This window comes from Dama dama, chromosome 18 (genome assembly GCF_033118175.1).
Source record: "Dama dama isolate Ldn47 chromosome 18, ASM3311817v1, whole genome shotgun sequence".
In the NCBI taxonomy this organism is placed as follows: domain Eukaryota; kingdom Metazoa; phylum Chordata; class Mammalia; order Artiodactyla; family Cervidae; genus Dama; species Dama dama.
This window is the reverse complement of record NC_083698.1, coordinates 48,441,096-48,690,294: the sequence shown is the minus strand read 5'-3', so window position 1 is coordinate 48,690,294 and position 249,199 is coordinate 48,441,096. Positions and strand designations below refer to the sequence as shown.

Sequence of the window (249,199 nt, the reverse complement as noted above, 5' to 3'; positions counted from 1 at the left end):
CTTTTTTGTGTATATCTATAAAGCTACTGCATTTCAGATAGGCATGGTGTTAGAAAGTGTCTTAAGAGTAGCTAACCCTTACTCAAAAAGAACATTATATTTGTATACTACTAGGAAATAGTAGAAGCTCATAAGTGCCTGAGAATTTTTATGTTAAAAAATGTTACAAAAAATAGAAGTTCTAAAGCAGTGGATGAAAAAGTAGCAAATGGTGAAGTTCCAGAGCATCTTTTCCAAAAATTTTAAGTTAGTAACATATTAATGAACAGCAAGAAGAGTTCAACAGATATAATGGGCTCTTGAATCAAAGTAGATAGCAAAAAAAAAATGACCATTTAGACAGATTATTTGCTATAAGATGATTAAATTTATCATGTGTTTAAAATACAGTGAATTTAAAATAATATTTAAATAATATTATAATCCTATGTTGAAGTTATAAGACAAGGTGCATAAACCACACAAATACATATCACACATTCAGTTCAGTCACTCAGTTGTGTCTGACTGTTTGCGACCCCATGAACCAGAGCACGCCAGGCCTCCCTGTCCATCACCAACTCCCAGAGTTTACCCAAACTCATGTCATTGAGTTGGTGATGCCATCCAACCATCTCATCCTCCATCGTCTCCTTCTTCTCCCACCTTCAATATTTCCCAACATCAGGGTCTTTGCAAATGAGTCAGCTCTTCGCATCAGGTGGCCAAAATATTGGAGTTTCAGCTTCAACATCAGTCCTTCCAATGAACACTCAGGGCTGATCACCTTTAGGATGGACTGGTTGGATCTCCTTGCAGTCCAAGGGACTCTCAAGAGTTTTCTCCAACACCACAGTTCAAAAGCATCAATTCTTCGGTGCTCAGCTTTCTTTATAGTCCAACTCTCACATCCATACATGACTACTGGAAAAACCATAGCCTTAATGAATACCAAATTGATGACATACAACAAATGATCAACTGGAAAATAATACAGTTAAAAGTTATTAAGCATTAATCATGGCTAAGAACTATGCTAAGCATTCCACATGTTTATACATGTGGATACATACTGTGTATTAGTTATGAATAGTTTTAGCTGTAAGTAATAATATTTAATATCAGTCAGTTAAAAAATTACAGTTCATTTATTAAATTTAAATTTAATTTATCATATTAAAATTAAAATTAAATTTAAATTTGAATTTAATTTAAAATTAAAATTTACAGTTCATTTTTTCATTTTGCCATTTTTCATTCTGGCAACTGGCATTGAATCAGTGATAAAATGGTTTCTAACAGCATCCCGTTCCCTTGACCTTGTTTTCTTTTTTTTTTTTTTTACCTTGTTTTCATATTTGTAAGATGTCTCTCCCAGCAGCGTGTTTGTGTTGAAGGCAAGAAAAAAGACAGAAAGGGTGGTCTCAGCTACATCTGTCTGCTTTCATCAAGGAAGGCAAAGCTTTCCTAGAAGTTCCAACAGATTTGTGCTTTTGTCTCCTTTGTTCCCACATTGCAGGCAGATTCTTTACTGTCTGAATCACCAGGGCAGACCAGTGGTAAAGAACCCACCTGCCAGTGCAGGAGACGCAGGTTTGATCCTTTGGTTGGGAAGATCCCCTGAAGTAGGAAATGGCAACGAGCTCCAGTATTCTTGCCTGGAGAATCCTACAGACAGAGGAGCCTGGTAGGCTGCAGTCCGTGGGGTCCCAAAGTGTCAGATATGCCTGAGCGACTGATCACATACATACTATATACATTTATATTTGGATGAATATGGGAAGCCCAGGTGGCACAGCAGTAAAGAATCTGCCTGCCAATTATAGAGACACAGGAGACATGGGTTCAATCCCTGGGTCGGGAAGATCCCCTGGAGTAGGAAATGGCAACCCACAGCAGTATTCTTGCCTGGAAAACTCCATGGACAGAGGAGTCTGGCAGGTCCATGGGGTCACAAAGAATCAGACATGACTGAGCACTATCCACACACACTTATGTCTATATCACTAATTCTTTATCCATTTATCTGTTAATGGTCACCTAGGTTGCTTCCATATCTTAGCTATTATAAATAATGCCACTGTGAACATCAGGGCACATGTATATTTTTAATTAATGATTTATTTTCTTCAGATATTATACCTAGGAGTAGACTTGCCAGATCATATGGTAGTTCTGTTTTCAGTGTTTTGAGGAACCTCCATACTGATTTCATAGTGACTGCCACACTTTACATTCCCATCAAGAGTATACTAGGATTCCATTTTTCCCACATCCTCACTACCATTTGTTATTTGTAGACTTAAAAAAAAAGATTATTTATTTATTTAATGTTCGTCTGTGCTGGGTCTTTGTTGCTGTGCAAGAGCTTTCTCTGGTTGTGGCGAGTGGGAGCTATTCCTTATCACAGTACGTGGGCTTCTCATTGCGGTGGCTTCTCTTGTAGAGCGGAGGCTCTAGGTGCATGGGCTTCAGCAGTTGTAGCATGGGGGCTCAGTAGATGCAGCACATGGGCATGTGGAATCCTCCCAGACCAGAGATTCAACCAGTGTCCCCTGCATTGGCAGGGAGACTCTTATCCACTGTACCACCAGGGAAGTTCTTATTTGTAGACTCTTTGGTGATAGCCATTTTGACAGATGTAAAAGTGAGAAAGCGTTAGTCACTCAGTCGGATTCAACTCTTTTTGACCCCATGGACTGTAACCCACCAGACTCCTCTGTCCATGTAATTCTCCAGGCAAGAATACTGGAATGAGTTGCTATTCCCTTCTCCAGGGAATTTTCCTGACCCAGGGATAGAATCCAGGTCTCCTGCATTGCAGGAAGACTCTTTGCCAATTGAGCCACCAGACAGATATGAGGTGATATCTAATTAATGGCTTTGATTTGCGTTTCTCTGATGATTCCTGTTATGCCTGTTGGCCGTCTGTATATCTTCTTTGGAAAAATGTCTGTTCAATTCTCCTTAAATTGGGTTATTCATTTCACAATATTGAGTTGTGTAAGCTGTTTATATATTTTGGATATTAACATGTCATATCATTTGCAAATATTTTCTCCCATGCAGTAAGTTGTCCTTTTGCTTTGTTAATAGTTTCCTTTGCTGTGCAAAAGCTTTTTAGGTTTAATTAGGTTTCATTTGTTTATTTTGTTTAAATATCCTTTGCTTTAGGACACAAATCCAAAAGCTATTGCTGTAATTTATGTCAAAGAGTATTCTGCATAGGTTGTCTTCTAGGAGTTTTATGGTTTCAGCACTATGTTTCATAAATAAACAGTACTGAGAAGATTATTTCCTTTTAATAGACTTCTTGTTTTTGTATTATCATATTAAATAGCTTTCCTATCAATTTAATTCTAGAAGATGGATTTATACAGTCGTTGCTGCCATAGAATACTAATAAAACAGTTTTTATGAACTTGAAGAAAATGATCTCTTGCACATATCTTTTTTATTAAAAAATTTGATGTTTTTGTTTATAAATATACAGTAATTTAAGCTAATTATAACCTATATGTATTTGGCTTAAAACTATGAAATTGTCACATTAAATAAACTGGTAATAGAGATGGAAATTTTTTAGCTTGCAAGAAAATTGTCAGAAACTTGCCTCTCATAATTTGTTATTTGGAGAACAAACAGATCTTAAAATGGGCTATTTAAATGGTATTTACTATGTTTTGGAAGAGAGAAGCCGTTTTCTCCTTGCTCTGACCTGACGTTAGGGCCATTGCTTATCTTAAGTTCTTATAGGATCCAGATTGACCAGACCTATCTGAATTTTTAGTATGCAATGAATAGATTTTCAGAAGTTTCATAGATCTATGCTGAATGTTATGAGCAAGATAAATGGAAGGAAAGGAATAACACAAAGAGGGAAACATATTTAAAGTAGAAATGGAATTACCATTGAGCACCTACCTACCTACCTATCTACCTATCTCTATGTGAGACCTTTTTCATGCTATTTTATTTGAGTCTGAAAGTCACCCTGAGAATTATGTGTCAGCCATATTTTTCCGCTGGTAAAGAAACCGCCTGCAATGCAGGAGACCTGGGTTTGATCCCTGGGTTGGGAAGATCCCCTGGAAAAGGGAAAGGCTACCTACTCCAGTATTTTGGCCTGGAGAATTCCACTGACTACAGTCCATGAGGTTGCAAAGATTTGGACATGACTGAGCAACTTTCAGTTCACTTTTGCTTGTTTTTCAGTTGAGAAAACTGAAGCTCAGAAAGTTTAATTACCTTGACCAGAATCAGTAAGTCTGAACTTAGATTTGAACCCAAGTCTCTTTTGTTCCAGAGCTGTCCAAATATTGCTTGACACCAAAAGAGGTTTTGGGAAACACAGAGAAGGAATATTTACTATTATGTTGTAAATGTATTTGAAAGTGTTAATCACTCAGTCATCCTGTCTGACTCTTTGCGACCCCATGGACTGTAGCCCTTCAGGCTGCTCTGTCCATGGAAGTCTCCAGGCAAGAATACTGGAGTTATTTGCTATGCCTTCTCCAGGGGATCTTCCCGATCCAGGGATCGAACCCAAGTTTCCTGCATTGCAGGTAGATTCTTTGCCATCTGAGTCACCAGGGAAGCCCTTTATTGTACATGTATTTACTACACTTTAAAAATTCATGTTGGACTACAGTCATTTCATCAAATTCTCCAGTTTTAGTTAGCAAAGGTGGCTGTTATTGATGACTGAAGGTACAAATAAAAGCCCTGTTTCACTCACTTATGTTTAATGGGAGTGGACTCAAAAATCAGATTGCAGGGTCTAGTCAATAGCATGGTGAAGAATGCAAGAGAAAAAGACACTTGAACCAGAAGAGCACAGAGGTGAGGTGATGGTGGCAGAGTCATGAGTTGGGAAGGCTAAGGAGGAAAATGTCCTAGTCGTAGGAAAATCTCAAGGTCACAGGCTGGAGAAGGAGTTAGCACTAGGGGAGGAGAGAGGGTGGTGAGTTTAATCCAGTAGGCAAAAGGCTAGTGCAGACAAGAGATGATACTCAACAACAGAACTTGGTGGTGGCTGCTTTTTCTGATCTGGCAGGTATGTCCCCACAAAAGAGAGGATCAGCAACAACCCTGTAAACTGTCCCTCCACTTTGAATCCCCTGTTGCACTTGTTACTTTTTCTTCTTACCTGGTGACCTCTTTTCATATCACTCCCTTCCTTGCTTATCCCTCTTGTGTTTTTCCTTAGACGCACTAATCTCTCCTGACTTAACGTGCTTTGCTGTAGTTGTTTCTCCTGTCTGAAATGCTCTCCCAAGATATCTACCAAACTAATACTTTCACTTCCTTTATGTCTTTGCTCAAAATTTAACCCTCTCCCTAAGGCTTATCGTGACCAACGTATATTTTTAAAAATTGAGATGTGATTGACATATAACTTTGTGTTAGTTTTAGATGTATAATATATGGTTTTATATATATATATATATATATATATATATATATATATATATATATTAAGAAATGATTACCGCAGTAAGTTCGGTTCACATCCCTCACCACACATCCACAATTACATTTGTCTTCTTTTGATCGGAACTTTTAGGATCTGCTCTCTTAGCAACTTTCAAATATATAACACAGTATTATTAACTGTATGCTATGTTGTCCATTACATGATCACCCTGTTTAATACTCCTAGTCCTTCACCCTCTGACATGCCTTATCCTACTCCATATTTGTTGTTCCATACCAGGTATGACCTTCTAACATACTATAGTATATGTTGTTTGCTTACTTATTATGTTTATTCCCTGCTAGACTGTAAACTCCAATAGCATGCATCTGTGGTTTATTCCCCATGATGTAGCTTAAGAGCAAGGCTACTGAGGTTGATGCCAATCACAGATATTTTCCCTGACCCTGTATCTGTAAGCTAGTCATACATGTCCTACATCCATAAATATGACAGAGCAGTGGTCCCTTGGGATCTAGTGCTATTCTTCTTTGGTTAACTCTTAGCATCACCACCCTTGCTTACTGTAGGATTGGAGTCTTGCGCCAGGTTCTCCCTCCATCCTGTGCCTCTTATGTCCTGACTAACAAGTTTGGTCAGCTATGGCATAGGTTCAACCACTTTTCCTTACTGTTCTTTTTCCTTTCTGCTGAATGTTGCAACTTCTGCTGATTATTCTGTGTTTACCAAGCCAGGCAGTTGCTCTCATGAGAATCACATCACTCACCCCACAACTTCAGCTCTTTCACTGACCACTACCACTGAGTTACTGGAGACTTGGTGATTACACAGATATCTGTGAAAACAGGCAAGAATAGCGTCACTGTGTAATGCTCTGTTGGAAGGGTACCCCAAAATATTTTCCTACCTGTAGAGCTTTGCCAAGTATAATATCCATTTGAAGGAAACCATGCTATTCTTTCAATCACTCTGGCCTTCTAGCTGTTTAGCATTTTTAAAAGCATTTATTTATTGAGCACTTTGATCAATACCATCCCGAGTACTATATATACATCAAAAAAAATTTCCAAACAACCTTGAGAGAGAAGTGTTATTCTCCCCAATTTTATAGATAAAGAACCCAAGGTCAGAGAGCCCAAATAGTTTCCAAGCATTGTATGGTGGTGGTTTAGTTGTTAAGTCATGTCCAACTCTTTGTGACCCCATGGACTGTAGCCTGCCAGGCTCCCCTGAGAATCCTCCATGGGATTCTCCAGGCAAGGATACTGGAATGGGTTGCTATTTTCTTCTCCAGGGGAGCTTCCCAACCCAGGGCGCAAAGCCAAGTCTCCTGCATTACAGGCGGGTTCTCTACTGACTGAGCCATCTGTGGTGGGACTCAAAACCTGACCAGTTGGACCCTGAAGTAGATGTTGATGCTGCAGCTGGATCCACTTTACTCTGCTGGCCACCCCATCTTTAGCTGATATGACTGTGGGCTGCTAACTCAGCAAGTTACTCTGTCCTGGAGGCTGATTCCTCATATCCCTCCTAGTAGCTCTTGACCAATGACTAGATTATCAGGGTTACAAAGGACTGACCTCTTGCCTCAAGGTGAGGATAATTCTATGGTGCAATTTGTGCTCGAGCTTTCCTATGGGGTTGCACTGAATCTCGTCTATGTCTGAGCCCCTTTCTTGCTTCCCCTGATCTAGCCTGTCCTTCACGTTTGAGAGTACATACCAATAGATTCAGCTAAGGCCCTTTTAGGAACCTAAGTCTTCTAATCCCATTTTCTAATCACCATAATACACTGACTTTTTTTTTTTTTTTCTCTTCAGTACCAGGAGAGTTTAATCAGTTCTCTCTTTCCTTAAATTCTCTCCTGTAAGGTTCATGTAAGACGTAAGGGATAGGACAACAGATTGAATCCCTGTGATGAAGGACTCTTGTGATCAGGCGCAGTTACTCTTGCACTATGTTTTTTTTACTGAGAGTATTTTAAAGCTGAACATAGATAAATTTTTGTGCTCTCTCATGTAAGCTGCTAGCTCAAGGATGTCCAGTAGAAATTTGAGAATGTAATACTCTGGCTAAAATTAGGTGTAATATTTTGCATATTTTCTGTTAATGGAATCTACATCACTAAAAGCAAAATTGGAATATTTTCTGATACCACAAAACTAGGTTTTGTGGAAGAGCATATATTTTTTTCTATCCCAAAGTGTTACAAGTTTTTGCCTCTAATTTTTTAGGCACCTCTTGAGTACTAGTAGTAATATATAGTTTTTGTGGAGCAGATTACAGGCACATCCAGGATTTTAAAATGTATATATAATAAGGATATATTATATCTGACTAAGAATAGGAAATAATAACAAGATTAAGAATTAAAATAATTTAGCTAGGTGGTACTCATGAAGGAATTCTTTTTTCCTAATCTACTAATATTAGCTGACTATGGAGTAGGAAATGGCAACCAGCTCCAGGATTCTTTCCTGGAAAATCCCATGGACAGAGAAGCCTGGCAGACTAGCAAAGAGTCGGACATGGCTGAGTGACTGAGCACACATGAGCTGACTAAGTGTATATCTTATCATTACAAATAACTTCTGGGTAATCGATCCACACAAAGCATTCCAGTGGAGGTCCTTTTTGATTACAAATTGCTTACTTTTACTTCAAGGTCAGGAAAGCTGGTAGAATTTGCAATGAATGGTATAATTGTTGGACATTTAACCAAACACAATCTATTTGCAGATGAACAGTATGATTTACGTAATGGGAAGTCATGCCAGCCAATCAAGTTGAATTCAATGGAATGATAAAGAGCTATCAGAAAAAAGAGGAACAAACAGATATAACTTATTAACATTAGAAAAAATAACTTTGACAAAGTCTTCATTCTCCTTGCTATGCCCCCCTAGTCCACACGCACACACAGACGCAGGCACACACACACACACCAGAAACTGTTTCTTAAGACATATGCTATAGGGTTGCTATAGGGTTGGAGGAAAAGCTTTGCTTTATTTAGAAACCGGTTTAGAGACCAGTAATAAAGTGTTGGAACAGTTACTTATTCAAAAAGAAAAGTTTAGTTGTTGCCTCTCTGCATAATAAGTGCTAATGTTAATTTAAGAATTTTATAGATGAGGTTCTTAAATTAAATGTCTAAGTTCACAATCACATAATAAATGCTTTATAGATGCAGGAAAAATTAAAGAGATTTTAAAAGTCTGGAATGATGGGAAGGAGGACAGAAAGAAGAGAGCTAAACTTCAGTTGTTGTTCAGTTGCCCACTCGTGTCTGACTCTCTGCGACCCCATGGTATAAGATAATGTCTAAACCTGGAAAGAATCCAAATGATCAGTGTAGGGACATGATCTTATGAGGGTCACCGTGGACCTTCCTTAGAGATTCTGGGAAGTTAAAAATGATGGCTCATTAAAATTTTAAATTATTTTATTCTGGTAAAACACACATATAAAATGTACCATTTAAATTATGTTAAAGGTGTAATTCAGTGGCACTAAGTTCATTCACAATGTTATGCAACCATCCTCACTATACACATCCACAAATTTTTATTATCCCAAATAGAAACTCTGTGTCCATTAAACAGTAACTCCCAACTCTCTCTCGCCCAGCCCCTGCTAACCTGTATTTTACAATACTTTCCCTGGTAGCTCAAATGGTAAAGTGTCTGCCTACAATGTGGGAGACCCGGGTTCAATCCCTGGGTCGGGAAGATCTCCTGGAGAAGGAAATGGCAACCCACTCCAGTATTTATGCCTGGAAAATCCCATGGAACGAGAAGCCTGGTGGGCTACAGTCCATGGGGTCGCAAAGAGTCAGACATGACTGAGTGACTTCTCTTCTCTTCTGTTTCTAAGAATTTGCCTATTCCAGACACCTCCTGTAAATGGAATTATACAATAGTTATTATTTTGTGTCTGACTTATTTCACTTAGCACAATGTTTTCAAGGTTTATCCAAGTTGTAGCATGTATCAGAGTCATTCTTTTAACTATTGAATGATATTCCATTGTGTGTACTTCAGACTATAAAGAAAGCTGAGCACCGAAGAATTGATGCTTTTGAACTATGGTGTTGGAGAAGACTTTTGAGAGTACCTTGGACTGCAAGGAGATCCAACCAGTCCATCCTGAAAGAAAGCAGTCCTGAGTGTTCATCAGAAGGACTTTTGTTGAAGTTGAAACTCCAAAACTTTGGCCACCTGATGTGAAGAGTTGACTCATTGGAAAAGACCCTGATGCTGGGAAAGATTTAAGGCGGGAGCAGAAGGGGATGACGGAGGATGAGATGGTTGGATGGCATCACCGACTCAATGGAGATGAGTTCGGGTAAACTCCGGGAGTTGGTGATGGACAGAGAGGGCTGGTGTGAGGCAGTTCATGGGGTCGCAAAGAGTCGGACACCACCGAGCGACTGAACTGAACTGATCTGTGTGTACTTTTTCCCCAAAGGAAAGAGTATGCTCTCAGTCATGCTCTATGTTGAATTTTACGGGCAATATTTCATCTAATCCTCAACAACAAACAATGAGGTAGGTAATATTATTATCTCCAGAACACTGGTGCCTAGCAAGTTTAAGTAACATGGTTTAGAATATGGTAGAGGTGGAATTTGGATTAGGTTCATCTATCTCTAGGGTTCTATCACTTAAACAAACAGTACACTGCTATCTCAGTAGTATATTCTCTCATAATATTTATCTATTTTTGATACTGAACTTCAAGGAATACATAGAGCTATAGGATATTTAGAGAATATGTTGGAGAATGCATTTTAGAATAAATAGACTTGAAGGACATTTACTGCCATGTTAGCAGTTAGCAGAAAATTTTTTCCTTCTGGATAGATGTAGACAGAAAGGGAAAAGGACGGGAGTTAAACTTTGGAGCCTCTTCTTAGGATAAATAGAATTTTATTTGACAAATCTTGGAATATTAGAGGTATAGATTTTTGCTTTAAAACTCTCCAAATGGAAATTTAAAGTGAAGGGAATTACTATACTATTGTAAAGGTCATAGAGACTGAAAATATAAATAGTTGCAAGTATGAATTTGCAGAGATCTGTGGATTCTATTAGGGAAAAGATAACGATATTATACAAGTCCAACCCTAATTTCTTTAAGCTAGTGGCATTATGGGCAACTGTTCTGTTCTACATTAGATACTATAACCACTTTCTTATTAAAGCCTGCTGGATTGGCTTAAAGGTTATCTATTACTGTGTATGTTTCCAGAGAACTATACGTCAGTCTGTACTGCGACACTTCCAGTAACAGGGAGAAAGTACAATCTCTTTTCATCATTGGGCTAGTCAGATGTACAATTTTATGTTGATAACTTTCCATCCTAAAGGTCTTATTTCTTTCACGGCACTATGCAACGGCAAACCTAATGTTTTCATCCCTATGATAACCCTTCAAATATTTGAAGACAATGTCATGTTTCCTACCCTTTCCTTTTCTGCTTAATTTGACTAGCAGTTAGGACTTGATAGGCCAAAATGCTTGGAGAAGTAAACCTGGGTTTTGCCCAAAGACTCTAGTATATTTCTAATGGGATACAAAAGTACTCAACAATAAAGGAAAAGATTAATAATCGGACTTCATTAAACTTAGGCACTTCTTCCATTTGATGATATCATTAAGGGAGTGAAAAGTAAACTAACTGAAGGGAAGAGGATATTTGCAGTATGTTATATCAGATGTAGGACTTATATCTAGATATATGAAGAACTCCTAAAAATCAGCTGGGAGAGAGAGAACACATAATCTAGTGGAAAAGATGAGCAGATGAGTTGAACAAGTGTTTCTCAAGCAAACGCATTCAGTTGGTCAATAAACATATAAAAATGGACTCAAAATCATAAATAACCAAAAACCATGATAAGATGCCACTATTCACCAAAATGACTGAAATTAAAGAAGGAAAAAAACCTGGTTATGCCAACTGTTGTATTAAATCTGGGAAAACCCGAACTCCCATGTGCTGTTGGTAGAGTATAAATTATGAATTGATACTAATTGCCAACCTCCGCTGGATCATTGAAAAAGCAAGAGAGTTCCAGAAAAACATCTATTTCTGCTTTATTGACTATGCCAAAGCCTTTGACTGTGTGGATCACAAAAAACTGTGGAAAATTCTGAAGGAGATGGGAATACCAGACCACCTGGCCTGCCTCTTGAGAAACCTGTATGCAAGTCAGGAAGCAACAGTTAAAACTGGACATGGAACAATAGACTGGTTCCAGGTAGGAAAAGGAGCACATCAAGGCTGTCTATTGTCACCCTGCTTGTTTAACTTATATGCAGAGTACATCATGAGAAATGCTGGGCTGGAGGAAGCACAAGCTGGAATCAAGATTGCCAGGAGAAATATCAATAACCTCAGATATGCAGATGACACCACAGTTACGGCAGAAAGTGAAGAATAGCTAAAGAGCCTCTTGATGAAAGTGAAAGAGGAGAGTGAAAAAGTTGGCTTAAAGCTCAACATTCAGAAAACTAAGATCATGGCATCTGGTCCCATCACTTCATGGCAAATAGATGGGGAAACAGTAGGAACAGTGGCTGACTTTATTTTTTTGGGCTCCAAAATCACTGTAGATGGTGATTGCAGCCATGAAATTAAAGGATGCTTACTCCTTGAAAGAAAAGCTATGACCAACCTAGACAGCATATTATAAAGCAGAGACATCACTTTGTCAACAAGGGTCCATCTTGTCAGGGCTATGGTTTTTCCAGTGGTCACGTATGGATGTGAGAGTTGGACTATAAAGAAAGCTGAACACCAAATAATTGATGCTTTTGAACTGTGGTATTGGAGGAGACTCTTGAGAGTCCCTTGGACTGCAAGGAGATCCAACCAGTCCATCCTAAAGCAGATCAGTCCTGGGTGTTCATTGGAAGGACTGATGCTGAAGCTGAAACTCCAATACTTTGGCCACCTGATGTGAAGAGCTGACTCATTTGAAAAGACCCTGATGCTGGGAAAGATTGAGGGCAGGAGGAGAAGGGGAAGACAGAGGATGAGGATGAGATGGATGAGATGGCATCACTGACTCAATGGACATGGGTTTAGGTAGACTCTGGGAGTTGGTGATAGACAGGGAGGCCTGGCATGCTGTGGTTCATGGTGTTGCAAAGAGTCGGATACGACTGAGCGACTGAAATGTACTGAACTGAACTTGGAAAACTACGGCAATTTCTACTAAAATTGAGCATATATAAAACTCATGACCCAGATTTTATACTCCTGGTAATTCCTAAAAGGACAAAAACTGAAATCTCCGAATGTTCATGAAGAATAGAATGGATAAATTTATCAAGTGTATACACATGGTGCAATACTATATCGCAATGAAAATGAGTGCACTACTTTTCTACATGATGATATGGGTGAATCCCACAAACATAATTTGAAAGAAAGAAGCCTGATTCTGAAGAGAACATAGTGTAGAATTCTCCTTATGTGAAGTTCAAAACAGGCAAAACAAATCTATGATGACAGACGTTAGAACAGGTGTTTCTTGGGGAGTAGGAAAGATTGAGAAATGACAGGAAGGATTGTTTTGTTTTGCTAGTATATTCTATTTCTTGATCTTGTAATAATTATTGGGTAGTCACATTTGAATCAGCTCTAATGAGATGGATGAAACTGGAGTCCATTATCCAGAGTGAAGTAAGCCAGAAAGATAAACACCAATACAGTATACTAACACATATATATGTAATTTAGAAAGATGGTAACGATAACCCTATATGCAAGAGAGAAAAAGAGACACAGATGTATAGAACAGAGTTTTGGACTCTATTGGAGAAATCGAGGGTGGGATGATCTGAGAGAACAGCATCGAAACATGTATATTATCAAGTGTGAAACAGATCGCCAGTTCCAGGTTGGATGCATGAGACAAGTGCTCAGGGCTGGTGCACTGGGATGACCCAGAGGGATGGGATAGGGAGGGAGTTGGGAGAGGGGGTTCAAGATGGGGAACACATGTAAATCCATGGCTGATTCATGTCAATATATGGCAAAAACCACTACAAAATTGTAAAGTAATTAGCCTCCAACTAATAAAAATAAATGGAAAAAAGATTATTGGGTATTCACTTTGTAAAAAAATTCATCAAACTATACATATTCAGTTTGCACTTCTCTGTGTATATTAAGTTTCAATTTTTCCTTTAAAAGGAAAAAACAATAATCATAACCAGATCTAAAAATTTCAATTACCTAAAATACAGGGCTATCATATTGTACAATTAATGAGTCTGAATTTTCATGATAAGCACAAGAGTAAAGAGATTGGAACTTTCTGCTGCATACTACAAATTTAATTTTGTATTGAGAAAGTCTGAAAATATCAAGAAACTGGCATTTCATGATCCTCCTTCCCCAATAAAAAAATACTAGCTCTCTCTCTCTACTCTCTTCTTCTTCTTTTTTTTTTGGTAAACAACAGCTGGGTAATAAAGGAGTCAATCACAAGCCCAAATTTGTATTATTATTCTGGGGTTTTATGAAATATGTGATGAGCTTAATATAGATCTGGCACACCATAAACACTCAATAAAAACACGTTAACTTTTGGGGGGAAACTTGCACCACACTTAAGACTTATTTTGACTTCACTAATATCTAAAATATGCGTGTCTCTTTTACAAATGGTACCACTATGAATTTCATGTTTTTGCAACTTGTGTACCAATATAGTAATTTCTGTTTTACTGTGGTAAAATCGATTCAGTGTCCAGTCTGTTGAGATCTTTATAGATTGGAATTTACTAGTCTTCATTTTCAACATAATGGGTATGTTTTTCAGGAAGGACTAGAGAAAAGCTCTGCAGAGCACCCTCATTAACCTCTGTCCTGGCTCACAGTGATTCAGTTGTCAGACCTTTTTGGACATGGTCATTCAAGCGATTACGAGTGCTGCTAATGAAACTTACCCCGTCCATGTTTAATTTGTCAATAAGGATAAAAGGATATAAATGACATAAAGTATCGCTCATGCTGACATGTTTATATATTTATATTCTTATTTAAATGTGGTCATTTATCTGAATTATGTTAAATAGTGAAATATCTCCAAGTTCTATTTTTTTTAACTCCAACCTTAGCTCATATATGTGTGGTGAGATAATGTGATGGCAACTTAATCTTATGGAAAATTGCATAACTCTATATTTCTTGGGCTTCCCTGGTGGCTCAGTGGTAAAGAATTCACTTGCCAATGCAGGAGACATGGGTTTGATCCTTGGGTTGGGAAGATCCCCTTGAGAAGGAAATGGCAACTCACTTCTGTATTCTTGCCTGGGAAATTCCATGGATAGAAGAGCCTGGTGGGCTACAGTCCATGGAGTCGCAGAGTTGGACACAACTTAGTGATTAAACAGCAACAACATACATTTTTTTGTTTTGTTTTTGTTTCGTTTTAAAAATGTATTTTTCAGTATGTTTTGTGAGGCTTCTTTACTACACTTTTCTCTTTTTTTGCCAGCAGAGGGCAGGCGAGGAAGAGAGAAGAAAATAAAGATTTCTTTTCCTGGTCTTGATTCAAACTATTTAAACACTTTTCTGAAATATTTACAAATAAGGTCATTTGGGTTTTTTTTTTATTATTCTATTTTGAAAGTGATTTAAGTATAGCTTTTAATTTTTACAGGTATATTTAGCTTAATGAATTTCAAATGAAATTAGTACTTTGAATTTTTATGCTTATTAATCAGTGATTATATTGAAAAATATGAATTAACTTGTATTTTGAGGTTATATGTCTAAAATCCTTTTTCCTTTTTTGGGTAATACTGATTAGTTAGCTCTTTTTTATATTGATTTTCTAATTCAGTTATGGATATGCTTATGTGTCTATTTTACATGTGTATCTTAATATAATTATTTGGTCATACTTCAATATGCAGGGTTGTTAAGCATAGTCTGCAGTTTTATTAATCAACTAATGTGTCTTTTAAAACAAAATTGAAGGAAACTCAAGTGCAGTGCAATAGAGCTTTTATTTTTCTTTTTTTCTTGTAGTAGTGTACCTCATGCGAATGTTTGAATATAGGTTTTGTAGGTATATTAAGATGTTTTATCTTGCAACTTTAAATTTGTTTAGCCAATAATAAAGCATCCTTTTCAAAACATTAGATGATACGATAAACTATGTAACTTAACAACTCAGGACAACTTCCATATAACCTTTGTTAAATCAAAAGTCAAGTGGCAACTTGGATTTTTGCCGTCTCTTCTTGAATAACACCATTGTTCTAGAAGTACAGGAGCAAGGAGAAACTGAATAAGTTCTGCCATTAAGAAGAGAAATCTCCATGCTTCCTATTTCAAGTGCTAGGAACTCTTTCTTTCCTCTTCTGTGAACCTCTTATGGAAGAATCTCTACTTATTTATTTTTTTCAAAAACTGTCAGGTAAAGTTATATATAGTGCTTAGAACACTACAGGCACATAGTGAGTGCTTTGCAAGTGTCAGCTATAATTACAAAGTCATAGATTTACTCTAAATTTAGCCTGGGGGATCATGTATAGTTGAAAAAAAAATTGATTCTTCAATAAAAGGGAAAACTAGAAACATAGTCTCATTATCAGAAGGGATATTTTTATTCTGCATTTATTTGATGAAAAAAAACTTTGACTTGAGTGATGCTTATCATTAACTTTATCGAGCAAATGGGAGCAGTAATGTCTGTTACTTAGTTGTCTTGGACTGAATGCTTCCTGGTGTTGAGAATTGGTATTGAATTTCCTAACTATGTGTAATAAATATATAATAGGATAAGATCTAGTTCTTTTAAAGGAACCAAGCTAGATGAGGAATAAAAGTCTTTTGATGAGAAATCCCCTTAGTCTTAATAAGTGTTTCAAATCACCGAACAAAAGAGAACTTCTGATCACCCTTGAACCTAAGCTTATAGTTTAGATACAGGGAAAATAAACAAGAAAGGGTCTTCAGGACTGAGGGAAAAGGAAATTCTTCTGGTAAGGCAAAGAGCAATGAATCTTTGGCTCAGGGTTGCGTGACAACCTCCTCTCCGGTTTCCCGTACTCTCTCTTCCTGCTCCACTAGGCCACTGTGTAAATTTATTCCAGTTTTATCTTCCTAAAAGGCAACATGATGTTACTTCCTTGCTCAAAACCCCATACTCACATTCTTTTGCCAATGAGAATGGGAGTGGACTCCTTATCCTGCCATTTGCGACTCTGAACCACATGGCCCCAGTCTGACATTCCACGTACACTTCCTCTTCTGCTTTTTACGCACCAACCAAATGGTGCTGTTCTAAACACGTCTCTCCATTCACGTCTTTCTCACTCATCTCTGACTGTCCCTACCTCCTTGTCTTCCAAGATCCATCTTCAGTGGCACCTCCTCTTAAAGATATTCTAATTCTTAACTGGAAAGGATCTTTAGTGCCTTTGAATCTCATGGTTTTTGGCATCTCTACAATGGCCCCTAATTGGTAACGTTTGTAGTTGATTTTTTTTTCTGCTGACAGTAAGCTTGTTGAGGGTAAGGACTATTCTCAGAGAATAGCATGGTGCCTTGCAGCTTGAAGAACCTGTCAGATGTGCAGAGAGGCTAGCGCCATTTGCATTTTTGAGGCACTCAGTATACTAAAAATGGAAGAAATGCCAGGGTTACAAAATTGTGGTATATTTAAAATGTTACATTGATAAATGGATCTAACTAAAACATATACATGTCCACAGTAATCCCCAAAGTAACTGTGCTGTTCATGAAATTTTTGAAACAATTAATTCACACTATACTTCAGTTGTGGAGAAGGAAATGACAACCCACTCCAGTATTCTTGCCTGGAGAATCCCATGGAAGAGGAGCCTGGCAGGCTACAGTCCACGGGGTCAGACACAACTTAGTGACTAAAGCACCACCACCGCACTTCAGTTGGTGTGGCCTAGTAACTGAATGTGCTTAACCTTGCAGTGACTGTCTTCTTTCAGTCTCGTCAGGGTGTCTCTGGGACTGCACCATCTGAGGCCTGGGCCAAAGGACCCTCTGACTTTCTGTGTGAGGGGCCCTGATAAATATTTACTGAAGTGAGTTAAATTTAATTATATGCCAAAAAGGTGCTGAATATACATATATTGCATTAATTCCTAGTTTTAATTTGATTAGAATATTATTCAGAAATAAACTGAAAGCTAATACTAACTGCTAACTTAATGCCTATAATTTAACTTTCAGTTGTTTTATACTTGTTAGATCAACGAACTAGACACTAGGAGGGAGAAAAAGTACTCATTCTTACTGATTGAGTGACTCAGTGTGTATTTTACTGTGCTTTTAGACACAAAGAGAACTGTGTCTCTGACTCTCTTGATTTAGCATCAAAAATCAACATGATGAGAATTAGCATAATTTGTTACTTGAAACTGGGCTAGGGATGGAAAATAATGATTCCAAAAATATTTGGAATTCATTGCCATGTGAGTTAAAGTTGATATCAGTAGTAAATCATTCTCTCCTATTATTAGACAATATAGCTTAAATTTGCCCAGTTAGAAATATCCCCACTCTGAGGTGCATAAATGTTGATACATGAACCTATCTCTATAATTCTCCTTCTAATACATTGCATAGAAATCAGGCATAACTGGGAGCATGGACTCATTATTAGAATTATCATTGTTTTTTGAAATGTATGCATTTAGATACTCTTTTCTAATATAATCTCCTTTTCCTAGGCTAACTAGTAGAATGATGTGTTTCAAGCCCTCTTTGTGAAATTAATATGAACCCAACCTATTCTAGGAAATTATTGTATAATGAAAAAGAAAAGAAATTCTGAGGACCCAGTTGCTTGTGATAATTCAGTAGCAAGAAAGCAAATTTGGTTCTTTAAGCATTACGTGCTGTTTCATCCTACTCCCGTGTATTTGATTTATTTGATGTATACCCTGGTGGCTCAGCAGTAAAGAATCTACCTGCAACGTAGGAGACCTGGGTGTGAAACCTGGGTTGAGAAGAGCCCCTGGAGAAGGGAATGGCTACCCACCCCAGTGTTCTTGCCTGGAGAGTTCCTTGGACAGAAGAAGCAGACTCGTGGGCTACAGCCCATGGATTTGCAAGCGGTTAGATACGACTGAGTGATTAACACTTTCATTTTCATAAATATCGGGGACCAAGGAGTGGTGAAGTTAGAATTAATATATTTTATAATTATATAAATTATATGATATATATATATATAAATAAATTATATAAATTATATAATATAATTTATATTAAATGAAGAGATTCTGATATGTCCTCAAGAATCATTCCTAAAAGAGAATTAAATATATGAAAACTTGAAAGATAAATGTATTTGTCAAATTTATTGATTAATTTATTTTAAATGTATTAACTTACACTTATTTAAACTTGATTATGCAGTAAAAAACATTTACAAATCTATAAAAACACTAAAGGTTTTTTAATGACTAGAAGTAAATTGCAATATGACTATAACCCTTACCCATACATCTCTCATATTATCATTTTTTAACCTATAAATCTTAAAATTTACCAAAAGTTAAAAGCATTTTGATAACCTATAATTTGTTTTCAAGCATAGCACATGAATACATTTAAAATAATTACCAATATAACTTAAGCTAAGAAAAATAGTAATATGCAATGTTATCAGTGTAGAATTTTATGGGAAAAGAGTACAGATAGCTTTTTAAAGACCAAGGAAAAATATCAGGAGGGCAGTTTGCACATATGAAGATATGCCCTGAAGGATAGCTCTCATAATGACCTAATGACCAGCACTTTCCAGTTGAATAGAAATATATACACGGCCAACGGGTATCTGAAAACACACATTTATTTGTGTGCAAAACTCTCAATTATGAGGTTGTGAAACACATGGTGTAGTCCCAACTATATCAAAAGATCCAACAAGAATTTAGAATTTGTCTCATAAAAACAACCGTGTATTTCTGTGCAATGTTACAAAACAAAACCCAGTTATGTATCCTTATTTACAGAAACATACAGACTGTCTTTATTTACAGTCCTTATTTATTCCACAACCACATGGAATTCCATGTTCAAGGGCAACAAATCTTTCATCACTCTACAAACATATAATTTAATCTTAACCCTTTCTGCCAACCACAGACTCTGAGCAGCCACAGGTTTGAGCTCTGGCCTAAATTGTTGAATGAAGAGATGTCCCATCAACTGGGCATCTTCTGAGTGTGGGAAGTGTAAGAAGAGAGTATTGCCTCGTAATTCTTTCCCTCTTTACCGTTTGCTCTGTAAGGCGGACCTCTTGATACTCAGGGGAACAGCCAGCATCTCCCCTTCCAAGTGCCAAAAATCTCTGTGATGTTAAGAAACTAGTTTAATTTTCCAGTACAAATTATTTTGCTGATATTAAACAACTTTTTTTTAAATTAATTAAGGTCTCTTGTTAAAAAACATATTGGGAATTAGTTCAACAATGTCCTATTCCCAATGATTTTAGTTCACTGAATGGCATTTTACCCCATAACAGTGTAGTCAGAGAGTAGTCTTGGGATGAAACCCAGAGCTACCTCTACTAGATAAAAGGCTATAGATAGGTATATTAGGTATTATTTTGAATCATATTTTCCTTGAGAGTAAAATTCTATAATAATAGTCATCTCATAAGGATATTGAGAAAATTAAATAGTGGGGGTTACATTAGGAACTCAATACCAATTAATTTCCTGCATTTCACTTATCCTGGATACATTGTGGGTTTAATTCAGATTAGAAAGTGAGACAAGATCAAGTGAGGAATAAAGATGCATGTTTTATGCCTCAGTGTCTTAAAACAGTAGTTGTTCCACAAAGAAAAATATTTTATTTTCAAAGCATGTTTTACTACACATTTTCCAAAATACTCTTTTTTTTTTTTTTTGAGTGAAATGTGACAACTCTGTTAATTCACAGCAATCTTACACAAAATTTAAAGCTGAAAGTCAGCAATGTTAACTATAGAAGAATGAGAGAGCAGAGAGTGTAGAGAGATGGAATCACACATATGGGATACAATTATTTCAGTAAAGTATTTTCTTAGAGAAAGTAAACAATAGTACCTTAAAGTTGAATCTAGTATTTTTCTAGAATCCAAATGTTCTTTACACAATACAATGGGAGTAGAAATTTATCACCACTCTGTGGCCAAATCACTTTTATTTTCAAGTCACACAAACTTCATAGTTAGTAGTTAAAACTACCTTGAAACTTTGGCATGAATGATGACTTCCATTTTCTTAATAATTTCTTAATTTTAGCAACAGATTACTGAATAATTGCAGGCCAGTGTGATGGCTCTGAGTTGACAAAAGGACATGAAGACTATTTTTCTTATGAGTTTTTTGGAATCAAGAAATTTATCAGTATTTTTGAAATTAGTTTTTAAGACATATTCATTGACTATTATTTTTTACATGATTTATTTCGCACTGGGAGTAGAAAGTTTTTTAAGGTCATTGAGTAACCCAATTTCAAGCCAATTTTCCAGACCTGTGTAGTTCATGCTCTAAGTCCTAGATCCTATGCTCACCCTTGCAAGAGAAATATTTAATAGAAATAAGTATAAAAGTATCAATTTTGAAAGTGCTAAATAAATATGAGAGAAAATCACCTGACTGGGCTTGAGATATTATTATTAAATATCAAAGATTATTAAAAGTCTTAAATTGTTAGTAATTTGGGGTTGCATGGAAAATGTGCCAAAAATCATTTTTTCATTAGTTTTAAAATAAAATTTTATTTTAAAGTAGTTTTAGGTTTATAGAAAAATTGTGAAGATACTATGGAGAGGTTCTATACATTACACACTCAGTTTTCCCTAGTATTAACATTGTATAATAAAAAAAAATTGTATATTCATAGGGCACATTTGTCATAATTAATGAACCAATATTGATACATTATTAAGTGAAGTCCCTACCTTAGTCAGAATTCTCCAGTTTTGACTGAATGATCTTTTTCACTTCCAAGATCTCATCCAGGTTAACACACTATATTTAGTCCTGGTGCTTTATTAGGCTTCTCTTGACTGTAACGACTCAGATTTTCCTTATTTTTGGTGACCTTGACAGGTTGGGATTTGTCTGTTTTTTTTTTTTTTTTTCATAGTAAGGCTAGGGTTATGAGTTTTAGGGAGAAGGCCACAGAGGTAAAGTCCCATCTTCATCATATTATATCAAGGGTACATACTATCATCATGATCTGTCATTGTTGATATTGACCTTGGTCACCTGTCTGAAATAGTGGTTCTCAGGCTCTTTCTCTACAAAGTTACTCTTTTCTGCCCTCAATACTGCACCGTTTGGAAGGAAGTCATCATGCACAGACCACACTTGAGTGGGGAGTTGAGCTCTGCCTCCTTAAAAGTGAAATATCTGCATAAATTATGTGAAATTCTTCTGTGCAGGAAATTGTCTATTCTCTACCATTAATTTATTCAATCATTTATTTCTGCTGCTATGGACTTGTGGATATTTATTTTATACTTGGGTTATGATTCAACTGGGTTATAATTATTTTATTACTCAACTTCTTCCAGCTTTGACCATTAGTGTGCTTCCTTTTGAAATACCCCCAATTTTATTTTTGTTTTGTTTTAGCACTTCTTTACTTTCTGGCACTACAAGATTTTCCAGGCTCATTTTAATACTTTCTGCCCCAGTCCTAAAAGGAATCCTGGTTCCTTTTATTGAGGAATAACATTTAATACCAAGATCTAGATGTTAGGGTATAAGACTGCTATTAAGGTATCATAGTTTTTAGGCTATCTCATTCAATAAAATATGTGCATGCTAACTAGTATATACAAACGTCTATGTTGTTGTTGTTGTTCAGTCGCTAAGTTGTATCTGACTCTTTGCAGCCCCATGAACTGCAGCACACCGGGCTTCCCTATCCTTCATCATCTCCTGGAGCTTGTTCAAACTCATATCCATTGAGTCAGTGATGTCATCCAATCATCTCATCCTCTGTCACCCCCTTCTCCTCCTGCCCTCAATCTTTACCAGCATCAGGGTCTTTTCCAATAAGTTGGCTCTTTGTATGAGGTGGCCAAAGTATTGGAGCTTCAGCTTCCGCATCAGTCCTTCCAGTGAATATTCAGGGTTGATTTCCTTTAGGATTTACTGGTTTGATCTCCTTGCTGTCCAAGGGACTCTCAAGAATCTTCTTCAGTGCCACAGTTTGAAAGCCTCAATTATTCAGTGCTCTGCTTTCTTTTTGGTCTAACTCTCACATCCATATAAAACTATTAGAAAAACCATAGCTTTGACTATATGGACCTTTGTCAGCAAGTGATGTCTCTCCTTTTTAATATGCTGTCTAGGTTTGTCATAGCTTTACTTCCAAGGTTTGTCATAGCTTTTCTTCCAAGGAGCAAGTGTCTTTTAATTTTGTGGCTGCAGTCACCATCCACAATGATTTTGGAGCCCAAGAAAATAAAATCTGTCATTGTTCCATTTTTTCCCCATTTGCCATGGACTAGATGCCATGATCTTAGTATTAAGCCAGTTTTTTCCCTCTCCTCTTTCACCTTCATGAAGAGTCTGTTTAGTTCCTCTTTACTTTTTGCCAGACACATCTATAAATAATTCTAAATATAACCATCTATATCTTTATTAAACTAATAATGAGTTAATATTGGTGTCTCTCTTTCTAATCAATTACCATATGGATCATTCTAATCTCTTCCCCTTGCTTATCTGTAGCTTCCCACTCTAATAGTGAGAAACCTGACTTCCGCTATCCACTATCTATTTACTTAATTGTTCATTTCCAGTATACACGTATAGTGGTTTCAAAATTGTTCATCCCTGTGGGATAAACTTTATCAACTAGAGGAGTGCTCATATAGACTCTTTTACCTTCAGTTTTAGACTCCACTACTTCCAAGTTACTTAGACACCCCACACCTCTCCTCCCCCAATTCCCTTCAGTGAGGTTGTTTCATATATCTGTAACACAGTTAGATTCTTTTGTCATATTCTGTGTTCCATCCTAGAAATCTGCTCATTCTGATCACCTAAATGATTTTTTAAATCATTGCAGTATTATAATGAATAGTTTCACTACCCTAAAAATTATTTCCCGTGCCTCAGTAATTTAACCTTCTCCTCCTCCCAAACTCCTGGCAACAAGTGATCCACATAATATCTCTATATAGTTGTACCTTTTCCAGAATGCATATATTTGGAATCAAACAGTGTGACTTTCCACACTGGCTTCTTTCACTAGCACTGAAGTTAAAATTCACCCATGCCTTTTCTTGGCTTGATAGTTCATTCTTTTTTAATTTCTGAGTAGTACTCCATTATTTGGATGTACCACAGTTTGTTTATCCAGTTGCCAATTGAAATAAACCTTGTTTACTTCAGGTTTTGGCTATTATGAATAAAATGACTACACATATTGCATGTAGATTCTGTGTGGATATGTTTTTTAATCAGTTGGATAAATACCTAGAAATGTGATTGCTAGATTGTCTAGTAATAGTATACCTAGCTTTGTAACAAACTGTCGAATAGTATTCCAAGGTGGCTGTACTATTTTGCACTCCCACCAGCAATCCTCATCAAGATACAGTATTGTCAGGTTTTTGGCTTTCAGCCACACTAGAAAGTGAGCAGCGGTATCTCCTGGTTGCTTCCATTTGCTATTCCCTAATGACAAATGAAGATGAGCATCTTTTCATATGCTTATTTGCCATCTGTATATCTTTTTTGGTGCAGTGTCTATTCAGATATTTGGCTTGTTTTTTAAATTGGGTTGTTTTCTTATTGCTGAATTTTATTTTCCCTTACTTTTGAAGGAAGTAAATAAAAAACAAAACCTGGTGAGAAGATGTACATTTTTTTTTTTCCATTCAAATTTTATTTTATTTATTTATTTTTTTTTCTTATTAGCATGTTCTGGCTATATACATTTTTTTTTTCCAGTGGGTTTTGTCATACATTGAGAAGATGTACATTAAAAGCACTATCCCATGCCCATTACATTCTTTCACGTAAAAAAAAGGAAAAAAACGTAGAAGAGCCACCTCAGCTTTCAGAGAATCACTGATGTAAGGATATGAAATTTGAGACACTCAAACACACTACTTATTGAGTTTACCTGGCTCAGATGGTAAAGTGTCTGCCTACAATGTGGGAGACCCGGGTTCGATCCCTGGGTTGGGAAGATCCCCTGGAGAAGGAAATGGCAACCCACTCCAGTACCCTTGCCTGGAAAATCCCACGGACAGAGGAGCCTGGTAGGCTACAGTCCATGGCGTCGCAAAGAGTCGGACACGACTGAGCAACTTCACTCACTTTCACTATGTCAGGCAATTTTTTACATTTTTTGCTTGTATCAATTCATTTAATTCTCACTACAACCCTGTGTAATGAAAGCTCTTGTTTCCCCCATTTTACAAATGAGGAAATCTCAGCTCCCAGTGGACAAGCTCTGAACCCCTATGCCATGGTCTCTGATAGACCACAAGCTTTAAAGTGAGATGATCTAAAGTTTATTACACAGGAAAATGAAAATACATTTTAAATTTAATCATCAGTGAACACAGAAACAGATTCCAGGAAAAAAGTCCATTTTTCTTTTATAATCCAGATTGTTACAAGCCTCAAATTTGTTTGGATTTGTGTGACAACACATTCAGGTGATTAAATCGCTATTCAGTTCACATTTTTCCCCCAGACCTCTGAATCTATTTTGCATCATTCTTTTAATCTTCACTGTCTTGAAAGTGAGCAAGATACAATGTGACCCCGTTTTGGAACAGACAAATACTTTCCAAGAGTCATTTGCTTTGTTATTCGATTGGTGTTAAGGAAAAGAATTCCTGAAGACAATTAGAATCATGACCAAATTGGGCCTTGAAAAACATAGCAGTGTAATCGCAGCGGGGCTGGCGGCGGGCTCTGAGCTGGCCAGCAGCCTGCAGCGTGGGACTGGGTGTTCCACGAGGCTTGGCTGCCCTCCAGGGAGCCGTCAGTCGCTGGGTTCCCACAGTGCCAAGCACTCGGCAGGTGCAGAAAGGTTCAAGGTTTCTGTTCCCCAGTAGTGCTGAGGGCATGCAGGTCATCTGACAGGAAACAGGAGGCGTACCCCTCAGCCCAGGCGCAAACAGAGTGGAGCTCCTGCTCTGGTTTGGGGAGAGCACTGTGTTGGCAGGGCTGTGAGAACTGCTTGCTGCTCCTCCAGGGTCTCCCTCTGCCTGGCCTCTGTGAGCAGTGGAGAGTTTGCAGGGTCCTCTGGAGAAACACGACTGAGACACTGCCATTTCGGAGGCTTCTAGTGTTGGAGTTTTTTGTTTTGACTCTTTTAAAGAAAAAAAAATACCAAATTAGAGTTTTAGAAATTATATTTGATCTTGCATTTCTACATTTAAAAAATATTGCTTTTAATCTGCAGAAAATGAAATGCTGTATACCTGTGGCACTTGCATAAGGCACATAACATTTACAGGGTTTATTTAAGAATAGTAAATTCGAATGAACTAACTGGTGGCAGAGGAAGCTGATTATGGATGAAATGTTTAAAATTACCTGATGGAAATATTTTTTGGCTACTCCGGGCATCTTTGTAACTATATCATAAAACCGGGAATGAGGGAACGACACAGGCCTGGGGTAGGAGCAAAACAAAGGTTGCCGAAGAAGAATTAGGGAATTGCTGTGATTTTGCAGAATCCAGAATAAATGAAAGAGAGACATGGACACTGGTCATTTCCTCTTGGCTCAGGCAACTAATGCTTTGTTTTGTCAGTTTAAGTAACAACCCTTTGAAACCCTTTGAAAGTTGCAGGAGAATTCTACAACTTTTCCCCCTTCCTGGCATAAAGCTGAAACACTATAGGCTTTCCAAAATCATTTGAGCAATGGAGTCAGAAAGTCACTCTAGTTTACAGTACACGTTTCTTCCTTCACCCCTCAACTGTCCAAGAACCCCAGGGTTTATGTCATTCAAAGCGGGTCATTTCTGTTTCCAAAGACAGAGAGATGGAGAGTATGGGGGACGTGACCAGTACACTGTCACCTGCCCCACCTCATTTCCTGCTGCAGCAGCCGCTGCCACCTAACACTGTGTTACTAGTCCAAGAGGTCCTCCCACAGGGTCTGATGCATCCTGGTGCACCGCTGCAATCATCACCCTGTCGGAATAGGTCTCTGCTCAGGTCACGGCGATTCCCAGAGGAAGATGAAGCTCACTCCCTGGCCTTGGTCTTGGAGGATAGGGCATTACAATTGGATTTCCAACATTTCTCCAGTAGTTGCCAAGACCCGCCCAGCAACCTATGATGGGCAGGAAAAGACAACCTTCCAGTTTCAGCTGTGAAGTGACCTGTCTCCCACCCAGAAGAAGATATTGACATTGAACTTTTCCTTTCATAGTGTGTCTGGGTCTCCATGGGAACCATTTGTGCCATATTTGAGCATTTCAACTGGGGTCATCTTGATTCATGAAATAGATTCTAACTATGCCGAATCTCAAACGAAAAAGGAAAAGATTTTGTTCTCACCTTTCTCTCCATGGATACCTACTTAGTTTATAATCCTCTAATGAAGAGACCACTTAACAGATTCTGAAGAAATGAAGATAAAGAAGAAACAGGTTCTTTGTAATAAGCCCCTGTTTTCACCTAAACAGAGAAGCAAGTGGATAAATTATAAAAAAACAACTCCCGGTAAACAAACAAAACCGTCTGTATAGTCCAGTTACACACAGAGCACCATGATTAAATGCTCTGGAACCAAACCACTAGGTTTGTTCAAATTCGAGCTCTATTTCTTGAATTTGGGCATGGCCTTTAACCTTCTGTACCTCAATTTCTTCATATGGGGAATGGAACACAGTGAAAATAAAATATACCAATTTTATAGGATTTTTCCAAGATGCATCATATTATTTATGCAGCAAGCAAGTATATACAACATATACATTTTTTCTTGTAAAACAGGATCATGGTAAACTTAATTTGTTATTATAAAAATTTCAATTACCTTTAGGTAAAACTTTGTGACTGTCAAATTTGTTTAGATGAAAATTCTGATATATATTTGTCAATTTGATATGTATTAGTTAGCATGATATACACTTTATTGTGAAATGCTGGACTGGATGAATCACAAGCTGGAACCAAGATTGCTGGGAGAAATATCAAAAACCTTGGACATGTAGATGATACTACTCTAATGGCAGAAAGCAAAGAGGAACTAACGAGTCTCTTGATGAGGGTGAAAGAGGAGAGTGAAAAATCTGGCTTAAAACTCAACATTCAGAAAACTAAGATCATGGCATCTTGTCCCATCACTTCTTGGCAAATAAAAGGGGAAGAAGTTAGCAGTGTCACTGTTAGCAATGACAGGTTTTATTTTCTTGGGCTCCAAAATCACTGAGGACAGGGAAATAACCTGTAACCAGGGAAATAAAAAGATGCTTGCTCCTTGGAAGGAAGGCTATGACAAACCTAGAGACTGCATTAAAAGGCAGAGATATCACTTTGCTGACAGAGGTCCATATAGTGAAAGCTATGGTTTTTCCAAGAGTTATGTACGAATGTGAGAGTTGTACCATAAAGAAGGCTGAGCACCAAAGAACTTATGCTTTTGAATCATGGTGCTGAAGAAGACTATTGAGAGTCTCTTGGATTGCAAGGAGATCAAACTAGCTAATCCTAAAGGAAATCAACCCTGAATATGCATTGGAAGGACTGATGCTGAAGCTGAAGCTCCAATACTTTAGATACCTCATGCAAAGAGCTGATTCATTAGAAAAAACCCTGATGCTGGGAAAGATTGAGGGCAGGAGGAGAAGAAGGGGGCAACAGAAAATGAGATGGTTGGATAGCATCATTGGCACCATGGACATGAGTTTGAATAAACTCTTGGAGATAGTGAAGGACAGAGAAGCCTGGCATGCTGCAGTTCATGGGGTCACAGAGGTCAGACACAACTGAGAGACTGAATAACAACAACACTTTATTCCAGAAAGGATTTAGATGATTTTCATATACATCACTAAATGTAATTTTTGAGCAATAAGACTTCCAAAGTGTTTTGCATCATTTCATCAGTGCTGCCTCTCCAGAGGTTTTGAAGTAAGGAGGTTCCAGTCACTCTAGGAGATACAGGGATGCAGGCTAAGGGATGCAGGCTACAGAGGCCAGTGAGCCAGAGTCACTGAATTAGGTATTGGTTGCCCTTTTGACCATACAGATTAATCACCATAGTTTAACCAATCAAATTGAACTTGTGGATCAATAAGTAGCTATCATGGTGTCTTAAACAACAAGATCTCATAGACTCTGTCTATATAGGGTAAATTAAAATGAAACAGAAAGTAAACTCTGAACCTGGGATTCTTCTATTTTAGTTTCCCAGGCTAAACAGCCTTCCTTGAGTAACTTATGTTGTGTCCTAACTCATGTTGTGTCCTTGAGTAACTCATGTGACCTCATGTTGTGTCCTTGGCTTTAATTATGAATTGGTATAAGAGTGAGTGAGTGACAGTTGCTCAGTCGTGTCCGACTCTTTGTGACCCCATGGACTGGAGCCCACCAGGCTCCTCTGTCCATGGAATTCTCCAGGCAAGAGTACTGGAGTGGGTTGCCATTTCCTTCTCCAAATTGGTATAAGAAATGACCATCAAATAGATATTTTGGAAAAAATTATGGCTGAAAATAATGACCATGATGTCATTCAGTAATAATTCTGTGAGCCTTTGAATGACAAACTCTTCCAAGACCGGGTTGGAGGGAGGAATTTTTTCACCCAGGTAAACTTGGATGTCGACTTTTGTCAAATATCAGACTATAAGAATAAATAACCTTTTAGGCTTTGACAGCCAATATATTCAGAATTGCTTTTAGTTCCCAGATACAATAACAAATTCCCACCTACCCTCTCTTCTAATTTTTCTATTTCAAACATTCTCTTGATTTACATATTTTAATTATAAACTATCTATTGTGGGGGAAATAGTTACAAATAAGTAAATAATCTACTGTTCTACTTACTGTGCTCTATTGCCTTTCTAAATGAAACTCTTTTATGTAGTACATAGATTGGCATAGACTTCATCTGAAGAAAATTTTTCTTAGGGTTCAAATATACTAAACCACAGTTTTAATTCTACAGAGAACATCTGGCTTTCATCAGGGAAATCATTGATGGATATCATCAATGAAAATTTAATCTGGTGTTATAAATTCTCTTGTTTCTAAAAAAGCTTCAGCAGGAAAAATGTAAAAGCACCTAAAAAAGTAATAAAAAATAATGATTTTTTTTTATAAAAATCAACTTTAGAAAATCCCAGATTCATTGGCTTTCACATTCATGACAAAGTTATATTTTGAATATTGTTCATAATTGTTCCAGTTCATTAGTGGTATTAATAAGCTCCTGCTTTGTACAGATTGAGGATCCTTAAGGCTTCGCGTTGGATAAGGAAATAGCAAACTACTCCAGGATTCTTGCCTGGAGAATCCCATGGACAGAGGAGCCTGGCAGGCTACAGTCCATTGGGTCGCAAAGAGTCAGCTATGACTGAGTGACACACACACAAGGCTTCCCGTAAAAGTACGAGGAAGTACTTTTAAGTTACAGAAGAGCCTTCAGGGTGCCAGACTCCAGCTGGATACAATTGTTAAGAATATACCACTAGTGATGAGCTGAAAATGAGAGGGACTGAAAAATTGAGCTTTCAGATGTCATTTCAGTGCAAAAGGAGTAAGAATGGTTCCACAATATAAAAACAGAGTTCCGCCTCTAAATCAAAATTAGCTTACAATTGGAAGGGTATCGCAATTTCCTGCTTTTATCTAATCTGAATATAAGCAAATAACTTCAGAGGGAATGAGAGAACCCAAGAGTTCCTGGGAATTCTGAAAGCCTTTAGGCTATTCTGTTTTTTGTCGCAGTCTATTATGCAGTGCTACACTGATTTCTGATATCACACTAGTGATATATAACTTTATAATAACTGTAGAGTTTATAGACTCCTTATAAGGTTCTAGGCCCTTTATGTCTATTGTATGCATCCCCTTCAATTAATTTCATCCAGTGACTCTCAGTGGGGGTAATTTTGCCCCCCAGAGAGTATTGAGCAATCTCTGGAGACACTTTTGGTTGTCACAACTTGGGGGAAGGGTAGATATTGGCATCTAAGGTGTAGAAGAAGCTAGAGATGCTGCTAACCCTCCTGCAATGTACAGGACAGTCCCCCACATCAAAGAGTTATTCAGTCCCAAATGTCAATAGATGGTAGAAAGACCATCACTGAAGACGTTCAACAACCTTTGGAGGTAGGTATTATTAACCTCAGTTTCAGAAAAGGGAACTGAGACACAGAAAGGTTAAGTAACTTACCCAAGGCCACACAGCTAAGAAAGCAGTGGTACCAAGATTGAAAAACTAGCTCTTTATTGCCTCAACGTCCAAACTCTTTCCACTACACTCTGTTGCTCTCTCTTCAGGGAATTTTGATGACCATGTATAGATTCAGAGTTTTGGAGGGTGGAGATCCTTTTTAATTCCATATCCCTGCCTTAGCACTGAGTGCTTGCTTGCTGAGAGATTAATGGCAATGATTCATCTCTTGACCATCTTCAGATTTCCCCTTTAGAATGACATTTCAACTATTAGGTCAGTAACCCCCAGAGGAAATTGTTTGATTGTACACAGTATTACTAAATAAGAGATGAGTTGAAAGGAAAACAGAAGACACAATTCGTGTGTCCAAGGAGGTTGTGGGGAAGAAAGGTTATGTATGGATATAAACAGAAGTATTGGTGCATGTGTGTTTATAAACATGATTTTCAGAACCAAACAGAACGTTAGAAGTGGTAACAAATAAATGATAATCTGGCTTAGTCATGTACCAAGACACCTCTCTCTGGGTCTGAAACATCTTTGTGAGATTCAGTGTGTGTTGGCATCACTTCCTGAGGGGCGCAGGAAGAGCCTCAGCTGCTTACTCTTCTAGGTTAGATACATTTATAAGCAGAGCCAGTCTATGCCTGGGAAGCTGACAAGACTTTGCCCCTCTCTTGTTTTGCGACTTTGGCCTTACTCCTACTTTTCCAGGTTGTAGTGCACTCACAGTCATGCTCTGCTTATCACTATTAAAGCCTGTTCTCAGGGAAGAATCTGAGGAACATACTCAAATTAAATTGAACATAATGGATAACTATAGTGCACTTTCACTCTGGTGATACCTAATGATGAAACTTCAGCCATCATGGGATGGCAGAGTGAATAATGTAGAATAGGAACACGAGAGGAAGGGTATCTCATGAACTTTCGTATCTTGAGATCATTTAAGGAAGCACATGGCACACTGCTGAACACATAGTAGGTACTACATAAATGTTGACTTCCTTTCCTTCTCCTTCTTGTCTTCTTGCTTCTTTTTAATAGACCTTGAAAATGATACTGCACTATTATGCCCATGTTCACAGCATTTTTCACAATAGCTAAGACCCATCCATCAAAAAATGAATGGATAAGCCAAATGTGACATATATGTACAATGCCATATTATTCAGCCTTAAAAAGGAAAGAAATCCTGGACCATGCTACAACATGGAAAAACCTTGAGGACATTATGCTAAGTGAAATAAGCCAGCCACAAAAAGACAAATACTATATGATTCCACTTATATGAAGTACTTAGAGTCAAAATCATAAAAATAAGAAAGTATACTGGTGGTTGCTAGAGCAGGGGGGAAGGGAGGATGGGAGTTATTGTGTAATGGGTATAGAGTTTCAGTTTCACAAGATAAAAAGGATTACTGTGATGGCGGTGGCTGTTGCACAACAACGTGAATGTGTGACCGAACTGTATGTACACTTAAGAATGGTTCAAGATAGCAAATTTTATGCTATATGTATTTTACAGTAAAGAAACCATACAAATGACCACCTAATCTTCTCTACCGAAGATCAGTTCTGCTTAAAACGTCAGGAAATTCTGTGGGGAAAGTATATGTAGTGGTTACATGCTTGGTCTCAGAGAGTAGTTGGTTTAGGTTGAAATCTCAGTTTTCTGTTACTATTTACTGTGAAACTTGCTTGGGAAAATTTCTAAACTTTTTGTACCCCAGTTTCTTCGCCTATAATATATAGATAATGACAAATGTAATATCTCATGAAGGTGTTATAAGGATTAAAAAAGGCAAAGCATTCTGTGTGTTTAGCATGGCACCTTATGTATATGGTAAGTGCTTAACAAATGTAAGCTGTTATAACAATAAATACAATTTTGTGAGCTGATATTTGAGCAGCTTGGAGACAAGAGCTTCACTGTTTCTTACTACCAATTCTTGATATCTCAAAGACACAATTAGGGAATTCAGTCATGACCTTCAGCCATATTTGAACAATTCCCTGGTGGATAAATCTACATTCCCACATTAGGTATATACCTGGATGCAAGCCTTAAAAGTCATGTCTCAAAAAAAAAAAAAAGTCATGTCTCAGTTAATTCATTTGTTCATGTCAGCTAACCATGCTAATGTTCTGAACAATGGTGATGTCTTACCTTTGCCAAGAACAAATTTGGGAGGTAAGCTTTTATGATAAATATCTAGGGTCTTCCGATGTACATGTGTGTACACATACTTAAAATGGAATATTATAGTTAGATGTCATTTATTAAAAGTGTGTAACTTCAGTAGCTCCTTGGTTTTCAGCTTTTTGCTTTCTTGTCTCATTCTTGAACAGGTCTAGCAATTATGACTGCATGAAACTAACGAGAAGAAAGACTGGTTACACCAGTGTAAGTGATAGTATATAAATACACGAGGGATGATTCGATTAGAAGCAGTATTACCCACTGATAGGAGTGACGGTTTGAAAGCAGACATGAGTTCAAATGTTAGCTCTACCATTACAGGCATTTACTTCTCTTTTCTTTCTATTTCCTCTACTGAAAATTGGGAAGAATAACACCTATTTACATGGTTGCGGTAAGATTTCCATGAGATGATGTCTAGCAAACAGTAAGAAATCAAGAAATAGTAAGTTATTTATTCTTTCTAGAGGAATGAGATTGACAAATATTTGGGGTCTCTGAGTCATATTACTTGGTCAGCTTCTATGATCTTATTTGGAATTTAATTCTTAATCTTTTTATTGTCACTTGTTCTTTGAGAACAAAGAGGAACTGACTACCGCTTCATTTCAAAATGTGTGTATTACATTTGATGGGTTACATTAGCAGTTATAAAGCAAACAGTAGAGTGGGAGGTGGGGAAGTGGATGAAGTGAGTTCAATCACATACCTGGGAAAAGTCAATAATGAAGGCAGAGCCTGAATTTCTATGCCATACTGAAGAGAGGAAAACACAGGTGCAGGATATGAAGCAGGGATTATGAATTAGGAATTACTTTCTCCTGGTGTTTATGCAGTTTGCCTATCTCTTTGGTGTTATTTTATCTACTGTTAAAATTTAGGATAACAAAATTTAAATGTTTATAAAACCACTTTAAGATTTAAAACATGGTGACATGGAAATGCAAAGGGGAGCCATAAAGACCGGATGAACCCATTTATTAATTTAAATACGTGTTCCTGTCTGTTAGTAAGAAGTGCACAATTTCATTTGTACTGTATCTGGGTGACCACAAATCAGCGATAACCAATTCATAAGTAAATGCCCTTGCTTTAGGTGTAGAGGCATTAACTGTAATCAGACCAAAATTTTCACTTCCATTTGAATTTTTCAATTTAAACTCGGTGTGCCCTTGCTTTTACACAACAGGATTCAGGAATTAAAGGGTTGGCTCTTTAAAAGCCATCAAACAGGCACACGGTCCACGAAGCAAAAACTCGGGGAAGTTCGTGCGCCCACACCTGGGAAAGCTGAGATGCCCTTCAAGAGTTGAAGATGGCGTTTCCACGAGTCAGGTCAGAGTTAACGCTCTACCTTCGCTTCAAAGACTGGATTCCTCTCAGTGTATTAGTCATGATGTTTTGCTGACCGAGAGTTGGAACTCTGGATGAGGGCGGGTGAGTTTACATTCTGTCCGCTCGTCATCCTCATAATTGCTAACACGCACAAAAGACTTCTTAAAAAACGCAAACTGGACTGAAAAAATTTAGGGCAGACAAGGAGCAAATCCTGGGCGGGTAGTGGACAAAGCGGTAATTCCTCTCACCTTCTTATAGGAATTGCCTCCACCTGTAGTAAGTACGTCTCTTAAGGGACCACACTTGGCACTCACCTAAGCCTGAGACTAACAAGCTTGGTTCTTCCCTCTGACTCGCCAAGGAAGCGCTAAGGTGAACACAGCTGCCGCTGTCGCGGAACCGTCCGGCTCTCTGAGGCTGCCTTTTGATAACCGGAGGGACAGATTTTCGTTCCCCTTTCAAAATGCACCTTGCAAACGCAACACGAACGCGGCTAGGATCTCGGGAAAAGGGAGGAGGCAGACGGCTCGGGAGAGTTGGCCTCGGCGTGCCGCGGGTTCGGCGGAGCCCGGCGCGCAGGAGGCGCCCCGGGGCACTGCCTGCTGCTCCTGCCGGCGGCTCCCTCTGTCCTCGCGCGGCCGAGTCTGGCCCTGGAGAGCGGCCGCGACGGTGTCCCCCACCTGCGGGCCGGGCTCGGCCGGATGGTAGGGACGCCGACCTGGAAGGAGCGCGCGCGCGAGGGAGGGAGGCGTGGGGAAAGCGAGCGAGGGAAGGAGGCAAGAAGTAAGGAGCGGTCGGGGTGGAGAAAGCCGCTAGAGCGGATTTGAGGCCCGGCCGGGCAGCGCCCAGCTTTTAACCTGGGCAGTGGAGGCGGGGGAAAGGAGCGAAAGGGAAGGGGAGGTGTGTGCGGCAGGGGTGGGTGGGGGGAGTTGGAAGCAAGTGACATCACAGCAGGTCAGAGAAAAAGGGGCGAGCGGCAGGCAGAGAAGAGTAGGGCTTTTGGCACTAGGAGCTCTTGCCCGGCCTGCCCCGGCAGGGACCTCGGTGCCCCCAGAGACCATGCAGAGGTCGCCTCTGGAAAAGGCCAGCGTCGTCTCCAAACTTTTTTTCAGGTGAGAGGGTGTCCAGTTGAGGTTTGGAAGCACACGTGCCCAGGAAAGAGGAGGACGCGTGTATGGGTTGGGTTTTGGGAAAAGAGGATTAGTTTTTTTTTTTTTTTTTTCAAAAGGTGCCTTATCATTCATTGTTATGGAGGAGAAGGAGGATTTTGTGGAATATGATAGAAAGCATTTGGAAGAGATAATAAACTGAAGCTCATTGTTTGAATAGAGCCTTAGCTTAACACTGAAGTTTTAACTACTTGCAACTGAAAATCATCCACTTAAGGCCCAAATGTGCTGCTGTGCAATTGTTTTCTTGGATTTTTCTCAGAAATTTGTGAATTATAAACTTGTTAGTAACAAATACTTAAGTTTGGCCCCTATTTTCCCTCCTCTTCATGCCTTGGGAACTTAGAAATCTTGGTTCACCTACAGATGCCATGCCTGCATGTAATAGGTGCTCAGTTGACTGAATTTTGAACGTTTTTAGGGGAGAAGTATAAAGTGAGTAGTATGTACTTAAAGTTTTTATTGTTATGATACCAAATATATCTAACAAGTATTTGCCACAATTCCATTATTCTTTCTTTTAAGAATGAGAGCAAATCTTTTGAAATACCTTTTTAAAAAAAAAAATCAGTTCTACAAGCTATAAATTTTAAAAGAGGGGTCAGAATTACCATGGAAATGTGAAACCTTGGGAATAGATACTGAAGTTAAACCCACTGACATTTAATCAATTGTCCTCTTAGCATACTTTGCCTGTGATGAGCCGTAAAACACAAGTGCATCTTGTGAACTTCATCTAATGAGAATTTAAAAGTTCAGAGTCTTAGGCAAAGTGTAATTAGATGTAGCATTTCATATTTGAAGTGCTCTTTGGGTACTGTATCTACTTTATCCCTGTTATATTTGTATGAGTAGGTATATTCATATCTCATGGACTATTACTTAATTCATAAGTAGCCAATGAATCAGCATACTTAGGTATCAGAAAAGCCAAATACATAATAAATATGCCTGTATGTGTATGTGGGGAAGGAACTTGGCTTTCACATCTTTTTAATATTTTATTCTCTGAATGGGCAGCAAGTGCTGAACTCAGGTGCTAAGGAGAGGGCGTAGGCCACTGAAGAAGAGCTCCTCCCTGTGGATGGGAGAGAAGGACTTTACTCTTTGGATCTGCCTTTGGGGTTGGTGTTTTCAGCAGCTTTTGTTATGTTACTCCATCTACACTAGTGGGACTATCTGTTGATCTGTTTTCCTGTTATTTACAAAATCAGAATGTTAATTGGCAAAAATTGTAGCTATTTTAGTAGAGCACTTTGAAGAACCTAAAAGCCATTCTGTCTAAAAAATGCAGTTTAAAAAAATCAGTTTTCAGAAGAATGCATACCTCATGGCTATGTCTAAGTTCTAAGGAACTTTAAATTAGCTCATTGTTGATTTAAGTTAGATCATTGTTGGTCTATCAAAGTATTTTCTGTTTTTAAAACAGATCACCCTATACAGCTTAGTTTTAAAAATGCTCTCAGGTGGATTTGTTAAAAAGTAAATATTATAAAGGCTACTAAATTTGTTAAAAGAATATCCTGTTCTTCAAACTACTTTATAATAAGTTGCTCTAAGAATAGGTATATTTGAAAAAGTTTAGGTCCTACTATTTATAGGAACTGACAATCACCTAAAGCACCAGTGATTATAAACTTCCTTCTGGGTTGTTATTCTGGAAGGGCAAGAAACTTGTTTTCTGTGTTGGATTATACAATACTGGAAGGCTTTGGATTCAATTTTTTTTTTTCATTTATATCCCCAACCTGCTACTTAGTAGCTCTGTGACCAGAGGCAAGTCCCTTAACATCTCTGTTTTGTGTGACTTGACCTTGAAAACTTGGAGACTCATAGGACTGATGTCTTAAGTGTGTGAAAGTCCCTTAGTCTTGTCTGACTCTTTGCTACCCAATGGGCTGTAGCCCGCCAGGCTTCTCTGTCCATAGAATTCTCCCGACAAGAATATTGGAGTGGGTAGCTGTTCCCTTCTCCAGGGGATCTTCCCAACCCAGGAACTGAACCCAGGTCTCCTGCATTGCAGGTGGATTCTTAACAATCCAAGTCACCAGGGAAGCTTAATTTATTAGGAAAATGCATGTAAAGTAGTTAGCCTAGTAAATGTTTACTGCTGTTATTACTCTCATTAATTACCATATTTTTACATTCTTTACTTTGTACCTTGTTTATATAAATATTCAATTCATCTTTGTTGAAATAAGTTTATGACAATCCACCTGCATATGCAATGAATGGTCTAGATTAGAATTTAGATAAAATCTCATCTAACATGGCCCTACCAGATATACAGGAAAAAAAGTCATATGCTTGTGTAATATGTTGTTAAATGTCTTAGAATTTAACTTTTTGAGTATGATCTAGTCAGTTTCAGAGTCATAAAAGAGTACAGCTGTTATAGGCTGGGTTATAGGTTATATTAAGTATCTCTTTTATTGTCTGGATTTTGTTATTGGAAAGACTAATAAAGTTTAGGAAAAATTTAAATACTTTTCTTAATTTTGCTTGAGTTTTACATCAAGTATGAAATTTGAAAGACACCTGAAGTGTCATAAAATGCATAAAATAATAATAATGTTACAATATCAGTATTATAAACATAATCCAAAAGAGAATTTCACTGCAAAAATTCAAATTATTTGTATCTTGGAGACCAAGTTACATTAACATAAAGCTTTTATGAAATATAAGGTTTTTTAAACTAGAGGTGATAATATTTGCCTAGAATTTATAATTTATATACCAGTGCAATTGATTTACAAATGTTTTCCAAGAGAGATTATGTTTTTCATTTTTGAGCAATTTGTCAAGTTTACACTTTCTAGCAGTTTGTTATTCTGTCCCTTCTCCTATGCCCTGATTTTCCCATATTCTCTTTAGATGTTATTGTGTATCAAGCCATGCGTCAAATGACACAACTTGAATTTTGATCGTGGTTTTCACACCAGAAGTCTAGATCTACACTTGAGGAATATACCCGCAGAATCCATGTATACAATGCCCCAAATTTCTTACAAGACTGGGTTTAGGGACCCCAATAAATTCCACAGATGAGTCTCAAATAAGACCAAAAAGTAAACAATGTTAGACTCAAAAAAGTATAAAGATGTTTAATCATAGTTTGTTAACAGTCAAGGGCTACTTAAGTTTAGGTATTATTCAAAAAATGTATTGCAGACTTTAAAGACATTTCTTAACGAAGAGAAACATAAGTGCTTTGAGCAACAGAAGATGATTATAATAAATATGTAATCAAAGACCCATAAAGATAACAGTTTTGAAGAGGATCACACCTATTTGCTTATATGAGTTACAGTATATGTTGAAAAAAATCCATCACAATGACTTTATATTTACTTTCTTCAAGGCAAGAGGAAAGCTGAAATTATGGCAGGATCATCAGTATTTTTTCAGTTCGTCAGGGGAATTTATAGAAATTTTGCCAAAGGAGACTAGATGTCCACTCAAACAAGGGCCTGTTCCTGTCCTAATCAATACGCATATAGTATCTCAGGTTTGCCTCTCAGACAAGGCTTAGACTATCCAAATGTAAAGAAACAGCTGCGTGAAACAGAAGGCCGATATGAGATGCACAATTCATATTGAGATGGATAGCTGCTAAGGGACACTTAATACCACAAGTTCATTTGGTCAATCAGTGGGCAAGCACCATCCAGTGAAGACAGCCCAGGGTTCCTATACATTCTCTTGACTTTGTCTCTTGTAGGAATACCACTTGGGGACAGGGGCCCCTCCTTCTTGAACAGTGTTGCCTGAACACTGACAAATGTTGTCTCCTTAGACTAGTCCCTTAAAATTCCTTTCTTTCCTTCTGTGTTTTGCTAATCATGTTCTTATGATACAGGTTTTTAACTTGGGATATGTGTCAGTTTTGATTGATTCAACTCTCAAGAGTTCTTGAAGTACTTCTTTTGCATGATATTACTAAAATTGTATATGTTTTATTATATAAAATGTATGTTTATATATGTGTCTGTGTGTGTATATATATATATATAATTCATTTTGCAAGTTTAAAAAATTCATCCTTGCTTATAAAGTGTATTCCAATAGTTTTTATATGTTAGTTCAAATTATTACTTACTTAACTCTCTGGGAAAACTCATAACACATAACATACAGTGTAACTGTAATTTTCTATTCCTTGTTAAAGTGAGAAGTGGAATCAGTTTTCTTAACTGCTTCATCAATATTTTATGTTTGATGTGACAGTCAAAATATCCTCTAGAGACAGCTGATGCACTGGGGAAATCATGGTTTTTCCCTTGTGTTTCATAGGAAGAAGTAGAACTTAGTGTGATAATATTCAATGCATAAATGTTAAAACTTGTTTAAAAAGGCCCTTAAATAATCCTGACATAAAATGTGTTGTTATTGTCAGTGTCACTTCACAGGAACCTGTAATTTCAGTGATAGAGCTACAATATAAATATAGGATTGCAAAACCATCAGGGAAGGGTGTTAATCATTTAGCATGCAGCTGTGTGTTGTTCGGCAAAACTTTAAAAACACCTCTGACTCAGTAGCAATTTTGGCAATTTTGATTCCACTGATTCCAGACGCATCTTTGTAGGGCTCTTCCCTGGAGCAAAATCCCTGCTATGCAATGAGATCAAGAAGGGAAAACAGATTATGATAGATGTCTGGTTGTTTGGGGACCCAGACTGAAGGCTTACTTTATAAATATGTTAAGTGGGTTATCACAAAGCAAAACATTACTATTTCAGGTGCTTCTCTTCAGTTCCTAAGATTTTATGTTGTGGCTGTTTGAAAGTAAAATTAGACTTACAAAGTGGCTTTGCTATTGAGCCTGAGAGTTTAGGCTTCTTGTAGCAAGAAAACTAGAAATTCAATTAACTTGTTTGATGTAAAGAATGAATATATTCTTACAGGGTCCTGAACTATCTGTTTTCACTGCTGTATCCAAGTTACAAGACTTGTCTTGTTTGCTATTCTTTCTGCAGCTCTGATAGCTTATTACTATCTTTTAACATCAATGACTGTTTCATATTGTAAAGTCCTGGATGTCATGGCCTTCTATGACTTGTTTAGTAGAGTATTCAGAACATTCCAAGACTCCTGCATGCAGTGGTTCAGTAAATATTTGTGATGATGATAATTCCATGGTGATCTGTGGAGACTTACAGATATTGTAGGTTGCTGACATTCAACAGTCCTGTAATGGAACATTATTCTGAAAAAAAAAATGTCAAAGCAAAGCCAGCAGAACCCTGAACAGATTTTTTTAAATACTTAGACTAGCTAATCTATGAAATATTTATCTCTTTGTAACCAAGCCTTTGCCTTGTGTGAAGACCTGCTTGTTAATACCTTGTTAATGGGATCAAGAAATAGATTTGAACATTTTTGCTAAGTCCTTGTGGTTAGGATTCTTAGCTCTCAAACTGGACAGCTGGGCTCTGTTATAATCAGAGAATTCTCCCTTCGGTTGCTTCAGAGGACTGAGTCAGAGCAATACTTTCTCTATAGGTTATGATTCAAGTCGGCTTGGAGGATGCCTTATTTCATGAATTCACCACCTTTTGTATTCTCTGCGAGGCAGTATGAATGTTGAGGTGGACAAGGAAGAAACTGGTGCTGTCTTCATTGAATGAGTTTTCTCAAAGCCAGATTTTCAATGGCTTAGAGCAGCTGTCCCCTGGACGTTCAATCCAGTCTTAGACTGGTTAAGGAAGCCTTGCTGCAGGAGTGACTAAGTTGACACCTAAATGAGATCATCCAGATAAAAAGGGTTGGGATGGGTCAGGAAAAATGTGAAAACTGAGCATTAGACTATGTGTAAGACTGACAGTAAGATTTAGCACGGCACCTTCAAAGGAGTCAAAGAAGCTCCCTGTAACAGGAGTCTAAGATGTGTGATAGAGGTTTGTGGGAGTTGGGTCTGAAACTGTGGCAAGGGCCAGATCCAAGGGGCTTGGTGAGCTTTGTCTGGGCTTTATCATATTGGAAGTGAAAAACTGTGGATTTCAAGCAGGAAAGTGACATGTCCAGTTCAAAGCTGTTGCAAGTTTGCAAAAGAAATCAATTGGGATAGAGAAAAAGAGATGGATTTGAAAGACATTAGGAGGTAAAATCAATGGGTTTGGCAATTGGTTAGATGTGGAAAGTGGAGGAGAAGAATCAAGGATACTGCCTAGATTTGCTGTCTTGGGTAGCTGTGGGCGATGGTGCTGCTTGCTGAGTGAGGAGATGCAGTTGGAGGAGGCAACTCAGAGTGGAGGTGAAGGTCTAGGCAGATTCTCAGCTTTCTCTTGAAGGTAAAAAAGGAAACGATGCATTTGGCTCAAGGCCAGGTAGTCTGAATGTGTGAAAACATTGAAGTGATTTAGAGCTCTAGGTAAGAGATATTTGGATATCTGAGATGACAGTAAGCATTGTAAATATTTCCTTCACATTGTTCAGTGAAGTCCAGGGAAGAATTTCAAGTGCCCACTTTTTTGGCTTCATTGTGATCTGGAGTCACCTGAGACTGTGTCAGAAACAAGCAGTTGTATACTTGGGACAGCACCAGTTAAATTCTACTTAGAATTCTCCCACTACCTTACCTTACAAAGCCACCCACGGATATACGAAGTGCCCTCACCTCACCCTAACTGCACACCTTTATTTATTTACTTATTTTTTAACTGCACACCTTTAAACAGTGGTTTTTACACAGCTGATTTCTGTGATCATAGACATTTAAGAAGGTATAAAAATCTGGGACTTCAGGTATTGTCTGCATTGATTGAGTAAATAAGAGCACACCTACTATCATGAACTAGTTTTTTTGGTGTGTTAAAGACAAACAGTTTTCTGGAATGTAATCTGAAAAAATATAACTAAAAAAAGGTAATGCACTGATCATTACTCAAAAAAAGTATTTCAAAATTACAGAAATAGATAATGTAGAATGTGAAAGCCCATGGCTAATACTGTGGCTCCAATATATATTTCAAAGTCTAATTTGAGGCACAATAACATTATGACATTTTATTAACCTGTAAAAAAAAAAAAAGATTCTCATATGATTATGTGCCATTGTTTTATGTTAAAATTTTGAGCTGTTAAAGCACACAGCTTTCTTTCTTAGTGTTGTCTACAGAGGTACAGCTGCCTTCTACCTAACTTCACACCCAGTCCCAGCACCTAGTGAAGTTCTTAACTGAAGTTGATAGCTGCAAAAGGGATCTAAGAGTTTTTCATCTATTACCAGCCAGACCATTCTGTGAAAATTAGGTTTAATAGGCAAAATCCTAGAGGTGCTGACAGCTGGGTTTCCAGAAGATTCAAGGCCAGACACTGAAGCCCAGTATTGGTTATGGGAGAAACAAGAAAATGAAGCCACTGCTGACCGGAATTAGCAATCCTTGTTCTAGAGCCAGCATACTGGAGAAACTTTATAGTAAGTGTTCTTTGCGTATTTTATTTAAGCATCTCTATAAACTCTGGAAAATAGAGCAACAACAACAAAGCTGTACTTTTCTCCAGCCAAAATCTATTGTTATATTTTCAATCAGGGATTGGCAAACTTTTTTTGTAAAGGGCCAGATAGCATATACATATTTTCAATGTTGTGGGCTACATGGTCTCTGCCATTGTGGGAAAGCAGCCACAGACAGGATGCAAACAAATGGTCATAGCTGTGTTCCAATAGAACTTTATGGAGTCTGAAATTTGAGTTTCATATAATTTTCTCACATCATAAAATATTTTTCTTTAAAAAATTCTTTTGCAATAAGCTTCAAAATTTACAGCTTTAAACTTACTTAGTTTAAAATAAAGATCTAGAAAAAAATGTCGAGACTCATTTGTAATTAACATTAGTGTACTCAATAACTGAGTAATTTAAAAAGTGAAAAATTTAGACATGCAAAATGGACTTCTCAGAAGAGAGAAATAGTAGTTTAACATTAGATATTATTAGATAATTTCTCAGAATAGTTTTGTCATGTAGGAACCTAGTGACCATTACTTCTTTACTTCTCTTTCTCTTATGTTTTTTATGATGTGTCCTTTAATGTATAGGCTCTACCTTATTCATCTTTTGGTACCCAGCACCTGTCTGACTCCCTGAATAGTAGGTTCTTTAAAATATACTTGTTGAATGGGTAAACCTTGACTAATTCAGTTTATTGTGCTTCTAAAATTTACTTTTTGATGGAAATGTAAAAATTGACCTATAAATATGAAATTTAAAAAAACTTCCCATTTGGATTTTCAGAAGATAAAATGTCTAAATTTTTTGATTTAGAAAATTACTAAATAAGGATCAGCTCACATAATAAACTTTTCTAAAGTCAACAACATAATTCCTTGACAGCAAGACTTGTGTGATGTATTTAAAAAATACTTCCTATGAAATGTAAATATAAGATCATAACATTTAGAAATGTGTATTGGATTTGGTCTTTGAACACAGTTTTTGGCTCCATTGAGGTGTTAACTTGTAACTTGGCAGCCTTTTTGAGCTCTCGTACAAGATTGTGCTGATTCAGTAGTTTCTGTTTCTGCCAAGGGTAAGGACATAACTCTTGTCTTTCCTGAGTCACAGTCTGTCACTCCAGCCGCCCTTAATGCTGAGTACAGTCTGATTCAGATTCTGGGATTAGTAGACATGTATGTAATTATAAAAAAAAGCAAGGAGCCACCAAATCTGCTGTTAATGAAACTTTGATCAAAGATTAGTTTTTCAGTTGAGAAAGAAGTCTAGCTAGAAACAGGATTAAGAAATTATTTAGGTAAATACTTATGCTCGTAAAATTAGAACCCTTTCATAAATATCAGTACTTTCCATAGCTTTAGATAAGTGTGTCTCAAATTGCCAGTCACCTGTTCAAAAACATATTAAGATCTATCTATCTATAAATAATATATTTTACATTAAATATGCAGTTTCCTAGGTACCACTCCATACCAACTATATCCAGAATCTTCAGGAGAGGTCAACTATAGTTTTTTTTTTCCATTTCAGGTGATTCTTTTTGTGTACTAAAACCCAAGTCTTTAAAAAATCAATCTTAAAGTGGGTTTAAATGACTGAACTAGTGCTTATTAACCTTAATGAAAACTACAGGTTTGAGGACGAAAAATAGGATTCTGCTACATAATTATGAAATGTGGGATATGGAGGTGATTCCATCTTTTCCCAGCTCCACTAAACTTCTCTAAAATGTAAAAAAAAATTTTTTTTATATTGAAGTATAGTTGATTTACAGTGTTGTACCAGTCTTTGCTATATGGCAAAGTTATACATATATACATTCTTTATTTTTATATTATTTTCCACTACTGTTCATCACAGGATTTGAGTGTAGTTCCCTGTGCTACACATTAAGACCTTGCTGTTTATCCATTCTAAATGTCATAGTTTGCATCTACCAACTCCAAACTCCCAGTTAGTCCCTCTCCCTCCCTTCTTCCTCTTGGCAACCACAAGTCTGTTCTCTTTGAGTCTGTTTCTGTTTTGTAGTTAGGTGTATTTGTGTCATATTTTAGATTCCACATATAAGTGATATGGTATCTGTCTTTTTCTTTCTGACTTACCTTACTTAGTATGATAATCTTTAGTTGCATCCTAACATTCTTCTTTTGTAATCTTAGGGTCCAAGGAGGAGAATTTTGAAAGTTCACATTTTTTCGGAAGTTAACAAGAGATATCATTCAACTTGGTGCAGAATTCAAAGTTTTCTCTTAAATAATTCTTAAAATCTTTAAATTTTGCCACTGGTTTACTAAGTACTTTGTGCCAGAAATTATATGTATTATCTCAATGAAATATTCAAACAGTGTTAAAAATATGTAGTTTATAAAGATTAAAGTGTTTTATAAAAGGTCACCTAGCTAGTTACTGTGAAGTCAAGCCATGAACTTAGATCTCTAGAACTCTGCTTTTAACTAGCAGAGTATATTTGTTGTTATTGTTGTTTTGTCACTAAGTCATGTCTGACTCTTTTGTGACCAGTATTTTATACTATCCAAAAATCTCGAATGAAATTATTAAATTATATCATTTCACTTAGTTTGTTTTCTTAATTTTCTTTTCTCTGAAATTTATTTCTATACATACATTATAAATAATATTATTTAAATAAGGCATTAGACTCAGTTCTTGGAAGCATGCCCTCTCATTGTGTTTTGCAGAGGTCTATGTGACAAGCTACTTGAGGAGGATAGAGATGAAGAGAGGAGGGAAGGGTATTGTTGCAGGTTAATGAGGTTTTTAAAATTCTAAATGTCCAGTTGAAGAGTGAAAGATGTGGTCAGCCAAAATCATGTCAGTAGCCAACTGTTGTTCCACGGAAACAGCTCAGTTTTATAAAATTGACCCAGACTGTACTTTTTATCTTGATTTGTTCCATGTAAGTACTAATCATTCACTAATCATCTCACTTCATCATTTTCATGTTCCAAATCTAGCTTCCTGTCTTCTTCCACTGTGTCAAACCTAGGCTTTCTGCTGAGTTTTTGTATCTACTCTTCTTACCTTACCAACTTAACCCCCTCTGCTGAGTTCCAGCTTCAATTACTTCAGTGTTCCTCTCACCACCACCCACTCTCTTTGGTGTCCTGCTCTCATCACCAATCCCTGCTTGTCCATCATTCCTGTCATATCTTTCTTTATGTTTCCTCTTGTTCTATTTCCTGGGGCTGAAGGAATAGGCAGAGTCACCTGTCAGGTGGTTCTTCAACTTGATATTTGACACTTAGTATATATAAACCTTGGAGTTTTCTAGTGCAGTGGGAAATTTCTTTTATAGTTTTTTTTCTAAATACATTTTATCAGTGAATCCAGACTTCAAATGCACTCTTCCATGAAGTTGCAGTGTATGCAAATAAAAGTGACAATAAGAGACAGTAAGTCCTCCATAAATACAAAGATATAGTTAACCTCCTGTGCCCAAATAAGGGCTGAAATGATTATGTAACATTTGCATGCTCTTTTCTTAGTCATGTACACTTAATGATTTTCACATTATACTTCTGAAACTGAGATGCCTCTTGTAACTGATGTCAAAAGAAACCTGTCAGCCATCAGTCCTAGAAATAACTTGTAGTTATTAACTTAGCAATCATGGAAGATAGAGCTGGCTCATTAGAAAAGACCCTGATGCTGGGAAAGAATGAAGGCAAGAGGAGAAGGGGCGGCCGAGGATGAGATGATTAGATGGTATCACTGACTTCAGTGGACATGAATTTAAGGAAACTCTGAGAGATAGTGAAGGACAGTCCAGCCTGGTGTGCTGTAGTCCATGGGGTTGCAAAGAGTCAGACACGACTTAATGACTGAACAACAACATCTGTAACCTTAGCTGATTATTTGCATTGCTTGTACCCCACAAGGTTGAGTTTGAACTTAAATTTAGTTTCTTGCTTGAAATTTCTTGAGAAAGATTTCTCGGTGATCTGATTTTAAAAGAACAGTTAATATTTAGTCTGAAGTTTGTCTGGCATACCAAGGACAGTAATTAAAGAAGAAGTTGCCCAAGCTCAGCCCATCACTGTATTTCAAAATCATACTGCCTGCGGGCTTCCTAGATGGCTCTGGTTAATGAATCTGCCTGCAGTGCAGGAGGTGCAGACAGATGTGAGTTCAGTCCCCGGGTCAGGAAAATCCCCTGGAGGAGGGCATGGCAACCCCCTCCAGTGTTCCTGCCTGGAGAATTCCATGGGCAGAGGAGCCTGGTGGGCCCCAGTCCACAAGGTCGCAGAAAGTCAGACATGACTGAAACGACTGAACACACACACATCCTGCTGGTGAAGGTGTTGTGAATGCAGTTGTCACTGTGACTGGATTCATAACTTGAAACAGTCAAGAGATGGGCTGTAACTGAGCTTGGCTCACATGTGTCTGCAGTGATATGCTCACTGATGCAGTGTGAATATACCCAGTGACAGACTGTAACATGTTTAAATAGGTTCAAAGAGATGTCAGGGGAAGCTTTCCTATAAAGTGGACACTAAATTGAATTAGTCTTGAACTCCAGGATGATGACTGGATGGATCCAGTGTGATAAAATTTTCATATAACACATTTGGGAATGTGTGATGTTTTCTGTTCATATTTTTAAAATAATAGAACATAGTTTAAAATATTGACATTTCAAACCAAAAGTTAGTGAACTTCAGGCAGTATCACAGACAAACACTAGGTGTTGGGGTCCATTGTTTGAAAACAACGGAAATGGTTTTTCCCTCATATTGGTTGTCATCGACGACCTTCCCTTGAGTCCTCCTTTCACCTATCCTATGCTCTTAGGAAATGATCTCACATTTTACTTTTTCTCTGTCTTTACTGTCAGCACTTAGTAGCAGTATATAAGGGGAGAAACAAGGACTTTGGAGTCAAGGAGAACCTGCTGGAATCCTTGCTCTGTGACTTAACCGTCTCACCATCATACTCTTTTAAGCCAGTGTATTAGTTTGCTATGGTTGCTCTAACAAAGTACCCAAAACTGAGTGGCTTTGACAACAGAAATGCTGTGTCTCACAGTTGTGAAGGCTAGATGTCTGATACCAAGTTGTCAGCATGTGTGGTTTCCTCTAGGGCTGTGAGAGACTCTCTCTCATTCTCTCCCCAGCTTCTGGTGATTTGCTGGCACGCTCTGACTTGTAGATCCCTCACTTTGATCTCTGCCTTCATCTTCACATGGCGTTCTCCCTGAGTGCCTGTCTCTGTGTTCACATTTCCTTTTTATTTCTAGGGACACCAGTCATATAGGGTTAGGGCCCACTCTAATGAACTCATTTTAACGTGTTCACCTCTGTAAAGGTCACATTATGAGGTACTGGGGGTTAGGATTCAACTCTTAATAGTAACAGTCTTCAGGAGCAGAAAGAGATACAGAAGCAACCTGAAGCTGTAAAGTATAATACATGTAAAGGGTTATATTATAAAATTTTTCATCTGTGGTGGAACACAAGTAACATAGGGACAGTGCAGAGTATGTCAAGTGATATGATATGGGAACTGTCAAGAAGGGTCAGAATAAAAGGGACTGATTGCTCTTGAGTAGACTGAAGAATGACTTTCCATTTATGAAGTCTTGGTACATCTCCACTGAGATTAAATAGAATGAAAACCAGACCAGACATTAGAATGTGAGTGTTAAAAATGAAAACATTTTTTGAGCAGAATTCAATAAGTTTGGCTGAAAGTTTTAAGATCGTTGGCTTTAAGTAATGATCCAGAAAGGATTATTATTAAAAGAATGGCCTGTGGAAAACTATCAACACCCTCATGTTTGCATTGCTTTTATCATTGAATTGAAACATATTTTCACTTTTTTTTCATTTTTAATACATTTGACCAGGAGTAATGACTGGGCACGGAGAAGGCAATGGCACCTCACTCCAGTACTCTTGCCTGGAAAATCCCATGGATGGAGGAGCCTGGTAGGCTGCCGTCCATGGGGTTGCGAAGAGTCAGACCCCATGAGCGACTTCACTTTCCCTTTTCACTTGCATGCATTGGAGAAGGAAATGGCAACCCACTCCAGTGTTCTTGCCTGGAGAATCCCAGGGACGGGGGAGCCTGGTGGGCTGCCGTCTGTGGGGTCGCACGAAGTCGGACACGACTGAAGCGACTTAGCAGCAGCAATGACTGGGCAACACTCATTTGCAGTAATATCAGTGTCCTAACATGGGCTATAAATATCAGGTTTGAGTAATTAATTAGTTAACACATTAATTCATTCAGCTTTTGTACTCACTGCCTTAGGCGCTGGACAAGACAATGAAGATGTAAAGCTATATATGACATGTACATTAATGTGGTAACATAAATTTAACAATTAAAAAATAATTTGAGTGACAGTTATGTGCTATACTTCGTAGTAGGTACAGGGTATATAGCATAAAAAAAAAATATCTCTAAGGTGTTTGCCCTTGGGGAGCTTACAGTCTAGTGAGTTTGGAGACATGATAGATTGGCAGACAAGCACATAGACAGTAACAGCTCAGGTGGAGGAAGTGTGGGAGTGAATGCAGCACATGGGAGGAAAATTAAATGAATTATATATGTGAGCCACTCCCACACATAATTCATATGAAATTATTTCAATATATTTGAGATTTTTGGGAAATAGAGGTCAGGTTTTATTTTGAGATAGCTGTTAATTTTTCTTCCGTGTCACCTGTTGTTTGGTTGGTGTTGGAATAAAAACAAAAAAATACTGTATCAAATTATGGAAATAGGAGAATCCTTTAAAAAATTAACAGCCACCTTATTATCAATGGTTTCATCCACTGGGAGCTCCTGCAGAGTTCAAAAAGAAGAGAATTTGACTTGCTGTTTATTTTAAAGTTCGTTTTCCTAAAGTGTGTCTGCAAGCAAAAGATTATGACACTTTGAAGTCACAATAATTCTTAAATGCCTATAAAATGATTTTTACTAAACTATCAACATTTGTGTTATCATTTTTATTTTTAAGGACCTGTTTGCAAAGGTGACTGTTTTGAACTGTTAAATTGTTTATTAGTTTCAGTTGCTAATTCAGTCATCCATTATCCTATTTTTTGCTATTGGGGGGAAAAAGTAACAGGATATTTTGTGGGTCTTTATTTGCTTAGATATTGCCTAAATGAAAGATAAATTAAGTGAAGGGTGTTTAAAGTAAGGCTCTTGCAGTAAAGTCTTATTTCCATGATAAACTTTGAACTAGTGGCTGTCTCTGTTCTCAGCTTTTGTCTGGCTTCTGTTTTTCTGAGGTCCACAGTTGGGATGAGTGAGGGTTCAGCCACAACTGTTCTCTCCTTACACCTCTTAGGAATTTTACTGTCAGTGCTCCTCTCCTCTAAGTAATATCAAGGCTCTAAGCAAATGAAAAATATCATTAGCGTTGCTCCACAATCTCAGGAACAAGATCTGAAAGGTAAATCCTGAGTCATACAATGTATCTACAACACTCCCCACCTAGCCAAAGCAGGGAGAAATGAAGATGCTAAATTTATCTTTCAATGTGTAATTTGTCATTTGTTTTTTAGAGGGTGAAATAATAACAATGGAAGATAATTAAGGGTTAAAATGCCACCAACGACCAAATTTCATACATAGTTTGAAAACGGGAAATCATCTGCAGCTGGGATGTCTGTATACAATGCCATATAGCTCTTTGAATCCTTCTTAAAAGTAACAGTAGGATAACAGTATAGCAAAGCATACAGCATAAACAAATTAGAGTGAAGAGAAGGTTAAGATAAATGAGAAAAATTCTAGAATTTGACCAAGCATATATCTGGCTAGGGAATTCCAAGTGGAACCAGAGAGACCAGCTTCATCATGATTAAATTAAAAACCATCAGCTTTGTCTTCCTAATATATCGTGTTTGAATGTTACCCTTGGAGGAGTACTTCTTAATCATCTTCATCTTAAAACATTTCTGAAGTTGCCACCAACCTCCATTTCGCTGTTCCATCTATTAAGCAAAATAAAGAAGTAAACATCCTCAGACTATGTTGGGTGGAATTATAGTGCATTTAAAAATTTTTTGGGGAAAAAAAACTGCTTTGAGGCATAACTGGCAAGCAGATATCACAGAGGATTTAATAAGTGGTGATTTTTTTTTTTTACACATGGTAAGGGATCATTAAGTAATTTGGAGGTTGAAGGTCGTGAGTCTAGCACGTGGTTTGCCTATAGCGGCTCATACCAAACAGATCCCTGACTTCACATCCCAGAGCCTCTCAGAGGATTTCTGTCTCCAAAAGAGGAAAGTTATCTCCATATTGTGAGAAAGACTTTAGCAGAGAAGTATCAAGTAGCCTTGACTCCAGATGTTGAATTAATTCTAGAATGACAAGCCTGCCTCTGAAAGATGTGGGTTTTACTTGCTGAAGGATGGAGAAGCCTGTTAGAGAGTGTTTACTTTGGGTCCTAGTGATGGTATCTGAACAAATTAGGTAAACAAAGAAGTTCAGTAAGGGATTCAGAGTTCTAGAAAAAAGGAGGGAATATAAAATAAGTTGGATAATTATTAATATAAAGCAAATACCAGTTAAATCAATATATTATGTTCAGTCGCTAAGGCATGTCTGATTCTTTGCCACCCCGTGGACTGCAGCATGGCAGGCTTCCCTGTCCTTCACTATCTCCCAGAGTCTGCTCAAATTCATGTCCATTGAGTCGGTGATGCCATTCAATCATCTCGTCTTCTTTTGCCCCCTTCTCCTGCCCTCAATCTTTCCCAGCATCAAGGTCTTTTCCAGTGAGTTGGCTCTTTGCATCAGGTGGCCAAAGTATTGGAGCTTCAGCTTCAGCATTAGTCCTTCCAGTGAATTCAGGGTTGATTTCCTTTAGGATTGACTGGTTTGATCTCCTTGCTGTCCAAGGAACTCTCATGAGTCTTCTCTAGCACCACAATTCGAAAGCATCAGTTCTTCAGCGCTCAGCCTTCTTTATGGTCTGACTCTCACATCTGTACATGACTACTAGAGAAAACATAGCTTTGACTATACAGACCTTTATCAGTAAATAGATGTCTCTGCTTTTTAATACTGTTTAGATTTGTCATAGATTTTCTTCTCAAGAGTAAACATCTTTTTATTTTGTGGCTGCAGTCACCATCTGCAGTGATTTTGGTAGCTCAAGAAAATAAAGTGTGTCACTGCTTCCACTTTTTCCCCATCTATTTGCCATAGAGTGATGGGACCAGATGCCATGATCTTTGTTTTTTGAATGTTGAATTTTATGTGAAGTGTATTTTGTTCCTACCTTAGAAAATGATGTAGAACTCATTTTTCTTCTTTCCCATTTAGTTACCACTGGGCATGCTTGAAATTGTCTCTCTGCTCTGTTTGCTAGTATGGAATTGTCTAAAACAACAGTAATAGTGGTGAAGTTCTGATAGTTGCACAAGTTTCTCTGTAATTTTTACAAATGCCAGCTAGCAATCCAGTGGCATTTCTACTGTAAAATCTGAAGGCCAGTCCATTTCCCTTCTTCCTTGTTTTCTTGGTTTCAAATACATTTCTTTTTGCCGATGGAAATAAAAATTACAAATCAGAGAGCAATGTTATCACTTGTCTTTCCAGATTAGTAAAGGGCTCCTGAAAGTAAACTCGTAGGAGATGCTGCAATTTTATAGGATAGTTAATCATCCTATCTTCCTAGCCAGTTGTTGCAGCTACAATCAATTTTGGGTCTCTTATTTTTGGCTTCATGCCAAGATAGAATAAAAAACTAAAATCATGAAACAGTACTCTGAGGCTGCTTTTCTGAAGTATACAGTCTTGGCTATTTTTTTTTTGAAGCATTGCTTATCATCTCTCAGTTGCTTGAGTCCCTGAAATCCAGCACTTGTGAATGAATTAGGTGTAGCTGTTCCAAGTGGTCTCTTTGTGCCAATGCTACTCATTCCTCACTTTCTTCAGTTCTCACTTTTTCTGTGTTCACAGTACTATAGTTGCAGCAATGAATTGCTTTGCTTCTGAGACTCAGGAAATAATTTATATGTCTCCCATGTTGCATGTTGCCAATCCTTGGATCTATTCGTGAGTTTTGCATAGTCTAAATCACTTGTAGCAGCTACCCAGGCACTAATATATGAAAGGGTTTAGAATGTCAAAGTCGCCATAATAAATTTTTGCATTTTACCATTTTTAGGAGTGAAAAATCAAACATTGGGGAAAACTTTCCAAAATCCACACTGACAGTTGATTTCTTTATACCAGCTTTGTTTATCTTAATACCAGCTTTTTTGAGATATAATTCACATGCCAAAAAATTAACTCAACGTATACAAGTCAATGTTTTTTTAAGAGATGTGTAACTATCACTATAGCTAATTTTAGAATGCAGGGTATGAGGGGGCTCATTTTTCCACATCTTTGTGAGTTTTTACCATTACCTGTCTTTTAGATTATAACCATTCTGATGGTTATGAAGTAGAATCTCATTGTGGTTTTGATTTGCATTTCTTTAATGGCTAATGAAGTTGAACATCTTTTCATATGCTTTTGGGCATTCATATATCTCCTTTGGAGAAATGTCCATTCAGATCCTTTGCCCGTTTATAAATTGGGTTGTCTTTTTATGATTGAGTTATGAGTTCCTTATATATTCTATATACAGATCTCTTATTGGATATATGATCTGCAAAAATTTTCTCCCATTCTTTGGATTATTTTTTCCACTTCCTTGATGGTCTGCTTTGAGGCATAAAAGTTTTATAATTTGATGATGTCTAATCTATTGATCTTTTTCTGTTGTTGTTTATGGTTTTCATATTATACCCAAGGGTATGTTATTTTTTTCCCCCTAAAATTAGTCCTAATATGGCAAATTTGGTACAAGTGTATGCTTTGGTATCACAGTCCTCTTTTGAAATTCTAACTCTGCCCTGGATAAATGATTTAAGCTCCTTCAGCCTGTTATTCATCTGTAAAATGAGGATATACTAGGACTTAACTGTTGAATCATTGTGGGGAACAGGTGAAATAAAGAATGTGAAATACTTAGAATTTTACAGAATTATGGTAATTGTCTACTAATATTAGCTATTACTTTTGTTATAGTCCCAATAATGAACTCTAGTGCTCTGAAAATTAAAGCCATGTAGATTCTATGAAGAAGCAATATAATAATGTACAGCTATAATATTTTATGAACAACATTGAATCTGACCACCATGAAAACCAAGTAGTCATAGTTGTTATTTCCAGCAGGAGCTGCAGCTAAGAGATCTTAGTAACAGTTTTTCTAAGGTCACATGACCGGGAAATGATAGAGTTAAAACTTAAAATTTTCTTCTTAAAATCACTTAATTCAGTTTTTTCAGTAACAGATTTGTAGTAGAAACTAAGTGGAGTTTTTTAGTCTTCATGATAGTTTTACCTCAGACTGTTATAGCAGGAAAGAAATGAAAGCAATTTTATGGGAATTAAAATTGATAGTGAAAATTATATGAAAATCATGGAGTTAAGGTGTATTTGACTAGAAAGTTTATTTGCATAAATAGCCATAGCAAGTACTAATTATATATACCTTCTTCTTTAATTAAAAAGAACTTCCTTCTTATTTCCAGTTATACATACTTACTGTTAGACATTACTGAGTATAGATAAGCAAAAAGCAAGTATTTTTTTCCAGATGTCTTAATATGCTTGCATTCCTGATACATTTATATTTAGAAGCATCTTATAAAATGGGCCTATCAATTTTCTATTTAAGTTTAGGTTCATTCGGCATGAAGTTAAATTGATTTGCACTATGGCTTTAAATTCTAGGCCTCTGGAAGATATTTTAGATTGGTTTGTAGGCTTTTGTTGAGCAACAAATAATCATCTTTCCAAATCTAGAAAATTCATTGACTTCATTTATTTACTGTTAACTCATCTACAGAAAGAAAAAGAATTTCTGCAGTTCTGTTGGTAAGGTAGGAGCCTCATGAGAAATTAACTCTCAAACAAAAATAGCTCCTTTAGCAAGCAAGAAGGCAAACACTGTTTAATTACCTTGTGGAATCAGAGGACAGAGACTCACTGATTTGGCCTGTACCCCAGTGCTGCAGCTGTGAGGTACATTCTTGAAACCTACAAGTTTTACACAGGACTTTTGAGGGCTAGATACCATTACTTTCTCAAGTTTTATCTTTACTAAAATTCATTGAGGAAAAACACATCTGACACAAACAACCCTGGATCCAAGTTGGTTAAACAGTTGTGACATTTGAAGTGTTATTTACGTGAATTGAAAACAACATCATTGTAGAGATGAAATGACTTTTGGTTGGAAACCAATTCTTCCCATCATAGCCATTTATCAAAATGCTAAAGCAACTGGCAGAATGTGCTGCAGAAATTTGAGATTTATTGTCACATTCTGTTCAAATGATTCCCCTCCTTTCCTCTTCCTAAACTTCAGCATTTTCTTTAGTTAGGACTATCCAACTTATTTGAGGGGTTTCAAACCATGGTAAATATACTGGATGAGGAGAAAACCTCTGGTGTATTTAAATTTGTCCATACTAAGCAGTTTACAATAATTTCTATTAGTTCCTTAAGTATTATTTCATGCAGAAAGGAAAGTCTTCGTCGTTTGAGTTTATCAATTTGTCAGTATTTGGGAGATGTGTCATGCAACCATGGGTTTGAATTTGCTGTTATTTCACTTGGCTATATAGATCAAAAGTAATGTTACATAATGTAGAGACATGATTGTTTTATACAAACAAAATCATCTTTAACTGAAGAGATCTGATACCTGACCTTCATCTTAAATTATAGCAGATGAAAATGTCAGTTGCCTCTGGTGGATTAATAAAGCCAAATGTCAAATGGGAAGGTGATTACAAGCTTTAATTATATGGTTTTACAGGCATAGGTTTCTTGAAAAATCAAGGCTTTAATAGTGTCTATAATTGGAAAATTCTTTTCATCATAAGGAAGTACAAGTCACTCTAAATCTGTGCAAAAATCAGAAATTTTGTTCTAAGAAATGAAACTAAATACAGTTTCATTGTGTGTGTGTATTTTTTTTTAATCAAGTGATTTTTTTTCCTTAATAAAACCTGAAGCCTCTTATTAAATGTGCAATGGGTCTGAGCGCTAGACTTTTATTTTTTATTTTGGTCTAAAACTTTAGGATATAAAGAACTGTATACCTTAAGAATCTCTGCTACCCTGTAATTAATAATTAGTGAGTTTCTGTTGCAAATAGTGAAAACTTTGGAAACTGTCACAGTTTCTAAGCTCAATTTATAAATCCATTTTCAATATGCAGTTACAGGTTATGAATAAAAAAGGAGGATAAGATCAGTTAGAGGTGAGGGGGAGGGATGGTGAGAGCAAGTTTGAGGAAAATGAGGAAGAACAGGGTTTATTGCTTTTGGTTATTGCAGGTGTACCTGCCTTGCTATTATGAAACACCTGCATGCTCATTCATTTTTTAGTGGAAGATATATTGAAGTAGGTATTCTGAGTTGTCATCCTAAATTCCATCCAAGTATGTTGAACGTACTCAAGCTCATTCAAAAGGAATAGTGGCTGGAGTTTTACAGTAACTAATATTTCATTGAGTGTCTAGATATAGATAACTGGGACTTTTTTTGTTTGCTTGTTTTTATTTTTATTTCTAGGATTGGCTTGAGGTAGTCAGGGAGACCTCCATGATGGAGCAGAGATTTTGTTCAATTGTTTTTGGCTTAATCTCACGAAATAAATTCTTTCAGTTAACTGGTGATTACCAGGCAGCCTAAGGTTAACTGATTTTACGTTTCATAATTAACCTTAAATTTCTGTTTCAGGTTATGAATATAGGTTTAGTGTAGTGAATCTGTCAGAAACACTAAACTGTATTAATCATTATTAATGGTTAACTCTTAATGCTACTGAATATGTTTGATTTGATGGTACTGGGCTGTGGAGCTCTTTATAATCAAGGCTAAAGGTCATGTTATAATATATGTATTAAAATAGGCACAGATAACACAAGGAAGCTTTTTATAAATGTAGCCCTCAAATTGTGTTACTTTAAAATGAGCTAGAAACTCATTTATGGAATTGGTGATCAGGTCTTAGATATGGACCAAAAGATGTATGTTCATTAGTTTTTGAAAGAATTTGTTTTTAAACTTCCTGCAAATGTCTATGATATTTTAATATTCACAGTTAGTGAGATTCTCTTTATTTGTAAATTTAGTTTCATATTTTAACAATTTTAAACATACTGAAAATGAACGTTTTAACAATAGAGGGAGTATATTTTTCTCTTCTAAATTTTCCGTTTTTTGCTGTTGTTTAGTAGCTCAGTCTATCCAACTCTTTTGCGACCTCATGGACTACAGCCCACCAGGCTCCACTGTCCATGGGATTTTCTGGGTAAGATTAGAGGAGTGGGTTGCCATTTTCTCCTCCAAGAGATCTTCATGACCCAGAGATTGAACCTGCGAGGTCAAGTTGGCCCTTTTCTGATTGAGCTGATTGTTAAATTTTCAGGAACTTTGTGATCTGGTTGTTAAGCACCACTAGTATTAAAAATTAATTGAGTTAAACTTACAATTAAATAAATTATGTTAAATAAAGATAATAAAAACAAAAGTTATTGCTGCCTATTCATTATTATCTATGCTATTGAGGTTAGTTGATTTTATCTGAACGGTAATCATACTATTTTATGATATGCAACTGTGTATCTCTTCCCTGAATTTGGTGTTCAGTGACTTCACACTTGATGGCTTGAAACTGGTCATGGTGGGAGTATTTACAACACAGAAACTGGCTAATGCCATAAGTCCCTTTTTGTTTTTCTTAAGAAGGCATGGGTAAAGACATGCTAGCACACCATATCGTTGCCTGCAGTTTGCTAGCTTTTGATTTCCCTGCTTCTAGACCCTCCTTCCAGTACTCTGTCCAGAATAACCCATGCAGCTTACTTTTCCTAGGCAATAAAAGCTGAAGGAGTGATGTCAGAAGAATGTGGTAAAATATAGTTTTTGCCATTTAGTAACAAACAAATTTAACATCTTTGAACCTCCATTCCTTTATGCTTAAAGTAAGGCAATGTCATTTCTTTTTGTTCTGCCTACCTATCAAGACTTTTGAATTAAAATGACTGTGCTAATGTCTGTGAAAGTGCTGTACACACATATTTTTTTTTTCTTAGTGGTAAACACTTGCTTCACCTTTTCACTTATTGACTTTAGTTTACAAAGGCTTATAACTAACAGAATAGAGTTTATATCCTAAAATTGCTGCCCCAGATTTTTCATACCCTCACTGACCCCTGTATCAACAAATGTGGCTCCAGTGCTTATGTTGGTACTGGATGGCAAGCTCCCGGTGGGTGTGCCCCACTCTCTCAGACAATGCCCACTGTAGATGCTGTATGATCATGGGACTTCTTTACTGTGTTCAGACTGTCCTCAATGTTTTCATTCTTGTTCTCTTGGAAAAACTGCCAGGGGATCACAATGGGCAATAAAGATGAACCTTACTATCTCATCCTTTGTTGAGATTTGAAGGTTCTTGTTAAGATGCAAACATTGCAAGTAAAAAGGAAAAAAATCTGACATATTAAGCCATTGTCACTTGTTGATATCTTGGTCAGAAATGGTTAGGGAAACTCCTGAGCCTTTGAGCTGGGTTGTAATTCAGTTGAATTTTAAGGAAGGACAAGTTGTAGATATGCCAGGAACACAGGGAAGGGGTGAAGACCAGGGAAGTATAAACAAGAATCTGGACCTCTTGGGTGGGAGTGGTGAAGGTAGACATAAGAGCCTTTTGCAGTTTTGCCCTGAAACAATGTCAAAAATGTTTGCATTTGGCGTAGCATTTCCTCTTTTTATTCAGAATGACTTTGCTAGAATACTTTTCTGTCATGAGTTTATTTGGTCTCTCGGATACTGCTAAAACACTCTTTTGATTTTTGGTGGGTGGCGTGCCTTGATATATTACCAAATTCTCAGTGATACCAAATTTTAGAGCTCTCTGAAGAAGAGAAAGATAGCAAGAGTTAAACATATGTTGAGAATCACCAATTCCAACTTCAATTCGTTTTGTTAATAAATACATGACATTTCACATGAGAAAGGTCTCATTTGCTCAACAACTTTAATTTAGAAATCTTTTTGTACATAATTTCTTTAACAGTTCTCCTGGCCCTCCCTTCTTTCTCTTTGTTTTCCCTTTTCTTTGATTTGTTTTTAGATTTTCTTGCCTCTGTGAAGATTGTTGTTGTTTATTTGCTAGGTTGTGTCTGACTCTTTGCAACCCCATGGACTGTAGCCCATCAGGCTCCTCTGTCCTTTGGCTTCCTCAGACCAGAAGAGTGGAGTGAGTTGCCATTTCCTTCTCCAGGGAATCTTCTCCACCCAGGGATTAAAACCACATCTCCTGCATTGGCAGGCAGATTCTTTACCACTGAGCCACCTGGAAAGCCTCTCTGTGAAGATGATTTTGCCTTATTCACAATAGTTAGAAACAATGTATTTGAAAATATCTGCAGTATCCTGCCTCAATATTTACCAGGCCAGCTTCCATCATAAATTGTTATTTATTAGATATGTAGCAGGCCAAAGTGCGTAACTGTTGTGAGACGAGGAGACAAAACACAAGAAAATTATGATCCCCACCCTCCTTCAGGGGTGATGATTAAGTCAACAAATTGACACACACTACTCATTAGCCTTCCAGCTACAGTTAGTTCATTCCACAAACAGCACATTGCTGAGGATTGTGTGCTATGATATGTTGGGTGTTGTTTGAGGGTCTGTTTTATCATTCACAGATTATTTTGTAGAGGCTGGACATCAGCAAACCATAAACTTTTAATATCTGGTTATTTTAAGGAAATTTATTCCCACCTCTCTCCTTCCCTCCCCTCCTTTTATATTTTTATACTTTTAGTATAGAATGTTTAGCAGTTTGTTTTTTTTTCTCTGGGAAAGATTCCACCACCATCCCTAATCCTTTTAGAAAAAGCTATAGTCATGTCAGTTCAGAGGTGTTGATGTTTTATACAGTTGAGTTCTGTGAGATATGAATCTCTGATATTCATAGAATATGCCTTACTTTATTCTCTTATTTATGCGCTGCTCTTTTCCACATGCTAGAAAATTTGAAACTTTATCTGATTTCAAGTCTACATTGGAGATCAAGTTAACAGTTATATCTGTTTCTCCTCTCTTTATTTTAGCTGGACCAGACCAATTTTGAAGAAAGGATACAGACAGCGCTTAGAATTGTCAGACATATACCATATCTCTTCTTCTGATTCTGCTGACAATCTATCTGAAAAATTGGAAAGGTATGTTCATGAACATTGTTTATTAGTTGAAAAGAGAAATTAATATTATTAGAGACTAGAGAACGATTATTGGTGGGCCTAATTCTTAAAATGGAGTATTTTTAATAGGAACATCCTCTTTTCTTGATGAAGTCTTGATCAATTAAGAATTGACCATAGAAGGGATGAAATAAAACCATTTTCCTGAGAAAGGATTTTTTTTTTTTGAAAAATACATATTTGAATTCTGAGAAGCTATCTGTCACTTAAAGAACATTAAGTGGATTTTGTGAAGACTGGAGTAACATCTTTATGAAACAAGTGTATATTTGCCTCTAGAATCTTAAACTGTGAATACAGATGTGCGTAGTTGGAAATCTTAGGGTAAAGGCAGTTGGATGTCAAAGATATGTAGAAGTTTCATATTTTTTAGCACATATTGAATGCCAGGTATGGTATCTCCTCTCAGCCTCTCTGGAAGGAGAGTATCATTATCTTTATCTTGTAGAAGAGCAAATTGAGGCTCAGAGAGATATAATTTTCAAGCTAATAAATGGCTGAGCTCTGGTTCAAACTCAGGTCCATACTCCCACCTTCCCCAAGAACAGTGTTTCCCATTGTAAAGACGTCTTCTATTTTAAGAGTATTGGTTACAATCCTTTTGATTGCCGGTGACAGAAATCCAATCAAGTAGCTTAAGTAAATACAAAGAGGAAATTTATTGACTCATGTAATCTATGTGTGTAAAAGCCTAGAGAGAGAACCACCGTTAGGCACTCAATGGAATCAGGAACTGGTTTTATTGTCTCAGATTAGCTTCCTCCATGCAGTGGGTCCTCAGAACTCTTTGCTCATGTCTTTACAGACCACTGAGGAAACAGTCTTTTTCTCCCAAAGTGAAAAATCCCAGAAACTTTTGAGTCACATGCTTATTTCTTGGACCAACAACAATCTGTGAATGAGCTGGACAGGGTCTTGTGCCAGCAGTACAGGATCTGATATAGATGAGGGGGAAAGGGAAGAGGGAGTTGGCAAAAAAGAAAAAGAAGCAACTACTTTTTTACGGCACCAAAATAAATTAGTTGAGTAGACTTATAATTTGTTTACTTTATTTTCATTAAACTCATTGAATTTCTTTTGAAGTTTCAAGGCAAATAAGTTGTTTAGCCTTATTGTTTCTTGGTTTTATTCAAAGAATTAGGCTAGTGGAAGTAGCAGATTCACATTTCCAAGATCAAGCACCAGCTTCTATTCTTGAGCACTTAGTGTATGTAAGTGTCATTAAGGCAGGATGACTTTTGTTTTTTGTTTTTGTTTGGTTTGTTCTGTTTATGATGTGCTTAGAATAAGGGCTAGAATAGAGTCTGGTATATATGGTTGTCCCTTGGTAGACCCCTATGGATACCAAACTTTATGGATGCTCAAGTCCCTTACACCAAATGTTATTTTATTTGCATATAACCTACACATATTCACTTTAAATATTTTAAATATCTCTAGATTACTTATAATGCCTAATAAATGTGAATGTTATGTAATAGTTGCCAGCACACGAAAAATTCAAGTTTTGCTCTTTGGAGCTTTCTGAAAAATTTTTGGTGAACATTTTCCTTCCCCAGTTGGTTGAATCTGCAGATGTGGAACCTGCAGACATGAAGGGCCAATTGTAGTAGGTGCTCAGTAAATATTTGTTGAATGAATAAATGATGATTGAATGTGAAATGGCTGACGTTATGCTAAAACCCGTAATACTGCTGCAGGGATAAAATATATAAGCATAATACATTGTAGGTATATCAGCAAGTTCAAAATAATCTAGTAGATAGTGAATATCTAAGTTTTAAATGGATCCTGAACGAAAGATTAATCACAGTAGGACTAGGCTACTCAAAACCTGTTTACTCCAGATTTATTTTTATCTGTGGCTGAATAGAGGACATACACCTGAATTTGTAGTATTATCTGCTCTAACACTTTTTCCTCCTCAGTTTTCATTGTCTCCATATCAACTCCATGTTATTGTCTCCATATCAGATGTACCCACTTTGTTCCAATTCAACAGCTGTGTGCCAGCTAAGTCCATAAACTCTATTAATATTTTTGTCTTTTGGGGGTATTTCTTCTTCTCTTATTTCTTTTCTTTTCTTTTTTAGTAAAAGTTTTTATTTAGAGTTTATTCAAACATTTTGGAAGAGTGACATACACTTATGGTTCTTTGTATCTTTCAGTTCAGTTCAGCCGCTCAGTTGTGTCCAACTCTTTGCAACCCCATGAACCACAGCACACCAGGCCTCCCTGTCCATCACCAACTCCCAGAGTTTACACAAACTCATGTCCATTGAGTCAGTGATGCCATCCAACCATCTCATCTTCTGTCGTCTCCTCCTCCCGCCTTCAATCTTTCCCAGCATCAGGGTCTTTTCAAATGGGTCAGCTCTTCACATCAGGTGGCCAAAATATTGGAGTTTCAGCTTCAGCATCAGTCCTTCCAGTGAACACCCAGGACTGATTTCCTTTAGGAGGGACTGCTTGGATCTTCTTGCAGTCCAAGGGACTCTCAAGAGTCTTCTCCAACACCACAGTTCAAAAGCATCAATTCTTCGGTTCTCAGCTTTCTTTTAGTCCAACTCTCATATCCATACATGACCACTGGAAAAACCATATCCTTGATTAGACGTATCTTTGTTGACAAAGTAATGTCTCTGCTTTTTAATATGCTGTCTAGGTTGGTCATAACTTTCCTTCTAAGGAGTAAGTGTCTTTTAATTTCATGGCTGCAGTCACCATCTGCAGTGATTTTGGATCCCAAAAAAATAAAGTTAGCCACTGTTTCCACTACACTTTGGAAAGTGACCCTGCCTCATATTTCAAAAGCGGATTTGTGACAAAGGCCATCAGGCAGTTACACTGCGGTTGAAGTACATTGGTCCATCTGGCTCAGTCTGTGACCTTGGATTTGAACTCTGTGCATCCCTCCTGTGTGCAAATCACACATCCATTTCATGCTTATAACTCAGCTATGTACTTGATAAGTGTAAAATTTCTTCCCTTGTGATTTAGCTCTTGGTGTTTGGAATGCTTACTGGGTCTATTGTGGTGCTGTGGGTACCACAGCATCTACCCTCGCTGCTGATTCCTTCCTTCAGGTTCCAGTAGTACAAGTCCCATCCACTAAAAAAAATTCTCCAGCTTTGTTTTCCCCCTCAGATCGCTACCCCATTCTTTTTTTTATTAAATAAAAATTTTTTTCATTGCTAATGTTTCTCTGCTTTCCTGGTTTCTCCACTTCTTCTCCTTTCCTTTACATCCCAGCTCCCTGACTATGGTTTATGTGTTTACCATGTTATTAAAATGATGTTGACCATGGTCACCAGAGGTCTTTTAATATCAAATATAATGACATCTTCCTACCATGACTTCAGGGTTGACCACTTCTTCCCACCTTGAAACCGTTTCTTTGGTTCGTATACCACCTCTCTTCCTGGTTTTCTCATCTCATTCTTCCTTTGAAAGACGCAGAGTCCACCTCCATATTTCGCTTCTTACCCTGATGTGAATCACTGCATGACATGGAAGGGAGGCAAGTACTGTGTGTGAGTAAAGAGTGGAAAGAGTGTGAGCAGATAGATGGATGGCATAGGTTTTGGCAGGATAGATAGTAAGCTTCTCAGGAAAGCCAGTGTCCATGCACAATGCCCATGATTGCCAAATCTGCCCTCATATCTCAGATGTGTGAGCTTCCTTTGGAGTAACTTAGAACACCTCTACTAAAGGTAGATGTGGATAGTAATGAGAATTTGTTGTTCAGTTGCATCCAACTCTTTTGCAGCCCCATGGATTGTAACCCACCAGGCTTCTCTGTCCATGGGATTTCTCAGGCAAGAATACTGGAGTGAATTGCCATTTCCTTCCCCAGGGGATATTCCCAAACCAGGGATTGAACTTGAGTCTCCAACTTTGGCAGGCAGGTTCTCTACCATTAAGCTGCTAGGGAAAGCCAGTGATGAGAATAGCTGTTGATAAAATGCAGAATCTTTATATAGTTCTTTCCTGTGAAACTTCTCATCTCTGTACAGTATAAAAAGGAAGATGAAGGGTAACACTTAGGGATATATTTTATCCACTTGGAAAGAAGAAGGTTTTTACTAACAGAAAGTAATGGCAAAACCTTAAATATAATTAGGTTATGGATGTATAGTATTTAAAGAAAAAACAACATTTATTTAATACCAACCATTTTTCATACTTTTAAATTCCTGTTCTACCAGAAGATACAGAATTTGATTCTATCCCAATTTTCCAAAGACTTTTATTTGAAAGTGACATTTGAGGATATTTGTTCCATACTCCTACATTTAAAAACAAAGTCCAAATAATAAGTTTTTCTAATGTTAAATCACAGAAAAATCCACCTGACTTTTAATCTTGTTTTTGGTTTTACAGTTAAATTTTGTAAAATCCACTACAGTTCCAAAGAGATAAAGATCAAGACATGAAGTAAAAAAATAAGTATTTATTTTTCACCTTGTTCCAAGCACAGTAATGTGTATTCGTAAGACTTGTATTTTATTTATCCACCTCTCACATTCATTGATTTTTAGAATCCCAGAACCTTTCTTTAACATATATAACGTGGACTTGTCATGAAGTCAGCTCCTTGAAAATTGGTGTATGGTGGAGCATTGAATTCACCCAAATATCTGCCTGAGATAGTGTTGGAAGTTCCCCACGAGGTTTTTGTCTCTGGTCACTTGGGTTAATCTCCGTGGATGTACTTGTGTGAATAAAACTATGTTAAGGGAAATAGAGAATTCAAATATTTGCACATGCAACTTACTGGCCCCACTTTTTATTCTTTTGCAGAGAATGGGACAGAGAACTGGCTTCAAAGAAAAATCCCAAACTCATTAATGCCCTTCGGCGATGCTTTTTCTGGAGATTTATGTTCTATGGAATCATATTATATTTAGGGGTAAGGCTTTTATTTGTAAACTCACTGTGGGTAAAATAATTACATTCATTTTTAAAGTGGTAAAAGGACTAGGGTAATCTGGTACACAGGAAAAAGGACTAATCTAACTCCAAATACAAAGAAACCACTAAAACTTTAGCGGAGACAAGTAAAAAGTGCTTTGGAACTAAGAGATCCTGGAACATGGGTGGTGGATTATAATTTAAAATGGGTTCGGTAGAATAAATTTCTTAAAAAAAAAAATCCTTCTGTTATCACAAATCACATTATCATACTGGAATGTGAGATTGCTGGTGATTTTATTTTCTTGTATTCTACAGAAGAAGGTCAGGAGACAGTATCAGGAGAATTAGGTAAAATTCAGCTAATTTCATACATGAGTGTTTGTAATATTTTGAAATCATATCTGCATGCTGAATTGTTTTAAATGGCAAAAATTAAAAATATGCAGTGAGATACTCCTGCAGTATGTTTTCTCAGTCTTCTATGTCACCTTCATTGTGAAGAGATCTCCATGTGTGAGGACTCCAGGCTTTATGGTGCTCAAGGGCAGTCTATGATGTTCCCTAGCTGCTGTCAAATGTGACTAATCTATTACTTTTTACATCACCAGAGCATCCCTTTTGTATCCTTGATTGTAACCTGTAAAAGTGATGGCAAGTTGAAAACTTACTGTACAATATTTACTTTGGGAGGTTGGGTACCAACTGGATGGATTTGTGTTGTAATTATATTGGTCTTCATGCCTCCGGGAGTGAGGAGTGCAATAGTGCTCCCCAAGAACTGTCCAGCAAGTTACATTGCTTCAAGAACTTGTGCTTAGTCATACCAAATAAGTACATTTCCACATGTTTTGACAAGGATGATCGCGTGTTTTATAATGCTCTTGATGACCTTCTGGAAGACATTCTTCTGGTTTTTGAAATTATCTGTTTATCTATCTATCTCTATGGAAATGTGCAGTAGTTTGGGGGTGATGCTATTTTATTTGTAAATATGAGTAAGGTACCTAAGGAATTAATTATCTTTTAAGATATTTTTGAGGTGATTTTTCTTAATGGGAAACATCCCAAACTGTTTGGGAAACAGTTTTATCTATTTAAAAAAACATGTTGTGTTGTTTGCCTTGCTGACTACAAACTCTGCCTTTGAATCAGAGTGTTAAAAGTACAATTCTCTCTGGCCATATCATACAGTGGTCATCTTTGGATCAAAGTGAATACTTCAGACAATTGTTATGCCATAACTAAGGCCGTGGTGAAACTCATTTTTCTTCATGTTCTTCATCACATGCTGCTTCCATTGACTGACATAAACACAACTGAGTAGAAGCTGGGAGAAGGCTGAGTTATTAAGTCCTTTTTATGCTCTGCCTGACTTGTGAGATAGTTTGTTCCTCTAGATTCCACCAGGGTAGAAGTTTCATGTGAACAAAAGCACTCATCTAAACATGAGAATTTAGATGATGCATGAACATATTTATAAAATTTATATTTGGTCTGATATACACAGATCAAAATATAGTTTAATATTTATTGAGTATCTTAGCTATTCCAGGTTAAGCATTAAACCCTTTATAAATATTATTTTGTTTAATTCTCCTAGTAATGCTATGGAGCAGTGATTAGTGTCTCTAACATATGGAAAAGAAAATTGAGATGCAGGAAATTAAGTAAATTTTCCCAAGTTACGCACATGGAAAATTTGGTGATAGCCAGATCTCTTTGGTTCCAAAGCCTGTGACCCTTCCATTAGATCAGATTATAATTGCTCTGTAACTATATAATGATTGTATGTCAGTACTCAGTGGAATGGTGGCTGTAGTAATCAGTCTTGGATCTGCTGATCTACTCTGCATCTTCTCAGGAGATACAGGTTAAAAGTTTGAAGGTTGAGGATTCTTCTAGGGTCACCTCAGGGACAAATCTGAAGAAAATTCAGATTTTGGTGGCAGGACAGGGGAACCAACTGCAATTTTTCCGCTTAAAGGAATTGTGTGAAATCCACCCAAGAGCCAGAAGTGCTAAGGGTCAAAGATATAGAAAAAATTAAGTGGTAGAAGAATGAAGTGAATGTGGAGAAAGACTAGCTTATTCTTAAATGTCTCAAGCCTAAAAATATCCCAGCAAAAGGAATCTTAAGGCCTTTCTAGGTGTGTTAATTAACTGCCCAGAGGTGGGAGTGAGGAGTGACGGATGCTCCTGAGCTAAGCCGGTCCCGAAGCCCTTGATCTGGAACTGACAGCATGTTTAAAGGGCAAAGTTGATTTCCATCAGCTCAACTTCCTCTGATAACCAGCAGAATATGGGTGAGGAAAAGGACTGATGGGGAAAGCAATTGACATGTGTATGGTGGGAAGGCAGGGAGAGAATATTTATTGGCACGGCTGTGGGTTTCTTAGCCTTGTCACAGAGTAAAGGCTTCATAGCCTCACTGTGCAGTTTTAAGCAGTGAAAATGTTGAAAACTGTTAAGTCTTTAAGAGTTTATGTGGTGGTCATTAAGACAAGTGTAGCTTCTCAGGGCATCTGATCTCTCTACTCCGTTCTTTTTATCTGTTGCAGGAAGAAAAGAAGGAGAGAACATTTCACTATTCTATTAAGACCTCTCTCCTTTTAAACAACTTATACCAAATGCCTTGGTATTTATTGTATTCTTTCCGGGCATTTCTTCTTTCCTCTGTGTGTGTCCTTCTGGGTAATTTTTGTTTTATTAAATGAGCAGGGATTCTCGAACCTGTTATAACACGACTCTTGGTAAAAGATGGACATACTTTCAAGATGTCCTGTGTCTTCTTAGTCCCTCTAAACCAGGATAATTGTGGTGTAAAGAAGGTTTGATTGGTTTCAAGACTGATGGAAAAAGTACTATAAAGTTTGCTGTTTACTGTGAAAGGTTAAGAAAAGAAGGAAATGCCATCACGAAAGAGTTTGTCTGGCTGCAATAGTGATGTAGTTTAAAGTCATATTAGCTATGGCCTCTCCTCATTAACTATGTGCTTGTTTTTTTTTGTTTTCTTTTTCTTTTCTGCCTTTGACTCAGCAGCCAGATACAAAATTGCCTTTAACATTTAAGACTCTGAGCATAGAAGAGAAACTGAGTGTTGAAAAATTAACTCTGTGAGTCAATTAAGGACAGTTAGAGGGAGTCAAGGGAAGGGAGTTCTATAAGCAGATTACCTAGAGAATATGGTTATCATGATACCTTTATTATGATAAGAAATTCACAAGTGTGTGCTCAAATATATTTTTGACTCCTAGGCAGCTCTGGGCATATTTCCATCATCAAATTGAGATACACATCAGTAAAACTTGGGTCAAACTACTTTTATTATTTAAATTTCTTAAGCCCCAGAAGTTTAAGGGCATAAAGATGTTTTGGGACTTGTGCTGCTAGAGCTCTCAAGTCCTACAGTCTGTCTTACAAAAGAAGATCCTTTGTCCCTTATGTTTTGACAAAGACATTGGGTAGGTGTTTGAGTTCAGGCATACTGCTAATGAAGAGAGAGTGTTTGGGGAAGTTCTACACATGAGTAGTCTTTGGTTTGGACACTTTGACTTACTTATGTCCCTTTTCATTGTTGCTGTTGTTCAGTCACTAAGTCATGTCCGACTCTTTGCATCCCCATGGACTGCAGCACGCCAGGCTTCCCTGACTTCACCATCTCCCTGAGTTTGCTCAAACTAATGTCCATTGAGTTGGTGATGCTATCTAACCATCTCATCCTCTTCCACCCTCTTCTCCTTTTGCCTTCAATCTTCCCCAGCATCAGGGTTTTTCCACTGTGTCAGCTCTTTGCATCAGGTGGCCAAAGCACTGGAACTACAGCATCAGTCCTTCCAATGAATATTCAGGGTTGATTTCTTTTAGAATTGACTGGTTTGATCTCCTTGCAGTCCAAGGAACTCTGAAAAGTCTTCTCCAGCACCACAGTACAAAAGCATAAGTTCTTTAGTGCTAAACCTTCTTTATGATTCAACTTTCACATCTATACATTACTATATGGAAAAACCATAGCTTTGACTATACAGACCTTTATTGACAAGGTGATATCTCTGCTTTTTAATACACTGTGTAGCTTTGTCATGCCTTTCCTTCCAAGGAGCAAGTGTCTGAATTTCATGGCTATAGTCACAATCCGCAGTGATTTTGGGGCCCAAGAAACTAAAGTCTGTCACTGCTTCCACTTTTTCCCCTTCTATTTGCCATGAAGTGATGGGACCAGTTGCCATGATCTTAGGTTTTTAAATGTTGCGTTTTCAGCCAGCTTTTTCACTCTTCTCTTCCACTCTCATCACAAGGCTCTTTATTTCCTCTTCAATTTCTGCCGTTAGAGTGATATTATCTGCATATCTGAGGTTGATATTTCTCCCAAAAATCTTGACTGCAGCTTGTGATTTATCCAGCCTGGCATTTTACATGATGTACTCTGCATGTAAATTAAATAAGCAAGATGACAATATATAGCCTTGATGTACTGCTTTTCCAGTTTGAAACCAGTCCGTTGTTCCATGTCTGGTTCTAGTTGTTTCTTCTTGACCTGCATATAGGTAAGGTGGTCTAGTACTTCTGTCTCTTTAAGAATTTTCCAGAGTTTGTTGTCCTTGTAAGGCTTTTAGTTCAGTTCAGTTCAGTTGCTCAGTTGTGTCCGACTCTTTGTGACCCCATGAATCACAGCATGCCAGGCCTCCCTGTCCATCACCAACTCCTGGAGTCTACTCAAACTCATGTCCATCGAGTCGGTGATGCCATCCAACCATCTCATCTTCTGTCGTCCCCTTCTCCTCCTGCCCCCAATCTTTCCCAGCATCAGGGTCTTTTCCAAGGAGTCAACTCTTCGCATGAGGTGGCCAAAGTATTGGAGTTTCAGCTTCAGCATCAGCCCTTCCAGTGAACACCCAGGACTGATCTCCTTTAGGATGGACTGGTTGGATCTCCTTGCAGTTCAAGGGACTCTCAAGAGTCTTCTCCAACACCACAGTTCAAAAGCATCAATTCTTCAGCACTCAGCTTTCTTTTAGTCCAACTCTCACATCCATACATGACCACTGGAAAAACCATAGCCTTGACTAGATGGACCTTTGTTGGCAAAGTAATGTCTCTGCTTTCTAATATGCTATCTAGGTTGGTCATAACTTTTCTTCCAAGGAGTAAGCGTCTTTTAATTTCATGGCTGCAATCACCATCTGCAGTGATTTTGGAGACGCCCAAAATAAAGTCTGACACTGTTTCCACTGTCTCCCCATCTATTTCCTATGAAATGATGGGACCAGATGCCATGATCTTAGTAAAGGCTTTAGTGTAGTCAATAAAGCAGAAGTAGATATTTTTCTGGAATTCCCTTGCTTTCTCTGTGATCCAGTGCATGTTTGCAATTTGATCTCTGGTTGCTCTGCCTTTTCTAAACCCAGCTTGTACATCTGAAAGTTCTTGGTTCCCATACTGCTATAGCCTGGCTTGAAGAGTTTTGAGCATAACCTTTACTAGCATGTCCCTTTTACCTAAGGTCAGCTGAAAGTGAAACTGAAAAAGAAAGTGAAGTTGCTCAGTCGTGTCCAACTCTTTGTGACCCAATGAACTGTAGCCTACCATTGCTCCTCTGTCCATGGGACTTTCCAGGCAAGAATACTGGAGTGGGTTGCCATTTTCTTCTCCAGAGGATTGAACCCGGGTCTCCCACATTGTAGGCAGATGGTAAAGGTTGGCTACCTCCAGCAAATCTAGATGCCCGTCATGGAGGACTCTTTTCAGCTTCCTCTCCCATCCCCCTCTATCTAACTTCTTCTGTAACCCCATTGGGGTCTTGAAAGCTATACTGCCTACACTCACCCTGTATCCTGAATATTTCCATCTTCTACTAGAACCCCCGTTCCTAAGACATGGCTACACTTACTTGTGCAACCCATAGTGACTATCCAGTTCCTGTGACAAGGTTTGGAAAATCATATGGTTTAGATTTCTTTGAAACAGGTAAGTTTTACTTTAGTGTAACCAGTCCGACCCTACATAAAGTGGTTTATTTGGTCTGAGATGGACTCTGGAATAAAATTCCCCCAGTGATTCTGATTGAGGTAGACTGGCATGAGCATTTTCAATGAATGCATCTGACTTTCTTTAGAATCTAAGGTGAGGATATGGGGTGGGGGGGTGGTACTTTTGGAACTTTATAGTTGAATTTTTTTAAATGATGATATAAAAAAATTTTAAACATAGAAATAATTATTAGCTACCTTAATGAGAGAAGGACAATGTTTCTCAAACTTATATACACATACTAGGCAGCAGCTCCTCCCACTTGGCTAAAATATAGATTCTAATTCAGAAGTTTCTGAGTTGAACCTAAGATTCTGCATCTCTAAAAGAAAGTGCTTCCTGATGGCTCAGACAGTAACGCCGTATGCCTGCAGTGTGGGAGACCCAGGTTCAATCCCTGGGTCAGAAAGATCCCCTGGAGAAGGAAATGGCAACCCACTCCAGTACTCTTGCCTGGAAAATTCCATGGACTGAGGCGCGTGGTAGGCTACAGTCCATGGGCTTGCAAAGAGTCAGACACGATTAAGCGACTTCACTTCACAAGAAAGGAACACGATAATATAAATCAACTATATGCCAATAAAATTAAAAAAAGAAAAACAAAAAGCTCTTTTCCTAGCACTATACTTTGAGTAGCAGGGACTTGCAGGGTCGTAGAAGAAGAGAAAGGCTAGTTAGAAGTTATAGTTGTGAGAAAAGAACTGGGTGGACTTATCATGGCCAAGGAGTCCCTGAATGAAAGGGACAGGAATCCCACTGAGATTAAATGTGGCTCGGGGTTTATTTCAAAGTCCCAGTGTTAACTATTAACTTTCTGTGTCTTGCTCTGGCACTGTCTCTCAAGACTCTGTTGGAGCGTAGATGTGCCTGGAGAGGGCAAAGGTATAGCTAGGAGGGGCACTCAAGATTGCATGCAGAGATGGTCCAGGCTCTTCCTGCTAAAAACAACGTTATGTGGGTTGGTTAGGCTTTTACAGTGCTATGGAACACAAAGTTGCTGCACGAACATTTAGTATTACATGTGCTTTTAAAAGCAAATTCAGGAATCCAACACCCTGTCTCGTAGGATATTGTCTCTGGGGCAAAATACATCTGTTCTCACATGTGAAATTTTAGAATAAAGTTGATTTATAAATTAGGAGTTGTCTGTGATCATGTATTGTACTTACAGCTTAAACTGCATATTTATTGTTGTTTAGTTACTAAGTCATGCCCGACTCTTTGGGGACCAGTGGCCCAGTTTCCTCATTCTTGTTGTGAGCTTGGGGCCTCTTTACTTCTTCTAGTTAACCAGTATCCAGTGGTGACTCATGAGTGTGATGTGGTGATGGTGTACACTTTCTATGATTCCTTCTAACTTTTAAATTATGTGTCTATGATATGGGGCCTAGAAAAATGGTATTTATTTTAAATTGCAGTGATATTACCATAATTTGATTTGGTAGTTTGATGTTGAACAAATCACAGTGCTTGTACTGATGATCAACTTGGGGAAAACCAGGTCATGTTATAAAAGTTTTCATTTTGATTTAAGGTTATAAATAAGAGTTGAGGCTCTGTTACCAAACTGGTTTGAATCCTAGTTTTAACCACTTGCTAGCTGTCTGACACTGGACAAGTTATTTAAACTGTTTGTCTCAGGTTTTTTTTATAGTAAATGGAGACAATAATAGCTCTTACTTCATAGATATATTGTGAAAATTAAAGTTAAGCATGTAGAGTAGATCTTGGTACAAAGAAAGTGCTTCCTAAGTGTTACCTGTTACTGTATCATTAAATATAGTCTATACCGACCTTCACAAATACTCCTATTCTTTGCATTTACTTATTTTTCTATATTCTAGAAGCAAGTCTTAGAGTACCCATTTCATATTTCTAGAGCATAGAAAAATACCTAGAATCTAACTATTACTTCAGAAATTAAAATTAATATTTTAACATATCTTCTAGTATTCTGTTTTCTGAATTAAGCCTACTCTTGCTGCTATATCAGCAAGTCCAGGAACATGTTCTTATAAAACATGAAGAACATAGCTTATATTTCTAGTAAAGACATTGCTAGTAATAGTTATTAAATCAATGAACACCCAAAGGAAAATACCAAAAGCAAAACATTTTCAATTAGGCATTGAATCTAAAAACATGATTCAGGGTAGACAGATATTATGATGATAGTTTTGAATTCTTTTCTCTGTGTGATGTACATACATTTTTGTGAAAACTATATAGTTGGGACAATGGGTAGGTTTTATTTTCTATGTCAAATATGTAAAATTTTTGTTTAGCAATTAGTATAAAGTAAAAAATTTCCATCAAACTCTAGTGTTTCAAGATAAATAATTTGACACTTGTTTACTCTCTCAAATCTTAAGCCTTTCCTTTGGTATGTAAGCCAGTACTGTTTGTATTTTATGGTAAATTCTGGGTGTGTGTTTACACTTCCATTTTTTGTATGTGTGTTTTCTTTTTATCATTTATTTACTATCATAAGTTATATACCACTTTCTATCTAAAATTTATTATTTTTGAGTGTTTTTATCATTAAGAAAATGATCAGATAATTATTGATAAACTTGACACTTATCTTTCCAACTTTTTCCCATGAGAATATATATATATATATATATATACACATACTTAACGAAGGGATGTGAATCATTACTTTAAATAATGTATTATAAATTTACTTCTCTTAATGCATTGTGAATGCCTTTTCATATCATTAGATACTTTTCTACCTAATCATTTTAATGCTTAGTGACTCATGTGGCTGTACCATAATTTATTTTATCAGTTCCTCGTCATTGAATATTTAAATTGCTTCCAGTTTTTCACTGTTACAAATAATCTTTCAATGCACATCTCTTTAAAAGCTAAATGTTAGTAGATTTTCCAGTTGTGCTCCAGGAAAGATGTATTAATTTACTTTCCTTATTCTAAAGTATGAAAATTCAGTCCTAACAATAGGTATTATAATTTTAAAAATGTTTGCAAATTGTTAAGAGTAAAAGAGTGTATTATCATTTTTATTTGAATTATTTTTGTCTCCTAGTGAGTTTAAACAGTTTTTATGGACAGAGGAGCCTGGCAGGTTATAGGCCATGGGGTCTCAAAGAGTCAGATACAACTGTAATGATTTAACATGCACTCACATGTATTAAGTATTTATATATACATGTTTTTGAGGGGTGTAAATTGCCTTTTAATACTCTTTGTCTATTTTTATTTTGGTGTGTTTTTTTAGTGCACACTATAGAAAACAATGTAACCTTAGAGGTTTTTCAACTGATTCCTCCTGTATTAGAATCAACTATGCTTTGGATTTGCAGTTATAATTTTTAAAGTAATCTTGGGATTAATTAATTTAATATAATTGCAAGCATGAACCAAGTTTTCTATTTTCACCAGAACTTTCTTTCTTGGTTTAACTATCCAGCGGACATTCATATCTCTAGAAGCATCTGATGCTGTCCTAGGTGTGCAGATAGAACAAAATGGCTAAAGGATTCAGACTCAAGTACAGTGCATTTAAGCTGAGGTCTAGAGGATCCCAGGAGAGACCAGATGTATTTCCCAGGATGTATTTTCAGGCTTCCTAATTTTTTCCTGGGAGGCTAATCTATATACATTCCCAGCAGGAAGGTAGTCACTTGTGCCGTTCTCTAACTTGACCCCCTCTACCCAGATGGTCTCCTGAACTCGCACAATTCAGACCTGCATCCCTCTGAGTAGAAAACACACACAGCGAAGTCAGGGTGTGCGCCAGTCAGTTGTGCAGGGACTCCTCAGCCTCTGTTCTGGGATTCCCTGGACTCATCATATAATCTGAGATATTAGCTCTGGAGGGGATCTTTAAGATAAGCTTGCTCCACCACTTAGTTTATGAGTGAGAAAACTGTCAAGAGGAGGGGAGTGACTAAGGTGACAGAGTGCAGGTGACATGCTGGGATAAGAACTTGGATTTCATGACTCTCACTTCAGTGTTTATTGCCTTGTCATGCTGACTTAAAGATTGGTATCAGGCTTCTTCCATTATCTAAGTGAACTCTTAATTTCATCTTAATTTGTGTCTGATTAAAAATAAAATATTTTATTAAATTTTAAATAAATTTGCATTCTACCTCATTACATTCAAGCCTCAGTCAGCTTGCACTATTTTATATGGTGGCAAATTGGGACTTTTCTTGTGTAATGAAAATAGTCTAGTAACAGGGTTCACACAGCTTTCGCAAACTAAGAACAGAAGACTGTGTTTCTCCCAGTCATTACAGGATGGTTTTTTAAAGGACTGCACACATAGATTAAGCCTAGGTATCAGTTACCATTGTTTTCCCTTCCAAATAATAAAATCAGGTGATGTCTGTAAGTGCTTTCATTATAAATATTAGAGAACATGCTGCTTAAAACAGAGCATGGAAAACTATAGGAGGAGGCATCTGGAGTGCTGATTTTGTCCTTGAATGTTGATGGTTCCATGTTGCAGTGAGGTTTATGTTTTGCTGTTGGCAGATGGTCCAATTATTAAAATTTTCTCTACCAAAAATTTTCTGCGTTTTTCTTTTCTTTTTTCTGTGAACGTGTACCCTCTCAGACTAATGCTACCAATGTCATTGTGGAATAGCCATTGTTGTTCAAAGGATGAATATGTTCTCTTTTTGTTTGAGGCAAGGTGACAGCTAATTAATTCAGTCATGTGACCTGCAGAATAGGTATCTGAATCAGATTAACATAGTCTTATTTATTTTCTTATAAGTTGCAACTGAATTCCAATTCTGCAAATAGTTCTGTTGTGAGGTGACAGGTTATGGAAAAAATATAATGGTGATACAGTGGCAGGGACTTTAGTTCAAATTACTCAGTAGGAGAAAACTTGCATAAACCCATATATTTCTAATTCTAAAAATTCTGTGTACTGCTCAATTACTAAAATATTTCTCTTTTCCCTCAGAATGTTCTTTTTTAGCATTCCATAGATAAGAGTCACTCCTTAGAAATATGCATTGTGGTATTTATCAGTGGTTCTATATTCTATAATAGTATCTATTAGTCCTGGAAAAAGGAGGAAGGTGATTATGCTAATTATGATATAAGCAGCTGGATTCATGGAAAGTTGTCACACATCATAGTCTTCTGGCTAAAGTCTTATAATGAAAAAGAAATGACATTTAATCTGGTATGTCTGGTAATGCTTCCAACTTATTCTCTGCTTCATGGCCACACCTAGTATATCCAACATGGGTGGATGAATATGAATTCATCCTCTTGACTGCAATCAAGAGAGCATTTTAACCAAATGCAAACTCAATATTAATGGGAAAATAAATCAGTATAGATGTGGCATTGATACTTGTCTATGAAGAACATAGACATAATAGAGAAGAATTCTAGGATAAAATACTGATATAAAATTAAGTTTGAGGATGAAATAGTGACACTATAAGCATACCATGAAAATTATATTTGTATTGCGGATATATTTATACATGTAGTTTCAAATCTAAGGTTCATGTTGACTGTAAGTTTTCATAGTTTAAGGAATTATTTTGAAATAAATGATCTAGAGAAAGTTTGGCATGAATCTGTAGAACTTAATAAATTAACAGCCAGGGCAGCACTTGCACAGATTTACTAGTTTGGAAATGGGAATAGCCCATCTTCCCCAGAGTAGGGCAATGGGGCAATTATCCTGATTTATTCGCAGGATGTCATGTAAACAGTACTTAGAATAAATGAGGTAGATATACAAGTATCATTGGGGCTACATGTCAGAAACACAACTGTGTTTAAAAAGTTAAAGTTGCAAAAAGCACAATATGATACTATTTACATAAAGTTTACATCCTCAAAAACAATTCTATATATTGTAAAAATGAATATACTTGTAACAAAAGTACAAAGCATGCATAAAGTGGTCCATGCCAACAAGCGGTGATTTCTGCACTTATTTACCTTTTAGAAAAAAGGTACTCTTCTGTGTGCATGTGTGCTCAGTTGCTAAGTCGTGTCTCTCTTGCGACCCCATGGACTGCAGCCCACCAGGTTCCTCTGTCCATGGGATTTCCCAGGCAAGAATTGGAGTGGGTTGTATTTCTTTCTCCAGGGGATCTTCTCGACATCTCTTATGCCTCCTGCATTGGCAGGTGGCTTCTTTACCACTGAGCCACCTGGGAAGATAAATAGACTCTTCAGTAGTTATGGCCAACTATTTACCTGGTTTATCTGGGTAGGTTGTTAGCATGTTTGTTTATTTTTTTTTTTTAGTACCTGTCTGTTTGCTGTAGTTCAAACTTAAAATGTGGCTATGTGAGATGAGAGAACTCTAATATTCCATGTTTGTGATTAGTTTGGAAACATTTTTAAAAGGTTTGAACCTTTTCTTACATTCAGAACCTTGGTCTACATAGTAAATTTGAAATGAGGTACAGAATACCAAGTATTGAATGAGTAGCTACACAAAGCCAGTAGTCAGTCAATGATGGCACTATGGCTTATGGCTTGTGGAGGTGATGTGGTTATAGAAAAGCACTTTGCCTGTTGAGAATGAGAGGGCTGGTGGGGTTGGGCACTGAGGTTTAGAAAAGACATTATAGAAATCGGAGGTGGATGGAGCAAATTATGGGCTGGGGGAGAGTAATGCTGAGCAAAATGGGGAGGAGCTGTCTGGTTGAAAATATACATTTGAAATGGACTCAATTAGCATAACGTTATTTCCAGGCAAGGTTTAGCCTCAGATCCCCATTTCACTAGACCACCATAAAAGAGGGTTTATGTCTTTATCTTCTGAAGGCAATTTTAGCAAGATGGTTAAGACTTAGATCTTCTGGATTCAAATCCATGTGTTCAAATCTATTCTTACATATTCAGGCAAAGCAGTAATGATTTGATGGACAGTTTGATTCAGTGGTCAGTTGAGGATCAGATGAAGTGGATTTGGAAAACACAACTTTGGTCTCTCCTTGTTAACTCATAGACCTTTGAGCTCTTGATGAATTGTTGGAAACTGGCCTGAGGCTGCAATTTTTTGACACACTTCTTCCTAAAAGTCACCACCTATCCCAGACTAGGAAGGATACAGCTTTGGACTGTAAATAGCACCAGTGCCTTTTTGCTCCTCCCTCCTGTTGCCAGCTCCCCTTTATGTGGTTGTCTCAAGAAGCTGTTCATTCTGGTGTTCGTTCTATCACTCAAAGTGCTTTTGAGAGTTCTGTTTTGAAATCATATCAATCACTTGGTCTCTTTGGCTTCAGTTTTTTCATCTGCACTGTGAAACTAATAATACCTACTCTGACTCCTGAAGTTGTCATAAAAATCAAATGAAAAATATTTTACAAATTGTTAAGTGCAACGTACATGTTACCAATTAACACACTACTTCAGAAATGGCACCGTTACTTTATGGCCACTGTATACTTTTAGTAAAAAAAAAAAAAAACAAAAAAAAACACCTCATACATAAATGTTTCCAAATGACTTTTGCTAAAACCTAAATAAAGTCTTATTGCATAGTATAAAGATGTTACAAAGGACATCAAGAGTTTCACATATGGCATGGCCCTCTGTGTAAGCCCATTTTAAATCCTCCTGTAAAGATGAAACTTCTTGTGTTGAAATTGTGAGGGCATTTTATGAACGAAAAATAAAATTTCGTTTCTCTTGTTTTCCATCTTCTGCAGGAAGTCACCAAAGCAGTCCAACCTCTCTTACTGGGAAGAATCATAGCTTCCTATGACCCAGATAACAAGGTGGAACGCTCTATCGCCATTTACTTAGGCATAGGCTTATGCCTTCTCTTTATCGTGAGGACGCTGCTCCTGCACCCAGCCATTTTTGGTCTCCATCACATTGGAATGCAGATGAGAATAGCTATGTTTAGTTTAATTTATAAGAAGGTAATACTTCCTTGCACAGTCTTTATGCTACTTGTTAGTGGCATCGTGTTTTAAATGCTACACTAGTACAAGTAAGGGATAAATGCTAAACTCAGTTTTGTAGGGCTGTGAAATAAATGGCAGCAATAATGAATATTTCTAATTTTTCCTTGCTACTTCCCTTCAACTAATAATTATTGAGTACTTCTGTAAACTGCCTGTATTTTAGACCTCATTTTTGTTTTTTCCATATCATCAGTTTTTGGAATCCATGGCTCCCTGTTGAAATGATTCTTGCTTTGTGCATAAAAGTCACTGACAAAATATCGTCTTATGGTAAAATGCCATTTGTCTTTATGTACAATAACAAGAATATAGTGTGTAATTGTTATTGATCAACCAAGCAATTGATATTTCTATCTTAACTAGTTATGGGGGCTTCCTACATAGCTCAGTCGGTTAAGCATCTACCTGCAATGCAGGAGACATGGGTTCAATTCCTGGGTTGGGAAGTTCCCATGAAGAAGGGCATGGCAACCCACTGCAGTATTCTTGCCTGGAGAAGCCCATGGACAGAGGAGCCTGACGGGCTACAGTTCATGGGATCACAAGAGTTGGACATGACTTAGCACTATTTTTAACTAGTTATGACACAATGATAGTATCCACTGCCTTATTTTGAGTTAGATTTTTGTCAACCTAAGTCTTGGAAATTAAAAATTTTGGAATAACACATACACGGCAACCATAAGAACCTTTCTACTTTTCCATATGCATTGTCAAGTTAAAAGCCCAAGTTGCTAAACCATGCTTTGGGTGAACTCAAATTAAGACTGCCTTACCAGGCCTTCTCTGGTGATCCAGTGGTTAAGACTCTGCACTTACACTGCATGGGACCTGGGTTTGATCCCTCATTGAGGAACTGAGATCCTGCATGCCATGCATCACAGTGGGAAAATAAAAGGACTTTCTTACCTTAAAACACAATTTAAGGTCATCTTAGTGACACAATGACTTGTGCGTTCACCAGCCTGATTTATGTGTGACTCTTTGATTTACCAAGATTAAAGATTTCTTTTTTATATAGATAGTTGGTTATTTTGGTTATTTTCTTTACCCTTCTTCTCTTTCTTCTTCACCCAATATAAAAACTTTATATATTTGACTTATAAGAGCTGTGGACCTGAAATTCCCTCTACAAATAACCCATTAACATTTCTATAATATACATGCAAGGTCAGTGGTGGTGTAAAACCTTGATGGTTATACATTAGTGTTCAAAAAGACCTTTTATGGATGCACAAGTAAAAAACTGAGTCCACAGTTTAACCAAATCACCCCAGCTGCAATCTCATCAGTTCACAAGTCATCACCAGGAAAGCATGGGTGATAAATCAATAAAAATCTTATCTTGACTCAGAAATTTTATATAAGTGAATAAATTATTAGGTATCATTTAGAAGATAGAATTTAGACAAGATGCATATCAAAGAAAGTTGAATCCAGTTTAAAAATATTTATAAAAGTGATTATTATAATGATAACTGATGTTCATGACAAACTTCTAAGTGATTTAGGTATATCATTTCATTTGATCTTCCTCAAAACTCTATATGGTAGAAACTATTATTCCTATTTTATGAATAAAATATTTTCATAAACTAAAGGCCTAAAAAATATAGAACATTGCGCAAGAACTGCTTCAGAATTTCTAAAGTAGATAAGTCACAATCCTTGAAGTCGTGTCCAACTCTTTATGACCCATGGAACTGCCAGATTCCAGTGTCCATGGAATTTTCCAGGCAAGAATACTGAAGTGCGTTGCCATTTCCTGCTCTAGGAGATCTTCCCCACCCAGGGATCAAACCCACATCTCATGTCTCCTTCATTAGCAGGCAGATTCTTTACCACTGTGCCACCTGGTCTTCCCCCTTGAAGTTAAGGGTTTTCCAATTACTAGAGAACATAAGATAAGTACTGAAATAATGTTGCAAGTCAAATTGTGTTACATAGAAAGAGAGACATGAAGGCTTAGGGCTAAAGGGAAAGGGAGGTCAAAGAAAGAGCTGTTTAATTTGTGGATTAGTTCTTATGTTTAGCACAAATACAGCAATATACGTTCCTTCAAACCCAGAATGCATTAATGAAAAGTTGGAAGCTATGTCTGTCCTTTCTCAACATTGTTTATATGTGTTCTTACCCAGTTTGCTTTACCGCTCTAGCCATACCTGCTGACCTGCATTGACATCATCATCTAAGAATACAATTGCATCTCCAGGCAGCTGTGGTTTGGTCACTGAAGTTAACTAGTGCCTTGTCTGACCAGTTTCATCCATGTGGCAGGCAGCCACTAATTCATCCCAGATTATTACAGATTTTGTAATAGAGCGTCATCTTCTTTGTTCCAAAATCTGCAACATGATACATTCAAATTAGATTGTAAATAATGAACCAAAATGCATACGAGGTTGAACTTTGCCTGTGAATTTTGAGAAAGATAACTATATAATGAGTAGATATTCACTGAGTATTTATTGTGCACGTACATTCCATGTTAAGCACTATAGAACTCAGGTCACCTGAGACTGAGTATGTTACTAAATCATGTATCATCAAGCTCAATGGACCCTGCTTCTCACATATTACTCTAATAGCATTTGGAGTTAACTGCTTTGTTCCTTCTTTATCTGTGCTTATCTAAACACTATCTATTATTCCACACCGTCTTAAATTCTCCCTCAATGAAATATTAGCAGATTTTATAACCAGATATATAAACTTTCTCTTAACTACCCTGTTATATTCCACTCCCTTTAACTAGTTTATCATATTTAGTTATGTATTTATTAGGTGTCTTGAGGTAATAATTTTGTTTAATAACTAATAATAATCCCTGAAACCCTGAATACAGTGATTTGTGTCTAAGTGCTCAATACATATGTGAGAGATTCAGTTGAAGCAAATATTAGATGGGTACTCTTCAGTCAAAGCCAATTCATATTAAATTTTGTAGGTGAAGTGTGCCTGTGATCTCTCATAATAATAATTAATTTATCTACTATATAATCCTGTTTTGTATATATGGATGTATTTTTCTTTGTAAAATTTAAGAATTTTTTGTTGTTAATGTAATCTTTCAAATAATCATTAATAATTATTTATAATATACTTGTATTGACTTTAACTGTAATTTTATTCAATAGTCACCATAGAGTGCATGAAAAATTTAAGGTCAAGATTTTATTTTAAAAAATTTTATTGAATATATTGGCTTACATTATTGTGTTAGTTTCAAGTATACAGCTAAGTGATGCAGATATATATATATATCTTTTCTTTCCTGATTCTTTTCCACTATAGGTTATTACAAGATATTGAAAATAATTCCCTATGAGACCAAGGTTTTAATCTCAAATTTCACTTGCCTTTAGTTCCATCTGTAATAAAAACAAAAGTAAAAAAACAACAAGCAAACCTCTGCAGTATATAAATGAATATTTAAGTACAATATTTTTCCCATTTTGGACTAGAAACAATTGTTAACACTCTCTAGATAGTGTAAAATAATGTAAGTAGAGGCATGCCAGTATAATATTTGTTGTAAAGAGAAATATTTATAAATCTGAGAAGATACTAAATTAAATGAACATAAGATAATTTTATTAGGTTTACTTAAAAAATGCATGCATAGTTACCTAATTCCTCAGCTGTATTATAAGATGCTTATAAATATATTTGTCTACTGTGCAGTGACATCATCTAACTTCCCATTTCCTTTTAGACTTTGAAGCTATCAAGCCGTGTTCTAGATAAAATAAGTATTGGACAACTTGTTAGTCTCCTTTCCAACAACCTGAACAAATTTGATGAAGTATGTACCTACTGATTTACTCTTTTATGCATCTTTGTTATAAATCATACGACCCCAAAGATTTTCTGGGTCAGATAATTAATGAGTGGTTACGTGATAAGCATTCCTACCTTCCCTATATCTGAAAACCGAGAAGGCTAAGTTGTGTAGCACAGTGCCGTTTTGGGATCTCGCAGAACCAGACAACTCAAGGACACCTCAGCTGGCTTTTTATTTGGTGTGGTTTTTCAAAATTAAATCCTTATCAGATCTTGTTTCATTGTAATCATTTAAATCAGTTATTTACTTTGGCTGAGTATGATACTCTGAGAAATTCTTGTTTAGGGCTGTCTTCTCTCACAATAAAATTCAAGGTCCTTGAGGACAGATTATGTGTTTTATACATAATGTACTTATCTTTGCATTTCTAGTGTTTAGCATGCTATCGAACTCTCAGCAGATGCTAAGTAATTTACTTTTGAATTGAGTGTGAATGTTGTTTTCTGAGTATTTAGTCAGATAATAGGGTTGTGCAACTGTATAGACTGAAATTCAGGAGAGTCTTGTCCTCTCATGTTCTGTGTCACGGCTCTTGCTTTATTCACAGAGGAGTAAGTTACTGAAAGTATTCTAGGCATGGTACTTAAGATATGCAATCACCACACGTATCCACTGGAAAAAATCACAGTGACTTGAAGTTAGTTTGGGGGGAATTCCTAGTCTCTGTGTAGAATGTTTAAGCACATTGCTGTGTGCCCCGTATAATGAACACCTAGATTTTAGTGCATTCAGAGCCATGATTGTATGAGCTCACTGTGCTTGATTTCTTTCTCCTACTCTTGATTTTCTCTTTGTTTGGGGATGGAGGATAAAATGTCCATAGTTTTCACTGTGATTTTATTTTTCAGGGACTTGCACTGGCACATTTCGTGTGGATCGCTCCTCTCCAAGTGACGCTGCTGATGGGGCTGCTCTGGGAGTTGTTGCAGGCCTTCACCTTCTGTGGGCTTGCTTTCCTTGTAGTCCTCGCATTTCTTCAAGCCGGATTAGGGAAAATGATGATGAAGTACAGGTAGAAACTCTTTAAATAGTGTGAAACCCAGATTCCATTCTTACTAGTTATATGACCTGTGTCAAGCTGCTTCTGCCACTGTGTTTCTGGTTTTTTCATCTTTAAAATGAAGTAATCATCTCCCTTCGGCTGTCAGAAGGATTAGGCAGAATGTATAACATACTAGCCCACTCAGGTAAAACCAGAACTTCTCTGTGTACTGAACCATGATCTTCTTACTAGGTGTCGCAAAAAGGAATATTTTCATGATGTTATCAGTGGTCCTCAACCATTTTGGCACCAGAGACTGGTTTCGTGGAAGACAGTTTTTCCGTGGACTGGGGGAGAGGATGGTTTCAGGATGATTCAAGCACATTACATTTATTGTGCACTTTATTTCTGTTATTATTGTATCAGCTCCACCTCAGATCATCAGACATTAGATCCTGGAGATTGGAGACCTTGATATAAAGAATACTTTCTGTATCAATGGTACATTTTTTTACTTGCCAGTCTATAGAATTTCTTTACAAGTATGTTACCATCCATTTTGCTTTTTTTGCACATCAGAGTTTTAGATACAATGGATAAAACACTTATGTGAATGGGAAGGAATGCATATATTTTAGGTAAAGTTCACAGGCTTTTTCTACTCTGGTCCAAGAATCATCACACCACAGCCTTAGTGGCTTTTTATTACTGAATGATTCAGTGATTCCAATCACTGCTTATGAAAGAGGACTTCTAGAGTTTGCCAGCTAGAGTGTGACAGAAAGTGTTCAAATTTTGGAGTCAAATAGTTCTTAGTTTGAATCCCACTTTGCACCTTACTAGATATATGACCTGTGTCAAGCTGCTTCAACCTTTGTGTTTCTGTTTTTTTTTTTTTTCATTTTTAAAATGAGATAATCACTTCCCTCAGAGAATTAGGCATAGTATATGACATACATCTAATACATGTGTCTGCACATGGGAGGCATTTACTGATTGATAGTTACTATTTTTGTTACTGTGCATTTGATAATAAAATAAACATCCATCAGTTTAATAAAGGAAATGTGGCTTTTCTTAAAAGCTTGGGCAGTTCTTAGTGGGCAGTTTGACTTATTTTTACTAAGTATTTGATTTGTGGATGAAATAATTTACAGAGATCAGAGAGCTGGAAAGATCAATGAAAGACTGGTGATTACATCAGAAATTATTGAAAATATCCAATCGGTTAAGGCATACTGCTGGGAAGAAGCAATGGAAAAAATCATTGAAAACCTAAGACAGTAAGTCATTCCAAAATTTTTAATATCAGTTGAATTAGTCAATTAAGGTTTAACATATTTAAAATGAGTATGTCACAGTGGACTTCAGCTCATATTTGAAATTTCTGACAACCAAATAGTTGTGTTAAGTTATGTCAATATTCATGTGTTAGTGGCCTAATGTCATTTTCATGGGACTGTCATTTTACATAGGGGAGCTATTTTTGCACTACAAGGATATCTTACGAAAGAACTGCCTATTTGTGTTTACAGCTGCTTAATAGGCTAAACTAATGATCATGATGCTAGAGACTGAATGAAACCTTAAATAGAACTGCTAGAGTAAAAAAGATACAACTCTGAACCAAATAAATGATTCTCTAATATTACAACTTCCTTAATTTATATGTTATGGCTCATGAAAAGCAAACCAAAAAAAAAAAAAAAACAACCCTTCTGTTTGTTTAAAATACGTTTGTTCTTCCTTTACTTAAGAGCAATGCCAGGGTAATATCTATAAATTGTGTTCTATAAACCCTCCACTTGAAAAGTCAATTCAAGTAATGAAAGCTGCCGCCTGAAGTAGAATCAGTACTTGGCACCCATCTTGAACCCTGGTCTTGTTTTGCCTCAGATAACCTTTCTTTCACTGATTAGTAAAGATTATAGCCAGCAAAAGAGTATGGCACAGACTGGGATACTGTTACTGAGAAAATTGTGGACATGATATAAACCAAGGTATTTCTGTAGCTCTAAGACCATTTTTCTTTTGTCAAGTTCCATGTTCTACAAATTGCAATTTAAAAAAGGGTTCTAGGAGACTCAGTGTGCATAGATCTTCTCTTAAAGGGCAGATAATTTCAGAATGAATTAGCTCATGAGAGTTTTGTAGGAAGAAAAGATACTAAAGAGAAGAATTCCACTTTAGAGGATATAAGTATGATTATCAGGGATTCAGGCTGAGTCCAGTAGACAGTGGTAAGTGAGCTGCAGGTGTGTGATTGGAACAACAAAAGAGATGCTGAAATGGTAAGTCCTTTGCCATGTAAATAGAAAGAGTAAAAGACTATTTATTGCCCAAACATGATTGGTCACCTGTTTTTATTATGCCTTTCAAGACAAATCCAGGAAAGGAATTATATTTTCTTTCCAGAAACATCCGTAAAGATCCTGCTTAGTTGGTTGAAATTTTTCTCTTCAACAAGTGAGTTAGCTCTCAAGGTTCACTGCTGAACTGGTCAAAAGGCTGTGCAGTGCTCTCTGAAATTCTACTTCTTTACTGCCCTCTGGTAATAAAGTCACTTTCAATTTTTTTTTTTAATCATAATAAGATAAAATGTTTTTATGGCTCAAAGTGTTAGTGTTATTATTATGGGGAGTACTGCTTTCTGGGTGATTCTTATATCAATACATGTTCTTGAGCCCATTATTCTTTTTTGTAGTATCATTCCTTCATTTCCCTCAACTGTTTATAATATACAAAACCAGTTTTGACAAATTTATTAACATTTTGGTAATCAACATTTTCTAGCATTAAAAAAATATAAGCCTAGCCAACAGTATTCTTCTTTCAGTTGAAGATGAGAGAGACAGGTAAGTTCTAAGTGCAGGTTCCTGTGTTATTTATTGTGGCGACAGCTCCACAAGGGAGATGTTACATTTCTCTTCTGTAGATGTGGATTCTGTAGGAACAGAGGGAAGAGTGACTTGCTTAAGGTGGCATAGCTATAACCAGCAGAGCTGAGAGTCACACCCCAGTTAGATTCCAAAATCATTATCTGCCTTTAATGCCAAATAATTAAAATAGGTAAGCTAAACCACGTTAGACTGGAATCACAATGTAGGCTGGGAGCACTGAACTTCATTTTCTTCATCAGAGTGCTGAGGATTACATTTTTTTTCAGACTTGAAAAAAAGATTTCCTCTGAATTCTACCACTTGAGAATCAGAACTTTTCTGAGTTGTACAAGCATGTGGAACTAGCACCCATGCCAGACACAGCTATTGCTCCCTCCCACCAGCATGTTCTCCTTGTCTGTCTCATCTCTGCTCTTTCCATCACAAGAGCTGAACAGAAGGATCACAGGTGACTTCAGTTTTGATGATCCTGTGAGATGAAGGTCGGAGGAAGCATTGTCCTCTGTTCTTGCCAGCTCTGCACTCCCTGTTTCCTGCCTGTTGGTGCATTTAAACTTCTTCTGTTTGTGTTGAAAAAATAGTTCACATTTGCATTTCAGACTAAAAAAAAAATATGATTGCAAATAATTATCCTGAAAGGAGAGAGGGTGGATGCAATATCTATTCTCTTGTAATTTTCCAAGAATTACCAGCAGCAATCTTTTTTAAAAAGCAGATTGTGGAGGCCTAATGCAGACTCAGTATCTCTGAATGGTGATCCTGATACTCTGCATTTTAAAAAGTTTCTCAGGTGATTTTTACCTGTGCTAAGCCTTGAGAACCACTCCTCTTTGGCTCATACGTTATTTTTAAGGGTCTCCAAAGCCAATCCAGAACTTCTAAAATGTTGACAATCCATTAGGGAATCCCAGAATTGTCTTTTCCTTCTATAAATCTTTCAACATTATTATCATATCTGTACTTAAATACTTAAAACACCAATCAACCAATAAAAAATTACTAGTCTCATTAATCTACAAATTAATAATAATGTAAATGAAGATATAAAAATAATGTAATAATTATGGTAATAATCATTGAGATTATTTAAAAATAATATTTATAGGTATTATATGCTGGTATATTCATTATCATTTACCCCCCTTTCAGATAAGATGACTGAGCCCAGAGAGGTTAAATAACTTGCTCATGTAGGGTAGAACCAGAATTAGAACACAGAAAGCTTTTGAGAGTCTATGTTCAGATTTTTTATTCCAAGATGCCTGATATTTTGGAAAGTATATAAGCACCCCAAATCTTACTATTTGTTGTTGTTTTTTTTAGAACAGAACTGAAACTTACCCGGAAGGCAGCCTATGTGAGATACCTCAATAGCTCAGCCTTCTTCTTCTCAGGGTTCTTTGTGGTATTTTTATCTGTGCTTCCTTATGCACTGCTCAAAGGAATCATCCTTCGAAAAATATTCACAACCATCTCATTCTGCATCGTTTTGCGCATGGCAGTTACTCGGCAGTTCCCCTGGGCTGTACAAACTTGGTATGATTCTCTTGGAGCAATAAACAAAATACAGGTAGTGTACCAAAATGGGTCATCTGACTCAATGAATTTAGAACAGTTTAGAACTTTTGTCATGAGCAAACTCTCTAGAGTTTGCATCTCTAGAGATGCATTCTTGGCCTTGGACCTGTTTGATGCACAGTATTTCCTCTCTTGATGTCTGTATGTGGTTCAACAAGCCCTTGTAAAGCCTAGTGAAATAAAATGAAAGCCTGTGAGATTTTAGTCAGAGAAATTGAAGAAAATATTGTTTCTGTATTCTGGAGATTATTATTCAAGTAATCAATCAATAGAATGGTTCTAATGAACTTGGCAAATGTGCAAAATCATGGTGGCAGATTCATCAGAAAGTTATAAAATTTTCTAGCTAATGCTAGGAATGTTTACCTTAAACTTTTCCAAGTATTTTTCTGAACAGTATGATGGATGAGAATGACATTGTATGCCACATTAATTACCTTAAAATTTCAGCATGCTGACGTAGCTGTTAATTTTGAAGAGAAGTTCTAAAGTCCATAAGGTAATAAGACTCAACTTATGCTAAGCTAATAGAATCATCACCAGGAACTTGGATGTGGTTATAATTTTTAGAATTAATATATAATTCAAAATGTTTTATTATACTGTTTTGATATATATTTAAATATTTAATCCAGAAAATAAATCACTGTGCCATAATTTAAAAAAAATGAGGGTGAAGGGTGAGCCACTTTAAGGTAGTTCTGCCATTATTTAACCTAGGCCAGAGTTTGACTTCCCTGGTATCTCAGTCGGTAAAGAGTTTGTCTGCAGTGCAGGAGACCCGGGCTTGATCGCTAGGTCAGGAAGATTCCCCTGGTGAAGGAAATGGCAAACCATTCCAGCATTCTTGCCTGGAAAATCCCATGGACAGAGGAGCCTGGTGGGCTGCAGTCCATGGGGTGGCAAGAGTGGTCCAAGATCTAGCAACTAAACCACTATCAGAGTTTGCCAATGGTGGACCATAGACCTAATAAAAGGAGGATGCTATCAAGATGAAAATACTAGTTTTCTCTCTCTCAATGTTGAGTTGAGGCAATTAGTGGGTAGTTCAGGTGTGCTTTATGAATTCATTACTAAGGGTAACATGTAGTCTAGTACAAGGATGAGTCAGTGGTATGTTAAAATTTAATGTATAACTAAGTTCTATAAAATGTCACATTTAAATGCATTTCTAATATAATGAATCCTAGTACTTGATAATTAACTTTAGAACACATAAAATTATTTTTTAGGAAAAAATTTCTAGTATAATTCATAAAATACAAAATGTAGCACTTATTAGAGTTTAAATAGATATAATAATGTATTAACACTATCCTAGTTCTATAATATGTTTTTGCTCTCTTTTATAAACAGGATTTCTTACAAAAGCAAGAATATAAGACATTGGAATATAACTTAACAACTACAGATGTAGTGATGGAGAATGTGACAGCCTACTGGGAGGAGGTCAGAATCTTTTGTTTGTTTGCTCTAAATATTTAAGCTTTTCTTATTTGTGATTCTCGTTTTCATCTTAATGGGCAATAAAGTTAGAATGATGATAGAATTCTTAGAACTCAAAGAGGAATCACTCCACTTATTTTGTAGTTTAAGAGGTAGAGGCCCAGGAATATTAAATATGACAGATGGGCCTCTTCATGTTTTTCTAAGTCATGTAATTTGTTTCACATAATAAATTAGGAAGTAATGCCATGCTCATAGGTTTTGGAGCCAAACTGAGCTGGAATTGAGTACTGGTTCCACCATTTACTCTCTAGTGCAAGTTACTGAATTTTGTGGAGCCTCTGGTTCTCCATCTGTAAAGTGGGAATATTAAGATATACCTTACAAGGTTGTTGTGAAGATTGACTGAGATAACTTATGGAAAATATTCAGCATAGTACCACACACATAATAGTTCCTCAGTAAATGCTACCCTCTCTGATCTCAGGTTCCAGTCCATTGTGCTTTACATATACCAGTAAACATAAAGATGTATATGGGATAACCTATGTATTGTTTTCTACTATTTTCACTTATTTTGATTCACTATTAAAAATTCTCATTTCTTATTGTCAGAAAAAATGTTATTAATGTTTTTTCAGCTTCTAAAGGACTAATATTTGATTATTGAGAATACCAGTGGAGTTCCTCTTTCCTTATCACTTTTTCTGTTGAGTAAACACAGGCATTATGAAACCAATGTCCTATTTCTACATATTTCACAATATCTTATACTGGTTTTATTTATATAAGTAAGTTGACCCTAAGGGCTTCACTGTAATTCTATTTTTAAGATAGAGGTAAGAGAATAATTCTTTATCTACCTAGACAAATTACAGAGAAATGTGTGGATTAGATTGATTTTACTTCTTTGATTTTAGGAATTTCAAATGCCCTTCTAGACATAAAGAAAAGCAAGGAGTTTGGCGATACAGACAATTGTTTTTCTAATCTCCATCTCATACTCCTTTCATCTAATAAAATAGATAGCATGCTTCAGCCCTTACTATGTGCCAGGTACTAGATAAGCACTTTACATATTTTGTCTTATTTCTTACAACATTCCTATGATGTAATCTTAATATTTCCATTTTGCTGATAAGGGAATGGAGGCTTAGTAAGGTTATAGGACCTGGCTCAGCTCACGTACCAGGCAAGGGATGAAGCTAGGTTTTGGACCAAATGCCCCAGTCTACAACCCTTTCACTGAACCTTCCATCTGGCTATATTCTCATCCTCCAGACTCTCACCATCACCTAGCAAATTCTGGACACTCCTTGATGATATTTACCCAGGACAGTGGTGCTGGTTAAACTTCTGTCATTGTGTCTAAGACTTCAGCACCCACATGAGAAATCCTTCCAATACTGTCCTCAGAAATTCTATTTACAGTTACTTCTTCGGAAGCTTCCTCTCATGCTCATATGCTGAGCTTGGTGAGTGCTGAGACTTACTCCACTTTGGAAATGTCCTGCTCTGGGATCTCTTTCTCAGTTTAGAATTTTCTAATCCTAGCTCTCTCAGTCTGTTAATCCCATCTTTACTGCCTTCCAATTTCATGAAAATTTCTAGTCTCCTTAGTTCTCCCTTTTGGACTCCTCCTGGTTTAACCTCCACCAGTCACTTCAGTTGTTCCTACAGCAGCACCCTCAATTCCCTTTTCACCGAATCATTTGCTATAAGACATTCACTTGACTGCTTTGATGAAGGGAGTGCTATCTGGGAAAATGAAATACTCTAGTCAGTTATAAGTTTTATACAGTCACTGTTTCAACTTCAAATGGGCCTATAAACTTTCTTGGGAAGTGTTTTCATTTGTCTTTACTTAATTTTCTTTACCATTTCCCTAAAAGCTATTCCAGATTTTTACCAGTTTCCTGAAACTCCCAATCTCTCCCAGGATCTGCTCACCCCCAGCAGATGGCCTTGACTTCTGTAACACAGAGAGAAAATATATAGATGCTATAAAATATACAGCGGCATGTATGAATGCTTACAGCTTCTTTCTTCACCCTTGAGATTATTATTTTCCTTCTTTCTTTTCTAAGAGAAGGATGTTTGCTTTCCCCTGCCCTTAACTGTTGTTACCTTGCTTCGTCTTCTCAGGACATGGGGCCAGCAATTATTCTCTCTCTACAAGCTCAATTTCTTTTTTTTCAACTAACTTCTTTTAATATCTAAATATTTTCAAGTTAAAGAAATTTCTTCTCTGACTTTTGGCCCCCCAGAGTCCCATCATCCAAGCCTTATCATTCTTCTTCCCTTTGCCTTTAAAACTGTTCTTACTTCCTTATCTTTTGACTTTTGCCTTCTGCAATCTGGATTCTGTCTTTACCAACACATTAAAACTGTTCTTTTGAAATATTTATTTAACTTAGCTTTAGTGAACCACTCTTTCCATGTGATCTTATATTCCAACCAAGACTTCTCAGTCTTGGCTGCCTGCCTCTTAAGTGGCGATCGGCCATAGGGTCCCCACCTCGGCTTCCTTCTGGTATTTCATGCTCTCTCTGGGTGACTCAGCCCAGGCTCAACTGACATCTATGTGCTGACGACTCTCAAAGGCAAATCTTCAGCCCCAGTTTCTTTCCTGAACTTCATACATTATTTCCAAATTCCCTGCAAGGTCCTCAAACACTTCACATTTATCACTTCCCAAGCTTCATAAACCCGCTTCTTCCAGTGTCTTCTCTGCCTCATTTGATGATTTCACCATTCACCCAGTGACTCAAGAGGCATGTCCCTGATGAATTATATATGACTCTTCCCTCACTTCACACCTGTGAGTAGGAACAATTTCTATTTATATATCAGCAAGCTGAGCTTTAGGGAATTTAAGTAACTAGAATAAGTTTATACAACTGGTTAGAACATAAAAGTCAGCCTAGGCTTCTTTGACTCTAAATGTTTTTTCTACTCACCATCCTGTTTCTAATGAAAAAAATGGACTACTGCTTTATTGTATACAAAATACTTTCATCTATATTACCTTACTTAAGATCCTCAACAGTCCAGGAGCCTAAAGCTCAGAATGTCATAATTTATCAATTATTATGCAGCTAGTTGAGAACATGAGACAGAGACTGAAATAAAGGATACCATAATCATTTCTTTCACAACTACAAGGAGCTTGTAAACACATAAAATGTTTAGCCATAGTAGGGATCAAATAAATAAGAATAAGATCAGTACTGAGATTCCATTTTCACTTACAGAACAAAAAAAAACAGAACAACAAAACAAAACAAATCCCAAATCGGAAATCAACATTGTTGATGATGGTTCCTGAAATCTAGCACTCTCATACCTTGATGGAAGAGAATTTGAAACTACTTTTCCAAAGTCTTGGAATGTTTGCTACACCTTTGCTCTGGAAATTTCCCTTGTGGAAATTTATACTAAAAAAAAAACAGAGATTTCCAAGATTTATATCAAAGTACACACATCACAGAATTATTAAGTTAAAAAGAAAATCATATAATGTAAAAAATGAGAACTGTTAGTATTTATAGTTTATCCATACTCTTTGATACTATCCTGCAACTTAAAATTATATTAAAAAGAATGTTTAATGGTATGTGAAAATATTTATGATTTATATTGTAAGTCAGAAAAAGAAGATCACAAAGCTCATGTATAATTTTTCCTTAATGTTGTAAAATTATATATGATTTTACATATATGTGAAGGAGTAGAGGGATCTCACTGAAATGTTAAACATTATTTCTTCTCAGTGTTGACTACAGCTGATTCCTCTTTTCTTCTTGCTGCTTTTATCTGTTTCCCAAATTTTCTGAAGTAAGTTTTTTACTTCTGTGATCAGGAGTTAAAATTAAGGTAAATTAAAGTAAAAGCAACCTTCCATTGGTCCAAGTGTTTATTGGATAAAAGTCCTATTTCTAAGCATGGAACATGAGCCCCTTAACAGTCTGCACTGCCCACATTATCGAGGATATCCTTTGTCATCTTACTATATACATTTACCTAGCCACTCACTACTCACCACTTTAGTTATCTGATGACTGAAAGAGATGTTAGCCATCCATCTCATAAGAATTCAAGCAGTAGTCTTAAACCTTAATTGCTTATATATGCCCTAAAGTTTTGGTAGTACTGAAAATCTGTATACCTCTGATACATTTTAAGTTGACTTATGAATTTTCAACATAGGTTTAAGTGGTGGTAAAGGATGTAATTCTTGTCTATAGTGTCTTCATATGTTAAATGGATTTTTGTCAAAACTTGGGAGCTGCCATTTCAGTACTTTCAATTTTGTGGAAAATAAATGAATTTGTAGAGTCAGGTCTCATTGCTAAATCAATCAGATAAATATTACTTGCTTTATATCAGGAAAATGTAACTTTAAAATGCAGATAATAATTTGTATTAATTTATTAAATTACTAAAATTATATAAATAATAAGTTAATTAAAATAACTTGTCCTTCAGTTCATCTCTGAAGTCTGATTCTGAGATGACAGGACACATAGCTGCCATCACTTTGAAACCTGGTGAAACACAATGTTAGCTCCTTCAGTATTTCTGGCTTTGCTTTTATGAGATCCACTCTCAGGAGAAAATCATTCTCTTATGTTCCCCATGTTTGTATCATGGAGCTTTTTACACTCCAGAAAGGGCAGTCTAGCTAAACTTAGGACTGGTGAGAAGGCTGCCTCTTCTCTGAGGGGAGAAGCAGAAAGTAGGAAAGAGAAATGACAAAGAGCAAGCAAATTCTCAAGCAATTAACTTTAGGAAGGAGTACTTTGGGATGATGAGGTTGTGGAAATGCATTCTCTTAAAACTGTGTGATCACCTGATCACCTGCAGTGCTGTTAACTGTGATTTGAAGACTGCTCAGATAGTAAAGAATCTGCCTGCAAGGCAGGAGACCTGGGTTTCATCCTTGGGTTGGGAAGATCCCCTGGAGAAGTGAATGACTACCCACTGCAGTATTCTTGCCTGGAGAATCCCGTGGACAGAGGAGCCTGGTGGGCTACGGTCCATGGTGTCGTAAATGAGTTGGGCACGGCTGAGCGACTAAGTACATGCGTGCACTCTAACGCATCCCATCGGGCAGTGCAGAAGCAGGGAGCTTTCAAAAAAGAATTCCCTCTCCCAGCACTTTTGCAAAAATGGGATTCATTCAAGTCAAATGGTAGTATCATCACATTTACACTTAGTAGTAACTACTAAAATACTTTGAGCTTCTCAGATTAAGGTGCCAGCATGATAGAGTTAGAAGATTTGGGTTGTAATTCTACTCAGGCCTACTACTTAAATGACTTCAGTCACTTAACCTCTCTGAGTCACAGTCTACAACTTTGAATAAAAGAGTTTATAAAATCTATCTCATATATTGTTACTCTGCTGAAGATTGAATAATTATGTGTATGTGTTCAGCCTATAGGAGAGGAGATATCTATCTCCTTTGTATAGATAGCTAGCTAGCTTTAATTAAATTTGATGGTGAGCAACAGTCAGCAATTGAAATTATTATTATAATTTTGAAATATTTTGGATCATGTGCTCTAGAAATCATGTGCTATAACTTGTGTGCTATAAAGTATGGACCAAGTGCCATGTGCTCTTCAAACTAATAATACATAATGTAAATAGCTATTGAAAATATTGGGCTTCCCTGGTGGCTCAGCTGGTAAAGAACCTGCCCACCAATGCAGAAGACGCAAGGGATGCAGGTTCGATTCATGGGCAGGAAGATCCCCCGGAGAAGGACATGGCAGCTTGCTGCAGTATTCTTGCCTGGAAAATTACATGTACAGAGGAGCCTGACAGGCTATAGTCTATGGGGTTGTAAAGAATCGGACACAACTGCACCCCCCACACATACATTGAAAATATCTGAGAAACATACCTTCTTATTTACTGTGTTTTTTATTTTTTACAGGGATTTAGTAAATTATTTGAGAAAGCAAAAGAAAATAATAACAATAGGAAAATTTCCAATGGTGATAACAGCCTCTTCTTCAGTAACTTACTTCTTGGTGCTCCTGTCCTGAAAGATATCAGTTTCAAGATAGAAAGAGGACAGTTGATGGCAGTTGCTGGATCTACTGGAGCAGGCAAGGTAGTCTCTTTTATACCTCACATGAAGATGTTAACCTGACATGCTTTACTCCTTTCTTTTTCTAGTTTGTAAAAGGAGAATACTTGGATACTGTGTATAATTATTCCACTGATAGCGTCCTCTAGCCTTTCATTTCTTCCTGTTATCTTCAGTAACTTTTTCTGTTATATGTTTATATTTTGGGCATCACTCAGTACAGTGTCATGCACATACATGGTGAGCATTTAATAACTTTGTTGGTCAAGTAAAGCTTCCATTTTTGCCAATCTGTGGCACAGACATTTTCTCAGAGCTGGTTCAGGAAAGTCATGGCTTACATTTTACTTCAGTAACCACATGGGCAAAAGATCCCCATTTTGTTTACCCAAGAATTTTTTTGGAGAATGGACTCAGGCTTGCTTATGATTTATTATGAGGGAAAATTATTGAGTGGGATAGTTTTTTGATGGCAATACATAGGAATGTTTATTTATTCTGTGCCAATCAGCCTTCTACCCTACCTCATTTAATTATAAACCATGGATATTTGGAGATACATCTGACAAAAATTAAGAGGTTAGAAACTAAAGGATCAAATTTCATTGTCAGGAGAAGACTTTATATTAGTCTTCAATGATTTGAGCTATTGTTCAGATAATGATAAACACTTGTTTTCTTTATCTGGGAAATACATTCAAAGGGCATGAAGGAATAGAATCAGAGATAAGAAAGGGTCTCTTGGCTTTGAAATGGACTACTTAAAGATAATAGATATTTGCTTTGCCAATCTATTAAAAGGAGGTTCTTATTCTCACTTGACTATAATTTTACCTACAATACTTTCTAGAAAAAATAAAAAAGTTTAGTGTCCTCTTAAAACTCTTCAGAATACTTTGATGAAAGAAAAGGAAGAAGGAAGGAAGGAGCAGTGCCACTGTAAGATAAAAATGTAAATAAAAACAGAAATTAAGAAATACCCCTGAAAAATAGTTATTTGTTAATATCTAGTTAAGGAAGAACCACATTTTAAAGAATTTAGTCTGAGACTTGGGAAACAAAATGCCATAGAAAATTTCTAGTCATTGAATTTGGTGTTCATAATTGTAGCAATATACAGTTTGCTTATTTCTCTCTCCGTATGTTTTCCCACATGTAAAATAGGCCTTTCAATAAAGAAGCTATAGTTGTGCATTTTCTTCTTTGAAAAATGTATTTCTTCTTAAAGTGCTACTTTTTCCTTCTATTTCTTCTATAACTAGAAATTTTCACTATTAAAATTTTCACTATCATTTTCTACAACTAGAAAATGATACCATAGGAGGATTTGCTAATAAACAAATCACAGATGACTTGACTGAGAATGATTGCTTATGAGAAGATGGTAATTGTGTTTCACAGAATTTTTAAAAATTAATTTTATGTGTTTAAAATTACTCCTTTGAAAAGTGTAAACAAATAGCTTTGGAATTACAAATTATAGGACTTAACCAGCAATTAAATTTCAGGTAACTCTATTAAGAATTGATGAGCAGATAATTGATGGCTGGAGTTACAGCTACATCTTCTGAGAAGTAGATATGAAGACAGAGTCAGATGGAGTCAGTTTTTCCTTAGGATTAATTAAACCCCTCTGAGAAATAGAGTTTGGCAACTAAGTCTAGGAGGATGTCCTTTCATTGCAGTAGGAATGAAGCATTTTATACTCTTATTAGATAAAAGATCTAGCTAAAATATAAGCTAGAATAATTGCAAATGCTCACATTTCAAGATAAATCCTGAACCACTCATTTTGTTAATTTGTGTGTTAAAAGCCTTAAAAATAACCATTTAACAATTCTATTTGTATGACTCACCCTACTATGTTTGCAGAGATTTTTACATAAAGATATTCATCACGTTGTTTCAATAGCCACAAATTGGGGGAACTCCTAAATATCTAATAATAGGAGATTGATTAGGTAAATTTTGGTGTAGTTATATAATGGCATGTTATTCAATCAATATACATACGTATGTGTATGCATACTCAGTTGTGTCCGACTCTTTTGTGACCCCCACGGACTGTAGCCCACCAGGCTCCTCTGTCCATGGAATTTTTCAGCAAGAAAACTGGAACAGGTTGCCATTTCCTACTCCAGGGGATCTTCCTGACCCAGGGATCAAACCCTCATCTCTTGCATCTGTGGTATTAGCTGGTAGATTCTTTACCACTGCACCACTTGGGAAACCCCTGTATTCAGTCAGTATAGGAATGTTGCAAATGACTCTGAGGGATATGTATATTATGCTATTAAGAAGGACAACAGATTATAGAATAATATGTACATTATGGTCTGCATTTTACAAAAGCATATATATGTGTATACGTGTCTCTGAAAGAACATTATGGGTCTAGTTGCTGTCTCTGAGATTTTGGTTATATCTCTGGATTTTCCAAAGTTTGAACAATATTATTTTCTGAATAAAACAATAAGATCAGATATAAGACTTAGATAAGGAAATGTATAGAAAGCCCTTGATGCAGTACTTGAAACAAAGTACTGCTTAATAAATGGTAGTTGTTTGTATTGTTGTCATTAAAACTTTGTAGAAAAGCAAGAAAATACAGATAAAACAAAATATGAGGGGAAAATACACATTTTTCCTAATTTTACCTCTTAGGGATAATGAGGTAAGTATTTTAAAATATTTTTCTTCCAGAAGTTTTTACATATCTATGTATTTATAAAAACCAAAATGGGATTATTCTCTAATACTATATTGTAATTTATTGCTAAGTTATTTTTGTATAAATGATATTGTGATGGGATTCTCTATTATCTGTAAATAGATTAATCTGTAATCTTGTGCATTTTATAATTTTCTGATGAGTAGTTTCTCAGACTGGGTTTGCAGAGTTTACAAATTATAAAACCTACATTGTAATTTTTATTGGAATGTTTAATTTTTGAATGAAACACATGTCTTAGTCTTTAAAAAAAAACACAAGGTCAAGTTTAATTTTATTACTTTCCCCTGTTACTAACACCTAGTCTGTAAAGGAACTGTGTCTTCTTTGTTTTTATATTCCAAGGACTATCATAGTATACCTAGTATGAAATAGATATTTGATAAAAATTTCTTTAATTGACTATTTGGGAAAATGGATTTTGGGGGGTTTCTAATCTACATTAATTATCTTTCAGTTATGAAAGTTCCTTGAATTATTTAAATGAAGCAATATTGGTGTAAGAGTCTATACCCCTGGGTATCTCCAACTGAAAGCTGGCTTACGGCATCTCCCCCAGGGTGTGGGGATTTTTAGTTCTTCTGTTGTCTCTGCCACGGAAGCAGTTCTGTGGCCTTGCTGTCAACCCAGACACACCACAGTCTGTATTCTGCCCTCACTCTGGAACTGTTAGCTTGATCTTCTAATAACTGAGCATCAGATGTGTGGAATGGCTGTTGGCTTCTATTTTGGCCTACATTTTAAATAAGATACAAAGTCTGCAATGTTTTATCAGTATTTGGCAATTTATATATATTCAGTTTAACTTTGTATCTCTCAAAAATATTCATAAATATTATATATTTATGTTTATATAGATAAATATTGTTAAATGTATATTTAACCTTTGTAGTTAATATAGATCCAAACTTATATTTAACCTGTATATTGTGTATACATATATATATATGTTGTGTATACATATATGTGTGTGTATATGTATACATATAATATGTGTGTATATATTTATATATAATCAGATCCATTCCATTGTTGGGGTTTAAAAATATGTTCTATATGAAACTAATACTTATAGTTTCAATTATACAGAAGAATTATATGTAGAAATAAGGAATTTGATGAAGGACAGGGAAGCCTGGTGTGCTGCAATCCATGGGGTCTCAAAGAGTTGGACACGACAGAACAACTGAACTGAAGGAATTGTGGATTTTGGATATTTTCCATATACAAAAAGAATTTTAAAATTTACTGAAATAGGTATCACAAAAGTGCCTATCTCTTGATCCTTCTTTCTTCCTAATATATTTCAGGTGGTATTATTATTGTGCCTATCTCTTGATCATTCTTTCTTCCTAATATATTTCAGGTGGTATTATTATTTGTTAAAATTTAAAATGCATAAAAATTCAAAAAATTTTCTCTCACTGCTCGTTCTCCTCTGCTTATTTTCCACTTTTCACCATTCTTTCTCCCAACTCCGACAGGTACTCTTGTCAGTTTTTTGAATGTATATAGTTTTATACATGGTATTTCATTGTTTGGATAGATGTTTATAATGTGATGAATCACCTATTGATTGGCAGTTGGGTTATTGCCAGTATTTTGCTAATATGAAGAATGATGCTATGAATAATATTGCATGTATGTCATTTAGCACGTCTACTAGTATTTCTGTATATCTGCCAAACTTTCTTCCTTGAAGGCTGCATCAATTTATGCATGCGTGTTACAGTCCATGTAGATTGTAGGTTTATTTTTCCACAGCATCCCCAGCATATATTATCTAACATTTGAATTTTTTCCAGTCTTGTTGGATAAAGTCATATGTCAGTGTTTTTTTAATTTGCATTTCTCTTATTAGGAAAAAAATACAAGCTTTATCATATGTTTAAAGGTCACCTCTATTTTAATTTTTGGTGAAATATCTGTATACTTTGTACTGTTTTCTAATGAGTTATTGGTATTTTTCTTTTTGACTTTAATATCACTCAAGAGGGAAATTATTCCTTTGTGTCATATAACTTGCAAATACTTACTTCAGTTTGACGTTTTTTCCTTTTGTTTTCTGTGCCCAAGTCTTTTTCTTTTTAATGTGATTTATTTTTTTATTTTATGACTTCTGGATTTTGATTCATATAGAAAAGCTTTCTTACTCTGTGGTAGTTGTTTTTCTATTCTTTTAGACATCCTTCAATGTTTTCTTTAAGTATTCTTACAGTCTTATTTTTGCACTTATTCTTCGACCTATTTGAAATTCATCATATGTTGGGTGTGGCATATGGCTACAGTTTTTTGTCTGCCCTCCACATGGCTGTTCAGTTGTCCCACAACGTATACTGAATAGTCTATTTTTCTCCACTCATTTTAGATGCCATCTTTATCAAATACTAATTCTTTTATGCATTTAGATCTACTTTTGTAGCTTTAATTCTATTCCATTGATTTGTCTGTTTATGTATCAGTAATTTACTTTTTAAAGTTATTGAGCCCTTATTTAATATAATGTATAACACAGTGTATCATGTTGCAAAGAGTCGGACATGACTAAATAACAAACAATGTCATTAAATTATTGAGTAAAATGTTTATATACATATATATAATGTCATAGGATGATAAATGTTTTGAAGATAAAACAGAAAGAAAGGTTGATGATAAGGGTTCAATTTTAAGCAGTGGAGGCCTCATTGAAAGGTAACATTTGAGAAAAGATTTGAAGGAGGTGAGGGGTTAGGTCATATGGCCATCTGGGGAAGAGTCTTCCAGGTAGGGGTGGAGCAAACCCTTGACATGGGACTGTCTGTCTGGGTCACAGAGCAGCATGGAGTTCAGTGGGGTCGGCCCAGGGTGAGCCATGGAGAGGAGAACCATCAGAGAAGTAAGGGGGCGAGACCATTACACAGGGGCCCTGAGAGCCTCATAAAGGGCCTTGTAAGGAGTTAGGCTTTTTTTTCTGAGGACCTTAGAAGCTATTGGAGGGTTTTAAGCAGAAAAGTAACATGATCTGACTTACATTTTGACAGGGCCACTTTGAGAATAGACTCTAGGAAGACAGGGGTGGAGCAAGGAGTTAGAAAGCTATTCTATTTATTCTGGCAAGAGATAATGTTAGCTTAATCTAGATAGTAATGGAAGTAGCAGTCAGATTCTGGACATGTTTTCAAAAAAGGTACAACAGAATTAGACTGAACAAGGCATGTGAGAAAACAAATGAGCACTCAATAAATGTCAGTTATTACTAATTTTTCCCTAACCTCTTCCAGCCCCATCTCAACAGTCTGAACTCAGTGCCCATCTCTGTGAGCCTCTAGTGTAATACTTATCACATTCTATTGTAACTGTCTCTTGTTCCCTTCTGTATCTTTTGTGCATAGCAGCATACCCAAAATAGGAAGTGCTTCATAAATTTTGAACTGAATGAATTAATACAGAATCTTTAAAAATTAGGATACCTATGCTTAGGATGACAGTTGGTGGCACCTGCATCCTGAGAATGATTTGATCAAATGATTTGACTTAATAACACTGGTTTTATTTCCAGACTTCACTTCTCATGATGATTATGGGAGAATTGGAACCTTCAGAGGGTAAAATTAAGCACAGTGGAAGAATTTCATTCTGCTCTCAGTATTCCTGGATCATGCCTGGAACCATTAAAGATAACATCATCTTTGGTGTTTCCTATGATGAATATAGATATAGGAGTGTCATCAAAGCATGCCAACTAGAAGAGGTAAGTAATTATGTGAAAAACTTTTGGTTATGCATATGAAACCTACAAACTACCTAAATTATATATTTAATATTTTAATCAGTTTACATATATTAATCACATTTCCACTATGAGTAAACTACTGTGAATAAAGTAATTGATAAAATATATGACCCCTACTATAAGAAACCTGTGGAAATATAAAGATACAATTAATTTTTTAATGAATTTAATATACAATTCATTTTTTAAATGGTGGGCTGGTTTGGTTACAATAAAAACTCTATGAAATGGCAAGAATTTTGTTCACTGATTAGTGAGACAAATGTCCTCAACGGGCATTTGTATAGGATGCAGTTTTTTAAAGGTACTTCAGAATTACATAAGAGAATTTAAATTATTTCAATAACACCATAGCCTAAAGAAACAAACATGGACCTGTCGGTAGGGAATCTGAGATAAAGTTGTGATTATATCTCTTCCTTTGACCTTGGACATGTAACCATTATAACCTTTAGTGTCTGTAATCCTCTGAAACAGTGGCAAAATTATGACGAATCACTTCATAACAATATTGAGGACTGAGTTCATCATCTAGAAATACAGAAAGTATTCCAAGTAAAGCCAACATATGGATCTTGTACTATTCAGCACATAAATGGTATGATAAAGGGTTCACACCCTGATGGCTCGATTGGTAAAGAATGTGCCTGCAATGCAGGAGACCCTGGTTCGATTCCTGGGTCAGGAAGATCCCCTGGAGAAGGGATAGGCTACCCACTCCAGTATTTTGGACTGGAGAATTCCATGGACTGTATAGTCCATGGGGTCACAAAGAGTCAGACAGGACTGAGCAACTTTCACTTTCACTTTTCACCCTGGTAGCTCAGACAGTAAAAAATCTGCCAGCACTGTAGGAGATCTGGGTTCGATCCCTGGGTTGGGAAGATCCCCTGGATCTTAATGGTAGAAAAAGTGTCATTTTGATATTAATGGTAGGGAAAGTATAGTGAGTTTTATCAGCAGGGAAAATATCACATTATAAAATTTGTCAGCGGTATTGCCTGAATATTGATCTTGATTCAAAATCTCTGTCCTTGATAGATGGCATTTGATACTAGTAGATCCCTTTAAATCAACTTCTATGAAAAAATTTGCACTGGGAATAAAATGAAGCTTAAAATACAGTGCATGAAAAATAGGAAGAAAAAAAAAGGCTGATTGTGGATTAGATAGAAACTACAGTCCTTACAAAAGAGAGCTACATGCTTGAACAAATGACTCTCTATGTATATATGGACTCATTCAACAGTAGCTTTTAAAGGCTTCTTTCTCTTATTTTCACATACTCTGAAAGCATAATGAAAATAAAAGCTATTCTGAAAAATATTTGATTTACCTTGAAGAAAATATTCTTCATTCCTCAAAAGCTCTTCTTCCAAGAATAGTATTTCACAACCTGGAGGTTGGAACACTCATTAAATTTGTTATTAAAAAATTCTGCATGTTTCTAGAGAACATAGGTATTTATCTATGAGGGGCTAGGCTGTAGGGTGATAGTCAGTGTCCTGCAAGATAAAGCATGAGCTCTGTTTATTTATTAGTGGAAAGGTGTTGGAAAGTTTCTGGTACCTTTATTTATTTATTGCTTTTGAATATATCTTTTCTCATAGAAATAGTTTTATAAATGCTGTCCCATTTCCCCAAATAAACCTGTAAACGTATATTTAATCTAAATGTGGTAAAACTATAGGCTTTTCAGGTATTGCTAGTGGTAAAAAGAACCCACCTGCCAATGCAGTAGACATAATAGATGTAGTTTTAATCCCTAGGTCAGGAAGATCCCCTTGAGGAGGGTATGGCAACCCTTTCCAGTGATCTTGCCTGGACGGAGGAATCTGGCAGGCTACAGCCCAAGAGGTGGCAAAGAGTCAGACGTGACTGAAGAGACTTAGCATGCATGCATGCAGACATGCATGGCACAGCTATATTAGTAGTAGTAAATTCAGAGGTATAGGTACCTATTTCGTAGAATGAATGTTTGCTATCTTCTGAATACTGTGCTAGGTTCTGAGAATGCCAAGGTGAATAGAATGTGGTCTGTTTTCTAAGAAGTGCGTAATAAAGTGACCTGTATTTTAATGAATGGTTGTAGAGTATGTGACTTGCATCCTGATAAAACTGTTAAAATAGTGAGAGAAACAGGGTGAGAGTAAAACCATATTTTTTTTCTGATTCCATGACCAGCCTTAAAATTATTTTTAAAGTGTATAATTCATTGTAGTTTTTTTTTTTTTTAATATGCTCAAGGTTGTATAACCATCACATTTTCAACTCCTCTAAAAGAAACCTCGGTTAGCAATCAATTTACATTCTCTCATCCCTAACTGTAAGCAACCTTTTGTCTCTAAAATATTCCTATTCTAGATATTTCACATAAATGTAATCATATAACATAATTTTCTGTGCCTAATTAAGCTTTTAAACTAGAAGAAAGTAGGGAGTCTTAATTTTGAAGACATTTATTGAGACATTTAATTTTATGAAAATATGAATAGAACAAAATGTATATACTTTGGATGTTCTTGGGCCAATAGGAAAAGATATCAATAAAGAATGTAAGGTTACTCTAACAGGGGAAAAAAGAGGCATTTCTAAAGGAGTGAAAGGAGAAATCTGGGTCTGCTAATGATGAAATAACCTTCAGAGGAGGCACAAGGCCATTCTTCTGATGGAATGATTCCCCGTGGAATTCTAATGGTGACAAGAATGAAACTTATGATGTTGGAGGAATTTTTTTAAATTAAAAACATTGGAGTTGCCAGTAAAATAGAAGGTTAGGTATATGAGAAGTGAAGATTGATGAGTGACAGTTACTAGATTGTTGAGAAAATTAAATGAGATAAATAGAAAGTGCCTAATTTGGGCTTCCCTGGTGGTTCAGAGGTTAAAGCATCTGCCTGCAGTGCAGGAGACCCAGGTTCGATCCCTGAGTCGGGAAGATCCCCTGGAGAAGGAAATGGCAACCCACTCCAGTATTCTTGCCTGGAGAATCCCAAGGAGGGAGGAGCCTGGTAGGCTACAGTCCATGGGGTCGCAAAGAGTCGGACACGACTGAGTGACTTCGCTCGCTTAACACAGCATTTGGTGCATATTTGCCACTTGGTGAACTGTAGCTAATTTCTACTTCCTTTGGAGGTAGAGAATACTGCTGGAGAGCATGACACAAGGCATGTGTCTCAAAGCCAGTTCTTGTTAGTGAGTGCTGTGGAAACAAGGTGGGGTTTGGCATAGTTGATGAGGACCACGAATCAGAATCATGAAAAAGTCATCAGTATGAATTTTGATGCTGACAAAAGAAGTAGTTCTAAGGGAAAACTTTAAAAGTGGTCATCTATAGTTGGTCTGCATGACCAAAGTAACAGAAGTTGGAGTGTTCTCTGGAAGAAAACAGTTGGCATACAATCCTGAAGGTTTGAAGCATTGGCCCATTGGTTCCATGCTCTAGAAATGGCCATGGGATTGGGAGGTGATTCCTGTTTCTTTTTCCCTTTTGGATCTCACAGCATGACTTCTGTGATTACCAGACTCTGTTCACTGTGGTGGAGGCAGGGTGGGTGCAGAATGAAAACTTGATTATTCCTTCACTCAAAGAGCTTATAGGCTGATTAATGAAGATTATATGCCAAGAGACCATTTCAATATAATATAGCAAGTGTTGGGATAGAAGCTCTCTCGGCACTACAGAAGCCCAGTTGAGGGCTTTCAGCCTTCCTGGTCAGTTCAGGGAGGCTTTCTCTAAAAACAAACACCTTGAAGGATAAGTAGAAGGAATTAAGGAAATTTTAATGGAAAATTGAAATTTCCCATTTCCATTAAGGACAATGGAAAAGATATTCTGGACAGAGAAAACCATGAGCAGAAAAACCAGACATGAAACCACTTGGTTAGTGCATGGAACCACAAGCATCTTGACAGAATGAGGGTGTAACTGGAGGACAGTAAGTAAGGAGGAATGAAACTGGAAGGCCATGTCTTGGGAGCTTGTGTACAAGTCTCAGGAATTTGGTCTTGGAGAGATTTAATCAGGGGAGTGATGTAATCAGCTTTGCAGTTTAGATATATCTCTTTGACTATGAAATGTGAAGCAGAATTAAGGTGGATGTCATTCATACTTTTTTGGGGTAACAGAAGGAACAGAGATTTTAAAATCTAACAGGGTGAGTTGCTGATGAACGTTACTTAACCTTGCTGTATACTGAGTTTTATCCTCTGCAATATGAAGATATTATTACCTAATTTGTACAGTTTTGTGGATTCTTCTAGCACATAGAAAGCACTAAATAAATCAGTGACTATTATTATTAGTAGTAGTTGTAGTACTGTTTGTTATTCTGACGAGAAGGGGGAAGACTAATAGGAAGTGATTTCAATAATCCAGCTAATGTCAACGATGGACAAGAAGAGACAAAAGTAGCAGAGGAATTGCGAGAAGATAGGAATCTCTTTGTGTACTATTTGCATCCTTACAAATGGCATCAGGAAAAATGAGCCTTTGAGAAACAGTGAATATATTTTTCCTCAAGAAATTAAGAGAGAAGAATAATTGGTTTAGGATTAAGGATTCCTTGTATAACAGGAACTGGAAAGAAGGACAGGTAGAAATGCCATGGGTTTAGAAAGAAAGGATGTGGAGATCAGTTACATAGAATTGAGATATCTGACCAAGCAGAGGGACCACTGGTCTTGCTAACAGTACCAGTGGAGGACACCAGTAGATAGGCTTTAATAACAATGATGACAACCATTTAATTCATTCTTCATCCTCTTTGCTTTAAAATATCAAATAAAACACTTAGCTTTTTACTTTTAATAGTCCCTGAGTCCCAGCTCCTTACCGTTCTGCTGAATTTTGCAACTGATTTAGATCTTCCTAGTCATCTTATGATAGGCAAAAACATCCAGCATCTCCTAAATTCCTGTACTTTAAACTGACAAATACAGTGAGTACAGTGAATACATTAGTATATGACTGTCTCTTTCTGAATGTTTCCTATATGTTGTTATCTATCCAACTACATGGTAAATTTCTTGAGAATGGTGATTCTAAGAATTTTATTGCAGGATACTACACCAAGCACACTGATAGGCGTAAGGATAAGTTCTTATTGGTTGATTGTTTCAGAGATAAGTTTAGAAGTAGGCATGTCAGTTGCAAGAATTTTACTCAGAAAACGTTCTTTTCTGAGCTTCTCAGTCTCAGAGTTTGGGGAGATGATTATACAACAGCAAGTTGTTGTTGTGAGGAACAAATACAAATAATTAAAAGTGCTAGACTATCCTGACAGTCAAAATGAAAATTTTTTCCTATTTTCAGTGACTTCAGAGTTTCCAATTTTTGTTATTGTTAAGCAAGTATTCACACCTTTGAAAAAGGCCAGTGAGAATCTCCAAAAATGAAGGTTTTATATTTTTAAGCATGGAGGAATTTTGAGCACAGGAACACAAAATACCTACAGAGTCCTTGAGAGTTAACAGCTGGTATCAGCTAATGACTTCTGTGTGCTGTCTGTAGCCCCATCTGCAAATACAAACATACATGATCCAATATGTTTTCACTTTGACTGCCAAAGCTGTTTTGTTTCTTAATGTACTACATCTAGATTTGGAACTGGAGATGAGGTGGAATATTTTCTTCCTCATTTTTGTGTTTCTTTTCAGCTTTAATACCCACAAAGTACTTGCGTGTGTTATGATGCTTCGTGTCATAGGATTAGGCAGGTATGTGTAAATTTTCTTGGATAGGAAAAAGCATGCGCAACATAGTTCACATAGTTTTCTGATTTCAGTCTGTGGTTGAAAATATTCAGTCAGTGGAGCTGCATGAAGACTTTATCACAGGGAAGGGCATGGAGACAGTGCTATTACTGATAGAAAAGTTGTAATGAGCAGACACGAGTGAGCAAGTCCTGCTCAGATTCTTTACCCTGAGATCTCCTCTTTCAGGAACTTCTCCAAGTCTTGCTTATATGTCATACTTCAAATCTTAATTATAGTAAAAGGATTTCTAGACAAATTAATAGTTCTTTTAAAATACCACTGTGTATCCTGGGGTCCATTGACTTATCCTCCCATTGTTTTCTTTCCTTGTACCCAAACTTCCCTTAAAATCCTCCTAAATATTTGTGACTTTTGTAACCAGCACTGAAGATTTTGCTAGCTCAAAAAGAGGAATTAATGTAATTGGTCCCACATTAACTTACTTATCCGTTAAGGAGAGTTTAGTCATATTTCATACTGAAAGAGTGATATCTCACTATTCTCTTACCTTTTTAAAATTTCCAGAATACCAACCATTTGCAATTCTCCAATACCTTATCCTACCATACTACCCACACTGACAGCAACAGATTCTAGGCAGGCCAGCATTTGGATACCAGATAATTGGACTGTCTTTATTTAGTGACTCGCTCTCATGTAAAAGTACCTGGTTTGGAGCAGTAATTGGCTTTTATAATTGTGCATGGTGGAGGTGGGGTGGGGGGGTGTGAGAAGAGATCAGAGGCTTAGTATATATAATTGGTTTCCACAAAGTTGTTGCAATCCTTTTGTAACCCCAAATTGTATTCATTAGGTAAATATTTGTCGACAGCCTTCACATACACATTTTAATAAAAAATATTTACTATGTAAGTTGAAGATGTAGAATCTGTTTGTGTTTTCCCTTCCACTACGCAGTCTTCATATTTAAGGCACTAGAAGAAGAAAAATGGGAGGGAAGTTGGCAAGAAATTATTAAGAGGAAAAAAAACTTGGAAGGGAAATTGGCAAGAAATATGAAAAACTTGGGAGGGAAGTAAGCAAAGAAATGAGTTAACTCTTCTGGAAAATAAATTCCATCTTACAGATACCACAAGACTAATTAAATTTGAATTTGACCCCTGGATCTTCAGATCTGGCCAAAACTAACCTGTATTAAACAGAGGCTTAACTTTTGGGTGGTCAATCCACAATTGTAGGAGAATTCAGGACTGTTCACTTGGGAGATGTGTAAATAAAAAGGTACCATACAAATTAACATTTGCATTCAGTAGTAGCCAAGATATCATAAACATTGAAAACAGATATTTGAAACACACTGAACTATGTTCCCTAAACTAGAATAAACCACACTAAGTGACTGTACCTTGAACCACCTGTCATTTTCTCCTGATAGGTAATTAAGTTTGAAAGCACTGCCATTTACTTATTGTAATATAAAGCAAATACCTTTATTTTATAATACCATGGAACCAGGACCAAGCAGGAACACCATAGTGTTTCCTGAACTGTTATTTCACATCATTTGAACCCTGGAACTTAAAAAATAAATACTAGTTTCAAGAAAATTAGATATCAAGGGAACATTTCAGGCAAAGATGGGTTCGATAAAAGACAGAAATGGTATGGACCTAACAGAAGCAGAAGATATTAAGAAGAGGTGGCAAGAATACACAGAAGAACTGTACAAAAAATATCTTCATGACCCAGATAATCACAATAGTGTGATCACTCACCTAGAGCCAGACATCCTGGAATGTGAAGTGGGCCTTAGAAAGCATCACTATGAACAAAGCTAGTGGAGGTGATGGAATTCCAGTTGAGCTATTTCAAATCCTAAAAGATGATGCTGTGAAAGTGCTGCACTCAATATGCCAGCACATTTGGAAAACTCAGCAGTGTCCACAGGACTGGAAAAGGTCCGTTTTCATTCCAATCCCTAAGAAAGGCAATCCCAAAGAATGCTCAAACTACTGCACAAATGCACTCCTCTCACACGCTAGTAAAGTAATGCTCAAAATTCTCCAAGCCAGGCTTCAGCAATACGTGAACCAAGAACTTCCAGATGTTCAAGCTGGTTTTAGGAAAGGCAGAGGAACCAGAGATCAAATTGCCAACATCCACTGGATCATCAAAAAAGCAAGAGAGTTCCAGAAAAACATCTATTTCTGCTTTATTGACTATGCCAAAGCCTTCGACTGTGTGGATCACAATAAACTGTGGAAAATTCTGAAAGAGATGGGAATGCCAGACCACCTGACCTGCCTCTTGAGAAACCTGTATGCAGGTCAGGAAGCAACAGTTAGAACTGGACATGTAACAACAGACTGGTTCCAAATAGGAAAAGGAGTATGTCAAGGCTGTATATTGTCACCCTGCTTATTAAACTTCTGTGCAGAGTACATCATGAGAAACGCTGGGCTGGAAAAACACAAGCTGGACTCAAGATTGCTGGGAGAAATATCAATAACCTCAGATATGCAGATGATACCACCCTTATGGAAGAGAGTGAAGAGGAACTGAAAAGCCTCTTGATGAAAGTGAAAGAGGAGAGTGAAAAAGTTGGCTTAAAGCTTAACATTCAGAAAACTTAAGATCATGGCATCTGGTCCCATCACCTCATGGGAAATAAATGAGGAGACAGTGGAAGCAGTGTCAGACTTTATTTTTTTGGGCTCCAAAATCACTGCAGATGGTGATTGCAGCCATGAAATTAAAAGACACTTACTCCTTGGAAGGAAAGTTATGAGCAACCTAGATAGCATATTAAAAAGCAAAGACATGACTTTGCCAACAAAGGTCCATCTGGTCAAGGCTTTGGTTTTTCCATTGGTCATATATGGATGTGAGAGTTGGACTGTGAAGAAAGCTGAGCACTGAAGAACTGATGCTTTTAAACTGTGGTGTTGGAGAAGACTCTTGAGAGTCCCTTGGACTGCAAGGAGATCCAACCAGTCCATCCTAAAGGAGATCAGTCCTGGGTGTTCATTGGAAGGACTGATACTGAAGCTGAAACTCCAATATTTTGGCCACCTCATGCGAAGTGTTGACTCATTGGAAAAGACTCTGATGCTGGGAGGGATTGGGGGCAGGAGGAGAAGGGGAAGACAGAGGATGAGATGGCTGGATGGCATCACCGACTCGATGGGCATGAGTTTGAGTAAACTCCGGGAGTTGGTGATGGACAGGGAGGCCTGGCGTGCTGCGATTCATGGGGTCGCAAAGAGTCGGACACGACTGAGCGACTGAACTGAACTGACTGAGCATCCGTTGGGAGGGCACAAGTCAGTAGTGCTGTGCTGAGTGTTTTTGCACATTGGTCCTTTGAATTGTCACTTTCCAGTTACCTAGTGACAGCTTACTGTAGAATTTGCAATCGAGATGAGCCTGTGCTAAATTCTAAAAGTGCGAACTAACTTTTAGGAATTAAGATTGCAATTCTGGAACTAATTATTAACTTAAATGAGAGTTCTGACATCTCTAAAACCAGAATAACCTTGAGACTTTCCTTCTTCCAAAGAGGTGGGCAAATCCACAGAACAGTAGTATAAAAATTTAATTATAACTGTGTGGCATCAAGCTAGCTCATGAATAAATAATGAAATTCAGAAAGTTAAGCCAGGCTTTCATATTAAAAAAACAAAAAAGTTAGCTAAGTTTTCCAAAGGTCAAAGCCATGCTGTATCATTATATGTAAGCCTGATGTTTCATCCTCTTGAAGAATTAGTGTTCTGGACCCCACACCCTTGGAGTTTTCTGTTTTGTAGCAATGGCTAATTAGACAAGATCAAGAGAAGATTTTATGCTTATATTTAAGAGAATTTTAGACTTTACTATAAACTCAGAACTTGATAATAATATGCATAAAGGCCTTTCTAGGAAGGGAAATTTAGTTTTTCTAAAAATTGAGTGTAAGTATTCTCTAGACAAAAATAGCCTTTGCAATGGCAATTGTATTACCAAGAATGTATTTGAGACCAAATCTGTAATACCTAATTTTTATTTAGAAGGCTTCAGTTAAGTTCAGTTGCTCATTCGTGTCCGACTCTTTGAGACCCCATGAATCGCAGCATGCCAGGCCTCCCTGTCCATCACCAACTCCCGGAGTTTACTCAAACTCATGTCCATCGAGTCGGTGATGCCATCCAGCCATCTCATCCTCTGTCATCCCCTTCTCCTCCTGCCCCCAATCCCTCCCAGCATCAGGGTCTTTTCCAGTGAGTCAGCTCTTTGCATCAGGTGGCCAAAGTATTGGAGTTTCAGCTCCAGCATCATTCCTTCCAATGAACACCCAGGACTGATCTCCTTTAGGATGGACTGGTTGGATCTCCTTGCAGTCCAAGGGACTCTCAAGAGTCTTCTCCAACACCACAGTTCAAAAGCAGCAATTTTTCGGTGCTCAACTTTCTTCACAGTCCAGCTCTCACATCCATACATGACCACTGGAAAAACCAAAGCCTTGACCAGATGGACCTTTGCTGGCAAAGTTATGTCTCTGCTTTTTAATATGCTATCTAGGTTGCTCATAACTTTCCTTCCAAGGAGTAAGCATCTTTTAATTTCATAATTAGAAGGCTTAATTATCCATGATTCAAATTTCATAAATTAAAAATTTGATCTCAATAAATATTTATTGAGTTTCCGCTGTGGACACAGTATATGTTAGGCACTCTGAATACTGCCTGCAAGTATAATGAGGATCCTGTTTGTTATGAGTTTTTAACTTACAGTATTTTGGGGGAGAAATGTATATACACATACACAAAACACACACACACACACATATATATTCACTTGTGTAGTAAATATCTGTGGGTGCAATCATTGAACAAAGGACATCAAACTTGGGATTATTGGTGAATAGGCGCAATCCCTGTCCTCAAGAGTCTTTCATTCTGGTGAAGATAAGCAAGTAAAGTCAGTGCAGTTTGTTAAGTTCTAGAATATTGGTTAGTGTAAGTTTCTCATGTGGTATACGGAAACAGCACTTAATCTGGTCTTAGATGGGTAGATGAGGTTTCCCTGAAGGAAGTGACAGCTAAGGTGAGAGATGATGGATGAGTAGGAATCATCTGAATGAAGAACAGGGAGAATATCCCAGAAAGAGAACAGAATGTACAAGACCTGGAGCCAGCAGAGAACGTTGAACCTTTTTACCTAGAGTCAGTTTGGCGTAGCTGGGGTATAGGATGAAATGGGCTGGAGTCTAGCAAAAACAGTGCATTTTAAGGGGAACTCTAGGCAGTGCAGCCAGGGTAGAGTCTGGAAAAGAAGGGGTATATGGTGAGAGCTGAACTGGGAGAAAACAGTCATATCATGATTTCCATCTCCCTACTTGCCAGCAATTAAACCAAATAGCCAAAAAAGGCAGAAAAGCAGAGTCCTCCACACTTGACTTTCATGTTACATATACCTGGGACAATCCAATTCTCACACAACACTCCAGCTACAGAGGATTCGGTGAACGTGGTGCTTAGTGGGAGCACAGGTAGGAACCCTGGGTGGGGAGCAGGTGGGTCCGCAGTATCTTCCATGGTGACTTTCCCTCACGGGGGGGAGTGCCATAATAAAAACAGCTTTTAGGAAGATTTATCCAGTGCAACTTGCAAACTGGAGGGAGATAATGGAGTTGTGATTAGATATTTATGAAATACTGTTATTCACATTTTAAAGTGCAAGAAGTGAAAATTTAAGAGACTTATTGGAGATCATATGTCTCATAATTGATGGGACCAGTGAGAGAATCCAGATCTTCTGACTTACCTTTTTTGCTATGCTTGATTAGAATTGTGTATTAGAAACTCTTAGATGCTAATACCTTCTGCATTGAACACTGCAGATTTTGAGTTAGAACTTTAGACTGGCTAATCTCACTATGATTGTAACAGTATTATTAAACCATTGGGATTGTAAGGCTGCCTTTGTGAAAGAGGAGGTTATGACTTATTTTCCTATAAATGACATATCAAGCTACCACACTCCTAAAATCTGTACTCCTGGATCTTGGGAAAATCACCTATACTAACACACTTGAAATGTATTTTTTATTTTTTTCTTAATATACATACATATATGTATTATTGAAGTATAGTTGACTTACAATGTTTCAAGGGCACAGCAAGGTGATTCAGTTATACATATACACATATACTATTTTTGAGATTATTTTCCATTGTAGATTATTATAAAATATTGACTATAGTTCACTGTGCTATACAGTAAACCTTTGTTGCCTGATGCATATCTTCTTTTTTAAGTAGAAATCTAGCATTCTAAATTCTAGATTTCTAAATAGAATCTAGCCTTCTATTCGTATTAAGTCAAGCAAGTGGAATCAAAATGTCATAAGTTTTTTAGTTAGGCAAAAATTCATTAAGTTTTCTAAAATATATATTATACATACTTTTTATATATGTGTATACAAAAGCTTTTCTACTACACTTGATAAAGGTTTGAGAAAGAACATAAAAAACACACTTGAAATTTAAAGGTCAGGAAAATTTTTTTTGTCTTCTCCCAAGTAAACTTTTTTCTTCTTGCCTTGGGGCAGAATCTTTTTTTCATACCTCATGACTTCAAATTTAAAATATGGTAGGTGGCCAAGTAGGCAGGGAGTCAGCTTGGGGGAGGAAGCCTGCTCAGGGCGAGTTGAACAGCTGGTTCTACAAAGTCACCTCTAGAAAGAATAGGGATTTTCATAGGATTTCTTCAGAGGTGATGGGTGAGGGAGTATGCAAGCTCAGCTCCTGAGGAGTCCTAGTTTCTAGAGACCTGGGAGACCTGGGAGGAACTCCAGAACAAGATCAACTGCAAGGCAGCATAGTCATGTGCCAGTGAAGTTCTAAGAAAGGAGTGCTTTTCACAGATTGGATTTGTCCCAGCATCTTGGGTGGGTAGACCTAGAAGAGATAGTTAAGGAATGAGTAGATTCTTAAATGCCAATTCTTAGACCAATTGAATCAAAATCATGTAGAGAGCTTTTCAAAACTAGGTTGTTAAGGGTCATTCCAGAGAATCTGAAATCTGGAGTTCAGAAATCCATAGTTAAATGAGTCTAATGTAGAGCTAGAATACAATAAATAAAATTATTTGTCTCAAGTATCTTTTCTAACTTTACTTTCTTGGAAACACTTAACCCCAAATACCTTAAAGACCTGCATTTCAAAGCTCTTCCTTTAAAAATGCTTACATTATTAGTTTTCGAATACAGATATAGACCTACACACATACAGAAATAAACATCAAAAGGCATAGAGATATTAACAGAATTATGTATATACTTTCAAGTTCATATATAAAACCATGTATGTATTTATATATATATATCTGAGTATTAAACAATAGTTTAATGTTGGTGACAAAGACCGTAACATCTATTATAATAGTGCTTTTTGTACTTATGTTGGGTCCAATAACAAATATATTGGAATTTCAGTTTATTTCAGTTTTCTGCTATGACTTAGTACCAAAGCCCAGTGAAAGAAGAGCTTTTATTTTTCAAGTTGACAAAAAGTTCTCACTTCCTATGCTTTCTGATAAGGACTAATCTTTAGCCAATATTTGTATGCACAGTTATTTGTAATCAAGTTTGACTTAGGCCAACAGGCTATCATTCCTAATGAGCAGAACTCCAATTTTTAATTTATGAATTTGTTCGTGTGTATTTCCTGCTGCAGAAGTTAACTTCCCTCTGTCGATACATATCATGCAGATCTACATCCACATTATACAGCAGCTATGTGCAAAAATGGTTAGTTCATTCTTCTCCTCTTTGCAGTGTGCTCTTGGGCTTTCTCAAATTCTCTTCTTCCTCTCTTTTCCCTTCCCCTCTCCTCTCCTCTGTCCCTCCAACACTTCTTTTCTCCTTCCTCCCCCTTGCCTAGTGTCCTTGTACATAAAACACAATATAAGTGCTTAAAAATTATTGAACATTAATAACAATGGCATTAACTGTCTAATGATTGATGGTTACAAACATTCCTTATTGAATAGCATTACTTCTACAGGTCATGTTCCCTCAACCCAATCTTTTTACCATCCTCCCTTACCACAAGCAGCTGTATTGTCAAGGTTGTTCTGAAGAGTGATAATACAGGTATAAAACAAGGTTTATGGTATTTTCCTATCTACAAAGTCACAGGAAGCTCGAATGTACTCAGCAAATATTGCATAATTACACAGGGCCAGTTAATGTAACACTCCACCCTTTTTTTTAAAGTTCTTTCTCTCTCAATATAATACCCTATACTGTTTCTTTGATATGTTCAAAACAGAGTTAATGAGCTTTGTATTAGCAGTTCCTCTTTTAATAGCTTCTGATTTGTCTGGCTCAGTTGAATAATATCAGGTAATGAAATTTAGGTGCATTTAAAAAAATAAAGTGGTACACATTTGTGTAAAAAGTATGTCCATAACATGGGGCATGTTATGTACTTCTAAATAATAAAATAAGTTAATCTTTATTGGACTTTTATTATAATATTACTTTGACCCTCTCTGGTACTCTTTATCGAAGTATTTTCGAGTGCTTTACAATCTCAAACAGACTTAATATATTATGTGCACAGAATCCTTTGAAGTTGACATTTGCTTTTCTGACCAACATGCTGTAAAGGAAGTTAGCCAAGAGAACAGGTTCAAGCAGGCATAAAAATCACAGGTTTAAATGCAGATTCCAGCACTCTGGTCTATTTCTTCTGAGTAAGAATAGGTGCAGCAGTTTTTACAAGCTCCCTAGGTGATTCTGAAATAATTGGTCTGAAATAATTCTGAAAATAATTGGTCAAAATAAATAACTTTGAAAACCAACGATCCAGATATTTGATTTTATTTTTAGGTAAACTGCTGAGAAATTTATTAAAATGGCAGTGTAGGGCAGTTACAAAGAAATATTTCTCAGGGTCTCCTTTAACAAGAAAACTAATTGGATCACAATCTTTAAAATTTATATTTGATTTATTTTGACTTAGTTTAAAAAATCTCAGTAGTTAATTTTTGTATAAGAAATCAAATCATGCCCCCTCTAGCTTGTGTGTGTATGTATGTGCTCAGTCGTGTCTGATTCTTTGCGACCCCATAGACTGTAGCCCACCAGGCTCCTCTGGTTCATGGGATTCTCCAGGCAAGAATACTGGAGTGGGTTGCCATGCCTTTCTTCAAGGGATCGTCCCAACCCAGGGATCGAACCCAGGTCTCCTGCATTGCAGGCAGATTCTTAACCATTCAAGCTACCTGGGAAGCCCAGCCCTATACTTTAATTCCAATCAATGATTTCCTCTAACAGTTTTTATGGGTAACTCCAAGAGAACTCCAGAGAAGTTGCAGTGCAGGTAAAGAGAAATCATTTGTCTCTGGGTACAAAGCTTCTCTGAGCAGCTCATGCTCTGTACTGCTTTTTAAACTCATGATAGCACTAAGGCTGAAAACCAACACCCTTAAGATAAATATAGCACCAGATTGGAGTGCCTTTAGTAATCAGCAAAGATAAATGTTTAACAGTGTATTCAAAACAAAGTGTTTTATGTTAAATCAAATAGAAGCTAAATACTAATAAAGAACTCTACAAATGAACAATAAAGTAATCAGAATAAGTACTCACATTAGCAGGATATTGATGTTATTAATGTATTTGATCTTAAAATACTAGGCTTATTCACAATTCTCTTCAGTCTACCCCTGTTTTGTTTCACTTCAATCTGAACAGCTTTCTATTAATTATAATCTTTGAGATACTTGTTAAATTGTCCACATTGATGCATTTTTCTTCAAAAATGATTTCATTCCAGAAAAGAAGGTCAAATGTATTCGCTCAGAACATCAAATCTTTTACAGGTGCAGGAATCTTTAGTTTCGTGTTTTACGATGTAATCTGTATCACTAGCATCTGTTCTAGATTTGGAAACATCCATTTGACAATATCCTTGTTTTCTTTATTGTTAGCACTCTGGATGAATTTTAAGAACATTTCACTAAATCCTCAACATCATTCTTCATAAATCCCAAACTTCGAGCAGTCATTATTACAAATGTGATATATACTTTTCCAATCCATTTAAATGAGTTTACAATATATATATTTATCTATAGACAACACTTAATAGTTTTATGTGGCTTCAAAATTTGTATAAATGGTATAATTTGTACACATCATTCTTCAGCTTGCTTTCTTTGCTCCTATGACCATTTTGGGGTCTAGCTATACTACTTTGATGTAGAAATTCAATTTCATTCTTTTCATTTGCTATATGGTGCTTATGTGTAACATTTTATTTATTCACCCTGTCATTGACATACATTTAGGTGGTTCTAATATTTTACTCAGCCAGTTCAGTCACTCAGTCCTGTCTGACTCTTTGTGACCTCATGGATTGCAGCACTCCAGGCTTTTCTGTCCATTACCAACTCCTGGAGCTTACTCAAACTCATGTCCATCGAGTCGGTGATGCCATCCAACCATCTCATCCTCTCATTCCTTTCTCCTGCCTTCAATCTTTCCCAGCATCAGGGTCTTCTCCAATGAGTCAGTTCTTTGCATCAGGTGGCCAAAGTATTGGAGTTTCAGCTTCAGCATCAGTCTTTCCAATGAATATTCAGGACTGATTTCCTTTAGGATGGACTGGTTGGATCTCCTTTCAGTCCAAGGGACTCTCAAGAGTCTTCTCCAACACCAAAGTTCAAAAGCATCAATTCTTCAGCACTCAGCTTTCTTTATAGTCCAACTCTCACATCCATACATGACTACTGGAAAAACCATAGCTTTGACTAGACGGACCTTTGTTGGCAAGGTAATGTCTCTGCTTTCCAATATCACTAGATACTGCCAAATTGCACTTTAAAGCAGCTGTTCTGATTTACCCTACCACTAGCCATTTATGAGTGTTCCTATTTCCTCAATCTTTGAAAACGCTTCTTACTAACAGACTTGAAGTTTTACCATTCTAAGTTGTAAAAAGTCGTATTTCTTTTTTTTTTACTTTTGTGTACTTTTGACTGTACTGGGTCTTCGTTGCTGCATGTAGCCTTCCTCTAGTTGTGGAGATTGGACGCGACCTTCTAGTTGGGGTAGGTGGCTTCTCATTGCAGTGGCTTCTTTTATTGCAGAGCACAGGCTCCAGGCACATGGGCTTCAGTAGTTGTGGTGCGTGGGCTCAGTAGCTGCAGGTTGCTGACTCCAGGGCGCGTGGCGTCAGTAGTTGCTTTCCGGGGCTCATTGGTTGTGACTTGCAGGCCTTAAAGCATTCAGGCTTCAGTAGCTGTGATGCATGGGCTCAGCATTTGTGGCGCATGAGCTTTAGTTGCTCCGTGGTATATGGAATCTTCCTGGACCAGGGATTAGACCTGTATTCCCTGCATTGACAGGCAGATTCTTACCCACTGTGCCACCAGAGGAGTTCCCCTATTTCTTTACTGTACTAATTTGCAATTCCCTGACTGCTTGTGATGTTATATTTGTTAGCTGCTTGACTGCATATCCCCTGTCAATTGTTTTGCTAAGTTTGTAGTAGCTGAGAGATGTGCTTTATGCACCACTGTTGTAGGGAATGCAATTGAATGAGGGTCCATCACTGTGAGTTGAAATCATTCATTTTCAGAGTTTGTTTTGAGACTACTCTTTCCATAGCTTGCTTTCCATGATTGATCAAGTATGGCATGGATACTGAAGCAGATCTTGTGTCTGAAAGACATGGGACTTATTTATTAATGGATTTTGTCTCAGAGACTTCTAGATGGCTCTGTCAAACCTTGCTTAGATTGTACAGTGTTCTAATATCTTTCCATTCAAGCTTCTATCCTCTCCTTCACTCAGGGGTTGAAACTGCATCGAGGTCTGACAGCTCTCCCAGCCTTCCTTGCCTCCCTTCCTATTTCTTTTATACAAGTATTTCCCATAATAAGATAATTTCATGTTTAATACTTTCTTGGTATCTACAACTTGGAAGGACTGGACTAAGTTAAATATCTTGCATTACTATCCTTTATGGATGGGAGGTGATGCAATGTATATTTTGCTCTAAGATCTTTTGTTAAATAGTCTTTTGATTTTCATATAACAAATTGTATCTGTGTATTTCTTTATGGCTTGTTCTTTACCTTTTCTTTAAGACATTCTCACACAAATAATAAAAATATATATTTTTATATATTCTCAGTATTTTTAGTTTCAATTTTTACATCTAGGACTAAAAACCGCTGGGATTAATTTTTGTATTTGGTGTGAGCTAGGGGTCTAATTTTATCTTCCTTAGGGATTTGTCCCAAGATCATATTTTGAGCAGTTTCTCCTTTCCCCATAGATTGTCATTCTAACACTTTTTTTTTTTTTTTAATTTTTTTATTAGTTGGAGGCTAATTACTTCGCAACATTTCAGTGGATTTTGTCATACATTGATATGAATCAGCCATGGATTTCATTCTAACACTTTTATGCTAGGTTCTGATCTACATGTTTGTGAATTTTTTGTTCTGTTCCATTCATCTATCTGTTTAACCTCACATCACAATCTACTTTTGAAATGACAGTATTTATTGTCACTGTTCAGTTGCTAAGTCGTGTCTGAATGTTTGCAACCACGGGGACTGTAGCACGCCAGGTTCTTGTGTCCTGCACCATCTCCTGGAGTTTGCTCAAGTTCGTGTTCATTGAGTTGGTGATGCTATCGAACCATCTCATCCTCTGTCGTCCCCTTCACCCTTTGTCTTCAGTCTGTCCCAGCATCAGGGTCTTTTCCATTAAGTTAACTTTTTACATCAGGTGGCCAAAGTGTTGGAGCTTCAGCAGCAGTCCTTCTAATGAGTGTTCAGGGTTTAGGGTTAATGAGTGTGCTCTGGTGTCTTACTACAGTTTGTCAACCTGGCCAGAGAGATAAGTTGGGGGCAGACTTGGTAAAGTTGGATGAGGAAGACACGAAGTTCTCAGGCATGAAGCCACATCTTAACTCAAAATCCAGGTCTTTCATTAAGTTGTCCCTGGTAGGCTGTGTATTGTAAGCTCCTGAAGGCAGAGGATTAACCTTAACCATCTCTAAGTTGCCTAAAATACTTTATTCACTGTTTGGAACATATGCCTATAATATCTTAAACCTGTCCTGGCTCCCAAAGCATAGAGCAAATTATAACTCTGTCTTTGTCCTTGAGAAGCTCGAAGTCTTTGAGGATAAAGATAATGTAAACAGACAATAAGAAAAGAGATGAAAGCTCTTACATAGGAACATAAACAGCTCTTAAAACACATAGGAACATGCCTTTTAAAGTAATGGAAGACTTTATGGAGGATATTAAATTTTTATTGACCTTAAAGGAATTTGCCAGATTAAGAAGTAGAGGAAAGTCATCTAGATAGAGGGACCAGCAGGTGCAGATGGTGAAAGATATGGTAAATTTGGAGCACAATAAAACTTCAGTGTGGCTAGGGGTCAAGATGTATTTGGAAGAGTGTTGGGAGGTGAGGATGAAGAAGTGAGCTGGGAAAAGTTTTGTATGCCATCTTTTGAAGTTTGGATTATATTCTGGAGCTCACAAGGATTCAGTTTATTTGTTTGTTTGTTTTGTGATGCTTTAAACAGGGGTGTGACATGATCAGTTGGATTGAATGAACTTGAATTGTTTAGAGTACTGTGGATCACATGTTCTTTGGTCAAGGTGTCCTCTATCAAGTGAGAAAAAATTTGACTTTTCTATATTTTAGGGTCATGGGATACAATGAGCCTTCTCAGTCAGCTCTCATTATGTTATATTAACAGGATTGAAGAGGATAAACCTTTGGAAAGTGAGACAACTTGTTTGTTTAGAACTCCATTATCTTTCACATATTTTTAATTTTTTTTTGTTAAGAGAAGTAGTAATCTAATTCATAAAGAAAATAATCATCCTCTTTTACTTATTGCAGACTTCTCTCTTCTTAGCACCATAATAGTGGATAATAGAGATCAAGCTGAATAAACACCTGCATATTTGTATGCATACCATACATACACAGGCTCATGTATTATATGCACATATATGTACATGTATATGCACATAAATACAGATGTGTAAAACTGCAATCTATTTGTGTCTATATATGTATGTATATTCGAATGTATCTGTGTGTCTATACTCCAATCACTATAATGAATATTTTGGATAGCAGTTTTAATAACTTCTGGTTAGATATACTAACAAATGAAAATATTTTATATACCAGTAAAATATTATTGAGGAAAGTAGTGCTAGAGGATAAAGTCTTATATAATATTTAAAACAACTTCAGTTTCCTAAAACAACAAACAACACCTTTACATTTCATATCAGATTAGATCTTTTTAAAATATTTTTGAAGATCTCTCCTCTTAAGCTAAATTTAGCCCAAGCCCCAATTTTTTAAGTTTTGCTATTGAAGATCTGTAAAAATCCATTAAAATTTTAGGAAATACATGTAAGACTTTCTAATATTACTCTTCTTCCATTCAAACTTTTTTCTTTTCTTTTTTTTTTTAATAGTTGCTTAGCTTCTTTTTAAGTCATAGGTTCTAATGAGAATGGCAAAACATGTTAGTTATGCTTGGTAAAAATTGCATTTATTTAGATATAATTAAGCCAGGTAAGTTGAAAACAAATACTTGGAAAGGTAAAATCTCCTGACTGACTATAAATTATTTGAAACCTAGAATGCTTCATATAACAATCTGTAGAACATGACTGCACTCAGTAGAAGATTTTTAGCTCTAAATACCTTTATTATTAAGAAACAAGGTTAAAAATGCACAAAATTTATATTTTTCTTGAGAATTTTAAAGAAGGAACTAAATAAAAAGTTAAAAGAGAGTAAGTGATGATCAAAATTTAATTTAATGAAGGAGAAAACCAACAGAGAAATGAAAGACTTAATATAATTCCTAAAGCCAGTTCTTTGAAAAGACCAATAAAATTGTTGAATCTATCCTTATCTGTAGTAAAGAAAAGACTTACAATATTAGGAATAACAAAGAAGCTTAAGCAAAAATATGAGCAGGATTAAAATTATTATTAAAAGTTAGTGCAATTCTGTTGAAACAGATTTAAAACTTAGAGGAACTGGATGATTTACTAAGAAAATACAAATGATCAAAATTGAAGAAAGAAACAAAAACCTTGAATAGAGGGATTATCACTGTAAAGATAGTTCAATGTGTATTACTTAAGAAGACACTATTGGCAGATAATTGCATAGCTGGATTATATTTCGCCTTTAACAGCATAACTTCCTATATTATTTAAACTATACCAAATTATTGACAAAAATGAAAAACTCTTCATTTTCTAAAGCCAGAAGCTTATTTGTATCAAAATCTGGAAAGTTATATAAAAAAGAAAACTGTAGCTAATCATACTTAGGAATATGGATATTTAAATAAAATACTATTAAATAAAGTATTAATAAATAGGATCAGCATGGTATGAGAAAGATGATCAAGCAAGATTCATGAATAGAAATGTGAGTGCTTCAATATAAAACAATCTATGAATATGATATATTAATAATTTGTATATTGACAATGAAGAAAACCATGTAACAAGGTCGGTGGATGCTAAAAGAATCTAACATAACTTTAGCAGTGATTTGTAATAAAAATTCAAAGTAAAAATAGTAGAAGAAAACTTCATTTTAAAAAACTTCACAACTTTTTTTTAAACCAAACATTCCAAAGTAAGCATTATTTTAAATGGTAAAATTTAATTCTGTTTGTCTTAAAAAAAGAACATTACATGTTTCTGGAAAAAAAAATGTTCACCTAAAAAACCCCCAAGAGATTCTAGCAAAAGCAGAGAACAAAACTCTGCCAGAATTAATAAAGGAATATGATAAGATGGCTGAATAGTAAATAAGCATACAAAAATAATTAGCTCTTCTCTATATTAGCAACAACAATCTAGAAATGGAAATAAAAGCTCTTCAATTCACACTAGTAGAAAATGATAAAATATTTAAGGATAGATCTAATAGGAAATGTAAAGAACATGTATATAGAAGATCAGAAAATCTTATTGAAAGATCTAAAACAAGAACTGAATTAATGGAAAGATCATTAAGAGTTAGCATCCTAAGAGGGTTTTCCCAGGTGGCGGTAGTGGTGAGGAACCGCCTCCCTACCCCCCTGCCCAACACAGTGCAGGAGACAGAAGAGCTGTGGGTTTGATCCCTGGGTTGGGAAGATCCCTGGAGGAGTGAGTGCATGGCAGCCCACGCCACTGTTCTTGCCTGGAGACTCCCGCGGACAGAGGAGCCTGGTGGGCTCCGGTCCACAGGTCACACAGAGTCAGACACGACTGAAGCGGCTGAGTAGCACCAGCAGCATCCTAAGGTGCAAATTGCACTCAAACTTATGTTTATCTTTAATGAAATTGCAAATACATCTGAATAAGATTGTTTTCAGAATTTTACTAAACTATATTTCATGTGGGAGGAAATACCAAAAGGAGTTAAGAGTCCACGCTTTGTAGACAAATTGCCTTAGTTTGAATCCTGACTCTATTGTTTTTTTAGCTGTATTATCTTTGGAATGACATTTACCTTCTCTAACTTTTGAATTTTTTCATGTTTATAAGGGGGATAGGATTGTGATGAGCATCTAAAAAGTTAATACTCTTAAAGGACTTAAAATAGTACCTGATACCTAGTAGACACTCAATATATATCAGCTGTTGTTAGCATTGTTACTTATATTATTATTATTGTTAATATTGTTATATAGGAGACTGAGCAAAACGAGACCACCGTTTATGAAGAAGGATTGTGCTTTGTCAAGTATTAAATCTTACTTAAAGCCATTAAAAAACCTAAACACCAAAACCTCAGCAGAATATTATTGTAGAAATAGAAGAAACCGAACAGTCCTGAAGTAGATCTTTGGAAATGTGAGATGATGATAGATGATATATAAGTTAATTGAAAACATCATTTATTTAATAAATCATGTTTACTATGCCAGTAAAAGAAAATAAGACTAGATTCTTATCTCATACCTTGTATAAACATAATAGCTATTGTAGGTGATGATTTGAGGAAAAGGGTACTCTCAGATCTTGCTGGGGGAACTGTAACTTTGGAAGTATAACTTTTAAATGTTGTTTTGTAAACGATTCTGGAAATAGCATCTCTTAAAAAAAAAGAAGACATACCTTTGGCCAAGCTGTCCTACTCATGAGAATATGTCTTATAGAATTAAAATCACAAAATCTCATTGATTTATGTACAATGGTTTTATCTGGGTTTTTTTTTTTTTTTTTTTTTTTATCAAATGCCAGGGAAGGTCATAGAACATGTGATAGACCTATATAATTTGAAATACAAAACCTTACACTTCCAGTCCAGTCTAGTCCAGACTGCAAAAAAAATCTGGACAAATGAATTTGCGCACAGAGCTTCCTTGAAAGCAGCTTGTGTCCATCTATTTTCTTATTATAGAATTCTGATGTTGACTCATGAAGAAGGTTACTGTACTGTTGATTGCTAAAGTATTTATTTGTCTAACTAGGTGTTCTTCATTCAGTAGTATCTTAGTTAATTAGCAGAAAAATGTGGGTACTTGAAAATAGTCTTCTTGTTTATTTGTACTGCTAAAACATATTATAGTGGAAATTTCAAATCAAATAGTACAGAATCATCCTAAAAGTGTGAAAACGTTTCTTGGAAAAGAGAAGGTAAAGAATTGACCTTCCCTACACTCCATTTGCGGAGAAGGCAATGGCACTCCACTCCAGTACTCTTGCCTGGAAAATCCCATGGATGGAGGAGCCTGGTGGGCTGCAGTCCATGGGGTCGCTAAGAGTCAGACACGACTGAGCAACTTCACTTTCATTTTTCACTTTCATGCATTGGAGAAGGAAATGGCAACCCACTCCAGTATTCTTGCCTGGAGAATCCCAGGGATGGGGGAGCCTGGTGGGCTGATGTCTATGGGGTCGCACAGAGTCGGACTTAGCAGTAGCAGGCTGTTCAATAAGGAACAAAGCTGGAATACTCAACTGGATGGCATGGGACCCAGGATTTGAACCCCGGTCTATAAGCTATTGTGAAATCTCAGTTACTTGTGACTTAGCAGTAGCAGGCTCCCTTTGATTATTTTATATTGAGAAGATAATAAGATGAATAAAACTGTCGTAGCACAATATAGCATAGATAGATCCCCTGGAGAAGGAAATGGCAACCCGCTCCGGTATTCTTGCTGGAGAGATCCCATGGACAGAAGAGCCTGGCAGACTATATAGTCCATAGGGTCATGAGAGAATCAGACATAACTTAGCGACTAAACAACAACAGCAAAATGTTAAATAAAATTAAATAGCCATCTTCAAAGTGGAAGCATTTGGAAAGTATCTAGATCTAATCTGGTGTCACTCTTAAGAATATGGTGTCACTCTTAAGAACCTTGAACTTTAAGTTTCAAAATATGTGACCGTGTACATAGCAACCTCAACAGAAGTACACTTGGTGAAGACTTACAAAATTAGGACTTGAACATAGGACTTCCAATTCTCAGTCCAGTTCTTTCCCCCTACATTATCCCTTGTACATTTTTATGATAATATGAATAAAGGCTATATTTTCAGACTAATTAGAATTTGCTTTTCCTTTAGTAGGAGAGTGGGGCATAGTATTACATCAGGTGAACATTTTATTCAAGGTCAAATGGAAATGAATGATGTATACAAATCATTGGTAAACATCTCATTCTAAAACTGTACATCACCAGTGTTTGAGTATGATTTGTGGACCACGCGCTTTATATTAAATTACTTCAAATTTTTGAACCTGTTAAGGGAAGATACTATTATTCCCTTTTATAGATGGAGAACTGAAGCCCAGAAGAGACTTGCCCAAAGCTACTTATCTAGTTATTAATGGAAACAACTGGAAAATAGGCCACTGTGTTCTGTAGTCAGTGTTGCCATTCATATTTTCTATTTTGTTTTAAGCTTTATTTTAGAATTAAAAATACTCCACTCAGATTGGCACATTTCATCTCCTTTATTTATATTTATTGAATTCCTTTGTACATTCCATATTTCTATTTCTCATACTGAGCACCTTTATAAAAGATGGACTATAATTGCACCCAGGTTATGGTTAGGGGAATTAAATTACAAAGCTGTTAAGTAACTGAGATTTCACAATAGCTTATAGACCAGGGTTCAAATCCTGGGTCCCATGCCATCCAGTTGAGTATTCCAGCTTTGTTCCTTATTGAACAGTCACCTCTAGCATGGTTTACATGACATCCCAACTGCTTTCTAAATGGGCACCACAAACATCATTCAGATTTCAGCTCACCAGTGACCTGGGGGCAAGGATGCTTAGATTCAATTCTTCATGGCATTTTCCAAGAAAGCACCCAACCTGGAAATTCTCCCAAGTATGAGTGGAAGCTTCACACTGAGAAATCACATTCTGTCTAAGCCAGGCCAGAGAAGGTGACTGACTCACCAGGCACCATTCCAGGCAGGCCTGGGCATCCCAGGGATGCAGGTGTGGCTTACTGACTGAGTGCTGAGCATCCCAGGCATAGGGTAGAGTTCATTGTCATAGGAGCTTAAAATCTGATACTGTTCTGAAAATAAAAAGGAAACAGTAGCTTGTATTATAATTGAAATAGATTAATGTGGTACTGAGAAACCATTTAAGCAGTTCCTTCCTTGAAGCTTCATTTTCTTAATGCATTTTCTTCTTTCCCTGGACCAGCTCCAAGTCAGGATTTGAGGAGTGGTACTCAAAGGAAATGCTATTCCTGGTCTTTTTTTGAGGAATTTAATGATATTTCATTCAATCTGAGTGTGTAAAGCTTGAGCTCACTTGAGGATCTTCTGATTTCTTTCTCTAGTGTTATGTTTTGGCCTGTTCATGTAGGAAAGAAGGAAGAGACTTTTTTAGTTTCCTTCTCCCTCCTATTTCCTTGGCTTGTTGAAAGGATGAGTATTACAGGCTCCTGTGAGAGATATTTGGCTGAAACAATCTCTTATATATTGTCTTAAGAAAATTATTGTAATAAATTGCGTTTGTATTCTTTGGACATTCAAATTCACCAGGGATATTTGCTAAAGTGTCAACTATGGTTCCTTGTCTTCTATCATTTCCTATATTCCCATTCATTTTTCTTGTCTCTTTATGCTGCAACTATCTTCCTGCTTTTTCCTGTTGATATCTGTTTCTTCTGACAATTATTCTCTTCCCCATTTTCTTTCTTTCTCTAGGCTTACACCTTTCTTCATTTTCTTTATCTTATATATACCTCTTTCTTTGTAGCTTGATATTTGCTTACCTTCCTTTTCTCCATTCTCTCCTCTTTTCTTTCTTCATTCCACAAATCTTTGTTCAATTGTTGCACTGGGCTAGGATTCTGCACCCTCCAAGTCTATAACTGTGTTATAATCATACCATCAAGATAGCTACTGATATTTCTAAATTTTAAAAATTAGAAGTTTTATCTGATTTAACTAAAACTGTATTGAATTCAAATTTGAAAAAAAAATAGCTCCAATAATTCCGGTAACCTCTGGCTTTTTCAGATTGTGTTAGAAAATATGCCTCCTTTACAAAAGCCTACACTCAATTTATTCATATACGAAAATGTATTCTTTTTTTTCTCTGAAAGATTTAATTTTCTAAAAGGGAATGGAATATGGGTAAGGGAAAGATGGTACAGTAGAGAAGAAATACACCTGTGAGCTGTTTTACCAAGTGCTCTAGATCGAGGGCAGAGGATGTGCTGTGTAGAACAGCTCAGTTCAGGCTTCAAGGTTGAGGTGCTCCTGGGTGTGCTCCTTCAGCAGGACTGAGACTTAAAACAGGGGTGTGGAATTTAGCTGCAATCCTTGTTATTTGGATGGAATCATAGGTATGTCGTCTGGTTCATAAGTTGAACCAAAAAAATTCGGTCCAGTAGAAAGAACTGAAGCACTTGTTTTCCTGGGTCTTATAACTATGGAAGGTCCTCCTCACTGCAGTGCTATATGGGTCTCAGTGGTCTACTCCAGTGCCTGAGTAGCCAGCTACCCTGGGTCCAGCTGTATCTTCTCTTACGTGGCAGGGTTTTTTTTTTTTAACCACATTTAAAAAACAATCATATTTGGTCCTCTTAGGTCAAGAGTATTGACAACAGCAGTTCCTTGGAGGCAGTGGCTGGCTTGGTTTCAGCCTACAGGAGCTGCCAGCTAGTTCATAATATAAATGATTACTTAATAATTTATCAGCTATAAATTGACAGTTTTGTATATGAAGTTCTATTTAACTTTCATGTGGTAGATAACAGAAACAATAAAAATAACCATTTTGGCAGTTTAAATATAGATAATGTTAGTGTCAGATCAAGGAGAACAGATGAACTACTTCTGGGTTGTGAAAGAAAAACGAAGACTTGAAGAGTATTTTTAAGAGAGAAGAAGATGGTAACAAAAGAAAAGAGAATATATATGGGGATGAGAAAAGAAAAGGCAAAGACCTTGTTTTGAACTAAAGACGGAATTGTTGCTTAGTTGCTAAGTCATGTCCAACTCTTTTGCAACCCTGGACTGTAGCCTGCCAGGCTTCTCTGTCCATGTGATTTCCCAGGCAAGAATACTGAAGTGGCTTGCCATTTTCTTCTCCAGGGGATCTTCCCAATCCGGGATCGAACTTGTGTCTCTTGTATTGGCAAGCGGATTCTTTACCACTGAGCACCTGAATACTATTCACCTGACTCCTCATTCTCAAGTCTCAGGGCAAACCTCATCTATTCCAGAAAGCCTTCTAGCATTTTCTGCCTACTTTATAATACTTCTATATTCAGAAGAATTATTTTGCCAATTAATTGTGTCTTGTTTTATCTTAAAGTGGTTAATTGATCCTTTAGGATGTTTTCCAGCTTTCTCCAGCATTATGGCTTATCTTCTGAGTTACGCTTACAATGATGGCAATTTGAAGATGATTTCTTATAAATTCTAATCTTTTAGAATGTCTAGCATGGTTGTTGCCACAGAAAATCTCGTGAACTGAAGAAAGGACACATGTGGCAGGGAAGTGACAGGAGAGGCAGAGTAGATGGGAAGAGGACATAAGGATGAGGTGGGAGGATGGATGAAGAAGAGAGCTCTGTTGTTTGGGGGGTGAGTAGGTGAGAGAAGTGTGGAAAGGAGGTGCCTTGTACTCATGGTCACCCACTGAGTATGCTTAGATACTGCAGGGAGATGTAAATGATATTCTTTTTGTTTCCTTATTAGGAGGTTTATTCATCTTTGGAGATTTCCTGTTAAAAGGGTGGATTTAGATTGGAAGGAAGTGCACATTAGCACGTTAATAGCCCTGGGTTTGTGTAATGATCAGTGGATGGCACATCTTTACATATCAAATTTGCATATACTTTACTTTTTGTATTTTTCAGTTCTTAATGATCATAAATAGCAATTGGAAAATTAAAGAAAAACTTCTTTATGAAATTTCAGCTATGTTTTGGCCAATTGAAATGCATTTGAAATAGCTGAGATGCGATGTTCACAGTTTCTGCTGTGATTACAGTGGAAGTCTGATACATGATTACATTTGAAGGAAGATGTACCTTTTAAATTCAGATCTGACATACTGACAATTCCTAACTTTCTATTTTTTTCTCTTTTCCCTAACTTTCTATTTTTGATAATAGGACATCTCCAAGTTTGCAGAGAAAGACAGCATAGTTCTTGGAGAAGGTGGAATCACATTGAGTGGAGGTCAACGAGCAAGAATTTCTTTAGCAAGGTGAATATCTGCTTATTGGTCCAGCAAGCATTTGTTGTATAAATGAGTGCAAAACATTATAGATAGTTCTCTTGTTTCTTTATATCCTCTTTCTGGAATTAAAAAATGCCCAGGATCTTATAGCTAGCAGGTTAAGCCTAACCTTTTGGAACTGTAGATAATGATATAGTATTTATATCTGATAAAGTTCATGGCTTTTTAAAAATGCGTACCCTTTTGTTAATGTGTATCTGTTTGTTTGCCTTATGATTCCCTTCAAATGGAAAACCCTAACATTCTGCCTAGCACAGGGAAGAGAAGATGTATACTTTTATTTAGTCCTCCATACAGTTCCCTGCTCACCCTATCCCAAAACGTACACATCTGCTCTAGGCTTCTGGTTTTGTTTCTTGGTTTAGATAAACATAAATTTTCAAAATTTTCAACATAACTAATTAATCTCACAACAGAAATAGCAGGGCAGATGATGTACTTAAGCTTAAAGTCTGTAATCTTCAAAGAAAAATAAATGGGACAAGCACATCTAATATTGTGTGGGATATGGTGGTCTCTTGGTAGAGATATTCTTGGTCTAAGCATTTTGAGCTGTCAAAGAGAAGTGTGTGTGTGTGTGTGTGTGTATAAGTTAATTTGTGGTTAAACTGTAACATTCAGTTTAAAAAAACATTGATCATGTGGGATATTAAATGTTCCTCCAGGTTTATTTGAATAAAATTCTTCTTACTGTGTTGCTGAAGTTATTAACAAGAAATCACAATGACTTACTGATATTTTGGCCTTTCTCCCCCTTATTTTCTCATGTTTCCAAAAGCTGGGAGGAAACTAATTCACTGAGCACTTACAATTGCCTAGTACTATTCTGGGTGGGGTGTGCGTGAGTACATGTGTAATTTTACTTAATCCGCATATCACTCTGCCAAAAAAGAACTATTCTTCCCACTTTTTGTGGAAGAGATCATGAGGTAATTGAGGTGGTTAGATCTTAACTTGCCAAAAGCCACACTGGGAAATGGTAGAGTTACAGTTTGAATCAGGTCATCTTGACTTTACATTAAACCATGACTCAACTTTGGGATTACAATGTCAAGTAATAAATCAATGATGTGTAGTCACTAAGTCATGTCCAACTCTTTTGCAACCCCATGGACTCTAGCCCACCAGACTCTTCTGTCCATGGGATTCTCCATGCAAGAATGCTGGAGTGAGTTGCCATTTACTCCTCCAGGGGATCTTTCCCATCCAGGGACTGAACCAGTGTCTCCTGCATTGGCAGGTAGATTCTTTACTGACTGAGCCACCAGGGAAGCCCAATATATCTATATAGCCCATATATAGATATGAGTAATTCACAGACAAAATAATGCCTACTAAGTAAAGGAAAGTTGGTTAATCTGTGAGCCTAAGTAAGACTGTCTTAAACATTTCATTTCAAATTTAGGAAAACATGCTATATGGCTTCAAACTTTAGCATAGAATTGAGTCTGTATTTACCAGTTGAAGATTTCAGTTTTATTATAAAATACAATTTGCGGCATTAAACAAAATAGTTGTTTATTGCTCTTCTGATCTGAATATGTCATGTGTTGACCAGTTTTGGATGATGTGTATATTATTCTAATCTCTTGATAAACTGTGGTCATAAATGGGGCTTCCCTGGTGGCTCAGCAGATAAAGAATCTGCCTGCAATGCAGGAGACTCAGGAGACCTGGGTTTGATCCCTGGGTTGGGAATATTCTCTGGAGAAGGAAATGGCAACCCACCCTAGTATTCTTGCCTGGAGAATCCCGTGGACAGAGAAGCCTGGTAGGCTCAGGTCCATGGGGTCACAAAGAGTTGGACATGACTGAAGTGACTGAGCACCTGGTCATAAATGTGAAGGAGAGAGAAGAATTGAGTATGGGAAGAAAGCTCTTGAGGATACATTTTGTTGGGGGTCTTTTTTCTAGTTCCTGAATGTTGTTTTCAAAAGTAATTTGCATTGCAAAGTTTCTTCTAGATTCTGCTTTGACTTTTTGCCATTTATATTTTTAATGATTTTATTTCTCTTAGTTACCTGCTGACTAAACATAGTTTCTTTTTTTCAGAATTACATGTAAACACTGAATTGTATGTGGTTGTTATAGGTATAGGGTTACTCACAACCACAGCTGAAAAATTTAGATGTTATGAAGAAATAACCTTATTTCCACTCATATGGGACCCTATCTTCATTTTATTACTGTCCTATGATGAACTTAAGATTTTACTTGCTCATAAAATTTTATTTTTATTTTTATTTTTTTTTATCTCTTTCTTATTTTTTTTTTAATTTTTTTTTTTATTAGTTGGAGGCCAATCACTTCACAACATTTCAGTGGGTTTTGTCATACATTGATATGAATCAGCCATGGATTTACACGTATTCCCCATCCCGATCCCCGCTCCCACCTCCCTCTCCACCCGATTCCCCCGGGTCCTCCCAGTGCACCAGGCTGGAGCATTTGTCTCATGCATCCCACCTGGGCTGGTGATCTGTTTCACCATAGATAGTATACATGCTGTAGCTCAATTCCAGAAAAATAAATGACCCAATCAAAAAATGGGCCAAAGAACTAAACAGACATTTCTCCAAAGAAGACATACAGATGGCTAACAAACACATGAAAAGATGCTCAACCTCACTCATTATTAGAGAAATGCAAATCAAAACCACAATGAGGTACCATTACACGCCCAGTCAGGATGGCTGCTATCCAAAAGTCTACAAGCAATGAATCCTGGAGAGGGTGTGGAGAGAAGGGAACCCTCTTACACTGTTGGTGGGAAAATTTTATTTTTTAACTTAGAATATAAAATAATTTGGGTATACATTGTTATTGCAAGTTTTGCATCCTGCACTTTTGTGGAACTTTTATGAGTATGGTCCATAAATTAGGACTGTCAGGAGCAAAGAGCAATATCAATCATACGGTTGTAACAGTGCTGCTATTGGTTTATGGGTAACAGTCAACAATGAAAAAAAAATAAAGTAATTTCACTGAGTGCTGAGATTGAGTTGCTGTCTCTGGCACTTTACAGGATTGAAACATTCTCTTTTATTTGTTTGCCCAGCAAAATGCAAGATTGCTGAGAACAGGGCTTGTGTAATTTTTACCATTGTGTTCCCAGCATGTAGCATTGTGCTTGCTGTAAATAGGTACTGTTGTTGAAAGGTTTTCTTTCTTCCTTTTTCTTTTTTAAGGCAATATTTAAATTTATATGTATGGTGTGATTTAGTTTGTAACTTTTGCAAGTGTATGTCACTTACACTTAGCAAAATGACCTCAGAAGTTTTTGGAGTATTGTGCAAAATTATAAAAATCCTATGTGACTTATCTTTTAAAATTTATTTAAAATCATCTACACCGAATGAAATGGTAAATATTGAAGAAATTTAATTTAATTTTCATTTTCTTTTTTAGAGCAGTATACAAAGACGCTGATTTGTACCTATTAGACTCTCCTTTTGGCTATCTAGATGTTTTAACAGAGAAAGAAATATTTGAAAGGTATGTTCTTGAATAATTTGTAATACTCATTCTAAGAGACAAGAAAGAATGATTATACAACCATAGGCTACATATTATTCCTTGAGAAATAAGGTCCACCACTGACTCAGTGTGGCATTATGTAATTTAGCTACTTAAATCTGATCTTCCCTCCATGGTCAAGATCACTTCACTTTTCTGTCCACCTTATGCTGAACCAATTTCTCCCATTGCTGTTACTTTAACAATCACTGTCTATGGAGTTTTGATAGTATTACTGTCTTGTGACATAGCTTATGTTATTTAAATTGATTGTTATACTCAAATTTTTTATTTACTTTTTGTGTATTTTACTCCTTAGATAGTAAACTTCTTAAGGAACCAAAGAAATAGACTGTTTTGATGTTTTAATATAGGTGAATGCTCTAAATATTCGTCTACCTCAATGCCTCCTTCAGAACCTCTTTCTCAGAAACACAGAGTTTGGGGGTACATTTTCTTGGAGGTCCCATTAGGGCTCAATGTATGTGAAGTTCCTAAGAGGAACAGTTGGTTATATGACTTGATTTTAAAGTATCAAAATGATTTTATAGACTATGAAGTAGTTTAAAATAATCAGTAAGGATATAGATGTATGTGTGTATTAAATCACCACATTATTCCTAGAAGCACCTTTCCTAAAATTTGGTTAAATTTAATACCTGTGATACTATTTTTACAATCCTGTAATTATAAATACCTTCTTACCAATATAAACTTTGCTAGTTGTATTAGTATGTTAAAGTGTTAGTCTAGAATTATGGCTCTTTCTATAAAATATATACTGTTTTAATGCCTAAAAGAAATTGGTCTTCCTTAGATGGTTCTAGTCAGGATTTACTTCTACACTGGAGGGAAATTTTGTTGGAGGAAGTTCAGGTTTCTTATACAATTCTCAGGTTATTGTTGTGTTTTTAACAAGCAAATTAGTCTTAAGGTTTTTAAAATTAACTTTTTATTGGAATATAGTTACTTTATGATATGTTAGGTCCTTCTGTACAGTATAAACTTTGAGGACTTAATTAGTAGTCAGCTTAAAATATAAAAGAAAATGAGCAGAAAATTTAAACAAGAAAGTTCTGACATTTTAGAAGACATGTAGAAATATAGCCTCTAAGGAATCTTAAAGGTCATCTGATTCTCTCATTTTCTAGATGAATCAACCATAGCCCAAAGGGTAACTAGTTTGTTCAAAGTCAAATGTTTATTTAATGTTGGGTATTTAATTTCATTTTAGGTCCATTAACACTCAACTTTATGGTGTAGCATACTATAATAATTAAATAACACAGTATTTCATGACATATTTAATCAAGAAGTACCAAATTAATTACTATTGAATATTTACTTTTAGAATTATTTAAGTGTAATAATAACATTTTATAATAGAAGTTATATACAGGAGTACATTAATAAAATGTTAAAATATAATACATATACTATTGTAATAAAATGTTTATAAAATTAATATTTATATATTTTTATATTCTTAAAGCTGTGTCTGTAAATTGATGGCTAACAAAACTAGGATTTTGGTCACTTCTAAAATGGAGCACTTAAAGAAAGCTGACAAAATATTAATTTTACATGAAGGTAGCATCTATTTTTATGGGACATTTTCTGAATTACAAAATCAGCGGCCTGACTTCAGCTCGAAGCTCATGGGATGTGACACTTTCGACCAGTTTACTGCAGAACGAAGAAATTCAATCATAACTGAGACTTTACGGCGTTTCTCATTAGAAGGAGATACTTCTGTGTCCTGGAATGAAACGAAAAAGCCTTCTTTTAAACAGACTGGAGAGTTTGGTGAAAAAAGGAAGAACTCCATTCTCAATTCAATCAACTCTAAAAGGAAATTTTCAGTTGCACAAAAGACTTCATTACAAATGAATGGGATTGAAGAAACTTCTGATGAGCCTTTAGAGAGAAAACTATCCTTGGTTCCCCATTCTGAACCTGGAGAGGGCATCCTGCCTCGGAGCAATGCAGTCAACAGTGGCCCCACTTTTCTGGGAGGGAGGAGGCAGTCAGTTCTGAACCTTATGACCTGCTCCTCAGTGAACCAAGGTCAAAGCATTCATCGAAAGACAGCGACATCCACACGAAAAATGTCACTGGCTCCTCAGGCAAGCTTAGCCGAAATAGATATATATTCAAGACGGTTATCTCAGGATACTGGCTTGGAAATCAGTGAAGAAATTAATGAAGAAGATTTAAGGGTGTGTATAAATTATCAGTGTGGTGTTTGGCTTTTTCTTTTGGCCACAGAATGGAATGAAATACAGAGTAAATAGCAAAACTTACTTAAATTTGAGTTTAGGATGAGGTTTATTTTTAAGATTCCCTAAGTCCAAAGTATGTACATTATGTAAGCAACTTCAAGATGTAGAAGAATCATCTATTTCCCTTTGTGATTTCCTTTTGTCTCTTACCATAAGATGTATTGTTAGTCAAAGCAAGGGCTATTATTGGGTCCTTTTCTAAGCAGTAATGATCATTATTATCAATTAGAAAAATTATGAATTATTATAAATCTGTTTCATTACCCCCTTAAAACCTCTGTAGGAAGAGGTGGAGTGAAAATAAATACATAAACAAATAGTAGCTTCAGTTATTGAGAGCTTTAAAAAATGTTTCTGTATGCAGGTGATCTCTCTAAGGCATATATACATTTACTCTCTCAACAGGACTAATTTTCTGGTTTATACATCAGTCTTGCCTGAACTTAGTAAACCTGAGCTTTTTCATCTTTTAAATTGGCTTTATACGTAGGATTTCTGGGCAGGTTTCTTTTAAAGAAGGTTTGTGAAATTCAACATATACTACTGCCAACTTTCAGGTAGAAAGTATTTTCTAAAGAATAAAATGCTTTCTTTCTTAAAATAGGAAGCAGTAGGGAAGAAGAAGTTTATATTTTTTAGTTTTACTAGAAAAGTTCCTTCAGTGCCTTGGATTAAATAGTGTTATAATCAATTGATATGTTTAATAGCATAGATCAATTAAGAGTAGTGTGAACTTTGGCAAGTCGCATGTCATTTAATGTCTAGGGCCAAAGTTTTCTTCTTTGTTAAATGAGGGAACAGAATAGGTGATCTCTAAAGTACTTACTTTGTGTTTCTATAATTTTGAAAAAGGTTTCCTGAAAGATAATTTATCTGTATGGTTGTAATTATCAATCTAGATGAATTTCTCAAACTGGATTCTATAAGTTGAATGGTAAAGATGATCACTTCGACTGATAATAGTATTTGTTGATTGCTTCTAGTGCCATGAACATAGAATAGAAGGGACCTGTCCTTATCCTCATTTACAGATAAGAAAACTAAATTTTAGGGAAGTTTAGCTGCCTGGATTCAAGCAGCTCCTAGGAGGGTGATGATAGAGTCCAGTATCAAAACCAGGTTTATTTTACTTCAAAAATCTTTATACTTAACCAGTGTGCCATATTCTGATTTCATAGGGTTCTTTTCTCTGAGGTTCTAGCACTGCTTCTGTGAATTTTGTTGGTAATAAAAACTATCTTTTCCATTTGAAATATCTGGAATTTCTCTCTTTCAAATTATTGAACTATAGCTCTCAAATAACAGATGAAGACTGAGGGTTAGATTTATGTGACTTAAGTCATAGTTGGGAAAGAGAATCCTAGCTACTATGGAATGTACAAGCATCAGGCAGCCTTCAGGTCTATTGGAAGACCACTAGAGCTGGCAAAATTCCAAACTATTTTTCCATGGACCCCCCCAAAGCAAAGAGTTAAATCAGGGGGATTCTGGGAAGCTTCAATTCACTAGTACCATTTATTGATAAAATGTGTGACATTGTTAAGCATTAAAATGGTAAAATGGTCCAAAACAATATAGTTGTATTATCAGCGATACTGTGTTCACAGTTTAAAGAATTGCAGTGTTTCTCATTTTTGCAAAAAGCTATCTATCTAGCTCCAGTTTTACTGGCTGTGAAGTGACATAGTATGTGTCATTCATAATGGTTTATGTTCACTGAAATTCACTTAGTTTCAAATAGTAATATTTCTTTATTTCTTCACATTCAAAATAAGACCACAATTGTGTGAAATTGTATTGCCTCATTGAAATTGTATTGCCTCATTGTAACCAGGATTTTTTTTTTTTTACAGGATTGCTTTTTTGATGATGTGGAGAACATACCAGCAGTGACTACATGGAACACATACCTTCGATATATTACTGTCCACAAGAGCTTAATGTTTGTGCTAATTTGGTGCTTAGTCGTTTTTCTGGCTGAGGTAAGAATTTTCTGTTATAACATATTAATGTAATTTAAAGTTAATTGGGAATAGTTTGGAAGGACATATATATGTACACACATGTATACTTATGTAACTTGTATGTGTGCATGCGTGCTAAGTTGCTTTAATTGTGTCTGACTTTTTGCAACCCTATGGACTGTAGCCGTCCAGGCTCCTCTATCCATGGGTTTCCCAGGCAAGAATACTGGAGTGGGTTGCCATTTCCTTCTCCATACATATACATAAATATAAGTGTATATGTATATATATAATTTTATATTATAAAATTATTTTGTTACTTCATACATAATATATAAAATATACTTAAGCACATATCTTCTATATGAAGAGTTTTTAATGGAGTCATTCAAAACCTCAAAGTAGAATGCTCTGTATGAATTGAAATTAACAAAGAAAATTATTTGTACTAAATTTTAAACTTATTTGACTCATGTTATTAAATATGCTGATGATGAATCACCACTTTTAAAATACTACTTCCTCACAAAATTAAATAAATATGTATTAGTGGCTTTGTAACTATTTTAAACAAACCTTTCAAAGATTCAGATCACCCATTTGCTTCAGAATTCTTTTGTTTTCATGCCACCATTGTGATCTCTTTACCATGCCCCTGGAAAACAGACGCATCAAATCACCAGGTTAAAATAAAAGAGGGTGTAGTACATCACCAGTTCAGCACCAGGTAATAGGTTTCTGAATCTGGTTGGTGGATGAGGTTTTTCTCTAGGTCAGGAGGAGCCACTTAAATGTCAAAAGAGGCTTGGCAAGAGGATGTCTGCGATAAAGTGGCTTTGAGTCAGGATGGAGAATACCCTTCGATTGTCTAAAGGAGGCAATTGTAACTCAAAATCAGCCAAGGGCTTCCCATAAGGAAATCTGGGATCAGTTTCGCTAAAACTTATTTAACAACATAAGATGAAAATAAAGATTTTTTTTTTCCTGTAAACATTTTCTACTTTTTTAATGTGGGTCATTGGTTAAAGTAAAACTAGCAAATGAACACTATGTGGGTACAAGAAAACACATCTGGATTGGATTCAGCCTTGTATGACCACACCAGGAAAATCTCAGAGGATACTGCTGGATGTCTCTCACTGTAGAGCCTGAGTCCAACATAAAGATCCAGGTTGCCTTCAGGGGAGATATGACTTGGGTGAAGTATTGCCTCTCCTGAGGGCCTATAGTTCTATGCATACATGAAATCCAAGCTTAAAACTCCGTCATTGTCTTGTTTAGTCACTAAGTTGTGTCCAACTCTTTTGCGACCCCACGGACTGTAGCCCACCAGGCTCCCCTGTTGATGGGATTTCCCAGGCAAGAATACTAGAGTGGGTTGTCATTTCCTCCTTGAAGGGATCTTTATGACTCAGGGATTGAACCCACATCTCCTGCATTGACAGGCAGATTCTTTACCACTGAGCTATCAGAGAGGTTCCTGTTGTCTTATTAGGCTGTTTCTAACCTCAATTAAGAAGTCTACATAAAATGTTATCACTCTTCCCTGACCAAGTAGTGGAAAATATCTAAAGGTATATACCAAAAGTTTTATATATCACTTTACCTATAAAGTCACTCAGTCACGTCCAGCTCTTTGTGACCCCATGCACTATACAGTCCATGGAATTCTCCAGGCCAGAATACTGGAGTGAGTAGCCTTTCCCTTCTCCAAAGGATCTTCCCGACATAGGAATCGAACCCAGGTCTCCTGCATTGCAGGCAGATTCTTTACCATCTGAGCCACCAGGGAAGTCCTGGCTCAGATGGTAAGGCATCTGCCTACAAAGCGGGAGACCCAGGTTCGATCCCTGTGTTAGGAGGATCCTCTGGAGAAGGAAATGGCAGCCCACTCCAGTACTCTTGCCAGGAAAATCCCATGAACAGAGGAGCATGGTAGGCTACAGTCCATGGGGTTGCAAAGAGTCAGACATGACTGAGCGACTTCACACACTTACCTATAAAGTGTTGGTTTCCATTTGATCTTTGAGTTTTGATGATATCTTTTGCTCTCCTATTATTTTTACATTAATAAGGCAAATGGAGACTGGATGTGAGGTACAGTACAGCAGAGTGCCACGTCTAGAATCCGACTGATCTGGCTGTGAATTTTAATTCTGTGTTCTTAACACTGTAACACTGAACAAGTTAGATAACCTCTCTTGAGCCTCAGTTTCCTCATCTATAAAATGGAGGTTGTAATAGTGCCCATTTCATAGGTCATTTCTGTGAGTGAGGAGGTGATTATAAAGCACTTACTGCAGGGCTTGGCACATAGTGAGCAATGTCAGTTGCTATTCTGACTAATATCCTTAACGTCCATCATCATTATAAAGCTCAAGTTAATTTGAAGTGAACAAGTCCACAGTAGAGATATAATGAAATTTTCAATAATCCCTTTTATACTTTAATGAAAATATGGGGCTGAGGAACTTGACACTCTCACATGAGTAATAAATTGAATTGAAATGTGTTTTCAATTTACCTCATTAATCTCTGCCAGTTATGCCAAATGACCAACATTAATGTGAATGAAACTCATTCCTGTGTCACATTTAATCTCAAACCAGCCCTTTGTTAATAATTTGAACCCCTTCATTAAAGATCAACATTGCTTGAATGTCTTTAGTTTTATGAGAAGAGATGGTTCTATATGAATGTGGTAGTGATTTATATTCACTTACAAGACCCTTGCCCATACAAAGCTATAGAGCTGAACTTAACACACTTTCCAAAACAGTGTATAGTTAATTAATTAGTGACTGAGCATTGAGCCACTGAGCATATGTACAATATTATTAGCTCTCTTACTCAAGATGACAGTGGTCCTTTGTCTTCAGGCTGGAATCCAAACTACAACACAGGATGTAAATGGTGTATAACTTCCTATTATTAATTGAACTCTCACAATTATTGCAAAAACTTGTCTTTTTGTAGGAGAAAAATTGATAATGTAATTTTCTAGGCAAAAAATAATATGATAAATGATGAAATCTTTTGGGGTCAGTGTCCTGAATGCATTTCTAATTAACTGACTCTCAAAATTTTGAATGACAAAAACTTAGTGATAGTAGATAAATAGTGACCATTTTCATTATGTGTGTAGTTATACAGCTAAACAAATCATTCAGATGTTTACAGTTCTCTCATATTCTTTGAATCAAAATTTACCTAATTTTTCTTTTAGACTAAGCTCCTTTCCTGATACCATTGGGCCCTTTCTCATTACCATTGAAATATCTCATGTGTGCTTTGCATCATAGTACAGGTACTAATCCAGGAACATAGTTTAGATCTTTTAAACTTTGTTTAATAGAGCTTCATACTCAACACGATCAGAGAATCCAAAGAAAAGTTAAGATCCACATCTTCCCTTGTGAAAGTGATGCATCCATTTTTAGTTTTCACAGGGGCCATACTTCAATGTAGATTTGTAGTATATATAATTATAATTTTAATTATATAGAATTATAATTTTATAGAATGGGTTTTGGCAGAGGTTTTATTTTTTTCAATGTATTTATTTTTAACCAAAGGATAATTTCTTTACAATATTGTGTTGGTTTCTGCCATACATAAACATGAATCAGCCATAGGTATACCAGGGAACATTTGAAGCAAAGTAAAGGACAGAAATGGTATGGACCTAACAGAAGCAGAAGATATTAAGAAGAGGTGGCAAGACTACACAGACAAACTATACAGGAAAGATCTTCATGACCAGATAATCATGATGGTGTGATTGCTCACCTAGAGCCAGACAGCCTGGAATGTGAAGTCAAGTGGGTCTCCTGTGCATTCTTTTTTGCCTTATTGCATTTCTTTTTCTTGAGGATGGTTTTGTTCACAGCCTCCTGTACAGTGTTACAAACCTCTGTCCATAGTTCTTCAGGCACTCTATCTATCAGATCTAATCCCTTGAATCTATTTGTCACTTCCACTATATAGTCATAAGGGATTTGATTTAGGTTATACCTGAATGGTGTAGTGTGGTTTTCCCTATGTTCTTCAATTTAAGTCTTAATTTTGCAATAAGGAATTCTTGATCTAAGCCACAGTTAGCTCCTGGTCTTGTTTTTGCTGACTATACAGAGCTCCATCTTTGGCTGCAAAGAATATAAACAGTCTCATTTCGGTATTGACCATCTGATGATGTCCATGTGCAGAGACAGTTCTTGTGTTGTTGGAAGAGAGTGTTTTTTTGTGACCAGTGTGTTCTTTGGCAAAACTGTTAGCCTTAGCCCCTCTTCATTTTGTACTCCAAGACCAAACAAACCTAGATAGCATATTAAAAAGTAGAGATATCACTTTGCCAACAAAGATCTGTGTAGTCAAAGCTATGGTTTTTCCAGTAGTCATGTATGAATATGAGAGTTGCACCATCAAGAAGGCTGAGCACTGAAGAACTGATGCTTTTAAATTGTTGTGCGGGAGAAGATTCTTGAGATTCCTTTGGACAGCAAGGAGATCAAATCAGTTGATCCTAAAGGAAATGAAACCTGAATATTCATTGTAATGATTGGTGCTGAACCTGTAGCTCCAAAATACTTTGGCTACCTACTACAATTAGACAGCTCACTGGAAAAGACTGATGCTGGGAAAGATTGAGGGCAAGAAGGGGGAAGAGGGAGACAGGATGAGATGGTTGGATGACATTACTCACTGAATGGACATGAGTTTGAACAAACTCCAGCAGATAGTGAAGGACAGGGAAGCCTGGCGTGCTGCAGTTCATGAGATTGCAGTCAGACATGACTTAGCTATTGAACAACAACAAATTATCAATAGTGTGTTAATTTATTAAGTGAATCAGTGTACCTTTATATTTTTGTGCTGTTTTCTTTATGATAGGATAGTATCCTCTGTTAAGTTCTTAGATATTAGAACCAAGGATACAAGCTTTAAAATTTCTGTTATGTTAGTCTCTCTAGTGCTCCTATTTGGCAGTGCATCATTGACGAGATAGAAAAGAAATGCAAATAATAAAGTAGGAGGCAGTGCCCACCTTTTCTTCTGCAATAGCTAGATGATATTCTTGTTGCCTCGAATAACTAAAGATCACATTTAGTCCTTTTATTCCTGTGTTTTAAGAAGTGTGTTAGAGAACTGCTATGTACTATTCTTATATGACTTCCTCTCTGTCTTTTTTTAAAAGTATTTTTATTTTTTCACAATTTATTTATTCATTTTTGGCTGTTCTGCATCTTCATTGGTGTGCAGGCTTTTTTGGTGTGTAGCTGTGGTGAGTGGGGACTGCTCTCTAAGTTTCAGTGTGTGGGCTTCTCATTGCAGTGGTTTCTCTTGTTGCTGACTGCAGGCTCTAGGGCACATGGGCTCAGTAGTTGTGGCTCCCGGACTTTAGAGCACAGGCTTAGTAAGGGCTTCCCTGGTGGCTCAGTGGTAAAGAATCCGCCTGCTGATGCAGGAGACAGGAGTTTAATCTCTGCTCTGGGAAGAACCCATGTTCTGTGGAGCAGCAAAATCTGTCCTCTTTGTTTCTTTCTTTCTTTTTTTTTTCTCTTTGATTCTTAATGAGGAATCCCTCAATATATAATATGCTCCCATAATACCTTAATGATAGTTATACCTTTATAGTAATACTTTCAAGGCAGTATTGCTTGGCAAGTGTCTGTGTTTTAGGGCATGATTTAACCTGCAAAGCACTGAAATCTGTGATTAAGTCTTGACAACATGTCAGTTTACTCTTACTGCCTCTTACTCTTTACTCATTCATTCAGCCACTTACTCATTCAACACACATTTTTCTAGTTCTTTCAATATGGCAAGCATGATTCTATGTGCTCTGTATACAGTGAAGAACAAAACAACATGCCAATGGATTACACCAATGTACTTATGTTTACAGTGTAAACAGAATTCATAATGCTGTATTCCTTTGGTGAAAGCTCAAAATGCCAGGACTGTTTTACTAGGTATTCATTTATACATAGATCTTCTTGTGTGGCTTGGAAGGTAGCTCTGAATTCTGTATATGTACAGAACTTATGAATTGGTTCTGATTCTTTATCCCACATAAAATGTCATCTGCATTTTAAAATGTTTTCTATGTGGTTAGTACATAATTTCTTTCTGTTTAAATAATTTTATTTAAAATTATATAATTTCCATTTTGTATTTAAATGTTTTAAAATAAAAAACATTTGTGTTTTTTAAGTACCCTTTATTCATCCCTTCCTTTGTTTATTAAGGATAGATTTACTGAATGCCTACTGTCTCTTGGATATTGTTATAGACACTAAGCTAAGCATGCAATGGGAAAGAGGACAGATGGCTCCTCCTTGATCTTATGAAGCACTTTCTGAGGGAAAAGACAGATGGTAAATAAATTTTGATGGAAATAATCACAGAATGTAGTGAGTTCCAGAAAGAGATAAATAGTGGGCTAAAATAAAGCTGGGCAAAGAGGACGGGAAGGTCTTCCTGAAGAAATGACATTTAGTTGACACCTGAAAGATAAAAAGTACTCAGACATGCAGAAACTGGGGAAAATACAAAGGTCTTGGAAAAGTTTGGTGAATTATGGGAACTGGATGAAGGCCAGCATGTTTGGAGGAATGGGAGAAAGTGGTAAGTGGCATATCATGTAGTAACATTGAAAAAGTAAATCAAAACCAGGTCTGCAGAAGCATTAGCTGAAGAACTTCAGTTTTAAGTGCAATAGGAAACCTTTGAAACCCTTCATTCAGGGTATGATATAATTTTTTTATGTTTGAAAAAAGATCACTGTGGTATATGGAAAATGGATTGGATGGGGACATGAGGGAAGGTAGGAACATCTGTTATGACAGAAAAAGATTGCTCTTATTAACTAGGCTAAACAGACCCAGTGTTCATATTTAAGGCATATTTAAGGCATACTTAAGGCATATTTAAAAGTCTACAGATATTTCACAGTGAAATATTTGAGTATCTACTTTGAAGCTCATTGAAGTTCTTCATGATGGACCACCAGACCACCTTACCTGCCTCCTGAAAAATCTGTATGCAGGTCAAGAAGAAACAGTTAGTACTGGACATGGAAAAACAGACTGGTTCCAAATTGGGAAAGAAGTACATCAAGGCTGTTTATTGTCACCCTGCTTATTTAACTTATATGCAGAGTACATCATGTGAAATGGCATGCTGGATGACACACAAGCTGGAATCAAGATTACTGGGAGAAATATTAATAACCTCAGATATGCAGATGACACCACACTTATGGCAGAAAGTGAAGAGGAACTAAAGACTCTCTTGATGAAGGTGAAAGAGGAGAGTGAAAAAGCTGGCTTCAATATCAACATTCAGAAAACTATGATCATGGCATCTGGTCCCATCACTTCATGGCAAATAGATGGGGAAACAGTGGAAACAGTGAGAGACTTTATTTTCATGGGCTCCGAAATCAGTGCAGATGGTGACTGCAGCCATGAAATTAAAAGACGGTTGCTCCTTGGAAGGAAAGGCATGACAAACCTAGACAGTGTATTTGAAAGCAGCTATGTCACTTTGCCAAACATGGTTTTTCCAGTAGTCATGTATGGATGTGAGAGTTGGACTATAAAGAAAACTGAGTGCTGAAGAATTGATGCTTTTGAACTGTGGTGTTGGAGAAGACTCTTGAGGGTCCCTTTGCAAGGACATCCAACCAGTCCATCCCAAAGGAAATCAGTCCTGAATATTCATTGGAAGGACTGATGCTGAAGCTGAAACTCCAATACTTTGGCCACCGGCTGTGAAGAACTGATTCCTTAGAAAAGACTCTGATGCTGGGAAAGATTGAAGGCGGGAGGAGAAGGGGACAGCAAAAGATGAGATGGTTGGATGGCATCACCAACTCAGTGGACATAAGTTTGAGCAAGCTCTGTTGGTTGGTGATGGACAGGGAAACCTGGCGTGCTGCAGTCCATGTGGTCTCAAAGAGTCAGACATGACTGAGTGACTGAACTGAAGTCCTTTATGATAGAATTTTGGATCATTATACCTCTCCTGGTTATATTCACATTTTTTAACTTTTTCTATACCTGATCTTGGCAATGTTCTCTTTTCATGCCTATTTTCTTTTGTTGTAAGTATCAGACTTGTGCTGGCCAGGTTATGTAATGGTAGGTTCCTCCTATGTCTTGAATATATTCTTGCTCTAGTTCTCCATCACATCTTGTTTTTGAAACCATATTGTTGGGGTTTTACTACATACCTGATCAACCTTTATCTATCACATCTCCAGGGATGTTTACTAGTTCATTTATCAAAATAAGTCTTTCAGATATAGGCACTTGGCTTCTCTTTGTATATGTATATACTATGGTACTCTAGTCCCAACATGCCATTATTTTTTAAATCATACAGACAAATCATCTATATAGTTTAAATCATGATCTAGTTTCTAAATACTGGCTACTAGTTTTTCATTTGTGGTCATTTGCAAAGTGTGCAAATGATCACATTGACTGTTCATGGGTCTGTCCTTAGAGAACACTGTCATCAGCCTCCTGCTGTTTAGACAGGTATAGAATAAGTGTGTGCAGGTGGTAAGCATGTGCATGCTCAGTGTCTCCAACTCTTTGTGACCCCATGGACTGCAGCCCACCAGGCTCCTCTGTTCCTGGAATTTTCCAGTCAAGAATACTGGAGTGGGTTGCCATTTCCTCCTCCAGGGGATCTTCCCAACCCGGGATCAAACCCACATCTCTCATGTTGCAGGCAGATTATTTACCACTGAGCCACCTGGGAATAAGTACTCTGGCTAAAACCCTACAGAGCTAATAGGTTTAGTTTATTCATGCCCTGTCCAGTACAGTATCCACCTGCTATGTATGACTATGTAAATTAAATTATTTAAAATGAAACAAAATATAACATTCAGTTCCCCAGTCACCCACACTGGCCACATTTCAAGGGATCAAGTGCCACTTGTATTAAGTGGTAATGACACCGAACAGTGCAGATATTGAACTTTTCTATTTTTGTGGACATTTCTGTTGGACATTGCTGATCTAGACTATACCCTTTTCAGCGTGATAAGGAATGCTGCTTCAAGCCCTAACAAAGCTGAAAATAATGACCTTTTTACTTTCGTTCTTTAATCTTTCAGGACTTGTCATTCTATCATAAACTTTATAACCTGAGACATTTTAGAAATTAAATGCTGGAACTTGCCTGCTCAATCATTTATACATGCCCCAGACATTATTTTATTAAAGTCATTACATCATGTCCTTGGAAACATTTGTGTTCCAATCAGTAAAAGTAGTTTGGGTTGGTGGTTCCATAAGTGGTCTCTGTTGACAAGAGCCACGAAATACCTTTATATTGCACAGATTAGACCAGGGTCTTTGAACAACTGCTTTGGTTGTTCCATAGTAAATATTATAGAATATTTATTTCTTGGATTTACTCACATTCAGAAAAGTTGGAATGCCAACATTGTTGACACTTCTTTCATTGAAACAAAGAGGGACTATAATAACCAAAGAGTAACTGAGAAATATACCCTTTGATTTGATTAGTAATTTGATTAGTATTGGGAAATTAGAAAACATTTGTACTGTAACAGAGACTTTTGAAGTAGCAAGATTATTGCTCAGTTTCTTGTCATTTTGAATTCACTTGAATTTCAAGGAGACAAAGGTACTTTTTTTCAATAGGTGCATGGAGGCCATGTGTAATAAAAAAAGGTAGGAAATTGTGAATGATGCCATTAGCTTTTTCATTATGATACTCCAATCTGATAGGCAAATTTACCTGAAATGGGGCTTCTCTCGTAGCTCAGTCAGTAAAGAATCTACCTGCAATGCAGGAGACATGGGTTCAATGGGTCTGGAAGATCTCCTGGAGAAGGAAATGACAACCCACTCCACTTCTTCTTGCCTGGAGAATCCCATGGACAGAGGAGCCTGGCAGGCTGCTGTTCATGGGGTTGCAAAGAGTCGGATATGACTTAATGACTAAACCACCACTATATACTATTTAAACTATAAGACTTCATAATGTACTTTCTTAATTACTGCTAACTATTCTCCATAATTTTTGTGTGGTACTGTTAAATGTTTAAGTTGATTATGAAATAATACATAGATTTCTTATAGCAAGCATATTTGTTTCTCCCCTATTTATTTTTGGTCTGTGTTCATTTTCAAATTTTTTTATTTTGCTTACAGTTTCTCCTATTTTTCTATTTGATTCTTTGTTAAAGTTATTATTCGCCTAATTGCAAAATGTCAGTCTTATACTTGTGTAAATATTTCTAGTGTTATGATTGTGTTGGTATCATCACAAGATGGTTTCCCCACAGTGTTTAGGAAATTGGAATGCCAAATTGAAATAGAACAGAGTTCAGATAATTTAAATATCATGGAAACTAAAAGCAAATCGTGGTTGTTAATATTTTTTTTTAGTTATGGTATAGAATATTTGTTCCTCAGCCAAAAATTTCCACCATGAGAAAGCCCACATAGTACCAGGAGTATATGTTTTAATGTGAATGCACCTTATCTTTATTAAAAAAAACTGTGAATTTTTGCACTTTTGAAATGTTAACTGAGTTTCCTGAATATGTATCTCATCCTTTCTCATAACTAATTGGCCTTATAGTTATGAGTCCCTCATAATCATTGTATGACAAATGAAATTATTTATAACCACCAACGAGATCAGTTGTCTGCCAGCAGGCTGAGAGTAATCTCTTCATAAAAAACAGACTTTACTACTTAAAACACTTAACTGCAGTGTTAGCTCTTCTGTGAGGTTCAGTGAATAGTTCCTGAAGAATGAAGGAGAGAAATGAATAAGTGTTTTATTCAGTGAAATTTGAATTCCATTAGCTTAACGTGTTCTTACCTCAAATAGTGGTTCCTAGAACAATTATTGCAGCTGCTGGACCCAGGAAAGTAAAGCCAAGGAAAATAAAATTGTGTGTATTTTGATATTGGTCATGATGGAATTAGAGGTGGGTGTGGGAAGAATGGGAAAAGATGATGGAAAAAAGTCAAGTGTGTGCTGTTCCCTTCCAGGTGGCTGCTTCTTTGGTTGTGTTGTGCCTATTTCCAAAGTGAGTATTCCACGTCCTATTGTGGATTGTATTTTGTTTCTGTTGATTATTTGGGTTTTATTAAACCTTATAATTTCCACTCTGCTTCATTTCCCCACTGTAATGTAGTAGAGAATTGAGTTCTTTTGTTTAAAATTGTGTGTGCAGTTTTTGTAGCTCATTATCAATTTTTAAAAGATCTAGTCGTGTTTAGTTTCTACAAAAGGCGGTAACAATGTTTAAGACAACCTTGGACAGTTAATATTTTCTCTGAGTATTTGAAATTTTATCTTTTTCAGTGGTGGAAAGCTTAGTCTGTTTTCTTGCAATAGTAAGTCCTTCAGGTTAAAGGCATAAACTCTGCTAATGAAATATGTTGTATTGCTTTAGACTCAAATTCAGCATCATTTACATGTATTGGTAATTCACTGGACAAGTTTGATTGTCAAGTAATAATTTCCTTTTGCTTTACAGAATACTTTTTCAAGACAAAGGGAATAGTACTAAGAGTGCAAATAACAGTTATGCAGTGATCATCACCAGCACCAGCTCGTATTATATTTTTTACATTTATGTGGGAGTAGCTGACACTTTGCTTGCTCTAGGACTCTTCAGAGGTTTACCACTGGTGCATACTCTAATCACAGTGTCAAAAACTTTACACCACAAAATGCTACAGTCTGTTCTTCAAGCCCCTATGTCAACCCTCAACACGTTGAAAACAGGTACTTAACTAGATGTACAAAATGAAGCTGCTGCTCCTCCACAAAGAGGGGCTATAAGTTGGCTGATTTTGTGGTGATGACATTGGCTTTTGCATGGAGGCATTTACCCTTTGTTGAGCTTCCTTATGCTGGGCGTGGACCTGTCTCTGGTATTATAGGCTCTCAGGTACTGTCACTCTTCATATTTCTGTTTGTTAGATTAGTGCAGTTTGTTAGGACACAATGCTGATGGGTCTATAGCAGCAGAAGCAGGCCCTTCTGTGTCAAATATCCTTTTCTATTCAGATATTTGAGCTAGCTCCCTTCTAGGCATCTTGTTGTCAATGTATAGTGCTATTTAAAAGGGGAGGTGATTTGAAGAGATCCAAAAAGCAAAATTCTTTTACTAATGAAATATTTTGATGAAATAGAGTAATCTAGTTTCATATAACTGTTCAAAGATAATCCCATAAATTCATTCCAAATTTTATTTTAAATGGGTGGGGGTATCCCAGATATATTTTGAAAGTACTTTTTACATTATCATAGAGGTTGGTAAAGGAGTACCATTTTTAGTTATAAGATCAGTAAGGTCTGAAGATCTAGTGTATAATGTAGTGACCATAAATGATAAGGACTAGAATATTTGATTATAAAGGAAAAAATAAATTCCAAGCCTGAGAGTTTTAGAGTGATTTGTATCTAAAAATCTCAAGATAAGAATTAACCATCATTTTTTTTTTCTGGGTAATAACATTTCAGTGTTAATATTCAAGAGGATCTTCCTTATATTTATTCTGAAGCCCTTGTGTGTCACTGAAGTCTTGCCTCATTTAGATATATTCATCACCATGCTCCGTTTTAGAGCTAAGACGTTTTAGACCTGAAAGGGAATGTCCAGTTCCCTTCATCCAGTGATTTCATTTTTTTTCAGTGGGAGAGCTGAGCTTCAGAGAAGTTAGGAGTTTTACCCAAGATTCTAGCAGTGAGAAACTGGCAATGAGATATAATGGAAGGAGCATGGGCATTGTTTGAGGTCTGTCTTGTCCTCTTAAGAGTGATGATCATGGGCAAGTTACTCTTCTGAGACTTGGATCCACATCTGTAAAATGAGAAAAGGAATACTTATCTCAGAAGACCATTGTGAAATGAAATAAGGTCATCACCTACTGGCCGTTACATAGCCAACATCAGGTCAATGCCAATTACCCAGTCTTATCCCCTTTCTGTTGTTTCCCATCTGAAATATGCTAAGCACCAGAATGATTTTTTTTTTCTTTTTTTTTACCAAAGTGACTTTCATTTTCTACACAAAATAAATACCATAGGCTACTCCCCCCACAATTTTGTATTTATTTATGAAAAGGTATATAAATATGATTAATTAAATATGCTAAATAATATATCATTAGTAAGGACTAGGAGATAGTGACAAAAAATAAGCATTGGATAATTCCTACATAAAGCTTTTTGCTGAGGGCTCAGATTGACACAAAATAAATATGACATGGTCCAAGTGACCTCTAGAAGTTTACAATCTAGAAAAAAGACATAAGACATGTATACAAGCAACTATACAGCATGTATATAATTATTATAACACAGAAGTGCTGACAAGATATTTCAAAGGTATTCAGTGTACCCAGAGGAGGAAGGGATTAATTTGAAAACATTGCAAATGTTTTCAAATTGCACATTGTAAATGTGCAAACATTGACGTGTCCTTGCCAGAGAGGTATTTGAATTGGACCAGGAAGGAGACAATATTTTTTAGCAAGTAGAGATGAGGGGAAAGGGTTTTCAGGCAGAGGGAACCACATGGGAAGTGCGAAGAAATAGGAGAGAGTAAAGTGTATTTAAAGAATAAATCAGATTGATTGAAACAGAATGTTTGAAAAGAGGAAGCTTGTTCCTCGGGTGGCTTAAGGTCAAAATCATGGAAGCTATTAAGTATTAAACTAAGAAATTATGACTTTATCCTGCAGTTCATGGGGAGGGTAAATGATAAGATTCAATCTTATCAAAAACAATTTGTACAGTATTATTGGGCTTCCCTGGTGGCTCAGAGGTTAAAGCGTCTGCCTGCAATGTGGGAGACCTGGGTTCGAACCCTGGGTCGGGAAGATCCCCTGGAGAAGGAAATGGCAACCCACTCCAGTATTCTTGCTGGAGAATCCCATGGACAGAGGAGCCTGGTAGGCTACAGTCCACAGGGTCGCAAGGAGTCGGACACGACTGAGCAACTTCACTTCACTTCTATGTTATACTTTAATTGTATGTCTAACTCACCCCGAGGCAATGAATTCCTTAAGGGCCAGGAGCATGGCTGATTCATGTCTGTTGTCTCCATGCCTAGCATTGTGCCCAGTGCCCCGTAAACACTCCATGTGTGACACTTTTTTCATTGAAGGAAAAAATGATCAGTCTTACAAATGTGAGTTTGTAATTTAGAAGACAGGCGGAAGTTAAATTGTCAGTGAAGACAGTAGAAAAGGAGAACACGGCCAAAGAGGGCCACATGGTGGGCAGGGAGGGTTTGAGAACAGCCACAGGTTGTGCTGAGGTGTGTCAGAAAGGTGTGGAAGTTGAAAATCAGGGAGGCTCTACATTACGAAATAAGGAAATGATGAAAGCATAGCCAGAAAAATACAGAACTCAGGCTTGTAAGTGTGAGATTATGGTAGTAGGAGCCTGCCTATTCCTGACGTAATTTGTGATAAGGGCTCTTTTACAGACGTTGGGCTTTGTGTGAATCTTACAGCAATCTATATTTCAAAATTTCATAAAATATTCTATATATTCATAAAATCTTACCAGCAATCTGTATTTCTTGAACACAGTTATTTAGAATCTTTGTACAAGTTTCTTCGAATCCTTGTTGTTTGTTGTCATTCAGTTACTAAATCATGTCAGACTCTTTGTGACTCCATGGAGCAGTGCACCAGGCTCCCCTGTCCTTTACTGTCTCCCAGAGTTTGCACAAACTCATGTCCATTGAGTCGGTGTTGCCATCCAACCATTTTCTCACCCTCTGTTGCCTCCTCCTGCTCTCAGTCTTTCCCAGCATCAGAGAATCCTTGTACAACACTGAAATTATCTATAGCCTTATATATCTGATTATATGTTCTTTTGTATTTGAGTTTTGAATGCTTCTGCTATGATCCAAGTTTATCAAATTTTGATATATCTTTTTAAGATTACTAGTTTTTGAAGAATTTTTCTTTACCTTGCAGGTGGGATCCTTAATAGATTCTCCAAAGATATAGCAGTTTTGGATGATCTTCTGCCTCTTACCATATTTGACTTTGTTCAGGTTTGTAAAAATAAGTATTATTAAGTGACTTCACTTTGTTGCACTTTTTAAAAGTATTTAGAAAAGTTATTAAGAGTAAATTAATTCTTGCTTATTTTTCATTTGGTTAAGAGTTTGAACCATGTCTAGTATATGAATCTTTTCAATATTAAAAAAAATCTTCAAGATAGTCATAAATTTAGTAAATTCAATAATAAGTCAAAACTGTTTACCTGACCAATGTGTTCTGTTGTGCTAAGTTGCTTCAGTCATGTCCAACTCTTTCCAACCCCACGGCCTGTGGCCCACCAGGCTTCTCTGTCCATGGGATTCTCCAGGCAAGAACACTGGAGTGGGTTGCCATGCCCTCCTCCAGGGGATCTTCCCAACCCAGGGATTGAATCCAAGTCTCTTATGTCCTGCATTGGTAGGTGTGTTTTTACCTCTAGTGCCACCTGGGAAGCCCTTACTTGACCAGAACCTAAGGCAGTTCCTCATTTAGATACAATAGCCCTCTACTTAGAAGTGATTTAAGTCTTATAACAGACCACTTTCCCCCAAATCACTGTCCATGAAGTGTGATGTTTTTGGCATTGACATCACCTTTGATAGAAGTCACCTACATTCAGACGGCCTGGGTTACAATGACGATCAGTTGGTTTCCTGGTGGACTATAGTTTCACCGAATCTCATCCATGAACAACTTTGGCACAGATGGCTAGTTAGCAGTCTCGCAGTAAGGACCATAATGCTGGGACAGAAGTATGGGTAAGTTTTCAGGTAGGTGAGAGAGGAAGGAAAAATTCAGGATTAGTGAGGATTATCCCTGGGTTATAGATCTGAAGGCATCTCCAGGGCAGGCTGACACGAGCGTGTGTCCTGGGATGGGGAGATTGATGGTGAAATGGAGCAGGGAAGAAGGTGAAGGTGACCTAGGGGTAACCTTGCTAGGATTCCATTAAGTGATAGAACTTGAGTGTTGTTAGTTAATAACCTTGGCTATTGAACCAGGTTTGAAAGCAGATTCCTGGCTGACTTGGGTTGAGCCTCAGGTAGTAAACAACAATGAAGTCTCAATGACCTCCTTGGAGACAGTTGGAACAGGATGCTGCCCATCTCAGGATGAGTTGCCCCTTTCTCCTCATCCCCCATCCCTCCTCCCACTCCCGCCACTGAGAACCTATGAAATAAAATAAAGGTTGCCACTTTTGTGTGTATACACAACGATGTTGGCAGGTTCACAAAAACCAGATTGCCAGTTTGCCTCATCTGAAATGATTGGCACAGCCAAACACGTTAACCATTCCAAGTAAACTGTAGTATTTTGAGTTTCCTTCAGTTACTATGTTTAGGGATATAACTCAGCAGCTGCTGCTGGAATTCATTAAAAAAATGCTTTGAGTTCATCATGGAAAGAAGCGTTGCCCATGTCTTTAATTTCTGGACATTTCTTCCTTGTTCTATGCTTATAAATAACCAGACTGAAATATAATATTAAGTCAGTTAAAAAATAGAACGTGGACATCTTGACATAATTGCAAAAGGATTCGTGAATGTTAGCCCTTGCTAATTTTTTCTTTAAAAACTTTTGTAGCCTGCTGAGTATTATCTGAATCAGTGTAAGATTCATTTAAGAAATCCTTTGGGAGAGTTTCTTTTTGAACATGTATTTTATGAATTAGCACTTTTTGACACATGTGATGGTCTCATCCTTTCTCTTACAACAATTTGAATAGTTTCTGCTCAACTTCTAGTGTTTTGGGGTTCACTAGTCATTGCCTCATAAGTGATTGGGCAGGGTTCCTTTATATTGATTTCCCTATTTTGTTTAGAAGAGGCTCTCACATTATGGAAGCATGATACGGCAATCAAATACAATAAAAATCCAATTAATTTTGATTTTATTTAAAAATGCATGCATTAGAGAGGCCCTTTAAATTGTGAGCGCTGTTGGTTGCACTTATGTTCAGGTTAATGAAATTCCTTTCTAGTCACATTTCAGAAACAAGTTTTTCACAGAATAAGGCATACCTATGAATTTCTTTTTTCAAAAAAGTGTAATTTATATTAACTCTAGTTCTTAACATTTGATAATATTCTGGGAAATTTGCTTTCTGGCTTGGATACTGTATAGTGGAAATGAAAGATCCAGATTCTGTTTTGCAAATAGCACTATTTGTTTTACCTTAAGTAAGACACTTAATCTCTAAGGATATCATGTTTCTAAAATGAGGAAGATGTCTGATGATGATCACTTTCAGTACTAAAGTCATATGCTTCAGATTGTCATACTGGAAATGGACCATAATGTGACAAATTTGAACTTGAAGCCACACAGAGAAAAATCTATCCTAGCATCCTGCTTATCTCTATGAGCTTCCCAGGTGGCTTAGTGGGTAAAGAATTCACTTGCAATGCAGGAAACATGTGTTTGATCCCTGGGTTGGGAAGATTCCCTGGAGGAGGGCATGGCAACCCACTCCCACAGTATTCTTACCTGGAGAATCCCCATGGACAGAGGAGCCTGGCAGGCTACAGTCCATAGGGTCACAAAGAGTTGGATACGACTGAGCACACATAGAATTTATCTCTATGTTTGAGTGCCAGATTTTTTTTCATGAAACAGAAGCCTGCACATCTTAAAATGTGCAAATCTCTTTTCAACCTCAAAACCTTTAGGTCTTTTTATTTCCTCTGTCTTAATATAGTGAGCCCTTCTACTTTGATCTCTGCTGTCTTTTACATCTTCCCCCCACCCTTATTCAATTAATTCCATTAATCTGTTACTTAAAAATTCTCAAGGGCTATCAATTATGAACTAAATTGCAGATCTGGTGTTCAATGCCTGGTTTTAAATAGATATTTATCAATCAGTCAGTTAATGCACCTTCTAAATTATTTCAAAGTGATCCTTCATTCTTATCATCTGCTCCAGTTACACAGGCAACACTATGTTCCCTTCTGTGTCAGGAATACTTAGAAGCTGTTTTTGGTGGATGAAAATGGTGCCTTGCAGGTTTTATAGTCTGTTGATATTTTTTCCCCTAGAATTTTAGGACTTTGATAAGCTTGAATGGGAATTAAGATCTGTACTCATATTTCCATCTTGTATTTAAGTCTGTTTGTTTGTTTTGCTGTCCTCTCTTTAATACACCTGGTCTGATGTGACTTGATTCTTATTCACTATGAATTAAAAGCTAGGACAGAATTTAAAGTTTCTTTGTGTAATTAGAATACCAAGCATAGTAAAGTAGTGCCTTTAGTTTTGCACAAGTGCTAAATTATTACCTTCTGACCTCAGTGCCTAAGGATGACTCCTTACAGAGCAGACTGAGTTGTTTTCCTCAAAGCTTAGACTTAGTTTTTCACCTCTCAGATAGGGCTATATTATGAATGATTATAATCACTGGAAGTCTACCTTGTGACTATTTCATCACTTTCAGTTGTTCCACCTTATCCATTATTCTCAGACCTTCTGTTGTACTGGTTGGGTCGGCTACACAATTCTTCCTGTTGTATTGTAACACAGTTACAATTTCATTCCTAAGAATATCAACCATATCAGCAATAATTAAAAAAACAATGATCACTTTCCCCACTCATTGTTATAATACAAAAGCTCCAGATTGGAATTATATGGTAAAAATAGCAGAAGACAAATGAACATAGTGCCCTTTATAATTGTCAACAGTAAACAGATGAACAAACCCTGATTCTAGTGAAATAGCTGAATGTTTCCCTGCTATAAATGCAACACTATTTATCTTTCATACACACTGGTGTTTCATAAAATGGCTCATTTAAATTAAATTGTAGTTCCTAGTAAATAATGCTTGGAAATTAATTTTTCTCTTTTTTTCCCGTAAGACTCTCTTTATGAGAAATGAGTATCCTCAGTTAAAAAACTGAGTCCTCTGCGTTGATGAAGTCTTGTCATGTAGTAACTAGGGTGATTGAGGCTTTCTCATTGTACTGGTGGCTCTTGTAGGGCAAGAGCAGAATAGAGAGGACTTTCCTTAAATTGGCTTCCCTGATAGCTCAGTTGATAAATAATCCGCCTGCAATGCAGGAGACCACGGTTTGATCCCTGGGCTGGGAAGATCCCCTGGAGAAGGTAAAGGCTACCCACTCATGTATTCTGGCCTGAAGAATTCCATGGACTGTTTAGTCCATGGGGTCGCAAAGAGTCAGACATGACTGAGTGATTTTCACTTTTACTTTCCTTAAATTATTGTCGTCATATGTAGTTAGTCCAGAGTCTGGCACAGCAAAGATTTTTCTGAGTATTTCTTGAACAAAAATGAGTGAAGGGCTGGTACTGTAGAATTTGATGATGGACACGTTAGAGGCATTTTCTCTATTACACGCATCGTTGAGATATGATCATCTGAAGCTTTAGATGAAAATAGCAACCCATTCAAAGAAGATTTATGCAGATGTTACATCCTCATTCATGTTCCCATCTGCCAAAATGTTCTGTATTTCTGCATCAGTTGGAAAGTGTATGTGTCACTCATGGCAGCTGGTAGAGAACTGGATTGCTGATTATCAGATAGATATTATGATAGGTTTATTTTTCAACCCTTGTTGTGACAGCTACCTAATTTATACTTTATTCACATGGGTAATTATGGAGCAAATGCTGGCAGATTTTTTTTTTTTTTTACTTTTTTATACATATGAATTTTGTGTCACTTGGAAATATAGAATTTAAGCCTTTAACTTGATTTGAGGAACACCAGTATAATCACCTTGTTTCTGAGACCGCCCACATGGCTTCACTTTTGGGGTGGATAATGTGAAGAACTATCTCTAATGAATGGGCTTGACTTAAACACAAAATTCATTTGATAACACATAAGAGAAAAAATGGTCTGATTTCAAATTAAATCAGCCCTACCCCCAAAATCTTCCTTTTTTTTTCCGCATCAAGGCCATCTTCAGTTGTTTTACGGGCAAAGAACAAAAACAGAAAGGGCAGTAAAATTCAAGTATAATTTTTTTTCAATCTTAAATGTTAATCATCTAGATTCAGAGAAATCAAGTAGCTTACCTAGATGACCATTCATACTAAAATTATTTTAAAATAAAAAGTTTTTTTTAAAAGAAGCCCAGGCTAGAAAGAATTACATTCATTTAAAATTTTTCATACAACACTTTAAAGAGTATAGGAAGTGGAAATAGACTAAGATACAAGAATACCATGTTTTCTAAACTTCAAAATGTTATTATGAGCAACCTAAGCCATTTTTGGAATTTTGATAGATCTTATGAAAAATGTGCTTTAATGTGACCACCTTCCCAGTAGGAAGATACCTGCCCTGTATTTAAAATGGAACAGAGTGCGAAAACCTTGTTTAGAAAACATTGGTAACATACCTTGTCTACTTTGCAACATGGAAATATTTACTTATCACTGTGTTTTCTTTGATCCTACAGTTGTTATTAATTGTGATTGGAGCTGTGGTGGTCGTCTCAGTTTTACAACCCTACATCTTCTTAGCTACAGTGCCCGTGATAGCGGCTTTTATTCTCTTGAGAGCCTACTTCCTCCACACCTCCCAGCAACTCAAGCAGCTGGAATCTGAAGGTATGGTACAGCTTGTGACATGCCCACAAGAGCTACCTGTGGATATTTATCTGCAATTCATCTACTTTTTCAAAATGTTTTTCCTGTTTTTAAACTCTTGCATGATATGACAATGAGTTTTAAAAATGTCTAAGTATATTTCAACTTTGATTCAGGGCCATTTCTATACATTCTCATCATATATACCTCTCCTGGTTCTTATATTTTGTTAATAAATAATTTTTATTATAACAAGTAACAAATTTTACATATTAATTAACAAATATCAAATTTATTAATAAACAGCAAATTTTTTAACAAAAGTATTATTAAATATTATTTTTGAGAATTTGACCATTGCCTTCCTTCAGATTTAAAATGTAGTGTTAAACCACAAACTCTGCAAAACTATTTAAGCGTAGAAAAGGAAACAGTAAGTTATAAAACACATGTAGATTATTTTTATGAATTAATGACTGTGACTTCATTTTGATTTTAAAACAAGTATATAGAGTCTTAGGAGGCTTGATGTATATGATATCTGTTCTTAATTATATGAATTAAAATTTGAAATGATAGTGCCACTATTTCTAAAGGTTTGTCTGTGTTCCTAAATGAGACTGGACAAAGTTCTTTTCAGACACCTTTCCTTTCTCTCCAGGAGTCTGCTTTTTGGTGTGCCCCCAAACACTGCTTGAGCTCTTTGGAAAGCACATTGTTCAATAACATCCTTTGTTTAGGTGCATTTTCAGGGGATATATTTCCAGTGTTCTTCTACATTGAAGGTTATTTGCTAAATTAAGTCACACAGACTTTCTTAATTGAGGCATTGAATGAATTGTCTCAAAAGAGAAACATTTTCAGCAGTGATTAATTTAGGATTAGTCAGATAAACAATACCCAGTGGTAGCCAAGGCATATGAATTAATAATGGCAACGATTTTATAATAAGTTTCCATCCATGGTAACCAAGTTAAAAAGGAGGGTAACTCATTAAAAAAATTACAGATTGCATCTATTCAAAGTTTGCGCCACAATGAAAAACCTTTCTATCCAATGATGTCCTTTGTTTGATTACTTGTTTGATTACTCTTTAAGTTACCCTTTCTAAAGGAGGAATTTGCATTATGTATTTACATGACTTGCATTGTTCTGTATGGAAATATTTCACAGGCAGGAGTCCGATTTTCACTCATCTTGTTACAAGCTTAAAAGGACTATGGACACTTCGTGCCTTTGGACGGCAGCCTTACTTTGAAACTTTATTCCACAAAGCTCTGAATTTACATACTGCCAACTGGTTCTTGTATCTGTCAACACTGCGCTGGTTCCAAATGAGAATAGAAATGATTTTTGTCATCTTCTTCATTGCTGTTACCTTCATTTCCATTTTAACAACAGGTACTATGAACTCCTTAACTATTTAGCTAAGCATTTAATTTAAAGCTTTGTCAGCCAGTAAAATGCTGCATTCATGTAGGTTAAAATTTTTAGGTATCATTAAATTTTTTTAGTTTATTCATCCAAAATTTGTTTATTGTTGAATGAATGATTTCTGTGAATTAGAGCTGCAGTTGAAAAACTGAGATATATATATTTCATCACAAGTAAAATGAAAACCTGTATAGACAAGTGAGTTCTTCTAATGAAAAAAGTTGAATTACTGAGCTATAAGAAGTATTGAGATATATATGTTACAGTGAATGAAGATTCCGAGGGACTGCCAAATTTGATGGGTTGGTTGGTTGTAAGAACAGAATTCTGTTCAAACAAAATGAAGCAAATGTTGGAGAGTTACAGGAGGGCCTGTGGGCAGAAGGCACACTGCACCTCCACGGGAAATGGACCAGTCGTGGAGAGTCATGCTCAGAGCTTCCCATCTCTGGAGGCCAGATGCTGGCCATGTCCATTCCTTTCTGTGGCCACTTTATTCATTTCTCTTTCTCTAAAGACTGGTTTGGTTAATGTCCCAGAGCTGTGCAACAGTGACCTAGTATGGCCTGTCCAGTCAGGGCCCTTGAGTGAACAGCTGAGTTCCTCTGTGCAGTTACCAAGTATTGACAAGAACAGCAAACAGGCTCATATTGGCTCCAAGGTCCACCTGCAGTCCCACAGGTGCTGAGAGAGTGGTGGATTCCTCACCTTCACTGTTCTCTCAGCCCAAGGCTTTGGGAAATGACTCTGCAAAAGGAATTCAAGGCGGCAGGCAAATGAAATAAATCCTTAGCAGTACAATAGTTTGGGGCAACCTTAAAACAAAAGAAAGTTTCTTTTGTGGTTCAGAATTAAACAATTTTTTCTTTAATTAAGTTATTTGAAACAAGGTCCGAGAGGGCTGAATGAACAAGGATTTGTTAACAGTGAAATCACACCAATATACCATGTACTATAATGTAATGATTAAGGATCTGATTGAATCCTGGCTTATTAGGCATGATAGAGCATTCAAGAATCAGTATCGCACAGGACCTATCTGTGAAATCAGATGCCCAGCCAGAGTGAATGTTAGCCACACAGCTAGTATCAACCCTGCCTCTGCTGGTCTTCACCTGTGGTGACTTGTACACTTTAGTCAGCTACTCTAAAGCCCTCATTTTCCTCATGTGTAAATAAATACAGTTGTGCCTATTTCATAAGTTTGTGGTGAGAATTAAATGTGATAATTTGTGCAAAGCACTTAGTGTAGTGCCTGGTCCATAGTAGGTACCCAAAAATCTTATGTTACTTACTATTGTTATTATTTTTAAAATTTTATCTTACTCTCATCTTAATATTCAGAATGAGTAATGTATTGGGCCCTGGATAAATTTTACCTGTTTAAAATAAGTGATTTAATATTAAAACCACATACCTGCTGTCTATGGTTTGTCTTTTATTAGAATAATTATGGAAGCAAAAATTTCAATTCATAATAATAGGATGACTTGTTTCTCCCAATTTTAGAGCCCTGAAATTGTTTTATCATGCATTACAGCTGCAGGGCTTGACTCTCAATTAAGATAACATAAATTAATAACAATTTAAGGACATTCTTATTAGAAAAACTTTAGGGCCATGAATACAGAGTATTTGTAAATTTTAATTAGTGGTCCCCTCTAGCCCTTAAAGGGCTTTCCTGGTAGCTCAGATGGTAAAGCATCTGCCCACAATGCGGGAGACCTGGTTTCGATCCGTGGGTTGGGAAGACCCCCTGGAGAAGGAAATGGCAACCCACTCCAGTATTCTTGCCTGGAAAATCCCATGGACCGAGGAGCCTGGTAGGCTACAGTCCGTGGGGTTGCAAAGAGTCGGACATGACTGAGCGACTTCACTAGCTCTTAAAAACTAACTACTCTAATTAAGCATTTGAGTATTGTTCTTCCTATCTGAACTAATCAATTTTTTAACTCAAAGGGCAGTCTTCTCTTTTTCCAAATGGCAGACCCATGAGTTCTGACTTCTCCATGAAACTCTTAAGTTTTTTCTTCCCAACAGCATCTGATTGACAGAGAAAAGTCCTCCTTACAAAGACATGAAGCACATCTAAACATCTTCTGAATGCTGCTCACAAACCTCTCTCCTGCTTTTGACTTCTTTGTAGAGAAGCGTATTCAGACATAGAAAGTCTTTCCATTGTCCATTGTAGTCTTTGAAGATATTATTACTTACAGAGTAATAGTAGAAGAGATAAAAATTACATTACCCAACACCAACATCCCATTTAATATCTGAAGCATTTAAAAAAGGGCAACTCTTTACTAATATGTGGTCATTCTTTGATTTAAAATATTGGTTGAATAGTAACAGGGCATATTATCACTAGTGATGCGTGCTGTGGGGAACTGAGATGAAAAATGGTTTAAATTGGCGCAGAATCTAAATGTAACTTTAACATATGCTATCTTCTAGGTATACATAAAGCAGTTCACAGAAAAGAGAAATAGCCTAAAGTTTGTTTATATATATTTTCCACCTATAGGTGAAGGAGAAGGAAGAGTTGGGATTATTCTAACTTTAGCCATGAATATCATGGGTACATTGCAGTGGGCTGTAAACTCTAGCATAGATGTGGATAGCTTGGTAAGTATTTTTTTTTAACTTTTATGAAAAAAATTCAGACAAACCAAAAAGTGTAGATAATAGCATAAGGGATGACTGTATACCCAGCCCCAGCTTAAGAAATAAAACTGCAGATCAGTTGAAGTTCACTGTATCTCTTATTAAACCTGTATCTCTTCTTTCTTCCATATAAATAGCCACAATCAAGATCTGGTGCTACTATGAACATTCTTGCAGTTCCTTGCCTCGGATTTTTCTAGGATAGCCACCCAAGAGTGGTATTGTTGGGTCATAGAATTCACCCATGTTCAACTTTGCTAGATGGTGCTAAATTGTTCTAAGATCTGTTGTACCAGATTATACTCCCATCAAGAGAGTATAAAAGGGGACTTCCCTCTGGTGGTACAGTGGCCAAGATTCCATGCCCCCAATGCAGGGGGGGCCCAGATTTGATCCCTGGTCAGAGAACTAGATCCCACATGCTGCAACTGAGACCCTGTACAGCCAAATAAATAAGTATTCTTTAAAAAAAAGAGAGAGTGTAAGAATTCTCAGAGGTCCATAGGTATTATATACAACACTTGATAATGTCAGACTTTTAAAAAAATTGAAGTATAGTTGATTTACAGTATTGCATTAGTTTCAGGTTATGCCAAAGTGATTCAATGATATATATTTTTTCAGATTATTTTCAATTATTACTTATTACAAGATATTGAACATAGTTCCCTGTGGAGACTTTGTTGCTTTGTTGCAATCTTTGTTGCTTATCTATTTTATATATAGTAGTTTGTATCTGCTAATCCCAAACTCCTTTATTTCTCCCCCATTCCTTCCCTTCTGGTAACTGTAACTGTTTTCTGTATCTGTGAGCCATTTCTGTTTTGTATATAGGTTCAGTTGTATTGATTTTTTGATTCCACATATTGAATATATATATATGTATGATGTATAGCATTTGTATTTCTCTACTTAGTATGATACTCTATAGGTCCATCCATGTTGCTGAAAATTGCATTATTTCATTCTTTTTTATGGCTGAGTAGTATTTTACTGTACGTATGAATCACATCTTCTTTATCCATTTGTCTATCCATGAACCACTTAGGTTGCTTCCATGTCTTGGCTATGGTAAATGGTGATACTGTGAAAATTAGGGTACATGTATCTTTTAAAATTAGTTTTTATCTTTTCCAGACATATGCCCAGGAGCAGGATTGCTACATCAAATGGTAGCTCTATTTTTAATTTATTTTAAGGAAGCTTCATACTGTTTTCCATAGTGGGTGCCCAAATTTACATTCCCACTATTAGGAGGGTGTAGGAGGGTTCACTTTTCTCCACAGCCTCCCCATCATTTATTATCCTTTTGGTTTAGGTTCTTTCTTGACCTTTTGGGTTATGGTCTTTTTCTTTTTCTCTGAGACAGTTGATATGTTCTCAAAATGCTCACATTCATTCAGTTGTTGAAATGTGTATAATCAACTTCTGTCAGAATAAATATCATTGTAAAATATACCTGTAGGGAAAAACCAAATTTTTTCATGCCCTCTTCTTGCCCTTGTGACAATATTTTATTTAACAAAAGCATTTTAATAATTCATTGAAATGTCATTTAACTTTAATATGATTTATAACAGAGTTTCATTTTAGTTTGACCAGCTCTTTTTAGTGACTCCATGTATCTCCATACTTAGCTCATATACTTTTGGGGTTGAGTCTTGTAAATGTACTTTAAAGTGTTTCTGTTGGAAAACAGCAGGAGAATACTAAGTAAATATTGTACTGGCATCTATTTAATTCTTTGTTCAAACTTTCCTTGACTTTGACATTACAGTTAAAATCCTAATGCACTTCTTTTTCTTTATCTGGAAGCGTTTGTTCACCTTGTATATGCACAATTCTTTTCTCTTTATTGTATTAATTTCCTTGGTTTATGTAACAGCCTCTACAGCCTCTCTTTGTTTGGTGCCTGTGTGTTTTGCATGTCTAATCACCATTAAAGTTTCTTTCAAGTTTTTTTATTTAGCTAGTTTTTCATGTGGTCATCCTAGACTTTGTGACGTGTGCTTTGACTTTCATCTCCTGGCATAACAGAATCTCTGCAATAAGGTATTATGTTATAATACAGTCCGTGAAAAGTATCAATATTTGGAGTTCATCATATTTTTAAAAGTTTTATTCTTTTGTTTGAATATCAAAGTGATCATGTTAGTTTATGTTTCGCTGACAAATAGCACAAGTGGTCTTGCCTGAGTCTTTGTTGGCATTTATCTAGTTATTAATTCCGTCTTGCTGCTTCCACCCCTGCAACTGCTACAGCTGTCCAGTAATCTGTTAGTTTTCACCTAGCATATGTTGAAAGTAGGAGGGGAGAGAGCTGTAACCTCAAATTTCATGTTTACATATATGTTAACACTAAAGGTCCTTGGAACCGCTGAAGTAAAAACTCATTTTACTTTATTGAGTTCTGAAATGAATTTAGACCTCAGGTGTTTTTGTTTTTGTTTTGTTTTTTCTGCCACATCTTGTGGCAAGTAGGATCTTAGTTCCATGACCAGGGATTGAACCTGCACCCCCTCCATTGGAGGCATGGAGTCTTAACCACTGGCCCCGGGGATATCCCTCCACATGAGTTTAAAATGCAATAAACAAGGTGTTTTGTTTGACACTTTTCGTTTTTTAGTACAGAGGTAGCCAGGAAAAAAAAAATCTTCAGACTTGGAAAGAATATTTCATTTACCCATCTGGCTGAGTTTAGGCATGAACGTCAAACGTCAATAGAAATATGAAGTTCCAAGAATGTGACTTCACTGCTCATCCATTCATTTACTCGGGTGCCCAGACTTCCTTAGCTTTCAGCCAGTGAAGGTATTAATAATATTTGGATGGTAACACTTCCTCATCGCAGCCTCAGGTAGCTTTGTAGTTTTGACTAACTACACATTTCAGAGGTTGGCACTCAAAACTGGTCAGCAAACCTTTTAATACATTTTCCTGATAAGTTCTTTCTGTTTTATTCCCTAAGATAGCCCTTTATCACCTTCTTGACTCTTCTCAGGTGCTCTAATAATTCTACCTCCTGCATTTTCAGTCAATAATCTTGTTATATATGTCATAGGAAAAAAAAAAAAAGATGGAGCCAGAAAGAATTTCCTCCTTTTTTTCCACTAGTTGTAACATCATTCTGCACCACTGCTCGTATGTTCCAGTTCCCTCCATGTCTCTGCTCCTGTGTAAAGGCCGGTATATGCAATTAACTCCTCTTGTGGTACCTTTCTCCCTAGCATAAAAATACCATCCCTTGATCTAACACCCCATTTCTTTGACCTATTTTTAGCAGAAATTCTTGAAACAGTGCCTTACTCCATGTCATCCTCCCAGTTCTTTCCATCAGTCGGTCAGTTCAGTCACTCAGTTGTTTGCGACTCTTTGTGACCCCATGGACTGCAGCATGCCAGGCTTCCCTGTCCATCACCAAATTTTGGAGCTTGCTTAAACTCATGTCCATCGAATTGTTGATGCCATCCAACCATCTCATTCTCTGTCATCCCCTTTTCCTTCTGCCTTCAATCTTTCCCAGCATCAGGATCTCTTCAAAAGAGTCAGTTCTTTGCATCAGGTAGCCAAAGTATTGGAGTTTCAGCTTCAGCATCAGTACTTCCAATGAACATTCAGGATTGATTTCCTTTAGGATGGACTGGTTGGATCTCCTTGCAGTCCAAGGGACTCTCAAGAGTCTTCTCTAACACCACAATTCAAAAGCATCAATTCTTTGGCACTTAGCTTTCTTTATGGTCCAACTCTCACATCCATACATGACTACTGGAAAAACCATAGCTTTGACTAGATGGACCTTTGCTGACAAAGTAACATCTCTGCTTTTTAATATGCTATCTAGGTTGGTCATAACTTTTCTTCCAAGGAGCAAGCGTCCTTTAATTTCATGGCTGCAGTCACCATCTGTAGTGGTTTTGGAGCTCAAGAAAATAAAGTCTCTCACTGTTTCCATTGTTTCCCCATCTATTTGCCATGAAGTGATGAACTGGATGCCATGATCTCCATTTTCTGAATGTTGAACTTTAAGCCAACTTTTCCACTCTCCTCTTTCACGTTCATCAAGAGGCTCTTTAGTTTTTCTTCACTTTCTGTCATAAGGGTGGTGTCATCTGCTTATCTGAGGTTATTGATATTTCTCCCAGCAATCTTGATTCCAGCTTGTGCTTCATCCAGCCCAGCATTTGGCATGATGTACTCTGCATATAAGTTAATTAAGCAGGGTAACAATAAACAGCCTTGATGTACCCCTTTCCCAATTTGGAACCAGTCTGTTGTTCCAAGCCTGGTTCTAACTGTTGGTTCTTGACCGGCATATAGATTTCTCAGGAGGCAGGTAAGGAGGTCTGGTATTCCCATCTCTTGAAGAATTTTCCACAGTTTGTTGTGATCCACATCATCAATACCATCAAAATCCACACCATTTGGTGTAGTCAATGAAACAGAAGTAGATGTTTTTCTGGAACTCTCTTGCTTTTTTGATGATCCAACAGATGTTGAATTTGATCTCTGGTTCCTCTGCTTTTTCTAAATCCAGCTTGAACATCTGGAAGTTCATGGTTCATGTACTGTTGAGGCCTGGCTTGGAGAATTTTGAACATTGCTTTGCTAGCATGTGAGATGAGTGCAATTGTGCAGTAGTTTGAACATTCTTTGGCATTGGCTTTCTTTGGGATTGGAATGAAAACTGACCTTTTCCTGTCCTGTGGCCACTGCTGAGTTTTACAGATTTGCTGGCAATTTGAGTGAAGCACTTTAACAGCATCATCTTTTAGGATTTGAAATATGGAAATTCTTTCCATACCCTACTTCATTTCATTTCCATCATCCCTCAGACTCATAGCCAATATCTTTCTAGAGCCAGCGTCTTTATATCTCTCAGTCTCTCAAGTAGTACTCATACTCATGCCATGGATACATCCTTCTTGTTATCCTGTCTTCTTTCACTAGGGTGATGTTTTTCACACCCGGTTTTCCTGCTGCCTCACCGGTTCCTCCTTAATTCTCTTTGCTGGCCCCTTATCATCTTTCAGATCTTTCAGATCACTAAACACCAGCTGTATGCTAGCCCTCTTCTATCTACACTTTCTCTAGCTGTTATAATCTAACTCTGTGCTTCTGAAATCATCTCTCAGTGAATCACACATTCATATCTCCAGTTAAGACCACTCCTCTCTCTCTATATATATATTCAACTACTAACTTGACACCTCCATGTGTTTATAAAACACAGTGATAGACTGTCTTCCAGTAGACTTGACATTTTAGTTCATAAATTCTTATTTGGAATCTCCTGGAAATATGCTTGTGGTATCAAGAGACAATTATAAGTGAACAAAACTTCTGTTTCGCTTACTAGTTTGTCTAGCTTTATATAGGAGTTTGGGAAAAAGTTCAACTGTCACCTTATGAACAGTGTAGTATAATAGGTTGTGAATAACCCCAGAGATTTTTTAAATAGTAAAATTATCAGAGTCCAACTTAATTCCTGTTTAAACTCCCATGTTAGGGGATTTCCAGTTATTTCAATTGATACCACAGTGTTTTAAGAACTGTTATATCTAATTATCTCTTAATTTTAACATAAATTATGTGTGTATCTGGCTTCCCTGGTACCTCAGCTGATAAAGAATCTACCTGGAATGCAGGAGACCCCGGCTTGATTCCTGGGTCGGGAAGAGCCCCTGGAGAAGGGATAGGCCACCCAATCCAGTATTCATGAGTTTCCCTGGTGGCTCAGATGGTAAAGAATCCGCCTGCACTAAGGGAGACCTGGATTCAATCCCTGGGTTGGGAAGATCCCCTGGAGGAAGGCATCTCAACCCATTCCAGTATTCTTGCCTGGAGAATCCCTATGGACAGAGGAGCTTAGTACGCTATAGACCATGAGGTCACAGAGAGTCGGACACGGCTGAGCAACTAAGCATAGCACAGCACAGCACGTATGTATGTCTCTCTGTTCATTTCAATTGCAAAGCTTATACTATTCTGTAGATGGGATGAAAAGAGACGTATTAATTCTTTTTAGCTCCATTCCTCAAGTACCATATGGATTAAAGTAAGTTCAATCTTAAAAAATTTTGTGTTATTATTTAACAAAGTTGTGTACTTATTGTATTTGAATTCATAAAATGCCTGCCATTTTTTAACAACATAAAGCTTCTCTGTCTCCTATTGTGAACTATTTAAACTTCATATATCCTAAATGGGCTTCTTTGGTGGCTTAGCTGATTTAAGAATCCGCCTGCATTGTGGGAGACCTGGGTTCAATCCCTGGATTGGGAAGGATCCCTGGAGAAGGGAATGGCTACCCACTCCAGTATTCTGACCTGGAAAATTCCATGGACTATATAGTCCATGGGGTCTCAAGGAGTCAGACACGACTGAGAGACTTTTACTTCACTGTCTTAAATAGGCAGTGTATACCTAGATTTTTGCCTCCATGAATGAATGGAAATTAAATAAATGAGAGCTAGAAAGGATGCAAGGGTAATGTTTCAGACTTAGTTGTATCAAGCCATCTGGTGACTGGTGAATTGCTCACACTAAGAGTATCATTGTTTGAATGAGGCAGTTGACAGTTTATCTATTTTCAGGACTGTCTGCGTCTTGGTGAGCAAAAATAAAATATCTGAGTGTATGACTAGTACCCACTTTCTTAATTCTACAGTCGTAGCAGACAATAAACCATCCCTGTTGATAGTGTGTTCTTAGTAGCACACGAGGGTGGAAGCCTCCAGGATGAGTCAGGAAGACTGTACCTCTGTAGGGTTCACATTCAGATTCCAGTTAATGAGTTTCCAGAAAGTTCTCACAAGAGTGATGTAATCTGAGAAGAGTTTTCTGTCAATAGAAACTCCCTCTGTTTCTCCTTTGTCCTTTTATTGCCTGTGTTTATTTTGGGTTCCAGTAAAGATCAAGTGACTGATTGTACAGTGACCAATGAGAAACCTGATGCAAGGAGAAGCGGGGAACCTGGCTTTTCTTCAATTCTCAGTTCTCCTAATGCCCAGTTCTCTTGGATTGAAAATAGTTTCTGCCCTGAGAATCTGAGGGGAGGATTCATTTCTTATATTTTTTTAACCTCCTTTTAATGGCTTCTTGATAATACCTTTCTTTGTTTTTCTGTTCTCAGAAGTCTTTGGGGGTGTATTTTCCACTTATGACGTCTGTTCCAAGACTTCATCCCACCCAGCCTATTTCCATCCTATAAAGTGGCTTTCTATGCCGTGTTCCGCTGTAGTCTTACCACCAAGAAGTTGTGCAGCCTTAGGCAAAGAAGTCATAATCTACGTGAGGGCTTTGCTTTTTCCTCCTTTGTAAATGAAACAGTTTGGTTGGAAATGTTTTAAGGTTCTGTTAGTTCTGACATTCTCTTCTGAATCTCTGATATATCTCAAGTCCTCATTGGCACATAAGCAGGCACTGTTCCGGGTGCTCTTGGGAGTCACAGGGGTCTGCTACTGCCCCTGAGGGCTCAGGTCCAGTGATTAGGTCATTCACCACTGCAGTTGTCAGAGCTGATCAAGAACTCTTAACCAGTGTGTTACTTGAACCAACAAAGCTCCATTAAGATGTTGTTGAGTCTTGAATTGGTTGGAGAGGCTTATGAGAACCTGATGGGACTGTGTGAGTGTAGGAAATTTTGGGAAATTTGTGGAGCTTTGTGCTTATCGCTTAAACTTCCTGGATTTAGAATTTTTCATTTGTACCAAGAAGGAATGGATTAGATCAGAAGTTCCCAACCTGACAGCACATGTGGAACCTTTATAAAAATAGAGACTACTCAGGGTCCTCTGAGACTAATTAAAATGATTCTCTTGGTTGAGGGCAAAGTGACCAGGCATGATGTCTATATTTTAAAAAGTGCTCCAGGTGATCCTGGTATATATAGACTTGTGATTTACTGGATTTGAGGGTCTCTAAGGTTCATTTGGAGAAGGCAATGGCACCCCACTCCACTACTCTTGCCTGGAAAATCCCATGGATGGAGGAGCCTGGTAGGCTGCAGTCCTTGGGGTCGCGAAGAGTCGGACACGACTGAGCGACTTCACTTTCACTTTTCACTTTCACCCATTGGAGAAGGAAATGGCAACCCACTCCAGTGTTCTTGTCTGGAGAATCCCAGGGATGGGGGAGCCTGGTGGGCTGCCGTCTAAGGGGTTGCACAGAGTCGGACACGACTGAAGTGACGCAGCAGCAGCAGCAGCAGCAGCAAGGTTCAGTTTCGCTCCAATTTTCTGTGAGTCACGGCGGGGAGCCAGCAAATTTTTCCTGTAAAGAGTTAGGTAGTACTTTTTTCAACATTGTGAGCTATGTGGTCTCTATGCAGTTATTCAGCTAAGCTTGTGTGTGTGTGTGTGCATGCACGTGCAAACACTCAGTCCTGTTCAACTCTTTATGACGCCATGGACGTGGGCTCTCTGCGAGCCAACCAGGCTCGTCTGTCCATGGGACTTCCCAAGCAAGAATACTGGAGTGGATTGCCATTTCCTTCTCCAGGGGATCTTCCCAACCCAGGGTTCGAACCTGCATCTTCTGTAGCTCCAGCATTGGCAGTTGGATTTTCTTTTACCACGGAGCCACCTGGGAAACCTAAGCTTTTGTAGGGAAAAGCTAATGTAAACAAATGGATATGCCGTGATTTGGCCATTGGGCCATAGTTTTGCTCACCTCTGGTCTATGGGATAGAATTTGCTTTGGAACTGATGGACTGTCAGCAAATTATTTTTATTCTGTATCTCAACCAGTGACAGATGTAAATCTGAAAGATGTGTAAAGAATGGTGCTTAAAGATAGAGAACTTGGGGAAGTTGTGCTATCTCAAAATTAAGATGCTTAGAAAAATCTTAGTAAAATAGTCAAAACCTTGGGAAAATATTTTGATTTGTTGTTTTAATTTTTTTTTTGTCTAGTAAGTCTCCTCTTCTTGAGATTTTCTTTGAAATATGTTTAATGGACACCTCATAGGCCCAATTGTATTCACCAAGCATTTGCTGATAGCCTATCATATGCTTTTAGAAAATAGTAACTCCAGAAAGCGTCTAAGTTCGTTTGAGTAGTAGATGTAGTAAGTGATATCAGACCTTTTCAGATAGATAAATCAGAGTCCTCCTTTGCCTATTGGCACTTGGCACTGTAATTATTGAAGCTCTTAATTATTGAAAATAGGCACCAATGTATTTGATATCTCTGTGTTTATTTAAGATATGCCTTTTTGTCATTCGTAGTATTTTTTTTTTTTTTTTGCATTTCCTACAGTCAGAAAAAGTCAAATTGACCTGCCATATGATTCACCACAGATTAGGTAGCAAGCTATAATAATTTATAAAGGGTTAGAATCTATAGTATACTATAAGTAACTCACTTATGCTGTTAATAATTTATAGCAATACAGTCCTGATTGACTTGTTAAGGGCTCTAGGAGCATAAGTAATCGGTGCAGAAAGATAGACCAGAATTTCAAGAATATGCTTTGGGCAGAGAGTCTGTTTCCATGATAACCATTATCTCTTAAGTCTATATCCATGGCCTAAAGATTATGCTAATCACTCTAACATGGCCTTGGGTCTCAGGTCACTGTTAGTTGACTCTGAAAAGCATCTAGTTTGGGCCTACCAGGAAGAATCTAAGATTTAAAACACTTTAATCCTCCCTTTTATATACTTCACATTTTGAAAATTTCTCTTGCAAAATGTGTGATGTTTTTCACATGGTGTCAGTTTTCTATTAATAGATGATTGTCTTCACATTTATTTATTGTAATCTTCCTGTAACCACCAGTTATGAACACTCTTTACAACATTGCCAGCCAGATCTCAGGCTTTTGCAATGTATTTTCTATTGTCATGGCTTTGTGGGTGTTACATGTAGCTTAGGTGTTAATGAACAAATCTGATGGCCTAGTTTCCAAATAACCAAAAGGATGAAAGGAAATAGAACAAATATTTTGTGAAGGGAAGAGAGTCTGGTTTCCTGACTTGCCCTAAAATAGGTCTTTAAGCCTTTTCTTGCCTCTTTGTTAACAAAAGGTGAAAAGGAAAATCAGGAATTATTTTCTTTTTCACTAAGTATATCTGTTACAAAGTAAAGTTGAGATGAGGCTATGGAGCAATCTTTCCCCAAAAGACTTTGTTCTCCTGATGCTTAGATAAGTAATTCAGACATTATCATAAAGATAATGAGATTCATTTTTAAAGATGGGCTCAGGAGAATTTTTGAGTATAATACATCTAAATAATCATGCCAAAATTTTAAATGAGATACTTCTCAAGCAAAAACCCCACTTCATTTTGACTAAGCTCCAATTTTGTGGAAAGCCTATGCAAATTATATCAGGTTTTCCTCTTCACATGAGGAATAGATTTGATGTTTCAGTGCCTGAGTCTCATTTCGGCTTCATCATTTAGTTCTTAAAATCTAAGACATGTGCTCCCACCTAAGCTGGTAATGGCTACATTGAGACTTTGCTGTCAGTGAGCTAGACAGCGATACCCCCTCATTCCTCCAGAGGAAACACTTTTCTATGCAGAGAAGCAGCAGCTTCAGGTTAAAGAGTTTTCCCAACTCCATCTACAGAACTCTGAAAATTGTCAAATCTGAATTTCCATCCAGTTCCACCTACATAGCTGGACAATGGCACAGCAGTTTTTATAAATCACCTTAAAATATTTAGACATCCCAAATTAGAGATAGGACTCAGTTAGGTTAAAAAGATTAATGAAAACAAGTAGATGAGACTAAAAATAATTTGATATGTTACAACATCCTTCTGATCCCAATAGCAATGTATATTTTTAGGGTGAGAGCTGAGGCTACAACTGCAGCTTAGATTTCCTACTAAGTTACAGCACTGCCATTCTCCCTGCTCAGAAACTGCTTTCTGCATGTGAGGTGGAACAATGGGTTAATTCGTTATGAACAGAGATTTACTAAGGGACTGCATGATGCTAAACACTCGATGGAGAAGATACACAAACAGTGCTTGAATAAGTTTACTGTAATAGGCACAGTGGATTTAACTGAAGCCCCTTAGACGTGAGCTCACATTCTGCCACTTGTATGGAAACTTTTGAAGGTCTTATACTTAATTTTCTATGCAGAATTTTATTTCTTTTTCTTTCTTCTCTTTTTTTTAATATTGTTCCCTGTGTTATACAGTAAATCCTTGTTGCTTATTCTTTTTATTTACAGTAGTGTGTATCTGTTAATCCCATGCTACTAATTTATCCCCTACTTTAGTAACCGTAAGTTTATTTTCTGTATCTGTGAGTCTGTTTCTGTTTTGTAAATGGATTCATTAGTATTATTTTTTTAGAATTCACATACAAATGATATCATATAATATTTATCTTTTTCTGTCTACTTTCACTTAGTATCATAATCTCTGTGTTCATCAGTGTTGCAAATGATAATATTTCATGTTTCATCCTTTTTATGGCTGAATAATATTTCATTGTATTGATATTGTATTGATGTCTTCTTAAGACCTTCTCTTAAGAGTCTCCCACATTACCTAAGTCTCTGTTTCCACCACACCTGGATCGATCCCTCACTACAGATATGAATCTTTGGTTGTTAAATCAAGTGTAGGAGATATATGACTACTTGTGTTATAGTCATATTTATTTTCTATTTGAGCATGCCTTCCACTGAGTAGAAGAAACCTCGGTGAATTCAGAGATCTTACTAGAGGTGACTCCAGAATCAATTGTGAGCAGAGTTTACAGGATACCAAGAGCCCGAGGGAGGGGACGTCTGGCCCTAGGTTGTCCCTTGTGCTAGGTATCTCCAGGGCTGTCTCTGACCTAGAGGTGTACAGTCCAGGGACATTGGGTCTTCCTTCTGATCCTGACTGGTAGCTCTCCCTTGGTGAGTCTGCACTCTGTCAGCAGCTTCCATGTCCCTGAGGAACAGAAGACCCCAAGGGGTCAAAGCATAGGGGTTATTTGGCTTCCCCTCAGCATTCTGGAAATACAAGAAAATCCAAACCTATGTCAACTTATCTGTGTCTCAGCATGCCATGCAGGCATGCCCACTCTTATGCTCCTATGCCGTACGGGCACTGGCAGCTCCTCCAAGCCCTGCCCCATTCCTGTATCCACCTTAGAACTGAGGCACAGGCCTCCTAAGTTCTAAAATCACTCAGACCTACTTGAGGATAGAACCCAAGTTCAGTTGCAAGGCAGTGCTCCTTTTTAGAGGAACTGGTGCCTCAGCCCATTTGTGAGTCAGCTTGGGGGGTGAGGAGAGAAGCTGTTTCTCGCCCATCAGAAGTTCATCCTTGACTACTGGCTTTTACATAAACCCTGTCCTCCGGGCTTGTGTCCTTCAGGCTTTGGTGTTTGAATCTTAACAGGCAATATTCTTGTGGCTCAAAATTTTTGAACTCTCAACCTCTGACTACAAAGGCAGTTTTTTGCACCTTGCAAGGCCAGAAATGGTTTTCTGTGTCCTGGTTCTGTGTGCCTTCTCCTTTGAGAGGCAGTGGAAGTAATGTGCCAAGTTGGAGAGCCTGGGAGGCACAGGGAGTTAGTAATTCATAATATTATCTGCCCACATTGTCTGTTCACTGTTTCAGTGGCTGAAAACCTATCCATAATGCAAGTGTCTGCACTGGCCACCTTTCCTTCCTGTCAGAAAATACTTTAACCCATTGAGTTGAGTGAATGTTCACGGGCTGTAGATGAGTGCCTGTTGTTAAGGTGAACTTGGGGTCACTTTAAGCAACTAGATTCTATGAAAGGTGATGAGTTGAAAATTGTATTTTCTCAATTTGATAGGTGCATTCTGTATACCATAGCTGACATTAGAAATTCTGAATTCAAAAAACAAAACAACAACAAAAGAAGTCCTGGGTTCACCTTTGCTAATGAAGAATGTAATTTGCTGTACTCAGACAAATGCTTACAAAGAAAAATTGTGCATGACATTTTAGTGCTGTCAAAATAGTAGTTTTGATGTCATTTTCTAATAATAGCACATGTAATTTTGAGTAGTTTTGATAGCAATATTTAAATGTTTTCTGATGCTTGAAAGTGTTAAAATAGGATGGATTTTTGTTATACAATTCCTTACTTGACATGCTAAAGCACTTAACAAAAACTAGTATAGAATTCTTCACAGCACTGACATGCAGAAATGTCAACAGTGTATTTCAATTCAAATTTAATAAAAAAAAAACCGAGTCAGGATTTAATAAACTCTGAAAATCACCCATAATTTGGAATTTAAAATATTGTGTCAGAGGAATAATTATAATATGCCATTTATTTCCTCCTGAGTTATTTATGATGGACATCGGCTTTGGATATTTTTCACTTCCATTTCTAGTGGGTTTTGGCTTGAAAGGATTCTCTTTTTGAATCTTGAATAATTATTAAAGATAATTTGAAGATATATTCAAAAGGAGGGAAATTGAAGCACACAATTACTAGATAGAAGAAAGCTCTCTATCAATATCAGTCTTGATCAATGCATGTGAAAACAGGCAATGCTATAAGATTTTCTAATATGAAGCTTTAAATGTTCAATTAAGGATAAATATCTGAACTTCTCTGATTCATCTACAAGTCATTTCATACTAAAGATGAAGAATTCTTCCCATTTCACCTTTTGATAGTGAAAAATAAAAATAATAGAAATGAACGCCCACATCATTTCATCTCACCATTTTTTTTTTTGCAGAAAGAATTATTTCTAGTATCTAAATAACTATGATGATAATAAATTAACATTGTAAAGAAGAAGGTTAAATTCTCAACTGGGTAAAACCAAAATCAGCAATTACTTTTCAGACAAAAAATTTTCTGTCTAGTAAGCTGTTAATGGGCCACCTGGTTGCTCAGCGGTAAAGAATCCTGCCAATGCAGGAGATGCAGGTTCTATCCCTGGGTCAGGACGATCCCTTAGAGAAGGAAATGGCAACCCACTCCAGTATTCTGGCTTAGCAAATCCGGTGGACAGAGGAGCCTGTCAGGCTACAGTCCATGGGGACACAAAGAGTTGGTCGCAAGTGAGCACACAAGTACATTTGCTTTAAATATTTTCAATATTTCAATATTGGATGCCTATTATATGCCAAGCTATTTTAAAAATCACTTTCTAAAGTTTGCAAATTATAATTGTTCAGAGAAATATGCTGTCATTAAATAATTTAAGTGCTTGTGCAAAATAGTTGAATTTTATAATGCCATTTGCAGCAACATGGGTGCAACTAGAGATGATCCTACTAAGCAAAATACGTCAGAAAGAGAAAGACAAACACCATATGATATCACATGTGGAATCTAAAATGTGACATAAGTGAACTTATTTGCAAAACAGAAACAGACTCACAGACACAGAGAATGGATTTATGGTTGCCAAGGGGGAGGGATGGATTGGGAGATTGGGTTTAGCAGATGAAATTATTATATACAGAATGGACAAACTGCAAGGTCCTATTGTTGCACAGGGAACTATATTCAATATCCTATAATAAACTGTAATGGAAAAGAATATGAAAAAGAATTTGTATACATTTGAATAATTGAATCACTTTGTTGAATACCAGAAACTAACACAACATTGTAAATCAACTATATGTCAATAAAATAAAATTTTAAAAATAAATTAATTAAAAAAATGGTTAAATTTCAAATACAGCCCTTATACACAGTCACATTTTGCTAAGTAGTGGACATTGATCTTTAAGTAATTTAGATTAAAAATGTAATATTTAACTACAGATATATGCCAGTGACTTCAAATTTGTTTGAAGATTATTGTGAAGTTATTCAAAATTTACTGAGCCTCAGGAGTCTACTTGCCACCCAGCTGATATAGAATTGTTGATAGTTATTAATGCACTGCAAGAATAAGGAAAGCCTTTTATATGGTGATTTTGAAGTGTGAAACGTTTTATTATAACTTATTAGTTACAGAACATTGTACTACACAATGGTAGAAAAAAAGTTTCCCCTTGACATCATCTATTCCATTGAGTAAAGTTTGGCTATTTATGTGTGGCTTGCATAACTGAGAGTTGAGTGATCACAGAAATAAACAGGTTTATAAAGAGCCCATTTATAGAAATTCTAGTTAATTCTCTTGGTTAAGCTTTTAGTTCTATCCAATTATTTCCTGCTACTTCATTGAGAAACCTAACAAATAACCAACTGACAACTAGCTAGTATCACATCCTACAAGTTATTTTTAGGAAACATTAAACTAATTTTGACATTCTCTGCAACTCTTAAAAAAAATAAAATATTATTTTTATTTCAGATGCGATCTGTGAGCCGAGTCTTTAAGTTTATTGATATGCCAACAGAAGATGGTAAACCTAACAATTCATTCAGACCATCCAAGGATAGTCAGCTCTCAAAAGTTATGATCATCGAGAATCAACATGTGAAGAAAGATGACATCTGGCCCTCAGGGGGCCAAATGACTGTCAAAGACCTCACAGCAAAGTATATAGATGGAGGGAATGCCATACTAGAGAACATATCCTTCTCAATAAGTCCTGGCCAGAGGGTAAGATTTAAACATTGCTTACTTTGTTAAACTTGTGTTCAATAAGTGAATCTCAGTAGCCTAAAGCAATGTGTGGGCAGAATCCATATGTAACTCTTATTGTTGACTAGGACCAATGTTGAACACAAATATTTTCAAGTTATAATATGGAGTCAGTATTGTTTCATGTGAAATTTATTCTGCAGAGTCCTGAATCTATATAATGGAACCATCTTACTTATTTTTTAATTGGAGTATGCTGCTGCTGCTAAGTCGCTTCAGTCGTGTCCGACTCTGTGCGACCCCATAGACGGCAGCCCACCAGGCTCCTCTGTCCCTGGGATTCTCCAGGCAAGAACACTGGAGTGGGTTGCCATTTCCTTCTCCAATGCATGCATGCATGCTAAGGCGCTTCAGTCATCTCCAACTGTGTGACCCCATGGACAGCAGCCCACCAGGCTCCTCTGTCCATGGGATTCTCCAGGCAAGAATGCTGGAGTGGGTTGCCATTTCCTTCTCCAAGTTATTGGAGTATAGTTGCCTTATAATGTTGTGTTAGTTTCTGTTATACACCTAAGTGAATTAGTTACATGTATACACATATCCAACTTTCTTTAGATTCCCTTCCCATTTAGGTCCCCATGGAGCACTGAGTAAAGTTCTCTGTGCTATACAGTAGATTCTCACGAGCTGTCTATTTTATATACAGTGATTATATATATATCAGACTCAATCCATCAGTCCATCCCATCTCCCTTTGGTAACCATAAATTTGTTTTCTACATCTGTGACTCTATTTTTGCTTTGCAAGTAAGTTCATCTGTACCCTTTTTCAAGATTTCACATTTAAGAGATATTATACAATATTTGTCTTTCTCTTTCTGACTTACTTCACTCTGTATGATAATCTCTAGATCCATCCATGTTGCCGCAGATTGCATTATTTTATTCCTTTTTAAGGGCTGAGTAAAATTCCATGTATGTATGTAACACATTTTCTTTATTCATTCCTCTGTTGATGGGTATTTAGGTTTTTTCCATTTCCTAGCTAGTGTAAATAGTGCTACAGTGACATCAAGGTGCATGCATCCTTTCAAATTATGGTTTTCTATATAGAAGAATGAAATTAGAATACTCCCTAACACTATACAAAAAAATAAACTCAAAATGGATTAAAGACCTTAATGTAAGGCCATATACTATAAATCAGAGAAAAACATAGGCAGACTATTCTTTGACATAAATTGGAGCAAGATTTTTTTTTGATCCACTCCCTAAAGTAATGAAAATAGCAACAAAAATGGAAAAATGGACCTAATTATTCTTAAAAGCTTTTGTATGGCAAGTTCAGTTCAATTGGTCAGTCATATCTGACTATTTGTGACCCCATGGACTGCAGCACACCAGGCTTCCCTGTCCATCACCAACTCCCAGAACTTGCTCAAACTCATGTCCATTGAGTCGGCGATGCCATGCAACAATCTCATCCTCTGTCATCCCCTTCTCCTCCTGCCTTTAATCTTTCCCAGCATCAGGGTCTTTTCCAATGTGTCAGTTCTTCATATCAGGTGGCCCAAGTATTGGAGTTTCAGCTTCAGCATCAGTCCTTCCAATGAACATTCAGTACTGATTTCCTTTAGGATGGACTGGTTGGATCTCCTTGCAGTCCAAGGGATTCTCAAGAGTCTTCTCCAACACCACAGTTCAAAAGCATCAGTTCTTCGGTGCTCAGCTTTCTTTATAGTCTAACTCTCACATCCAAACATGATTATTGGAAAAACCATGGCTTTGACTAGATGGACCTTTGTTGGCAAAGTAATGTCTCTGCTTTTTAATATACTATCTAGGTTGGTCATAGCTTTTCTTCCGAGGAGCAAGCATCTTTTGATTTCATGGCTGTAGTCACCATCTGCACTGATTTTGGAGCCCAAGAAAATAAAGTCTCTCACTTTTCCATTGCTTCCCCATTTATTTGCCATGTTGAGTTTTAAGCCAACTTTTTCACTGTCCTCTTTCACTTTCATCAAGAGGCTCTTTAGTTCTTCTTTGCTTTCTGCCATAAGGGTAGTGTCATTTGCATATCTGAAGTTATTGATAGTTCTCCTCAATATGCCCTGCAATTTTGATTCCAGCTTCTGCTTCAGCCAGCCCAGCATTTCTCATGATGTACTCTGCATAGAAGTTAAATAAGCAGGGTGACAATATACAGCCTTGATGTACTCCTTTTCCTATTTGGAACCAGTCTGTTATCCATGTCCAGTTCTAACTGTTACTTCTTGACCTGCATACAGATTTCTCAAGAGGCAGGTCAGGTGGTCTGGTATTCCTGTCTCTTGAAGAATTTTCCACAGTTTGTTGTTATCCACACAGTCAAAGGCTTTGGCGTATTCAATAAAGCAGATATAGATGTTTTTCTGGAACTCTCTTGCTTTTTCAGTGATCCGGTGGATGTTGGCAATTTGATGTCTGGTTCTTCTGCCTTTTCTAAATCCAACTTGAACATCTGGAGGTTCATGGTTCACATAGCATTGAGCCTGGCTTGGAGAATTTTGAGCATTACTTTACTAGCGTGTGAGATGAGTGCAATTGTGCAGTAGTTTGAACGTTCTTTGGCATTGCCTTTCTTTGGGATTGGAATGAAAACTCACCTTTTCTAGTCCTGTGGCCATTGCTGTGTTTACACTTAGGAAAATTTTCTTAGCTCTCCTTGCTATTCTTTGGAACTCTGCATTCAGATGGGTATATGTTTCCTTTTCTCCTTTATCTTTTGCTTCTCTTTTGAATAGCAAAGGAAACCATAAACAAAACCAAGAAGTCTACCCTCCGAGTGGGAGAAAATATTTGCAAATGAAGTGAGCAAGAAGGTATTAATCTCCAAAATACACAAACAGCTCATGCAGCTCAATATGAAAAAAACAACCTAATCAGAAAATTGATGGAAGATTTAAATAAATACTTTTCTAAAGAAGTTATACAGATTGCCAAAAGGTGTTCAACGTCACTAATTATCATAGAAATTGAAATCAAAACACAATGAGGTGTCACCTCACATCTGTCTGAATCTATAAATGCTGAAGAGGGTGTGGAGAGAAGGAAACCCTCCTATACTGTTGGTGGGAATATAAACTGATATAGTCACTATGGAGAACAGTGTAGAGGTTCCTTAAAATCTAAAAATAGAGCTACCATATGATCCAGCAGTCACACTCCTGGGCATATAATGGAACCATTTTAAGTGTTATTATGCTTGCAGAATATCTAATTGATTGCTACTTTACTAACTAAAGAAACTGTTACATAAACCAAATTTGAGTTCTAGATTTTGCATCTTGAAACTCTCCTCCATTTCAGGTGAGGGAAATATTTTGTTGCTAACTCCATCTAAAGACTTAAAATTTTACCTGTTTGATAGTCTTTCAAACAAGTGGTACTTTTTTCCTTAGCTTTTTTCAATTTTTCTGGCTGGAGTCTTCATCATGATATGGATTGTTAAGCTTTTTCCCCCAATAATTTGCTAAGGAATAGTTATTTATGTGGCAAGCATTTCTATTATTTAAAAAGCAGAAATAACCCTGCACTATTTTGAAGTGTTTCGTATGGATCCCAGCTGGGCTGAATTTGCAGAAGTTACTCAAATACAGAGTCTAGAATTGATTGTTTGAGAAGGGGATGGTCATTCTCCCACATTTTATGCTCTGTAAATATGATTTTATATTCTCTCCAGATTCCTTATTCTGGGACACTCTATATCTAGACAGAAGTGCTATATTGTTTTGATTATTTTCTTTTTCTTTAAAATTGAAATGGAATACCATAGAGCCAATTTTTATGAAAACTAAAATTTAAAACTTCATCTTTTTGTGATTTAATTTCAAACAGATTGTTTTTTTTTAACTGGTGAGATAATGGTCAGTAAGTTTTGTTAGTTCACCGTCACTGTCACCAACATAAAAACAGGCTACTTTCACTTGCCTTTGCCCATGGCTTTAGGAAGGGTTGATCATTTGATATATTAGACAAAGTTCTAATAAGAAAAATGTATAGGGTGAGCAAAAATTCTCTACATATTGTGCTAAATGGCTTGCAGTTGCACAGTGGAAATTTTGACTTAACTTTTACTCTAGTTAGGAAAAATATATTCACATACTACTAAAATTAGCTCTCTCCTATATTCATGTTCATCAAGAATGAATTTTTTCCCCTTTTCTTAGAGAAAGCAGGTATAAATGGGCATAAATTGAATGAATAGGTTTTAGATTGAAGTTTTCTCTAGTATCAGAGTGAGAATGTTTAAAGTTACACTTTGGAACTAAGTAAAATTAATGGTTTGCCTTCCCTCCTCCTTTCCATTGAGAAAAACATAATTAGTTACTCTGTTTTGCTTTACACATCTTGAAAGCCATAGGCAGCTGACGATCACCAGGATGGATGCCAAAAGCACTGTGACTTTATAATAATAACAACAGATAGGTTGATACACAGCATGGATAGACTTGGTAAATTATTTTTTTCGCTCTCCCTGACATCCTTTCATCCATTTACTTTTCTAGTGCTTACTTGCCCACTAAATTAAATATAAACAAGTCCTAGTAGAGTGACAGAGTTTTAGAGTCCTCATTTCTGTAGGTAGTTTCCTTGATCTGAGAATAGTGATCAGAGATACTGTAAAATGAGGAAGAAGCAATATGTTCAGTCATTCCACCTTCTCTGAACATTTATGCAGTAAGCAGGCCATGTGTATTTGTAAGACACTCCCTAGGTGCTCTGGGGGAATTGAAAATTATTTACATAAGGCTGTAAATGTTTATCGAATGCTCATCATGTCCTAATTGGAGAAGGAAACGGCAACCCACTCCAGTGTTCTTGCCTGGAGAATCCCAGGGACGGGGGAGCCTGGTGGGCTGCCATCTATGGGGTCACACAGAGTCGGACACGACTGAAGCGACTTAGCAGCAGCAGCATTGTGTCCTAAGCACTGTTTAAAAACCTTTATTTTCTATAACATTAGATCTTATTATAACTCCAAAGGTAGTTGTTATTACCCTATCTCTGCATAGCGGAAGAAACAAAGTTCAATTAAGTGAGTGAAATAGCGAGGATGTCAAACTCAGGTCTCTCTGACCTCAAAGTTCTTTTTCACTCATTTCTCTTAAAAGAATGAGAAGGAAAAGCAGAAGAAAGAGGAGAGAGAGTTAGAGAGATCTGTCACAGAAGATGTCAGACTAACAGGGAAAATGCCAGATCCAGCAAGAGCTGAAACTGGTTTACTGTGAGGCTAACAAAGCTGAGGCTTCAAAGGACTTCATTTGGCTGAGCCACTTTCAAAGCCAGTTGTTACCATTTGGCTGGGAATTGGGCTATTCAGGCAAGGTTTTCCACAGGAAGTGACATTTAAAATGAGACTTCAGACTTAAACTGTGATTTGAATTATCAAAGGTGGCTGAAGAAGGGTGCTATAAGCAGAGGGAATAACATGAGGCACAAGGCACGTACAGAAAGCAATGACTGGTTCGGTCATTCAGTAACTGGACGATGCATAAAGGATGTAATTGAAGCCAAGATTTGTGCAAATGATGAAGATTATGGATCTTGAGAGCCAAAGCAATAACGGAAGTTGAGAACTCAGAAAATCCTAATTGATTTTGCTGTGACAGGGTCTTTGAGGGCATTGGTTCACAAAGTGTGCTTCCTGTGCCTGTATCACTTGGGTACTTGGGAGAAATGCATGTTCCTGAGCCCTACTGGCCAAGGAGTGGGGACAGTGGTCTGAGAGTCCTTAGGTGTAGAGGAGTGCGAGGACAAGTCCAGTTGCAAAGGCTCAGGGAATGGGTGAGTCTTGAAATGAGGAGTCATGTAGAACAGTGTTGGTGGTGGGAAAGAGAAAGCAAGAACACCTGTGTAAGAGGATGATTACCTTGGTACTGTAGAGTAGTTGAGTTTGTTTGGTTTTGGTTTTTGTTTTGTTTGTTTTTGTTTTTGAGACAGGAGGAAAGGAGATAAGTGGAATTCAGGAGAAGTGAAGTTAAAGAGAACCATTGAGCAAACAGCTGAAAAACTGAAGGTGTTCCTATTAGACTGTCTTAATCATTTAAGCAGAGAAGGCAATGGCACCCCACTCCAGTACTCTTGCCTGGAAAATCCCATGGACGGAGGGGCCTGGTAGGCTGCCGTCCATGGGGTCGCTAGGAGTTGGACACGACTAAGCAACTTCACTTTCACTTTTCACTTTCATGCACTGGAGAAGGAAATGGCAGCCCACTCCAGTATTCTTGCCTGGAGAATCCCAGGGATGGGAGCCTGGTGGGCTGCCATCTATGGGGTCTCACAGAGTCAGACATGACTGAAGCGACTTAGTAGCAGCAGCAGCAGCAGCAATCTTTTAAGTCAGCTTCCAAAGTCATGGAAGTTCAGCAGTGTCAGTCCTCTGTCTTTGTTCTTCTCCTTCAGTAATACGTTGACTGTTCTTTTGCACTTCCATATAAACTTTAGAATCTGTTTGCCATATTCATAAAATAACTTGCTTGGATTTTGATTAGAATTGTGTTGACTCTATAGATGAAGTTGGAAAGAACCAACAGCTTGGTTCATGTTGAGTCTTCCTATCCATGAAAACAGAACATCTTTCCATTTCTCTAAGTCTTATTTGATTAAATTCATCAGTTTTGTATTTTTATCATCCTTGTCTTGTATATATTTTCTTAGATTTATACCTAAGTATTTCATTTTGGGGAGTGCTAATGTAAATTGTATTTTGTTTTCAAATTCCACTTTTTCATTGCTGGTATGTAGGAAAGCAGTTGACTTATGTATATAAACCTTGTATCCTGACTCTTACTATAATCACTTAGTAGTTCTAGGAATTATAGTGTTGTTCTTTTGTACTTTCTACATAGATGGTAAGTTCATCTGCAAACAAAAACAGTTTTATTTTTTTTATTCTCAATTGGTATGCCTTTTATTTCCTTTTCTTGTCTTGTTGCATTAGCTAAGACTACAGGAGACGTAAGAGATGTGGGTGCTATCCCTGGGTCGGGAAGATTACCTACAGGAGGGCATGGAACCCACTCCAGTATTCTTGCCTGGAGAATCCCCATGGACAGAAGACCCTGGGGGGCTACAGTCCATAGGGTCGCATAGAGTTGAACATGGCTGAAGTGACTTAGCATGCACACACACACTAGTAGGATGTTGAAAGTAATAAGAGGAGAATTCTTGCCTTGAGTTGATATTAGTAGGAAAGCTAAGTTTTTCATCGTTAAGTAATCATCTGTAGGATTTCTATAGATGTCTTTATCAAGTTGATGACCTTCCCCCTTTATTCCTACTTTGCTAAGAGTTTTTTTAATCAGAAATTGGTGGTGGATTCTGTCTTATGTTTTTTCTGCATCTGTTAATATGGTAATATGATTTTTCATGCCTGTTGATATGATGGATTTTATTCATTGATTTTTCAAATGTTGAACCAACCTTTCATATCTAGGATAAATCCCACTCGCTCATGGTATATAACTCTCTGTATATATTGTTGGATTTGACTTGCTAATATTTTTAAGCACTTTGCAATTAAGTTTATGAGAAATATTGATCTCTAATGTCTTTAGTTTTGTTATTATGGCAATTCGGCCTTCACTGGTGGCTCAGATGGTAAAGAGTCTACCTGCGATGCAGGAGACCTGAATTCAATCCCTGGGTCAGGAAGATACCCTGGAGAAGGAAATGGCAACTCACTCCAGTATTCTTGCCTGGGAAATCCCACAGATGGAGGAGCCTGGCAGACTATAGTCCATGGGATGGCGAAGTGTTGGACTCAACTTAGTGGCTTCACTTTTTACTATCATAGAATGACTTAGGTTGTATCACTTTTGCTTCCATCTTCTGAATGAGATTGTAGAGAACTGGTAGAATTATTGCTTTAAATATTTTTTAGAATTCACCATGAATCTGTCTGGAATTGGTCCTTTCTGATTTGGAAGATTGTTACTTAGCAGTTCAATCTCTTTTAAAATATCTGTGCCTATTCAGATTGTTATGAGTTTTGGCAGATTTTGTATGTTTCAAGGAATTTGTTCATTTCACCTGTTATGAAAATAGTGGGCATGGAGATGTTCATAGTATTTCCTTATTACTCTTAATAATACATACTAAGATGTAATGATTTTTCCTCTTTCATTTCTTTAAAAATACTTTTAATTGAAATATAGTTGACATACAATATTATGTAAGGTTTAGGTGTACTACATAGTGATTTGACATCTGTATACATTATGAAATTTTTACCACAAAAAGTCTAGAAACCATCCATCCCCATACAAAGTTATAACAATATTAACCATATTCCTTATGCTAAATAATGTAACTATTCTTTCATTTTTGATAGTAGTTTATGTCATCTCTCTTATTTTCTTAGTTAGCCTGGCTAGAAACATAAAATTTACTGATCTTTTCAGAGAACCAGTTTTTAATTTTACTGATTTTCCCTACTGATTTTGTTTTCATTCCAACTGGTTGATTCTGCTTTAATTTTTATTTATTTATTTGTTGTCTGCCTATTTTGGATTAAATTTTCTCTTTTTTTCCTGATTTCCTATGATGGAAACTTAAACTATTGATTTTAGATATTTTTTTCTATATTACATATTATATTCTTTTCTATACTAGGTATTTGTATAACACTATAAGTATTTATATTTATTAGTATATTAGCATAAGCAGTCTTCATTTCTGTTACCATGTTGTTGTATTTTATCTCTTGCATTCCTTTTTGAATTTTATCAACATTTCCTCCTCTCTGTATATTAGCTTTAGTATATTTGGGCTCCCCAGGTGGCACTAGTGGTAAAGAACCCACCTGTGGATGCAGGAGATGCAAAGATGTGGGTTTGATCCCTGGGTTGGAAAGATCCTGGGAAGGAGGGCATGGCAACCCATTCCAGTATTCTAACCAGGATAATCCCATGGACAGAGTGGCGGGCTACATTCTGTGGGGTTGCAAAGAGTCTGACACAACTGAAGTGACTTAGCACACACCCCCTTAGCTATATTAGATATTTCTTCTTTTCTATAGCATTTAATGTTATAAATTTCCCTTTGCACTGCTTTTTCTACATACCACACAATCTGATAAATTTCATTTTGATTTTGATTTGTTTAAAATATATTTAAGTTTCTCTTGAGATTTCTTTTTTAACCCATGTGCTGTTTAATGTCCAAATGTTTTGGGATTTTCCAGCTGTCTTTCTGTTCTTGATTTCTGGTTTAATTCCATTGTGGTCTGAGAACATACATTATATGAGATGCATTCTCTTAAATTCTTTATATTGTGTTTTATGGCCCATAATGTGATTTATCTTGGTGAATGTAATTTTCTCACTTCTGTGTCTGTCCATTTTTGATAGTGTATTGAAGTCTTCAAGTATAATAGTGGATTCATCTATTTCTCTTTGCAGTTCTGTCAGTTTTTGCCTTATGTATTTTGACACACTGCTGTTAGATATATACACATTAAACATTATTATATCTTTCTGGACTATTATTGTCCCATTTATCATTATATGGTACTCTTTTTATATCTGATCATTTCTCCTGCTTTGATATCTGCTCTGTGTAAAATTAGTTACTCCAACTGTCTTTAATTATTGTTTACCTGGTATTATTATTTTTTTTTTTTACTTTTATCTATATGTGCCTTTATATTTAAAATGGGTTTATTTATTTAAAGTGAAATTAGTCAGGGAAAGTCGAATATCAAATGATTTCACTTATACTTGAAATCTAAAAATGAAAAAAATGAGCAAATATAGCAAAATAGAAATGGTCATACATACAGTGAAAAGGTGTTTGCCACATGGGTGGGAGTGTGGGGGATGAGAGAAATCAGTGAGAGAGGCTGAAATTTTTTGAAGTAGGTGAGACAGACTAAAATTTGCAATATTCATTTTCATCTAGTTCAAATCACCTTTTTTTTTTTTTTTTTTTAATAAACAATACTAGAGTACTTCACAGGTAATGGAAGTATGTTGTTATAACTAAATAAAGTTGACCCTTGAACAGGGTGGGTATAAGGGATACCCCCCTCTGTACAGTCAAAAAATATTCACTCTATTTATCCATAGTCCCTCTGTATCTATGATTCTACATCATCTGATTCAACCACATGTGAAAGTTGTAGCACTATAGTGTTTACTACTGAAAATGATCTGGGTGTAAGTTCAAATCTGTGTTGTTCAAGGGTCAGCTGCATTTCCACTTCCTCCCTCTTGTCCCTTGTATTATTGCTGCCATTTATTTTACTTATAGAGAAACATAAACATACATAATTGAATACAGTGTTGCCATTATTATTTTGAGCACAATGCTATCTGTTAGATCAATTAAGAATTAAAAAAATCAAATCTCTTATTTCACCCTTACTATTCATTCTGGTACTCTTCATTTATGTAGATCAGAATTTCTGACTTAAATGATTTTCCTGAAGAACTTTTAAAGGCATTTATTGGAAAGCTGATCTACTAACATCAAATTCCCTTGATTATTCTTTGAGAAAGTCTTTACTTCTAACTTACCTTTGAAGGATAATTTCACAAGGTACAGAATTCTAGGTTGGTGACTTTTTTCTCTCAACACTAAATATTTCACTCCATTTTTTTTTTGGCTTGAACGTTTTCTGAAGAATAGTTGGATTTAGTTCTTTTCTTTGTTACTTTATAAGTAAGGTGTTTTTTTTCTCTTGCTTCTTTCAAGATTTTTTCTTTATCTCTGATTTTCTGTCATCTGAATATCATATCCTATATTAGTTTTTTGGCATTTATTCTGCTTGATGTTCTGTGAGCTTCCTGGACCTGTGATTTAGTTTTTGACATTAATTCAGAGAAGTTCTCAGTCATTATTGTCTCAAATATTTTTTGTTCCTTTCAATCTTTCTTCTCTTTCTGGTATTTCCATTAGTGGTGCATGATACCTTTTGTAATTGTCCCACAGTTTTTGGATATTCTGAATTTTTTCTTTCAGGTTTTTCCTCATTGCTTTTTGGTTTGAAGGTTTCTGTTGTCATATCCTCAAGCTCACAGATTTTTTTCCTTAGCCATGTTCTGTCTCCTGTACCCACCATAAGCATTCTTCATTTCTGTTACCATGTTGTTGTATTTTATCTCTTGCATTCCTTTTTGAATTGTATTAACATTTCCTCCTCTCTGTTTACAATACCTGTTCCTGCATGTTTTCTACTTTGTTCATTAGTGCTTTTAGCATACTGTTCATAGTTGTTTTAAATTCCCAGACTGATAATTGTAACATTTCTGGCATAATCTGACTGGCTTTGATGCTTGCTCAGTGTCTTCATGCTGTGCTTTTTGCCTTTTAGTATATGTTGTAATTTTTTGTTGACAAATGACACTATATTCTAGATAAAAGAAACTCAAATAATTAGGCCTTCACGAGTGTCAGGTTTGGGGTAAAAGGAAGTGTTCTATTGCTCTATAATTATGTCTCAGTCTTTTACTGAGACTGTGCCCTTGGGCTTCACGAGTGCTTCTCAGATTTTTCTCCCCCTTTAGGTGCAGTAGTGCACTTGTTTGGGTTGGTGCTGAATGTTTTCCTTTCTTTGATCAGTTAGGTTCTAATAAAAAAAAACACACACAAAAACCAATAGGTTCAGTTCTGGTAAATTAGTTTCTCTTGAAGGAGGCTTTGTTAAGAAAAACAGGATGTTCTGGAATATTATAAAATTGTTGTTTCTCACCTCTTCCTGAGGATATCAGAAGATATTTCTGTGTACTTCACTGTGAGATTAACTGTTGGTGGTGGGCTCTTGGAGGTAATACTTATAAAAGTGTGTGAATCTTCCCTATGAATGGCTCCCTGGGAGTTTTTTACTCTCAGACTTTACCACACTGAGCCTCTAGCAATTTGTTTAGATTTCCCTAGGGCTTCCCAGGTGGCACTAGTGGTAAAGAACCTACCTGCCTGGAGGGAAGTTCGGGAGGGTGGGGACATGGGTTCACCTATGGCTGATTCTAGGGATTATATTCAATAGATTCAAGGGATTAGATCCGATAGACAAACTGCCTGAAGAACTATGGATGGAGGTTTGTGACATTGTACAGGAGGCAGTGATCAAGATCATCCCCAAGAAAAAGAAATGCAAAAAGGTAAAATGGTTGTCTGAGGAGGCCTTACAAATACCTGAGAAAAGAAGAGAAGCAAAAGACAAAGGAGAAAAAGGAAAGATACATGCATTTGAATGCAGAGTTCCAAAGAATAGCAAGGAGAGATAAGAAAGCCTTCCTCAGTGATCAATGCAAGGAAATAGAGGAAAACAATAGAATGGGAAAGACTAGAGATCTCTTTAAGAAAATTAGAGATACCAAGGGAACATTTCATGCAAAGATGGGCGCCATAAAGGACAGAAATGGTATGGATCTAACAGAAGCAGAAGATATTAAGAAGAGGTGGCAAGAATACACAGAAGAACTATACAAAAAAGATCTTCATGACCCAGATCATCACAATGGTGTGATCACTCATCTAGAGCCAGACATCCTGGAATGTGAAGTCAAGTGGGCCTTAGGAAGCATCGCTATGAACAAAGCTAGTTGAGGTGATGGAATTTCAGTTGAGCTCTTTCAAATCCTAAAAGATGATGCTATTAAAGTGCTTCACTCAGTGTGTCACCAAATTTGGAAAACTCAGCAGTGGCCACAGGACTGGAAAAGGTCAGTTTTCATTCCAATCCCAAAGAAAGGAAATGCCAAAGAATGCTCAAACTACTGCACAATTGCGGTTATCTCACACTCTAGCAGGAGAAGGCAATGGCACCCCACTCCAGTACTCTTGCCTGGAAAATCCCATGGACGGAGGAGCCTGGTGGGCTGCAGTCCATGGGGTCGCGAAGAGTCAGACACGACTGAGCGACTTCATTTTCACTTTTCACTTTCATGCATTGGAGAAGGAAATGGCAACCCACTCCAGTACTCTTGCCTGGAGAATCCCGGGGACGGGGGAGCTTGGTGGGCTGCCGTCTATGGGGTCGCACACAGTCGGACACAATTGAAGTGACTTAGCAGCAGCACACGCTAGCGAAGTATTGCTCAAAATTCTCCAAACTAGGCTTCAAAAGTACGTGCACCATGAACTTGCAGATGTTCAAACTGGATTTAGAAAGACAGAGGAAACAGAGATCAAATTGCCAACATCCGTTGGATCATCAAAAAAGCAAGAGAGTTCCAGAAAAACATCTACTTCTGCTCTATTGACTTCACCAAAGCCTTTGATTGTGTGGATCACAACAAACTGGAAAATTCCTTAAGAGATGGGAATACCATACCTTGTTACCTGCCTCCTGAGAAATCTGTATGCACATCAAGAAGCAGCAGTTAGAACTGGATATGGAACAACAGACTGATTCCAAGTCAGGAAAATAGTATGTCAAGTCTGTATATTGTCACCCTGCTTATTTAACCTATATGCAGAGTACATCATGAGAAACACTGGGCTGGATGAAGCACAAGCTGGAATCAAGATTGCCAGGAGAAATATCAATAACCTCAGATAGGCAGATGACACCACCCTTATGGCAGAAAGTGAAGAAGAACTAAAGAGCCTCTTGATGAAAGTGAAAGAGGGGAGTGAAAAATTGGCTTCAAACTCAACACTCAGAAAATGGAGATCATGGCATCCGGTCCTATTACTTCATGGCAAATAGATGGGGAAACAATGGAAATAGTGAGAGACTTTATTTTTGGGGGCTCCAAAATCATGCAGATGGTGACTGCAGCCATCAAATTAAAAGATGCTTGCTCCTTAGAAGAAAAGCTGTGACCAAACTAGACAGCATATTAAAAAGCGGAGACATTACTTTGCCAACAAAGGTCCATCTAGTCAAAGCTATGGTTTTTCCAGTAGTCATGTATGGATGTGAGAGTTGGACCATAAAGAAAGCTGAGCACCAAAGAATTGATGCTTTTGAACTGTGGTGTTGAAGAAGACTCTTGAGAATCCCTTGGACTGCAAGGAGATCCAACCAGTCCATCCTAAAGGAAATCAGTCCTGAATATCCATTGGAAGGACTGAATTTGAAGCTGAAACTGCAGTACTCGGGCCACCTGATGTGAAGAACCGACTCATTGGAAAAGACCCTGATGCTGGGAAAGATTGAAGGTTAGAGGAGAAGGGGACGACAGAGGATGACATGGTTGGATGGCACCGCCAATGCTATCGACATGAGTCTGAGTAGGCTCCAGAAGTTGGTGATGGACAGTAAGCCTGGTGTGCTGCAGTCCATATGGTTGCAAAAGTCAGACATGACTTAAGTGACTGAACTGAACTTTACTGAATCCCATCATGAAGGTTCCACTCTTTTGACCAAATCACCTCCCAGCCACCTTACCTCCTACTAGTGTCACATTGTGGGGTTAGGATTTCAATATATGAATTTAGGAGAAACACAAATATTCAACCCATTACATGGCAAAAAGACAAAATAATATTTTGTGCAGAAAAATGGTTCAATCTTCGTATTAAAGCACTTTGTCCATAGAAATGACTTTAGTGTTGAGAAATCCTTTTACTCTTTAGGCTCTTAATTTAGGCTTTTACTTCACAGAATCTGTACTTTAAGTTTTATTTTCAGTGCATGAGTAATGTAGCAAGTATTTCACAAGTTTAACTTAAAAAGAGTAACTTTAAAAAAGAAAACTTATCTTTCTTTTTGGTCTCAAATAGTTTTTTCTAAAAGCTTTTGATTTTTGCCTAAATTTTTAATGTCGCTTTCCCCTAACTAGCATCTCTCTTTTCTTTTTCCTTTTCTCTTTCATCTCAAAGTATAGGCTAGGATTTTAATTTGGAGGTAGGTCATTCATGATAAACCTAGATTTATCAAAATGCCTCAGATGACATATTGTATATATTACAGTACGTGGGTAGTCCTCTGCTTAAATATATTTAATCAGACTTCAAGACCTAATCTGGGTGAGCTTATCTGCTTTCTCCATTTGTAGTTTCTTTAAAATACTGAGATGCCAGAAACAATTCAAATAATATCAAGGGCTCAGATCATAGCAGCATAAGTACCTAATATCTATTTGATTTTTTAAACACACATGACATTCTGTCTTGATACAAATTGATGTGAAGTATTTGAATCATTCAGTTACTTATACCGGTTTTGTGAAGAGTAGAGTCTCAAGAACTTACTACATTATGAATTATGTTTTATTAATAATAAACAGATCAATCAACATATAAAATTACAGTTATTGTAACTTTAGGTATCTAAATTTCATTTGATTCGATATTTGATTTATAGAGACCAAAGGAAGATAAATGATAATATAACAGTTTTCAATCTATTACAGTATTAAAATGGTGTTAATAAGACTCTCTGAGAAGAATGTACTGAAACTATTCTATTCGTGGTACAATGAAATTACAACTAGCACCAAATTCAACACTGTTTAACTCTCCACATAACATTGTGATTTATCTTCATCCAAAATTATCAAAGAGGAGGTACATTGAAGTTACCAGAAAACACTGACTTAGAATTAGCATCTGTCTTAAAGGCTTATTTGCGGGAAGTAGTCTGGCCTTATTCAATAGATCACTGAGAGGCCTTAAAACAAATCCCGGAAAAGAATTATTATGTGCCAAGTATATAAACAACAGAAGACTTTGTTAGGTATGAACCAATTAGACATGTTGTTGAAAGCCATGTCTGACTTAATGCAATGCCAGCAGTTCAGCTATATAAGGAACCAAAGAGATAGCTAAAACTTAGAGCTAAAGATTTACAAATTGCCACTTGGTACAGTTTTATCCTAATATAAAACCTGGGTTTTCTAAACATTTAAATATTTGCTTCTTAAGGAAAAAGAGTGTAGTCATGTACCTTAATCATTAGAATCCTGGCTAATGATTTAAGAGTGAATATCAAGGAACTTATCAAAAGTTCTTGATATGACTTTAGAGCAGGTCACTTCCTGCTCTTGAATTTCCCTTCTCTTCTTTTTGTTCATGCCTCCCCTATACAAGGCATACTCAGATTGCTTCTACAGAGCTTTACTGTTGTGTTTGGAAAATCATCAAGTATGGTGAATATGTTTGTACAAAATGGGCTGATGCAGAAATAGAAGTGTGCATATGAAATTTAACAAGATTTTTAAATTGAGGTAACCAAAATTGACTATATCCATTTGTTTAGATTTACTAAATAAGTTTATAATAAGTTTATTCATATTCTACTAAATAAGTTTATTGATTCATCTGCCCTTCCTTCCTCTTTTCCTCCTTCCTTTCTTTGCTCTTTCTCCCTCCTTCCCTCCCTTCTTTCATTTCCTCCATTTATCTGCCACCTACTCACCCACCAGTTTGTCCATCCATCCATTCATCCTTTCATCTGACTGTCTCTCAGTCAGTCCAAATAAGTTTTTTATTTAGCACTTATGTGAACCAACCACTATGCCAGGTGCTGAGAATTCAATAGAAAACAAGATAGATTACCCTGCCCTGTTGAACTTATATTCTTGGGGTGAACACAACAATAATCAAGAAAAGAACAAGTAAAATAATTACCAATTGTGTTCCATAGTATGAAGAACTTCAACACGGGGTTAATGTGCAACATTTTGTTTATTTGATTTCTGTTGTCTCAGAAAATAGGCATGTGTGCAAGTCCTATTGTAGGGCTCTTATAATGGACAGAAAGACAGTTGTATCACAATTGTTTATCAGCTTACCCCAAAGACCTCGTTTACTTCCTAGGCCTTTCTGATTTGGCATTTAACATGTTAAAGGTTCCTAATTGGTGTGCAATATGTTATTACTATTGTGGATTTCTGTATGCTCTCAAGCATTTATTGTAGTCCCTAATTAGTTCTGATTTAGAAACTGTTACTAGTCTGTAATGAGATAAATATAGAAACTGAGAGTAAGAATTCAGAAATTCATGTTTTATTTTATACTTCGCTCTGGATTGGAAAGTAAAACACAAAACAAAACGTAAGTGTTTACCACAAATAGTGTAAAAAGCATGATTCTACAAGACTGTTCAGCTCTCTTGTAAAAAGGCCAAATGAGAAAAAATAAATAGCAATAATGCAAGGGGAAAGAAAGAACTGTTCAGTGCCACTAAATGCTGAGCAGTTTATTCAGGGTTTCATTAATGACCTCGCTCAGAGCTTCTTCCTCTAAGTGCTGGGTCTGACCTGGCCTCAGAGCAGAGTCAGCTCCCAGTGGGCCGCCTGAAGCGCCTGTTGGCACCTTGCAGTGCAGGCCTTCAGTTCCATGCTGTGTTCTTAGAGTCTTTAAGTAACAGGGATAGTTTTTTTTTCTTTCCCTTAATATCCCTTTTGCTTCCTAAAATTCTGTTCTTGCCGGTCAGAATGGATGGAAGAAGTTGATCTGACAACTGTCCAGGTACTTATCCACTAAGTGGCAAGGCCCAACCTGTCTTTTGTGATAATGTGTAGCTCACTGAATTTATTCCCTCTTGTCAGGCCTGAACTTGGCATTCACTTATTTTATTACGGGCAGTATATGAATATTAGAACCCCTGTGGATTTATTCATCTTCAAGCTCGTATTCACATTTGACTAGATCAAGCTGTAGGTCTCCGCTTCTGGCTTGAGCCCATTCTCAAAAATTATGTGCTTTAAGACACTCTTTGTTTTCTTCAGTGTGAAGTGGACCTTATTTTAACTTTTTTGCTATTAGTAAAAATCAGAGATAAATGAATTTAACATCAGGGATCCAGTCCCTTATGGCCAGTTTCTATATTGTCTTCCAGAGTTGCTGTGTTCCAAATCAGTTTTAATCAGAATTGGAGGTATGCAAAAAGGTTTGAATGAATAAGTGAGACTTCTTGGGTGATGATTAAAAAAAAAATGTTTTCCATGGGTTTTTAAAATTCATGTATAATATCAGATTGCATTTATGGTATTGTATCTATGTGTCACAGGACTAATTCCATCACTGTAATATTCTAGGTGGGCCTCTTGGGAAGAACTGGATCAGGGAAGAGCACTTTGTTACTGGCTTTTTTGAGATTGCTGAATACCAAAGGAGAAATCCAAATAGATGGTGTGTCTTGGGATTCAATTACTTTGCAACAATGGAGGAAGGCCTTTGGAGTCATACCACAGGTAAGCAATACAGAAAGACTTAACTAGTAAAAAAGTGACTAAGTACATTTTTCCCATTATTTGACACTTGAACTCAATAAATTCACATTTCCCTGCAAAATATATTCCCTTTGTATTGCTGTCTTTTTTTTTTTCTGTTATGCAGGCTTTTTATAGGGAGTAAAAGTTATTTCTAGAAGTTTGGAATTCTCTGACATACAGTTGTTAAAATATTAATAACTTTGATAGCTTTTTCCAGAAGATATAAGCCACAGCAGGAACATGGGGCTTTTGTACTTAGCAACTTTTTTTATTCCTGCCTCAATGGTCTCCAAGTTAGCAATCACAGCAGATTGAGAAATGTTTTCCAAGACGTAAAATATGCTGCTGAAATAACAAACTCTTGGAAGCATTACATAGTGGAATTGAAAATAGAAAGTGTAATGATTGTTTTTTGTTCTTTGAATAGAATGAACCATGTCAGATTAATCTGTAGCTTTTTTCAAAAATGTCACTCTTTGATTTGGGTTACAATGGATCTTCAGCCTCACTGGTTTAGTATCATTCTATCTGTGTTATTGTGCAAAAGGGCTTTTTAATTATGTAAGAAATAGCAAAAGTTCCATTTTTCAGTGACCTTAATGGAAACCAAGAAATGTCTTTACTGGGACCAAGTCTGAAAGGCATGAACTGTATATCTACTAGTATTTGTTCTCATCTCTATGGATGTTTTCTCTGTTTTATGATCTCTTTGTACTAATGGGCACTAAGTCCATTCCACTACCATGGTTCTAACAATTCTCTGCTTTTAACACAAAATTAAAATGCCAGGAGCATCTCTGGGTAGGTGGACTACAAATCTAACATGAGAAAATGGCTTGTATTTCCTGATAGATTACCTCTGTGGAACATTTGCCCCTTTCATCTAATGAGGCACTAAATATTGTAACTGCTAGACAGATGCTTTTAATTCATTTGTCTAGACTTTGTCATGGTGCCAGAAGCTTCATCCTGGTTGAACTTTTAAAAAACAGTATTGTTTCTTCAGGAAAAAAAGAGGGATTGTTAGTGGGTGTGAAGATAAAGAAACACTGGGAATACAAGTATCCCGTGGTGACAGCATTAGGCAAGATAACAATGTTGAAGAGTTGGGGATAGAATCTGGTTGTCTAAGAAGCACTGCCATTCAACTGACTCTCTGTTTTCTGATCCCATTTTAAACTACAATAGTGAAGCTTTTGTTCTTTTTTGTTGTTCTTATTTATACAGATCTGCTCGTTAGAGTAATCAAAGCTCTGAGAAATAATTTCAGTTTCTTTGGGAATCCTTTTGTTTATCTTACTTGTGATAGGGAGATTTTTGTTTTATTGTGTGTTCTATTTAGGGCTTCCCAGGTGGTGCAGTAGTAAAGAATCTTCGTGCCAATGCAGGGGTCAAAAGTGATGCAAGTTCCATCCCTAGGCTGGGAGGATCCCCTAGAGAAGGAAATAACAACCCACTCCAGTTTTCTTGCCTGGGAAATCCCATGGACAGAGGAGCCTGGCAGGCCCCTGTTCATGGGATCACAAAGAGTTGGGCATGACTGAGTTACTGAACACGTACGTGTTCTATTTAGGAACCCAAATATGTAAAGCATGGAGGAAAACCAAGTAGGCTAGAGTTAGGAAAAATTTTTTTCTTGACTTTCTGTCAACATGAATCTTCCAAACTTCCTTTTTCCCTCTTCCATGGCATCAAGGTTTATTATAAACTAAACAAGAAATACTTTAAGCTCTGCCTTTATAAATGTGATCATGCTAATAATAAATGTTTCTCATTATACATGTTTACAACCCTGTTTTCTGGGACAGTCTTCCAGTATCACAAGGATGTCTGTAAGACAGAAAGTATTATTTCTTCTATAGTGACATCTTGAGAATGATAAATGAATTCCCAAGAGAGAAAGAGGGCAAACTCCTCAGACCTTTTTAACATCCAAATCAAGAGATGCTTTGATTTTCCCAACTTTCCTTTAAAAGTTCAATTTTTTTTTTTCTTTCCTAGAGTTTGATCTTTAAAACGTGGCAAGAAGAAATTAAAAATCCAGGAAGTATTTTTCTTTGCTTTTCCATCTTTTTTTTTTTTTTTCTGTCTTCCTGACCTTGCAAGACCATAGTTCCCCAAGACCTCTGACACTTGAGATATCAGAGATCTGTAGGCCAGTTAGTCACTTGTTTCCAGGTACATGAAACAGGAAACTTTGAACAGGAAACTTTCCTGTCCCTCAAAGTTATCCTGAGACATCAGCTGTGGAATCACAAGATGTCTTTAGTTTCGGCAAGTTCTTACAGTTTGTGTGTGTGTGTTCTTTCCTCCTGTAGCTAGAAATCTTAGAAAAGGTACCAGCGTGGAAAACAGTACATTATGTACATTTTGAGGTGGCGCCTGCTTGAATTTGTTCTACTTTACCTCTAAGCCCTGAGAGCATGAAGAGGAGACAATGAGGCCTATTGTCAGAGTCCCATTGACTTAGCCAATTGAAAACCAAAACTTAAAATTGTTCATTCTTCTTGAACCTAGTTAATCACTTAATTCAAGAAAAGCAGAAAAATGAGTTTATTCTTAGAGCTTCAAATACAAATTTGAAAGGCTGCAAACTATTATTAGGGGATGACTCGGCCTCTTCCTGCAGTGAGACTCTTTGATCTGAAAATAATCTGTACCAACACAGCGTAGTGTCTTTTGCTATGAGGGCTATCAGATAGGGTCAAATCCTTGTATCCGTAGAGCTGAACAATGATATTGTATGTGCAGCACTTCTCATTCAATTTCACAGTAATTAACAATTTAATACTTAGTTATTAAGCTACTTCCACATGCTTTAAGTGATAATAAGTACCATGGGTTCTGTACTTAAGGTATAAGATGTTGAGGTCTCAGTCCAGCCCATGAGCGTTCAGTGAGAACTCATTGATTTAAGTCAAGGATTAGAGGGAGAAGCCAAAATGATAAATAGAGGTAATTAAGTGTAGTGGTGAACAATGAGAGCGAATCATTCACATGATGAGAGAGAATCCAGCTGCAAGCTCTGTCATGGCTGCTTCCACCACAAGCTGTATCCTTCCATCTTTTGCTCCCACTACTGTGCTTTTCTCATCTTCTTAAATTCTCTATTGCACACAAAGTAAACTTTCTATAGCACCATTCCAGCTCTGTGCTTTGTCAAGTCAAAAACCTTCTAGGACACCCCTTTCTTCACGGATAATGTCCAGATTTTTCCATTTGTGGTTTAGGTCCCTGATAATCCGGTTTCAACAACCTTTCTAGTCAGATCCACCACTCTTCACACCTGGCACTTTTAAGTTTCAGTCAAGCTGGACTTGCTGTGCCATGGGTGATACCTCAGTTTTCTCGCTCATTCCTCTGTCCCTGCATTCCCTCTGTCTGAGATGACCTTTCTTCAGCTGAGTCACTTTGGCATCTCAGAAGTTAACTCTGCCAGTTGGCCTTTTCTGACTCCCTCCCTTCTCCCTTAAAGTCTGACTCTAACCCCAACTCTCCACTCCCACATCCCAGGCCCAAGTGGGATCGAGAACTTTGTTTATAAATCTCTCCTAGCACTTCTCTATGTCTTATATTGGAATTATTTATGTATTTATTTAATTTCCACCCAGTATTGTAAACACTTTGTAGACATGCTAATTAAGGAAGCAGATTTAAACACAAAGTCATCAACAATCAGAAGATTAGCAAGAAGGCTGTAGTAGAAATACAAAATAAAACATAGATTTTTTTTTTCCTTTACTGTTTTTTCTATCTCTTATATAACACATACAATAGCTTGCATGGTAGGAATTCATTACCCATATTTTTTGACTGAGTCATGAAATGCTTGCTCTCATTTCCAACAGGTTGTTGTTCTGCCAGTATCTGTATTTTACTAGTATTATAATCTTTGGCAAGTTATTTAATTTCTCTGAGCCTCAGTTTCCTTGTCTGTAAAATGGGTATAATGGTAGTAAAACCCTTTATTGGGGTTTTATGAGGATTAAATGAGTAAAGGAATAAATAAGTTAAAGTACTTAAACTACTTCCTGGCGTGTGTTAAGTGTAATACTCTGTTGTTCTAGTTGTTACTTTTATTTATAGTTCCTTGAGAATAGGGATCATGTCTCTTTCATTTCTATATTGGAAAGGAAATGGATGAATGAGTATTGACAGTTTCACAGAGAAGATGATGATGAAAGTGCGCCTTAAAGGGTCAGAAAATGTCTTGGTTTTAGAAAGGTTGGGGGCAGGCAGTTGTGGAGAGGATATTCCAGGATCCCAGAGAGGCATATTATAAGCCACTACAGAGATGACAACTAGAATAAGAGTTGAGGGACAATGGGCAGAGAAGACCATCTGTTAGGAAGCATTAGGAGAAAGAGGGAGACTTGATTCATACTAAAGTGGTCTAGTGAGGAGTGGGTTGAATCTTCCTGAGTTGGGAGGTAGGTGGTAAAGGGCAGCAGAAGTGGAATTCAGCAGGCAGGACAGGGAGCAGGGAGATGGGCTCAGCAACTCCCTAGCTGTGATGTGTAAGAGCCTGAACTAAAGTGAATAGGACGTAGGGCGTTGGGCGTGGAGTGCCGAATTTAATGGAGAAAAGGAAAATGACTGGTGTGGGTATTAGTACAACACAATTGTACTGTTTCTGAGCCTAAAAATTGGAAATTTGTGGTAATTTACTTAGATCTGGAAATCATTTCTAAAAGTATATATTAAAACATTGTAGTGTAAAATGTTGTGAAAAATGACTTTATAGAAACATAATTTGAACATGTTACAAGTAGTCATTTATATACGAATGATTTGTACATCAAAATTACAGTTATTTTTATCAACCTTAAACACTTTTGACTAATAAAATTCACCTAGTTTTCATTACTTGATGTTCTTAAAAGCAAAGCAGCATTTATTTTTAGACATTCTGTAATGCCACCTTAGGATCTTGATTTGTTCATATTGGATGGATTTTAATTGCACAGATTTAACTTATAATGGAGTTTTGCAGACATTGCCAAAAGGTGAGATCACAGACACTGTGAAGCTTATAAGTATTTGGGTCACATTTTAATAAAACTATACATGGTCTTTGTACATATGTATATATACATATATGTATGAAGATATATGTATATATATTATATATAACATATTTTATATATTAAAATATATGTAGGCTTTCCCATTTCATGCTAGTGGTAAAGAACCTGCCTGTCAATTCAGGAGATGTAAGAGTCTCAGATTTGATCCCTAAGTTAGGAAGATTCCCTGAAGTAGGGCATGTCAATCCACTCACGTATTCTTGCCTGGAGAATCCCTTGGATAGAGAAGTCTGATAGGCTATGGTCCATAGGGTCACATAGAGTCAGACATGGCTGAAGTGACTTTGCATGCTATACATATACATATTTCCCTTCTGAGTCAAAACAAAACAATACTATTCTTAAAGATAAGTCATTCCTCCCACTTATTTAATCTATCCTACATTTAGTAACCGCAGAAGCCAAATCCTTTTTTGCTTTTCATCTGACATCCAAACTAAAGCATAATGCCTGTTTCTGTGATGTGTGACCAGCTCCGAGCGTTCCACCCAGGCTTGCCATCTCATCTCCAGCTGAGTGGTTGAGGCGTGAGCTTCAGGGAAGAGATAAGTCAGGTGGTGAACGAAGGTGCTCTCTTTGTTCTTCCTTGAGTCCCAAGTATTGCTCTTTGTAGTGTACATACATGACTTTAAATAAACATCAAATATTTGTACATTCTAATTTTCCTACTGGTGAACATTTTATTGAAAGAGAAGTGGCAGATCATTGTGATTTATAGTTTCAGGGTTTTTTTTTTGTTTTTGCTGCACAATCAGACCATGCCACCTTGGTCAAACCATATAACTTCTCAGGACCCTGGCTGTTTCATTCATACACCAGGGAAAGGACATAAGTGACCTCCAAGGACATCTCACCTTTAGAGATGAGTTTGTAGAAACACAAATTTCAGTAGTATAGAAAACAATAAGACACACACTGGCACCCCTCAGAAAACAAGTGAGTGCCAGGCACTATTTATTAGATGAGAATGGCATGTTTGATTAACTGTATGAAATTGAATTCTGACTGAACCATTTTAATTTTTCTTTAAAGTTAAAATGAAAGTATTGATACTTTTTTTTTATGCTAGACTATAAACTGTAAACAAAAGACCTATAGAATTGGTCATGTCACATCATGTTTAGTCGCTTTAGTCATGTTCGACTCTTTGCAATCCTATGGACTGTAGCCCATCAGGCTTATCTGTCCATGGGATTCTCCAGGCAAGAATCCTGGAGTGGCTTGCCATGCCCTCCTCCAGGGGTATGCCATGTCCTTCTCCTCCAGGGATTGAGCCCAGGTCTCCCACATTGCATGCAGATTCTTTACCATCTGAGTCACTAGGGAAGCATGGTATCAAATCCACTACATCTAAAACTTTTGGATATCTGAAAGTGAAAAGTGAAAGTGTTAGGCACTCAGTTGTGTCTGACTCTTTGCGACCCCATAGACAGTAGCCCGCCAGTCTCTTCTGTCCATGGAATTCTCCAGGCAAGAATACTGGAGTGAGTAGCCTTTCCCTTCTCTAAGGGTTCTTCCTGACCCAGGGATCAAACCCAGGTCTCCTGCATTGCAAGCAGATTCTTTACCAATTGAGCCACCAAGGCTTAGTCTAGCTTCAACAAATAACTTTCTTCCTTCATAATTTTGAATATGTATCTATTTTGCATAAGATTAATTAACATAATATGTTGCCATATGTTTGATAAATATTGCATGTAAATTATCAGGCTACTGTGAAAAAAGGTGTACCTTTTCTCAAGCTGTTACAAAGAAACATTAAAGCTTTAATGGGCTGTTACTAGTATTCATTTAAAGTCACTGGGTTTTGGTAGCTATTCTTCCATAAGGAAGAAAAATAATATTTGCTGAACTCTATTGATATTTTCATAGTTTTACTTCTTATGTTCCTATCAGCCCATTTATTTATTCAGACAATATTTACTGAGCATACACCATGTGAGGCCTGTGTGCTAATGACAGGTTACACAGCAGTTATGGTCTAGGAGAAGAGTAAGACATTAAAAACAAAATGCTCATAACACATATTTAATTTTATTAATAATATTCACTGTACCCTGTGAAAGTAAAGTATAGGTATTATGATACCCTATATTGAGGCACCTTATTTGGTTTTAAGCATCAGGAGAGATTCTCTGAGGAAATGACGTTGAACTTGAGACCTGAAAAATACAGTTGGCCATAAGAAGAAGACAGGAGATGAGATTCCCATGCAGGAAGCATAGAGCGTGTGAAGTGAACTGAGGAATTGAAAAAAGCCAGGTGGCTGGAGTGCAAAGGGAGTGGAGTGGACAAGGGCACTAGATGAGCCAGACACAGTGAAGGAGGTTACACAATGGTGGGTCTGTAGGTCATCTTAAGGGTGCTACATTTGGCCCTGAATGTAATAGAAAACAGTTGAAGGTGTGTTTTTTTTTTTTAATTAAAAAAAGTTGTTCATTTTTGACCCTGTTGGATCTTCGTTACTGCATTTCAGCTTTCTCTAGACGCGGCGAGTGGAGACGACTCTCCAGTTGCTGTTCATGGGCTTCTCATTGAGGTGGCTTCTCTTGTTGCAGGGCACAGGAGCTAGGGGATGCAGGCTTTAGTAGTTCCAGTATGTGGGCTCAGTAGTTGTAGCACACAGGCTTATTTTCCATGAGGGATCTTCCTTGACCAGGGATCGAACCCATGTCCCCTGCACTGGCAGACAGATTCTTAACCACTGGACTACCAGGGAAGTCCCCACTGAAGGTTTTTTTAAAAAGGTTAATGACATGATCCAATTTATATTGATGGTGATTTCTTTGGTTTCTAAAGCAAGGAAATAGGAGGTTCTTACACTGTTCAGAGAATGATGCTGGTGGCTTGAACTATGTGGTAGCCGAAGCGATAGAGAAATAAATGGCTTTGAGTTTTATTGGGTAAACAATCCACAGGACTCATGATTAATTCTTTTGGGGATGATCACGGAGAGAGATAAGTCAGGCATGACTCTGAATTTTGTGGATTGATAAAATGAAGGGCTTCCATGGTGGCCCAAATTGTTAAAACTCCACCTGCAATGTGGGAGACCTGAGTTCTGTCCCTGGGTTGGGAAGATCCCCTAGAGAAGGGACCAGCCACCCACTCCAGTATTCTGGCGTGGAGAATTCCTTGGACAGAGGAGCCTGGAGGGCTACAGTCTGGTTCAGTTCAGTTCAATTACTGAGTTATGTCCAACTCTTTGCGACCCCATGGACTGTAGCACGTCAGGCCTCCCTGTCCATCACCAAGTCCCGGAGTTTACTCAAACTCATGTCCATTGAGTCGGTGATACCATTCAACCATCTCACCCTCTGTCATCCTCTTCTCCTCCCGCCTTCAGTCTTTCCCAGCATCAGGGTCTTTTCCAATGAGTCATTTCTTCACATCAGGTGCCCAAACTATTGGAGTTTCAGCTTTAGCATCAGACCTTCCAATGAATATTCAGGACTGATTTCCTTTAGGACGGACTGGTTGGATCTCCTTGCAGTCCAAGGAACTCTCAAGAGACTTTTCCAACACCACAGTTCAGAAACATCAATTCTTTGGCACTCAACTTTCTTTATAGTCCAACTCTCACATCCATACATGACTACTGGAAAAACCATAGCTTTGACTAGACGGACCTTTGTTGGCAAAGTAATGTCTTTGCTTTTTAATATGCTATCTAGGTTGGTCATATTTTTTTTTCCCAAGGAGCAAGGTCTTTTAATTTCATGGCTGCAGTCACCATCTGCAGTGATTTTGGAGCTCAAAAAAATAGTCTCTCATTGTTTCCCCATCTATTTGCCATGAAGTGCAATGATCTTCATTTTCTGAATGTTGAATTTTAAGCCAACTTTTTCACTCTCCTTCACTTTCATCAAGAGACTCTTTCATTCTTCTTTGCTTTCTGCCATAAGGGTGGTGTCACTTGCATATCTGAGGTTATTGATATTTCTCCCAGCAATCTTGATTCCAGCTTGTGCTTCATCCAGTCCAGCATTTCTCATGATGTACTCTGCATATAAGTTAAATAATCAGGATGACAGTATACATCTTGATGGATACACCTTGATGTACTCCTTTCCTGATTTGGAACCAGTCTGTTGTTCCATGTCCAGTTCTAACTGTTGGTTCCTGACGTGCATACAGATTTCTCAAGAGGCAGATCAGGTGGTCTGGTATTCCCATCTCTTGAAGAATTTTCCAGTTTGTTGTGATCCAGACAATCAAAGGCTTTGGCATAGTCAGTAAAGCAGAAGTAGATGTTTTTCTGGAACTCTCTTGCTTTTTTGATGATCCAACAGATTTTGGCAATTTGATATCTGGTTCCTCTGCCTTTTCTAGATCCAGCTTGATCATCTGGAAGTTCATGGTTCATGTATTGTTGAGAATTTTGAGCATTACTTTGCTAGTGTGTGAGATAACTGCAATTTTGCACTAGTTTGAACATTTTTTGGCATTGCCTTTCTTTGGGATTGGAATGAAAACTGACATTTTCCCATCCTGTGGCCATTGCTGAGTTCTCCAAATTTTCTGGCATATTGAGTGTAGCACTTTCACAGCATCATCTTTTAGGATTTGAAATAGCTCTACTGGAATTCCATCACCTCCGGTAGCTTTGTTCATAGTGATGCTTCCTAAGGCCCACTTGACTTCACATTTGAGGATGTCTGGCTCTAGTTGAGTGATCACACCATCATGATTATCTGGGTCTTGAAGGTCTTTTTTGTATAGTTCTTCTGTGTATTCTTGCCACCTCTTCTTACTATCTTCTGCTTCTGTTAGGTGCATACCATTTCTGTCCTTTATTGTGCCCATCTTTGCATGATATGTTCCCTTGGTATTGCTAATTTTCTTCAAGAGATCTCTAGTCTTTCCTATTCTGTTAATTTCCTCTATTTCTTTGCATTGATCACTGTTCTACAGTCCATGGGTTTGCAAAGAGTTGTACATGACTGAGTGATTTCATTTTCAAAATAAAAGCACTATCTGTCAAAATGGAAAAGCCCAGAGGTAGAGTAGATTTTAGAAAATCAAAAAATGTGACATCTCCCCCATTTTATAGTAACAATGAGACTTAAAAAGATTGGGTTCTTGTTCATAGGCACACTTGCCGGGAAAGAGCTGCATTGTCACAGCATCTGCACAAGGCACTCTGCCCTTAGCAAACTTCTGTTTGCTTTGATGTTTTAATACTTTCAGCCTCTACCTGTGGTCCTCCAGAATGCTGGCATTTTTCCATTTGGCCAAAGTAAAATTTCATATTGTGCTTTTCCATTGGATACGTAAGTCCCCGTAAAAGTTACAAGGACACTGTAGCCCAAATAAAAACCCTGAATCAGGTCCTGCATAGAAAGAGAAAGCTAAACTCTCAATTCACAGTGTAGGTACTGAGCCTGTGGCTTGAGGGATGGATAGCAGTGCTTGAACTGACAGTTGTGCTGCTGAGTGCGAATGGGCTCTTTATGGACCCTGTGGGCTGCTTCTGCCCAGCCTTTAATCTTTCCTAAGCTCCAGACCAGGAATCAAACCTGGTCTGCCCAGGACTTGAGGCATTTTGCCATGAATTTGAAGAGCACTCTAAAGATTTGAATTCCAACTCTACAACTACTAGCTCAGTAACCTTGGGCAAGTCACTTAACTTCTCCCGACTGTGATTTCTTCGTGAACAGCAGTAAGATCTGTCTCATTAAATTTATATGAAGATAAAAAGAGACAACACATGTAAAGAGTCTTATCTGGCCCGTGGTAAGCCGGCCATAGACTCTGTTGTAGCCTCTGGGTTCCTGGTAGAGATAACTTCAGTGAAGTGATGCACTGTCTGATACTTTGTAAACTCTTAACAATTGTTATTTCACATCTTTATCAATAATGCTAGAAACTTTTATATAAAGAAAATATTAAAAGAAGGTATGTGTAAGACAGTAAATGGCAAAATTCCATCAGCAAGCCTTTGAACTTTAGATACTAAATAAACCTGACTGCTTCAGTAATACATTGACTGGCGTTCTCAGAGCCACTTCTCTTTACTTTATCAGAATCTCTCAATAGCATACATTGTCTGTTCTCTTTAGCTTATTTGGGCATTACTTCCTTTTACTTGGGAGCTTGGAGGAGGATGTACAAAAAATATACCCATCACCTCCTATGAGCTCATGAGTCATATATTGTCTCTTATGTTCACTTCTGTAAAGCAGTGGAAGCGTCCCTTAGGAACTGATTTGATGCAAATTAAGAAATACCAGCATAATCTTGTTGCCTTCTGCAGAGGGTTCCTGAGATATTTGGCAACAACCTTGTTCCTTAAGCCATAAATTATGCCCCAGGGAATGAGGTCTCTAATAGGACTATCCTTGAACTTGACTGCCACAGCAAGGCACAGACACCATTCATCTGGGGCCAACTTACCTTCTGTAGTTCCTCACAGATCAGATGGGTGCTGAGCATTCTCTCTCAGTCTAAGGCAGCTAGTGAAAATTCAAAAAATTTAGTTAGCAGTTCTCCTGACTGTGTTATTAACCAAAGGCAAAAGAGAAAAGGTAAAGAAAAAAATTTTCTGAATGTTAACATCAAAAGTATTTTTCAGTTCACCCATATATACAGAGAGAGAGACCTAAATATTATTATTGTTGTTGCACTTCCCAATGAGACAGTGATTTTCTTACATTTTTTTTTTATTCATATAGGCAGACTTAAGTAGACAGTGATGTAGCAAGCAAGGGTGAGAGCTGTGCAGCGTTCCTTAACAGGAAATTAGATTGTCAATTTGCCACCTCAGCATGATCCATCTCATCTGCCCCCCTCCCCTCTGTGACATGCAGTCAGTTACACAAATATTTGATTTTCATTCTTTCATTGATTTCTAAGTTGTAACCCTTTCCTGTGCCTGTCTAGGTACACGTTTGCCTTGGTTTATAGACCATATGAACATATGTGTTTGAGTGTCTGTAAATTCGGACAGTTTCAAAATCCCTTAGGAAGCTAGGATTATAAAAGAAATCCAAGGAAAATACCAGAGCAAAATAAGAATTTTGTTCTAAGAAGTTCATTATAACTCATAAACATAATTTTTTTTTTTTTTTGGCTGCTCTGCACGGTATGTGGAACGTCCCTGACCAGGAGTGAGACTCATGTCCCCTGCTGTGAAAATACAGAGTCTTAACCACTGAACCACCAGGGAAATCCTCATAAGCATAATTTTTAACTGTTTAATTTTATATTATATTTGCTTATAATAATATTGCTCTGAATAAAAAATTTTAATTTCCCACAACTTAAAGTGATCTCAAGTTCTTTATCCTAAGGACATGGAAGTTAGATAAGTATTCACAAGGGGTTTCAGATGTAGCTGTAATATTTTATTTCTTTAAAAAAGATACCAAGCAAATATAAAAATTTTTTAAATTAAAACTGAGTGGTAAGTACATGGATATTTCATTATTTTATTTTAAAATATTTTTTTCTCTTTGGAATATTTCACAATAAAATAAGGGAAATATACAAAGATGTTTAGGTTATTCATGCTTTCCTCTTTTTTTGTTACTATAGAAAGTATTCATCTTTTCTGGAACATTTAGAAAAAACTTGGATCCCTATGGACAGTGGAGTGATCAAGAAATATGGAAAGTTGCAGATGAGGTAAGGAGGTTAACTGAAATAATTTTGGAAAGGGTTGCTCATATGCACACAAGATTGGTTATCACAGCTGAGATCATTTTGCATACTCACCTTTGTGCATGTTGGTACACGTATGTGTGTAAATTTAAAATGGAAAACTCTCATACTCCTGGAGCACCCAACTCTTTGGATTAGACTTTTCCTCAGTGGTCAGTCAGGCTCCAGCGCCAGCATTACATTAGCCTTCCTCCAGAGTGTGCATCACGGAGACATGAACTAGGAGAGACCTAGACACCTACACCAGGATTATTCACCATCCAGAGAAGCTTCTGTCCGTTCCTTCTCATCTGTTCCCCATCTGGGTTCTGAAGGTTTCCCAGCACAAGGACAAAGCTTTGGTTTGATATGATACACTTCTCTGAAAAACACAGGTTTAGCAAAAGGGTGGTGATCGTTTGTGCTGCAGTCTTCTCTGGAAGTCACCAGGAGTCAACTGCCTTTGGGAGCGTTGGTCATGAGCATCTCTATGCAAAATATGATACTAAATGACCTAGATGTAGCATGCTGTGTTCTTTGAGGTCATTAGTACACCATAAGAAATACATGGTTTGAAATAGAATCCAAATTCATGAATAACAACCTGTATCATAATGAAATAACAGCCTGTTTATAAGGAATAAGTGGTTCATTATAATTGAAGGTATGATACAGAGGAATTAGAGTTGGTGGAGAGCTTAAGTGGAAATCTTGGCTTGCTTGATAGACACTCTAGCTGTTAACTAATAATTCTTGAAATACAGGCATCGTATTTAAGAAAGAAGAACATAAGTTGTTTTAGTTTATTAAACTTGAGGTTTATGTCCAAAGATCTCAATGGTGCCTGACTACAGTTATGGGACTTAAGAACGCTAGATGCAAAGGCCTTCTTAGAGAACAGCTTTATCCCACTGTTTCCAACATATTTGGAAATCTTTTTATTCCAAGTTTTCTTTCCTTGTCTGCCTCCCTTCGGAGTGGATCTTGCCAGGAGCTTTGAAATGCCCATGAGTTTAAACACTTACCCATTGAATGTCTAACCTTAACATGCCCCTAATAAAATGCACTTAGATTAACCGTCTTCATTATCAAAGTTTCCTTATTACTGAACAAACAGGGGTTTTAAAGAAAACATTAACTAAATTGCAAGTGACACATTTTAAGGTCTTTGATGTGACTTCAGAGAATGAACTATAGGAACACAATGTGTTGGGAGAGAAACTTTGAAAGGAAGACAGAAGACTTTATAAAATCTGGAAGTATTGCCAAGTCACAATAAAATTTACAGGAAATCAGGGTCATAAAAATAAAGTTTTAGAAGGCATGGTTAAGATTTTTTTTAATCATTACAATTCTTTTAATGATATATATTTCAGACATTCAAATTATGTTACAATAGCTAACATATTTTCTTTTTTATGAATTTGAGAACAGTAATAGGTAAAATTCCATCAGCAAGTTTTATCATTTCGCAGGTTTTACATATTCAAATTTTGATTGTCATTGCCAAACTGCTACACAAAATAAGATATACTAATGATACTTCTAACAAATATTCGTTATTTATACCATAGGCAACTGAGAATACTCCTGACATTGGTTACTGATTATAATATACAAATTTAACTACCCACCAGAAAATGTTCAAAAGCTCTCAGAAAAAAAAATACTCAAAATCACAGAAATTCTGTTCTCACAGAAGTATATATGGAAACATTAAAAAAATACATAGCCACTTAAACATTTTATATAAAAATTAACATTTATTTAGATATAAATGAAGCAGGTTTCTACACATTTAAGCTTATAACTGAAATTCCATTTCCATTTTTTGTTCAAAAAGAAAAAAACTAAAGCAATGAATAGATGTTTAAATAGAAATTATCCTATCTATATCGCTAGAACTAATTTTACATATGTATGTGTATATACATTTACAATATGTTTGTATATGCATATAAATTTTCAACCAGTACGTTTATATGGTATAGCAAAATAACCATTACTTTACGTTAGCTATGAAAATAACTATGACTTAAATGACAATTCCCTTTTAATGTCTTCCCTTCTTCCTAAAGATAAAAATAAAATCCTTTGGGCATTTTTCTTTGTTAAAAGTATACAACCTAATCTTTTCCTATGAGAATCTAACAGTCTGAAGACATGAAGACAATCTATGTATCCCCATGCCCAAAAACTCACTGCATACACACCAACTGTGATGATAGACCCAAGATGGCAGAGTAGAAGGTCAGGGGCTCATCGTCTCCTGGGAACTCCAAAATTACAACTCGCTGCTGAACAACCGTTGACAGGAGAATGAAGGATCCCGCCAAAAAAGGATACCCCACATCCAGCAAGACGGCTGGAGGGGCAAAATTACGTTTCGAATCAAACCCCATACCCACCAGAGATGCTTGGAGGGCTCAAACAAAACCTTGGGCTCACCAGGGGATGCCACAGAGTCTGAGCCAGACCTGTCTTTGAGTCTGAGTGTCTCCTGTGGAGGTATGGGTCAGCAGTGGCCTGCCGCTGGGGCAGGGGCTCTGGATGCAGCAGACCTGGGTATAGCATAGGCACTTTAAATGCTGGTATAATGCAAAAATTTTACCTTTTTAGATTTTTATTTGATCAGCTCATATTTAGGTATATCTTTTTACTGGTCTTTTTAAAATAATTTGCTGTTCATAAAGTTGCTGCTGCTGTCTTTGTATTAATGTCATGTATTTGAGGAGTATTGGTAAATTTTTGTTGAAGTAGCATTAGAATAGAGCACAGACAAAGCAGCAAAAGCCCAGAGAAGCAGAAACTACATTGGCTTACAAGTTATGGGGTCTGGGTTTAATCCTATATGGTTGATCATACGCTTTGCCCAAATAGGACCATTTGGGGATGTGTCCATTACTCACCTGGACAGGAGACTAGAATGAAAGATGTCAACCAGGACTGGCCAGGGAAAACTGGGATTGAATATCATCTCATCTGGGCCTGTCTCTGACCTTAGTGTGACTCGTTTCTCTAGAGGGAGATGAACTGAGTTATAGCAGAGAGTTAACACTTGAATCTTATCCCAAGAGCACCTTCTTTGTAATTCCCCTTTCCCTGAAAGGGAAATCAAAAGAGCTCATGAAGACAATGTCAGGCCAAGAAATACTCTATTCCTACCTTGGATTTGGCCCTACACTCCAGGTGGGACCTTTGCACACCTGGACTGGATCATGTGAAGCCATGAGGAGCATGCCTAGTTACAAACTCTAAGACTTGGGAGCAAAACTGGTGGTCAAAGCAGCTCTTTTACCCTTTGTGCCCTAGGCCCAGGCCTTCATCCTGGCATTGTACGCCTTATCATTCAATGGATGAATTTAAAGCAAGTCCAGGGAGAGAAAGAGTTTTTGTCTATGACCTGGAACTGTGAAAGAAGACTCTTGAGAGTCCCTTGGACTGCAAGGAGATTCAACCAGTCCATCCTAAAGGAGATCAGTCCTGGGTGTTCATTGGAAGGACTGATGCTGAAGTTGAAACTCCAATACTTTGGCCACCTGATGCGAAGAGTTGACTCATTGGAAAAGACCCTGATGCTGGGAGGGATTGGGGGCAGGAGGAGAAGGGGACGACAGAGGATGAGATGGCTGGAAGGCGTCACCGAGTCAATGGACATGAGTAAACTCTGGGAGCTGGTGATGGACAGGGAGGCCTGGCATGCTGCGATTCATGGGATCACAAAGAGTCAGACACGACTGAGCGACTGAACTGAACTGAACTGAAACCACTGAGGACCAGTTCTCCCTAGGAGCCCTGACTACTAGCTGTGTAGACTAGGAGAATTTCAAAGGAGGCTGAATCTTGAGGGAGGAAAAAAAAAAAAAAAATTAGACCCCTAACATTGTGGTCTAATAAATTGGTAGGGTTGCTATAAATTTTTAGGCTAGTATGTATAAGAGGCCCAGCCTAGGGCCTGGCAAGTAATAGTCAGTGAACATTAGCTATTATAGTCATGTTTTCATGTGGTCTTTACCTGGTTGTCTTTTATATGTTGCTGTTTGACAGAATCCTATTTGTTGTCTTACTTTACTTACTTTTCCTGGAAAATATCATGCATCTTCATAGCTCTAACTAATTCTTCTGTGCTAATGACTCCCAAATCTGCCTGTTCCCAGAGCTTCCTCACTGACATTTCAGCATGGACAAGCATCTTATGTCCATAAGTGAGTTTCATAGCTGCACCACCCACACAGTTGTCTTGCATTTCCAGTCTCGGTGAATGGCATCACCAGCTTCTTGTTGCCCAAAGCCAAGATCTGGTGCTCATCCTTGACTCCCAATTTCTCTACCTGTCTCCACCTGTCAAAGGTGTTGCCTTCAAATATCTAGAATATATTCACCTTTCTTTGTCCCCATCTCACAACACTCCTCATTCTTGTGTGGATTTTTGAAATAGACCCCTTTCTAGTTTCTCTCTTACTGGCTCCTAACAGTTCATTCTGCCCTTTGCAGCCTTGCATCTGATTGCTTGTTTCTCCCATTCTTATGGCTCCTTATTGCCTTTTAGACAAAGTCCACACTGCTCATAGTTGATGTGATTTTTGTCTATGCCTGTCTCTAAACTCCCTCCGCAACTGCCCCTGCTTACCAGGATCCAGCTACACTGAATTTATTTGGTTCCTCTAAGGCACCTTGTGCTCTTTTGCAGAGGCTTTTTCACATGCTCTGTGGCTGGGACACCCTGCTAGCCCTTCACTACCTGCCCCTCCTCATCATTCAGGCCTCTACTTATACCTCACTTCTTCCCAGAAACCTGCCCCGATGCTCCGGTTATGAGCCCTCCTAGGTGTCTCCTATACCTCCATGCCTGTCACAGCTTTGTCCACATGAGAAAGAGATTCACCTCTTAACTTGTCCACTTCCCCCATGGGCTTGTAAGCTCCTTGAGGGCAGGGATGAGTCTCTGTGGTGTTTCCAGAGCCTAGAGCAGTGTGGGGCATGTGGGTGATGTTCAGTAAATATGGATTGAATGAATGAATGAATGATTTGATTAGTTTATTTAAATGAAAAAAATAAATTGTTCATGTGTAATGTGTCGTGAAGGCAGCCTTGTGATCCACACAGGTTTCACCGTTTGTCATGAGCACGCTGAGCGTTGAGACATCTGAGGAGCTTGGCTGGGATGGGTGAGGGATGCAGCTCCCTCCCTTGGTTTCCGGATCACAGACTCTTTCCCCACAGTGAGCTGCCCTGACATTGTCTATCATCTCAAGCTCCTTCACTGCAGTCTCAGTGTTACTCAGTGTTATCCAAACTGATAGAATGGTTTTGGAATGGAGACTTTTTGGGAATTGTTTGCTTCTTAGATTGCTTATAAAATAGTTTCCTTATTTACACATCAATACTCAGGTAAGCTATTTTAGAGAGCAAGCTAAATAGCAGAAATAGTGGCCTTTTAAGTTGAAAATTTGTCCTGGAAAACCTGTAGAGTAGCAAAACAAAGGTCTAAAGGAGTTGACAGAGTCTATCTTTGTAACTACCTATCAATGGACTTCCCAGTCCAACTACACTTCACTTTCCTTTTTTTTTTTTTCCATGTTTCCTTGTCACAAGAACAAACTCTTGCTTTATAATAACATTTCAGAGTGCAACAATTGCAAAAGTCGATACTTTGAAGAAAATGCCTGGTCCTTTTCAGACTGTAACACATTTTTTAGTTTGATGTGTGGCAAAGTAAAATTTGTTCTTTGTAAATAGAAGTTTGGAAGTATGTATGATTTATCAGTTCAATCACAGAAAGCTGGCAAATGCTTTTTTCCTAATCTTTATATCCACAAACTGTGGATGCTTTAAGTTATTTGCAATGCTAAGTTGGAATGAAAATAATTAGAAATGTTGAGATTCCATATATTTAAAATTCACTTTAGTTTGAACAGACTAAGCTAAAGTTTATATTTGTTTTTAATCTATTGAAAAATGGTTTGTGGCAATAGTGCAAATAACATAGTATACACGCACACACACATATATGTGCATATGCATGTATGTAAGTATAGGTATTTATTTTTAAAGAATTCTGCTGTTAAAGATCACTAAATTATATGATTTCTGTAGCAAGTTCCCTTTCAGTCTTTTTTTTTTTTTTCCCAATAGCACTTTTCTCTTTGAGCAGTTATTTCCCGCTTGTTAGTTTTCTCCCCATTTGAACCGTGAGTTTCTTCAAGGCAGGGCTTGGTGTTATTCATCTTTGAATTCCCAGGTCTGCCATAGTACCTAGGATTTAATAAACTCCCATTAAGAGTATATTAAGGAATCTATTACTAAGCACCAAAAAAAATCATGAGGTTAATTTAAGCCATTCTTATTGGCATGTGGAGTTGGTAATAAGAGCTTTGTATCTTTTCAAAACTAATTACTAGTCTGTCTTGCTTCCTATTTTCTCTCTAAAGCCTATTACCATATCAGGCAGGAAATAGGTAATTAGTACATTAAATATTCACTGACTTCAAATTTAAAGATTTACTAACTTAGGTTCACCTTTCTCTAGTGAATATGGTTTTAAAAGATTTTTTTACTATACTTGGTAGGGAGTTAAACAGTGAGATAGAAATGTGGCAAAATGCACCCTGGATTGGTCTGCCTCTCTGTCACTCATTGCATAGTTTTGTTCTCTATAACAGTGCTATATATTTAGGTACTTGTTTACTGTGTTAAGAAGTTCCATTTGGGTAAAAACTACAGACTTTGTTCAGCTCTTTGTCACAGGAAAGTACAAAGTATAACTCACTAAAGTAGCTTTCCCAGTGTGGCCTTAATAGATGAGGGTATGAGTGGTGTGAATCTAAAAAGGAAGAATACATACTGTGAAACATTCTTAGCAAAGTCCTAACCCTGTTACTAGGGGCATGGTGTAAATCGTTAGTATTGTAATACTTCCTGCTAACTTGCCTTCTACGGTAACTTACAAAGGGGAAATCTTACAAATCATGCTGTCATATCTGTGAAGTGTTTCAGTGACCAGGCCCATGACTCGGAATTCCCCAGGTTGTAACAATAGTAATACTTAGGGTGGATTAGGTGCTTACCCTGTGCTACACTCTGTGGCAAGATCTTTCCACAGATTATCTCATTTAATCCCCATTATAACCCCCATTATAATCTATCCTATTATTTTCCCCATATTTTCCCAGTGAGTTATTAGGTGAGACTTCCAGTAACACAGTTGACATCGTCAGCAAGGGAGTGGTGGAGTGCAGACTGAAAGCTACTTGTGTGTGACTTCGAAGTTCTAGTATTTTATCAGTAGTTTTCTTGATGCTTAATTTGACTTTTAAAAAATTCCCCAATATTTCTGATTCATCTGAAGAAAATACTGACTTACAGTGTTAAAAAAATCTCCTTATTTTATACTTTTTAAAAAGAGGTTTTATAGAATCTTAAAAATGAGAAAACGGAGGTATGCAGATGAAGTGACTGGTCTTAGGTCATGGTCTATATTGGCAGAGCTAAACCTAGCACCATTTACCATTTGTCATTCTTCTTTAGATTTGGATGTTTTAAAATCATTCATCAAAGCCATGTTTGTCTTGTTGGGTCAGCATTCTAGGGGCTCAGTGCACATTTGTTGAACAAATGGATTGGATGTGTTGAGGCTGGCAGTGAGTCCAGCAAGGGCACTGAGCATGTGTCTTTTTGCTCAGAAAGCTGACAGTCTAACAAGGGAACTTGCACCCATGCTTCTGGGACTGTGTGCCTGACTGACCTAGCAGCTGATCAGAAGTATTTGGGAGGGTACTCCATGCTAAGCTATGGCACAGACCTGAGAAGGTCAAGGTGTAGAGGAAGCTATAAGCTGTGCGTTTAGTGCTACTGGAAGTAAAGGTAGAGAGGGCTGGGTTCTGAGTGCCTTGTCTGCCATGTGAGAGAGTTCAGTTATTCTGTCAGAACAGCCACTGTAGGTTTTAAAACAGAGAAACCATAGGGTCAAACCTCTATTTTAGAAGGGTTCCTGTGGGGTTTTGGGGTGACAAATCAACTTGAGATCTATAGCATGAAGCTTAAGGATAATAATGGCCTGGATTCAGTTGTTATTCAGTTTAGGGTTAGTGAGAATGAGTAAGATTAAGAAGTATTTGAAAGAGGCCTGGGGCTGGAGATAGGTGAAAAATCATTCGCTTATCAATGGTAGTCGAGACCCTAAGAGTGAATGAGATCTCGGGAGAAGTGTTTGGAGAGCTGGCAATAAGGAAAACTAATATTCAAGGGACAGGAAGAGGGAGAGTTACCTACACATGATAATAGGTAGAAATGGTTGGAGAGGGTGTGGTTTCTCATAAGCCAAGGATTAGATGTTTGAAGAAGGGGAAAAATGTTCTGTGGTCTCAGGCAGTAGAGACAATAGATGTACACTCATTGTTTAAGATTTCTAGATGACAAAAGGGTAAATATTAAATAATAGCTAAAGGAAAAGCTGGAGGCAAGTGAGGGGGAGGGATTTGTTTTTGTTTTAAGAAGGGAGAGATGTAGCAGGTTCACAGGCTGAAGCCAATGAAAAGCGCAAGCTGAAGAGAGAAAGAACCCAAGTCCTCCAGCTCCTCACTTGAGAGAGCCCTCATTCACATTCTCAGCTATTCAGATGCCAAATTAGCTTTATGTTTAAAGCTACTTTAAGAATACCTTGAAGGTATTCTTTCAGAATACCTCAGAGTAGTCCCCTTTGTCTAATTAATGTGTTTACATTCCCTGCCTTCTCAGAAACTTTTCAAACATTGATGAATTCTCACAGAATGAGGCTGCTTTAAAGAGAAATCCAGTCAAGGAGTATTGTCTACAATACATATCATGGGCACATAGTTAATATTTACTGAACAAACACAGTGATGTGGGCCATCTCTGACTTCATCACTGAACTCATGCGAGTCTGTCTTAGGCCATTATCTCTTTCTGCCTATATTACAGGTAGGTGAGAACATATCTCACCTCCAAAAACTAAATCTCAAACTTCCCAAGGGCAGGATATAATAATTTATGTATCTCTTTAGCTCTCAAGTACTCAGCAACACTTGGCAAAAATATGTATGTCAATTCACATTTATTTGAATAAGTGATATGATGAGGGAAGATTTCATTTTTGTTTTATTTTGAAAGAATGGATTTCTGTATCTCATTTGCACTTTCAACCAATTTTTTTTCTATCTAGCTTAAAAAAAAAAGTCATTGACCCTAACAGAATTCTCATATTCTACCCTAATATCTAGGTACCTTTAAATCTCCAGTTATACACTGCTAGTTTTTTGGCTGTACTGTGCAGCCTGTGGGATCTTAGTTCCCCAACCAGGGATTGAACTCATGCCCCCTGCAATAGAAGATTGGTTTCCTAACCACTGGACACCAGTGAATTCCCAATATATCACTATTTTACATCCAGTTACTTTTACCTCATAGTTTGATCACTTTCTTAAAGTCAGTTTTTTGTTGTTTTTTTAAATTAATTATTTTAACTGGAGGCTAATTACTTTACAATATTGTAGTGGTTTTTGCCATACATTGACATGAATCAGCCATGGGTGTACATGTGTCCCCATCCTGAACCCCCCTCTTCCCTCCCTCCCCATCCCATCCCTCAGTGGCTTGCCAGCTGATTTTTTTAGTGCTGCATTTCATTTTCTATTATGGTAGAGCAGAGAATGGAAGGTGGCATAAAGGACTCTGTTAGGATAGAGTAACTGCATTCTATATATATTATCTTTTCTTTATTATTATATTATCGTATCTTTAATTGTGTTTACTTATCTGTGTATGTCTTTATAAACCCTGAACTTTGCCAGTCATCATCTCTTTAAACCCTATTGCATGACCTGGCACAGAATAGGAACTCACTGAAAATCTCATGAAAGACAAAGTACAGAACTGAAATATTCTGTAGACCAGTGATTTAGAACTGCCAAGATTATACAGTCTTTTGTTCAATTAAAGCCAAGTAGCAAGAATGGTGGTGGTAGAGGGGAGTTGGTATGAAATTTAAACTTTTAGAACTCCTGTGTGTCTTTTCAGATTGTCAGCCTCTTAAATGTTTTAAACCCTGTAGTACGTGAACTACCCCTCCTAAGCATAGCATTTTCCCTCTTTTCTGCAGGTCGGACTCAGATCTGTGATCGAGCAGTTTCCTGGGAAGCTTGATTTTGTCCTTGTGGATGGGGGTTGTGTTCTAAGCCACGGCCACAAGCAGTTGATGTGCTTGGCCAGATCTGTTCTCAGTAAAGCAAAGATCTTGCTGCTTGATGAACCCAGTGCTCATTTGGATCCAATGTGAGTTTCAGAATTCCTGTCATTTACTAATACAGGGAGGAGAATGAATCATTGAGACCTATTTCATATTGACACAAATTTCCATCAGGCTGTCATGTCTGCAAGCAGACCACCCTCTAGATACAAAGTAATTGCCCGATAGAAAAATTACCACTTGACATGAGTACAGGTACTTATTTCCCAGTATAAGAGCTATGTTTTCTCTTCTAAGTATAATTTTAGAATTTCATACAAACTCTTCCCCCTTATCATTACATGGTGAAATATTTAGTTACACAGGTGTAATTGAATCCTTATGGTTTTCCTTACTATCCCATTTATACCACAGGAAATATTTATAGCACAAAACAAAGAACTACTAGTGATTATACATAATTAAAAACATATTTATTTGGGAAATTTTTTTCAAGCTTTGTGAAATTTTTTCCCAAATATTTGTCCTATTTATTTATGAAAACTTAGAATCTATGCTATGGTTGGAAACTAGATTGTAGCTGACTCTGTCTCTCAACATTATGTTAAAAGGATTCAAGAAAAGAGAAGTAATTTAAAGAATTAAATTGATAGAACAATAGGTCTGTTATCAAGGATAGAGACAGGTTATTAATGTTGTGTGGTATTATATATTTTTTTTCCCTAGAACATACCAGATCATTCGAAGAACCCTAAAACAAGCATTTGCTGATTGCACAGTAATCCTCTCTGAACACAGGATAGAAGCAATGTTGGAATGTCAACGATTTTTGGTGAGTGTTTATAATTTACCTTAGATTTTATCTCTCCTTTGATTCTCAATAACAATCTTCTATGTGATCATTCCTGTAAGTCACAGCAATGTACAAACTCTTCCTTATAACACGTGTCACACAACCATCCAGCTTTACTCCAAATACCTACCTGCCTAAGTTTCTCACTTTGGTCTGAGCAACAAGGTGAGGTTGGAATTCAGCAAATCTAAAATAGCAGCTTATCACTAAGTTACATTAATAAATTAGAATATCTATACTTATTGAGTCTTTTATTTGGGGATTAAGTAATGAAAAAGACTAAGTCCCAATGCTTTCAGAAACTAAATCTCCCTTGGATGTGGTCCAGGCCGGGCCTGGATTGTCTTGCAGTCTGATGTATGATTTCAATGCAGATGGCGAAAGGTTTATTTCATTTTTAGCCATTATGTGGAGTTCATCTTTGTGCCTCTCCCAACCACGTTCTCTTTGTGCTTTCAAAACTGCCAGAGATTCTTTCAAGTGATGTGTACAAATTCCTTTGGGTTTAGTCAGAGGGAAACTCTGGGGATGATATACCACATCATTTCTTTTTTTTTTCTCTTTCATTTGTTTTTATTAGTTGGAGGCTAATTACTTTACAATATTGTAGTGGTTTTTGTCATACATTGACATGAATCAGCCATGGATTTACATGTATTCCCCATCCCAATCCACCCTCCCACCTCCCTCTCCACCAGATCCCTCTGGGTCTTCCCAGTGCACCAGGCCCGAGCACTTGTCTCATGCATCCCACCTGGGCTGGTGATCTGTTTCACTATAGATAATATACATGTTTCGATGCTGTTCTCTCGAAACATCCCACCCTCGCCTTCTCCCACAGAGTCCAAAAGTCTGTTCTGTATATCTGTGTCTCTTTTTCTGTTTTGCATATAGGGTTATCATTACCATCTTTCTAAATTCCATATATATGTGTTAATATGCTGTAATGATCTTTATCTTTCTGGCTTACTTCACTCTGTATAAGGGGCTCCAGTTTCATCCATCTCGTTAGAACTGATTCAAATGAATTCTTTTTAATGGCTGAGTAATATTCCATGGTGTATATGTACCACAGCTTCCTTATCCATTCGTCTGCTGATGGGCATCGAGGTTGCTTCCATGTCCTGGCTATTATAAACAGTGCTGCGATGAACATTGGGGTGCACGTGTCTCTTTCAGATCTGGTTTCCTCAGTGTGTATGCCCAGAAGTGGGATTGCTGGGTTGTATGGCAGTTCTATTTCCAGTTTTTTAAGAAATCTCCACACTGTTCTCCATAGCAGCTGTACTAGTTTGCATTCCCACCAACAGTGTAAGAGGGTTCCCTTTTCTCCACACCCTCTCTAGCATTTATTGCTTGTAGACTTTTGGATAGCAGCCATCCTGACTGGCGTGTAATGGTACCTCATTGTGGTTTTGATTTGCATTTCTCTGATGATGAGTGATGTTGAGCATCTTTTCATGTGTTTGTTAGCCATCTGTATGTCTTCTTTGGAGAAATGTCTGTTTACTTCTTTGGCCCATTTTTTGATTGGGTCATTTATTTTTCTGGAATTGAGCTGCAGGAGTTGCTTGTATATTTTTGAGATTAATCCTTTGTCTGTTTCTTCATTTGCTATTATTTTCTCCCAATCTGAGAGCTGTCTTTTCACCTTACTTATAGTTTCCTTTGTAGTGCAAAAGCTTTTAAGTTTCATTAGGTCCCATTTGTTTATTTTTGCTTTTATTTCCTATATTCTGGGAGGTGGGTCATAGAGGATCCTGCTGTGATTCATGTCAGAGAGTGTTTTGCCTATGTTCTCCTCTAGGAGTTTTATAGTCTCTGGTCTTACATTTAGCTCTTTAATCCATTTTGAGTTTATTTTTGTGTATGGTGTTAGAAAGTGTTCTAGTTTCATTCTTTTACAAGTGGTTGACCAGTTTTCCCAGCATCCCTTGTTAAAGAGGTTGTCTTTTTTCCATTGTATATCCTTGCCTCCTTTGTCAAAGATAAGGTGTCCATAGGTTCGTGGATTTATCTCTGGGCTTTCTATTCTGTTCCATTGATCTATATTTCTGTCTTTGTGCCAGTACCATACTGTCTTGATGACTGTGGCTTTGTAGTATAGTCTGAAGTCAGGCAGGTTGATTCCTCCAGTTCCATTCTTCTTTCTCAAGATTACTTTGGCTATTCGAGGTTTTTTGTATTTCCATACAAATTGTGAAATTATTTGTTCTAGTTCTGTGAAAAATACCATTGGTAGCTTGATAGGGATTGCATTGAATCTATAGATTGCTTTAGGTAGAATAGCCATTTTGACAATATTGATTCTTCCAATCCATGAACACGGTATATTTCTCCATCTGTTTGTGTCCTCTTTGATTTCTTTCATCAGTGTTTTATAGTTTTCTATGTATAGGTCTTTTGTTTCTTTAGGTAGATGTACTCCTAAGTATTTTATTCTTTTCATTGCAATGGTGAATGGTATCGTTTCCTTAATTTCTCTTTCTGTTTTCTCATTGTTAGTGTATAGGAATGCAAGGGATTTCTGTGTGTTAATTTTATATCCTGCAACTTTACTATATTCATTGATTAACTCTATTAATTTTCTGGTAGAGTCTTTAGGGTTTTCTATGTAGAGGATCATGTCATTTGCAAACAGTGAGAGTTTCACTTCTTCTTTTCCTATCTGTACCACATCATTTCTATGAAGAATTTTGAGGCTCCTTGAGGTAAATGTTTTTCTTAATGAAGGATGGTTATTACCATTATTATTACTAAGCTTCAAGTGATAAATTAGGGGCCGACTTGCAACCTCTTTCCCAGCCATGATCAGATTCAGCTTGAACATGTGAAGGAGGTGCAGTAAACTCACGCATGTGGTGGTTTAATCCCTAAATCATGTCTGAGTTTTTGCCACCCTATTGGCTGTAGCCCGCCAGGCTCCTCTGTCTGTGGAATTTCTCAGGCAAGCATACTAGAGTGGGTTGCCATTTCCTTCTCCAGGTTATCTTCCTGACCCAGGGATCAAACCTGGTCTCCTGTATAGGAGGCGGTCTCCTGAATTGCAGGTGAATTCTTTACTGACTGAGCCACCAGGGAAGCCCAAACTCAGGCATACCCTGACCAATTCCAAATTATTAAGCTTTAAATCCACTGTTGAAGACATCCAACTCTTTATGGTGCTGTGGACTTAACGCTTATTTTTAAGGTTAATACATCAGGGATCTAACATAAATAATTCCTATTTTTCAAAGCCCACTTAGTTCCTCTAAAGTTCTCTGAAGAAGCACATTGTTTAGTACTGTACCAATTAAAAAAAAAAATATTTCAGCTTCTAAGTAGAAAATTACAGCTAATATCACAAGTGGTAGAAGCTCTCTAAAGCAAAAGGACGCAGCAGTGAGATGAACAGCCCCTGACTGTTCAAACCATGAGCCTCTGGATACTGTGTTCTTCTTGGCTTTCCTCCTCCTCTGAGCTGCTGCCGCTCTTGTCTTGCTGTGGCCCACCCTGCCTCCTTGTCCAAGATCTCACTAACGGCCACTTCCCTAGGTCATAGAGGAGAACAAAGTGCGGCAGTATGACTCCATCCAGAGGATGCTGAGCGAGAAGAGCCTCTTCCGGCAGGCCATCAGCCCCGCAGACCGCTTGAAGCTCTTGCCCCAGCGGAACTCGAGCAGGCAGAAGTCTCGGTCTAATATCGCTGCTCTGAAGGAGGAGACCGAAGAAGAGGTGCAAGAGACAAAGCTCTAGAGAGCAGAGCGAATGTTTGCCTGGGACCTCCACACATGGGAGTTGAAGGGAAAAAGTTTCTGCTTCAGAAAACAAGGAGGAATGATTTTTTTTTTTTGGAAAAAAGAAGAAGAAGTGTGGGTAAGAGGAATTAAGGACACTCCCCTGGGTCTGGATCCATGGCTTCCTGGCAGTGGTCAAATTATGTGACAGGTACTTCAAATCCTTGAAGATATACCACTTGTGTTCACCAGTCAGCCTTCCCTGAAAACTTTTCCCTTTGGTGGTCACTGAAAAAGTGGCTGTAAACGTCAGCCAGATTAATCCTTCAGTTTACTGTTTAGTCAGACTTACTCGTTTGTAATAGTAGAGAAGATCTGTAATTATACTATTTAGAGATACAATTAAGTAGTGCTAACTGGAACTTGAGTGGCTTCTCTCAGTTTATATACCTTCTTCTCTACTTTCTCCATGGTATTTAAAAACACAGCTAGATTGTCTATTAAGGATTCAGACAGTCCTATTTCCAAGCAAGGAATGGAATACTGTGAGAGGCTCAAGGCAGCACATCAAATATGCACCATGCAACATCTAAGTGTCAGGAGACACTAAGATCTTAGTGTCAGGAGACAGAACTTCCCAGTCCTGGAAATCAGGCTTAGTACTGCTCAGCAATACCCAAATCCAAATAATTTAGACAATCAGAAAACATCCCTTAATTGAGATATGGGCTGTTACAGTCCCATGCAGGGAACAAAGATGTAGCTCCCTTGATTTGGCAGTGAATGGTTCTGCTTCCAGAAAGTAGCAAACTTATAAGATAGCTGAACTGAAGAATGGCTGGAAAAATGCTTTAATGCGTATTGGTACAGGAAAACCCCTCATACCACAGAAGTTCCAGGTACAGAGTGTGCAGGCAGAAAGACTGTGGGCGCTCCATGTAGATGTACATGAAATTCAAAATCTAGGTGTAGAGAGGGCGATGTGTGTTTTCAGGCTACCTATGTGCACTTCATACTGTACATACCGAGCGGGAGAAATAATGGGCACACTGAACACTGAAGAGTCAATCGTGAATTAGTTTTATATTCTTCTGTTTTATAGTTTTGTGATGCAAATGAAATTTTCTCTAGAAAATATTTATTTTAATAATGTTTCAAGCCCATATATAAATGGCTGTATTTTAAGAATGATTATATTATGAATTATATTTGTATAAAAGAATTTTTATATTTGAAATGTTGACTTTTTATGGCACTAGCTATTTTTATGATACATTACGTTAAAACTGGGATGGGAGGAAACCTTGGGGGAATATTGAGGGGATATTGACCAGGGTTTATGAATTATGCTGTTGCACACACCTGTGTGATTCCCAGCCCACATGCTGGTTCCATCTTAGATGCAGTTCTAAGAAAATGGTACCACAAAATCTGACCACCCCTATCAAGAACACACTGCCTTCTCAACTCCACACTAACCATTAAGATTGCATTCTATTTATTATGGTAAGGGAATATCATGTGTCAATAAAATCCATATATTTGTGTGAAACTTGGCTGTTTTCAGATGTTTTCATGAGTTATGTCTCATTGATGTCTTCAGTCTCTAAAGATTATGGAACACAGAATATTCATCTTTCTTTTAGATACAGCTTCTTGAGAATCCCAAGTGCAGTAAGATAGTCTAAAACATTATTTCTGTTTTTAAATTGTGTTGAAATATACATAACCTAAAATTTACTATTTTAAAACCATTTCTCAATGTACAGTTCAGCAACTAAGTATGTTCACATTGTTGGAAATCGTCATCATGATCCATTCACAGAAATGTTTTCATTTTGCAAAACTGAAGCTCTGTAACCATTAAACCTAACTCCCTATTTATCCTTTCCCTCAGCTCCTGGCAGCTACCATTCTATCTTTGGTCTCTCTGAATTTAACTACTCCGAATACTTCATATGAGTGCAATCATTAGTATTTGTCATTTTATGATTGGCTTATTTCACTTAACAATGTCTTCAGGAGGGTTTTTCATGTTGTAGCATATGTCAGAATTTTAAAGGTTGATTAATATTCCATTGTAGGTTACTAGGTTGGCCAAAAGTAAAACTTTCTTCAGTTTCAGGTAAAAATAAGACACATTTTTCATTTTCACCAAGAACTTGATTGAACAGTGTATTCACCGTTTTGTTCCGCTACCTTCTGCCATTTTTCAGGCAACTTCATTATTCCATCTCCCCAAAACGTTTTATCTTTTTGAGCAAAGAACTATTCCAGGTACCTTTTACAGTCTTCCAGGGAATTTTTTTCCATAAAGAGAATTGTGTAAAGACCAAAATAAATGGAAATCTGAAGTTACAGTGTCTGATGAATACAGTGGATGAATACGGATTCCCAGTCAATCTGTAACAGTTTTTGTCTGATTGTCAAAGAAACATGCAGCCTAGCATTATCCTGGTGGAAGAGCATGTGTTTTCTGTTGGCTAATTCCAGATGCTTTACGTTAAATGCTGCTTTCAGTTTGTCTAATTGGGAGCAGTACCTGTTGGAATTAATAGTTTTGTTTTCCAAAGGAACTCATTATAGAAGACTCCCTACCAATCCCTTCTTTGGGATCACCTTCTTTGGATGAAGGCTGGCCTTTGTTGTGTTTGGTGGTGGTTCATTTTGCCCCATGATCTCTGCTGTTCCACATTATTGTACAGTATCCATTTTTCATCCCCCATCACAGATTGTTTTTAAAAGGGATCTTTTGTTACCTTTAAGTAGAGAATAGCATATGGAAATATGGGCGAGAAGGTTTTTTTGCTTAAATTATCTGGGACCCAAACATCAAAGTGATGAACATAACCAGGCTGGTGCACAAGATTTTCAGTGCTTGATTTCGATATTTTGGATATTTGGATATGTTGGCTATCTCCTGTGTGGCATAGCATTGATCTCGGTGTCTTGATTTGATCACTGTCAACTTCAACTGGTCTACCCAACTGTGGAGCACCATCCAACAAGAAATCTCCAGCATGAAACTTCACAAACCACTTTAGCCATGTTCAGCCAGTCACGGCACCGTCTCCATAGACTGCACTAATCTTTCTTTGTGTCTCAGTTGTGTTTTTTACCTTTCTTGAAATAATAAAGCATAATATGCTAAAAATACTGCTTTTTTATTCCATCATCAATATTAAAATGGCTACTCAAAAATTCACCAATTATGGTAAGTTTTTTTTTTTCTTTAATGCACATTGATAGGACAGCTGAAGCAACACAATCTTAAAATGTTTTCAAATGAAGTTAAGGACAACTAAGCATTACTAGATAGTCAATTTATAGAAAAACTCAAACAAATTTTTGGCCAACCCAATGCATATATATATGACATTTTGCTCTCTCCATACATTTGTCAATGGACCCTTAGGTTGCTTCCATCTTTTGACTATGTTGGATGATGCTTTTATGAACATGGTTGTACAAATATCTACTTAACGTCCCCACCTTCATGACTGAGGACACTTCTTAGCTTATTTGTTTTAAAATGTAGACTTATAGAATAAAAATTATATATAATATGTATATATATTCCAAAACAGTTCATTTATTTCTTTGAAAGTTTATTCAGTGAGCAGTAGTTATTTTTACTACTTTCTTGACAAGTGAGCAAATCTCATCAAAGAAATAGCATTTCTACACTAGAACCTAGGTGGCTTTCTTTGTCCAAATCCCTATTGTTCATTGATGAGGCTTCTTGGGGCCCCTTTTCTTCTTTGCAGAGTTTCATTATGAAAGATGCAGGTGCCATTATGTGGTAGATGGGCTGTAGATCCCTACTGAGTGCTGCAGCCTCCAACTCTGTTTTCTTACTGGGAGAAAAAAATTTTATTTTCACATGTGACCCCAAGAAGGAAGTGTCAGAGCATGCTCTATTCTAGTTTTTCAAGTTCAGGTATTTAAATTAATAAACTTTATTTTTTAGTACAGTTATAAGTTCACAGCAAAATTGAGAAGAAAGTAGAGTTCCTGTAACACCCCCCGCCTTCTCCAGCCTTCCCCACTCTCAACATACTACACCAGAGTGGTACATTTGTTACAATCAACACATCATTATCACCCAAAATCCAGTGTTTACATTAAGTTTCATTCTTGGTGAACCCTTATTTCTTCCTTCCTCCTTACTAAGCTCTGTTAACCAATGATCTTTTTATTCTTTTCATAGTTTTGCCTTTTCTTGAATGGTACATAATTGGAATTATACAGTATGTAGCCTTTTCAGATTGACTTCTCTTACTTAGTAATTGTGTTTGTTTTCTCCTTCAGATTTAAAAGCCATATCTTCTCATGGCTTGATATTTCATTTTGGTAGAGAATAATATTCTGTTGTCTAGATCTACCACCATTTACTTATCCATTCACCTAATGAAGGATATCTTGGTTGAGTTCAACTTCTGGCAATTATGAATAAGCATTCCTGTGCAGCTTTTTGTGTGGAAAGAACTTTTCAAGTCCTTTGGGTAAATACCAAGGATCTTGTGGTAAGAGTATATTTTATTTTGTGAGAAACCTTTAAACTGTTTTCCAAAGTGGCTATACCATTTTGCATTCCCACCAGTAATGAATAGGAATTCTTGTGTCTCTGAATCCTCACCAGCATTTGATGCTGTCAATATTTGGAAATTTGGCCATTCTAATAGATATATACTTTTATCTTGTTGTTTTAATTTGTATTTTCCTGATGACATATAATGTTGAAAATTTTTCATATGCTTATTTGCCATCTGTTTATCTTCTTTGGTGTGATGTCTGTTCAGGTCTTTTGCACATTTTTAAATTGGGTTGTTCATGGGCTCATTGGTGAGTTTTAAGAGTTTTTTGTATACTGTGGATAAAAGTCCTTTATCAGATGTATCTTTGCAAATGTTTGCCTTTATTAATTCATTCTCTGATGCTCTTCCTTTTTTCATGTAGATCTGAGATTCTGGCATGTGTTCCTGAAGAACTTCTTTTTAAAGTTTCTTTCAAGGTAGGTCTACTGGCAACAAATCCCTCAGTTTTTGTTTGTTTCACACTGTTTTCATTTCTCCTTTACTTTTGTATGTTAATTTTGCAGGGTACTGAATGCTAGGTTTTGTGGTTTTTTTGTCAATATTTTAAATGATAATATTTCACCCCACTCTTGCCTGCATGGTTTCTGAGCAGTAATTCTTATTCTGAGCACATGTAATTCTTATCTTTTCTCCTTTTAGGTATAGTGTATTTTCCTCTTCTTTCAAGTTGTTTACTCTGTGTTTGATTTTCTTCAGTTTGAATATGATGTGTAGGTGTGGGGTTTTGAGGGGCATCAATCCTGCTTGGTGTTCACTGAGCTTCCTGGATTGTGGTTTGGTGTCTGACATTAATTTGGGGGAATTTTTCTGTTGTTATTGCTTCAAATGTTTCTTTTGTTTATTTCTCTCTTTTTTCTTCTGGTATTCCTACTACAGATATATTACACCTTATGTAGTTGTCTCAAATTTCTTGAATATTCAGGGTTTTTTTTCCCCTATGTTTTTCTTTTTTTTCTTTTTTTTTTTTCCATTTATTTTTATTAGTTGGAGGCTAATTACTTCACAACATTGCAGTGGGTTTTGTCATACATTGACATGAATCAGCCATGGAGTTACATGTATTCCCCATCCCAATCCACCCTCCCACCTTTCTCTCCACCCGATTCCTCTGGGTCTTCCCAGTGCACCAGGCCCGAGCACTTGTCTCATGCATCCCACCTGGGCTGGTGATCTGTTTCACTATAGATAATATACATGCTGTTCTCTTGAAACATCCCACCCTCGCCTTCTCCCACAGAGTCCAAAAGTCTGTTCTGTGCATCTGTGTCTCTTTTTCTGTTTTGCATATAGGGTTATCATTACCATCTTTCTAAATTCCATATATATGTGTTAGTATGCTGTAATGATCTTTATCTTTCTGGCTTACTTCACTCTGTATAATGGGCTCCAGTTTCATCTATCTCGTTAGAACTGATTCAAATGAATTCTTTTTAATGGCTGAGTAATATTCCATGGTGTATATGTACCACAGCTTCCTTATCCATTCGTCTGCTGATGGGCATCGAGGTTGCTTCCATGTCCTGGCTATTATAAACAGTGCTGCGATGAACATTGGGGTGCACGTGTCTCTTTCAGATCTGGTTTCCTTGGTGTGTATGCCCAGAAGTGGGATTGCTGGGTTGTATGGCAGTTCTATTTCCAGTTTTTTAAGAAATCTCCACACTGTTCTCCATAGCGGCTGTACTAGTTTGCATTCCCACCAACAGTGTAAAAGGGTTCCCTTTCCTCCACACCCTCTCCAGCATTTATTGCTTGTAGACTTTGGGATAGCAGCCATCCTGACTGGCGTGTAATGGTACCTCATTGTGGTTTTGATTTGCATTTCTCTGATGATGAGTGATGTTGAGCATCTTTTCATGTGTTTGTTAGCCATCTGTATGTCCTCTTTGGAGAAATGTCTGTTTACTTCTTTGGCCCATTTTTTGATTGGGTCATTTATTTTTCTGGAATTGAGCTGCAGGAGTTGCTTGTATATTTTTGAGATTAATCCTTTGTCTGTTTCTTCATTTGCTATTATTTTCTCCCAATCTGAGAGCTGTCTTTTCACCTTACTTATAGTTTCTTTTGTAGTGCAAAAGCTTTTAAGTTTCATTAGGTCCCATTTGTTTATTTTTGCTTTTATTTCCTATATTCTGGGAGGTGGGTCATAGAGGATCCTGCTGTGATTCATGTCGGAGAGTGTTTTGCCTATGTTCTGCTCTAGGAGTTTTATAGTTTCTGGTCTTACATTTAGATCTTTAATCCATTTTGAGTTTATTTTTGTGTATGGTGTTAGAAAGTGTTCTAGTTTCATTCTTTTACAAGTGGTTGACCAGTTTTCCCAGCACCCCTTGTTAAAGAGGTTGTCTTTTTTCCATTGTATATCCTTGCCTCCTTTGTCAAAGATAAGGTGTCCATAGGTTCGTGGATTTATCTCTGGGCTTTCTATTCTGTTCCATTGATCTATATTTCTGTCTTTGTGCCAGTACCGTACTGTCTTGATGACTGTGGCTTTGTAGTATAGTCTGAAGTCAGGCAGGTTGATTCCTCCAGTTCCATTCTTCTTTCTCAAGATTACTTTGGCTATTCGAGGTTTTTTGTATTTCCATACAAATTGTGAAATTATTTGTTCTAGTTCTGTGAAAAATACTGTTGGTAGCTTGATAGGGATTGCATTGAATCTATAGATTGCTTTAGGTAGTATAGCCATTTTGACAATATTGATTCTTCCAATCCATGAACACGGTATATTTCTCCATCTGTTTGTGTCCTCTTTGATTTCTTTCATCAGTGTTTTATAGTTTTCTATGTATAGGTCTTTTGTTTCTTTAGGTAGATGTACTCCTAAGTATTTTATTCTTTTCATTGCAATGGTGAATGGTATCGTTTCCTTAATTTCTCTTTCTGTTTTCTCATTGTTAGTGTATAGGAATGCAAGGGATTTCTGTGTGTTAATTTTATATCCTGCAACTTTACTATATTCGTTGATTAGCTCTAGTAATTTTCTGGTAGAGTCTTTAGGGTTTTCTATGTAGAGGATCATGTCATCTGCAAACAGCGAGAGTTTCACTTCTTCTTTTCCTGTCTGGATTCCTTTTACTTCTTTTTCTGCTCTGATTGCTGTGGCCAAAATTTCCAACACTATGTTGAATAGTAGTGGTGAGAATGGGTACCCTTGTCTTGTTCCTGATTTCAGGGGAAATGCTTTCAATTTTTCGCCATTGAGGGTGATGCTTGCTGTGGGTTTGTCATATATAGCTTTTATTATGTTGAGGTATGTTCCTTCTATTCCTGCTTTCTGGAGAGTTTTAATCATAAATGAGTGTTGAATTTTGTCAAAGGCTTTCTCTGCATCTATTGAGATAATCATATGGTTTTTATCTTTAAATTTGTTAATGTTGTGTATTACATTGATTGATTTGCGGATATTAAAGAATCCTTGCATTCCTGGGATAAAGCCCACTTGGTCATGGTGTATGATTTTTTCGATATGCTGTTGGATTCTGTTTGCTAGACTTTTGTTAAGGATTTTTGCATCTATGTTCATCAGTGATATTGGCCTGTAGTTTTCTTTTATTGTGGCATCTTTGTCTGGTTTTGGAATTAGGGTGATGGTAGCCTCATAGAATGAGTTTGGAGGTTTACCTTCTTCTGCAATTTTCTGGAGGAGTTTGAGTAAGATAGGTGTTAGCTCTTCTCTAAATTTTTGGTAGAATTCAGCTGTAAAGCCGTCAGGTCCTGGGCTTTTGTTTGCTGGAAGATTTCTGATTACAGTTTCGATTTCCTTGTTTGTGATGGCTCTGTTAAGATCTTCTATTTCTTCCTGGTTCAGTTTTGGAAAGTTTTACTTTTCTAAGAATTTGTCCATTTCATCCAAGTTGTCCATTTTATTGGCATAGAGCTGGGCTGGTAGTAGTCTCTTATGATCCTTTGTATTTCAGTGTTGTCTGTTGTGATCTCTCCATTTTCATTTCTAATTTTGTTAATTTGGTTCATCTCTCTTTGATTCTTAATGAGTCTTGTTAATGGTTTGTCACTTTTGTTTATTTCTTCAAAAAACCAGCTTTTAGCTTTGTTGATTTTTGCTATGGTCTCTTTAGTTTCTTTTGCATTTATTTCTGCCCTAATTTTTAAGATTTCTTTCCTTCTGCTAACCCTGGGGTTCTTCATTTCTTCCTTCTCTAGTTGCTTTAGGTGTAGAGTTAGGTTATTTATTTGGCTTTTTTCTTATTACTTGTCCCCTATGTTTTTCAGTTTGGGAGGTTTCTATTGTATTGTCAAGCTGAGAGATCTTATCCTAGCCACGTTCAGTCCATCAATGGTATTGCTCATTTCTATTATATTGTTTTTTATTTCTGTGTTTCCTTTTAATTGTTTATTAGAATTCTACCTTTTTGGTTACATTATCTAATGTTTTTATTAGTTCGTGGTCTGATAATTCCTGACATATCTGACTCTAGTTCTGATACTTGTTCAGTCTCTTTATCTGGGCTTTTTTTTTTTTTTTTTTTTTTTTACCTTTTTGTATGCTTTGTGGTTTTTTGGGATATACTGGGGAAATGCTGAACATGATGTCCTGGGGAAAAGGACCTGTGGTAAATAGGCTGTTAGATATACAACAGTAATATATAGGGGAAAACAAGAGTTCTGTAGTCCTATGGTTTGGCTTCAGCCTTTTGATGATCCTGTGGCCCTGGCCCGTGAACTTCACCAGTGCTACTTAGCTTTTTGTCCCCTCTCTTTAGTGGAGCAGGATTGATAGAGTGGGTTGGAATTGGGTATTTCTCTTCTCCAGATAGGGGTTTCCAACTCAGTGGTAAAGAATCTGCCTGCCAATGCAGGAGCTACAGGTTCAAACCCTGGGTGAGGAAGATCCCCTGGAGTAGGAAATAGCAGCCCCCTCCAATCTTCCTGCTGGTATAAGCCCATGGATGCAGGGGCCTGGCAGGCTGCAGTCCTCAGGGTCACAAAGAGTTGGACACGAATGAGTGACTGAGCATGCACGTTTCCCCACATATGTTAAGACTCTGGCACAGTAGGTTCTTCTGAGGGCACACCTTGATAAGAAAAACAGAAGTCTCTAGTATTTCTCAAAATGATTACCTTCCTCCTCCGCCTGCTGGAAGCAAAAGGGAATTTCCATCTATCTTTATTGTAAGACCCTGTTAATGAGTTTTGGAAGGTAAAACTCATGAAAGTGTGGGTCTCTCTCTCTGATGACTGAGTCTCCTTGAAGATTTCATCTCTCAGGCTTTCCTACAATGAGCCTCTAGAAACTCTTCAGTTACAGGTCAGGTTTTCCTATCTCAGCACTGGCTCCTAAGGAGATTTCTGCTTGGTAGTTTCTACTTCGGTAACTTGTGATCCTCTGTATATCCCTGTGTGTCTCCAATTTTTTTAAGCTGTTTATACAAGTTTGTTGTTGTTGTTATTGTTAAGTTGCTAAGTCATGTACAGCTTTTTTGCAACCCTATTGACTAGCCCTCCAGGCTTGTCTGTCCATGAGATTTCCCAGACCAAAAGTACTGGAGTGGGTTGCCCTTTCCTTCTCCAGGGATCTTCCCGACCCAGGGATTGAACCCACATCTCCTACATTGGCAGGCAGATTCTTTACCACTGAGCTACCAGGGAAGCCCTTATACAGATTTAATCAATGTCAAATATAGTTTACAAAGGTAAAGGACAGTACCTTTGTATGGAATATACAGACACAGCATCATGCCATGGGGCCCACAAAAGGCTCAGGGAGACAACACCTTTCCCTAGCAACAGAAACTCTAATCCCAGGACAGTTTCTTGGCAGAAGGCTGGGCAACTAGGATCACCCTCATCCGCCCTAGACTCAGCCCCTGCTTCAGCAGCAGATTGTCCCGTGACCTTAATTCTCTGACAGATCTAAGAGGAGTTGCTGATCTTCAGTTTGCTCAAATCATTATTGTTAGGTTGGAGTTATTGTTGTTCAGTCTTTCAGTCGTGTCCAACTCCTTGCAACCCCATGGACTGCAGCACACCAGGCTTCCCTGCTCTTCACTGTCTCCCAGAGTTTTCTCAAACCCATATTTATCGAGTCAGTGATGCCATCCAACTGTCTCATCCTCTGTCATCCCCTTCTCCTCCTGCCCTCAATCCTTCCCAGCATTAGGGTCTTTTCCAATGAGTTAGCTCTTCACATCAGGTGGCCAAAGTATTGGCGCTTCAGCTTCAGCATGAGTCCTTCCAATGAATATTCAGGGTTGATTTCCTTTAGGTTTGACTGGTTTGATCTCCTTACTATCCAAGGAACTCATAAGAGTCTTCTCTAACACCACAGTTTGAAAGCATCAGTTCTTCATTGGAGTATCAACTTCTAAGTTCCTTACATACCAGATCTGAAACCAGAAGTCTTTCTAGTTCATTCTGAGTGAAAAACAAACAAAACTTTGCAAAGGTAGAAGCAGTCAAATACAAACAAAAGTGACAAAAGAAGCCCTAATTCAGAAGGCCCACTTTAAGAAGAAAAACACTGAAACAAGAAGGGAAATCAGTATTGTTCACCCACGCTCTGTCATAACACTTGGCTTTTTCTCTTCTGTTTTATTCTCAAAATAAATTATTAAAAAAATTTTTTTGGCCACAGACAACCTACTTTTATCTATTTGTTTTCTGTATGTAGTCTGGAGTTCAGGCTTTCGGTTGTCCAAGCCTACACCCACTCCCATCTGACTCACACTTTTAAAATTTATTTCTCAGACCTTTCACTTTGTTCTTCCTCATTATGAGAAAAGAACTAAGGCTTGAAACAAGTGCATTTCCTTCCAATAACTGAAGACCTTCCAGGATTGGGTAATTGCAATGTATTAGAGTGAAAGGCTAATAAAACCCCCAATGTAAATATTTTAGTAGTTTGCTAAAGAAAGAACCCTCAAATATTATGTAGAAGACAGTTTAGAATGAGGTTTAAAAAGCTCCATATAAAAACCTGTTTGACCTGTTAAAACAGGTGCAGACAATCACAATTCCCTATTAAAAGATACAATGAGAAAAACCTATAAATTCAAGACAAATGCATTGGCCATGAGAACTGCAAATCAATAGATGGTGAATTATTAGCTGCTTCTAGTGTTCAGAGCCAAACAGACCCCAGTCATTTTCTGTCAGTTGACAGAAAACTGGGGAATCAGTATCTATGTACCTTCCCAGGGAAGGGAGACTTCTTGGCAGAAGTTTAGGGTGTATCCTTAATCCATTATAGTTGGAACACTCATTTGCTTTTTGAGATCTCACTTCCATTAATTGTAAAATGATGTAGTGCATTAAGAAATCTAGCTAAAATTTTTAAGTAAATATGCTAATACTGGCCTTTAATTTCATGTAGCAAAATGAATTAATGTAGCAGTAATGCTAAATAATTACTTGGATCAAAAGTTAAGACACAGTTTACATCTTCCATTCATCAAAGTACAAAATTGATACATAAAGTACAGATTAACCTTCCACTAGTGCTCCCTTGTAGAGATTTGGTTCTATTGTTAGGATAACTGCTTTTCCCCCCAAAACCACAAATGCCAATTACTGAAACAAACACAGACTCATATACTTATTTATTTACATAAATATGTATTAATTCTTTTTCAAATTATCTTCCCAATTTGGTTGTTCCAGAATATTGAGCATGTTCTCTGTACTACATTAGGTCCCTGTTGGCTATCCATTTTAAATGTGGTGGTCCCACACTAATTTAAATGAATCTCCAAGACATTTTCTCCTAAAGACATAGTGAATATTGGAATTTAAGCCTAAATAATTTTGGTGTATAAACAATCCTTCAACTATGTTCTTCCCCATTCACCTTTGACACTGATGGAATAATAGAATGAATGATCTTCAACAGCAATGACAGATGTGCTGATAAACAGAACTAGAGCTGAATTGTATTTTGATTGGCAAATATAGGCACAAATGCAAAAGAAGAAAAAAAACAACACAGAAATCTATCTTGCAATTAACCCCTATGAAATTAAAGTTGTAATTTACCAAAAGTTATAAATAGTGGGCTTTCTTTGTTTTATTTAAAAAAAAAATACAGAGTAGAATGGTGGTTACCAGGGACCAAGATAAATACAGACATGTCAGTTAAAGGATGCAAACTTCCAGTCATAAGATGAATAAATCTGGGGGTGTGATGTACAGCATGTTGATCACAGTTAACAATACTGTGTTATATATTTGAAAGTTGCTAGGAGAGTAAATCTTATATATTCTCACCACGTAAAAGAGGTAGTAATTTTGTGATGTGATAGAAGTATTACTAACACTATGATGGTCATCATTTTGTAATACATAAGTATATCAAATCAACACCTTACATTTACACAGTGCTTTATGTCAGTTATATCTCAATAAAGCTGGAAATTAGATTAAGTGGTAAAAAAAAAATAGTTGACCACAGTAGATTGCCTGACTATCATGTTTGTCAGAGTTCTATAAGCTAACAAAAACAAGACAGTTTTCAAAACAACCATCTCTTTTCCCTTCTGCCTCTTCAATGACAGCAGATACTAGAGGCTTATTAATATTCTACAGGAAAAGTTGTATAAATCAACTTGTGTTCATAAGTAATTCTCTTGTGGAGAAGAAATTTTTCTTTCTTCTTGTCTCATTTAGGGTGGATGCTCCACTGCCCTTGGGGGGACCAAAAAAGCAATAGGGGGTCCTTGTACAGACTAAGCTTCTTTCCTACTAAGGAAGACCTCACCAGGCATTGCATTTATACTTAGCAGTGTTGCCTGACTGTTCTGTGGCCACGGAGACATAGAGTAAAACTAAACATCCTAAGTAAACATTTGATGATGGTTTTACGTTATCTTGTCAATTAGATTTTTATAAATTTTAAATATCTATAAAAGTAGGCATTTGTTGTTGCTCAGTCACTCAGTCGTGTCCGATTCTTTACGACCCCGTGGACTGCAGCACACCAGGCTTCCTGTTGTTCACCCTCTACCTGAACTTGCTCAAACTCATGTCCATTGAGTCGATGATGCATTCCAGCCATCTCATTCTCTGACGTCCCCCTTTCCTCCTGCCTTCAGTCTTTCCCAGCATTAGGGTCTTTTCTAATGAGTTGGCTCTTTGCAACAGATGGCTAAAATATTGGAACTTCAGTTTCAGCATCAGTCCTTCCAATGAATATTCATGTTTGATTTCCTTTAGGATTGACTGGTTTGATCTCCTTGCAGTCCAATGGACTCTCAAGAGTCTTCTCAAACACTACAGTTCAAGACCATCAATTCTTCAGCATTCAACCCTCTTTATGGTCCAGCTCTCACATCCGTAAATGACTACTGGAAAAACCATAGCTTTGACTATACAGACCTTTGTCAGGAAAGTAATGTCTCTGCTTTTTAATATGCTGTATAGGTTTGTCATAGCTTTCTTTCCAAGGAGCAAGTGCCTTTTAATTTCATGGCTGCAGTCACCATCTTAGTGATTTTGGAGCCCAAGAAAATAAAGTCTGTCACTGTTTCCACTGATTCTCCATCTATTTTCCATGAAGTGATGGGACTGGATGCCATGATTTTCATTTTTTGAATGTTGAAGCCAGCTTTTTCACTTTCCTCTTTCACTTTCATCACTTTTTAGTTCCTCTTCCCTTTCTGCCATACGCGTGGTGTCATCTGCATATCTGAGATTATCAATATTTCTCCCAACAATCTTAATTCCAGCTTGTGCTTCATCCAGCTGGGCATTTCTCATGATGTACTCTGCATATAAGTTAAATAAGCAGAGTGACAATATACTTCCTTGACGTATTCCTTTCCCAATCTGGAACCAGTCCATTGTTCCATGTCCACTTCTAACTGTTGCTTCTTGACTTGCATACAGGTTTTACAGGAGACAGGTAAGTTGGTCTGGTATTCCCATTTCTTTAAGAATTTTCCACAGTTTTTTTGTGATCCACACAGTCAAAAGCTTTAGCATAGTCAGTGAAGCAGAAGTACATGTTTTTCTCTTGCTTTTTCTATGATCCAGCAGATGTTGGCAATTTGATCTCTGGTTTTGCTGCCTTTTCTAAATCCAGCTTGAACATCTGGGACTTCTCAGGTCTGTACTGTTGAAGCCTAACTTGGAGAACTGTGAACATTACTTTGTTAGCTTGTGAAATGAGTGCAGTTATGTGGTAGTTTGAACATTCAGCATTGCCCTTCTGTGGGACCGGAATGAAAACTGACCTTTTCCAGTCTTGTGGCCACTGCTGATTTTTCCAGATTTGTTGGCATTTTGAATGCAGCACTTTAACAGCCTCGTCTTTTCCAGATTTGAAGTAGCTCAGCTGGAATTCCATCATCTCCACTATCTTTGATTGTAGTGATGCTTCCTAAGGCCCACTTGACTTCACACTCCAAGATATCTGGCTCTAGGTGAGTGATCACACCATCGTGATTATCTGGGTCATGAAGATCTTTTTGTATAGTTCTTCTGTGTGTTCTTGCCACCTCTTATTAATATCTTCTGTTTCTGTGAGGTTCATACCATGTCTGTCCTTTATTGTGTTATATTTGCATGAAATGTTCCCTTGGTATCTCTAATTTTCTTGAAGAGATCTATAATCTTTCCCATTCTATTGTTTTCCTCTATTCCTTTCATTGTTCACTTAGGAAGACTTTCTTATCTCTCCTTGCTATTTTTTGGAACTCTTCTTGAGAGTCCCTTGGACTGCAAGGAGATCCAACCAGTTCATCCTAAAGGAGATCAGTCTTGAGTGTTCATTGGAAGGACTTATGTTGAAGCTGAAACTCCAATACTTTGGCCACCTGATGCAAAGAGCTGACCCATTTGAAAAGACCCTGATGCTGGGAAAGATTGAGTGCAGGGGGAGAAGGGGATTACAGAGGATGAGATGGTTGGATGGCATCACCAACTCAATGGACATGAGTTTGGGTGGACTCCGGGAGTTGGTGATGGACAGGGAGGCTTGGCATGCTGCGGTTCATGGGGTTGCAAAGATTCGGACACGACTGAGCGACTGAACTGAACTGATTCAGACGGGTATATATTTCCTTTTCTCCTTTGCTTTCCCTTCTCTTATTTTCTCAGCTATATGTAAGGCCTCTTCAGATAACCATTTGCCTTTTTGCATTTCTTTTCCTTGGAGATGGTTTTGATTACCACCTCCTGTACAGTGTTATAAACCTCCATCCATAGTTCTTCAGGCACTCAATCTCTCAGATCTGATCCCTTGAATCTATGTCATTTCCACCATGTAATCATAAGGGATTTGATTTAGGTCATATCTGAATGGCCTAGAGGTTTTCCCTACATTTTTCAGTTTAAGCCTGAATTTTCCAATAAGGAGTTCGTGATCTGAGTTGGTCAGCTGCAGGTCTTGTTTTTGCTGACTGTATAGAGCTTCCCTATCTTTGGCCACAAAGAATATAATCAATCTGATTTCACTGTTGACCATCTGGTGATGTCCATGTGTAGAGTCTTGTGTTGTTGGAAGAGTGTGTTTGCTGTGACCAGTGCATTCTTCTGTTAGCCTTTGTCTGGCTTCATTTTGTACTCCAAGGCCAAGCTAGCCTGTTACTCCAGGTATTTCTTGACTTCTTACTTTTGCATTCCAGTCCCCTATAATGAAAAAGACATTTTTTTTTTGTTGTTGTTAGTTCTACAAAGTCCTGTAAGTCTTTATAGAACTGTTCAACTTCAGCTTCTTTGGCATTAGTGGTTAGGACACAGACTTGGATTACTGTGATATTGAATGGTTTGCCTTGGAAATGAACAGAAATCATTTTGGGTTTTTTTTGAGACTGCACCCAAACACTGCATTTCAGACTATTGTTGACTGTGAGGGCTACTGCATTTCTTCTAAGGAATTCTTGCCCACAATAGCAGATATAATGGTCATCTGAATTAAATTCACCCATTCCTTTCCATTTTAGTTCACTGATTCCTAAAATGTCATTGTTCACTCTTGGCATCTCCTATTTGACCACTTCCAATGGACCCAACATTCCAGGTTCCCATGTAGTATTGTTCTTAGTAGCATCAGACTTGACTTTCACCACCAGACATATCCACAACTGGGCATTTTTTCCACTTTGGCTTCAGCTTCTTCTTTCCTTCTGTAGCTGTTCTCCGCTCTTCTGGGCACCTACTGACCTGAGGAGTTCATCTTTCAGTGTCATATTTTTTTTCCTTTTCATACTGTTCATGGGGTTCTCAAGACAAGAATACTGAAGTGGTTTGCCATTCCCTTCTCCAGTGGACCACATTTTGTCAGAACTTTCCACCATGACCCATCCGTCTTGGGTGTCCCTACAACAGCATGGCTCATAGTTTCATTGAGCTAGACAAGGCTGTGATCCATGTGGTCAGTTTGGTTAGTTTCCTGTGATTGTGGTTTTTATTCTTTCTGCCCTTTGATGAATAAGGATAAGAGGCTTGTGGAAGCTTCCTGATGGGAGGGACTGGCTCTCAGGAAAAGTGGGTCTTGCTCTGGTGGGCAATGCCATGCTCAGTAAATCTTTAATCCAATTTTCTGCTGTGGGGCTGTGTTCCTTCCCTGTACTTTGGTATATAATATAATAAACTTCACATCCCTGTCACTTAGCTTCTATAGATATCAACTCATTGCCAATCTTATCTATTCTCCCTTGAATTTCCCTCCTACATAATTTTAAGCAAAACCTAGACATCATACAACTTGAACTGTATCTCTAAAAGGCAAGGATTTCCTCTCTCATTCATTTTTTTTTTTAATAAATGTATCCCAATACCATTGCAACAACTAAAAAGAATTGAGTCCTTAGTATCCTCAAATATCCTGTCAATGTACATCATTCTCATTTTTGTCCACATAGGTAGTCCTCACTTTGAACAATAGTGTGGGAAAGTTAAAATGACCATACAAAAATATTTTAAATAATTAATGTGAAAAATATGATTGTTTCATGACCTTTATAAATATTAAACAATTAAACATTAAAAACTCAAACTGCTGATTATAAATAAATAAGGAAATGAAATATATAGTAAAACTAATATTTATGTGGTGCAATGTAATTTAAAACATTAGAAACATTGAGAATTAAAGTGTTTTATTTCTTTATAAATGCTTATCTAGAATAGTTTGAGTAATGCTTGTCTTCTTCTGGGCATGTAACTTAGGATGTGAGGAGCTCATGTCTTGGCAAGTTGTCATACTTCAGTCTCTTTGAATCAGTTTCAGACATTTTATACTCAGTGCCTCCAATGTTGTGAAATACCTGCAAGAGTTTGTTTAATGTAAAGGATTTTGCTGATATCACTTTCTCTGGGACATCTTTATCTTTTTGTCACAACTACTTTCCTCATCTATGTCACTAAGTTTGCCCTCAGCAAATTCCTCTGGCTGCATATCTATAAACTTTTAAATGGCTGCTCAACATTCCCATGGTCAACTGTTTCTTCCATAACCCTACTTACAAAGTATTTAAATTTCACTTTCACATTATCACTTTTTGTTGCTGCTACATTTTTATCTTTTTGGCCAATTCCTTTTCCATTTTTGTAAAGTAATATGTGGGTTTATCCCTGAGAGACCAGGAGGCACACCACCACACGCTCCACACCTTACTCTTTTCAGGTGTGCTGAGTAAGAGTTGCACAGAGGCCTGTCACAACAGACTTTGAAAGAAGGGGCATGACTGGTCACTGAGCATGATGCAAATCTTCAGATATGGAGGGCTGACTGAACTCATTGTACTGCACCATTTTGTCTTAAGGGACATAAGCAGACATAGATTTTGGTATCCACAGGGGCTCCTGGAACAGATCCCTGTAGATACTGAGGGATGACTCAGAGTTGTAGACGGAAGAGCTAGTAGTGATGTTTGTATTTTATGCAATTATTCACCATCAATATACTGTGCCAACTGATGTTCGAACCATGCTGCTGAGGGACTGTTATTATTGAACTAGCCTCTTGTGAAGGAAATTTATTTGTGTCTGAATGGTATAAAAAGGACTGCCTATAGTTTGTTTGAGTGAAGATCCTATAAAGGTTTATTTATTGTAATTGGCTCATGTATCTCCTAAGTTCTTTTTTAGATTCTCTCTCCATTTTCTTTTCTTCTTCTTTTTTTTTTTTTTCATGCAATTTGCTGGTTGGAGAAACCAGGTTGTTTATCTTTCGCAGTTTTCCACAGTCTGGATTTTGCTGTATTCTTCTCTATAGAGTTGTTTAACAAGTTTCTGTACTCCTCATTTCATGTAAACTAGCGGTTAGATCAACAAAGGCTTTAGGCTGGCTTCTAAGCCCTTTTGAAAAACCGTAATAGATTTTGATTTAAGTCATACCTGAATGGCCTAGTGGTTTTCCTACTTTCTTCAATTTAAGTCTGAATTTGGCAATAAGGAGCTCGTGATCTGAGCCACAGTCAGCTCCAGGTCTTGTTTTTGCTGACTGTACATAGCTTCTCCATCTTTGGCTGCAAAGAATATAATCAGTCTGATTTTGGTATTGACCATCTGATGATGTCCATGCGTAAAGTCATCTCTTGTATTGTTGTAAGAGGGTGTTTGCTATGACCAGTGCTTTCTCTTGGCAAAACTCTGTTAGGCTTTGTCCTGCCTCGTTTTGTACTTCAAGGCCAAACTAGCCTGTTACCCCTGGTATCTCTTGACTTCCTACTTTTGTACTCCAATTCCCTATGATGAAGAGGATATCTTCTTGGTATTAATTCTAGGTCTTGTAGGCCTTCATAGACCCTTTCAACTTCAGCTTCTTTGGCATTAGTGGTTGGGGCATAGACTTGGATTACTGTGATGTTGAATGGTTTGCCTTGGAAACAGAGATCATTCTGTCATTTTGAGATTGCACCTAAGCACTGCATTTTGGACTCTTGTTGACTGTGAGGGCAACTCCATTTTTTCTAAGGGATTCTTGTCCACAATAGTAGATATAATGGTCATCAGAATTAAATTCTCCCATTTCTATCCACTTTAGTTCACTGATTCCTAAAATGTTAATGTTCACTCTTGCCATCTCCTGCTTGACCACATGTAATTTACTTTGATTCATGGACCTAACATTCCAGGTTCCTATGAAATATTGTTCTTAATAGCACTGGACTTTACTTTCATCACGAGACACATCCACAGCTGAGAGACATTTCCACTTTGGCCCAGCCTCTTTGTTCTTTCTGAAGCTATTTTGCCTCTCTTCCTCAGTAGCATATTGGACATCTTCCTACCTGGGAGGCTCAACTTTTGGTGTCATATCTTTTTGCCTTTTATACTGTTCATGAGGTTTTTGAGGCAAGAATACTGAAGTGGTTTGCCATTCCCTTGTCCAGTGGACCATGTTTTGTCAGAACTCTCCATCATGACCCACTGCTCTTGGGTCCCCTGCACAGCATGGCTCATAGCTTCCTTAAGTTACACATGGCTGTGATCTGTGTGATCAGTTTAGTTAGTTTTCTGTGATTGTGGTTTTTTTTTTGGAGGCTGTGGGATTATGGATCTTGCTTCTTGATGGGAGAGACTGACTATGGGGAAAATTGGTTCTTGCTCTGGTGGGCAGGGCCATGCTCAGTAAATCTTTAATCTGATTGTCAGCTGATGGGTGGGGCTGTGCTCACTCTCTGTTTGCTGTTTGGCCTGAGGTGATTCCATCCTGGAGTCTACAGGCTCTATGGTAAGGCTACTGGTCACTCAGGAGTGACCGCAGGACTGAAAAAAGTCAGCTTTCATTTCAATTCCAAAGATAGGCAATGCCAAAGAATGTTCAAACTACCACACAATTGCACTCATTTCACATGCTAGCAAGATTATGCTCAAAATCCTTCAAGCTAGGCTTCAGCATTTATGTGAACCAAGAACCGTCAGATGTACAAGCTGGATTTAGAAAAGGCAGAGGAACCAGAGATCAAATTGTCAACATCTGCTGGATCATAGAAAAAGCAAGGAAATTAAAAAAAACCATATACTTCTGCCTGATTGTCAATGCTAAGGCCTTTGACTGTGTGGATCACAACAAACTGTGGAAAATTCTTCAAGAGATGGGAATACCAGACCACATTACCTGTCTGCTGAGAACCTGTATACAGGACAGGAAGCAATAGTTAAAACCAGACATGGAACAATGGCCTGGTTCAAAATTGGGAAAGGAGTATGTCAAGGCTGTATATTGTCACCCCGCTTACTTAACTTATATGCAGAGTACATCATGTGAAATGCCAAGCTGGGTGGCTCATAAGCTGAAATCAAGATTGCCAGGAGAAATATCAACAACAGATATGCAGACTACTTTAATGGCAGAAAGCGAAGAGGAACTAAAGAGTCTCTTAGTGAAGGTGAAAGAGGAGAGTGAAAAAGCTGGTTTGAAACTCAACATTCAGGAAATGAAGATCATGACATCTGGTCTCATCACTTCATGGCAAATAGATGGGGAAAAAGTGGAAGCAATGATAGATTTTATTTTCTTGGGTTCCAAAATCACTGCAGATTGTAACTGCAGCCATGAAATTAAAAGACCTTGCTCCTTGGAACAAAAGCTATGACAAACCTAGTCAACGGAGATATCACTTTACCAACAAACGTCTGTATAGTCAAAGCTATGGTTTTTCCAGCAGTCATGTTATGTGAGTTGGACCATAAAGAAGGCTGAGTGCCGAAGAATTGATGCTTTTGAATTGTGGTATTGGAGAAGACCCTTCCCTTGGACAGCAAGGAGATCAAACTAGTCAGTCCTAAAGGAAATCAGCCCTGAATATTCATTGCAATGACTGATGCTGAAGCTGAAGCTCCAAATTTCAGCCACCTGATGTGCAGAATGACTCACTGGAAAAGACTCTGATGCTGGAAAAGATTGAGGACAGGATAAGAAGTGGCTGACGGAGAATGAGATGGTTGGATGGCTTCACAGGCTCAATGGACATGAGTTATAGTGAACTCTGGGAGATAGTGAAGGACAGAGAAGCCTTGAATGGTGCAATTTGCAGTTGCAAAGAGTCAGACATGATTTAGTGACTGAACAACAATTGGTATGATAGTTTTCTTGCATTTTGCTGTGATGAGCTATCTTCAGCTTACTTGTACGTGTTCTAAGCTCACTTGCAGACATGGAACTCACCAGTTCCTCAGAAACCCAGGTTCCTTTCAGTAGGAAACAGTATTTGAAGACCAAAATTTGGTCACTAGAGTTTCTCCTTGCTATAGAATTGGTCACTGGATTGGTTCTTTCAGTGGATTGAGCTAAGAAATAGATACAGATAAAATATGTAATGAAGTTGAACTGAGCAAAAAAGTACATCTCTGTATACTTCTGTTTCTCTTTCTATGTTTATGTCTGTATCTCTACCTGTTTCTATATCTTCTGTAATGAAAATACGTTATAAGGTCATATTGCTATTTCCCATTCAATTTCAGGACTGTAGGGTTTTTACTTACCTTTCTTTTATCTTCTGTTAACATTTTGTTTCTACCATGCCAAGAATCCCATTTCTCAAAAACACTAATAGTGATAAAAAATAAGTATTATATAATTATTCTCTGGCTCACCATTTCAAAATAATAGTACCAGGTGGCACAGTGGTAAAGAATCCACCTGCCAGTGCTGGAGATGCAAGAGATGTGGGTTTGATCCTAGGGCGGGGAATATCCCCAGGAGTAGGAAATGGAACCCCACTCCACTATTCTTGCCTGGAAAGTCCCATGGACAGAGGAGCCTGGTGGGCTGCACTCCATGGGGTCAGAAAGAGTTGGTCGCAACTGAGCACGCACACACACACACACCAGCACTACATTTAATTTCCTTTTCCTATTTATCCCTTGCAGTTTTTTTTTTTTCCCCTTCTCATCTTAGGGTATATTCCAAAAGATAGATGCAGGCAAGTTTCTTTACTTTACAGTTACTTGGAATAATTCCTGTCTGTGTGATTATGCTGCCTGCTGGAGATACATTTAGGTTCCTTTGGTTTTTCTTTGCTGTCTTTTTTTTTTCTGGTTCTCTCTGGCAAACTAGTCTGCCTACTTCATTGTTCTTAAGGAGCTACCAGGCTGCTCTCAATGGCTTCCCACCTAAATCTTCCTTGTTTCTGAAAATGCCTTCAGGCTTGAGCATCTATTCGCAATGAAGTTCTTTCCTTTGGGGAGAGTTCTGTCTTGGTGATGTGGCCACTCCATTTGGGCTAAATCTCTGAGCCACTGCTCCAGAGCTAGGGGCAAGCAATTTCCCACTGACCCAGCCTTATAGCAAGGAATCGAGCTCAGTCTGGTCTTCTAAGCTTGCCTCGCCTGATGAAGAACCTCTGCCCTTTGAATGAACTAGTGGGAGAGCTCTCAGGGCCTGAGGGTTCTAGGCTGCCACACCTGGGAAGATCCTCTGCCCTACAATGGGGACCGTGGTGGGTGGGGAGCAGGGGGCCCCCTGACCTCTCCATTGCCCTCATCTCAAATTTGGCCTCTGTGACACAGACCTGCAGGCTGGGGGAGTGTGAAATGGGGCTGGCCCACACTTCTAGGGTATGTGGGCCATACCTCAGGCCTAGGCTGTGAACTGGGGGGAAAGGGAACCCCAGCTTCTTGGCTGCAACATGCCAGAGTATAGCTTCTGTCATACCAAGCTCAGGAAGGGATATGGGAGCAGGTTATGGCTGAATAGCTCTGGACTTTTGTTATTCTTAATAGACTGATTATATTTTCTTGAATAAATGTTTCTTCATTTGCTGTATGCCATTAGTCCAGAGACTTGAAATGGTTGTTTGATCATTTTTACCAGTCCCTATTGTTTCCCTGGGAGCTGGTCTGCAAGTTCATTACCTGCCTATTCCAGAAGGTGTCCTCCAGCTGAATGCTAATTCCTGTGGTTTTCAGTCTTTCTGATCTTTCTTCCCTCGGTTAACTCTTATTTTCCCACTGAATTTGTGCCAGGTGCTGTTCATAGACAGTTCTCATTTTGTTCCTCACACAGTCTGTGTGGATGAGGTTCATAATTCTGTGAGGCTCAGAGGTTATAGGTCTTTTCAGAAATCACATTTGATTCCTAGATTATGAGCCATTGGAAGTTTAGACTCATTTCTAATCAGAGAGAAGTCAGCTGACAGTTTACCATAGAAAGAGAGAATCACTTTCTAGTTACACTTTCCACTTTAGGGAGCTTACCAGCCCTGCTTTACCCTCCCACTAAGTCCCAAACTGCTGAAAATCTCTTCAGAAAAACAGAATGCTCACAGCAGGAAAAAGCTCATGTTTTCTAGCACTACCAAGATTCAGACTTGTGGCTCTGTCATTGATTTGGGATAGTCTTTACTAACTCTGAGGGCTTTCCTTGTGGCTCAGCTGGTAAAGTATCCACCTGCAATGCCAGAGACCTGGGTTTGATCCCTGGGTTGGGAAGATCCCCTGGAGAAGGGAAAGGCTACCCACTCCAGTGTTCTGACCTGGAGAATTCCATGGGCTATACAGTCCATGGGGTCACAAAGAGTCGGACATGACTGAGCGACTCACTCACTCACTCACTCATTAACACTGAACTATCTACTATAACCCAGAGCCTTCAAAGGTACTAACAAGGGACTTGGATGGACTTGTATCCGTAGTTTCTCAGTCTGTTTAAGGGGACGTTGTATGTGCGAAGTCACTTCAGTCATATCTGACTCTTTGTGACCCTATGGAATTGGCCCACAAGGCTCCTCTGTCCATGGGATTCTCCAGGCAGGAATATTGGAATGGGTTGCCATGCTCTCCTCCTGGGGATCTTCCTGACCCAGGGATTGAACCCATATCTTTTATGTCTCCTGCATTGGCAGGCGGGTTATTTAACAAACAAAAATGAAGAAGCCCCCATTTCTTCACAGAGATGGTAACCTGAAAAAGCTAGACCACTGTTTTTCAGAATGTGGTCCTGAGGCCTGTAGCATCATGCATTAACT

General features: G+C 37.2%; 2 protein-coding genes across 4 annotated transcripts; one reads left to right on the top strand and one right to left on the bottom strand.

Moving 5' to 3' along the window:
- Positions 1 to 24,585: 24,585 nt before the first annotated feature.
- On the bottom strand, positions 24,586 to 35,431 carry LOC133073026 (uncharacterized). The gene is made up of 3 exons (XM_061166532.1): positions 35,315 to 35,431; positions 34,685 to 35,219; positions 24,586 to 25,778 (listed from the first exon to the last, which is right to left on the bottom strand). The coding sequence occupies exons 1-3, from the start codon at positions 35,429 to 35,431 to the stop codon at positions 25,270 to 25,272; spliced, it is 1,161 nt and encodes a 386-aa protein (XP_061022515.1). The 3' UTR covers positions 24,586 to 25,269.
- Positions 34,224 to 226,629, top strand: CFTR (CF transmembrane conductance regulator). 3 transcript variants are annotated; one of them, XM_061165292.1, is made up of 27 exons: positions 34,224 to 34,469; positions 60,190 to 60,300; positions 65,143 to 65,251; positions 78,957 to 79,172; positions 82,933 to 83,022; positions 83,910 to 84,073; positions 85,201 to 85,326; positions 88,267 to 88,513; positions 89,878 to 89,970; positions 95,912 to 96,091; positions 102,340 to 102,531; positions 130,959 to 131,053; positions 134,495 to 134,581; positions 136,095 to 136,821; positions 138,738 to 138,866; positions 149,900 to 149,937; positions 150,391 to 150,641; positions 153,854 to 153,933; positions 159,352 to 159,502; positions 160,655 to 160,882; positions 163,440 to 163,540; positions 178,844 to 179,095; positions 197,053 to 197,208; positions 209,853 to 209,942; positions 220,075 to 220,247; positions 220,888 to 220,993; positions 224,549 to 226,628. In XM_061165292.1, the coding sequence occupies exons 3-27, from the start codon at positions 65,222 to 65,224 to the stop codon at positions 224,747 to 224,749; spliced, it is 4,203 nt and encodes a 1,400-aa protein (XP_061021275.1). In that variant the 5' UTR covers positions 34,224 to 34,469; positions 60,190 to 60,300; positions 65,143 to 65,221; the 3' UTR covers positions 224,750 to 226,628. The 3 variants fall into 3 exon arrangements, with proteins under 3 accessions (XP_061021275.1, XP_061021276.1, XP_061021274.1); XM_061165293.1 differs by lacking the exon at positions 34,224 to 34,469 and adding an exon at positions 34,499 to 34,742; XM_061165291.1 differs by lacking the exon at positions 34,224 to 34,469 and adding an exon at positions 35,316 to 35,482 and having other exon boundaries at positions 224,549 to 226,629.
- Positions 226,630 to 249,199: the final 22,570 nt, after the last annotated feature.

Excerpts from the sequence above, each read along its gene's own strand:
- CFTR (XM_061165291.1), top strand. The coding sequence starts at position 35,430 with ATGCAGAGGTCGCCTCTGGAAAAGGCCAGCGTCGTCTCCAAACTTTTT. Across the intron at positions 150,642-153,853 it reads CCTCAACACGTTGAAAACAG|GTGGGATCCTTAATAGATTC; the intron begins GTACTTAACTAG and ends TTTACCTTGCAG. Across the intron at positions 220,248-220,887 it reads AGTGCTCATTTGGATCCAAT|AACATACCAGATCATTCGAA; the intron begins GTGAGTTTCAGA and ends TTTTTTCCCTAG.
- LOC133073026 (XM_061166532.1), bottom strand. The coding sequence starts at position 35,431 with ATGGTCTCTGGGGGCACCGAGGTCCCTGCCGGGGCAGGCCGGGCAAGA. Across the intron at positions 35,220-35,314 it reads TTTCTCTGACCTGCTGTGAT|CTGGGCGCTGCCCGGCCGGG; the intron begins GTCACTTGCTTC and ends CCAGGTTAAAAG. Across the intron at positions 25,779-34,684 it reads CTTGTTAGTCTCAGGCTTAG|AGTCAAAACAAAAAACTCCA; the intron begins GTGAGTGCCAAG and ends TTTCTTTAAAAG.